The sequence below is a fragment of the Vidua chalybeata genome, chromosome 21 (assembly GCF_026979565.1).
Source record: "Vidua chalybeata isolate OUT-0048 chromosome 21, bVidCha1 merged haplotype, whole genome shotgun sequence".
Taxonomy (NCBI): Eukaryota; Metazoa; Chordata; class Aves; order Passeriformes; family Viduidae; genus Vidua; species Vidua chalybeata.
This window is the reverse complement of record NC_071550.1, coordinates 3,412,973-3,651,655: the sequence shown is the minus strand read 5'-3', so window position 1 is coordinate 3,651,655 and position 238,683 is coordinate 3,412,973. Positions and strand designations below refer to the sequence as shown.

Here is a 238,683-nt window from a genome sequence, read left to right as displayed (position 1 = left end):
AAGTTCTGCTGAAGGGCCTCATGCTGGTATCTCAGAGAAGCAGAAGTCAGGGTGGAGTCAGGGTTTGGCTGGTGGTTGGGAGGGATTGGGGTCCCAGCAGCATCGTGGTCCCCCAAGCAGCATCCCCCACCCCTGTAGAGCTCTGAGCAGCCATGGGATGGTTTTTTGGGAGGGTTTAAGCATCCAGCTTAAGTGGAAGTGCCCCTTTTGTGCTCCTCAGTACCCAATCTGTCTGCTCTTGCCTGCTGGACACCCTGTGGTACCCAGCATCCAAACTGCCCCAGTTTGGGAAGGGTTTGAGCCGAGGGGTTCCCTTATTCCAGCTTTGTCCCCTGTCTCCAGCAGCATTTCCCCTCCTTCTCCCAAAGACAAAACTGGTTTCTCGGTTTTACAGAGAGCCCCAGCTCCTGCAGGCTCCTCCACGGACTAAATTGCTCAGAACAACCACAGAGCTGCAAACAAGTCTAAACTCCTGTTTGCAGTGGGGTGTTTCTGTTTGACAGGCCAGAACCATTTCATCAGCGTGTCCAAATTATAAATACGACCTTTGGGTTAGACCAGACCTAGAACAATACAAGCCCAAGTCCACTTCAGCAGCCTGAGCCCTTCACCAAGCTCAGGCTGGACCGTGGGGAACGTGGCAGCTCCTCCAGCCCCTCTGAGCCTTGATGTGACTCCAGAGCAGGAATGAGGGGGGTTATTTTTTGGGGTGATCAGTGCAGCGCAGAGGGAGCCTACACAGTTCAATCTCCCCCTTATAATTTTTAGGTTAATTCTAAAATAAAGCAGCGCAGTGGCTCAGGCGCCAGCTGGAGTTTTCTAGGTCACAGAAAACGTGGTTAATGCAGGGCTGAGCCAGCCAGGCGTGCTGCAGACTGTCAACATTGCCTCTGCCACCCCAATCCTCATCCCCATCAGAGCTGTGGGCTCAGCTCTGCCCCACAGCCTCAGTCAGGGCTTGGGAAGCACCACCAGCACCTGACCCTGAACCAAAAGCACCTGGATGCCACAGAGTCCTGCTGGGCAGAGCTGTTCTGAGCTCTCCTCTTGGCCCTGCCTCAGTTTCCCCACCCTGGTGGCAGAGCAGCTTGGACCCTGTTTTTGGGGTGCCCCAGGCTGGGTGAGCTCAGCCCCAGAGTGGCAGAGGGAGGTGGCCACGCTCTGGCCGGTGGCCACGGGGCTCGAGGGGCAGTCCCAGGGCAGGTGGCTGTCACACTGTGACAGGAGCAGGAGCTGCTGCTGGCACAGGGCAGCCAGCAAACACAGCCACCCCCACGCCGTGTTTGCTCAGAGCCCGGCTCACGGGGGGCGTTTCGTCAGCAGCTGCTCTTGCTGGGGGAAAAACCAGAATAATAAAGAAATCCCCGTGCCTGGTGTGTGTCCCCCTCCTGGGACAGGCCAGGGGCTGTGCTGGCTGGAATTGATCCTGCTGTTAATGCCCCTGGAACGCTGCTCCTGCTCTGGTTACTGCACCTGGCCCTGGCTGGGCACGCTGGATCAATGCCCCATTTATTCCTGAGCTGCCAGACCCTGCTCTGGAGCACCCCCAGGAGAAGATTTTGGCACGAAGCTGAGCAAAGCCGCTGTGGAGGCACCCACCTGCCAGCTCCAGCCACTCCCCAAGGGCTCGGTGTCCCCAGGGATGTCCCCGGAGGCAGGACAGAATGGGAACAGGTTTTTGCACTGCCCAGCTCTTGGTTGCAGGCTCCAGTGCTGCATTTGGCAGCCCAGCTGTGCCATTCCACCCTCCCAGGGCCAGGCTGAGGCTCAGCACCAGCAGGGGAGGGCCCAGGCACCTAAACCTGGTATTTCATCCGTGGTGAAAGTTGGAGTGGTGCCTTTAAGACCAAACAGCCACGAGGAAAGAGCTTATCCCAGGCAGGCTCAGCACCTGGACCAAGGCTTAATACCTGGCTGGGCAGCACCTTCCCAAGACTGCATCCAAAATGTAGTGCCCAGCTCACGTCCTGATTCTCCGAGTAAAACCCCTCTGCTCACTGCTACAACCCCTTCCAGCTGACCCTGGGGAAAGTGAAGCACTGGGGACTCCAAGGGTGGAAAAAATTAATGTTCTTAATTAAATGACATGGCAGCTCACAGGGATATCACATCCCTGCTCAAGGTGAGGCCTCTTGAACACCTCAGGTTTTTATAAACAACTGTGCAGCTTATTTATTGCTCTGGAGCATGCTGCTGCCTGCAGGGCCAGGTGGGATTCTGGAATATGATATCCAGGAGTGACTAAAAGCCATGGAAAATCAGCCTCTTTCCTTCACCCTGCAGGGGTTCAGCTCAGAAAAAGAGAGGAGTCACAGGAAAGCTCCTGCATGGGACAACCGCACGAGTGGCAGCTGCTCCAGGAATGAGGAGGAGCCTGACAGGCACCACAGGAGGGATCTACTCCAAATTCTGGAGGGGTAAAAGCACTTAGTGTTCATGCCAGGAATCGGGAAGGATCCATCCCTGGGAGCACCCATCTTCCCTGGCTGGGCCAAGCCAACCCTGAGCCCCAGTGCAGCCAAGGGGGTTTTAGTGAGAACAACCCTGACATGATCCTGACACCCCTGGCACATTAAAAACCATGGCTGAAAAAAAAAAAAACTATCAGCAAAATTACACTTTATTTTGGGTTTTTTTTTTTTTTTTCCATTGGGGAATTTACTTTGATGAATTGTAACTTAAAAAGGCCTGGAAAAACCACATGCAAAAGGGTTTCTAAGTAGCAGCTAAAGTTTCTATTCCAGCATTACAAGCTATTCCAAATGATTTCCAAATTCCCAGCTATAAACTATTCCAATAAACAAACAGTTTGATCTTTAAACCCCCTCCACCCTAGCCCAGTTAGTGCAGTGCAAAGGAAAAACCCAAGGAATTTACATATTATTTTCCAACGTATCCCATTGCAATTCCAAATGATCTGCGACGACCTAAAATAATACATACAATTTTCTCGCCATCATAAAAAAAACATTTCCCTTTCTTATTCACAGATATATTTGTGGCAAGTGGCTGAATAATTACTTACAAACAGAACAATCTCTTTTTAACAAGTTTCTTACACCAGTAAACACAAGAGGGAGAGCTCTCTGGGGGAGGGGGTTTGGCAGGGCAGGCAGAGGGTGGGGGTCCCTTTGGGGTGTAAGGGACAGCAGCTGTGCTCTCCCAAGGTGATGCCCTTGCCACCTTACAAAATTGGCCACGTTAAACAGGAGGGGCTGTAAGGCTTTAGGATGCCAGGCAGAGCAGGAGCCATCAGGAGTTTGTGTGTCCCATCCACCCAAAACGCCCCCTCAGCTCCAGCACAGCCTCTGCAATGGGAATGGCACCCTCTGCCCTGCACGGGAGCAGGGAATTGTCAGCTCCCTGCTGGCTGCTCCCCTCAAACTGAGCACGGAGGGGCTGCCTGGGAGGGGTTAGCACCAAACAGTACCTTGGGAATGCCCTGAGCCCCCCACGTCCCTGTCACCTCCTGTCTGCCCTGGCCAGACCCTGCTGCACCCACCTCACAGCCCCACGAGTGGGGGCACTCCCAGAGCTCCAGGAGGAGCCGGGAGCAAAGCAGGCTGGCTCTGGGCTTGTCACTGAGCAGCAGCGTGTGATTCCCAAGTCAGCATCATTTCCTCATCCTTGGGAGATCCAAACTCTTCCGTTCTTATCCCAAGCACGGTCCTGCTGCTCTGTTTGCAGACCCCCATGACAGGGACTGAGGGCAGCAGCACTGCTCACCCAGCCAACACCGGCAGCTCCCAGACTTGCAGCAGGGTCCCACACCAGAACACAGCAGGACCACCCCAAATCCCAGGGGAACAACATCAGGGCATGGAAGCACCAGCTCAAAGTGCCACGTATTCAGAGAGGCAGCTCCTGGGGCTCAGATGCAGGGAAGCTGTTCCCTGTCACACTCCCACACGTGTATTTTGTTTGTATTTGCACTTTGGGAAGGACAGAGGGTGCTCAGGACACAGTGGGAATGTCACAACACACGGACCTTTACTTGACAGCAGCAGCAGGAACAGCCTGTGGGAGGAAGAGAGGGGGGCAACGCTCCCAGCCCCCAAAAGTGCACACAGCTGGCAAGAGGAGATGCTTTCACAGCTCAGGGACAGCATTCAGGACTTGATACCATAGCCCTTATTCAGGTGGGTTCACCCTGAGCTCATGAGGTGGGATTTGTCACAGCTGCAAGGAAAATCAGCCTGGCTTGGGGAGGACAGATCCAGGGACACATCCTCTGCATGTACCTGGTGCCTTGGTGGCCTCTGAAACCCTTGTGTGGAGCACATCTCCAGTCCTGCAATGCACTGAGACCTCCTGCTCACCAGTGAGACTAGTCTGCTCCCTGGGCACCCCCCTGCCCGCAGCAAGGCTGGTGGGACTGAGGTGACTGTAAAGAAAATGGGCTTGGGGGGTGCCAAAATGGCTCTTTCCCCCTCCTGCCTTGCCCAAAGGTCCACTTCCAGCCTACACCTGAGGGTCAAAATGGTCACAGCCCTCTCCTCCTCCCGGGCCAGGCGTCCCCACCCTGCCCCTCACGCTGGCCACAGCACAGTGCTGCCCATGGCTGCCAGGGCCAGTGCCAAAATCCTGACCCGAGCGCTGTGGCAGGGGCTCTGCATTGTCTCCTTGGGGCTCCCTCCCCTGGAAGCCCCTGAATTCTCACCCAGGCACAAAACCTTCAGCCTCACCCTCTCTCCACCATCCCCACGGTGGCTTTGAGAACCCCCTGACACAAGAGGGGCGCAGTGCCCACGCCCTGCTGGGCACCCCAGAGTCTCTGAGCTCTGTCCATCAGGGAGAGCCGCTCCAGCAGCGCCATCCCACAGCCCATCAATCTTCTGTACACGGAACGGGGGCGAGGCCGGGGCAGCCTGCACGGGGCGGGGGTCGTGAGGGGCTGCAGGGGCAGTCCTGGGAGGTGTCCAGCACGGGGACAGTGTGCTCGGGCTGCAGCTGCTGGCTCCGGGCGCTCGACGACTTCCACCGGCCACGGCCGCGGTCACTGCACCCCCTCCTCCTCCACGTACGTCGAGGGAAACCAGCCCACCTGTGGGGGGACAGGACAGGTGAGCTGGGGGCTGGGAAGCTCAAGGGGAACAGCTCAAAGCCTGCTGGAGTTCAAGGATTTGGAGCACTCAGGGACAGGGTGGGGTTGTTGGGGTGTCCTGTGCAGGGCCGGGACACCACAATCCTTGCGGGGCCCTTCCAACTCTGTGATTTTATGAGGGAGCTCTGTCCTGTCGCTGGGGTTATTGCCCTGCTATTAAGTGCTGTTCCCAGTCCTGGATGTCCCAGATCCTGATGGTGTGAGCCGTCACCCTCATTTGGGATGGAATACATCACCTTGGACACGCTGCCTGCAAGGCATCGGGCAGGAAGAATCCGTCCCCAGTGCTACAAAATCCGTGGGATACCAGGTCAAGCCAGCAGGCTGCCTGTTTTCCCAGGATGCTCAGCCTTCCCCCTGCAGGGCCCGCAGACATCCCCCACGGGCAGGTTTAAGGAAGATCAGACCCTCCCAGCACATGCTCCCCTCCACCTGTGTGCCCTGGGTATCACCGCCACTGTCACAAAGCACACAGAGGTGACAGCCCACCCAAAACCCAGGAACAAGCAGGAGGACATGGGACACACCCCCTTCCCTTTGCCATCCCGCTGCAGGAATTCCTCTGGAGGCACTCACCCTTCCGTTGGTCTCCCCCTTCCACCATCCCTGGTCCCCTCCAATCCTGCTGTAGATCTTCACCACGTCCCCCTCCCGCAGCGACAGCTCCCGCATGTCCCGCGCCGCAAAGTTGTACCGTGCCACGGCCGTGCCTATGACCCGGGGGGTGAACACTGCCAGGGGACAAAGCACAGCAGCTCAGGAGCAGCCCCACGCTGGCTGAAGCCTGGGGAAAGCTTGGAGAGGTTCAACCTGGGTTCTCCACCATGGCACCGAGAGCTGGAGCCGCTCGGATGGAGGGGTGGCATCACCTGAGCTGCTCAGCCCCGCACGGGGGGGGTGGTTGGGGTTAAACTGGGTTCCTGCTGGCTTTGAAGGGCCCTGTGGGTTTGGGAAGACCATCTCTGCTGGTCAGAGGCTTGGTGGGGGTCGCTGGGGTGAAGGGCACTTTTGTGAGGTGGTAAAAGGAAGGATTTCATAGGAACACACAACCATTAACAAAGAAATAATGGGAAAATCCTGTTCAGCTCTCAGTGTCAGGTCTGGGAGATTGCCTTGTGGAGCTGCCACCCAGCACCTGATGGAACCACTTTGTAAATCAACTTGGATTTAAGCTACTTCAAAACCAGAGTTACTGGGAATGGGTTCTCCTAGAGGTGTCGAGTGAATCCCGTGTGCTTTGCCACGAGGAGGAACTGGATCCTGACCTGGAACCTCCCTGCTCCTGTCCCTGCCAGGGGGAAACCTTGGGAACTTGGTCCCATTAGAGACCAAATGGTGCCAAACCCTAACACTGAGCAGCAGCTTGGGATGGGGAGATGACCCCAGGAGCCATCGTGGGAGCTGACCTCCACCAGCACAGCCCCAGCCCCAGGGATCTCCATCACTTCAGGCAGGGGATGCTCAGGGGAAGCACAAGGAGGGGGAAGGCAGGGGCAGCACTCAGCATTCCTGCCCCAAGGTCTGGGCACGGGGAAAAAGGCTGGAGAACCACAGTGGAGGGATGGGATGGGCAGAGGAGGAGAAAAATGCATGTCCTCTGAAGCTCACATAAAAGAAATTAACACCCTGAGGGGATGCTGTGCTTCAGTCCCCTCTTTCTTCCAGGATTTCCAAGGGCTAATTTCAACTATAAAAGTGTGCAAACCAAGGTTGAACAAAGTTTGAGGGAAAGCTTTGCCCAGGTTTTCAGCTCTTGGGGTGGATGGAGATGAGGATGGCGATGGTGTTGGACACGCAATGTGCAATCACTGGAGGGTTTGTCCATCCTGGCCAGGCAGCCAGGCTGGAGGATGGACAGAAATCACGGCAGCTTTGAGCTCTTGCATCAGGAGCTTGCTCAGAGCCCCTTGCTACACAGATCCCTTCCTGCAATACTTTCTGTGCAGTTACAGAATCTCAAAATCCCAGATTTGTGCTTGAAAAGTTCAGTGTTCTTCCCAACCACAGCACCAAGGAAGGCACGTGTGGCTTTGCTGGTGATTTCCTCCCTCCAGCCTAAAGGAGAGACTGAAAGATAAAAGCTTCAATAGGAAGAAAATCTGGCAGGACTTTGCTCTGATCCCATCAAGAGGGAGGGTGACACCAGCCTGGAAAGGCTGGGGCACCACTGCACTCTCTGCAGGGACACTGAGCCCCAAAACACACCTGACAGCACAGGTGTGTCCCTGTCCCCTCAGCAAGGGGCTCCTGAGCAGCCTCAGATACCAGAGCTCAAACCCTGCAGGACACTGGGATGTCCTCCTGGAGGACAAGGAGGGTCACACTGGGACAGGGTGGGATGCTGATGCTCGTTGGGTGAGACACATGGGATAAGCAGGTCGAGCTTGAAGTACATCATGAGATCCCAAAGTGCTACATCCACTTTTTTTTTTTTTTTGTTTTTAATTTTAGCCCCTTTTCTCAAACAGCAACAAGTCCATCTCCTCCCTGCCTTGATTTTGGGGAGAGGGGGGGGAGTGCATTTTGCTGCCAACCAAGCCACGGTTAATTAACCTAATTAACTGATTTCCCAGGGCAGCACTGGGGACCCCCTGAACTGCCTGTGGGGATGGAGGGACAGGGGGGACCCCACAGGTCCCACTGGTGATGGCTTTCAAGCTGGGGATGGTGGCAGGTCTCTCCAGCAGGGAGAGGCACTGGTACCTGACCAGAAGGGACTGGAGGAGCTCTGAGAAGAAAAGTTGAGGCCCTGAGGACTGAGAAAAGAAAAGTTGTAGGAAGCGCAGGAGGCTGCAAAGAGGTTAGAGAGAAACAGAAAGAGGCAGAACACGCATTAAAAAGGAAATTAAAATAAAATATTATAAGGCACAATGCTTTAAAAGCTGATGGAGGGATACAGGGCAAAGCATGCAAAGGGTCTTGTGCAAGGGCTCTGAGCTGGGACAGCTGGAAAAAAGGTGTGGCCACAGCCCCACAGCCACCAGGGGCTCAAAATTCATCCTAGGGTTGTATTTAATGCAAAAAGGTATTTAACCAACTTTTAAAACCTATCTTCCTTTGGTATTCTTTTCTAAATAGACCATGGAGAAAAATATTTAAAAGTTATTTTTCCCCATAAAGCAGTTAGCTGTGCATTCAGGGTTTTGGACAAAACAACATCCTGCATTATTACACTTTTTTCTTCCCATTTATTTTGATGTTTCCTTTCTTTTTCTTTTAGACACAGACTTACCCTTTCACCCATCACCTCCATTAAAGGAGTCCCACTGGGATTCAAACCACCACAAGTCACACTGGAACCGCATCCATCAAAACACAAAAATCTCACGTGGGTGGGAAAGGCAGGATAAATCCCACAAAGTGACCATCACGTCCCTGCTCCCAGCCAGAGGGTGGGCAGACCACAGGGTGAAAAACCACAGGAGGGGAACCAGCCTGTCCCAGCAAAAATTGTCCCTTCAGAGAGCAGCAGTGCCAGAGAGCCCCAGCTCGGCCAGACCCTCCCTGATCCCACCACCTCCGGCAAGACCCATCCTGAAAATGCCACCAGCCCAGAAGGACTCATCTGCAAGCTGAGCAACTCAAACCCTACAGTGAAGCTGTAAATTCCTTCACCCACTGCTCCTACAGCTGGCTGGAAGGGGCAGGTTTTCCACGAGACCCAAGCTGGGTTTTACCTGGGGAGCGGGTGAAGGTCCTGGAGGTAGAGCGCTCCCGGGATTTGTAGGGATATTTCAGAGTTGTGTCCAGCTGCTTGAAGCTCTCCTTCAGCGAGTGGCTCTGGTAGTACTCAACCAGCTCCTGGGAAGGAAGGAGAGGCACCTGGCTGTCTCTGCCACCCCTGCATGACTTGCAGAGACAGTGCTACAAGGGGGAACAAAAACCCACCAGCAAGCTTTCGAACTTCTTGGCTTCCGTGATGTGAATCCAGTTGTCCTTCTCCACCACCTTGATGTGCTTCACCTCCTCATTGAACCTGCCAAGGACAGCAAAGGCACTCAAAAAAAGCACAGCCACATGCTCCAGCCCTGGCTCGTCCTCTGTGAGTGAGAAATATTGAATTATTCAGTTCCTAAATGGGGAATTACTCACTTAATACTGATGGCAAAGCGCTCGGCCTCAGCCGGCCGCTCCCGGATCAGGTAGGTGCCGCTGACGTGAGACTTGAGCAGGTTGTCTGTCTGATGCCTCTCCATGTTCCCTGCAAACCTGAGCCCAGAGGTTAATTAGTTGATTCAATTCATTAAAATGAACTCGTATCTTTGAACAGGCATGTTCTGGATAAAAAGAGACATCTTTTTTAAAGGCATGAAGGATGGAAGGCAGGTGGAGAAACATCTGAAATATCCTGAGCAGGAAGGGAAGTGCCCTGAGATACACAAGAAGCTGCTGAGCCACTGAAGCACACAGAGAGTGGCCTCTTCCCTTTGAAGCACCTGGCACCTGGAAAAACCCACTAATTGGGAATCAGTCTCCAGGTTAATGAGGCCTCAGCAAGAGCTGGAGAGCAGGGATAATTTATATCCATGAATTCATAAACCTGGCTGGAGCTGGAGAGAAGGAGCAGCAGGCAAGCCAAGCACAGCCTCTCCTGCCAAGGCAGGAGTTCCCTCCTTCCTCCCACAATCATTTCCTGGGCACAGAAAATGGGAAGAGAAACCAGCATCTCTCTTTTTGCCTCTGACCCTCTCTATCAGTGAAGAAATCCCCACAGCTGCTGCCAGGGCTTTCAACACCACTGTGGCAGCTGCTCCATGGCCACAGAGAAAGCAGGATGCAGAGCACTGCTGGTCTGCATTTGGAATTCCTTCCTGGAGTGGATTCCTGAGCAAGCAGCACCCAAAAGGCAAGGCTGGTTTGTGTTTCTGCCCACTCACCACGGGTACGCTGTGTAGTCGATCTCCCGCGAGGGCGGCCGGCTGTTGGGGGGCTGCAAATTGAGAATTGCTCATTAGTGAAGAGCCAGCAGCTCCTCAGGCTGTGGATCACGTGTGGGATGCTCCTCTCCACGGGAGGATTCCCTCTGCCAAGCCATCCACAGATTCTGGGCTTGGGCAGAGGAGGGCAGTGTTGTAGCTGAGCATTTCCCTCTCAGCTCCCAGCTGGGATGAGCAGGCTGTGTTTGTTCATTTACCTGAGTGGTTTTTAATTGGGAAGCAGCTGACAACATTACAGCAAGCAGCTAAAAGCAATTAAAATAAACCAAATGCAGTTTTCCTGTGCTGGGCCCGATCTCCAGCACTCTGCTCCCGAGTCAGAGAAGGAGCAGAGCTGGATCTGATGATGCCAACCCCAGCCCTGGGAACGGGGCTGGGACTGCCCTGCCCTGCCCCCTGCACCATGGCACGAGGGATCCACCTCCCCTGTGAGGCAGAGGCCTCGCTGGAGGTCCAGGGAAGGACTGAGGTCTCCAGAAGGCTGAGAAGAGTGACAGGGACAGCCCCAGCAGCTGCACCCCCCTGGCAGTCCCAGCTCCATCTCCTCTCTGGCACTTACCCTGGCATCCACGGGGCAGGGTTTCACTGAGGAGCTGGGGAAATAACCCGACTTCTTCGTCTGCAGCAGCCTCCCCTGCAAAGCCAAGCTGGGCATCAGACTGGGGCGAGCACTGGGAGCACTGGTGGCACTGTGCAGGGCTGGGGACAGGCCCCAAACTGCTCCCCCAGCCCCCAGCACACCCCTGCACAAGGAAAGCCCAAAAATCAAAGGGATAATGCAGAAGTCTGCACTGGTTTAGGAGTTTCCCAAGAGGAATCACCCTCACCTCCCACCATGGTGAGTCGGGGTCCCCCCTCAGCAGCTCCATCACGTCCCCAATTTGAAAGGTCAGCACTGGCTTCCCAGGAGGGGCTGGGTTTCCATGGTAATTCTGAACAGCCACCATTTTAGGACCTGGCAGAGAAGCAAAACAGTTTCACAACCTTGTCCCAGCTGAAAAAAAACCCCAAACAAAACCACCCCTCCTGAAGCCTGTTCTCCTCATCCCCTGACAGGGCACAGCAGGCAGGATTTAGGGACAGGAAACATGAAAGCACAAAGGAATGGTGTCCACAGTGAATGTTCCTGGCTCCTGCAGTTACATGCATGATTGAGTTCCCTGAGCAAAAATAAACCCAGGAAGGACCCAGCCAAGCTGAAGCTCCAGCTCCCAGCCCTGCACCTGGATCTGAGCCTCACCAAGGAGCTCAAATCCAGGAGAGGAGAGGGAAATCAAGGAGAGCAGCTCTGGCCAGGCAATGCCTGGCCAGCAGCAAGCCCTGCCAGGCTCAGCAGTGACCCCAGAATTGCAAAAGGGACCAGTGAACACTCAGCTACCACTGAGTATCAGCTGGACCTGGGACTCAAAACGCCCCTGAAGCTCCCAGTCAAAGTCCACTTGTCTCGCCAACAACTGCACATTAAATAAACTTCCCCCACTGCACCAAAGCCACAGTGTTTATCCTCAAAATGCCTCCCCACCTCTGCCTCTCCCCTCCCAGCAAGAGCACTCTGTGCTTGTTTTGTTGTTTCTTTTTTTTTTTTTTTCCTAACCACAAATTTGATTCGGGTTTCTTTTTGCCAGGCTTGGCTTTCCTTCCATCAGAAATAGCACAAAAACAAATTGTTCTTCTCCTTTGAGCCACAGCAGGGGCAGGTCAGGCCCAGAGCTCTGTCCAGGCAAGTTTTAAACACAGGAAGATAAAAGTTATTGCAGTGAGCTTTGTGACTGATGGCCCATCAGAGCCCTGAGCACACTGGACATGCCAGCAGGAAGATGCTGCTCCCCACCAGCAACACATTTGCCTGCCAGAACAAGCCTGCTCTGCCCTGAAGGTTGATTTGGCACGAGGATGTCGTGCCAGGCTCTCCTGGGTCACTGGTGTGGTGGGCAGAAGCTTTACTGGCCCAGCAGGGCTGGCCAGGGGCACGAGGGCACCCAAAGAAATGATGGGGCAGTAGGACAGGAGAGACCCCAGTGCCCCATGAGGGTGCACAGGACCCTTCTGCAGGCACTAAAGCTCTTTCCTGGCTTTGGGAGGAGCCTCCCCCTCCCACACACCCAGTGCTGGGGATTCCTGCAGCCTGTCCCTGCCCTCTGTCCCACAGCAATGCCCTTACCAGGTCCTGCACCCAGTGAATCCTGCAAAGGAAGAGGAAAAAAGGCTCAGTGAGGACACATCAGCCTCAGTTCTCCCCATGAGCACCCACCTGATGCCACTGGGATGAGAAAACCTCTCCCCACATCTCCCTGGTACCCCCCAGCCCACGGTGCTCACCCCAGCTGGGTGCTGGCACCTCCTGAGGGCTCTGGTGCTGCTTAAACTGGGCCAGTTCTAGGCTGGAGAGGAGGCCACCGGCCCCCAGTCCTGTCCCACAGGTTGCTGGGACCCCTCTGAGGCCAGTGCTTGCCATGAGCTGCCCACACCCAGACTGGACAGGGGCACAGGGGGGTGAGGAAAAGGCCAAACCACGTACCTGCTCTGCTGAAGAACCTGCAAGAGAAATGGTGGGGTAAGGGGTTAATTTAACAGGCAACAAAACCCCATTTCCTGGTTCTCTTGATGCTCTGAGTGCCACCAGACCAGCATCAGGGTGTGAAGTTGAAGCAGGAAGCCCAGAGCAGAGGTGGGGTCACTGAGTCACTGCTCTGCTCTGGGAGGGCAAGAACTGGGCAGGGACTGCAGCCACACAGGGCCATTCCCTCACTGCCACAAAGTTCTGCCATTTCATTCCTCCCTCCCTCCTCTCCTCACCCAAAATCTTTCCAAAGCCACCCTGTGACCCCTCCCTGGAGCATCAGCAGGGTTGTGCCTTGGGTGAGCACAGGTGAGTCCCAGCTTTGCCCAGTTTGGACCAAGGACACAAATTTTTTGCTGTACTTTGGGACATTTGGGGTCCAGAGAGGAGCTCTCTCCTCATCAGAAGTGCTCTCCCTGCTGCAGACCCTCCTGCTTTCACTGTTCAGTGAAGAAGAATTGATCATCTCTCTTCACTGCCCACCCACAAGAGCTGGAGATCCCACCCCCTGCACAGAGCTGCTGTGATTCCCTGCCATCCAGGGGATGCAGCTCTTTGTTTTGGAGAATTTTGGCTGCTTTCTTTGTGTTTTAAAGCACCAGCCAATGTGAACTGCAGCCCTGGCAGGTGGGGTGGGAGCATACTTGTATTTTTTTATGCATTAATGGACATCAGTGCTTTATAAAGTGAATTTCTCAGATCATCCACGTGCAGCAACGAGCTGCTCATGAAATTACTCACCCATCTTGCAGGGAGGAATAATCTCCAAGCACTCCTTGTGAGCACCTGCTCCACATTTGGGGCAAAGATAGCCCTGGTAAAAAGTTCCTCTGTGCCACAAAAAAAAAGAAAAAATAAGAAAAAAAAAAAAAGAAGAAAAGTCAGAAAACCCAGCCTCAGCTTTGAGATTTTTCTTTCTGTGTTTTACTGCAGAACAGCAGGAAGGTTGAGGTTGCTGCTCACCTCAGGAACATCCTGCAGGCTTTGCAGTTGGTTGTCTTTTCAAATGTGTACATCTGGAAGTTGTGGTGATTTGCATTGGCCTTCTCTGGCTTGATGTTGGACCTGAGGGAAAGCACCTGGGGGTTACCAGCCTGTCCCCACGGGGCTGCTGGCATTTCAGTCAGAGCTTGGACACCTCACAGACACCAAATCCAGTGTGAGAGGAGGTCAGGGCTTGGTTGTGGAGAGAGGATTTTGCCCATTACCTTCCCCTGGGACAAGAGTCATGGATTTGGCCTGAGTCAATCATCAGCTCAAGCCCTGCTCAGGGCCAGGTCCTGCAGCACCACCCTCCTCACCAGCCTGCTGCTTCCCCATGGCCCAGCACCAGGGTGAGGTGTCCTTCCAGAGAACCACAGAAAGCTTTGGGCCAGACATTTAAAATCATCCCATCCCACCCCCTGCCATGGCAGGGACACCTTCCACTGTCCCAGGGTGCTCAGACCCCGTCCAGCCTGGCCTTGGGCACTGCCAGGGATGCAGGGGCAGCCCCAGCTGCTCTGGGCACCCTGTGCCAGGGCCTGCCCGCCCTCCCAGGGAACAACTCCTAATTCCCAATATCCCAGTTATCTCAGTTTCAGAGATAAAATCCAGTTTCAGAGGTGCTTTGGTGGGGATGCTCAGAGAACAGTTCCAAGCTCCCTCTGCACAGGACTCGTCCAGCATCCACGTGAGCTTCCCCACTGGAGGTTTTGCTATCAGAGCTGCTCTGCAGTGACCTGATGGCCCAAGACACTTCCCCCCCCACGCCTGGCAACTGCAGCCGGGGCTAGAGCAGCCACTCATGCTCACATGGCCATTTCAAACTGCTCCATCCACTTCCTCTTCATCTCCTCTGTCTTGCAGAAGAACTGGAAGCCCTGTTTTCCCTGGAGGTGGATCAGGTAGAAGCCGTAGGACCACTGCAAGAGCAAAGAGAGCTGATCTCCCAGCAGAACACTCCACACTTCCACTCACACGCCTCAGGCACTGCTCTGAGTGCCTGTCCCTGCCCCCTGTGCTGAGCCATGGCCAGGGACAGCAGGGGAGGAGGAAGGAGAGCTCCCTGTTTCTCTAACACATCCCGGTTAACGATGCCTGAACCGCCTGGGCGCTGTGCACTTGGGCCAGACAGGATTTCGTGGTGGCAGATGAGAGAACCCAGATTCTTCTGCTCCACTGGATCCTGCCCAGCCATTCTGTCTGTGGCTGACAGCAAGTGACAGCCCAGGAGGAACATCTGACCTGCCCACTGCACATATGCTCAGCCTGTCTCGTCAGCACACCGCACACAAACACACGACAGCCAAAGGCGTGCTCTGCTTACCATTTTTCCATGGGACTAGAAAGCATAGGAGAGCAAAGTGGAAAGAGATTTCATTAAAACACAAAGCCAGCAGCATTCCCTCAGCAGTTCTTGGCTGCTCTCACCCCAGTGTCCCTTATCCCATCTGCACCCCAGCTCTTCCCATGGCATGGAAGTGGATTAAGTTAAAGCAGGAGCTGGGGGGTTTTTCCTCCATGGCTGCAGAGTGAGCATCAAACCACAGGAAAATGATGTTGCTTCAGTGCTTTGAGTGCCAATTTTAGCAGCCTGGTGTGCAAAGCTGCCTTTCCAGGCTCCTCCACCCTGCAGCTTGTGGGAGAAAAGAACATCCTGCACCTTCCCTCCCTCCTCCCTGCCCTCCTCTCCTGCCCATCTGATGTTTGCTCCCTGACACTGGGCCAGAAAGCAGAGAGCAGCTTCCTCCCTCCTAACTCCAACCACCCCAGCCTCCTCAGGGCTGTTCTGCCAGGACACAGGGCAAGGACCCAGCCCAGCCCCACATTAATAAACATTTCCCAATGCTATTTAAGGCTGTCTTGAAAGTTGAGCGTTTATTTTCCAGTTTTTTTTCCTATTTTAAAAGGCTAATGGGAACATACTACCCTGAAACAGCTCCAAAGTGCTCTCCAGAGCTAATCCTTGGTTCACCTACCTTTTTAATGTCCTTGTTATTCATGGGGTCATCAGTCATCTTGTGGAAGAGCAGCTCAATAATTTCCTTCAGCTCATAATTGTATCCTTTCCTCTTGCAGACGATCACCACTTTATCAAATAAAAATAAATACCTGCCCAAAGCAAGCAAATAAACAAGCAACCCAGTCAAACACATCATTAAAAAAATCCAATGGGAAAGATTTGGAAAGCTCTGAGGAGCTCCCCAGCTCCATGTTCAGTGCTCGTGCCCTGCTGTGATTTCACACTGATGTTGGGTTACGGCAGTGAAATTCCAGGCAGCAATTAAAGAAATTAAAGTAATTAAAGAGCTCAGTGGGAATAGTTAGATGAGGGCACGTTGAGTTTGGGGACGCTGTGCTGCCACTCACCTGTCCTGCTTGGTGTGGTTCACTATGGAGCGCACCTTGAGCTCCCCGTCGATCTTGGGCCGCCCAAACTCCTCCAGCTTCACTTGCTGCAGGAAGCAAAGCAGAGCTCAGACCCACAGCCAGGCCTGGAACGGTGCTTTGGGCAGGTGGAAACCCAGAGCTGTCTGGATTTCACCCCCCAGCCCTGCCTGAGGCTGCCAAAGCTCCCGGGAGCAGCACCACCCTCAGCAAGGGGAGGGAGGATGCTCCAAGGGCAGCCTGGCCATGAACACAGGTACAGGACCCCAGGAAACCCCCAGAGCTCCAGCACTGGCACCCCAGGGCAAGGCCCAGCAGTCAAAGCATTTTTGCAAACCCCTCCCCAGCTGCAATAAGCTATTTCTCAGAGGTTTTCACAGTAATTGAGGGTTTTGTCTCTGTTAAATAGCCATCCATTAGAAGTTCATCGTTTCCAAATGAAGCCAAGGCTTAAAGCCCTGCACCTCTCCAGGTCTGCTGATGCCCAGTGTTTGACACCTCTGGGGTTTGAAGGATGAGTTCTCCTTAAAACACCTGGTTGAAATTTTGGGGATTTGGTGCCTTTTTACATGAGCACTTCTCCCCCTTTCAGTTAACCTCTGTCCTTTTAAAATCAAAAGAAAACCTCTTTTTAAGTAGAAGCCAGATAGGCACCTTGAGGAACTTCTGTGTCCTCCCTACACTAATAATGTGAGAAAAAGCTGAAGAAACATTTTTAGTCTAACACCAGCAAGAGAAGCCACCCTCCATCCCAGCCAAAGCAGTTTTGTGATGGAGCATCCACCTCTGGACCATCAGCAAATGATGAAAGACTCTGAACACACAGGGATCTTTCAGCACATCAGAATAAGTAGTAATTGCCCAAAAAACCCCAAATACATCAATAATAATCAAATTAAACTCAGTTCAAGAGGATTTTTCCAACTTACCAGATTTTCTATAGAGCTCTGAAATTCACTTATTTTCTTCAAAGTCTCTTTGTCCCTCTTGACTTCATTGATGTACATGGCCAAGTCCTTAAAAAGAAAAAAAAAAAAGGTGAATTGTGATTTTTACTTCACCAGTACCTTACCCAGGAGAGCAAACATGAGCCTGGCTCCCTCAGGAGCTCCCTCAGAATCCCTCAGGAGTCCAAGCAGGACTCCACTGCAGCCTGGGACAGGTGAGGCTGGTGCTCCCAGAGCCAGGCAGGTGCTGCAATGTTTTCCATCTCCCAGAAGATGGCAATGCACGAATCCATGGCAGCACAGCGATCCCAAACCCCAAATTTTCATCCACCAAAGAGAAGGAGCCATCCCTTCCACTGGAACAACTTCCTGCACCTTTCAGAGCGGATTTGCTGTGCCTGTTTGCTTCTTATCTGCTCCCTCCTTGACCTCAACAACAGCTCTTGTCAACTTGGATTAAATCTGAACAGGGGATTTTTTAAAACATCCCCCCCGGGTCAGACCTTGCTCAGCTCCCCAACACAAGGAGGGTTAATCACATCCCATAATCACAGATCTACGTGACAATACTTGTAACATCACCAAGCCAGGGGTGGCAGGGATGGTGATGAGAAATGACACAAGCAAAAGCCTTCTGAAGCAGGGAAACACAATCCCAGGGAAACACAATCCCAGGGAAACACACTCCCAGGGAAACACACTCCCAGGATCAACCAGGACTCAAAAGAACAACGTGCAAATGTTGGCTGTGGAATTTCACTGGGATCTGCCTTCCCCCCACCACCACTGGGAACTCAAATCTGCCTTCTCAGGCAGAGGGTTGGTACCTGCACCAAAGAAACCCCACCACAAATGATTTTTTTTTGGTGCAAATCCTGCCCTTGCCTTGTGAAACCAACTATTCAAGCAAAAGAAAAGGGAGCTGAATCCCTTTGGGAATGTCACTCCATCCACCCCCCTGCACAGCTCCCGCCCCAGACAGCAGCAATGTCTGCTGCCTGCCAGCACAGCAGACAGAAAGGCTGGACTTGTGATGAAAGACATCACTTGGAAGTTAAGCCTTGGTTTACAGATCAATTAAAACCACACTGAATGGCTCCCAAAGCCCCCCGAGAGCCCAGCGTGGTCGGAACTGCTCCCACACTCTCCTGGTGATGGGGAGGAGAAGAGAGAAACCTCCCTGATGGTTATCAACATCTTCCTGCAACAAATGCTGAGTCTGCAGCAGAGCCAGAGCAAACACACATTTATTTTTCAGCAGTGGTGCTGGGTGATGAGGCCAGGAGCGGGGTTGGACTGCTGTCACCAGGCCCAGCGTTCATCTGAGGCCACAGCAGCAGGCTGGGAATGCAACGTCCTTCAAACCACCTCCACTCCACAGAGAGCCACAGAGCAGCTCTGGATCCCTGGGCTGGCAGGGTGATGGCTGGAAAGGTCACCCAGCTTATGTAAGGGCCAGGAAATGCAGCCACGTTACAAAAGCTGCAGCCCAGAGGTGGAAAACAAAGTGACCACGAGCACGGGGATGAATCCTGAGGTGCTCTCCAGAGGAAAAACCTGGAGTTAATGAGCATCCTCCAGTCAGCTTCTGCTGACAATGGATCTGGTGTGAATGTGTGTGTGGGGAGACATAACCGAGTCAGAGAACATTTGGATGATTCTACAATTTGATTTTTTGTTGCTGATGGTTTTTTCCGAGATTTTGGGGGCTCCAGCTAAAAGCTGAAAAAAAGAGACTTTAAGCAAAGCAAACAGCTGATGCCAAAAGTCATCAATTACTGAAAACACATCTTCCCTTTAACAAAATAAAATTAAAAAAAAAGGTGGATTCAAGGATTCCCACCCAGCACCTGGCTAACAGCACACAGGGAACGCTCCACACACGCAGGCTCCCGTGGCTGCCATACTCCCTGGCTTGCTGATACCTCTGGAGCTCCTCCAAATCCCTCCCAGCAGAAACAAAAGCCGGATCTGGCACAGCCTCTGCACACACAACAGCAATCAGGGAAAAGTCCTAACTTGTCAACAAATCCCCTCTGCCTCAGAGGGGGGCAGCGGTGACGTGAGGCCACCACACCAAGTGACAATCAATACACACAGGTGTGGCCAGAAGGAGCAGACCTTGCCTTCCCTCGAGCTGTTCCTGGATGGATTTTCCATCCAAATTTTCGTTCCACAGAGCAGAGGGGTCCTGAGCTCTGCTGCACCCCAAAGCCAGCCCAGCCCCCTCCCCACTCTCCCCCTCCTGTACCTGCATTGCCTCCAGAGCCTCCTTCAGCTGCTGCTTCTCTGGCCGGTCTGAGGAATGGCTGAGCAGCTCCTGAGAAAGTAGGAATGAATAAAAACAAAGAGTTTGGATGTGCTAGGAAAGATGCCCAGACCCTGCTTGCACCAGACATGGTCTGCCTGAGTGTGTGGCAGGGTGGTGACAGGGATGCCAGGGTGGCTGCAGGCATTCCAAGGGTGACTGGAGGGATGCCAGGGAGGTGGCAGGGACACAGGGATGCCCAAGCAGGCAGCTGTGGCTGCAGGACAGGGAACACACCAAGGGCTGGTGCTTGAGAGATCTGTTACCCAGAGCTGACTGGAGGAATTTCACACATAATCAGATTATATGCAAGCTTATTTTATATTCATTAAGTGCCTCTCGTGGCTACCAAGTGCAGAATTACCCTGGGTCACCACACTTTAGGAGACAGCACAAATATTATGTCATGCTAAGTAGCTCTAGTAATTATTTTATTTGAAGGGGAACAAAAATCCCAACCCTTGCTCTGCATTTGGCAATGATTCACCCTCCACTGACAGAGGTGAAAGATGCTACAGAGCAGACAGAGAAGTGCCAGTGCTGAAAAACTTACTTTTAACAGGAGATGATACTTCAAAACTCTTTGCATTGGAACCACCAGCAGATCTTGCAATTTGAATTTCCCATCCTGGACCTTTAGCGTGCATTCCTAGGAAGATCAATAAATCAGCAGTGAGAAAACAACAGCTCCCCACCTAAAAGAAGTCTCTGAAGTCTCGAGAATGTTTGTCTGGCTCCTGTAAACTCAGTTTGGATGCCCACAGACCTGTGGTCCTTGCAGCCACGCAGCCAGGGCCGGGCTCCCACCACAGAGGTTATCAAGGGATTAATCCCAGGGGCTGGACCCTAAACGCCAGCCACTGCCATGCAAATGAGCCACTCCAGCCTAATGAGATGCTGCTCATTAGGGCACTCAGACCTGGGGAAATGTCAGATGAAACCCATTTGCCTCAGCCACCTCCTCGCTGGGCCAAGCTAATGCAGCTGATTGGTGAGGGGCTGGCACTGAGCATGCAGCCTGTGGCTCTGGAGTCGCTGATGAGCATTAAAGTCATTAAGATGAGCTAATTGTGGCTGCAGGAAGTTTTGGCACCTTTACCTTTGCCCAGACCCATTTTCAGCCCCTCTGTGTGACCTGACAGAGCTGCCACGAGGGAGGGAGGGACAGCAAAAGCAGGGAGCAGCTGCATGCTCCAGCCTTGATGTGAGACACAGAGAGCACATTTTGAACAATTCCTAACTGCAGTTTTAGCCCTGAACTGGGCTCACACAGGGAATCAAAGTGCATTTGTGGAAGGTGAGGTAACGTGTACGGACAGCCCAGCAAATTCCGATTAGCATCAAGAGCAAAGCAGGAATTAGAGCTGGGTAAAAACAGCAGCTCAAACAATGCATCCCTTCTGGGGCTCCTTTGATTCCCTTAATATCTGGATCAGCCCCTGCTCACACTAAGGAGGCCAGGGCAGGAATTCTGGCGTTTCCCTGGGGATTTGGGTTTGCCTCTGATGGTCCCCAACGTTGCTGGTGGCTTTGGAAAACCACATGGCTCCTGGTCTGGGGATGCTCAGAGCCTGGACAACTCAAAGACCTTGTCCCACAGCCAGTCCCACTCAAATAAAGTCACTGGTTTGTTTTAACTTGGATAAACTCGGGGAGGAAGGACAGAGCGCGGGGCTGGTGAGCAGATAAAGCAAAAACAAGGGATCAGGACAGGGTAAGCCCCAGCTTTGCTCCCTCTGTGGCAGCACAGACACACTCTGACACCCTTCTTTTCTTCTGGTAAATCAGACTTTCCCCAGACACCACCCTGAGCTCCAGCAAGTCCTTCCCAAAGCTGGGATAAGGGGTGGGGGGCAGCACTCAGCCCCCTGCCCGCTCACCTCCACCTTCTGCCGGACGTCCTCCCGGTTGGCAAGGAGGTGGTTCAGGGTGTTCTGGGCATATTCCATGTGGCTGCAGTACTTGCCATAAATCAGCAGCCTGGAGAGAGGAAAATCACAGGTTTAACTGGAAATGCTGGCAGTTATAAGCTGTTATAGAAGATACATAAATGTGTGTGCAGTGAAAGGACGAGGCAGACAGCTGTTCCCCCATTTCACTGCTTTGCAAAGTATAAACACTCTTCTATTGTCTGGCTTTTTGACATTTAGATTTTCAACGTTTGGACATTTAGAAGCTTCCAGAGGCCATGGAGGTGATTCAGCTCATGATGAACAGAAGGGGCTGAGTGGTCAGAGCAGAGGAGCCTGGTTTTAGATGAGATAGTGGGATGAAATTCTTCCTTGTGAGGGTGGTGAGGAACTGCCAGAAGTTGCCCAGAGAATTTGTGGCTGACCCTGGAATTATCCAAGGCCAGGTTCAATGGGGCTGGGAGCAACCTGGGATGGTGGAAGGTGTCCCTGCCCGTGGCAGGGGGTGAAATGGGATGAATTTTAAGGTCCTTTCCAACCCAAACCATTCAGTGATTCTACGATGGCTCTGTGTCACATTTTAGAATCACATCTTCTTGAAAGAGCCACAGGGACCTAGGGATCAAGAGCCTGGGTAATTGGGAAAAGAATGTTGTCACAGCCTTTGGAAACACAGTGAAGCTCTGCACGGACACCCTGGGCTATAAATTTAACCACTGAGAAAAAAAGAGCAGTTTTGTCACGGATTCCCCCTTTTCCCTCATTAATCCTGCCTGACAGGTTTGGGTTTTCTCCCCGTTCCTGGCTGTTAACTGTTCTGCTGCAGCTAAGACACATCTTCCATCACAAACTGCAACTCATCCATTACTTGGGGGCCTCATCTCTTGATGGAGATGACCTGGGAACCACTGACCCAGTTGCTCCATAAACATGGGACATTCACACCCAGCAGGGAAGTGAATAAAGAGATTTATGGAGCCACAGCCCCGGCAGAGCCACAGCCAGCAAAGATTATTCTTCTACCTTTTCCCCCTGACAACTTCTGCACAATAATATCCACCTTGCCAGCATGGGGAGAGCTTCAAAAAGGCTTCAGGAGCATAAATTCAAACCTCTGGCTTCCAGAGGAAGAGATTTACAAACTATTTCCTTAAAAAAGGCCCCTGCAAAGCCAAGGAGCAATGCATCATTTTGCCAGAATGCCTCCAAGGATGTGGAGGGAAGCAGGAGTTATTTGTCATGGATAGATTTGATGGAGGAAGGTCCCATATTCAGGGACCCAGTGAGGATTCTGGAGGTTCATGTTCCTTTCTTGGTGGGGCAACACTGTCTCCCTGGAGAGTTCACCTTCTGCTCCTCCTGCACTGAAATTCCCTCGCTGTAAAATGTGGCATTCCTGACTTTCCTGATGTAGGAAAGGACTCTGCCTATTTACATCAGCTTGCTCCAAACTCTTCATCCCCAACAATCTGCTTTTAGGGACTTCTCCAAGGCAAAACCCCCCTCGAGCAGCAGTTTCCCACAGCACTGATGTCCCCAAAATGCCCGTGGACTGAAGAGAGCTTCAGAACCACCATCACCACCTCACAGCTGCTTTGGCTCCTTCCCTCACATCTCTCCAAGGCTTTCAGGTCCTTCAGGAAGTTCTTTGCAAGCTCCCTTAGGAAGGGGCTCAGTTGGTTCACCCATCTGCATGGAACTCACCAGCTCCAAGCATTCTGCCAGCTCCCACCAGCACGTTAACAGAAGAAAACATTGATTTAATGGCTCAAAACCCAGCCTCGTGCTCCTGCACAGCCACAGCACCTCCCTGGGCAGCAGTGTCACCTCCACAACTCCTCCTGTGTCCCCTGCCTGCTCCCTGTGTCCCCAGGGATGGCACTGGCATGCACGGGGCTGAGCCAGGAATGAGGAGATCAAAGTCACCTAAGTGAGTCTTATGAGTATTTTGAAATTATTTGCATTCTTCTTTGGAATATTTTTGTAATTTAACCCTGAAAAAAAAAAATGCCCTTTATAAGCAGAGGCCCCATGGATGCTGGAAGACGTGACCTCACGGTGTGTTATTAATGCAGATGGTATTTCTGGAGTTATTGACTTCTGAATGGCATTTCTGTGTCTAGACACTGGTTTAATCACAGTGAAATAACAGCCTGGCACCATTCCACAATGAATCACCCTTTGATTAGTATTAAGGATATTAAAGGCTTTTATCAACCTTATCCCTGTGTGCTGGGGTGCTCCTGCTTACAGCTGCCAAAACTCAGGATTGATTCTGTTTGTGAAAGAAACTTTTACATTTATTCTTGGTGCAGGAGGTGCAGGACGAGCTCTGTGCCAAATATGAGATTCTTGGAGAGTGAGGAATCACTTTGATCAAAGCAGGGCCGAGTCTCCCCTGCACAGGAGTCACCCCACCACATCACAGCCCTCTGCAGAGACCACACAAAACCCCTGAAGGCCACTGAGGTTTTACTCCATTCCAGCTCATCTCTATCCCCCTCAGATGTGTCCCCACAAACACATTGGATATTCATTCTCCTACAGGATGCTGAACTCAAGAAAAATCCAGCTGCAGCCAGGGGCTTGCAGGAACAGGGATCCAAGGGAGCCTGGTGGGTCACAGGGGACACGTCCCAGCCTCTGCCCTGGCTGACCTGACAGCTGTGGCTGGATTTGGCTGCTTAATGTCAGCACTCAGTGATGTTTCAGCTGCCTCAGAGCATTTTGCTGTGGAGGATGCAAACCTGGGCTGTTGTGAAAGGCATCTCTGGAATCACAGAATTATTAAGGTGGAAAAAGACCTCTGAGTCCAACCATTAACCCAGCACTGCCGCTAAACCATGGCCCTAAGCACCACAGCCACACAATTTTTGGACACTTCCAGGGACTGTGACCCCACCACTTCCCTGGGCAGCCTGTTCCAGTGCTTCATGACCTTCCCAGTGAAGAAATTTTCACTAATATCTATTCAAAACCTCCCCTGGTGGAACCTGAGGCCATTTCCTCTTGTCCTGTTGTTACCTGAGAAAAAAGACAATTCCCCACCAGGCTCCAACCTGCTTTCAGGCAGTAGTAGAGAGTGAGAAGGCAGAGAGTAACAAGAACTCTGTTTAAATCTCCAAAACTAACCCAAATCTGTTAAAACTGGAGCTGCCTGAAGCCCAGAATTCCTTTACCTCTCTTTGAACTCCAGGAACACTTTTGCCAGGCTGCTTCCTCCAGACATCATCGAGACATCGATGGCTCTCAGGAAACTGAAGTGCACTTTAATTAGGTCCTGAAACCAAGCAACAGCCAACACTTTAAACACAGCCAGAGCAGGTGGGCAAAGAGAGCCTAAAGAAATGCACATTCACTCCTTCACCAGGCAGGGTTTTCCCTCTTTTAGGTGTTTGTAAAGGAAGTTGTTCTAGTGGGATGCAGCCCTGCCTGGCCTGGAGCACAGGGGTGTAATTCCAGCAGTGAGAAATGCCCCAGGGTGGGGAGGGAGGAGGAGATGGGATGGAAGGAGTGGAGGAGATGCCAGGTTTTGACCTAGACCCTGTGCAAACCAGAGGAGAAATAAAACCCTTCATCACCCTCTACCCAAATCAGCTAAAATCCAGACCCCCAGCCCTGAAACACCCACCAGACAGAATTGTTTTCTTTCCTAGAGTTCATATATTCCCCACCTCTAAAACTGAGTGTTAAAGAATGTCTCCTAAACCACTTTAAGCTCCACAGCACACTAAAGGCTGGAGCTCTCCAAGTGAATGCACAAATCTATCAGGAAATCAGAAAACCTCCTCCTAAGCAGGGAGAGGGCTGAGCTGCTGTGAAAAGAACAAAGATTTAAGGCACAATGCCCACAGTGTTACCTCCAAATTGATAAAAATAGCTTCCATGTCTTGGGGAGTCAGCACCAGCCTCAGGGGGTTCATATAGTTCTGCAAGAGGGAAATGGAAAAGGGATTGAGGTACTGCAGAGGAGGGAACGAGGTTGTGCAAGGGGTTTTTAATTTCTGCTTCACCAGCCGAGTTCACCTGGGCAGGTTTTAATGAGCTTAAGCACTTGCAGAGGCAGAGGATGGCAGGGATGGAAGTGGGAGGCAGGAATTCCCACGAGTGCATCATCCCTGAGCTCCCATGGCACTTCCAGGGGTGGGAAGGTGCCAGACCCCCACCCATGGGTGCCCACAGCCCCCTCCCCTGCTAAAGCTACAGCAGAGGGGGGAAATGCACTCAGCTCCTGCAGTCCTTGGCTGCACTGAAGCATCTTCCCAGCTCTTTTATCTCCCTGGAATTCTGCCCTTGAGAAGGCAGCGATGATGTGATTACATGGGCAATGCCTTTCTGAACAAATACATATTAATAGGAACATCTACGTGACTTGGGACTGCAAAAAACCCCAAATACAACACACCCAAAAGGGGGACTTCCACCCTTAACACCACCAGGACCTGCAAAGCCCTTGCAAGCTTTAATTGATATGAAAGCAGTAATTTAACTCTTCCTTTCTCCTGAACCAGAGGGCTGTGGCTGTTTCCAAGGAACAAGGGTTCCTTGGAAACATAAATGACAAATCTATTGGGACATTTTCCTGGAAAATGGGAAACATTCTTCCATTTTTCCAGTTTTGCTCACAGCTTCTTTGGGGGAACTTTCAGCAGACAGAGGGAAAGAATGGCAAAAGGGGAGGAAACAAAAGCATCAGGGTGATTAGAAATGGCAGCTTGATTTTCATTCTTGTTCTTCCTTCCTGCTGCTTTCCTGGGAGCAGGAACCTCCTCCAGGCTCCATCCACGACTCCGCTGCCTCGCTGAGGTCCTCCCTTTTATTTGTTTTTAAAAGAAAGGAGCCACAATAATTCATCAAAACCAATTAAAACCCCCGCGAATTTCGGCAGCAGAACGTTCCTTTTAATCCAATTAGCTTCAGTGGCAAGTCAGCACAGCTTCAGCACTCGGAATAAAGGAATTACTCCGTGGCAATCAGAGTGATAAGAGATATCTGCAAACAGGGCTCTTATCAGCAAACCCGGCCTGGCTGAGCCAGGAGTGGGAGATTCTCACCCCAGGAGAGGGGGGACACAGCAGGAGGCTTTTCAGCCTGGTTCACAAAACAAGATGCTGGTTTTGGCTCCTGCAGGCTGCACACTGGTGCTTGTCAGGGTTTTTGTGGATTCCCCTCCTCTCCCATCTTTCCTCCATCCTGCCCCTCTCATCTTCCAGCTCTGGGAGCAAGAACCAACCCAGCACAATTCATGTGGGATCCAGGGCTGCAGGGGAAGGGGATGCTGTGGAAAACAGGGCTCAATTTCTCACCTTTTCTATATCTTCAAGTGTCTTGTAGTATTTGGCCTCAGTTTCTTGGATTTCTAGCAAACAGCAATTCCTTTTGTCATCTTCTGTCATTCCCATTTTCTAGGGAAAGGAAAAATTAGGCATGGTCAGATGGTCCTAAGGGAGGTCCAGAAACCTGGTGGGGCTCCAGTTGCAGCAACCAAGAACAAGTTTGGAAAGTCAGGAGAGAACCACTACTGGTAATGCTAAAGGGAACTATTTTTATCCAAAAAATATATGGAGGAACCTTGGCTGTGTTATTAAATGTGTTTCAACATGAAAAACACTGCATTTTTTGCATTTATTACAGCCACACCACCAAAGACTATCAGCTAAAGAAGAATAATAAGAGATAAAGGCTTATTTTTTTTTCCCTTTTTAAATTTTATTTTTATTGCTTAAGATGAAACTCACAACAGATACTAAGTGGGTCACAAATAATACATCAGACTTATACAAATCCCTGGCCAGGGTTGCCAATTCTCCTGATTTTAGGTCAAATCTGATAAAATGTGCTTTTCCCAAAGCCCCAACTCCTGGAGTCACTTCTGCTCTGTAAAGCTGGGACCACGTGTTGGGAGCTGCTGCACTTGGCAGAGATGAATCTGAATTTGGGAAGGAGCTCAGTGATGGGGTTTTATGGATCATGCACAGGAACAGAGCCCCTCTATCCACCCCTCAGAACTCACAGCTGGGACCTTTCAGCTGGATAAAACCCCAGATTTTAATCAGTTCATCTTACCTGCATGTATCTAATCTGAAGCATGCAGAAATACAAGAAGCCATTAGCATCACACACTTGCTGTTGCAACAAATGTTACCCAAAAAGTTCAGTTTTGGGGCAGATATATTAAAAATAGACTCTTTTCCTCAGGGAAGGGAAAGGGAGTCACAGCTCTCAACTCCAACACTGCTCAGCAGAAAATATAAAATAATGTGGAGGGGACAGTGAAAAATTGCCAGTTCCACTGACCTTAATCCTTATTACCTGGCTGCTGGAGCTTTCTCCCATTTTTCCCATTTATGCAAGAAATTCACCAAAACCTTCCCTGGGGCAGCTCTTGGGCCAAGTGGCTTTTGCAACTGGTGGAGGCCAACGAGCTGTGCTGCCTTCAGATCCAAACACTTTGGTAGGATCAGTGGGAATATTCTGGGCACAACTCCTTGATCCAGAGGGGGTTTTGGTGTGCAGGGAGCTCCTCCAGCTGCAGCCAAGGGGTGAAGGGATGGAATGAGGGGTTTATTATCTTTGAGGAAGCAGAGCACAGGCATCCATGGATGCACATTCCCAGGCTCCAGCCCCTCGTGTCTGGCTCAGCCACGTCCTGCTCCAGGGATTGAATTGATCACTGAACTTGTCCATTGATCCTGCTTCGTTCCAGGGAGGTGGGTACTGTGTGAACTAGGGGAGAGTAATTAGTGGCTGAACAAAGCCTGGGGGAGGCACATACTGGAGGGGGGGAGAAAATTTGGAAGGTCACTCTGGAGAAAGTCCTTCCAGCCCTGCTGGGGACACGGGTAGGGAGGTGACTGTGGGCACCAACACCTCCTTGGCTCATCCACGGAGTGTGATATTTGCTCCAGAGCCCTTGGAGGTATCACAAGTCCCTCCATGATGCTGTCCATGCCTCACACTCAGGCCTCTCCATCAGCAAAAGCTTGTTAGAGGTGACAAACGGGGACAGCCACTTGTCCCTAACGCCACACGGGTCCCTGCTGCCCCAGAAAGCTCCACTGCAAACATCTTCCTGCTCTGAGCCATCCAGGTAGGAGCAGCAGGCACAGCCAGCTGCTGGATCCCTGGCACACAGATCTGTCACCCTGAACTAAAAATACCAGTGGCACCTCTGGCTGACGGAGCAGGAGGAGCCTCCCCAGAAAGGCTGGAGTGACACAGCCTCAGCAGCAAAATCCTATTTTTAGCTTATTGTTTAGGGCTTATTAGGTCTCCCTTCCCCTTCCTCCTCCCCAGACTCGTGCAGATGACAGGCTGGGCTGGGAAACTCCTCGGAGAACCCCTGTGGGCTGGTGCCACCCCAGCTGCTGCTCAGAGCAATTCCCTTCCCTGCAGCATCACCTGCCAGTGGCACGGAGTTATTTCCTTCCTGAACCCCCTCCCTGCCCCTCCCACCGAGGTGTAGCTGTGAAAACACAGCTGAGTTGTTACCATGGGCTGCTGAACTTCCACTCTGATGATATCCTCGTAGATATCATCGCCCTCATCCTCGCAGGGGACGCAGTCGTAGATGTCCTCCCCCAGGTCGTGCTCGCTGCAAGGAGAAGGAGAAGGAGTCAGGGGTAATAACCAGGGGATGTTCACTGTCACTTCATCAGGCACCGAGGAGGGAGGAGAATCCCAATAAGAAAATCCTGTGAAAATTCAGCCCATGCTCTCTGTTTTTCCCGGATCAGTGCCTGCTGCACATTTCTTTCGGCTGGCTGGAGGCTGGAAAAGGCAGAACGCGGCTCGACACGGGCAGGGATCACAGCCAAGAACTGCTCTGTGCCCTGTGCCAGGCGTGCCCACGATGCCCACACCACCACGGGCTGCCAGCTCTGCCCCTGCAGAGCTTTTGCTCGGCACTAATGGGCCCAGCTGAGATGGATCTGCCAGCCAAGCGCCCAGCGGGACCATCTGAGCCACCAGAGCCACCAGCTCCAGCTCCACCTGCTCCACAGGTGGCCACAACCTCCCCTTCAGCTCCTCTTCAGGCCCAGGAGCAGCTCTTGCATCAGTGACTTTGTATCATGCCCAGAGAATTCACTCTGAGGGTTGGATTTGGTCTGCTTAAAGCTCTGCATTCACTCTTGATCTGATTTTGCCTTTCCTCATTGAAAGGCTTCCTTTGTGCCACAAAACCATCCCCTTCCCCCAGCCAGGGGAGCAAACTGCTGTAGGAGCCCAGATCCACTCCAAGCAGGAGCAGATACTGAACACTCATCCAATGTCTCTGAGCAGTAGGAGAAGCGTCCCAGTCCTGAGGAACCAAGCCTGGGCTGTGCAGGACCCACAGCAATGCCTGGACCCAGCCCTGGGCATCCCATCCAGGTTTAAATGCTCTGCATCCAGTTATCTGAGTGATGCACCAACTCCCACAAAGGCCAATCCCTGCCCTGAGGGGCAGCTGGGTGGTTTTTGATGCAGCATTTCCCAGAGGAGTGGGAGGTGATCACCATAAGGTGATCTCATCAGACAGCTCGGTGGGCAGAGGCCAATAACAACATTTACAGCAGGGAGAAATTAAACAGCAAAATGTCACATTTTGAGGACCAGCCCCATCACTCTGGAGCTGCCCCTACACTCCCAGGCTTCAAAGGCATCCCAGAGCTGTAGAGCCCAGTTTGTGCTAAAGGTGATGGTGTTCAGTAATTAATTCTCCACACCCCTCCCCGGGGCTCCTCAGCCTTGGAATACTTTTGAAAATTCAGCCCATATTAAATACCAATTAACAATAATAATTCCAGTGCTTAGATCTACAGGTGCTGGCTGCTAACAGCTCCCACTGAAGTCAATCCCACAGGATCAGGATAGTGTGAAATGCTGGAATATCAAACAGCGTTCGCATATTTTACGAGCCGAGTCTTTCAACAGGGGTATTAATTACACACAAATAAATTTAGGTGTAAAGCCATGCTCCAAGTGTGACACTCAACATCTCTCCATTATATATCACGGAGCAGCAGAGCACATCTGCCTGCAAAACCAGGCTTTACTCCTCTGCTTAAATACAGCCCTTTCTATTTATACAAACAGATTTATTCAATAAAAGTTTGGGGATTTTAAATAAATACACTGGCACGATGTATCCATCCCATTTTTCCTGGGTGATGCATTGCAGCTGCTGCAATAATGCCCACTAATAGCTGGTGATCCATCTTCCCCCTCCCAGGCGTCGCCGTTATTATCTGCACCAATATTTATATTCTCAGCTCTGCTCCTCATCCAGAGCCAGTCACTCCCAGCTCCTGATGAATCTCCCTGCCCACACCTCTCGGCTTGCTGGCTGTCTCTCCATACATCATTTCCCTGGCTGGAGGGTTTTTGGGAATGTGTGGTTGGGTTAATGTCACGGGCAGGAGCCCAGCTGGGTGCGGAACTGATGCCTTGGGAAGGCTGAGCTAGAACAGAGGCTAGATGGAGTTAAAGAATAAAGCAGGGATTTATTAAAAGGCCTCAATGGATCCACCTTGGGCAGCACAAGAGCTCAGTCAGGGCTGGGCTCATTTTGGGTTCATCACCCAAGATGAACCAAAATGGTCACAAAATGCATGACCAGTAACAGGGTCTCTCACTTTTAGAAGTTCTGCTCCATTTACATATTGGAGTTAATTGTTCAATTACAGCTTTAGGTTATCAAGTCCCATCCTGCTTGTTTTTCTCTCTCCAGCCCACGCTGTTTGTGCTCCTGGGCCTGAGATCTGGATCATTTGTCCTTGGTGCCCAGCTGGAGAAGGAATTGCTTTGTCTCCCTGCTCTGTGCACAGAGCTCACCATCCCCTAACATGAAGCTCAGAACTGCACACTAAAGCAGCACAGAATGTGAAAAATAGAAAAGCCAAACCCTGAGGCATCATTTCCTCCTAAGGCATGAACACAACCAGGAGAGGGCTGGGGCGATGCTGCTGCTGGAGCAGAGCCTGCTTGGAGTGAGGGATGAACATCCCCATCCCTGGAGAGCTTGGGAACTGCTCTGGGACACGTGGAGAGGAGATGATGGCAACCTGAGGATCACCTGGAACTCCTCTCCCACACAAGGAGGTGCCACCTCCAAGCCTCAGAGCCTGGCTCTGCCCGTCCCCAGCCTGGTGCTGCTGCTCCCAGCCTGGACAAACTCTCCTCTTCTCCCTCTCCAAGAAGCCATGAGCTCTGGAGCATGGTGGGCACACTCTGGGAGAAACCCAGCCAGCAGCACGTGATCCTAAAGGGGCTTTCACAGAATCAGGGTTGGGAGAACCCTTCAAGAACATCTGGTTCAACCAGAACCCAGCACCACCACCCCTAAGCCATGTCCCCAAGTGCCAGGTGGGTTTTGCTCAATCACAGGCTGAGAGTGGAGAAGGGTGGATGCCCCAAGGCCTTTCCCACCAGGAAAGAAACGCCTCCAAGGGACACTCCAGCAGATTTGCCCACAGAAGTGCCAACAGCCCTTGGACACAAACCCTGCACCCACCACGTGGGGCCACATCCTGACAGCACCTCACAGCTCCATTCCTCTAATGAAGGGGCTGAGCCTCGCTGCTCCAGCCCTTCCCGGTGCTCCACAGCAGAACAAACCCTTCTCTGCTCCAATTTCTGGTTTTGGGGAAAAAAACAGGAACTATTCCCACATCCTGGGGACACCTAGAAAGACACCTCCACTCCAGAGCTCTGGGGAGATGCAGCAGAGTTCCTCAAAGCCGACGGCCATGGCAGTATTACAACATCACCATGGTCCAGCAGTCTGTTATTTATTAAAACACATTCTCAGTGCATCTCTGAGAAACACCAGAGGCTGGCAGTTTTTATGGAGAGCAGTAAAGCACGAGGATCAGCCTCTCCTGGAGCAGCCCAGGAGAAGCCAAGCTCCTGCAGGGCTGTATGGATGCTGACATCTCTGCTTTGCACATATTGATCCTCACCTGTCCCCACACTGTGCCTGTCAGAGCTGAAAATACACACCCTCCCTGTCCTTAAAATTGGGATTGGGATGATTTTAGCCAGTGGAAACCTCAGGACACACTGAATTCAGGCAATAAATTCAGCATCCCAAGTGTGTCACGGGCAGACGGAACAACTTGAGCAAGGAAAGCCAGATCACCTCATTCCTCACAAAGAAAAGCAATTTACTCCTTCAATAAAAGCAGCAGAGTCTGCGAGTTACCCGTGGGTATCAGAGCCTATGATCTACTGCCTGGATTAGGAGATTCATTGACAGCTCTGGGGTTAGGAAAGGGATTTTAGCCACCCTTCAGAGGGAATGCCAGCATTTGCAATTCCTGTTATTAGGATGGATGCAACCAGCTTTGGGCTGGCAGCGTCTTGCCGAGCCAGAAAAGCTGATAATGAATAAAGCTTTTCATATCTAAGGCAATTTCAGGCAAAAACAATGCTTTTGGCTGAGCACTGGCAGTGCACTAACACCCACCCGGCCAGGCAGCAGCCGTGCCAGGGAGCAGCTCCCAGAACAGAGGGACTGGTGCCAGGATGCTGCCTTGGAGTGAGGGAAAGGGAAGGACAAATCCATAGGATCACAGAATGGTTGGGGCTGGAAGGGACCATGGGTGCAGACAGAGCATGATGCCCTGATAAATGACCCTGCACTCATCTCTGCAGTGACACTGGGGGGAACTGGGGAAGCTCTGAGGGATTTCAGGGCTGCTGAAGAGCCTCTCCACCCATAAAAGCTGCTGTGGGAAGTTGATGAGTTTGTACCAGCCTCAGGAATTCAAGGACAAACCCTCATGACAAACCCACCACACCAAAACTCCGTCCAAACCATGCTGAGGAAAGAGCCAGAACCACTAGGAACAGCAAAAAAAAAAAAAAAAAAGAGCAGGAGGGGACAGACAGAGCTAAAATAAGACAACCCCAAATTTCCAGCCCTATGACCAGGGTTAAGAGCCAGAAGATCTCAGAGCCACCACAGGTCCAGGCTGGGAGATTTGCAGGGTCTCTGAGGCAGCTGCCCAGCAGCTGTGAGGCTCCAGTCTGTCCCAGTAATCCCCAGCTTCTCATCCTCACTCTGCACTCACAGCTATAAATACACAGTTCCTCCAACCAACCCCCTCATTCAGGGGTTCCTCCAGCCAACCCCCTCGTTCTGTCAGAGAGGTCAAGCAGAACCCGAAATTTGCAGCACATCTGGCAGGTTTAGGTTCCAGGGTGAGGGAGTGCAGGATGTGCAGCTGGAGGACTCGAGATCTTGCAGGGTTTTAATTACTCAGATTGGACTTGGATGGAGACACTCACATGGAAGTAGCAGAAGCCTTTTCCCCTCTGTTCTGCTTGGGTCTTACATTCCCCATTCCAAGTGGAATGTTCTGATCCTAAGAGAAGTGACCAATATGATCCCAGAAATGGCACAAGCAGGACATGTAAAAATCAATAAAAATCAATACAAGTGACACAGAAGGGACAGACACGTTCACAGACACTCTGGCTCAAGTGCCCTGCACCACAGAGCCATTTATTTGAGGGGCTGTTGTGCCTGGTTTGTCCAACATGAAAATAATGAGAAAAGTGGCAGCTCACTCATCATCTCACCTTGGCTCCTGAGCTCGTTACTTTTTTTAAATGCATTTGAGAAATTCTGCTGATCACAGCACTATTTTGGAAGATGTGAGGGGGGCAATGCTGGTGACAGTAGTGAGAGAAGCAGGAGAAACTTCAGCAAGAAGCTGAGCCCAGAAGAGGCATGACTTGAGAAACTGTGGCCTAGCAGATGTCCTACCCCCCTTTTCTAGTCTGGAAAGTTTGGGAATACACAATTATCCCAATAAACTTGTTGGGGATAAATTCCCAGTGAGCTGCAGCTCAAAACAAGAGCAGGGGACATTGATCTGTGGGACAAAGTTCTCCAGGGGCAGGGTTTGGTGGGGACCTGCTTTGCCTAAAACACTTACTTGGTCCTTTATTCAACACTACAACTCCTCTCCTCGAAACAAATTATCTTCAGAAGAGAAAACAAAGGTAAATGTTATGCAAATTAAATGTTTCACATCAAACCATTCACAGAACTTCTGCCTAACTGAATTCTTCAAGCAGCCAAAAAATAACCCAAAATCTGCCCTGTGTATTCTACCTAATTGTGCCACTGCAGAGGGACAGTGCCATGAAGTGGAGAAGGCTCATCATAAAGAAGGCTCTGGGGCTGTAAAGAGGGCCAGGATTAATCACTGTCATAAATTTAATGAGACAAAATAACTGGAGAGAGCTCAAGTGGCAGCGGAAAAAAAAATTAGGTGAGATGTTAAGTATAACTCAGAGGTACCAGGATGGCTTGGAGCAGCTGAAAGAGCCATAAAGGGGGAGGGAAAAGCAGTTGGCAGGGCAGCAAGGTGGATAATTGCCTCCTGAGATCAGCTCCCAGCAGCCACAGCCATGTGGGAAGCAGCAGCTCCCCTCCCTAGGGACCTGCAGGAGCATCCTCGGGACAAAGGTCACTGATAATCCCTGACACGGGGGCTCCAGAGGATGAACCCACACACTGCTGCTGCTGCAAAACCCAGCTCATTTCAGGGACAAACTCCCCCCAGATGGCTGCTCCAGGGTCTGGCATGGGGCGGGCTGGAATAAATCAGGCAGCAGAGGCCAATTGTCCCTTTACAGCTCCTCACAGCATCCATCAGGCAGCACTTGCAATGCAAGCAGCCCTTGCCATCTGCCCAGGCTGGCTGCAAGCTGCCATCTGGCCCAGGGCACAGCAAACCGAGGGGCCAGAGGGCTGGAAACAGGGAATTTGAGAAGTTCACAGCTCCCATGATAGCCTTTTAGCTTCCCTTCCCCTTTCCATCACCAATTGTTCCGGGTTTTGTTTTTTTTTTTTTTAACTAAATAGCTGTTTCCAGGCAATTATGTGCCTTGATCTGCTGGCTGGGGATGTGTCTGGAGCTGGGATTAATCCCTGCAACACCCCAAAGGTGAAAGCACAATGGGGTCATCAAGGTTTAAAAATCCTTTAAACACAGCAGAACCCCGTGGCTGGCCCAGGACTGCACACACAGCTTGTTCCTGCACCCCTTGTCCAGCCCTGGTTTTTGACCCACAGCTCCTCCGTGCTGGGAGAGTTCTCAGGATAAAGGTTCTCACTCTTCAGAGCATCATGGGGACAACAGGGACAAAGGCTGCTTCCTCCTGCTCCCCAAATCTCAAATATGTTCCTCTTTTAAAGGCTCTGCAGCACAGGAATTCAAAATCTCAACCTGGGGACACCAAACTGCTCCACTCAAGTTGAAATGAAGCATTCTGACATTCTCCAAAAAAAAAAAAAACAAACCTCATTTACCAGCCCCCAAAATGCCTTGTTAGAACCAACTCAGTGTTTATCCTGAGCTTTTATCCACAGCTTTTTTTCCCCTTTGGGGGATTCCTCTCTCCCAGGGTGAGCTGGTGGCACAGAGCCCACCAGGGTTGTCCCTCCTCACCCACCCTTGTCCCTCTGAGGCCTGTGGGGACAGCAGAGTGGCACCTCGAGGTGACAAATCCCTGCTGGTTTTACAGGCAGGGCTGCAGCAGCTCCCTCCACACCTTGGGTCATTTCCCCGCCTGCTGTGGAAATCACTTCCTCGCCTCCAAAAAAAAGCATTTTGGCTGCAGCCACATCTTCCCAAGGCTGCTGGATCATCAGCAGCATTCAGGGCAGGGATGCTGGAGGGACTGAATCATTGCCAGCAGTGAATGCTGCCCTTGTGGAGCTCTTTGGAGAGGGCAGGAGCTGAGAAAGGGATTTCTCATCAGTGCCACGGGCCCTGGGCACACCACTGGCACATTTCCAGTCAGAGTTCCCCGCTCCAGGGGAGAAAGGGCACTCTGCTGCAGGCAGCAGGAGCAGCAGGATCCTGCTGAGGGGTTCTCCAGGGAGTTTTTGGGGTTTTTCCAGCTGTGGGTGAATTCTGACACCGTTTCGTAGGCCGTGTTTCCGTGCGCTTGGAGGGCAGGCCTGGGTGAAGGGATTTGTGCAATCCCTGCTGATTTCAACATGCCTTTCCCCCACGAGTCCTAAATAAGATGTAAAAAAAAGAGGATTTTGCAGAGAATGGGAAGACAAGGAAAGTTACAAGTTGGAGATCTGGGACAGAACAGGGAAATCAGTTGAAATAAACCTCCAAGTTATCTGCTGGGCTTCACAGCCCCTCTGTCCAAGGGACAAGGAACAATTTGGGAAGCTCCCACCTGGACACCTTGTCCCCAGCAGACTTGAAGCTGGGGACCCATTTCCAGCACCAAATAACCAAGTGCAGCACCCCAAACCCACCCACTCGTGTCAGAGTCCCCACACAAATCTCTCTCCAATTAAAAGCACATCTGTGTGTGAGAAACAGGAATTTTAAACCCCAATATTAAAGGGATTTTGAGAACTTTTGGAGAGAGGGCACAAAAAATGCTATTCTTGAAAGAATCCATTTCTTAGTTAAAATTTTATTAAACTGCAGCTGCTGGGAGCCAACAGCAAGCAGGGAATTCCAGGGTACTCCATTCCCTCTGCTGGTAATTTATGATTTACTTTTGTAATAACTGAAGCCATAAGGAACTCATTGGATTAAGGAGTCTTATTATTTATGTTGTGGAACAATAATATTTAACTGCATAAAGCCACATATCCACCCATGCAGTCCATCCCTCCATATGCAGCAGCCTGCATGTCATGAGCAAAACCCTGGCTTGATGGGAATGCTGCCATTGAATTCCAATAGTGCCTGCACTTCACTGTGTGTGCTGCAGTTCAAGGTTGATTTTAAAAGCCTGTTACATCACCACCACAGGCAGAAAAAACAGATAAACACAGACAAGAGACAGCAGCAGCATCACCCCACATCCCACCAAGGGCAAGCAGGAGAGGATGTGGCTGCCACAGCCCTGGAAGTGTCCAAAGCCAGCTTGGATGGGGCTTGGAGCCACCTGGGATAGTGAGAAGTGTCCCTGCCCATTGCAAAGGGGTGGAATGAAATGGTCTTCAAGGTCCTTTTCAACCCAAACTATTCTCTGATTGCCCCCAGGGCCAGCTGGTGTGGTCCAAAACCACACATGGGGGATGCAGCTCCATGTGCCAGCACCCAAAAAATGCCATGGGGGGAGAAAGAAGTACCTTGCTCCCAGAGCGGGCTTGGATCACCTCAGAGGATGAATTATGTCCCAGGGTTTTGGCATTTAGGAGGAGTTGGGGATCCCCTGGGCTTGGCCCCTTTCACCCCCCAGCAAGCCACTCATCAACTCAACCTGATGAAAAGTGACATCTCCCAGGGCTTTACACCAGAAAAAGATGGACTTTTGTCAGAGCACAAAAATCTCCTGGCCAAAGGATCAAAGCAGCCATCCTGGCTCTCCCAGCCCTGCTGTCAAACTTTATCTGCCTTTGCTGGAAACCCACGGCAACCTTTCCCTCCCTCCCAGGAGAAGGTGAGGCCACTCACTCTGCCAGCTCCTCCAGGCTCCGGTACACGTCATCGTCATTTTCCGTGGTCTCCTCCGAAGGGAAGGGCCTGGGAAGGGAAGGAATGACAGGGTTATATTGGTGCCTCACCCCTCACAGCAGAGCCCCTGAACACAGCCCAGCCCTGAGCATCCTGCTGAGCAGCACAGAATATTCACTGCAAAGCCATTTTTGTCCCAGAGTGACACCAGCTCTGCTGCTCCCCGAGGGCAGAGCTGGCAGGGCAGGGCGAGAACGCAGGTGGGGAGGCTGGCTGAGCACACAGGGCAGCACCAAAATGAGCAGCAGGCAGCACAGCACCTCAGAGCCCCTGTGGCTGAGCCCTTCCTGCTGAGCTGGTGCTGCACAAACAACTCAGGAATCTTAATTCCAGCCTGGTGTTGGATTTGCTGGGATGGAGAAACACCTTCTCCTCCAGCCTTTCTACCTGTGAGCTCCTTCCCTGCTCGGCCAGGCAGGGCTGGGCACCCTGTGCTGCTTCCCACTGGCACCTCCCAGCAATCCCAGGGGCATGAATGAGTCCTTATGAACCCCAGGCTTCCTCATCTTAACAAGTTTGTGACAGCTGAAGAAAGTTAAGCCCCTGGAGATGAGGGAAAGGACACCAAAGGGCAGAAAGAAAGGAGGGGAGAAAGCAGATTAAAGGAGCAAGGGAGGGAGTGGGGGGAATACAAGAATTCCTTGGCTCATTCTGAAGCAATAACCAAATAATGCATGAGGGAGATGAAAAATACTGTTTTAATTAAACCCCACATATTATTGCTGGCACAGAGCCAGGCTGGGCTGTGGCTCTGCTGGGGCTGGAGCATATCCATGGGCACAGCCAGCCTTGCACAGGGACAGCACAGGGACATGGAGGGGTGGCAGCAGGGCAGCTCTGCCCATCCCTCCTGGGCATCCTGGAAAGGCAGGTGGGGCTCCCCAGGCTGTGAACCACAGGGATGGGACACTGATGCTGTGGAGGAGCAAAGCTGGCCACATGTGAACCTCTAACTGCCCTCAAGAGCAATTTCCTCCTCTTCCCTCCCTGCCCATGATAGATTGCCTCTCCTGAAAGATTTAATACGTGGCCTGGTTAGCCCCCGAATTTGCTATTTTTGGATCCTTTCACTGGCATTAATTTGCTTTCTCCCCCCTGCTCCACCCCAGCCTTCCTTAGGTGAGCAGCTCCAGACCAAGCAGTTTGAAATAGTGCTGAGACCTGCAGCACATTCAATTAAAACTCTGACCAGGTGGCAAGTCCAGGAGGGGAAAGAGCTGTGCTGACCCCAGCCACGGAGCAGAACAATCCCAGCCATCACAGCTGCCCTGCTCTGCAACAAGGAGCACCCAAGGTGTGCCCAACCATGGCAGCATGGGAGGGAGGAAGGCAAGGGATGCAAAGCTCTGGCAAGGAGGCACAACTCAGAGGTGACTTCTGTTTAAATATCATTTGTTACAACAACAATAAGAAGAAATCCACCACAAGGCATGACCTCCTTTCTTTTAGGTGCATCTTCTGGTCTTAATCTCTGAGTATTTCCTTCCCCAGTGCTTGCCACGCCAGAGAGAAAGGAGTAAAAGAGCCATAAAGAATATTAAAATCACATGGACACATCCCCAGCCATAAATCTGGGCTTGAGGTGTAATTGGCTCCTGTGATACAACCCCCCATGTAAGACAAGGAGGCAGAAAAGGGAGAAAAGTATTTTCTAATCAGAGTTTCATGGGGATGCAGCTCCCCTGGCCCTCCCAGCTTCACCTTGACCACTGGTGAACACCCAGAGTGAAAGTCAAGGCAGGGGAGGAATTAATAACCTGTGTCCCTGCAGTGGCAGCTAATGGCTAAGTAAGGACTCCCAGAACGCAATTAGAGGAAGAAGTCACACCAGGGTGAGGATTACTAAATGGACCATCCAAAATCTGGAGCTGAAGGGCAGCTTTTTGGACAAAGCCTTGGGTTTTTCCTTTGTTCATCCCTTGTTCTTCCCCAGGAGTTCTAAATGCAGCAACACAATTTAATTTAGCTCTACCAACAGCCACTATTTGAAATATCTCCCTAATTTTGACTTAAGCTTCCTTATACATCCATTTAGGTTCTTTTTTTGCCACTTAACACACCTGAGCTGGCTGAAAAAACAGATTTGATGTGGTAAGGACAGACTGGGGGAGGAGAGCTCTGCTCTCACTCCCACCCCACCAGATCCCCATTAAGGCAACACAAAGAAAAGCCAACTAGGAGAACTTTTAAGGCTGTATTTCTCACCAGCACAGGGTTTTCACTGAGAACCTTCCCACATATCCTGCCCTTGGCCCCAGCCATGCAGGGAGCAGCATCTCCAACCAGGTGGGTGAAGGTGCTGCACCTTCCCCAGCCATGAGCTCTCCAACAGCAAACACCTGCTTTGGGACCAATCTCTGTGTCGTCTTTTTTGGTAAAATGAGTAAAAATGTTGTCAGTCAAAAGATCTAAAAGCTCTGGATTCCCTGGGAAATTGTCAAAGACCTCCAGGCACATTGCAACTTCTTATGTAGGAGCACAGTAGAGCTGGGAATGCTTTGAGTCCACTGAAACCCAGCAGGTCTGCAGAGATCCCAGTTTATTAAAATTAATTTGAAAACGTCTCTTATTTCATATCTTGAGCTAAGCACCAGCTTTTTTCACTCCACCACCATGCAAAACCACCTGCTGAGCCATTCATCCTCCCAGCCCGTGCCAGGGCTGCTGTGAGCCTCACCCCACTCAGATGAAAAGCAAAAGCCCCCAGTGCCATCAAACAGTGCTGGAACAGGCTCTTAAGAGATAATAAAGCTCCCAAAGTAGACTCCTGCACAGACAAACCCCAGAGCACTGCACAGCATCACTTCCAGACATCAAAGGAGGGAAGGGAAGTGGGATCGATCTGATGTGTTTGTTTAGAGCTGAAAAGGGAAGAAAAGACCAAGCAATTTGTTCTGGAGTTTGCAGTGAGCTGCTCCTCTGGAGGGCAGGACTTGCAGCACATGTTGATGCAAAGCACCCCCTTGATCTTACAAAACATTTTGGTCACTTTGTGGCTCTCACAGAGCTCCCTGCAGATGGGACACAGGCAGAGCCAGCCACAGCCACAGCACATCACCCACGGAGACAATCAATTAATATTTCACGAGGCACCTCATGCAAGAAAAACCCTCCCTTGCTCTCAGGTTGCCCCATGATCCCTCCCACACCACATTCTCACCATCCATCCCTGCACAGGGAATCTCTCAGCACTGCCTGGCTGCTCTTTCCTCTGAATTATTTAACGGGAAGAGCCAGGTAGGCTGCAATTCTAACAGCAATAAACAGGAGGGGTTATTTATTTATGAGCATATTTCAGCATCTGGCTGCCTTGTCCTAGCAATTGAAGGCAGCTCTTCACCTCTGCAGAGAGCAGAGGGTCAGGGATGAGGCAGCTTCAGTCTGCTCATTTTGTACAGCAGCACCTTGGCCTCAAATCCGGGTGGGACACAGCAAGGAGGACCCAGCATGGTTTATTTACCATTTTTCCACACTCCACTCTGATTTCTTGGGGTCAAACACCAGCCCTGGGAACAGCAAGCTTGGTAAGAAGAAGAGAGGGAGGAAATCTCCCACTCAGGGCACTCCATCCCAGGGAGCTGTTCCCACTTGAGGTTTGTCACACAGATCCGCAAGGAAGTTTTCCTGACTTGTGCAAACACCCTGAGGAGTGTAAAGGAGGTGATTTATCCTTTCTGGAGGGGGTTTCCACCCTCCCAGCCCCAGCAGGATAATCTCCCCCTGTTTTCCTAAGTCCAGGGATAACACTTGAGTGTTTTAAAGAGCAGGTGGAGTGTGTGGCACCCGGGAAACCTGAGCTGCTCCCATCTGCTGTCCCTTCTGCGAGGGATTTCTTCCCTAATGGGAAGGACCAGAGCCTCAAGCTGGTGCAAAGGAGCTCCTGCAGCTCTGCTGGGATGGATGGGGCTGTGCTGAATCCACCTGGCAGAAAAGTATTTCCATGGTGTGGAGCCTACAGTCTGAAATTACACCCTGCAGGATTTCCAGCTCCTCTGGTGGGGTGTACAGCCCCCCTGACACCCCTGTTTTGAAGGAAGCAATCATGGCAATGCACAGAAATCCCACAGGACACTGATTTCAGCAACATTTTAGGCTTCGGGCTGTGTTTCCATGGGAGTTTGGGAGTGGGGTTCTCAGTCCCACAAGCTCCCATGCTTCCAGAAAAGTCCTTCTGTCCCACTGCTGAGGTTTAATGCTGCTTCAATCCCAAAATTTCAGACTTTGGTTGTTCCCAGCACATCATTTTGGCAGCTCCAACCTTCCCCTTTTCTTTTTTTCCTCCTCTTTTTCTCCAGGAGGACGAGTCACTGGGGATCACCCCATTCCTGTCAGCTCTGGAACCCTGGGCCCGCCACCCTGAGCACTCCTGGAGCTGCCCAAAGAAAAGCAGGTGTTTTTCCAAGACTTTTACACACCACTGAAAATGCTTCCCTGATTGGCTTCCTGGAATTAGGCAGATTAAAGCAGCATTAATTCACCAAGAGGTGGCTGTGAGCTGACCAGGCACCAGCCAAGGGTGACCTGGAGCTGCCTCTGCAGCCCTGCCCTCCACCCAGGCAGCACCTCCAAGATTCCCATCTCTGAGACAGCATCAGGCAATGATCTTGGTCAAGTGCTGCGAGGTAAAACCACCCTATCAATGCCCCCAAAATCCATTTATATCAAGCAGAATAGAATCAATTCTCCCAGTGCAGAACAAGACCCATCAGAGCATACCGAAAGCTGCTGAATTTAATTAAAATCACACTTTTCTGTTACATTACTCATCTCTGGAAAGAAGCACCTCACGGGGCGCCAAATTTTCGACACGTCCTCTGAAAAATTACAGTTTGCTTTTATTTGTGGTCTGGAACTCGCAGAAATTCTTGCAAGATTAATTCTGATGGAAATTCAGCAGGGAAAGGGCGAGTTGCATCACCAGCTAACACAAAGATGATGATGGAGATGATTTTGCAGGAGAGCACTCGGCGCAGTGTCAGCACCCAAGGGTGAGCTGCAGGCCCTGCTTTATCCTCAGCTCCAGTCTGAACTGAGCATTGCTGGAGATGAGAAGACAAGAAAATAACAGCTCGTATCATTTTATGTTTCAACACATTATCGCATTTTTAAAAACCCCTCGTGTACCAATGCCTCGCTCAAGAGAGATGATTTTTCTCTTCACTTCAGCTCCACACTGATGAGAACAGATGGATAAAATCAAAAGGGGAATCCAGAAATGTCTTTCTTGAAAATAAATGGGGAAAAAAAAGATCCAAACCTTGTGGGGTAACAGCACAACCAACCACTAGGGAATGACTGACCCACTGAAGACCTGGGATGCATCCCATCCAACAACATCCACTGCCTCACACTGGAAAACACCTGGTGAAAACACAAATCCCAAAATCCCCATTTTTCACTTGCAGCAAAGCAGTACAAGGAGATCTTTCAGCACTCTGGGTTTTTCTGCTGTACCTGAGCAGCTGCCATCCTATGAAACGTGTGCCAATAAAAATAAATAATTACCAAAATGGACCTTTCTGCCTGATTCCAGCACCAGCACATCCCAGCCAAGAGGGGCCCAACTGTGCAGCAAAACCAGCTCCAAACAGCCCATCCTGAGGGCCACCAGGAATCCCTTCCCCAGTGAGGTGCAGAGTGACCTGGGCTGTCCCAGAGCATCCACGTGCCCCTCTCCAGGCACAGCCCATGGCACTGTCCCCATCCCCCAGTGCTGGGAACCTCCCAGGTCCCCTATTTTAGACCAGCTCAGCCTGGAGCCCTTCTCCATCCTTGGAGCATCCTTGGAGCACCAGCTGCATTTTGGGAAGACAATCAGAGGTGCTGGAAAGGTCCCACAGGGCGGGCAGTGACACAGGAGGAGCCTGAGGGAAGCACCAGTGACACAGCAGGTGACCCCAAAGCCCAGCAAGCCCCAGCTGAGCCCAGGCAGCAGAGCTGAGCTCATCAGAGCTGTGTGTTCATTCAGCAAAGCTGCTGCTGGGGAGGGGGGCAGAGAAGCTGCCTTTGCTTTGTGAGCAGATGCTTGTGGGGTGACCTCAGCATCCCCCCAGCCTACAAAGCAGCCGTGCAGGAAAACATGTCAGGGATATTTTTTTTCAGGCCCTCTGTGAGGATACAAACTTGCCAAAAAAAAAAAATCTGTTAAGAATGGTTTTTTTATAGTGGGAAAGGAGCTGCTTTTCAGCCAAGGATTCTGCTTATCAACAAATGGAGGAGCTTTATGGTGACTCCTAAAGGTTTGGTGAAACAAGAAACAATTTCCACCTGAGCTCCTGCTTGTGGCGTTTGTGCTGAGCTTCTCTGAGTTTGTGCTGGTGACCAGTTCCAAGACTGGTCCCAGTTCCAGGAGAGCTCTGCAAAAACAGCAACTGCACCTATTTCCAGACACAGATCCTCCCACAGCCTTCTCCATCCATTTTACAGCAACACTTAAAGTGTGTACAAGGAAAACACAACGGCAGTAAAGGAATAATGGGCAGAGTGCAATTCCAGAGAGCCGTTGGCAGGGAATAAAACACGCCTTGTAAAACCAACCTTCAGGAGAAGAGGTGCCCTAACAACCTCCTCATCAGAAGACACTTGAGGACTTAATTGTTAGTGCCTTTAATTGCTTGCCATTTTCACACCCAGCTGGATCTGCCTCCCATCCCCAGGGACAGGGGGAGCAGAGACCAAATCTGATCTGCAGGAAGCCTCCAGCAGCTGGAGAATCCTTGCAAATGCCATGAAAGATCTTCCCCTATCTCCCTTCTCTCCTTCAGGACAGTGAGGGGAACATCCTGATCAGCTCCAGTTTGTGCCACCACATCTGCAAGAAGTGGGGCTTGCTGGTGGGATTGATGCCATAAGTTTTTGCTTTTCTATTTTTCAGATTCTGTGTTGCTTTAGTGTTTAATTCTGAGCTTCATATGAGGGGATGCTGAGCTCTCTGCACAGAGCAGGAAGACAAAACAATTTCTCCTCCAGCTGGGCACCAAGGACAAATGATCCAAATCTCAGGCCCAAGAGCACAAACAACATGGAATGAAGAGAGAAGACAAGAAGGATGGGACTTCATGGTATAAAACTGTAATTGGATAATTAACTCCAGTATGTAAATGGAGCAGAACTTATCAAGTGAGAGCCCCCGTGAGCGGTCGAGCATTTTGTGACCATTTTGGTTCATCTGGGGTGTAGCCCTGGCTGGGCTCTTGTGCTGCCCAAGGTGGATCCATTGAGGCCTCCTAATAAATCCCTACTTTATTCTTTAGCTCTGCCCAGCCTCTGTTCTAGTCCAGCCTTCTCAAGACATCAGGGTCACAAAGCCCTTTTTACAGGGTCAGCCCCACTGCAAGCAGCAGGGTCACCCCACACCACAGTGGGGCTCAGTCAGATGGGGAAAGGGATTCAAGTCATGAAACCTGGACAAAACTCCAGGTTTCATTTCAAACTGGAGGCTGAATCACCGAGGAAGTTCCTGATCTCCCCGTGGCACACGCTGGGATCACAGACAGGCCAAGCTGTGCAGGGCAGGGGCTGCAGGTCCAGCTCCCTGTGCCCCCTGCTCCTCCCCTGCCTGGGCACCTCCTGCCAGGAATGCTGCTCTGCCTCTCCCTTCCCATCCCTCCTCCCTTTCCCCCCACACACATCCTGATATTATTGGCAAGCTGTTAAGTGCAGAAACTCCAGGGCTGACAATGCTGAATCCTCATTTCAGCCCGTTTGATGCTTTACCTGGGCAAAGGGGGGCAGGGATGAGGCTGGCAGCAGGCAGGGGACCCTCCTCTGGGTCAATCCTCACTGCAGGCAGGATGCTGGTACTCACCTGGCTGCCTGGAGGTGGCTCTGGCCTGGGCTAATCCCAGTGCTGAGCTTTTCTCCTCTCCCCTCTCTGTCTGCACTGTGGAGATGGGAAAAGTCAAACACTCCTGGAATGGTTTGGAAGAGGGACCATAAAGATCTTCTCATTCCAATCTCCCTAATCCAGCTTCCACTCTCCCAGGTTGCTCAGAGCCCCATCCAGCCTGGCCTGGAACACTTCCAGGGATGGAGCATTCACTTCTGGGCAACCTGTTCCAAAAAACCAGAGACAGGATGGCCAAGATGGCCACTCCACAGGGTGCCCATGGGCAACCCAGCCCTGACAGCCCCTCCCACTGGATCTGGACTGGTCACTTTGTCTTCCAACTCACACAAAGGGGTCCTGCCTTGGCCCCAGGAGGGGGAAAATTCATCCCTGTGTCCTTCCCTCCACGGCCCAGCCAAAGCATCGCCACTGCTCCTGTGAGAGAAAACCTCCTCTGACAACCAGGATTCACCCTCCTGCCCATCTGCAAATGTTTCTAACTGTCTTTTATTAAGTGTGGTGCCTTCTGAGGACAGTCACTGAGAGGTTCAGCTCATACAGAAAGGATTCACTCAGATTTAGGGCCTCCATAAAGGCCTCTGAAGATGCAAACCCCTTCCCGTTCTCGGCTGGGCTTTGCTGTGCACACATTAAAAATGCATGCAGGCAGCACGAGCCAATATTCCTGAACCTCCTGCTTTGCTTGCAGAACTCTGCTTCCAGGAAAAACACAGATCTCAGGGAGATGAATAAACACGTGCCCCCTCCTCTGCTCAGAGCTCACTTTCAGCCCCCAGAGCACGAGGTGGATGACGGAGCCCAAGGACGCCAGGATATGCCACAGGCAGCAGGGAACAGTCGTGGCTCTGGCAGGAAAGTCTTAAGGGAAAACAGGGGAAAAAAAGCTTTAAGAAAATAATTATAATCCTGCTTTATTGGGACCTGCAACAAGAAGCCTTGTTGTCCTCCAGAGAGCTGAGTTTGCTCAAGAAAACTTGGAATGAAAGCTCGGGAAGGGAATGAAAACTTGGGAAGGGAATGAAAACTCGGGAAGGGAATGAAAAGTCTTGCTCCAAAGCCCAGGAGAAGCTTTGCACGACATCCCTGTGCAAAAAGCACACTGCTACAGAATCCTCCAGGCTGGCTGGGAAGTGCCAGTCAGCGTGGGAATGGGGTAATGGAATTAGGGCTGCAGTGGAAAATCCTAGCTGGATAATAAAGGCTCCTTGTTCAGGGATGGAGCACAGTGGAACTTCTCCCTGGAAGTGCTGACAGTCCTCCAAAGAGATGGAGGGAAGGATGACAACCAATAACAAATAAATCTCCTCTCCTGAGCCAGGAGGGTCTGCTCTTTGTCCCTGTGTACAACCCTCTGGGACAACAGAGGGATCAAAACCCCAGCAAAAAGTTCCCATCCCATCAGCACAGAGCCTGCTTCCTGCAGGATTTGTGGAAGCAGCTCTGGGATGGGGACAAGGCAGGCAGAGGATGGTCACAGCAGGGCTGTAGCTACAGCTGCTGCACATTAGGCACATTGCAAATAAAACACTGCATTCAGGATCGAGTTTTTGCCCTGTTTTTGCTGCTTGTTTCTTGGAAGAAACACTCTGTCATCTCCACAGAGCTGCCCTGATAGCTATCTGCAGTACTCTGGGAAACAGGGCTCCTCTGCCAAGGCTCCTCTAGCCAGAAATTATTAAGACAGAAAGAGTGATTTCTTTTTTTCACTGAACAGCACACAAGATTGATTTTTATTTTTCTCCACGCCATGAAACTTATTCAAGGACAAGTAACAGGCTTTGGGATTTATTTCACTCTTAATTTGCGTGATCCTGATTCTCAGACCCTAAAATAGGGATTGGAGCAGAGCCACATTCATGCTGTGGGGCTGAAGACCATTCAATCCACCCAGCATCCTAATTTCACTGTATTTACCATGGTTTTAAGCACTGTGCCTAAGCCAACAAGATTTTTCCCACTGCCAAGGGAAGCATCTTCACTGGGAGAGGGAGGAGGATGGACCCAACGAGCTGAGGGGCAGTGGTGGCTGATGTGAGCAGTCCCTTCAGGGAGCCAGAGCTGCTGCTGGTTCCCACAAGATTAGATTAATTCAGATTCATTCATTCGAGATTAGTTTCTGTCATTGAGGGGTTTGTGATGGTGCAGCAAGAAATCACCTAATTTTAAGGGAAGAAGATGCAGCAGTGGACAAAGCCATGGCTCTGTGGCTGCAGGGGACAGTGAGATGGGAGGGAACACTCCCAGGAGGGTATTTTCCTGGAATTATAGAATTCATTTCTAGTCTGTTCTATTTTCCAGCTAAAGGAGTGACAGCATTTTCCATTCCTGCAGAGCTGGAGGAGAAACAGGGTTAATACACAGGAAAACAGGGTTAGAAGCAAAGGCTCACTAAGCTCTGTGCTATTCTTGTGTAATTATGGTGCCAAAGGCTTCCAAGATAAAGGATTTTAGTGGGAACTGTAAATGCCAGTTGTAAAATGAACGAGAAAAAGCCACATACCCACCAGAATAGCAAAGCCTCCCTTGTCTCTGCATCCCAGCTATGCCCAGCCCTCAGCACAACCATCAGGGGCTCAGCCACAGCCTTCCCAGGGGATGGCAGCTCCTTCATCCTCTGAGCTGCATCCAGCACCTCCCTCCCTGCCTTGGGAAAGGCTTTGCCAGGGGTGACACCTGGAACCCTCCCAGTGATGCCCCAAGACCCAAACCCAGCCCTTGCCAAGGCACTGCAGTTTGTGAATCCCCCACTGCTCCCGGCCTCCAAAGCCCTTGGATGTTCTTTTCCCTTCAAACAAAAATCACTGCAGGCTCCTCCCGGATTCAGGGCTATCATCACAACAAACAGTCCTGAACTTACAGCACTTCTTTCTCCCTCAAACCCTCGGCCCTGCCTCTCCCCCCAGCCCTGCTGGGATCTGTGTTTAACAGATGGGGAGGCTCTGAGCTGGTTTTACACGTGAAAAGCTGTTCCCCTCCAGCAATCTCAGCGCAGACAAGGCAGGGAAAATATGTTCCAACAGTGGGAATCGTGGCAGGGGGTGCTGGGGGTGGGTGACAGGGCTGGGAGTGGGGCAGGGATCCTGTCCATCCCTTCATCCTGGCTGTGTATCCTTGGGATGCACAACAGATCCCCACCCAGAAGAGCAGCAGGACACAAGCTGTGGAGAAAATCAAATGTGTTCTGTAGCTGGGGGGTGAAAACACACACACTCCCTCCCAAAAAAAAAAAATGAGAAAAGGTAATTTAGGCTGCAAACTCATCCCTGTTATAGCCATGGTCCTAATGAGATGTTCCCAGATTAATAATACAAATGCACTCTAACAAGGAAAGCAATTGCAGAGCAATTTTGCAGGGAGCTGAACAAAGAGCAGGATAACAGCTCTGCTTAATAGGGGCTGTCTGCTGCTTTTAATTCCTTCTCCACTGCTCCCTCAGAGGAGGAGCAGGCAGCACAGCCCGGGGGCACTCCTGCAGCCTCACCAGGGGGACATTTCCCAGTCGTTGAGGGCAGAAAGGTCCCTGGGCTGTCCTGCACGAGGGCAGGGGACAGTGGGGACAGTGGGGTGATGACAGCTCCTGGGCTTTGCTGGCTTTCCTGGGATCCCTCGTGGAGTTGAGCAGAACCTCCAGCTAGAGACACCAAAGCTCACCCTGCTGCGCTCCCCAGCACGAACAGGGCACGCAATTCCTCATATTTTCACTTATTTCATCTGAAACTATTCCTACCTACCCTTGGTGTCTGTTTAACCCCATTATGTGCAGCTTCTAAAGGGTCTCATGTGATTAAATACAAGGAATATGGAGAGGGAGAGAGAGAGATGTTATTTTAAAGCATCATATGAAAAGGATCTTACCTAATTCCTTTGGTTTGAGCAATACTGTGGAAGGAGAGCCTGGATACTGCAGAGATCACCTGGAAATGAGAGAAAAAGAGGCTGGTGTGCTTACTGAGGACACAGGAAGTTTTGGTGGGAGCCCAGGGACCCCCAGCCTGGTGCTTGGAGCTGGACCCCACTGGAATGGATGAGCTCCAGTCCCCCCCTCAGTGTCACAGTGTCACCATCAGGGCTGGGAGGACACTGCCAGTGCAAACCCTGCCTTAGGTTCCACCACTGAGCACAAAAGACATTTAACCCTCAAGATATTCTTGAACAGCTTCATCCGAGGAAATTCCATCCCCACACTCATTTAATGAGCCCAGACCTGCCCTGACAGGTTTTATGCAACACTAAGAAGCATTGAGAAAACCCTCGTGATTTGTGTTTTATTACAAAAGGATTACAACTCCTTTCGTGTCTCTCCTCACACAAAATTATCTTATTGAGGCGAACCTGCCAAGACTGAACAGCTCTGACTTCTTGCAATTCAATAAAGATGCATCATCAGTTTGTCAGAGGTGAGTGCAGACCATCGCCCTTTTCTGGCAGAAAACAGCCAGGAGTGATTCAACACCAAAATATTCTCATCAGCATTGCAATCAGAAGCAATAAAACCACCAGGTTTTTCAGAAGAACTCCCATTTTTGATGGAAGTTTTAATTGCTATGGGGAATTTTCAATGAAGAGGAACAAAGAATGGGTTTGAGGTAGATTTAAGCTGTGTTTTACCCTTGCTCACATTCACCGTTTCAAAGCTGGAGTGATAAAAACAAATCTGTTATTGTTGGACTGGTTTCCCATCCCTCCTGGGATGGGACATGGATAAAGGGCTTCTTGAGTGGGCTCCAGGTGTACAAACCCAACCCCTGGGGGCTGCTGCTGCCTGGAGCTGCCCTGCACCCAACCCAGCCACAGGGACCCCTCAGGCCCCTTTATTCAGGAATTTTACTTTGGGATGCTCCCCTGGGACCACATCTCTGGATTTCCTCCTGGGATGAACTCAGAGCCTCTGTGCCTTCCACATTTTTATCCCAGGACACCAATGAGAGCCTCAGCTCAGACCATCCTTTTCCTCCACACTTTTGCAACCCTCATCCCGCCCATTTTTCACGTGCCATGAATTCCAGCCTGGCTGTCAGCTGCTGGCGACCCACATGTGGAGCCAAAGCCAGGGCAGCAACCAAAAAAACTGCCACAGTTTGGTGTTTAGTGGGTGATTTCCACGTGGAAAACAGGGAACAGCACACCCCTGAAAGGCTCCAGGGCTCATCAGAGCACAAAACACCACGAGTGGTACCTGGAACACCCAGCCCAGACAGAGCACTGAGACTGGAAATTCCACTGGCACCCCCAGCCCTGCTCCAGGGAGCTTAAAATAGTACCAGGGAAGACCCAGACTGACTGAATGAGTCTTCCATGCTCTATTTTTAGCCTTCTGAAGTAAAAATCCAGTTTATGAATCAGACAGTGCCACCGCGGGGTTTGACTTCCAGGGAAATTTAGGAGAAAAACTCCCTGTTCTCCTCACCAAGGTTCCCTTTGTTCTTTGCTGAACAGCCCCAAGCTCTGCTCATCCTGACACATCAAAGCCTGGGCACGGGTTCCAGTGAGGAGCCAGCACAGCCCAGTGAGGATCCCAAATCCACAGATCCCAAATCCACACTCAGGTGAGAAGGTGAGGAGCCAGCACAGCCAAATGAGGATCCCAAATCCACAGATCCCAAATCCACACTCAGGTGAGAAGGTGAGGAGCCAGCACAGCCAAATGAGGATCCCAAATCCACTGATCCCAAATCCACTCTCAGGTGAGAAAGCCAAGCCACCCAATGTGAGGGATCAGACACAAAAAACCTCCTTGAAGCACCTCTGGAAGGACTGTCCCAATATCAGGAATATTTTTCCCAACTACATCTCCTAAGAGCAAGACAAGCCAAGTGCAAGGCCAGCTCCTCACAGATCCCAGCCCCCAGCCAGGGAAGAGTTTAAGGATAAAGAATCCTCTCAATTTCAACAGGATTAAACAACATTTTTAAAAGTAACTCAGCCCTTCAGTGCTTGCTAAACCGTGTGTTATTTTCCCCTGTAAAACAGCTTCTTATTTGCAGGCAAAGCAGGCCTGACTTCTGCCTCTGCTGTTAGGTCAGGATCTGTTCCACACCCACACGGCAGCAGGAGGGTCCCTGATCCCAGCTGAGGCTTTTCCCTGCTTCTGCAATACCAGGACAGACCAAAACACCTAAAACAGATATTCCAACCTGCCCCTGAACACTTCAGGGATGGGGCAGCCACAGCTTCTCTGAGCAACTTTGCCAAGGCCTCACCACCCTCACAGCCAAGAATTCCTTCCCAATATCCATCTAACCCAAATCTCTGTCAGTTTAAAGCCATCTCCCCTTGTCCTGCCACTCCATCTCTTGCCAAAAGTCACCTTCCAAGTAATTTGAAGATGTTGTTTGGAAAACTGTTCTCTTATCTGTGCATTTTTCTTCCAGGAGATGTAGGGCTGTGGGTTTTAACAACAGGGGCTTATGCAGATTATTGCTATTATTATTACTTCTTCACCCATTTCTCAATGCAATTTCCTCCCTGGAAACTGCATTCAGCACACAAAATTACCATAAAAGCTATATATAACATCCCACTGACAATAAGATGGCAGGAATATAAATAGGAATATAAAGGTACCAAACGCAGGTGATGCACAGACACTTTTCTCTACCAGTGACCTGCAAAGGGGAAATTTCTGGTGGTTTTGCCATGACAAGTGAGGGATGCCCTTCACATTCCTGAAAAATTCCAGTGTGCCTTGTATTTATGGGCATGAGTTCAATCCTACCACCCAGCTGAGCATTTGCTGACCAGAGAGATCATTGCTGCAAAACAACTGCACCACAAAGTGAGGCATGAGGGCCCTGCATGTGACTTCAAGTTTAAAAGGCACCGAGTTCTGCACTTTGTGGGATCAGTCATTCATGTTCTTGCCTGGGCCATAAACCTGCAAGACCTGATGCCTTGGGAAGGCTGACCCAGAACAGAGGCTAGGTGGAGTTAAAGAATAAAGCAGGGATTTATTCAAAGGCCTCACTGGATCCACCTTGGGCAGCACAAGAGCCCAGCCAGGGCTGCACCCAAGATGAATCAAAATGGTCCCAAAATGCACAACTGCTCACGGGGCTCTCACTGTGATCAGTTCTGCTCCATTTGCATACTGGAGTTCACTGTCCAGTTCCAGCTTTAGCCCATGAAGTTTTTCTTGGGCTTTTTTTCTTGTTTTTCTCTCTTCATTCCACGTTGTTTGTGCTCTTGGGCCTGAGATTTGGATCATTTGTCCTTGGTCCCCAGCTGGAGCAGGAATTGTTTTGTCTCCCTGCTCTGTGCAGAGAGCTCACCATCTCCTCATATGAAGCTCAGAATTACACACTAAAGCAACACAGAATCTGAAAATATAAAAGCTAAACCTGAGGCATTAACCCCAAGCCAGCCCTTTTCCCTGGACACAGAGCAGCCAGGACTGCTGCTGCTGCATCCCAGGAATTTACTGGGGAATTCCTTAATTCACCATCTCCTGATGCAAGCTGAGAAGAGCATCAGCCCTGAGGAAATCAGCCATGGTGTGATGTTTTCCTGGGATGCCAAGGGTGGGCACAGCCCCATGAAAGGATCCAGTCAGATGGATTTTCCTACACCCATCCCCTCGAAGCAGACCACATCCACCCAGCTGCCTGCTGAGGATGAGGCTGCTCAGTAATAACTGGTTTGGACAATGGGTTTGAGCCTTTCCAGTGCCTGCCTGGGTGATTTCCCCAGTGGCTCCACTTCGCCTGCCCAGGGATGCCACAGCTTCTCCTCCCATTCCCACTCATGCCAGGCGTGGTGTTTGCTGGCATCCAGCTTCTGGAGAGGAGCCAGCTGAGCGGATTTGGGCTGATACATGCTCGATAAGGATTTCAAATCAAAGCCAGGGAAGTTCTCCTGTGATGGTACGTCCAGGCTTCTGTCCCTCTATTCACTGCAAGGACCACGCAACAGATGGGGAAGTCTGGGCATGGCAAAGCCTCTTCCCTCCTCCAACAAACACCAAGGATCCTTCACTGCCACTTCCATTTGCTTTGTTGCTGGTCCCAGAGCTCTGGCAGCTCCTCCTCTTCCCCAGCCCCACAGGGTGGTGAAGCCCATTAGCTGGAAAGTGCTGCTTTAAGCCACACCATGTGTTTGAATGGGTTTTTAGAAACAACGTTATTAAACCATCCCTATTTTGCATTAAACCCGTGATTTGGCCACATTATGTGCTGGGGATGCAAATATTAAATCACTGGGCAAAGGCACTGCTGATTTCCAGTGGGAACAGGATTCATGAAGGATTTTAACAGGATTATTTTGGGCTCTTTGGGGCTGGCATCATGTCCAAAATCATGAAGCCTTTCAAGAGTGAGCAGTCACTGCAAAACCAGCACTGTTCCCTTACAAGGAGGAGAAAAGAACAATTCGGGTGAATTTATGGCTACTGCTAGAAAATCTCTGCACTCTGTCACACCATCATAAGTTACCCAGATGCACACTCCCCATCTCCCATATTTAAGACACCAATTTGTCTTTTGCCGTCACAGACCAGCTGGGGAAGGAAGGGAACACTGTCACACATCTTTGGCTTTGTCCCTAAACCCCGATTCCGCGTGTCAGAGGTGTCCGTGCTCCTCTGTCCCCTCCCCACAGCAAACACCCCTGGCAGGGCAGGTCCCTCACTCTCCCAGGACACGGAGGAGATCCAAAGGCAAGAAGAGAAGAGGCAAAGGAGAAAGAGCCACAAACCACTCCCCACACAGCTCCAAACGCAGGAATTAATGCCCTGAAACTCCAGTGCCTGCTTTGTGCTGCCGAGTTCCTCTAACAACAGCAATAAAGAGTTATTCTGCTCCTTAATGGGCTCTCTCCTCCACCACGGCTGCTGAGCCACTGCCTCGTTCAGGACTTTTATTATCTCTATGTGATAGCAGCGACTGGAGCGAGGAGCTGCCTTTGATGGGACTTTAAAAGCCTCAGGGGGGGAAACCCAGCGGTTTCTAAAGAGAGCCAACACCAAAGCCAAGAGAGATGAGCTGGGAAAGAGCCTCCAGCTGAACAGGGCACAGAGATTGATTTGATGGCTCTGGAATAGTGGGAGCTCAGCCCTTGGGGAGAGCTCAGCAGCACCCATGGGTGCTGGGTGTGCTCCCTCCGGATTAAAGATATTACAAAATTGCCCCTTAAGAAAAAAAATCCAGCGTGTGACTGGAGAGGGCTCGTTTGCATGGCTTTGTGATGGTTACAAAAGGAGCTTGTCCTTTGGGAAAGGAAGGTAATGAGGCCGGGGAACTGGCCTTTTCCCTGGAAATTAGAGGGGGGAAATCCACAAACAAACTGGCTTGGCTTGCAGCTTGGCTCAGGTGCCTGGAGCAGACGCTCAGGTGAGCGCCAGGCAGAGCTTCTCACTCCACACCCCAACACAGCCCCTCTGCTCTGTCCAGCTCCTTCCTCTGCCCCTAATTAGCGGTTCCCTAATGAACCTGGAAGGATGCCGAGTGCTGAGCAGCAGAGGAGGGAGCTGGAGCGTGGGAAGGTGTGAAACACGTGGCAGGACGTGGGCGCTGACAGCTCTGACCTCGCCGAGTCCCTGCTGAAAGCCACCAAGCTGTGCTGGGCACTTGGCCCGGAAAGAGGGGCAGGAAGGGGGGAAAAAGGCAAAAAAAAAAAAAAAAAAAAAATCCTTAAAACCACCCAACAGCTTCAAATGCTGGTAAATGGGTTTACACAGGCTGTGTGCAAACCCTGAGCTGCCACAAGGACACCTCGTGCCCAGGTGTGGGAGCACGGGGAAGGGAACACCAGCAGCATCATTCCAGCTACTCAGAGCAGAATTCATCGTGCCTCCGTGCTTCCAGGTGGTCCAAACCCTGGCCATGATGCTCTGGATGCATCTCTGCAGGCTTTGGAGAGCCTAGAAAAGGCTCAGAGCTCACCCCATGCTAAGCAGGGTGGTTATAATGATCATATCCATAATTATCCTATCTGTGCTTTCCATGGATGTAACAACCAGGAATATTGAGGGGAAAGGGTCCTGCAGACAACTCCTGACCCTACAGCACTGATGCAAAAGGATAGGATGAACAGACAACCCCAAAAATGGCCCCAAGATTTGTGTTATGCCACAGGGCTAAGGCTAAACCTTGTCCAGAAATCAGCTGCTCCTGCTAAACGTTTGAATTAAGCCAGATTTAATTCAGTTTCCTCCCCAAATTGTGGGTCAGCTGCTCCACAACTACAACCTCATCCCCTCCTCGTGCTAAAGGGCTCCAGGACCTTCTCTGACCTCAGCCCAGAACTCAGGGTGCCCAAAGTCAGGCACTCAAGCAAAACCCTCATCTTGTGACTCAAAAAGAGCCACTCTAACAAACTTCTCCAGGGAAAAGCCCCTGTCAGAGGCACCCAAAGTAAAAAACTGCTGAGGCAGAGCACAAAAAAGAGCAGCTCACATCAATTCCTGGTGGTAGAAGGTGAGGCAGGAGCATGGCTCTGCTCACAGCTGTCACCTGGGCTGTCCTCACTCCTGAAATTGTGCCCTGGACTGGCACAGGTCACCCAGAAAAGCTGTGGCTGCCCCATCCCTGGAATTGCTGAAGGAGGCTTGGGGCAACCTGGACTAGTGGAAGGTGACCCTGCTCATGGCAGGGGGTGGGACAAGATGGGCTTTAATGTCCAAATTTTGTGGGTTTATCACTCCATGGCCAGACTCTAAATTGAAAGCTGCCAGCCCAGCCCTTTCATCAGCTCCACCTCGAGGTATTCCAAGTGATTTCCAGACTAGGGGACTTCCAAGGGCTCCCAGCACGCTGCAAGGAAAGGCTCTCCTGCAAAAACATCCCCCCCCTTTCCCCCAGTATTGATTGGATTTGTTGAAACAGATGGAAAAAACCAGCTAGTCAGATGCAAAACACGGATATCCAAACCTGCTTCCAAGAAGCTGGCTTTAATCTGCATTAAATTTAATCCCTTTTGATCAAGGCCTGGGATGTAAGCAGAAAATATTACAGATTTTCACATACCTTTGGGCTCCCATTTCCTCTTGGCTCCAAAAGGGAGCTGGGAGGTCAGAGCAAAACATGTGGAGCACCAAAAAAGAAAAAGAGGTTTAGGAACATTTTGCATGTGCAGGAGAAATTGGAAGCATCCATATGAAACCAATCTACTTGCAGAAAGAGTAATTTACCTATTGGAGAGAGAGAGAGCTCAAAATTCTCCTTGCCTGATTTGCTTCATCATTATCCCAGGTGCTAAAGGAAAAAAATACAGCCATGTATAAAAACAACATGAAGGAAAGTATTTTAAAGCCTTTTTTTTCCCCTGCATTTTGCAGAGCCCCCAATTCCTGGAAGGGCCACAGCCTCCAGCACAGGTTTCTCCAGAGAAGTTTAAATCCTTTCCAGTCCCAGAGCAGCAGAGCTGGTGGGAGATGCCCAGCCCATCTGCATTTGGACAGACCAAGGACAGGTTTGTCCCTCCCTGCCACACCCAGGGGTTTGGTTTTGGAGTCACCATCCCCCACTGGATGGAAACATCCCACTTCAAGGGAGGCACCTGCAGCTTAACACCTCAGAGCTGCTGTGGGCCAAGCCCTGAAGCTTTTCCATTGATCCCTCAGGCTCTGAGCCCTTGGATTCATCCTGCAGCTCTACTTAACTGCCCCCATCCTACCTGCAAAGCATCAGCTCTGCCCCAGGGAGCCTCAGGGAAGCCAAGTCCCTCCTAAAGCCCTCCTGTAGCAGCAGCTTAACCATCACAAGCCGTTGGAGACCAGCTGTGTTTTACAAATCAGGAGAAAAACTCGTTTAAGCTCAAAGAAATTCCTGTAATTCCAACGTACACAAAAGAGGCAGGAAGCAAACAGGAGATTTCTAAGTGCACTGTAAAAGGCAGCTTTTAGAATTTGCCTGGGATTTGCTGCTTTGATTTGCTCAAAACCTGGACCTGCTGTGTTTGCAGGGGTGGGAGACCTTTCCCACTGAAGTTTCCTTCCCTGCAGCTACACGGAGTCAGGGCTCGTAGCAGGAATCCCTCTTGGCTCCACAGATGGAGGGGCTGCTCCAACTTCCTGCACAAGCACAGACCTACCTGGATGAAACATCTTCACTTTCACAGCTTTAAGTTTAGAAAAAAAAAAAAAAAAAAAAAAAAAAAAAAAAAAAAAAAAAAAAAAAAGAGGGAAAAAGGCCCAGAAGAGAAGGAAGGTGCAAAAGAACTCGACGTGCCCATGAGCTGTGGGAACACACAACCAGGAGAGGGCTGGAGCTCCCCTCTGCCTGCACCCCCTTCCCAAGCACCTCAAAACACAGAGGGACGTTGAGCAGAAACACTCAGGAAGGAGGACAGCAGGAGGAGAAGCACAGGAAAGCAGGATGAAGCTCACTTCCTCAGCCCTCATCCTCTCCCAGACTCCAGGGAGGAGAAGCACCTTGTAAACTTGTGGGGTTTATTAGCATTACAAACAGAATTCCCCCAAAGCCAGCCAGGTCTGAGCTGCCTCCTTGCCCTAACACACCTGTTAAAAATATCCATTTTCCATGCACTGGGGACACTTGGACACAGCACCAAGGCCCATCACATCACCAGGGGCTGCTCCAGGACCCTCAGAGCTGCTCCTCAAGCTGAGACATCTCTTGGTGCTACTGAGCTCCAGCTTCACCCCGGATTGTTTGCAAGTGCAAGGTCCTGGCGTCATGAGTAACTAAAAACCCTTGATAAGATCACCTCAAGGAAGGCAGAGACACCATTTCTGAGCTGGATAACGGCATCCCACAATCCAAACACTGATGGGAACAGTCCCAGGGACAGGAGTGCCCAAAGAAAAGCAGTCCTCAGAGCAAGGAGGATCTGATCCAGCTGCCTCCTGCCTGAGGTGCTGCAGAATCCTGGATTTGCTCCCACTGGAGCACCTGGAGCTCCTGTTTGCTCTTCTCCCTGCACACCTGGGCACTTCCCAGCACCTTCCAGCCACCTGCACACCCCCCCTGGGCTGGCACCACCTGGGATTTGCACACCAAGGTCTCACCAGCAGCTTCCAGCCTCCCATCTCCCTGCTGGCAGATCCCTGTCCCATGGTTTGGACCTTGGCTGGACCAGCCCTGGAAATCCAGAACAGCCCAGAGTGTGAGGGGAACACAGAGCAGAACCTGCTCGCTCTGGATCAGTCACTCCTGTTCTTGCCATAAACCCACAAGACCTGATGCCTTGGGAAGGCTGACCCAGAACAGAGGCTAGATGGAGACCCACAACAGTCCAAGTGTGGGGCACAAGGAAGCAAATTTCTCCTTTCTAAACCCAAGAAACTTCAGTTCAGATGATGACTTAAGCTCTCACTCCTTCCTCCCGAGCTGGAAGAGGCTCCCAAACCCCACAAAGCCACGTTCAGACATGTAATCAATCAGGGAATCATTTACCCATCTCCTGCACCACTCTGAGAATGTCTGCAAGCATCCAGCAAGTCTGGAAAATAACTGACATGAGCTTCAGCCCTCCAATATTGCCAATTTAGCTGCTGTTATTGTCCCTTCCAAAGTTTCTCTAAGGAAAGAAGGAGTGATGCAGGCTGCTACTCATGGAGGCAGGCAGGAGAATATTCCCCCTGCTCCCTCCTCCTGTCCACAGGGTCTGGAAGATTTCACATCAGAAAAAATGCCCAATTTATCCAGGTTATTGAGAGCCATCACAGAGATTCACTGCTCTTGACACAGAAAAAAAAAAAAAAAAAAAAAAAAAAAAAAAAAAACAAAAAAAAAAAAAAAAAAAAAAAAAAAAAAAAAAAAAAAAAACAACAAAAAAAAAACAAACAAAAAAAAAAAACCACCAAAAAAAAAAACCATCCAAAGCTGTAGAATGCTCTGGTTGAACCTTTAGCTGTAGTAAGGAGAAATTCCTCATCTATTTTCACCAGACTGCTTCTGTCCAGTAATTTTCTGTCCTGAGCACCTAAAGGAGAGGGATGTGCCAAGATTCTGCTGCTGGCCTGACCCTTCCATCAGCGTTACCCAGCTGGACACCTCAGTCCCTTCCTGACAGTCTCAAAAGTGTCACCTCTGGGTTTCCTGGAAAACAACTCTGTTAAATTCCCAATTCCTAGAAAAACAGGCAGCTAGCAGGGGCTAAACCAGGCTGTTCAGAAGACTGAGGGTAGGGAGGAGCAGCTCAGAGCAGAGAGGAGAAATTCCCAACTCCTGAGGCAAGGTCAGATCACCTTTTTCTGTGAGTTTGCATCATTTTTTTGGAAAAAAAAAAAAAAACCTACAAATGTTTAAATTCTTATTCTCTAAGAAGAGCCATAATCAGAGGCCAGTGTTGAATATCAGAGCTCCTGATTTGTGTGTTTTATTCTTCCTCACTGCACAATTCCTGCTCACTGTTTCAAAAGGAAGAGAACCTGGGAAAGGACAGCTCTACCAGGCAAAAAAACCACTACCACAAGCTTTTCTCTTTACAATTATTCCATGTTTGACACAAATGAAGCCTCTCAAGACTGAGCAGTGCAGCAGCAGAGCCAAGACATTCGTGTGCTCTGGATGCTGCTCCTCCTCTTCCCTGCCCTCCCCGAAGGAGATAAAAGGATTGGGTTTTATTTTATTACAGATTCTGCTTCGCTGGTGAAATACCTTCCAGAAATAAATGTTATTTCAGAAATAAAAAAGGGTTTTCCATCAATCATATCCCGAGCACAAAACAACCCTCACTTCCTCTCTGATTCAGTTCTCAAAATAGCAAGCCCTGAATTTCCCAAATCCATGATTAACTGGAAGCATCAAGGGGTTTCCAGACAAAACTCTCTGTCTGGAGCAGTCTCCTACCCCTGGGCAGGCGAATTCCTGGTCTGGGCTTTCCAAAGAGAATGAAACATCGGACAGAGACCTCTGACACTGCCACATTTATTCCCTTTATTAATCCCATGGCATCAATTAATGCATTTCCACCTGCAGGAAGGCAGGAGGGAGCAGCAACCCACGAGGCATTTTCCAGAGATGCCCAGAAACCACCTCCCTCCCTCTCATCCTGTAACAGAGGATAAATACACCCACAAAGTGCTTTGATTTGACTGAGGATTTTAAATTTAGTTGCTGCTCTGCCTCTGCAGACAGCACATTTACTGCTCTGGGGGTGACTGAAACGTGCATCACTCCCAGCAAAAAAGGGGCCCAGAAAAGAACTGCCCTGAAAAAACATCCAAAACTTTGGCTCCCCTGGCAGGGTGTCACAGCTCACAAATGACAGGGTGGTGTCACAGCTCACAGGGTGGAAGGGGAAGCTGGATGGATTTCCATGGTCACTACTGCACAGAGGGTGAGAGCAGATGATCTAAGGGTCCCTTCAGGCCTAACAAATCCACACAGCTGTAAAAAAAAAAAAAAAAAAAAAAGGAAAAAAACATCATGTATTAAATCTTGTCTGTCTCCAAGAAAAGGAGGAGTCAGGCATGATGTTTTCAGCCAGTGATGTAAGGAATGCAAATAGCTTTGTCAAGGATGCTCAGGCAGATTCCTCAGCTGGATCCTCCAGTGTGAGCTCAGCTCTGCTCAGGACCTGCAGCGAGCCAGGATGGTTGGAGACAGCAGGGAGAGCAAAGTGGCAGCTGGGGAGCCCCATCCTCACCGGGGAGGAGAGGGGAGCAGCACACAGAGGGTGCTGGCATCCCAAGGGAACACCATGCCTTTGTAAATGCAGGTGAACCTGATGGGAAGGAATGCTGATGTCTGACTCCAGCTCAGGAGGCTGAATGATTTCTTTATTATAACTATGCTATAATACATTAATATACTATTTAAAGGAGATACTAAAGCTACAAACCTACTTTTGTAACTCCCAAATCTAACTCTCACAACTCGTGACCCTCTCTGAGAGTGCAGCCACAGGTGGGTTGGATTGGATTGGATTGGGTTGGGTTGGATTGGCCACCAGGCTCAAACAATCCTCACCAGAATCCAACCAAGCAATCACCCCAGGTAAACAATTCTCCAAACACATCCCACATGGGACAAACAAGGAGCAGAAATAAAAATTGTTTTCTCCTTCTTTCTCTCTGTGCACCTCTATGAAAAATCCTGAGAGAGAGAGAAATGTGCTGCCACACCATCCCCGTGCCCCGGCGCTGTGCCCGCATCCCCCAGCTCACTGTGCAGCCTCACAGCAGCTCCCAGAGTGTCACCAGCTGTTTATCAGCTGCTAAAAACGCCTTTAAAAATTCATAGGAACAGATTGAGCAAGTGTGGAACACACAGGGAGCTGAAGCTTTGAGGGATTTCGACACGCGACGTTCAAACTGAGTGGGCTGGGAAGAGCCAGACTTGGTACAGGAGAGCAAATGCCAAAAATACACCCTCACATCATCACACAGAGAAAGGGAAATGTGGCTTGAACCGCCTTCTCCCAGCCCTTTAATCAGACTTTAGAGACAAAGAGCAGCTGGGCCGTGCACTGTGGTCAGCCTGGGGTTGTAGGGGAGGGAAAAAAATGGGATTTATCCATGTGTTGGTACAGACTCCCATCACCACAGCCCCCTGATGGTTCCAAGGGCTCAGGTTTGAACACACAACGTTGATAAAGGTCATCAAGATGGATGAGAGTCCTTGACAACACCCTGTGCAGGAGGGAATGAGGGTCCCAGCAGCCACCAAGGGAAAAAGAGTAAAAAAGGAACAGGAATTGCTGGTGGCAACAGGGCAGAGTTATCAATTAATGTCAAAACCCAAAACTGCACCCCAAAGGCCCCTGATGCAAACGTGAGGATGAGATCAGAGAGGTGACTGCTGTCACCTCAGGTCTGAGCAGGTCAGCCCCAGAAGGTCAGGGAAAACTCCTCCCTGGAGCTCCTGTCCAGAACAAAGAGATTTTCGTCATCAAACAGGTAAAACTGGTTTCTGTCCTATGGAGCTCCTGGAAATGCCTGACAAGTATTTACTTGTGGGAAGGGAACAGGAAGCTGGGATTTGTTCTTAGCTGGCTCTCTTGGCATTTTCTAACTGCCAGGAAGAGCACATTAAAATCTTACTGACTTCACAACCAGCACCACTGAGTTACCACTGCACAGGACATTTTACAAAGCACAAAATCTCAAAAAAATCCCAGTTCAGGTGAGCCCCTGCTTGGGTGCCTCATGTGGGGCATGCAAATCCACACTGCAAATAACTGCATCTGCTTAAAATGGCAGCAATGTCTGGAATTCCCAGAGGAAAAGCTCAGCCTGGTGTAAAACTCAAAACTGAGGAGTGGGACAGAGAAAAGTGATCTGATCTGTTCTGTTCTGACCAATACTGAGCAGCATTTTGGTTTTGTCCACTGAAAAAAGGCAATGTTTCCTCTATGTCCACAAACAAACAAAATATTTTCCAATTTTAGATTAAAAAAAAGCCCAAAAACTCCCTGAAAATTGAGTCTTAATGACTTTTCCCCCATCTGCTATTAAGGCTGGTTTTTTTTTTTTAAAACATCTTTTTTTTTCATGCCATATTTCGGCCAGATGTAGACAATGTGCTTGGACTGCAGAAAAGAGCATTTGATAGCATTACCAAGAGATAACCAGCTCAGCCCGAGCCTTGCAAAGAGAAAAAACCTTTTATTTCACATCAGGCCCTCAGCTCCTCACCAGTATCACCTCATCAGCCCGCGGAGCAAACCGGTCCGCAGGGAGGGATCTGAAAGGTTTGAATAATTCCCCATCAAAATCAACTCTACTCCGTTGATGAGACTTCCACCAAAGCATCAAGACAGTACGAGACAGGCTGTGAAAAGAGGGAAAATACATTCTTGTCAAAGTGACATCCCCCTCAGGAGTACAATCCCCACAAAAGCGTTTGCCCGCGCACATTGTGTCGGGTTTCAGGTCCCGCGCTTCTGAGGCGCATCACGGCGGGTACTTGAATAATTATGTTTGGCTTATTTAGCAATTTAACGTTCGCACGCCCGGCTTTACAGCTGGAGAAATAAAAATCACATGTTTGAGGGGCTAAAAGAGGGGGGAAAAAAAAAAAAGAAAAAAAAGAGATGGTTTGACGATGTATGGATATTTATGCGGGAATCACACCCGCGAAGAGAACGTTCAGCTGAGCAAACTCCCTCCCCCCCCTTGCTGGCTGGAAATGGGATTTGGAGTGCTGGGACTGGTCAGTGAGGAGCTGCAGTCGTGGGTTTGGGGAATTGGGTGGAAAGAGGAGGAGCAGCTGCTCCAGCTCAGAATTCCATGTTGCCACCACTCACCCAAAGGAAAAAACACCCCAGGATTGATGTGTGCTGACCTATAAAGTGAACAGGGACCTGGGCTCCCCTTGGGGTGCTCACAGGCACCCTGAAATCACACCAGAGCCAAGTTTCCTCTCCCAGCAGCAGCAGCATCCTGGTGGTGCCTCTGGACAGGGGAACAAATGGTCTCCATTGGGGAAAAAAAATACCCTCCAAAATGTCCAGTCAGCACAGCAGCTGTGAATTTGCCACCCCAGAACTTGCTAGGACCCTCTCCCACGTTTTGCTCCTTTCCCACCATATACCCAGTGCACGGAGCCTTTTCCTGCCCAGTCTGTGCCCCCAGATCCCACTGGGATCCAGCAGCAGCCCAGGGAGCCCAGGCTATGAGAGGGGTCAGGAGAGAGACAGCCAGAACTGTCACCACTGCAGCATCCAGGGAAAACCCAGGGGAATGTCCCTGCTGGTTATCACAGCAGGAACACGAGGCAGCCCTCTGCTAACAAAGGTCCCACTGATGTATTTTTTATAAAGTGCTTTATTCTGCTGCAGACGTGGACTTTTATCAGCAATAAATGCTTGCAGGGTAGGAGGTGGTGGTGCTGGTATCTGTAAAGCTCTGGGGAAGAGCTGACGAGCCCCATCCCAAAATAATTCAGTGTTTATTAAGACCTCCATTAATCCAAGCTATTTATATTGGAATGCCTCCACTAAAAAACACAATCAGCTTGCTGCCTCTCACCCTCGTTCTTCACACCTAAACACCAGTGGGAGTGGGTTTGAGCCAGAGTTATCCCAGTCTGCCCCCAGGATGGGCAGCTTCTCATCCAGCCCTGGCAGCAGCACGTGCTGTGCACTGCATTCTGTAAAATACAGGATATCCTCTCTCCTCCTCATCCCAGCCCCAGCCAGGGGTCACAGCTCCCACAGAAAATGCTTCCAGGGTGAGTGAGCAGAGCATGGAACACATCTGGGGCAATCAGACACACACAGAGCTGGAGATGTTCCTGTGATCTGCTGAGTGATCCAGGGCCCTCCTGGCCCTGCACATCCCTGGGAATGCTCTGATGGGAATTTCCCTCAGGGACTGTGTGCTGCCTGCTGGGGGAGATGGCACTGTCACCTCCCCTCCAGTGACTCCAGTAGAGCCACTGGGAGCAATCTCCCTGCTCCTTGTCAGGCCAATCACTTCATGATATAAATGATGTAAATTAATTAAACATCCAGCCCCTCTCTTGCTCCTGACAGCATCTCCAGCAGCTTTTGCACTGCTAAAGGCTCCCAGGTGGGCTCCAGGGCATGGGCAAGTCCCAGCTCTCCTCTGGACCCTTGTGAAAAGGGCTCTCAAGTCTCCTTGGCCCCTTCCCTGCCTTTGGTTTGCCCCGTTCCACACAAGAACCTTCTCCTGCCCTTCCTAAGAAACCAGAGCACCTTTTCTGGGGGAGAGGTGAAGGTGCCAAAGCACAAACCCAGGAGCTCTCACATCACCCCACACCCTGGCAAAGGGTCCCAGCTCCGTCACCTGAAGCAGCACAAGCTCTGCTGGGTTTCACCCTGAACACAAATGCACATCCCACAGCTCAGGAGAGAATTTTAAATGGAATTTTACGAGAGGAAGCCCAGCCAGGCCCATCCACAAATCCCACAGAGCAAGCTGACATCCTATTGCGTCTTCCCAACAGCATGTCCCAAATGATCCTGGAGAGCCCAGCGCTGTTCCCAGCTCTGATGCAGGATTCAGACCTGTGGAAATGCCCATCCCTCCTCTCTGGCTGCTGGCCCTACCAGCACATCTGTGTTCCTGCCTTTGTTTGCCTGGGGCCACATCTGTCCCCGGAGCTGCTCCTGCGCTGCACGGTGCCATTAGGCTGTAACTGATCCCTCCCTGCAGGAAAAAACTTCAAATAAATACAATTACAAATCAAGAAATAACGCAGTGCAACCTGTTAAGAGAACAGCTGGGCTGCTCCATGCCTGTTGTCACCAGGATTTTAACTTCAGAGCATCTCCCCACCCGGACACAGATGAGTCACTGGTGAATCTGCATTTTGGGATGTAAAATATGGAGCTCTCCACTGCTCCATGTGCCATTCCCCTTCCCAAACCCCCTCTAAAGCTGCGTGACAGTCAGACAACAGAGTGGAAACGATAAGCTTTGATGGGGGAAAAAACTATGCAGAAAAAGGGCCAGAACTGTGTTAAACTATATTAAAAAGCCAGCACGGAGAGCAGTTCAAACAGCTCCCTGTAAAGCAGCTCAGCTCTCTGGGGCTCTGTTTAACAGACATCCTTTTATTAGAAAAAGTCGCTGAAGATGGTTGTTTAGCACTTCCAATAAAGGATAGGTGGATGGGGATGGAGGTTTTTTTTTTTTTTTTTCATTAAGATTACAGAAGGATTTGAGGCTGGAAGAAAGGGAAAAACCTCCAGATCCAGGATTTTGTTTCTGCCCCGTTCATGAATGCAGCAAAATCTGAAGTGGTCACAGGTTGCGGGGGGGTTCTCTGACTTGGAGGGTCCACCAATCATCCAGGTGGTTTTAGCTGAGGAGTAGGCACTTGGATGATGGAAATAAAAACGAAAATGCCAAAAAAAAAAAAAAAAGAAAAAAAAAAAAAAAGGGTGGTGAAAAGAGAGGCTCTGCAGCCAGCCCAGCATCTCCCCTGCCCCAGACACCCCTCTGGCACAGCTGGACACAGCTGGCTGGCACATGGCGTGAAGAACACAACATCTTTCATCCCAAAAACCCTCAAATTGGAATCCATGAGTTTGGCAGAAGCCTCCAGCTACACCATCTTGCAGAAAAGTCTATTTTGTGAGCTCCACAGCCATTGCAGCAAACAGGGAAGGAACATCTTCCCTGGCAGAGCCAGGCAGAGCAAGGGGGGGTTCCTGAGCTCTCACACCACGTGGTGGCTGATGCTCCTCATCACACAAGAGCTGCCACTAAAAATCCTCCCCTGCCCCTTCCTGCTAAACCTTGGGTCTGCTCCCATTTTCTCACCGTGGCACGTTATTAATGCTCATTATCATCAAGATTTCAGAGCGCAAGCGAGGTTGGGTTTTCTCTTCCACCCAGTTGTGCTTCCCTCACACCTCAAATCCCAGCACAGCAAAGAGAGGGGGCAAACGCCAGGAAAGCAGTGAGGAAAATATCTGAAGGGTTATGGGAGAATCTGGGAAAGACCACGGGATTGTCCAGGCCCTGAGTAAGGCAACAGCAACATCCAGCCCAGTTTTTCATCAGAACATTAAAAAATGATGCAAAATTGCCTTTGATATCAGAGAGAGATGACCAGGGAGGCCATCTGGCTTTAACCAGCTGATGTTTTCTCCTCACACCCCTGTCTCCAGGGCAAACCTCAGATTTGTTGCATTATCTAAGCTCAGGCTGGAGGTTTTAACACCAACCCCACTGCCTGGCTTTTCCCTCTTTGAGTATGAAGAGAATGGGAATTGAGACACTTGTAAAAAATAGCACTGTTAAAAATAACATTAAAAATGCTCCTATTTGGGCCCTCAGGCCTGCAGAGGAAGATGCTTCATTATCCAAGTCTAAGAAATTAATTGTGCTTAAATCATTTTTTCACTAAAAAAGGCAAGTCTTTTTGGCTTGCTTTGCTCTTGAAGGGGAGCCCTGAGCCAAGCTCCACTCCTCCTTGTTCACCTCATCCAGGATCCAGCCCAGGGCTCATTGGAGCTTCTGGGATCATCCCCTGGACCAGCCCCCCAAGCTCTGCTCCCCTCCACGTCCCACACATGGTGCCAATTAATAAATAACCCCACTGACAAACACAGCATCAGGACTCCCTGTGTGCAGACAGCAGCTCAAAGCATCTCCTCTCCCCCTCCAAAACAGGCGAGATCCTCGTTCCAGGCACAAAAAAAATCAACTTATTGTCACTTTTAAGGGGATCAGGCAAGTTTGGCATCACATGAACGAGTTCAGCAGCACAGCAAGAAGCTGCACCCCCTTCCTTTGGCTTCTCCAGGTGTCAGTGGGAGCCCCCCAGGCCCTGGGGTGGCTTTTCAGAGCCGCCCTCGCTCCGGCCGGTGCCGGATCCGCTCCCTGGCACTCCAGTCTGGTTTCCATAGAAACACGTGGATAGCACACAGGAGCTAAATCTTATTTACTGAGTTAAAGAAAAGGGCTGCACAAGCTGTAATTTAGTCCTGGGGTAAATATGACATTAGGAGAAATACAAAGATTTCCACCATGGCAAGGAACGTGGCTTTTCACTGCTGGTTTTTCCTTTAACATCAATTCTTATAATAAGATTAAGATAAATCAATGCACACCTCCTTTAAAAAGTTCCACTACCCAAATTTCCTTACATATATTTTTTTTTATTAAATGCTAAGATTATTTCCTCTTCCCCAACCAGAAATAATCCCACTAACAAATGAGGAAACCTACATTTAGTAACAGGCTCTACCTTGGCCATAACCATCATTTAAAGCAAGCATCATGGCCTCAAGTCCAACAGGATGCTCCCAAACTTCAATCTCTCACTTTTTTCCCAACAGAAACATTTAGACCAGACCAGAATTTCTGTAACAAACCACTTATGGACACCTGAGGGAAATGCTGCTTGTAAACATTTAATTTTGGGTGCATCCCCTGCTCTTTGCTAAGAAGAAGGATTCTTTGTGTGCCCCCCAAAAACACCCACACGAAATCTGTCAGTGCTTTGAATATTAAGATTTATAGGTTGGAGATATCCCTCAAATCACTCTGCCTTGCCGTGCACATTGACAGGGTTGGAATATGTATTATTTGGGATGAATAATACATGATGGGACTGTAAATCCAGTCCCAGCTGAGCACGTGCCCCAGCAAGGAGCCAGGGAGGTTTCTGGGACCACACTGAGCTGGCTGCAGGGAGCATTTATCTCTTTGCTAATGAAGGGAGTTGCTGCTCCAGCCTGGAAAAGGGGCTGGAAAACCCTAATTAATGAATGGTATTCAAACCCCACGCACGTCACTCTCTGTGACAGCCCCAGTCTCGTCCCATCAGAGACCCTGGGGCTCACCCCAGCCCTGGCTGCTGGCAACAGGCTCAGTTTAAAATAAATGAAGCACTGGCAAACATTTCCTTACTGGGGGGAGAGGAGGGTGAAGTGCATCACGTAAGGAGAGGACATGGAATAAAGGGGACCTGCAAAATTTGGGGAAAGGGTTGTGTTTAATCCCCTTTAGCTGAGCTCAGCCATCCTGCAAAAAGCACCAGTTCTGCAGGACAGTGGAGGCTGCCCCCAGCCCAGCCCTGTCCCAGGGATGTGCCACATTTTCCACGTCACATCATCCATCTCATCAGAACCAGGCCAGGCATCAGAGCAGCCCCTGCCCAGCCCAGCATTTCCCTGTGCTGGACCAACCTCCCAGCCCAGGCTGGACATTCCCAATTGTCCTTTTTAAAATGGCCATGGAGGTGGCTTTTCAAGGCAGCCTGACAGCAGCATCTGATGTTTTCTCATTAGCTGAACTGGGATGACATTGCTCATGGCTCTGCCAGGGTAATAAAGGAACCAGCCAGCAAACAAAGCAAAAATCAATATGGATGAGTGTAATATTTTTCATAATGTCTTTATTGTGCACAGCCTTCCTCATGCAGCTATTCATAGACACACTTTCTCCTCTTTCTTTCCCAGGGAATGAAGTGATGGGAAATGTTCTTTTTCCACACCAGAAAACCCAACACTGCTTCATCACCCCCGAAGAGTTTATAAATTAAACCCAAATATGAGCAGATTAAATCCAATACCCAGCCTAAGTGGTGGAGCTGATTTTTCAGCCACATCCTGAAGCCCCAGGCCCTGCTGGTGACACTGGTGACACCCACGTGGCACCGTGTCCCCCCCCCCGGGGCAGGGAGCAGGAAACTGAGCCCCTGGCTGCTGGTGGGACCAGCAGAGGAAGAGAAACCACACTCAAACAGGAAACCTTGCAAGCAAACACAGCAGAACCACATCCTTCCCAAAGGCATCCTCTCCATGGCAGCCCTGACCCCAAACGACCTGTGCTGAAGGGATTTGGGAGCTCTGGGGGTGAAACACAGGCTGGGGGATTTGGGAGCTCTGGGGGTAAAAGGCTGGGGGATTTGGGAGCTCTGGGGGTGAAAGGCTGGGGGGATTTGGGAGCTCTGGGGGTGAAAGGCTGGGGGATTTGGGAGCTCTGGGGGTGAAACACAGGCTGGGGGATTTGGGAGCTCTGGGGGTGAAATGCTAGGGGGATTTGGGAGCTCTGGGGGTGAAAGGCTGGGGGGATTTGGGAGCTCTGGGGGTGAAAGGCTGGGGGATTTGGGAGCTCTGGGGGAGAAACACAGGCTGGGGGATTTGGGAGCTCTGGGGGTGAAAGGCTGGGGGATTTGGGAGCTCGGGGGGTGAAAGGCTGGGGGATTTGGGAGCTCTGCAGATAAAACTGGAGCATCTGGGATCATCCCCTGGACCAGCCCCCCAAGCTCTGCTCCCCTCCACGTCCCACACATGGTGCCAATTAATAAATAACCCCACTAACAAACACAGCATCAGGACTCCCTGTGTGCAGACAGCAGCTCAAAGCATCTCCTCTCCCCCTCCAAAACAGGCGAGATCCTCGTTCCAGGCACAAAAAAAATCAACTTATTGTCACTTTTAAGGGGATCAGGCAAGTTTGGCATCACATGAACGAGTTCAGCAGCACAGCAAGAAGCTGCACCCCCTTCCTTTGGCTTCTCCAGGTGTCAGTGGGAGCCCCCAGGCCCTGGGGTGGACTTTCAGCTTTGTTTCAGCTTTTTTTTTATTTGGCTTTTCAACCAAACACAGGCTGGAAACACGAGGGAACTGCAGCACAAACTGGCACCTCCAACAAGGATCAGCCTACCCCAAAAGAGCTGATCCCACACAGGGAAAAACTTCCAGCTCCCACCAGAGGCTCTGATGCATCAGCCAGCACCTCCTGGTAGCCTGGCTTTGCTGCCTGTGCTGGTTTTGCATTAATTTTTGGTGAAATTAATGATTAAAAAAATTAACTGATTTTTGGTAAAACTGATTTTTTGATTTGATAAAATCAGCAGCGTTTCCCTCAGGTGTCCATAAGTGGTTTGTTACAGAAATTCTGGTCTGGTCTAAATGTTTCTGTTGGGAAAAAAAGTGAGAGCTTGAAGTTTGAGAGCATCCTGTTGGACTTGAGGTCACAATGCTTGCTTTAAATGATGGTTATGGCCCAGGTAGATTTTCTGATTTGATAAAATTGATTTTTGGTGAGGGTTGACGGAGGTTTTGTCTCTTTTCACTCTTTTGTCAGTGAAAAAAAAAACCAGAGGGTGTGGGGGGAGGAGAAGTGTTCTGAAGGTTTATTCTGATTTCTTTTTCATTTAATTCTGTTAATAAAGTTTGCTTTATACCCTTTAAAGTTTGAGCCTACTTTACTCTGCTCCTGCTCCTGGTCCATAACTCACAACAGGAGATGAGTAAATAATTTCTAATAAGTGCAAAGACATTTAGCCAGCATTAGACTGCCCCAGAGGGAGCCCTGGATTTGGGGCTGTGCACCTTCCCTGCAGCTCTGCCCTGCCCTGCTTGCCACCACCAGTGAGACCACTCCAGTTTTCATTTATTTATTGCCAAGCAGGTGTTGCAGGATAAGCAAAAAAACACCAAAAAAACACCAAATTTCCCTCCCCAAAAAAAGCACTGGGCAGTGAATCCACTGCCAGAGCAATGTGCCCATTCCTGCCAGGGACTGCCACCACGCCAAGCAGGATCAAAGTCTCCTGACATCAATTAGCAACAGCAAAAATGACCTTAATTACCCACCCTGAGCAAACACCTCTGGAGCCAGCTGTTCTTCCAGCCTTGGTGTGTGGAAAAGCTCCTGGACACAAAGGTGAGGCCACAGTCAGACAGCAAAAGCTTTGATGCAAAGCTTTTTTTCTGGTGCCAAGTTACCTGCCAGGCTCAGAAAGTCACTGGCACTCTCTTCTGTCCCCTGTGTCACCTCCTGACAGCCCCACTCCAGCTGCTTTGATATCAAAGGGCCAATCTTCCCCAAAGTCCTTCAACCCACGAGCCAAATCCCACCATCAAAAGGCACCTGGGCACTTCAGAGCACATGGCTGGATGCAGGAAAGGCTCCTTTTATTTTAAAACATCCACTTCTGCTGCTGCAAGGCTGAGCTTGCCTGCACAGTAACCCAGAGGCTGCAGTCCCCAGCCCTGCTCACAGCCAGGGACACACTTGGCTGCTGAAATTTGAGTTGAATTGGTCCCAATCATGGCACAGCTGATTGTCTCCAAAGCATCCATGCAGGAAAATCATGGCTTTTTTTCCAAGCAACTGGCTGGTTTTTGGTACCTCCACCAAGGGTTTTGAGTTTAATAAAGGAGAAGAGGAAAAGAAATGATTCCTCTGGGGCTTTGCTGGTGGTGAGTAAGCAAAAACCATTGATTAAAAATGAGCAATGAGAAGAGGAAGCACCTCTGTGCTCCATAAACACTCGGGACACAATGGTTTATACTGCACATAAATGTAACTCAGGGAAATAAATGAGCTCTTCTTGGACACTGGCCTGAGCCAAGGGATGGCAGGATGGAAGCTGCACTGCAGGAAGGGACCCTCTGACCTGAACAGGAATGATGGAGAACAACGAGAAGGATGGAAAAGAAGATTTTACCTGGCTCAGAACGAGTCAGGCTCTGCTGGAGGTTCCCAGCCTGGCTCCCAGAGCTGCTGCCTCTGCTCTGGCTCCAGCTGGGACACCCCAGCCAGGCACCAGGCAGCTGTGAGAAGTTCCAGCCTGGCACAGGTTCCCAAAGGAGCTGTGGCTGCCCCTGGAGCCCTGGAAACGTCCAAGGCCAGGCTGGACAGGGCTTGGAGCCACCTGGGACAGCGGAAGGTGTGCAGGAGGGGTTGGGACTGGGTGAGCTTTAAGATCCCCTCCAACCCAAACTGTTCTGTGACCCTGTTCCCCACACACCTCCAGCACTGATATTCCCACCAATCCTTGCAGCCATTAACCAAACCCCACAAAAGCCCTGCCAACAACGCCATCTTCCAAATGGAAAACCCAAAATCCAGCAACACCTGAGCCACGTGACCAAGAGAAAAAGCAGCAGCAGTGGCACCAGCAGCGAGGCCGCTCCAGTTTTTCATTTTATTTACTGCCAAGCAAGTGCTGCAGGATAAGCATGGAAACACCACAATTCCCCCACCTCCAAAAAAAGCACTGGGCAGTGAATCCACTGCCAGAGCAATGTCCCCATTCCTGCCAGGACTGCCACCATGCCCAGCAGCCCCTGGTGCCTGGGCTGAGCTCTGCTGCAAGCCCCAGAGCAGGGAGGGAGCCAAGAAAAACTGAGCTGTATTTATACCCAAAGCACTGAGCAGCAGGTAGAAAAGCAGAGATCCACCACAGCTCTGTGCAAAGTGGAAATGGGGGTTATCCATATTTTTAAGGAATATTTGGTATATTCAGTGCCGTGGGCTTTGCAGTGAGTGATGCATGGCTTGAGAGCAGGCAGCTCTGTGCAGCCATGCTGGAAATAAGGGAAAAGGGTGAATAAAAAGGGAAATAAAAGCTGAAAATCACACACAGCCTGTTAAAGACATTTTCTCCTGCTGCCTCATCCAGATTCCCTCTGGGAAAACAGAAGTGTGTTCATTTATTGCATCATCAGGTCTCTGGGGGAAGGAAGTCACCGAGGTTGGGGAGAATTTGCTTTGGGCAACTGAACCTTCACCATCACCCCGAGCCCAGCAGCACAGCCAGGATTGTTATTGGTATTGCTGGGGAAGGCAGGATAAATCTCCAGGGGAAAGGGGGGATGGAAAGAGTTTTAATGCCTTGGAGAGGGAAGAAGAAATGTAAGAAAGAAAGAAAAAGAAATGGAGTTTTAACCCCTTGGAGAGGGAAAAAGAAATGTAAGAAAGAAAGAAAAAGAAATGGAGTTTTATCTACTTGGAGGGGAAGAAAGAAATGTAAGAAACAAAAAGAAATGGAGTTCTAGATGCTAAAAACTTTAGATTTTCTATACTAACATACTCTTAACTCCCAAAAAACCACTACATTTAACCTAAAGCCAAAAAAAAAACAACCTTCCAAAATTTATTAATAACACTAAAATCACAAGTATATAGTTAATTAAAAGTGTATAATATCACAGGGTGGAAAACTTTAATTGATAAGTTTTAAAATATAGTCATATATACAAAACAAAATAGAAGTTTTAAAACAAAAGTAATTCTTCTTCACCTTCTTCTTCATAAGTTTAAGTAGTATTTTGTAATTAAACAAAAAAGTATGCATTGTAGATTTCAAGTGATTAGATATTAAATTAAAAATAATTTAAGTATGATTTCTTAATTAAATAGTTTAACCTTAAAAGACCTTATAACAAAAGACTGTTAACCATTTTGTACCTTATTAGTAAAGAACTACAAACCTCACCAGCTGTGAGACTACGACCATAAATAAGAAACAATAAACCAAAAACCACCAGAAATGCAGGGGAAAAAAAAAAAAAAAACCAGAGTTGAGGATGCAGAGCACAGCCCAGCTCCCTGCCCTGGCCCTCCCCAGCACGAACACATCCTGTGGCCAGGGATTTCATCTGGTGCCAGGGAGATGGAGGGAATTGCTGCCAGCTGGGGCAGGAGCAGCGCCTGGTGCAGGCAGCGCTGGTGAAGCGATACGGGAATAAATAAATAATAAATAAACTCCACAGCCTGGGGGAGTTATGAAGTGGGTGTGTGTGTCAGCGCCCGGCACAAGTGAGAGATAGCTCTCCAAAAACTTGTGCCCCGAGCCTCAGTCTGACCCACCCCTTTATTCCCAAAGTTCATTATATTATAATTAAAAAATGATATGCAGTGCATCGCACAACTTCTCCGTGCCTGTTCAACCCCTGGCCCCGCCTGTCCTCGCCTCTCACGCTAAATGAGTCCACGCCCTTCTGGGCACGCCTGGTTTGCTGTGGTGGTCGCACGGGGGTCTCTCGGGGGTCTCCTGAGGCTGAAGATTTTGGTCTTCCTCATGGCTGAACTTCTGAACTTTTCCTCTCTGCGCTTTCGGTCCTTTGGTGCTTATCTGAGTACGTCTGTCAGTCTTGATAGGCTTGGAGACAGAGGAGCTTCTTTATCTGGGCTCTTTGCATCCCTGGGTATTGTTCTTTTATGCAAGAAGCTTCAGAAATTTGCATTTTCCTATGCCCTTTGAACCATGGCAGAGGTTTCTTAAGCAAAAGGTTAAAATTCAACACATAGCCCTACAAGCTAAAATATAAATGCTTAATTCATTCTGTTAACTTAAGTGAACTCCAAAAATCTCTTATTTCACTGGCAGCAGGACAGCAGGAACAGGGCCACAGGAGCCACTCTGCTGCCACCAGCCCTGGGGACACGGCTCTGGGGACAACCTCAAACCTCCTTGAGATGGGAAAAAGCCACGGAGATCTGAGCCCTGCCTGGATTCCTGTGTGAGTGATGGAAGGAAAATACAGAGCAGAGGCAGGGCTGGAGGCAGGGGCTCCATGCCGGGGACACAGCAGGGACAGCAAGGACAGCACGAGCTGTTGGCTCCTTGGTGTGGATGCTCCAGCTTTTCTGGCGTGGATCCGTGGCCAAACCCCCGTGCGAAACACAGAAATCACCAAACTGCCCATGCATGGGGGGTGGGGGAGGTTTGGCAAGGCCTCGTCAAGATCTGCTGGCTCAGAACTGCTCGAGCACCAATGTTCTCCAAAAAACTCATTGCCTTAAATCACAAACAGCCCCAGGCCCTTAGCTTCCTAAAAATTTAGACCTTTACAATGTTTAAATTGATTTATTATGGAATACACCTGTATTTCAGCAGCTGGCAGCGCTCAGGCTCTGCTCCTGCACCAGCACCAACCCCTGGGGGCTCATCCCAGGGGAACCAGCACCCCACAGAGCTCCCTGCACAAGGAACAGCCGGAAGATTATGGGATTTGTGTCTGCAAACAGCATCTGATGGAGGCAGGCCTGGGGGGGGGTGAAGGGGGCACAAAGAGAGGACAAAGCAGACAGACAGGGATGGGAAAAGGCTGGAGAGGCTGGGGGTGTTTAAGCCTAGGAAGGTTCTCTCCAGGATTTACCCCAAAGTAGCCAATCTGCACTAAGAGGAGTAAAACAAAGAGTGATGTCACCAGCTCCATCTGCTTCAAATTTGCTCTGAGCTTTCAATCTCCCTAATTAAAATACAAAAAAAAAAAAAAAAAAAAAAAAAAGGAGATAAAAAAAACCCACCAGCATTTGCTAAATGAACCCAAAGCGAAGCAAACATCCCCACACATGCCCAAAATGCTCAAAACATTGGCACTGGGAAGCTGAAAGGAGATGTAAAAGGTTATAAAACCCAGCAGGGTGGGATGGCACAGGAAGGGGCACGGTGACAACCTGCTGGTTTGGGAGGTGACCACTCAGCAGAGATCAGGCTCAGCACAGCCCCAGCTGCACTGGGGGCTGATGCTCTCTGCTGCTGGTGGCCTTTTTATGGCTGTGCCAATGGAAAATCATCACGTTGACATCACATCACGTTGTCACCTCCTGTGAGGGTCAGAAATATTTTTTCCCAGTGACAGGGTCCTGCTGTCGGGTCAGAAATGTTTTTTTCCCAGTGAACTCCTGAGCAGAAAGGAGACTCGCTGGCAGTCACAGCACTGCAGCCAGGGCTGGCAGCTCATCCAGGAAAAGCTTTGGGGAACTTGGGATTCTCCCAGGAACAGTCCTGGAAGGAGAATCAGCCCAGCAGAGGCCCAGGGAGCCCCTGGTGAGGAGCCACCACGGCGTTTGCTCCAATTTCACAGCAGGTCAAACCAAGCCTGGCAAACAGCAGTTCCAAGGTGGATTTCCCAATTTCCACACCTCTCTGCACCCCTCACCTGCAGCCCGAGAGTGCTCCCCTGCATTACCTGCTCACACACTGTGAACCCTCCCAGTGCTGAGGCTGCAAATCCAAACGAGCCCAAATTTGCCAAACCATCAGTGTTTTCACAGCCTGAGGCACCTCGAGATCTGCTGGCTCAGAACTGCTCAAGCATCAATATTCTCCAAAAAACTCAGCGTGGGGCTTGTTTCCTTAAATCACAAACAACTCCAGGCCCTTAGCTTCCTAAAAATTGAGACCTATACAATTTTTAAATTGATTTATTATGGATACACTTGTATTTCAGCAGCTGGTTCTTCTCCCCTTTCCCAAGTTTATCCCACAAAACCTCTGGGCATCAGCAATATTGGGACACAGGGCTGCTGCTTCACTGCTTTAACATCCCAGCTCACACAGCTCCTTGGGATCTGATTTATAACTATAGCAGAAAACCTTAGTGGAATCAAAACTAATTTATAGACTCAGGAGGGAGGAAAAAAAAAAAAAATTGACGTCTTCTAGATCACACACCGTCGCTGTAAATCAATTTCCATTTTGTGCCCCTGGTGCAAGCTGCTTGCAGCCTGGGTGAATAAATGCCAGGAGTAATGAGTTTGGAAACAACCAGTAACAAAGAAATGACAGTCACTGAAAAATCCTTCTGCCAGGAAACCCCAAGTGCAGATTAAAGCAATTACCAAAACCCAAGTGATGAGGCAGAGGAGACGGGGAATTCGAGCAAGGAACTGATTTTCTGTCTTTTTTTTTTTTTGTCTATTTTACCTTCCTCCCCCAAACAAAGCCACGGCAGATGCTCAGTCCTCTCCTCCTCAGCAAATGCTCCACAGGAGCTCATCATTGTTGGAGGGGGATGAGCTGAGCAGCAATTTTGGATGTGGGTAATGAGTGTCCCAGAGATTTGAGGCAGGGAAAGCTCCTGGAAGGCAGGAGGGGGTTGAGCAGGGAAGGGCTGGACACAGAAAGGAAGAGCAGCTGCAAAGAGCCACCCCTAAGGCAGCCAGCACTCCCAAACACATCATGGGGTCAGGCAGCAAACTGCAATTCCCTGCAGGATATCTCTTCCCTCTGGTTGTTTCTGCCCCGTGTTGCTGCAGTTTGAGGATCCTCCTCACCAAGGGCGCCTCATCCCCCTGAAGGTTTGGGCTTTGGGGGGGGCAAATGTCATTTCACAGCCAAATCCAGCTGGAGGAACACCACAGCAGGGCACTGAAAGCACCACAGCCATCTCCTCACACGGCAGCACTGGAAATGTCACCAAAAAAAATCTCATTTTTCAATACAAAAAACGTGGACGAACAGTGGACAAGAAGTTTTGTGGTGCTCTGTATCACCAGGAGCACGGCCAGCTGAGAAACACAACTTGCAAACCGTGCCCAAAAACCTGAAAATCACCCAAGTGTGACCTGCTGGGTGCAAGCAGCCCTGCAGAAGGCCTGGCTGTCACCAAGAAGATGCTTTCAATGCCATCTGCTCTTCTTTGGAAGCCTCAGCTCCACGGGCATGAGACAAAAGCCTTTGTTTATCAAACCTGTGTTCCTCACGGCGTCTCCCAGTGCTTGGGCTTCTCCTGGTTGTGCCAAGCCCTGGCACTGCCTCCTTCACAGAGATTTCCACTCACAAAGAGGTTTGGGATACTCGAGGGTGAGGAAGAGAGAGGGGAATAAAATCATCCACTTTTACGATTTCCACAGATTAAAAGGCAAACACAAAGTCTGGCTGGCAGCACTCAGCTCAGGAACAGCCAGCCATTGCTCCACTCCAAGATAATAACTGAATAAACTCACAAGAAGGTGCAACCATGGATGAAAGCAGTGCCCAGGTGAGACTTCACACACGTGGGGATCAAAGCCCTCCGTGGCTGAGGACACAGCCACTTCCAGAGGCACACATCCCACGTGGGGATTATTTGGGGGGATTTCTGTCAAGTTTCCAAAGAATTTGGCAGCTGCAGCCAAGGATCCCAACAGCCCCTGATAAGGAATGATGCTCTGACCACTGGAATCACTTGATGTATGGGACTAATTTGAATTTCTGTATCAGAAATGCAAATTAAGCCCTGGGGCCATTCTCCTGGATGTGGCTGCTGGCACAGAGGTGAGTTAGATGGAAAATAACAGCAAAACTAATTACTGGTCCCAGCAGCACCGAAGCTTTTGTTGCAGTTCAGAAGGGAAAGAAACAAAAGACTGGTATGAAAAGCCACCAGGGTGACTGGTATTTGTCTTCCATTAAGAAAAGCCTGGCTAAGACAGATCTCCTGCATTCAGGGGAGTGAAAGGCAGTGCCAGGTCCCATCTGTCCTTGTCTGGCACGGGCACGTGTGTCCAGGGAGGGGGGGATGCTGGGTGGGAGGAGGTGGGTGCCAGGGCAGGACTCTCCAAACCACCCAGGGACTCCTCACACTGCAGCTCTCTCCAGGGCTGGGTGCCCTGGGGTTCATGGAACACTGATGTGTAAAGAATTTGGGGGATTTCTGGGAATGAGCCAGGTTTTTTAAACGGAGGTGGTAAGTCATCAGCAGCACTGGTCCCTGCTCTCTGCTCCAGCACACCCAGGAGCCACCCCTGATTACTCCATGCTCTGGAAATCAACACTTTTAGCAACAGAAGGAGGGAAAAACACTCAGAGCTGATGTAAGATCCCAGAGAGGCTCCCAGCAGAGAAACCCAATGGAGCAGAGCGTCGGCGTGACCCCGGGCTGCAGAGCATGCTGTGTTTTCCCAGAGGATGAACTGCATCCCTGGCTCTGGATCCATCAGCTCCATCACCTCCCACTGCCAGCGATGGGGATGGAGCACCCTGAGCTCTCCCCACTCAGCCACTCCTGGAAAAGCACCACCAGCAGCTCCAGCAGCCGAAGTCGGGGCTGTGGGAACCAAGCTGAGCTGCAAAAAGAAGCAAGTTTGCAGGCAAAAGCTCAAGAGGGGTGGTTCAGCTCCCCTGCTACAGAGAGGTGGCCCAATTTACCAAGAATTTCAGCTTGGCTTCTGAAGGAGCATCCCCAGAGGCTCCACAGCCACGTCACCTCCCCATCAGAGCCCTGGCATGGCCTGACAGCAATTCTGGGTGTCCTGCTCACAGAGGGGAGCACGAGAATGGAAACCCCACATGGCTGCTCTACAAACCCAGCACTTCACACCTCCAGCTGGGGGGAAGCTGGAGAACAATGCCACCAGCTCCTGACACCGTTTGTTTCTGCAGGAGAAAGCCTTTGGCAGCCCAGGAGGAAGGGAGCAGGTGGCACCCACACAGCCCCAGCTTTGGCACAGCCCCACTGGGCTTTAGTGCTTTAGAGCTCCTGAAACCTCGACACGAGTGGGGAGACCTATTGTGAATGCAGGTGAACTTGGTGGGAAGAAATGCTGCTGTGTGACTCCAGCTCAGGAGGCTGAATGATTTCTTTATTATAACTATGCTTTAATACATTAATTTACTATTTAAAGGAGATATTAAAACTATGTACTTACTTGTTCTAACTACTATATCTAACTCTCACAACTCGTGACCCTCTCTGGGAGTCCAGCCACAGGTGGGTTGGGTTGGATTGGATTGGGTTGGATTGGATTGGGTTGGGTTGGGTTGGATTGGGTTGGGTTGGATTGGATTGGGTTGGATTGGATTGGATTGGGTTGGGTTGGGTTGGGTTGGATTGGCCATCAGGCCCAAACAATCCTCACCAGAATCCAGCCAAGCAATCACCCCAGGTAAACAATTCTCCAAACACATCCCACATGGGACAAACAAGGAGCAGAAATAGAAATTGTTTTCTCTTTCTTCTCTCTGTGCTCCTCTATGAAAAAATCCTGAGAGAGAGAAGAATGTGCCTGCCACAGAGACCTTCAGCACAGCCCCAGGGCAGGCAGGAATCAGGGATCCTGCGCTGCTCCAGAGCTTTCCCATCCTGGGTGACTCTGAGAGTGCCTGGGAGCTCCAGCACGATGTGACCTGACCTCCTGGAGTTCAGCTGGCTCTCCAGCTTGAGCAGGAACACTCCTGAGGCAGGAGAAGAGGCAGCAGCATGGCAGCACCTCTGTGAACCCCAGAACAGGGATGAGAGGTGGTTGGTACCCGGCTCCCATGGTGCTGTGCAATGATGGATGGACAGACAGGCTCCTGGAAGTGCATTTATTCCCAGGAAAACCCATCCAGGGGCTCCTGGAAGTGCATTTATTCCCAGGAAAACCCACCCATTTTTATGTAATTTTTATATTTTTAATGTAATTTTTATATATTTTAATGTAGTTTTTAATATATTTTCATGTATTTTTATATATTTTAATGTCGTTATATCTTTTTAATGTCATTTTTATATCTTTTTAATGTAATTTTTATATATTTTAATGCAATTCTTATATATTTTTAATGTCATTTTAATATTTTTTTTTTAATTAAAAGCTACTGTGCCCAACACTGCCTTGTGTGACTGAAGGAGAAACCCACTCTGTGCAAAGCCTGGCAGAAGTGCAAGGAAAGCATTTTCCCCGTGATTGACAAGATAAAGCCTCCCCGTGATTGACAGGACAAAGGACTTTTGTTTTCAGTTGATAGGCAATGCAGTCATTTCCTTTAAGCGGCATCTTTTCCCCCCAAGTCCTTCTGGAAAAAGCACAAACCACAGGCTGAACCCCAGATTGAGCTGTATTGATCCCCTGCCCTGGGGAGGAGGCTGAAGGCAATGACTACCACATTTTCCATGGTCCAGAGCCTGAAGAACCCAAGAAAATTGATTATTTGAGAGCCAGCCCCGCTCCTGTAACACACACACCCAATCCCTGTGCAAACAGGAACATCTCACCCCATCACCCTCGGCGTGAGGAGAGCCTTCCCTGAAAGCAAATCCCACCCATCCCTGCCCCTTCTCCTCTTTTTCCTACCCTCACCAGCAAAAAAAAAAAAAAAAACACCAAAAAACCAAAAATCAATTAAAAAAAAAATCCAAACTCAAAGCGTGGGCGTTACGGTGACAAATTCGTGTCGGTGGCTGAGCTGCACATCCCAAACTCCACAAACTCCAGAAGCCCCGACCCTGCAAACGCTTGCATGGAGAAGAAATTCCATGCAAGAAATTCGGTTGAATTCTTCCCCCCTCAGGAATAACCTTTACAGCTGTGACTGCAAAGGATTGTTAAAAGTGGGTGTCACCCCCTCCATGGGACCTTCAGGGCTGCTAAAAAGTGGGTGTCACCTCATTTATGTGACCTTCTCAGACATCCCAGTGGCTGAATTATTCATTTTGGGGGATGCTACGGCAGCCCAGTGGGAAGGAAGGAGAGTGGGACACGAGCAAGGTTTGCTCCTGCTGTGTCTCTGTACAGCTCCCAGCTCTCAGAATAAAACACTCACCAGATTAAATATAATGTAAATTATATTTAAATTTAATTATTTATAATATATATATTATTTTATATAATATTATATATAATATATATTATTAATAAAATACAATTTTCAATTCCATTTCCAATATAACGACCTTGAAATATAATTTTCAATCAATACAATTTTCAATCAATATAATTTTCAATCAATATAATTTTCAATGAAATATTCAATTTTTCAATAATCTTCAACAAAGCACACTGTGTAAAAATTAAAAAAAAAATAATCTCAAATAATCTGCTTTTTAAACAAAACTATTTCAGCCAAAATTAGGAGGTTTTTTTTTAATTAAGAGTTTGTCTGGGGAATTAAATAAGGTGGGAAATCCCCTCGCCCTGCTGTAACCATTGCTGTGTTGTGAGTGCATGAGGAACAGATCCTGCCTATCCACAGATCCATGGGTTATATCAGCATTTAGGAATAACACACAGAAATCCCACCACGTTCACCTGGAGGGATAAATCTCAGTGAGAACGTGGGACAGACAAACCCAACTCTCAGAAAGCCACCCTGCCCAGCACAACAAATAAAAACCTGCAGGTTTATTTATCACCAAAATCACAGGATTAAAACTCATTTTCCTGAGTCCCCACCCGGCAGAAAACAGCCAGAGGTGGGAACTGCACCAGCAGCTCTCTGTGAGCTGCAGCCTTCTCCTGAAAAATAGCAATAATCCATAAGCAAAGGAACAGAAACATTATGGTTTGCCTGTGAATAATGACTCGGGACAGGGGGAAAAGAGACACCCACGCCTGGTTAATGGCACAGCTCACATCTGCCTCCAGCACTCTGCATTTCCCCGAGAAGTTCATACATATTTCAAAAGGCCAAGAGCTCCATTACTCCTCACTTCTTGTAATATCCCAGGATTAGAGTCCATCAGGGAGAGAGAGGCAAAGAGAGCGTCACGGGGGTGGGGAAATGTCCCATCCTATTAAACCAGAGTGATCTGGTTTAATCCTGCCCCTCTGAAGGGGTCTTGGGGTGGGGTGGGGTGGGGTGGGGTGGGGTGGGATGGGATGGGATGGGATGGGATGGGATGGGATGGGATGAAGACTGGATGATGTGAGATGGGATGGGATGCAATGGGACACAGTGGGATGGGATGGGGACAGATGGGAAGAAAGGGGATGGAGGATGATGGAATGTGACAGAATGGAAAGGGATGGGATGACATAGGATGGGACAGGATGGGATGGGATGAGATGGGATGGGATAAGATTGGGATGGGACAGGATGGGATGAGATGAGGAGGTCTGGGATGAGATGAGGAAGTTTGGATGAGATGGGATGAGAAGGTTGGGATGGGATGGGATGGGATGGGATGGGATGGGATGGGATGGGATGGGATGGGATGGGATGAGATGGGATGAGAAGGTTGGGATGGGAAGGTTTGGATGGGACGGGGAGGTCTGGGATGGGATGAGGAAATTTGGATGGAAAGGGGATGAGAAGGTTTGGCTGAGATGGGATGGGACAGGATGGGATGAGATGAGGAGGTTTGGGATGAGATGAGGAAATTGGGATGGGATGGGATGGGATGGGATGGGATGGGATGGGATGGGATGGGATGGGATGGGATGGGGTGTGTGAGGAGAAGGGATTGGGAGCAGGCACGGGGCTCAGGCTCTCTGGGAGGCCAGCGGGGATCTGCTCTCAATGTCCTCATTGTTGTTCCTGCAGAATCAGCCTGGAAAACTATTCATTATGAACCAGAGCTCCCTCCAACAGTGAGGAAAAGCCACCCCAGCTCGTTCTGCCCTGGCAGTAGAGATGGTGGGTGGCACTTTGGGGCTTTTTTTTCCTTTTTGATTTTGCTGACAACTAAATTCTTTGAGCAGTTTTGCTCTTTTTTTTTTTTTTTTAAGAGCAAAAGGGAAAAAAAAATTGAATTTTCAGTTAATTTGTCGCTCAGGACAGGCACTGAGCTTCAGTAAGTTCCCCCATGAGGGCAGAGCTGTAATGGCTTTGTGCTCACAGTTACCCTCCACGAGGGCTCAACTTCCCCCTGCAACCCTGAGCCCAGAGCCAGCCAAGGCCAGCACAAATCCCACACTCAGGCTTTGATCCCACCAGGAGCATTTTTATCACCGTCCCAAAGCTCTCCACGTCAGCTCCTGGGGCATGGAGCAGCCTCCTGGAGGTGTCACAGAGCAGGCTGGGCCTCGAGGACTCCTCTGGAGTGGAGTCCAGCCCTTGGAAGTGGCTGTGGGGCAGGAGGGACCCGCTGGGCACTGGGAATGCAAAAGCAGCAGTGCCAAAAATCCTTCCTGAGCAGCAGCAGCAGCAGCAGAGACTCTGCCCACCTCAGCTCCTGGCACTATTTCATGCACAATTCATTTTATCACTTTCTGCCTGCCCACACTCTCACCATCCACTCATGTAAAAATCTAGGTGTTCATTTATGTTTGCACGATTAAAAATATCAGGGGGGGGAGATATGAAATTACACAAAATCCTTCCTGAGCAGCAGCAGCAGAGACTGCCCACCTCAGCTCCTGGCACTATTTCATGCAGAATTCATTTTATCACTTTCTTCCTGCTCACAATGTCACCATCCACTCATGTAAAAATCTAGGTGTTCATTTATGTTTGCACAATTAAAAATATAGGGGGTGGGAGATATGAAATGACCCAAAATCCTTCCTGAGCAGCAGCAGAGACTGCCCACCTCAGCTCCTGGCACTATTTTATAAAGTGAATAAAGAATTCATTTTATCACTTTCTGCCTGCCCACACTCTCACCATCCACTCGTGTAAAAATCTAGGTGTTCATTTATGTTTGCACAATTAAAAATATCAGGGGGGAGAGATATGAAATTACACAAAATCCTTCCTGAGCAGCAGCAGCAGAGACTCCACCTCAGCTCCTGGCACTATTTCATGCAGAATTCATTTTATCACTTTCTTCCTGTCCACACTCTCACCATCCACTCGTGTAAAAATTTAGGTGTTCATTCATGTTTGCACAATTAAAAATATCGGGGGGGGGGGAGATATGAAATGACCCAAAATCCTTCCTGAGCAGCAGCAGCACAGACTGCCCACCTCAGCTCTATTTTATAGAGAATTCACTGTATTACTTTCTCCCTGCCCACACTGCCACCATCCACTCGTGTAAAAACCTGATGTTTATTCTGTTTGAACAATTGAAAATACTGGGGGTGGGGGGGGGGGGGGAAATATGGAATTACTGAAATGCCCCAGAGGTTACCAAGGTGGGAGCACAGAACCCCAAAGCCTCCTGATTTGCATCTAATGAGAGATTTGTGAAGGAAAAGCTCTGATCCTGCTGCCCTGGCTCCATCCTCCCCTCTGCAAACCACCAGCTCTTCCCAAAGTTCTCACCCCTCATCTCTCCCCACCCCTCAGCTCCATATCCTTGATTACCAACTCATTTATGCAGGAACCAAAAAAAACTTCCCAGCACCGAGACTAAAACACTAAAGCAATAAATATCTGGGTGTTTATATAAATCATCACATAAATATTTTGGCCACAAATTGAATTGATTTTTTCCCCCCTGCTTAGGCAATATTGATGGGGTGATGTTTTTGTGCATTACAGGAATATTTTTTTTTTTTCCCTCTCACAAGGAAATGGATGAAGAAAGTCAGCCCCAGCCACACCATGAATACAGAGTTCTTCCAAGGGTTGAAAGAGGGTAATTTCACCATTGAATCATGGAATGGTTTGGGCTGGAAGGGATCCTAAAGCCCAACTTTTGGGCAGGGACAGTTTCTGGTACTCCAGGTTGCCCCAAGGCCACTTCTCAGGGCTCAGGTGATGCAAAGGACTCCCAGATAACCAGTACCAAAGTCCTCAGCTGCAGTTTGTGCTGGAAATCTCGTGTATAAGCCTTGTTTTTGGGGATTTCTGCTAGAGGGGTGGACAAAAAAGGGCAAGGCTTGAGGACACTTTGAGGCTTGTGATGCTGAGCACCAGGAAAATGAATGGCACTGTCCTGCAGGCTGGGGAGAGCCTCCATGGAGCTTCATCCTTCCAGGTGGACAAAGGCAGCACTGCCAAGGAGTTCACCACACCCCAATTCTGACCAAAAAATCGGAATCAAGGCAAGGCATAACCCCAGCTCCAGAGGGACAAGCCCAGCCCCTGTGCTTCCATCCCCACAGGGAGGCCCAGACATTGAATTTCTCAGTGTCAGCTCTTTTTTAACCAGGGAAAAGCCAGCTGGGGCAGGAGGGGACAAAAAAAAAAATAAAAAAACCCCACTGGTTCTCCATTAATTTTAAAGCTGTTCAAAAACTTATTGCTCCACACTGGTGCATCCACACGCAGCATGTGCAGCTCTTTTCTCTCTGCCACGCTCCAGCAGCTCCTCTGTCTTTAGGGGCTGGGTCCCACCGCTGCTAACAGGGATTTAATTCACCCTCACTAATATTTTATCCATGCTATTAGGTCATGTTTCCCTTTCCACTTGAAAGGCATCTCCAGCTTATTGGCAGCAGTGAAATTAATAGAGAAATCATTAGAAAAGCGTAAGGCTGAGGCCGTGCAAATCGCACGGCGCACGAGATTATTTCCAAACAATAAAATTAATTGGTGTCATCAGCCACGAGCAGCGACGCCCAGAGAGCTGGCATTAAAAAACATGGAAGATTATTGACAGCCCCGTGCCTCCTCATACATAAAACATTCAATGGCATCGTTTTATTTGATTATTTCCCATGCATGAAGGCTCTGCCCTGCACGGGGGGTCGGAGCAGACACAGCTGGGATGGGGATCCCGCAGCCAGGGATGGTCTGGAGTATCAGGAATTGGTCCTGAGGCTTGAGGCAGAATTAAGCAGGCTGATTTTCAGTGAAAGTGGCTTCTTTTGGGCACCTGGGATGCAGGGATCTGCGTGTTGCAGGCATTTCTAGGGAGCAAATCCTACTCAGGACTGGCACAACTCATGCTCAGCTGAACCCTGAACCAAAAACCCTCCCAATCCTCCAAATTTCAGGTTTCCATCTCCCTGGCCTCTCCCATCCCACCTTGGTGACCCATGGAAACCACACAAACAGGAGCAGAGGATTTTGAGCCTAAAAGTGGAAGATTTTGGCCCTGGCTACACTCTTTTCCCCTCAACATTCAAAAGTTGCTGAAATTTTTGTAAACCCCACTCACCTGAGAGAGGCAGATGAGGTGGGATCATCTGAGCAAAGCAGAGTGAATAGACAGTGGTTAAAAAAAAATAAAAAAAAGTTAATCCCAAGTCTTGAGAAGGCATGTGTGAATGTGTTTTGTTTTGGAAGAAAAAGAATAAATAGTAGCCTCAAGTCAGGATAATATTTATCCACATGCTTCTCTTTGAAGTTGAGCCCTTGTTGACTTCACGTGGTGTGTGCACACACTGAGTCTCCTCCAGAAGAGGCTCTTCTGAAAGCCCAGCCTTGAGCAAGGGGAAGAAAAGAAACTCTTCAAAACCAGGTACTAATGGAGAAAAATAAACCTCATCACCAGGGGAATTACCACTGTCCCTCCCAAATCCAAAAGGGGATTTGAACAGCTTTATCACTTCGCCTTCTGCAGATCTGTGGAGCAGCCTCTGAGCTCACAGGACTGAATTCTGTGGCAGGAAAAGCAAACTGAGACGAGCAGCCCAGTTAATCTCCAAGATAAACCCCCATTCTCTTGGTTGCTGCCATAAAGAGGAATTTCTCTGTCCTGCCTGTCCTTTTCTCCCTGCCATCACCTGGCAGGAACACCTGGGCAGCTCCAGGCAGGAGCAGGGACAGGCAGCAAAGCCCTGGAAAACACCACCACATCCAAGAGCCCTGCAAAAACTTCTCAGCCCCACAGAGCAGGGAGTTTGTCTCTTGTCTCCAGCTTATTTCTGTTTTCTGAAGCTGCTCCGTGCATTTCCCTTCAGTGTTCCTCAAGCAGAAGCCACCAGTGATGGGTGGCAGTTTCTGCCCCAACCTTGGCACCCCAAATCCAAATTTCAGGATCCAAACTGCACCTTCATGCACTTTTCACATACCAAGGGGCAGAAAATCACACTTCCCCCAAACAGAAGCACCACGAGGGCCAGAGCCATCGTTCAGCTCCTCCCTTCCCCCCCTCAAATGTGATTTTTTCCCCCCAAAATTCCAAGACAATCACACATCACAGAAAATCATCGGTCTCAAAAACCCTCTTTCACTTCACCCTCTGCAAGCAACTGGAAGGAAAATGTTTCCCTCTCCATTTCTTGCAGCTCTTAACTCTCTCCATGAGTCCCCCAACTAATTTCTTAAATCCTAAAGCAGGATTCTAAATTCCAGCCTGGCACCCTTAATGAACACAACTGGGTAATGTCTCTTACCTGACCTTCCTTTCAGCTGGGTCACTCGGATTTATGGTCATGCTTCATTCTTCCCTAAGTGTGCCCTTGTTACCTCATTTACTCATTTATGTTTCAGAGGAGAACAGGGTAAAAAATGGATTTAATGGACCTAGAAATAGAAGGGAGGGAAACTACAAAAGAGACACAAAAGAATCTAAAGATCTGCTTGTTCTCCAGACAGTTCCCACCACCAGGAAATTCATTTTCATTGATTCTTCCCTCTTTACAAGCCTTTCTGTGGCAAGGCAGAGCTGGAAAAGCATCTGGGAAGAGTGAAGTGCCTGAAGTCAAAGGGGTTTTGGGCCATTTTACACACTTTTAGACCTGTTAGAAATGTCTGCTGCAGCTCATGCTGAGACTTCACAGAATGAACAGCTCCCAGCACAGAACTCTGCTTCCAAAGAGCTTTCTCCAGCATCACCTGCCAGCCCAAGTGGCTGCATCCCGTTTCAGCTGCTTCCAGGTTTTCCAGCACTGCCCCTTTCCCTGCATTTTGAAGGTCCCTGGCACTGTGAAAACACAAATCCCTACGTGGCAGGAGAGAGAGGCACAAATATTCTCTCTCAGGATTTTTTCATAGAGGAGCACAGAGAGAAGAAAGAGAAAACAATTTCTATTTCTGCTCCTTGTTTGTCCCATGTGGGATGTGTTTGGAGAATTGTTTACCTGGGGTGATTGCTTGGTTGGATTCTGGTGAGGATTGTTTGAGCCTGGTGGCCAATCCAACTCACCTCTGGCTGGGCTCTCAGAAAGGGTCACGAGTTGTGGGTTAGTTAGAGATGGGAGTTACAAAAGGTAGGTTTGTAGTTTTAGCATCTCTTTTAAATAGTATATTAATGTATTATAGCATAGTTATAATAAAGAAATCATCCAGGCTTCTGAGCTGGAGTCACACATCAGCATTTCTTCCCACTGGGTTCACCTGCATTTACAATATCCCAAAGCTGAGCATCCCTGGCCACATCCCTGCCCTTCCCTTGCTTTTTAAACTCTCCCCCTCAGCAAGGTGCAAAGGGATGAGCTGCCAGAGCAGGGGGGTGAGCTGGGGAAGGGTCAGGCTCTGCTGCTCCTCTGAAGGATAACTGCTCTTCTGTGAGCCATTGAGCGAGGAGAGGAACATTAAAATCACAGACCCGTGGAATCCCCGAGCTTGGAAAAGACCTCCAAGATCATCCACTCCAAGCATTCACTCAGCACTGCCAAGAATAAGGCAGGGGGTGTGCCCAGCGCTCCTCCAAGGGACACTGAGACCCCTTGATGCCCCCAAACCTGCTGGGGAGGTGGGAGAGGTGCCCCCAGCACACCCCCAGTGGGAGATGGAGGCTGGGGCACCCCTCTGCCCGCCCCCCCCAGTGAGGGGCACAGAGGATGTGGATGTCACCACACCACAGCTGTCCCCTCCCCTGGCCACCAGCCCCTGTGCCACACACAGCAGAGTCATGGGGATGGGTTTGGGCTCCCTGTCAGAGCAACTGATCCAGCCAAATCAGCTGGGATCCAGCCAAATGCCTCTGCAGCCCACAGCCCACCCTCCCAGGAGGATTCCTGCAGGGGCTCACCCTAAAGGAGGAGATTTCAGGGCAGCCAAAGCCACTGTGCTTCCCCTTGTGCTCACAGAGGGAAAACCCCCTCTCCATCCCACCCCTGCTCCCCTCTGCAGCTCCCAGGCTGCAAACTCAGGGCTGAGGGGAGCCCAGGCAGGGGCAATCTGTCATTTTCCTGCACAAATCTGCTTAGTGGATCCACCACAAGTGCCCTGGAATCAGGACCCGGTCCAAAGCTGCCCAGTCTCCAACATTATGAACAAGACCTCCTCCCTGGCATTTTTCTTGAAGCCTCAGCCCTGCAAACCTTGCAATTACTCATTAACTTAGTTTTCAGCTTCGCTTTTCAAGTTTTTATGCCCTTGGAAATGCAGAAAAAGCCTGAAGCACTGCACAAGTGCTCCTTTCTCACTTGAAAAAAAAAAAAAACCCTCCAGGAACAGCCTTGCAGTAGTGCTGGTTTTAAAATAATTCACTTTGAAAGTACCTAAACCACAGCCTCTGAATCCTCTGCAAGTCTATGCTCCAGCCAGGGAGCAGAAGGTCCAGAAGAGCCAGGAAGTCTCTTCCTTAAGGGACAGCCATGGTGAGAAGGCAAAGGCCGTGGCCACAAAGAACCACCACAGAAATCCCTGCTCCCTGCAGGGTTCAGGGCTGGACATCCCCAAAATCCTCAGCCCCACAACTTTCCTGCAAACCTCTTTCCTGAGCTTCTCCCCAGAGCTCTGACCCACAGCTGTCCCAGCCTGTCCCTGTTTAGCCCCCCCCAAAAAATCACATCTGGCAGCTCCCCAGGAGAAACAGCCCTGTGAAAACACAGCCCAGCAGCATGCCAGCAAACAAGTGTTAACCCTTTTCCCTCCCCCAGATCCCTCCTTTTCTTTTCCCTTTTCCACCTCCTGTTGGCTTTTAGGACCAGAGGAACAACCCCCATGTCCCAGTTTGGCCAGGATGGGGAAGTCTGGTCCCAGGACGGGCTCGACATTCCATCAGTGCACAAATGGAATTTGCCAAGAGGCATTTTAAAAGTCAATTCTTCACACTCCAGTAATTAGAACAATATTATGGGGGAAAAAAAAAAAAAAAAAAAAAAGGGTGAGGGGGAGGGCAGGCAGCAGAGCTCCCACGGGGACTTGGCTGGATGAGGAAAAGGGCTGAGCAAACACCCAGAGTCAAGTGAGGCCCCAGGGCAAGAGTCCTCCACAGGATCCCTGCAGGTTGGACTTCAACCAAAACCATCTCCACTTCCCAGCTCTCCGTTTTTCTATGCAGGAGTGTTTTTAAATGAAACTTCTAATTTGGAGATCAAATATGGGGCTGATGAGTCAGACCCGGCTCCTTCAGTCCCTCATCAAGGTCAGTGGGGTTTTTCTGTTTCCAGGCAAAGCACATTCAGTTCAAGACACTGCTTCAGACACTCCCAGTGAGTAATAAATCACTGTTCTATTATGAAGAATAAATCTCTATTCTTTTAATGAAGAAACAGACATTGAAGCCTAATCCCATTGGGCACTCAGTCCCAAAAAATCAGATTCTCATGGAAGAGCTGTCATCCACACCTACAAAAATCAGAACACCCCAAACTGTTGCATCACCTGAATACACATAAAATCACCTCTGTTATAACAGGATGGAACGTCCCAGCTGAAAAAGGAAACAAAACCAGACAAACCCAGATGCTGGTGGATCCATCTCTAACACCCCCCTGGCCACTGGAGCATCCTCTCCAGGGAACTCCAGCACTCCACACTGGAGCTCCCAGTGCAGAGCCCACACAGCCAGCTCCCACTGGGGCATTTCCAGGGCCCAGAAAATCCATTTTTTTAAATAAAAACTCATTTGCTGAGCAAATCTGGCTTGTGTGAGGCCAGCCCGGGAGCAGGGCTGGTGTGGGGGGTTCGGGACACTGCACAATGGTTACTCAGAGCTGCTGAAAGTGGGACTCAGTCAGCTCAACTCACATCTGCAGCGAGCTGTGATCTCAGCCCTGCTGCTGGAGCACAGAGGTCCCTTTGATAAATCTCTCTGTACAGGGACTGCAGCACTATTTCCGCATGAAAGAAATAGATTCAATTTTTTTCAATAATCTTTGCAGTCCACTGGCTCGGAAGAGCGAGTTTCTCTCTGCTGTGCTCCATCAGGCTCAGGTACAGGCAGGGGAGCTCTCTGGCTCTCCAAGCATTTATTTCTACAAGTCCCCCAGCACAATCTCCAGTTGTTTTGTCTTTGATGTGTGCCCTGAGCAGAGTTTGTCACAGGAGATCACACCCAGAGCCTGCACTCAAAATCCTCCCACTTTGACTCTCAGTGCACTCTGGAAGGTCTGTGTAAAGTCAGTATAAGGGGAACAATCTTTCCTTTTTATTTATTTTTTTTTCCTCCTTGAGAAAACTCCACAAAGCTCCACTTCTGCGTCCCTCCTCTGCAGAGATGTGCACGTTTGAAATCAGATGCACAAAACCGAGGGAGTTCACCTGCAGGGGAAGCTCTGTGGGGTGACATCCACCACGTCCCCAAGGCCTGCACAGCGCCAGCAGCTCTGGAGCTGTGTCCCTGCTCCCACGAGATGTGGGACAGCACAGCACTGCCAGGCCTGGCACTGCTTCTCACCACTGCCTGGCACCAAAACCATGCCCAAGAAATGAATTCTTGCCCCAGGATTAGGATGGGAAACTCCACGTGGCACCACATTACTTCCAGCCTGTTTGTGCATCGCTGCTTCCCGAGGTATTTTTAACCACTTTTTCCCCCCCCAAAATTGTAATTCCAGGCTGTGAAATCCCCACCATCTGTCAGGCAGGGAGGTGAAATCCCCAGCACAGCTCCCTCAGCCTCTCCCACACAAGCCTCACTCATTCCAAGGAGTGACTGCAAACATCAGTCAAGCCCACGCTGGCTCAGAAATTCCTAAAAATCACAACCAAGAGAGGCCTGGAAGAAGAAAATAAGAATCCCTGACAAACACCACAAAGTGCAGTGCCCATCATTAGCTTCACCTATGGCTGCTGTCCTGCTACCATGATTAGGCTCTAACCCCTAATTAGCAGGAAGAGAATGATGTGGAAGAGGGGGACCCTGCCTCACATTAACACTGAGGGTGCAAATGAATTTTTTGCAGCACTGCCATCTCATTAACTCATCTCATCTCCAACCACCACCTCTCTGGTTTGGAACCAGGCAAGGAAAAGCTGGAAAACAAGGGGAAATTGATATTTAAGATCCCCTTGCAGGTGTCTTGCTCATTCCAGCTTCCCTTGGGATGTTTAGAGAGAAGCTTTTCAAAACCTGCTCCCAGCTAATTGTTCCTGAGGTGCTGTGTTATCACCTGGGTGTGCTGCACCCAGCACAGAAAGACCACCCCGACACCCTGCAGCTCCAGGATATTCCTGGAATGTTCCACCCTTTCTACCCTCCCCATCCTCCCCACCCCTCCCGTGAGTGCACCCCAATGCCCACACCCACCCTGCAGTGGGCAGGTGGGAGGAATCCCAAAACCTACAGGGAGTTCTTGAAGAAAGATTTCATTTCTGAAGGCAAAAGAGGGAGAAGAAAAAAAACCCCAATAATCCCATATCTGGAAGCCCTCCAAGAACAAACAAGCAGCCCATTCTGACAGCCAGTGGAACAAAACAGTCCAAGATGGTTTTTTCTTTCCCCCATGAAGAAGTGTGGGAGGGAGCTGAGGAGCGTCCCCACCATCCCTGGTTTCTAAAGCTGTCCCTGCCTGGCACAATCTCAACACCCTCGAGTCTCTCCAAGCACAGGAGACTCAGAGGAGAACTCAACAACAACAACAAACCTCACCAAACCCCCACTCTGCTGACACAGGTTTCAACACATTCGTGTCTGCACCGCTTGTTTACTGCAAAACGTGGATGTTTCCCTTCCAGGGAGTGACTTTCCAATGTAAGATATGGATCTGGCAGGAGCACCAAGCACAGCACGTCTCCCCCAGAGCCCCCAAAGCCTGGGACATGCTGGGGACAGGGCATGGGACAGCCAGGCTCCTCCTGGCATCAGGGTGTTCATGTTCAGGTGTGATATTGCAATGTATTAACTTGTACCCACTCATCTCTGCCCCAGGAAAATTCAGAGTTTCCTGCAGAAGCTTCTTCCACCTCTTTTTTTTTTTTTGTTTGTGTTTGTTTTTGGTTTGTTTGTTTGTGGTTTTTTTTTTTGTGGGTTTTTTTGGGTTTTTTGGTTTTTTTTTGGGGGGGGGGGGGTTGGGGTTTTTGTTTTTTTCATAGGGAAGGTGCTGTGCTCTGAGCACAGGGGATTGTGCAGTTCAGCCATGCCAGAACTGTTCAGCCTGGAAGTTTCACTTTTTACTAAACCCCGTTTACACCCACGTGTTAATCTGTTGCTAGAAATGTTAATTCTTATTTGTATTATTTGGCCTTGGGACAGTCTCATCATCAGATGCTGAGGGTTTTAATGAAGAAACAGAAGAGCTCGTTACAGAATAAAAAATTCCTTTTATTCCAAGAGTCCCTGAAGTGATATTAGCCAGGATGGATTTCCTTCCTTTCCCAGAGCACATGATGCTGAACAGTGAAGCTCAAGTGATGAGAGAGACACTCACAGCACCAAGGCACACAAAGCCTGGCTTTGCCTGTTGGCATCTTGCAGCCACAATGATTTTCACTGCATCAAGCCTCAAAAATCCCATGACATCACCAAGGAGGCTCAAATGAAACCACACAATGGCCAGAAATTGTTGGATCACCCCAAAAAAAAAAAAAAAAAAAAAAAAAAAAAAAAAAAAAAAGCCTGGCATCTCCTCTCCCCACTTTTTGGAGACACACTTGTAGGTGTTTTAACACTCACAGTTTGGTTTTTTTTTTTTTTTCCAAAGTATAAAAAGATCATTCTCTCGCTGATCTTGTCTCAAATTAACAAAAGGAGAACTCAGACAAATCGAGAAGGCACAAGGAAATCAATTTCATGCACATTAAGGATATGCATTTACCCACGTCCTGATCAATACGTTGGATTCCAAAGCACTTCCATCACTGCTCGAGGCCTGACTGCAGAATTCTCCCATCAGGACTGGGAGAATTACAAAAGATCCTGCCCACACTTGTCTGCTCTGAAACACAACACCCCTTAGTGTGACCCCTTGGAAAAATACTGGGGAAAGCAGCCAAGGAAGGGGAAAAAAAAAAAAAAAGGCAAAACTTCCCAGAATGAACATTTCTGATTCTTTCAGTTGCACTGAGAAGCTGCACATCTATGAACAGTCTGGAGTTTTGAGTAGGGGACAAAGGAAGGGGGAAAAGCAGAGAATTTGCCACAACTAAAAGCTGCCCCTGCAGGGAATACCAGAGGGCCACCAGCTGCTGGATTGTGGCATTTCCTTGGGCCCTGGAGGTGACAGCAGGGCCACAGGCTGGTGGCATGTCCCAGAGGTTCTGTCCTCAGGGTGCAGTGAAAGATTAACTGGTTTTTTATCAGCAATTTGTTGCCTAAGCTCCATTTGAGGCTGTGGTGCTGTTTCTGAAGCCCTGAACACCCCAAAATACCCCAGAACAGCAATTCAGCACCAACTGCCCCAAGCAACTGGGAAGATCCAGGCTACCAGGGCAACACCCAGAGCAGGGAGAAATGATCAGGATTTGGAGCCTAAAAATGTCCATTACTGGAGGAGTGGCTGCACCACCACAGCCCTCAGGGGAAACACCACCCCGGAATGGTCCTGGCACAGCCAAAGGCACTGTCTGGTTCAGGCCTGACTGGCCCAAAAACTCTGTAATGCTTGTGTTTTGGGGAAAACTCGAAGCCTCAGGGTCTCTGGACACACTGCACCTGCCAGCACAGCCCCACCAATGTCCTCAGGGTGACCAGGAGTGTCCCTGCAGCACCCCAGTTCCAAACCACTCCCAAGCCCAAATGAACCCTCAAGGTGGCAAAGGGAGGGAAGAACAAACCCAACCCGTGCTGCTCCAGTCTGCTTTTGCCACTTGGAGCATTCATCCCAATGCCCAAATCTCCAGAACAACTCCAGCGAGGTCATTGAAACAGCACAGCCAGTGCCCAAACATCACCCACAGCTCCTGCAGTGGGAGTTAATCATCAACTGTGTGCAGTCACAGCCCTGCACAGGCATCCAGGGCTGCCTTCCCCATGCTCTCCGACACTTCCCAGAGCTGGGCATTCTCCCTCTGGCAGGAACTGCAGTCCCAAAGGCTCTGGGGAAAACCCTGGTGTGGGCACAGGGTGAACACGTGGCTCCTTCTTCAGTGGGGATGAAGTCACCAGCCACTGGGCAGGCAAGGGGTTAAGTGGGTTTCTTCCATGCAATGACACAAAAATCTCATGGCAGGCCAGTTACTCTACTGCTCCCTTGGGAATTTAAAATAAAAATAAAAAATACATAAAACATACACACCCTTCTTTTGGAGAATTCTTACTTCCCACCCGCCGTGGTGACACAGGATGCTCCCAACTGCCACAGGATCCCCCTGGGCACACAGCCAATGCCACAGAGCCATCTGAGGAGCTGGCACAGCCACCACAACATGGGAAGCCCCATCCAGGCTGCCTGGGCCTCTGGGGATTTGTAAAAATAAGGAGCAGGGCTGGGATGGGACACCCAGCCTGGCTGGCAAGCGCTGCTCTGCTCCCAGACACTATTGCTTCATGCACTCCATGGTGCAGAGAGAAAACACACTGCTTTTAATGTGTTCTTGGCTGCAGGAGGTCAGGAAAAGTCAAAATGAGAGAAGAGGAGCTGCTCCCAGCAGCAGCAGGTCACAGCTGGCACGGGGTTTACAGCAGCCGTACATCCAGAACCTCTGCACTTTCTGCCTTTCTTTATTAATTCATATAAATCCCTCTCTTTCTCTGCCCAAACTGTGTTAAAAAGGCACCCTTAAAAATACTGCTGTGCAGGGCTAGAGTGGTGTTAGAGATGCTGGAGGGAGGGGAATTCCCAGCAGAGAAACAGAAAGGCCAACCACCAACTCTCAGTTATGAGTCCCTTAAATAATTCTGACAACACTCCCCACCCTCCTGTCTGAAAGCGAGCAGAAAACGGAGTTTTCTGACTCTCTGGCAGCAGGGTGGGCTGTGGCAGAAAGGGACTGTGGCAGCTGAGCCACTCAGAGCTGTCCCAACCCATCCAAGGGTTGCAAGGGGGAACCCCTCACCTGGGAGGTTCTCCAGCCACGGTGCTGGGGACAAACAGCGTCCACTGAGGACAGCCTGGATCCCCCCAGGGTTTTCCAGGAGGGATCCACACCAGCCCATCAGCAGGAGGAAGGAGACACCTTCACACTAAAAAATACCCTGGATATCTGGAGCAATTACTCCACATTCCTTTCTGCTTTAACTCTGATTTCACTCCCCCTCCAAGGCAGCTCTTGGCACGGCCACTGGAGCGTGCCAGGCTCGGGGCCACCTCCCCAGCAGCCACATCCTCTCCCTGGCACTTCAGGGCCTCCTTTGAGCCCTGCCCCAGCCACACACCAGCAAAAATCTCGGTGGGTTCAGCTGAGAGGAAGAATCGATGCAGAGCCTGCTCCACACCCTGCTCCAGCTGTGAGGTGGGTGCAGCTCTCTCTCCCCAGCCTCTGGACCAGAACCTGAGTGGAAAACACGACTTTAATCTCGGTCCCAGCATCTCCTCCTCTTTCAGCTGACCTGTGAATCGCTTCCCTTTTGCATTTTTAGAACAGCAGCGTTTCATATCTGTGGGGCAGGGGAGGGAAGACCCTTATCTTGCCAAAAAAAGCCTTTTTCAAAGAGAGCAAGAACTTCAAAAGGAATTCAGGACGATTAAATTCACGTCAGGAGGGCAGAGAGGAGCGGGGGGCTAATAAATGGCACGCTCCACAGGTTTATGAATATTTGAACTATATTTCTTTTTAAAAAAATTGTACATTACTGCAAGTTATTTAAAATGAGTAACTCCTTTTAATGAACCTGGCTACCATCACGCTGACTAATAGAGTAATAAAGAGTTTAATCCATATTTATGTACATTTTATGTCATTGCAGTTGGTGCCAATAAATTAGGCAGTCCAATAAGAGTTTGATTTTATACCATCACTGCTATTAAATGTGTAACAACACACACTACATGAGCACCAGCTTTTTATTTTATTTCTTTTTCAAGAGCCAGGCTGTACTAACAGGGACTGGGCACAGCAAGGCTGCAGAATCAGACCCTAGTTAAGGATGAGGCAATATTAACTGGGGTTTTACTCCTGCATCCTGCAGCCACGGAGAAAACACTTTCTGCAGATGCCACTGGTGATTTATGGAGAGCTCTGAACCAATTGAAAGGGATCAAATATTCAAAAGTAATTAATATAACTACACCTTTTGAAGGGCCATGGGTAGAAATACAGGCACCAGCATCTCAGGTCACTTCTGCAAACCCCTGCCATGAAACACAGCGCAGCCCCCACCACAGTTATTATTGCTCAATAACTGGGCATGGGGGAAAAGAGCTGGCTGTCAGCAATTTCAGCTGGCCATGAGCAATTGGAAGTGGCCTTTGGGCTCCCCTGGGGAGCTGGGAGACACTGCAGATCACAGGGAGTGGGATGCATCCATCTGCCAGGAGCCTGAGCGCGCCCATTCCCCGACATCCCACAGAGCCAAGACGGAGTTTCCAGCTCCACTGGGAATTTGGCTGGAGAATCCCACACAGTTCACAATCCCACTTCACCAGCTGTCACCCTGCTGACAGCAAGAAGTACCTCCCCAAGCTTAAAAGTCAAGGAAGAAGCAAAACCAGGAGCAGACCTGGACGTGAGGAGCCCCCAGGCAGAGCTGGAAGGGGCTGCACTGCTCCCATGGCAGCTCCTCCTTGCAGAAGCCCCAGCTCAGGAGCTAAAAGGAGTGATGGAAACATGGAAACCTCTCTCAGAATAACAGCTGGGCAAGGCAGGACTGAGGGATCTGGTTTTTCATCCTCTCCTGAAGCACCAGTGGTTTTCTAACGCTAAAAAACGACGAAGATTCAAAGCCCTTTAGGCAGAGGTTGGCACCAAGTCCCCGCCTTTCTCCTCAGTAATTACACTCCAGCAATCCCAAAAACTGCTGGTAATTGCTGTCCCAGTGGCCTTTTTGGTTTGGAGGAGAGGAATAACTCTCCCAGTGGCATCCAGAAAGGAAACACCCAACGCCACTGCACCAAAGCCCCTCTGCAATTAAACTCTCTGTTACTGTGTTCCATCAGAAACGCCTCCTACGTGGTGTAAGCGCCCTGTAACCAAAAAAATACCATTGACCTGAGGAGTGAGCAGCTCCAGGAAGAATTTTTTGTGTGTGAAGTCTGTGTTTGGCCAGTGGGGACGTGGATTAGAGACTCCTTTTGCTCTCGCTGTGACTCAAAACGGAAAGGGAGCTCTGGTCAACAGCAGATTTTTCCCTGTTTATTTGCTTTGCCACTGTTGAACACAGATCTGAGGATAATGTGGGAATGAAAGGTGGTGAAGACAATGGGAATGTTTTGACAGGCTTCCAGAGGGATTTAGGGTGGTGCAGAGCTTGGACAGCTGATACCTCCAACAAGCTGATAAAAAAGAAAAAAAAAATAGGTTTTTGTATAGAGAGTCTGTGCTTCCCACATTTTCTACGGTTGGTTGAGGATGACAACAACGTGAAAACAAGCACGATGCAGGCAATAAAGCACATTTGGATCTCTTGGAAGTTTATGATACATTTCTTTCCCAAGTCTCCTAAAAAAACAGATTGCCCTGAGGAAAGAGGGAGTGGCAAATCACGTCCCCAAGTCACAAAGCTGAATGCACCCCCAAAAAGTGACCAGGGGGAGGGAAGACCAGAAAAAGGAAAGCAAACTGTGCTCATCAGCTGATGTGTTCCAGCAGGGTTTAACACCAGGCATCAGAGGCAATTTGAAACTGCACAAAGCAAGAGACAATGTGACGATAAAGCAGCATTTTAATTAGCAGCAGTTCCTTCCCCAGCCCAAAAGGTTCCTTCTGTGCATTCATATTCCCAGAACAACAACTGCCTTCTTGTATTCCATAAATCAAAAAAAAAAAAAAAACCTCATAAAACAAGGCGCTGCAATTGCACATTCCACATAATGGTCCAGAAATAAATTAGGCAATAAATATCAAATAATATATCCCCATCAGCAGTGAAAATCTACTTCTTGGATAATCAGAAGGGAAGATGCCTTCCAGCAGCTTATGTCTGGCAGCTCGAAACAGGTAAAACAATACAGAGCTTTAATAAATCTTTTATCACCTTTTCTGCTGAAGAATATAGCAATTGTCCTGGGTAATGGCTTCCCTGAGCCCTGTATCCATCAGCCCTGATGCAGTTGGTGTCAAAGGCAGGGGATCAGAACAAGAGCCACTTGTCAAAACCAGGCAGAGTTTTCCTTGTTTGATATTTGGTGCCAACCATCACTTACAGCAACACATTTCTGAGAAGCTCGGGGCGCTCATTTCGCCCTGCCATGAAACTCCCTGACCCCACAGACACTCACTGGCCACGTGACAAAAATCAGCAGTGATTGTAGTGAAGTTATTTTGCTCTGCACAGGTGGCAGCGAACGGGGAAGGGCTGAGTGAGGTGTGGATCCTTTGCAAGGTTTGGTTCTTCTCAAAAACACATGGGTCGCACCCTTCAAAGACTGATCCCTGAGAGTTTTTCATCTAAAGCAGAGAACTCGAAGGCTTGGTCACCCTTCACTGAGGACACAGCAGAATCGACCTAAAACAATCCCTAAATACACTGAGGACACAGCAGAATCCTAAATGCAGCACAAGCACAAAGGAACTGGTGCCCAATCCCAGAGGCTGCTCAGAAAAGCACAAAACCTTTGTATTTTCATCCCAAACCTGGAGTACAAGCCCAGGGTGCCAGACTCATCCCTTCCCAGGAGCTCAGCAGCAACTCTTACCTTCCCAAAATCCCGCACATCGAAGAGGTCAAAGGGATCAAAGAGGTCGCTGTTCCTTAACCCAAATTTGTCGTGACACACTTTTAGGAAGGTCCGGATGTTCTTCAAGCACAGAAACTGGGGGAGAAAAAGGAGAAAAGGAGGGGAGAAGTGAGTGAGACAGGCACAAATTATAACCGAGATTTCCTGAGTTAAACACAAGCCAAGAGAGCAGGGACTGAGAAGCTCGCCCTGCGAGGGCAGGCAGGAGTTTCTTTGCTGTTTCTTTGCTGTTTCTTTGCTGTTTCTTTGCTGTTTCTTTGCTGTTTCTTTGCTGTTTCTGAGGATGTCAGACTCCCCGTGCCCTGCGCGGGCTCCTGTGCTCCCAGCTGCACACCAGGAACACAACGCCCCTTTGGAAAACAACTTTCTCCCAAGGTAATGCTGCAAAACTCAAGCCAGGACGTTTCCCTTTCAAGGTCAAAGGGAAATATAAATTACAGCTGATGTTGCACAGAAGCCCAGTGTTGAGCATTTAACCATTTCCAGCACGATCCCATTTGGCTCCCTACAGAAGGGACACAGCAACAGGACAAGGGGGAATGGCTTTAAAGTGGCAGAGGGCAGGGTTAGATGGGATACTGGGAAGGAATTCTTCCCTGTGAGGGCGGGGAGGCCCTGGCACAGAGAAGCTGTGGCTGCTCCATCCCTGGAAGTGTCCAAGGCCAGGTTGGATGGGGCTTGGAACAACCCTGGGGTAGGGGAAGGTGTCCCTGCCCAGGGGTCAGACTGGATGATCTACAATATCCCTTCCAACCCAAACCTTTGGTGATCCAGCAAGGTTGACTGGCAGAGCAACGTCAAGTTTCTCTTTAAAAAAAATCCTGTCTTTGGCTATAGCAATAAAAGATTTCTTTATCCAAAATCACCAGGGATTCTGAGGCCTGAGGACTCCAGAGGGTTTTGCTCCTGGCAGCACAGGGCCAAAAGAAGAGAAAACCAAAAATCTGCTTCATTTTTTGCAGCTGCATCACCTACATCCTTCATCTGCTGAGCGAGCCAGTTAAAACTTCCCTTCTTTTTCCATCCTCACTGCAAAATACCTTCCATTTATTGCTGTATCTTCAGGCAACTCTTCACTTTTTCAGCAAACTCCTTACAAATTCCTAACAAACACGTTATAATCCTAAGGAAATCAATCCATTAAGGGGGTGAATCACCCCCATGTGATCCACAGGCAGAGGAGCCAAGCTGCCTTTGGGTGGATTCCCTCAGCCTGCTTTTGCCACACGGCACAACTCGGCTCCCCGAGCTGTCATCAAACACACACCGCTTGCAAACTTCACCCAGGGTTCAAAGCAAAAGAAAATAGCTTAATTTTCTTTTAATTAAAAGAATCAAAGCACGGTCTTTGGGGCCGTGGTATCTCCACAGAGGCGGCCGCGGCGCAGCTCGTTAGCGCTGCTTTGGGGATTAGACACGAGGGTTTCCAGCCATGGATTAGCAAAACCACCTCATTAACAGCAGGCTGGCTCACCTGCACAAAGCAAGAAATAACCTTTTACCCTTCTGCCCCACGCCACGGGGCCAGCAGAGCTCCCCCAGCACGGGAGGTGGCACAGGACAGTCCCATCACATCAGAGCCTTCTCATTAGACACGCACGTGCCAGAGGCAGAAATTGAAAACAAATCTGGTTTTCTAGGGCATTCCTCTATCTCACATAAACACTGCAGTAAATAGAAGTGTCTAGACTGGGAGGTTTTTGGTTTTTTTTTTTCTTTTTTTTCTTTTTTTTCTTTTTTTTTTTTTTTTGGAATTGCTTTGCAGGCTCTCTTGCTGACACCGGTTATTTCACAACTTTATCTCCTGGGTTTCTGCAAGAATTTGCACCCCAGGCTGCGTGTGCTGCTGCACTGCAGTCCCATTGAGTCCAAAGTTCCAGCGTGTGCTTATTTTAAATCCTTTTAAGCCTCCAATTTTGAAAGTTAATGGCACAGGGTACAGCCACAATTACACACAGCAAGATGCAAACTTCCTCTGCAGAGCTGCCCTGCCCTTCTGCAGCATTCCCTCCCCTGCTCCTGCTTGTCCCAGGCTGGGCAGCACCAAATCAGAATTACAGAACGGTTTGGGATATTCAGGATTATCCATTTCCAGCCCCCTGCCATGGGCAGGGACACCTTCCACTATGCCAGCTTGCTCCAAGCCCTGTCCAGCCTGGCCTTGGGCACTGCCATGGATGGGAAACCTGTGCCAGTGAAGGAACCAAAGGCCAAAAGTGATGTTCCTCATCCCAATTCAGACGTGGAAACCCCCTCACCACAGCTGGTAAATGAGGAGGAGGCACCTGCCACAGTGGCAGTGCCCTCCTGCAGCTCCGGGTGACATCAGCAAAGAGCCACCACTGCCACCAGCCAGGCCCTGAGTGCCAGCAGGTGACAAACATCGAGGAAAAAGCCCATCATCTATTTAAAGAGCTGCTGAGAAAGGCCTGGTGTAAACCACAACAAACTCAATTAACCAGGGCCCTGCTCCACCAGCGAGGAGCTGGCAGCACAGCGAGGCCACCACGCTGCCCACAGGAACAGCCACCACTCGGGATGACAACTGCAGCTGGGTTTCACCCTCACTCTTCCAGCACCAGAAGTCCAGGTGGGGACACCCAGCGTGGGTGTTGGTGGCACAGTTCACTCCTGGCCCTTTTTCCGTGGCCAATCTGCAAAGTGTCATCTTGTGCTTTTTATTCTTCTGGCATTTCGAGGTCGCTGCTGATGGAAGATGATGAATTCTTGGCTCAAGACTGTTACTCAACAGCCACATGTTAAAATTAGCTCCAATTTAACATGGGCTGTGCCGAGGCCATTTTATTCACCAGTCAATCACACCTTTGGACAGGCAAACATTTAGCAGGAGAAAAAAGAGAGAGAGAGAAATCAATGTTCTCCATGGGGCTCATTCAGCACCTGTCAGGCCCAAAATCAGTGGTGTCATTTGTTTGCTTCGAGTGAGGCCAGAGCTGAGCAGGGTCCTGAGATCTCCCCTGGTGCAAGGGAGCACCAACCACACAAATTCCCAGTCCTGCCACCACCCTCCTGTGCATCCAAAACAACCTTGGGAGCCACCAGCCGTGGCTCCTGGGCACAGACACCACGCTCAGCTCTGGAAACAGGCCTGAGAGCACACAGAATTCCACGGCTGCCAGCACTTCCACGGCTCTGGAACAGCCACAGAACAAATCCTTGGGTGGGGAGAACACCCTGGGCACTGCAAAGCCCATCAGAGAGGGAAGTTAAAGACAGGGGGACTGGAGCAGGGATGGGATTGTGACAAACAGAGCAAGAAACTCGTCTGGTAAAACAAAACACCTTGAAGCTTGATAATAGATGAGAAAAGTGTGGTCAGCTCTGCCCCAGGCCTTGAGGGCTGTAAGAACCAGCACTAGAGAGAGGCAGCAGAAAGGCCCCATCACCTGCACTCGCCCAGTTTCAGAAGAGCTCTGCTTATTTTTAACCCCTCTGCAGAGTCATGAAGTGAATAAACTGCCCTGAACTCCCACTGGGAGCCCTCCTGCACACGGGGTGGCCAACAGCCCCAACGCCTGGGACACACTGGGAGCTCCTCAGCAGCTTCTGGGATGCTCTGTTTAAAAGAAGGGTTTCATGATTTTTACTGGATTCAGGGAGTTTAGAGGTGCCTCAGATGATCACAGGGCATACAAAGGGTTGTACTGCCGAGTTTTTGTGCCACTCAAACTCAGAAATGCACTGGAGGTGCCTTCAGGGGAGGTCACAAAAGGGGTAATTTGGCACTTGGGATAACTCCACTTTGCACTGGGATCTCAGCAGGGGCATGCCCAGCCACCCCAGGGCAGGACAGATGTTTCTGCAGCTGGAAACTCCAGCCCTGGGGGTGGGAGAGGACTCTTTGGGAGGGTGTGGGTGACTCCTCCTCACACCCCACTTCAGGCCCTTCCCTGCAGTCCCCAAATGACTGGGCACCCGTGGCACCTGCACTGACAAGACAGGAGCCATTTCCAATGCAAATTCACCAGAAAAAAAGCCAACGGGGTGGGCTGGAAACACATCCCAGCCCTAAAGGCTTGAAGGCCACACATGCTTCTGGCACCCACCAAAACTGCTTTGTTAATGGAAAAACACAACCATTTTTTGTTAGAAAAGACCTCTAAGATCGAGTCCAACCATCAACTCAGCACTGCCAAGCCCTCCACTAAGGGGATGGCTTGTCCTAAATGCCACGTCCCCAAATGCCACGTCCCTAAATGCCACGTCCATACCCCGTTAAATCCCACCAGGAATGGGGACTCTGTTGCTTTCTCGAGCAGCCTGGTGATGGCAGAGACAGACAAAGCTGGGGAATGCAGCAGCAGCTGCTCAACAACCAAAGAGGGATCCCAGGTGGGGTCTGGAGGAGCATCAAAGCAGCCCCTGCTCCTTACACTGGGGATGGACACGCAAAGCTTGGGAATCGCCAAGAGACTTGTGAAAAATGCCATAAAACGCAAGGAAAGGAAAGAAATGAGGAGGATGGTTTTGCCTGGAAGGGCAGGAACATCCAGCAGCTCACAGCACTTTGGAAAGGGCCTTCAGGAGAGGGGCTGGGGCTGTGGGGGGAGCACACAATGGCACACAGGGTGTCCGGGCACGCGGCCACGTGCCGAGCGTGGCCAAAGCCGTGGGCTTGAAATGTGTCCTGCAGCATGCAAGGAATGCTGGAGCTCTGCTGGGGGAGATAACCCCTCTGATGAATGATGCAAGGGATTTTCTTTAGCACTTCCTGGCCCTGATGTCAGATTTCCTCTTATCTCACTGCCGGCACCGCTGGAAAGCGCCGGGTGAGAAGTGAGTCCTCAACGGGGAGCTGGGAGCATCTGCTCACCACAGGCTCTGCAAACGGGCAAGGGAGGCTGTCTCCTCGAGAAAACACATCATTTAGGAGGGGAAAGCAGGTGTCCCGTGGCACAAACCTCAGCAGAGAGCCAAAGCATGCATCCCTGAGCCACAGCAAGTCGCCCCGTGCTACTCTGATACTGCAAAGGGGCATCAAAACTCCCTTGGCTTCCTCCAGCATCAGGAATGGAGAGAAAGTCCAAGGGCATCCCGTGGGAGCTGCAGGGCTGCAGCCATCACGTGGCAGGGGTTGGGATTAGGTGTTCTTTAAGGTCTCTTCAAACCCAAACCATTCTCTAAAACTGAAAATCACGACCTGTATCTGACCTCTCCAAATGGCTCTGCCCCATCCAGCTCCCCTCCACATCAAGGCCTCCCCAGGACAGTTTTGGGACCAGCAAAGACTCAAAAGCACCAGTGGAGCTCGGATTCCCCCCCGCCAGCAGCACCAAATCTCCCATGGCTTTGTTCCCCCTGGCTTTGTTCCTCCCCAGCTTCGCCCCATTGTCTCTGGTGCAGAGGCAGCACAAAACCTCTCTGCAGAGAATTCCCCTCCGCATTTGGATTCAAGTCGCAGCTCATCAATTACTCCAGATGGACAGATTAAATTTCAGGTTGTTGGACAGCAGATTTATCTATTGAGAAGTGGAGAATGAAATTATTTCTCAAACAGTTTAGCACTATTATTTCCACCCCCCCTGCTTTTCAAAGCCATTGCTGAGTGCTCCAGGGCTGGGCAAATTCCACTTAGGGAGGCTGATTAATGAGCCTGAAACACTGATGAGGGCTGACCTCTCCACAGCTTCTCCTTCTCACATCCCCTCAGAAGCACCATTTATCCCTAGGAAAGCACCTGAAGGAAAGCAACCGTGGATTTTAGCAGACACCCATAGCAGGGCACTGGGAGGACTGGGGGGAAAGCAAACCTACAGCAAGAAAAGGGAGGAAAACCAGCCAGAGCTCAGGGGGGATGGAAAATTCCTGCACAAACCCACCAGGAGCTTCCACCTTGCCCAAGAGAAGCACAGCAAGGGTCCAGCAGCAGGGCAGGACAGGCTGCCAGGCCCTGCTCTGGTCCTGCTGATCCTCAAACCTTCACTCATCATCACCCTGGCATGGCTCGAAGGGACCAAGATGCCCCAGTTACCCCACAAGAACTTCCCATCATGGTGTCTCAAAGGGAAGAGGTCTCAGTTAACAATATAAAACCCATGAACTGGAAACCAGAGTACAGATGGAATTGTGAAAAAATAATTAAAAACTACAAAATAAAAGTAAAACAACAACAAACAGAGAATCTGGAGTATCCTGTTAGATACCCAGAGGTCCCAAACCCCAGCCCCAGAGGCAGAGGACACTCAGAGGGGGCTGCTGTCACCCTGCCAAGCCCAGGGCTCCAAGAGCTCATCCCATTTTATCCAAGGGAAGTTTTCCTGAACTCCCCATGAAGACTGCCAGGTTCATTTCCCCCATTACACATGGGAAAAAAAAATGGAAAAACAAAAAGAAGGCTGTAAGTGTGGCTAAAAGCCCATCCATCCATCCATCCATCCATCCATCAGGCAGCTCAGAGTCCAGGATAACTCAGGGCTGGAGGAGGGGACAAGGATCCGGGGACATCCCTGAGCCCAGAGGGAAGAGACGTCAGTTTGTGTGCTGAGAGGTGAACTCCCACCAGCAGTGATGGCCTCCCCAAAGCCCCAAAACCTCTCCCTGCTGACAGGGGAGGCTCTGAGAGCCCGTGCCAGGAGCCAGCACATCCCACACTCCCGGGGGAACGCCGGGCTCTGTCCGTCTGTCCATCCGAGGGTCACCCCACAGCTCTCAGGGGCTCTAAATGAGAGGAAGGAAGCTGCAACTTCCCGAAGAAAACGCTGGACCTGCCACTGCTGACAGTATTTCCCTCCTTTGTGGAGCCCTCCCGGGCCTGCAGACACTGGGAAAGGCAGAATAATTAAGGTTTTAAGGCTTTAATTGCAATGCCCGGGAGGGTTTCATCCACGGTGCTTACAAGGGCTGAAATTCCCCCAACCACCCCAAATCCAGCGGGTCCAACAGGTTCAGCACTGCTGCAACCCCACCAGCCCCAGGCATGAGGTTTGTGTAACCCAAACCCTTCCCACTGAGGCTCTGGAAAACCCCAATCAAATCACAGAATCACAGAATCACAGAATCACAGAATCACAGAATCACAGAATCATAGAATCACAGAAGCACAAAATCACAGAATCACAGAATCACAAAATCACAGAATCACAAAATCATAGAATCACAGAATCACAGAATCATAGAATCACAGAAGCACAAAATCACAGAATCACAGAATCACAAAATCACAGAATCACAAAATCATAGAATCACAGAATCACAAAATCACAGAATCACAGAATCATATAATCACAAAATCACAAAATCACAAAATCACAGAATCACAGAATCACAAAATCACAGAATCACAGAATCACAGAAGCACAAAATCACAGAATCACAGAATCACAGAATCACAGCATAATGAGGTTGGAAGAGACCTCCAAGATCATCAAGTCCAACCCATGCCCTGACACCTCAACTCGACTACAGCACCAAATGCCATGTCCAGTCTTTCTTTAAACACATCCAGAGATGATGACTCCACCAGCTCCCTGGGAAGACAATTCCAGTGCTTTATTATTCTTCTGGTGAAATTTTTTTTTCCTAATATCCAACCTGTACCTTCCCTGACGTAGCTTGAGACTGTGTCCTCTCAAGTCCCTCTGTTGCTGATTGTACCCTAGAAATTGATCTTGTGGGATATCTCTAAGAGACCTGAAGAGCCAATCCCAGGAGTAACAAGAGTTTCTGGCAAAACCAGGTGGGCACAGCCCCTCTCTGACAGCCCTGGTGTCCAGCAGCTCCTGGGGGATGGATGGCAAGGCAGGGAGAAGAGGCTTTGACCCCTGAGTGTGGGCAGGCCACCAAGGATCATCACCCTGCTCCAGAGGAGAAACCCAGAAACTTCATCAGTGCCACAGCAAATCCATCCAAGGTGGTTCTTTTGGGCTTTCTCCCAGAATCCAGGAATCTCAGGCTCCTGCATGCCAGATCTGGGTGTCTCCACAGCAGACTGATAAATCCAGGCTGGGATTTATCTTCCTGAGCAATTAAATCTGAGGCTGCAGAAAGCCTGGGAGCAGGAGAGCTGGGAGGCATTGCTCAACCTGCCCACGTTTGGCACCCTGAATGAAGAGTTCCCTTCCACACTCCTCAAACCCAGCCTTCTTCTCTTCTTGCTGCAAGAAACACAGCTCCATCAGGGAACTCAGTTAAAAAAAAGGAGGAAAAAAAAGGAAAAAAGAATAAAGAAAAGAATAAAAAGAGATGTCTTTGGTCATAGTAGTGCTGTGATTCCTAAGCTCATGTTTGCCTCACCCAGGATCACACTTCACCACAGATAAGAGATGGGACATGTGAAAAATAAACCCTGATGGGAGCTGATGCAGAAATGAGATAAACTCCATGCGTGGGAAGGCTCCTGCAGAGAAAACTCAAAACATGTGGGCCAACCCAAAGCTTTGAGAAAGGACTTGACCTGAAGCACGACAATCAAATTACAACAGACCGCTCAGCTGCTCTTGAGGAAACGGAGGAATTGCGTAAGCCCGGCTAGAGTTACACTGCAATGCTGCTCTTCCAGGGAACCTTCCAGGCAGGAATTCTCCTCCTGCTCCTCAGGCTGGCCCAGGGAATGGAACCCTGATGAACCTTTGACAGGACAGTGATGAGGAAAGCTCTGGTGCAGCTCTCAGATGAGTCAATAGCAGCCAAGTCAGCAAACGGAGCCTCCTCATGTCCAGCCTGTGAGCCTGGGCTCATCCAAGACATTCCCACAACTCATTTTTGTCTCTTTAAAACCAAGCTGCCCTGAAAAAGTGGTGAAGAGCCAAGCTCTGAAACTTTTGTGAACCACAGGGTGGGACTGGAGGGTTTCTGCAGCAGGGGACTGCAGTGTCATTCATGCAAAATTGTCAAAACAGACAAATAATGATCAAACATGCAAGCTGAATTAAAAATCTTTATATATCAGTTATGGAGGAGTCCCATATGAGTAGATTTCAAATATTTATTGATATCTGGAAGGTCCCTACCCATGGCTCCAATGAGCTTTATGGTTCCTTCCATAAAATCTGTGACTTTTATGATCCCCAAACATCCCTGAGCTGACGTTAGCCAGAGGAACATCCTCATTTCAGGGCACACAGCAGCCTCTGCTTTCTTAAAGCATCTCAAGAAATCTGATTTTAGAAATTCTGCCATCAGACCAGCAGCAAGCAACCTTCCAACAGCCAAAAGACTTTTCTGGGAACTGCTTGTATGGCTGCCATGGCATTATTCATCCATGGTGGGTAAAATCCAATTTTTCTGCACGCAGTCACGCTGTGGGGTGACTCCTTTCCAATTAGCCTCACTTCACTCTCACAAAGCCTCCAAAATTACAGCTAAATGTGGTGTTTTCCTCGGTGCAAGAAGTGCCAGGGTACCTGCCAGGAGGCAGAACAAACAAACTCCTGCCACATTCATCCCACAGAGCCCAAGCAGAGCATCAGCCCACAGGGAAATCACCACTGCAAAGCAAACTCTCAGCCAAGGAAAACATTTATAACTCGCAGCTTTTACCTTTGAAATGGGTGACGGAGGAAATAAAAGCCTGGAAAAAAAACTGCAAATGCCTGCTGTGGTGAGATTTGCAAAGCCTTGCCCACCAGGTCAGACCTGGAGGGGAGGAGTTCAGCTCCCAGATCAGCAGAGGAGTCCTGCACGCCAGGAGATGGGAACAGCCCACCCCTGGTGACAGGCACGGTGACACCAGGGCTGGGTGACACCTCCTGGGCTGCTGCCAGGCACCCCCAGAGCCCTGCTGAAAACCAGGCCAGTGGGTCTGGAGAGAAACAGCCCCGAAACGTCACCCCAGGGGCCGGGATGGCATTTTTAGAAGCAGACAACAAATTCTCAGAACATTTCACTTAATGGCACCAGGTAATGATGCTGAAAGACACCCCCCCAGCTCCTGCCTAGAGAAGGAATTAAAACCACACCACTTCTCACACTCTGGAGAACTGATGCAGACCTGCACACGAAATCAAGCTGCATTTTCACACGATTGAGCCCCAAATGTGCTTTTTAACAGGTCCCTGGGTGCTCCTGGCAGCACATCAGGGTTCTGCACTGCCATCAGCTCCTCAGGGCAGAGCTGAGGCTGACTGGAGCAGCTCAGCACCTTCTTCACTCCCAAAAAGCAGCAGAAATGGGGTCGTGGGGTGCCCCTGGGCCAACCAAGCTGTGCATTGCTCCTCCAACATGAACAACCCTCCTGTAGCACAGGACCTGGCTTGGGGAGGGAGCAGCCACTGCCCAGCAGCTCCAGGGTGATGGGCAAGAGCTGAGCACCGAATCTGCAGCTCTGGGCAGCAGCAGGAGCTGCAGCAGAGGCTGGCAGAGCTGGGGAAAGCAGCCTGGGGTGGCTGTGCCAGCGTCTGGAGGCTGCCTGTGCCCGGGGACCGAGGATGGACAGGCAGCCCCGAGGCCCTCGGGGTCACTCAGGGCTTCTTGCTCTCCTCAGCTTTAAATAATGAATGTTTTTGCTGCATTTCAGTGTTGGGAAGAAGCAGTGCTGGGAGCAGGAAGGGCTTTTGGTAATGCCCACATTTAAACCCAGGCTGGGATGAGCCCCCTGCACTGCACCTTCCCCCCAGGAATAGGAAATTGTCAGAGTTTTAAATGCTAAAGCCACAGCTGGGCACTCAGAACTCCTCTGGCAGCAGGAGAAGCCCCCCATGAGTCTCTACCAGTCTCCAGAAAGCTCCAAAGCACGTCCCAAAATCCTACTTGCCCAAATATATCAACCCCAAATCCATCCCTGCGTCCCAGGAAAGGAAAACCCACCCAGCAGCACAGGCACAAACACCCATTTTTCTTTCCACCCAAAGCACTTGTGCTGCCCTGGGCAATTTGCATTCAGGGTATCAGTTCCTCTCCTTGCAGCACTGCAAAGAAATTAATTAACTGAAGAGTGACTGCAAGTATCACAAAGCTTGGGAGGCCAAGACAGGAAATCTGAAGGTTAACCATATTTAATGTAGGCACGAGATAAAAATCAGAATGAACTTTGATCAAGGGGAGGATGAAGAGGCCACTGGCATTACTGTGATGTTGCTTGGTTGGGTGTTTTTTTTTCCCCAAGATTTTAAGATTAGAAGCTGTATTTTTATCTGTAAGATTTCAATTAAGCATTTTCAGCCCTCGTGGAGGAAAGGGAGAGGTTTAATTCCTTACTAGAGAGCATCAAGCATCATTGCAATCACTCTGACACATCAGTGAAAGCCAGGTGAAAAGCACAAGAGCCATCACTCCTTGATCCTGGAAAGGAAATTTGAGAGGTATTTGAAAGGAAAGCCTAATTGTGGGAAGGATGCTCTGAGCCCCAGCAGGGCCAGGCTGTCCTGAGCCAGCCCCAGCAGTGGCTCTGCACTGCTGCACGTGCCCTGCACAGCTCACTTATCCCAACCCACAGCACAGGGAGAAAACAGGCAACAAAAAAGGAAATCACTTCCCATTCCGAGTTATTTTTTGCAAGGGTGGAATTGAGTGAGAGACTCCAGGCAGAATTGAGCCTGGTTCTGGGAGGTTTGCTAAAGCACCAAGAGACTTGTTAGCACCATGAATTAAAGATCTTTCTGCTTAAATTTTGGCCACAGAATCCAGACCTCCCTGCATTTGGGCACAACCCTGTCCCTGACCTCCCCTGAATTAGAACAAGGGGAGCTTCATTTCTGCCCAATTTATTCCAATCTGTCCTTGAGGATGTGACTATTTTACCTTATCTGGGAGATTTTTTTTTTTCCCCCTCCCTTCCCATGCTCCAGAGGTAAAATTTACTGCCCCAGCATTGCAGAGCAGTTCCTGCTCCCCATGATGAAAACAGGCTACAGAAAAATTAATCTACTGGCTACTTAATTTGTAAAGCTGCTTAAAAAGGTCAGGTCTCCAGCTCATAAAAACCAGCACTGAGAACAGATCCCAGCGATTACGGGAAACAAGGCTCTGGATATTGATATAAATTAATGCTTGGGGAGGATAACAAGCTAGCAGGACCCTCTCATTTAACACCCACATCCCATTCCTGGCAGCTCCTCACACTCATTTATTACAGTAACACACCAGGGGTGCCCCCAAAGCTGGCACCTGAGGCTAGAGGGGGTTGGTAATCCTCCCAAAATCTCCTGGATGCTTTGACTGAACAGTTTCCAGATCTGGCCTCGTATTTTCTGTAAGGCAAGTCCTCCTTTCTGAGCCAGGCTAAAAGGGGTTAAACACACACAAGGTGTGTGAAATATTTTTTTATATTTTTTATCCTTTTTTTTTTTTTCTCTGCTAAAAACAAGGAAGAACATTATTTTGTGGTTTTGTGAGGGGGGCTATATTTTTTTTCAAACTAGGCTTTGGTAAATTATTTCATGGGAAGCTGCATGTTGGGGATTAATCACAAGCACAACACTTGTGTAATTCTGCACTGATTTACACTCTGTTAAGCAGGAAAACTCCTCTGGAAAATGTCCCTGTGAGACAATGGGAAAATCCAGGTTGGCTCTCTGGGAGCTTCCCTCCATTCCTGCATGGAGCTGGGTCCTGTCAAACCCAGCTATTTCCCCAGGACATCATTTCCTCTGGAACAACCTGCTCCAGTGCAAGGGGGGGGATGAGCATCCAGGCCCCTTCCAACCCAAACCAGTCTGGGATTCCATGGAACAGGATTTAATGAGGTATTTACCAGCCAGACAGGAGCAGCTCCACCAGACAGTGCACAAGCAAAGCTGACTGTTAATTGGAATATCTCAAATAAACTCTGGTAGCAGGGTAATTGCATTTGCAGAGCGTTAGGGAAGGTTGGGTTGCTTTTGCTGTGCCAGGCTAATTAATTTGGTACAATTTGAGGATGCAGATAAGGCCCTGGGGACATGTTGGGCTGGACCATTAATGCTGTGCTTCAGCCAGAGGGGTGAAGAGGGGAACTGGCAGCAGCATCTGATTCCTTCTCAGCAGCTCCATCTCCTTCCAAAGCCACCCACTCTGCTGGACTGGGCTGAGAACTGTCTACACAGGAAAGGACAATATTTGGAGCTTATTGAGACAGGATCAATAAGTCTAAACAGGCAGCAGCCCTAAAAAAGCTCACTGACCCACGAATTAAAGTGACTTTATTGACACAGTTAAGACACTATCAACACCCAGTCAAAGGCAGACTCTTCATTTCCCCTTTTTTTTTTTCTTTTTTGGCAGCATCCCTGCGTTAGTTTCCTAAGTACCACCCAACTGAAGTCAATTTTTAGTACAACTGCATGTATGACTTCCTTCTGCTTTAAATTATCCCTTCTCTTAGCAACTGCCTCCACCAACACACACACACAGTGTGCAACTCGGGGAGGGATTTTTTTTAAGCACAGAATTAAGGTGTGAGAAGAAGCACGAAGGTTTTTGTCAGACTTATGTACACTCAGCTCCGAGCAGGAGTTATTAAAAAGCCTGGCTTAGGAGCCAGCACGATGCATTTAAAAAGCCATCCAGCAAACATTAAGGCAGGTCTGGCTCCTGTGGAAATGGCTGTGGCACACATTAGGCTGAGCTGTTGAGAATAAATTGTTCCTCTGCATAATGCAATGGAGACCATGCAAAGAGGGAAAATGAAGGCTCCACAGTATTTCACAGGGCTATAAACAGCCAGGGAAATAAAACATCTCTCCTAAGGTGTAGCTTCCAATGCAAAAAGCTCTTATTCAAAGCAGTCTTCCTCCAGCTCCGTGGGGGAAAGGCTCTCCAGCTGCTGAGTGCCTCGGGGTGGGGAGCAGAAATAACATGTCATGTAAAGTCATCCTGACCCGTCACTTCTGCTTACACTCACGGAGCAGATGGAGGCTTTTCCTGGAGCACACTCCACCAGGAACAGCATTGCCCGGCCAGGGCTCGGGCAGTGACCAACATCTGCCTGCTGGAGCTCTGGCAAGGGGCTCCCAGAGGGGAGAGGCTGAGGGAGCCAAGCACTGCACAGCCTCCCTCGCTGTGTGACTGTCCCTGGCTGCTCACCCTCTGCTGTTTTCCTGGGAGCCTGGGCTCGGTGGGAGCGGTGCTGCTGGCAGGCTGTGGGATCTGGGGGGGGTGTGGAAGGAGGATTCCATCCTGCTGACTGTGTAACCGTGGAGTTCCTCCGGAGCCCTTCCACCTCTGGGTTTGGAACAGCACAGGGAGAGCACCTCAGGGCAGCCCTTCCCAAACCCCAAATCCCTGAGTGTGTGCTGAGGGGCACAGGCAGAGCCCAGGGACAGCTGAGCCCTCTGTGAGCCCGGCCCTGCACGCCCCAGGACGTGCTCACACTTCTGAGCCATCATTCCCCAGCCTGGCAGGAGGGACCAAAGGGATTTAATGGAGGTTTTAATCCTCCTCCACTCCCAAATACCTCCTTCCACCCCAGGAAACTTTCTTCACGTTGCACTGAATAATCCAAGGAACATCCTGTAGAAGCGATGCAAGGACCCGAAACGCAACTGCAGCTCCGGTTTTGGTTCCCAGCCTTGTCAGCTCTGCCCTGGTACCACTGGTCTCACTCACACACTCAACTTTTGAACTTTTGTCCCTCCTCCAGCACAAGGAAGGAGCTCCCAGCTGCTCCGTGCCCAGCCAGAGTCTGCTCCACCACAGCTCTGAGTCCTCGGGGAGGAACTCCACGGTTACACAGTCACCAGGATGGAATCCTCCTTCCCCACCTCCCCAGATCCCACAGCCTGACAGCAGCACCGCTCCCACCGAGCCCAGGCTCCCAGGAAAACAGCAGAGGTGCCCTGGGTGAGCACCCAGGCAGGAGGTACAGTCACACAGCACCTGCAGACTTCTGGCTGCACCTCGCACCGCTCCGTTCCTTCCCCAGCCCATTTCCTCCACGAGGAGCTCCAAGGTCTCACACCAGGTCAGTGTGACCCCCAAACCCTCTGGAGGGCTGGGAAGTCCAGCTCAGCTCCCACCCAGCAGCCAGAACCTCCTCCCCAGCCTCCCTGCAGGCTGGGAGGTTTGGGAGTGCCCACTGGGAAGCCTGGAGAAGGGACAGCATGCAGGGAATGCTGTGGAGGACACGGCAGTGGGGCTGTCCCACAGCTCTCCCAAGCTTCCTGGAGCTGCAAAAGGATCCATGTCCTGAGCCTGGGACTCAGAACCATCCCAGGAGGAGGGTGAGGAGGGGGGGAGGAAGAACTCACACTTCTGTCCCCTTCCCTTCACAGAGCCACACACCAACAGGGACAGCTATAACCCAGCTATGACCCAGCAGCTGAGCCCTTTCTGACAAAAACAAGTTCTTGATTACAAAATCCAGCCCAGCTGTCTCTCCCCAAGCCCCAGGAAGGCAGAGGGACAACAAATCCCTCTGGCCAATGGTTCTCCTCAGGGACAGTGAGATCTAGGTGCTCTGCATTCCCAGGTTATCTGGATAACCTGGGCCCAGGATCAGGGCCTCTGTTTGCAAAGGGCCTGGTACCAAGTGGAGCTTGGACCTGGGAATCCGTGAGTAACACCAAAACAATCCAAAAAGTAATGCAAAAAACCCAAAGTAATGCAAACAGTAACAGGTAAGTGGCTTTTTTGGGCACTCACATCCACTGCTAAGGGAGATTCCTCAAGAACCAGGGTGTGGAAGCAGCCCACGGATGGCTTTTCACAGCTGCCTTAGACCCACAGAACTGTAAAAATCCAACCCTTTTTTTGGGTTCCCCCCCTCCCCCCCAGAAAAATCCTGCAGAGGTTTTTCAGGAATAACAATGCCAAAACACCCAGGGACAGCACGTGGAGCCCTGGGCTGGGCATGACCCCACCAGCCCCTGGGATTATTGGTTATCCTGGGATTCCAGGGAGCACAACACGAGCACGCCAGAGCTGAGGAGAGCAGGGTGGGAGGCTGAAGATCCATTCCAGTTCCTCAGACACTGGAAATGTCAAACCCCAAAGCCCTGAGCCAGCCCTGGGTGGGATGAGCAGGCAGCGCCAGGAGGATTTTTTGTCCAATTTTTGAGTAAAAACCCTCAGTGGGTGGAGGGAGGAGAAGCTCCACATTGATCCTTCAGCACTCCCAGCCTGGCTGCTGACGTGCCAGAGACAAAGCCAAGCAGTTATTAAGGCACCTCGAGCACAGACAAGTTAAATATCTCTTTTTGTGAGCGGGTCCCTCCCGTGCTGTGTGGGAGCAGCTCCTCCTGCCTCAGCAGCACCAGAGGCAGGTAATGACAGCCCTGCTCAGCTGAATAACGGGTTTCTGTAGAGCCAGAACCCTCCTGACACCGTGGCTGTGTCACACAGGATCCTCACACCCTGACACTGCTATTAGAAGGGCTGTCTCTCAAAAAATAAACCTCTAAATCAGCAGAGGTAAAAAAAAAAAAAAAAAATACCAAAACAAAACAAGATTTGAGCAGTTCTACATCTGCTCAGAGAAACACAGATTTTCCTGTGAGGAGACTCTGGAAAACCTGGTGGCTACAGGGGGTTATTCCTTCCCTCTGCCCCAGCTCAGGGGGTTCAACATCCCTGCACACACACTGCCACATCTTTGGCAATTCCTCTCTGGATTTATGAGGCTGCTTTCCACCCCTTGAAGTTTTACTCTCACTCCTTTCATTCCCATCCAGTTAAATCAGCTGTTTAAGATGGTTTTTGTCCCCACATAAAACAGGTCATTCTGTTCACTCAGTTCTTGCTGGTGGAGCCCAAAGCTGAACGTGGGTTGGCTTCAGTTTAATTTTTTTATTATTCTACAAGGAGGGGAGTCCAGAACCTCACCAATCATTATTCTGGGTTTATAAATTTTAAAACCTGGGCATTTTGAATTTGCTTTCAAGTCTGCAAGGCTTCAGAGAACACTTCAATCACGTTCTTCTGCATTTCCCCAAAGCAACAAAAGCAACGTTTGTCTGCCTTCCCTCCAGGAAAAATTAAACTGTCACATCACAGGATGCCAGGAAAAACACCAGGGGAGGAAGAGTCACAGAAGTATTTAACCTCAGTGCTGGGTGCAGAGCTGTGGGTCAGACACCTGCTCAGGGTGAGCAGGATCCTGATCCCTGGGGGTGATGAAGGATGGAGAGGGACCAGCACAGGGAACACATTTTGGAAGTGCCAACGCAAACCTGCAGCTCCTGGTGACCACAGCGAGAGGCAAAGTGCAAGAAGAAGAGACTTTGATGTGCACAAGGTGCAGGGATGCCACCCACTGCATCAGGTCACTGAGACAGCTGAGTTATTCCCAGAGATGTTAAATATTCCCCCCACACAGCCAGCCCAACCCAGGCAAGAGGGCTCATCTGGCAGATTGAGCCTTCAAAAGGAACCTAAAGCCAGCAGAAAGTACTCCTGGCTTTGGGTGAAATGACAAAACAAAGGACACTGGAGCCTCAAATCACATCAGAGTCCCACATCCCAGCCCCATCCTTTCCCACTGCGCGGGAACAGATTTTGCCCACGCTGCCAAAATTACCAGGAACTATGAAAACTCAATGAGGCTTCATCTTCCATCAATAAATTCATTTCTTTTTCTATAGAAGCTCTCCCCCACCCTGGCAGCTGTATGCTAATTCCCCCTCAGCACTGCATTATTATCACTTGGAACAGATGTTGCAGCCACTCCAAAAATCTGGAGGTTACAAAAACTATTAACCTAAGCTGGGCTGAGGAGGAGGAGGAGGAGGAACAGCTCAGCCCTGTCCTTCTGCCACTGCCCCCAGCCAGGCTTTGCCCTGCCTGCTCCAGCTCAGCACCCACAGCAATGATGGGACCCCAAACTGCTCGACAAAAACGCCCCCAAACCTTACAAAACAAATTTAAAGGTTGTGATTTACAGGCTTGCTCCCAAAAAACTCAAGGAAATCAGCTACAAGGTCCCAGTGGGTTTTCAGCTGGGCACAAATGTGGATGCACTCAGCCATTTGGGGTTTTTTTGGAGGTGTCTTTGATGGGGGGGTGTGTGCAAACAAAGTCATTTCAAGCCCAGATAAATCCAAGTGTGAAAGGTTTAGCATTCCCCACAGAGTTGCTTTCTCCAGAGCAGCCCAGTGTGGCTCCTGGAGTAATTAATGCCAGAATCTATTTATGACCTTCGAATAAATTGTTCTTTTCTGAAGGGAAAGCTGTTAAACACGTTAGCAAATATAATTAAGGGGGAAAGGGGGGGGTGACAAAAATCTGGAATTAAATCTCTCCTAATTAGAAATGCTTCTTGCAACAACCTGGCTAAAACCCCACTCTCAGGCAGATACTGTAGCTTCATTAAAGCCTCCTCATTACCCTTCCCAAGATAACCCAGCTGTCAATACCAGGAAAATTCACTTCTAACCTTTGTCACCTCTAAAAAAAAAATAAAAATATTTAGGTGTTCTCCACGTGGGGAGAGCTTGGTGACGTGCACCTGAACACGCTGAGGGTGGAAAATGCAGCGAGGGAGCAGGAAAAGGTTTGTCTGGCCTCTGACCCTCCCACCAAAGGAACAGGTTTGGCTGCTCAGGGTATCTGACCACGTTTTCTGCATCCCAGGTGAAGTTCTCACCAGTGAGACACTGATTGCATCAGCTCCAAGTGGCCAAAGCTGCAGGGAGTGGCAGAAGTTAAAGGTGGGGAGTCCCCTGAAGTGTCCTCCCTCCATCAGTGTGAACATCCCAACCCCTGGAGAGCCCAAAAGCGATGGATGAGGAAGGGTTAAAGTGAGGTAACAAATCTGTGATGCCAGCCAGGAGCCTGCCCTGTGACCTGCAAACCCACTCAGGGAAGATTCACGGCAAGATCCCAGATGAAACCTTTAATTCTTTCAGAAAGCCCTTCCAAAACTCCACTCTGCTGCAGAATTATTTGTGCTCAAGCAACACCCACTCCTAAATCCCCAGTGGGTTCCACAACCAAAAGCTGGGAGATGCTCAGTGAATCAGCAGCCATGGGGAGGGATGCACCTCCCTGGGAATATCCACTCCCAGCACAGACCAGTCTGGACAGGTCAGCAAACCTCACATTTCATCCCCTGCAACTTCACCCGGAAAAATTCACCTCTTTAGAGGCAGCCCCACACCTCCTGGGATGGTTCCTGCTGGCCTGGCTCCATGCCTCCAGCCCCTTGACAACATAAAGTTTTTAGGTCTGTTTTGCAGCTTGAAAACTTAATTTTTTTTTTTCTACAAGACAGCCCCATCTCCCCAGGAGCAGCTGGTCCTGAGACCATCACCCCAGAGCTGGAAGCTGCCACAGCACCACAATAATGCCCTGTCCCCAAAATCCAGAGCTGTGCCATCGCCTGGGCTCTGGGCAGCCAGCAGAACAAAGCCATTTACACCCTGCAGATGAGCATCTGCTGCCAGAGGGCCACTAAAGGGAGCCCCGGGGCCAGTTCAGCCACCCCCAGGGCCAGTGGCTGAGCCCAGAGCCAGGCACAGCTGAGCAGCTGCTGCTCCAGCAGCAATTCCCAGCAAACAGCCCCAAACCCTGCAGCAGCAGCAGGAAAATAAAGATATAGAAGCTGATCTATAAAGGGAAAAAAAAAAAAATCATAAACTCTTCTTCTGGGTTTACTAGGAAATTTTCTGGTTTATTTTCTGTTTAAAGCCACAGTTCTCCCACAGCTACGGGAGGAAAAGTCTTGTCTCTTTTTTTTTTTTTTGTTTTGTTTTGTTTTGTCTCCTCCCCTCTCCAAGGCTCACCAGTGATTTTCTTGGAAGATCACTCACATGAGAAAGTGCTTCCCATAAACACAAAGGGTCTCCATGTGCACACAGAGCCTGTCCCAGTGCTGTGCACATTTCCTGTCCTGGGGCCATGCCACTCAGCCTGGGATTTCCAGGGTTGAAACACTCCAGCTGTTAAAGAAATGCAATCTTATTTATGGATAAATATATTTATATCCTTTACACATCTACCTCCAGCCCATACTTCAGATATAAAACATATTTATACCATCACAGATTCTCATTGCTTCTGCCACAAAGCCCAACCTCTCTGGAGCAAGGCTCTGCTTTAGGAAAAACCTTTCTCCTGCAGGAACCTGAGTGCTCTGAGAGCATTCCAAGCTCTGACAAACCCAAAGAAAGCAAAACCAGCAAGAACACCTCCCTGTGGGGCAGGTGCTGGGCAAGGCCACGCTGCCAGACCCTGCCATGGGGTTTTCCTGCAGGGACCAGGAGCTGCCACAGCTGGCACAGGCAGTGCCCTGCTGCCAGGCTGGCTGTACATTTGTTTTCCAGGCGCTGGGTGCCCCCGAGCTCCGTGGATTTCACAGATAATTCTGTGTTTGTGGTGCTGAACACAAATCACTCCTCCCCTTCCCCAGCCACAAGCCTCCTCTGTTCCCTCCTCAGCCCCCTTCAGACACCAGATGTTCCATTTAGCTGTAAACCACTATAAAACACACCAAAAGATATGAATGCTACAAAAGGGCCAATTTGCTCCCCCCCTGCATCAGTGCTAAGGCAAATGCTGGAAGAGAAAGAGCAAATTTCCTCCATGGGAACCTTTTAACCTTCCCCTTCTCCTCCTTTACCAAATCCTGGTGGTTTGGGGGCCAAAGCAAGGCCCCAGTGGGGGCAGGCACGGGCTCATGGTCCCTGCTGGAGCACCAGGGGACAGCCCAGAGAGGCACAGAGCCCTCCCAACCTCCCACTCCCAGCACATGCACAGGCAGCTGGCAGCATCTCCCTGTGCCAAACCAGCCCCATCACCCGGAGCAAGGTCTGGGAGGGGGCACTGTGCAAGATGGGAGATGCTCCCCAGGCCCAGCAAGCTGGAAAATCCAATCCTGAGAAGCCCAGAGGCATCACAGTGAATAAAATCTGATTTTAAAATCGGATTTACTGGTGGGTCTGTACCACGGGGTCCATTGACTGCAGAGTTCACTGGATCCACGAGGAGCAAGGCAGGATATGAGTCAGGCTGGTGGCTTTCCAAGGAGGCAGAGGAGGCTCCTGCAGCTGAATCCTGGCTGTCCAGACAGGGTTACAAAACAGGAATAGATTCCACATTACCTCCTCAGAGCAAAGGGTGCTGGGCAGAGGAGGGACAAGGGGCAGGCACATCCTTTGTGCTGGGGCAGGAAGGGCTGGCAGCTCTGACATCAGGGTGAAACAACTGCTTGGGGACTCCAGAAAAGTGTCCAAAAAGATCCAAAGAGGTGCCCAAAGATTTATTCTGCAGGACCTGTTAGACAAGGCTGGGAAATGTGATGGCCAAACACTGCTCTGCAGTGACCTTCCTGAGTAAAACTGTTTTTTTTCACAGCCTCCACAGACCAGCAAGCTGATCCATCTGTTATTTTCACAATTCCTTCTACCCTGGAGCCCCTGTGGCTTTAGGCAGAGCACAAACACCCCCTGAGACAGGAGGAGGGGACTCACACAGTCCAAACACCCATCACAGATATAAACCCCAAAAAAGCATTTCAGGTTAGGACATCTGAGCTAAACCTTACTGTTAACTCAGACTAGGCTCCAGGGCTGGGCTAGCCCAGGATGTCAAACACTCCCAGAAGCACAGAATGTGCAGGAAAAAAGCAAATCCCAGCCACAGGGCTCAGCAGCTGCACAGCCACCAAGCCCAGGGATGAGACACCTGGGGAGCAGCAGAGATTTGCTACAGACAAAGTTCTGCACTCTGTTTGCAAGCTGCACCGAAGAGCAGCCAGGAGGGAGAGCCCAGCCCTGCCTGTCCATCCCCTGGGCTCCTGGGAGGCTCCAGAGGGTGGAAGGCAGGGAATGCTTGCACCAGAGTTGTACCGTGGGGCGAAGCACAGCCCTGAGCTGCAACCAAAGCAAACACAAAGCAGGGAGGAAAAGGCACTTTTATTAGAAGAACACCTTTCTCCAGGCCTTTTTTTTTTTTTTTTTTTTTTTTTGAAGGGGAAATCCAAAAGCAATTTCATCAGCTCTGAGCTTGAAGCTGTCAAAGGCAGACTGTGATTAAGGTACCCTTGTCACAGCAAACCAGCACCTACATCACCAATAAACAGGGTTTTGATGGTAAAAAAAAAAAAAAAAAGGTTCTTCTTCCCCCTCCTGTAAAAGGAGCACCGAGGTTTAGAACCAGCAGGACACACGGCACTGGGGGTCACCCAAATCCCATCCCTGGGGCTCATCCTGGCAGGAGGGCTGGGGGTGACACTGGCAGCAGGGACAGCACCAGCAGGAGCCCCAGGGGTGTGAGGATGCTGCAGGGACAGCTGGGCAGACAGATGGACTCAGCATGAACAGGACAGGGTCACCCCGACGGGCACTGAGCAAGCCTTGGGCTGGGAGCAGAGCCACGAGACTGTTTGAAGATCTCTGGAAGTCCAAAGGAGCAAACTGATGCTGAGAGTGGCGTGAGGAAATAAAAACTTATAAAAATAAAAACTATGCACAGCTCAAAGAAGGGGGATCCATGCTTTAAAAATCAAAGCAGAGAGAGTCTTCAGTTCCCAGAAGTGTGGCCAAGCTCACTGCAATTCCCAAACTCACTGCAATTCCCCCAACTCACTGCAATTCCCAAACTCACTGCAATTCCAAAATTCACTGCAATTACCCCAAACTCACTGCAATTCCCAAACTCACTGCAATTCCCCCAAACTCACTGCAATTCCCAAACTCACTGCAATTCCCAAACTCACTGCAATTTCCCCAAACTCACTGCAATTCCCAAGCTCACTGCAATTCCCCCAAACTCACTGCAATCCCCAAACTCACTGCAATTCCCAAACTCACTGCAATTCCCAAACTCACTGCAATTCCCCCAAGCTCACTGCAATTCCCAAACTCACTGCAATTCCAAAATTCACTGCAATTACCCCAAGCTCACTGCAATTCCCAAGCTCACTGCAATTCCCCCAACTCACTGAATTCCCCAAAATCACTGCAATTCCCAAGCTCACTGCAATTCCCCCAACTCACTGCAATTCCCAAGCTCACTGCAATTCCCCCAAAATCACTGCAATTCCCAAGCTCACTGCAATTCCCCCAAACTCACTGCAATTCCCAAGCTCACTGCAATTCCCCCAAAATCACTGCAATTCCCAAACTCACTGCAATTCCCCCAAACTCACTGCAATTCCCAAACTCACTGAATTCCCCAAACTCTCTGCAATCCCCAATCTCTCTGCAATTCCCAAACTCACTGCAATTCCCCCAAACTCTCTGCAATTCCCAAACTCACTGCAATTCCCAAAATCACTGCAATTTCCCCAGCCTCCACCACCTCTCCATCAATCCTCTCCAACCCAACACAGGCACCTCACAGCCCTGCACCCCCTCGTTCCCACTGCACCCTAAATCAATGGGATCCTGATCCTCCCAGCCCAGCTCTGTCCCACAAAGCCCCAGCCCAGGCTGCTGGGATTTTTGGGATGAGCACATTTGAGCCATTTCTCTACACAGCTTGAAGGGAGTCAAGTGGAGAAGGGGAAGAGCTCCAGCACTGGGAAAAGGCTTTGTCTCTTTAAGAAATGACAAAGAAACGGATCAAAAAATTGCCCTCGGGTCAGTCTGAAGCAACATTTCTGTCCCTGCCAAAAATCAGGTCCCTTCTGGCTCCAGATGAGCTGAAGGAAAAGGGTCTGGGGCTTCCACACCCACAGAAGTTGGGGATGCTCAGCCCTCCCACCCCAAATTCCCTCATTTCCCTAATTCCTCACCCAGCTGCCCTGCTCAGACCCAGCAGCTGGGCAGTGCCACTGCCAAAAATCCTCCTGCTCCTCTCTGGAGGGACCCAGCCCCCAGGCAGCCCCTGCTTCTGGCACAGCACCCCGGGTCAGCACCGGGCAGGATGGACCAGCCAAGCATTTTTTATTTTTTACAACTCATCCACTGGAACAGTGGCAGCTTCCAAACCCGGTCCCAGCTCGAAAAAAAACCAACCAAATCGCCTTTTTTTTTTTTTTTTTTTTTGGCTTTGTGTTTTTAAAGGCATCTATTCATTCAAGAGCCTGTTGCTGCTCGGTGTTTAATGCAGGTATTTAGCTCTCATCAATCATTCAAGAGCGTGGAAAAAGAGAAAAAAAAAATAAAAGTTTTCGCTGCTTTTCAGGCTGCTTGGCACAGCTCACAGCATCCATCCAACACTCTCCACCTCCTCCTGCCCCACCAGAATATTTATGAGCCTTCAGCTGCAGGTTCAGCTGGATCCTTCAGCCTCTGAGGGTCACAAAGAGGGTCCCACCTCTGCTGGCAGAAGGTTTGAGGGCTCTGCCTGGCATGCAGAGCGGGGCTGGGCAGGAAGAGCAGCAGCAGCTCCTGTTTTGCAAGGAGCTCACGAGCCTGGCTGGACACACAGAGCACCTTTTTTCCCTCTCTGTGAGGCTCAGCACATCCCCACGGGAAGTCAGTGAGACACAGTAAACAGGGATATGCAACGAGGCCATTTTTCACAGCCCCTTTTTTTTTTTTTTTTGGAACAGAACTCAGTTTCAAAAAAGCAGAGAGTAAATAAAAAGCCAGAGGAGCTGAGCAAGGCAAATCTAGAGTGGCTACAAAAACCCTGCTCAAAGAACCCACCCAGCCAGCCCTGATAACACTGAATTATATTTAACTGCTATCATGACATATGGAAGCAATTACAAGCATTGTAGCTATAAAGCCTTCAAGGGGCACGTTAAAAACCCCAAAACCTTGTGAATAATCACCTGCCCCAAACCCTCCAGCGTGCCTCCACCCCCCCTGTACCTGGGGGAGGCTCCAAGCCACCTGCTCCCAAGCTGTCCCAGCAAACCAGCACCTCCATCACCAACAAGCAGGATTTTGGTGGCAAATGGAGAAAAAAACCAACAGGTACAGAGGCATGTGACAGCTCAGGCAGGTGTGGGGGCTGCAGCCATCAGTCCTGGCAGTCAGCTGTCTGCCAGTAAGAGCAAAGCAGAGCAGTGGGCAGCCCAGCCATCACTCCAATTAGCTTTGCTGCCTCTCATCAGCCTCCAGGGAGGGCTGGATTCCCTCTGGAGAGATGTCAATATGCTTCAAAATAAGAATCCTTAATGAGCTGGCCATTACTGCTAACTTCAACTCTTGTGCACCCGCCGACGCATTCACTCCGTGGCTGCTTCACTTCCAGATTCCAGGAGGTTCTGGAGCAGGAAAATGAAGATATTTAGCAGTGTCCAGAGCAGCCTCTGAGAAGGGGTGAGTGCAGTGTGGTATCTGTGGGACTCCTGATGTTAAATCACATCACCACAGCTTTGTGGAGGCACCAATTTCCACCTCTCTTAACCCACAGAGACTGCAGCAGGTGCTCAGACAGCCAGGACAGGAGCTGGGGGTTATTGCTTCTGTCTCAGCTGTTCTCCCTTGAATTAACCCATTTTCCTTCAGCTGCAGAGACTGGGAGCAGAAATGCCCTTCACAGCATCCCCACGAGGGAGGAGACTGAACCAGGGGAGGGACAGAGATCTGGAACTCTGCAGGAAACTCCCAGATCCCCCAGTTTTCCTGGGTAACTCCTGATCAAATCCCACACTTGCAAAGGTGTCTGGCACAGCTGATGCAGCCTCCACGAGGTCTCTGCTCCTGAGAGGGAGCAGCCTGCAGCAAATTTCCCTACCAACTTCCAAACACATCCAAGGCCATGTCAGGAAGGATTAATTTTATCTAAGGCAAATGCCAAATAAAAAAGGAAAAAAAAAAAAAAAAAAGGAGAACCTCACAAAACTCACAGCACCAAATATTAACCTCACCTAAACATGCAGGTGTTTTACTGCACATCTTTTTTTTTTATGCTGAAACATGGGTGGAGAGTCATTTAATTTGTATTTGACCAGAGATTTAACAAAATTAAGATTCATGTCTAATTATTGATGAAAATTCAAAGATCTCTGTCTCACTCACAAGAGCACACAGTGACAGAGGACTGGAATTAGGAAGGGGAATGGGGACAGGAGTGGGGTTCTGGGGATGGCTCTGGGGCAGGGGGGACAGAGGGCTCCTACCTCTGCTCCCACCTGCAAATTCAAATGTCCTTTGCATCACACTCTCCCAGCTGGCTGGAAAATCACCCTGAATGACACCCCCAGAAATCCAATCACAGTAACAGACATCATGATCAATAAGCACCGAGGGCAATCACCCTCATGCCACTTCCCAGCTCTCCAGAAACAGCCTCAGCAGCAGCAGCAACGAGCAGAAATGAAGTTTTTACTCCAGGCTCATCAAAACCAGTGACTCTCAGAAGAGAGCTGGGACTCGAGATCGTTTTTCCTGTTTATTTTGTTGGCCACTCTGGAAGTTCTCTGGGGGTCATCCCATCCTCCCAGGCACCACCAAACAGCAGATTTGGGTCTCTGGAAATGAACATGAAAATGAAGCAAACTTCAGACTGCAGCCTAACGGGGTGATTTGCCTCATTTATTTAATTAAGTATCATGTATTCAACTACTGCTGCCTGGCCAGCCTGGCCTCTCTGCTGCACAAGCACAGGGAGGTTTTATGAGGCTGGGGAGATTTTAGGAGGACAGGGACACCAGTCCACCTCTCCCCAGCAGGAGCACCAGTCCCTGCAGCCTCCCTGCGCTGCCAACACTCCAACAGCTGCAAGGAAAAACAAATCAGCACAGAAAAGGATTAAAAAAGTAACACACGAGTGCCTGGACCTTAAAGCATTTCTCTGCAGAGATGTGATTTCACCTCTGGCCTTTGAAACACTGCTCACCTCGGGCAAAACTCTGTTTCTCACTGCACACCTCACTTAATTCAGCGGGAAAGGTGGATGACAGAGTATTTCTGGGTGTTTCAAGTCTCGTACAAGTGTCTTGTCCCCTGGCATTTCACCTGATTAATAACAAAATGAGCTCTCTAGTGAGGCAGACAGCTGGTTAGCCAGTCCAGCCAGCCAGGCAAAATGTGCATTTATCATCAAAAACAACCTCTGAAGCTCCTCGGCGCGCTCTGCCTTGCGCATCCCTACCCCGTGTCTGAGCACACCACAGCTGGGTGACACAGATGGATTCCCACATTATTCCTCTGAAATTTGGCCTAGAGACACTGAACTGCTCCCCCAGAGCCACAGCAGGGCTGGGGCATCCCAGGGGTGTTTGTCCCCTCTGTGGTTGGGCACAGCCCCTTCCTCCCCATCACCTCAGGGCAGCAGAAGGTGCCTTTAACCACTCTGGGAAGAAGCCAAATTCCCAAACCCAGGAATTACCAAAAGAGCACCGAACACATCAAATATAAAGGCTGACTCCAGAGTGGTTTGGGACCCATCCTGGCTGAGGCATCAGCTGAGCCTCACCAGAGCATCCACTCCCACACCAGGTGATGCTCTGCAGGTCCCGTGGGCTCAGCTCTGTGCTGGTCCCCTCTAATGACCTGATTTTCAGACACAGGGCCACCAAACCCATCCCAGCCAGTCCCCTCACACGTCCCCTAAAGCTGTGAAAGCAGCCAGGTGGGATAAGCAGAAAGCAGTTGTATTAAAGACAGCAGGGCTGCAAACTCTCCCCTCCAAGCAGCAAACACCTGCCTCGGCAGGGACAGCAAGAGCCTCCTCTCCAAACCACCCCGGATCCTCCCTGCAGCACAGCTCCCACAGAGCCAGAGTTTAGGCTGGAGAAGCCCTCTAAGATCAAGTCCAACCCATAACCCAGCACTGCCAAATCTGCCACTAAACCACGTCCCCAAGTGCCACATCTTTAAACCCATCCTGAACTCCCCACAGGGCAGCTACAGCACCAAAATTACCTTTGTGGGGTTACGGTATTTCCTTAAAAAAAAAAAAAAAAAAACCCAAAACACAGTGTGCCCTTCTTAGCACGTTCTAGGAAAGCTCCAGCCCTCCACATCCACAGCTCCTGCATGGCAGTTTATATTTGGAAACATCAGCCTGAGCGGAAAACAGTTTGATCAGTTCATAGGCTGGAAAGCCAAGAGGAAATCTCCCAGCGTTGTTCCACCCTGGGAAGAGGCATCAGGACGTGTTGTTATTTACTCGGGGCTGGTTTCACCACAGGGCTGGGGATTCCCATTCCGGTGCTTTGCAGGATCAAGGACATCCTCACAGCAAAGTGCCCTTTGCTCCCCAAAGAGGGGCTCCAAATTTGGGAGCTCCTGGCTGTCCTGAGCCGCAGCAGCCACACGTGGTTGTGTCCTGCTGGGTGAAGGGGACAAACAGCTGGGAAAAAACATTGCCCTGGAAGGAAACTCCAGCGGAAAAAGGGAGAGGGATTCACTCTCACAGCACAGGAACACAGCTCGTGTGGGCATTGGAGGTTATTTATCCTTGAAGGCTTCGGCGAAGTTAAAGACAGAAAGTTTCCCTTCAAATTTCACCGCTAGAACCTGTTGTTCAAAAATAAAACCCGACACTCTAAAAGGAGCTTGTCAACACAGGGGCTGCCGGCGGGCAGGGCACAAACCCCCATTTCGTTTGTTCTAATCGATTTCACTTCCCGATTCCCATGCAAATACCTACAGCTCAGCTTGCAAAAACACCAGCGGAACACTTAGACACAAAACAACCTGAGCTGATTTTACTTCTTTTTTTTTTTTTTTTTCCGTTTGTTTAAGCCTCCTTCCACCAAACCAACCAGGAACTGGAAACACTCCCAAGGATGGAGCCCTTTTAAAGGACCCAAAATGGGAGAGCCTCGATGAGAGCGGGGCAGGGGACAGGGCAAGGGTGAAATTGGGGTCCCTGACCTGAGCCCCCCATCATCTCCCGCTGCGGGGATGCAGCACCGGGGCTCGGGCACTGCACTGGCCTCGCTCCCTGCCCGGCCGGGCTTGGGGAAGGCTCTCAGAGCACCAGAGGTTTTCGTAAATTTATTCATTTATTTTGCTTCGAGTCTTCCCAGCCAAAGTTTCGTCTCGGCGCCCGCTCCTTCCGCACATCCCAGACGAAGCAGCGCCTCCACGAAAACCCCCAATAATCCCATCTCCTCCTCCTCTTAGCCCTGTTATTTGCTTTTGTTTCGCCATGACTGTAAACACGAGGGGGATGTTTCCCTCCTGCCCGGGGCGTTCTCTCCCCGCTCCGGAGCCTTTCCCGTCCTGCCGCAGCTCCCTCGGCGCTGGACCGGCGAGAAACCGGGGGGATAAAGCCTTGGAGGGGCTGCCGGGCATCCGGGGGGGGTGAAACAGCCGCTCTCCCACCCATCCCATCCCATCCCATCCCATCCCATCCCATCCCATCCCATCCCATCCCCGCATCCCACCAAGTTGTGGGGAGCAGCAGCCGCATCCAGGGATCCGGGTGCTCCTGGGGGTTCCCCACGCAGCCACCCCTCCAAGCACCGCTCCCCCTCCTACCTGGGACATCTGCGGCCTGAAGTTGATGTCCTTGAGGTCGATGGAGCCGGGGGAGAGGTTGTGCAGCAGCTGGCACAGCAGCACCCCGTCCCGCAGCGCCTGCGCCAGGTCGAAGACCACCGCCGAGGGCCAGACCACCCGGTGGTTCGGGGGCAAAACTTTGCAGTCGATGAGCCAGCGGCCGCACTGCCGCCACTCCTCCATGGCCGCGCTCTGCTCGCTCCCCCCGGCCTTCCTCTTCCTCCTCCTCCTCCTCCTGCCGGCGCTCAGGGGCCGCGGGCAGCTGCCCGAGGGGCCGCTGTGCTCGGCGGCTCCGCGCTACCGCCCCGCTCCATCGCCGCCCGCCGGCCCCGAGAGCATCGCTCCGCGCCGGGGCTGCGAGCGGGAGGAGGAGGAGGAGGAAGAGGAGGAGGAGGAGGAAGGAGGGCGGCGCGGAGTTTTCCGGCGGAGGGCTGCCCCTGCCCCCGCTGCGGCCCCACCGCCTCGGCCGGGGTTAGGCGCGCCGCATCCTCCGGGAACAAAGCGGCGGACGGACGGACGGACGGACGGACGGACGGACAGGCGGGCACGGCGGGGCCGACCCCCCCCCCCCCCCGCGCAACTCCGTGGCGGTGCCCCTGTGGAAACTTGCGCCGCTGAGGGACCCCACCTGCGCGGCCGAGCCGGGCAGCCGCCGCGGGAGCGAGCGGAGCGCTCTGCCCGCCCCGGGCAGCGGAGCAGCCCCCGGCCCGCCCCCGGCCCGCCCTGCCGCCCCTTTGTCTGCGGGAGCGGGGGCGGAGGGGCTTTGGCGGCGCTTTGACTCTTTTTCCCCCAGTATTTTTTTTCCTTTTCCCCTCTCCCCTTTTTTATTTTTCCTGTTTTTTGTTGTGTGTGTGTGTTTGTTTTTTTTTTTTTTTTTTTTCCTCCCTCTCCCCTCCCTTGTATCCCTCGCTCCCTCCCGCCGCTGCCGCTCCTCTCCCTGTTCCGGGAAAGCCGCCCAGAGCCCCGGCGCTGCTTCGCTGTCGCCGCCACCGCATTTTGTGGGGTACCCTCTCGCCAGGGCTCCCCCTGGTCCCCCCCAGCCCTGCGGGCAGGGGCAGGAGCGGTCCCGGGGCTCCGCCGCCTCCCCGGGGCCGCACACGCACACACAGAGCCCGCTTTGTCTGACCGCTCGCTCCCACTCGTCATCCCGTGTTTGGGTTGCAAATACTGCAGGGGAGATGTTTAACCCAAACAAGCCATCGCGTTCTTTGACTTTCAAACGGGAGGACAACTCCTATAATTAATTACCAGAGTACTTATTAAAAACCTCGGCTCTCGGGCATTAACTCCTTGGCAGCAAACTCTTGAAAAATCTCTCATTTTCACCGGTGGCTTCCTTCCAAATCAGCGCGGCTTAGAACAGCCTCTTTTCAAATCTGTTCTGAGTTTTCTTCCGAGGTTCTCTCCCCTGAGTTTGCCGATTAATTTCCAGCCCGGCTTTCCAGATAGCCAAAACCGGAAGCCGGGACTGGGACGAAGGGAAGCTATTAACCTGGATGTCAAACAAATGCAACACTAATCTCTTCCAAATGCAGCCAGGCGGAGATAAAGGAGAAAGAGCAACTCTACAGCCACGATCCTTCATTTTCAGCCTAGGAAGGAGGATCTCTCCGACGAACAGAAGATAATTGTTTAATATTCCAGGGAAAGTTTGAGGGTTTGTTTTTTTTTTTTTTTTTGTAAGATGAAGTTCTTCCGTGCCGAGGTGCTGGCTGTCCAGAGCTCAGCCCGGCTGTGCCCCTGGGCCAGGGCAGGGTATGAGCAGAGCCATGCAAGAGGGAGCAGCATCCACACGCTCCAGTGTCACCATCAGAGCTGCGCCCTGCCCTGGGAGTGCCCAGATCTCAGCCCACACTCCCCATGCCCTGAGGAGGTGCTTTCTCGGAATGATTTTCTTGATATTTTAGCTCCTCACGAAGCGTTTCTGCCCTCCAACAGCACCCATGGGCAGGGATCACGAGGCTACTGAAGGCAGTGGAGTCGTGCCAGGGATAATTTTGGTTTTAGAGCCAGCCTGCCGTGTGAGGTCAGGTCTGTAGGTAGATGACAACAGAGGAGTTTATTGTATGTGCATAATTAAAGCTGCGAGCCACAGCCTAGCTTTTTTACGGAGTAATAAAAAGCGTTCTTGGCCCCTGGACGCTTGGGAGCAATCCCTGCAGCTGCAGAGCCAGGCTCTGCGTGGGAGGTGTCGGAGCAAGCACGCTCCTCGCCCACCTCTGCAGCAACCCAAAGGCTGATGGCAGAGGTATTTCTGAGAGCAGGAAAAATAAAAACAACCAAAACCTGTGCAGCCAGGCTCAGGAGGAGCTTGAATCCAGCACACGCTGGTGAGCTGCGAGCTCCAGATTGTACAAACTGTCCTGCCAAGAGGATGGGGGGTGTGGAGAGCACCCAGGTGCTGTTTTCAAGGTGCACCTAAAGCTAAAAGGGAGCGTGGATGAATTGAAGAGGTTGGATTTTGTGTTGGGGCTGGTGCTCCCCTCTCCTGCCTCCTGGCACTGCTGGGAATGACAGACAGCCTGGGAATGACAGACAGCCTGGGAATGACAGACAGACGGGGAATGACAGCCGGGAAGGGCGGGGGCTGACGCCACCCTCTGCTGGGGACCCAGCGTGGATTTTCTCTCCGCTCAGACTTTGCTCCACGTGCTTTTGTTTCAGCTCCTCGCACGAGAGGTGGCTGGGTGCACCGGGAAGATGCTGTCAGAGGGAACACTGTGATTTTTCACCCCCAAATGTCTCCGTGTGTACAGACGAGGAGCCTGGCAGGCAGCCCCCATAGCTCGGGTCACAGGGAACGTGAGGGGGACCTGGCTGGTGAAGTGGTGGCACTTTGGGAACGTCACAGAGCTCGCTGGGGACATCCCAGTCCTGCATGGAATAGGCAGAACTAGAGGAAGGAAGGGAGGAGGGAAAGAGAGGAGGGAAAGAGAGGAAGGAAAGAGAGGAAGGAAAGAGAGGAAGGAAGGAAAGAGAGGAAGGAAAGAGAGGAAGGAAAGAGAGGAAGGAAAGAGAGGAAGGAAAGAGAGGAAGGAAGGAAAGAGAGGAAGGAAGGAAGGAAGGAAGGAAGGAAGGAAGGAAGGAAGGAAGGAAGGAAGGAAGGAAGGAAGGAAGGAAGGAAGGAAGGAAGGAAGGAAGGAAGGAAGGAAGGAAGGAAGGAAGGAAGGAAGGAAGGAAGGAAGGAAGGAAGGAAGGAAGGAAGGAAGGAAGGAAGGAAGGAAGGAAGGAAGGAAGGAAGGAAGGAAGGAAGGAAGGAAGGAAGGAAGGAAGGAAGGAAGGAAGGAAGGAAGGAAGGAAGGAAGGAAGGAAGGAAGGAAGGAAGGAAGGAAGGAAGGAAGGAAGGAAGGAAGGAAGGAAGGAAGGAAGGAAGGAAGGAAGGAAGGAAGGAAGGAAGGAAGGAAGGAAGGAAGGAAGGAAGGAAGGAAGGAAGGAAGGAAGGAAGGAAGGAAGGAAGGAAGGAAGGAAGGAAGGAAGGAAGGAAGGAAGGAAGGAAGGAAGGAAGGAAGGAAGGAAGGAAGGAAGGAAGGAAGGAAGGAAGGAAGGAAGGAAGGAAGGAAGGAAGGAGAGGAAGGAAGGAGAGGAAGGAAGGAGAGGAAGGAAATAAGGAAATGCACTAACATGTATGAGGACACCATACCTTACAAATCAACCCCAAAATCCCCGGGACGTGGCCACATTTCCAAGAAAGGTGTGTTTCCTGCTATGTTTGTTGTCACTCCAGAGTTCTCGACGTGCAGAGAAGCAGCCACAGTGCAGCCCCCTCTGAAAATATCCCTTAAATCCACACCGCCAGGAAATCCTCTTTTCGCAGCCAGGCAGTGTCTGTGGGTTGCCATTGCCACCTTCTGGATTAGTCCAGGCGTGCAGCCGCCTGTCCCGGAGCCGTGCTGGCTGCCAGGGGACGTGTCTCCAGCCAGGGTCCCCAGAGCAGGAGCCGGCCCGGCTGCTGGCACGGCAGCTGTCCCACAGCCTACGTGCCATTTGCAACATGCCCTCAGATTTTGTGATCTCCTTTCACCGACTATTTTAGGAAAGCTGTGCAAGCCCCAGCTCGGCAAACCCACTGCTCGATTATCAGCCAGGGGGAAACCACAGGGCCACCAAAGCGTTCAGCTGCTGGCTACAGACAATAATCCTCTGTCTGGCTCATCACACGCCTGATCTACCTGCCCAGACAAGGTGCACCCTGCCACAGTCACTGCAATTATCTGCAATTATCCTCCTGCTAAGGGCTCTGCAGCGCTGCCAGCAGAGCCTTTCGTGCAGGAGCCACCTCCTGGAGCTGCCCGTGGAGGTGACTGCCTGTCACCACGGAAAGGAGCAGGAAAATCAACCTGGCACAGCTCCATGCAAGGCAGAAGGGATGAACTGGATTCTCCTCTTGTGCTGGAGCGCTCAGCCACAGGTGCTCTTTGTTTAGCCTGAGAGTGCAACTCCACTGCTGAAGGATTCTGACCCCGGGCACCAAGCAGGTGGAGCTGGCACTTCCCTGGCCTTTCTCTGTGGAAAAGCCTCATTTTGGGATGCCCCAGCTGGGCTGAATACCAGCAAGCACCAGTTAACAGCTCCCAGTGCCATCACCGTGCTGCTGGGACACCCTCAATAATTAAAAATCCTCCACGGGGCTCCATCCCAACAGGTTTCCCATCAAAATCAGCCAGACTGTAAGAGCCCATCTGAAGCCCCTCGTTCTCCATTCTGCCTTCCAATTGCCAGGAGAAAGAATCCCTTCCCTTCATGCAGTTCTGGCTTAGAACAGGACACAGCGCAGGTGCAACCACTGAACCGTCACGCTGGCTGTTCCCAACAAGGCCTGGCAAGGACTTGGCAAGGAGTTGGCAAGGACTTGGCAAAGACCTGACATGGACCCAGCACGGGACAGCCTGAGGCACAGCCTGCTTCTAATCTCTGTTCTTAAGCCAAATGAACTTTTGGGGTGACTCCCGTGGTCCTTCATTGAAGACCCCTCATCTGCCTCGTTACCACTGTGACAAACAAAGAATGATAACTCTCCTCCCAAGGACTGAGACTGAGACCCCTACTATAGGGAGGAGGGGAAATTGGTGGTCTGACCACAAATGACATGACCTGTTTCCCTTCAGTGATCCAATGGACTTATTCTTCATTGGATTCGTCTTGCTTTGGTGGTTTCTGTGGACTCACCTGTTCCCTCGGGGCGATTACAATGGACTTTCATTGTTACACTTGTTCCCCCCTCTTTCCTCTGTGGACTATAACTGGAGCCCCGAGTCGACCAGAACTTCGGAGACTCCCCCGACACGACAGACGGATCCCCATCGTCCGGACCACTGAGGATCTCGCCTGTGTTGGTAGCTATTCCCATTCCCCTCTTCTCTCTCTCTCTCTCTCTATCCTTTTATCTCCTTTCTGATCCCCACTATCGCATTTACTGGTTTGGCCCCTAATAAAGGTGCATTTGTTGTGATTAACTGACAGTCCCTTGTTGTTTGCCTTTTTTTGCACTTTTGGGATCGGTGAAAAGAACCATCACGACACCCCGCAATAAGCGGATCGTGACGCAGACCTGGAGTGTTCACAGCCCTGGGAGCTGGGCAAGAGGGAAAGAGCCCAGCCCAGCCCCTCACTGCAGCCATGGCACAGCAGAGGAACAGCCTGAGGCAGCTCGGGGACAGCAAAGCAGAGATTTCCTCGGAGGAAGGTGCAGAGGAACAAACCATTGAGTAGCACCTGGATTTCACCTCATCCATTCCCCTGCTGCTGCCCCCATGGTTTATTTTGGAAGGGTCCTGACTCAAGGGACTCACAGCAATGGGTCCAGGGGAGGGGTCAGGGCAGTTGGTGGCAGGTTCCAATCCTACTCGGCAGTGCACCCACCCCTCTTACCAACTTCTGTTAGTTTGGTGATAACAGAGCCAGGAATTTTACAGACAACGCCAAGAGAGCCTTAAAAAAAACCCTAAATCTTGTCCACTAAATGATTTTCCACTTTTTTTTTTTTCCTGCAGCTTCCACGAGGGCTGGCTTCTCTGCACTTGCAGGAAGCAGATTAAGCAGCAGAGTCAGGACATTTCTGATAATAAACATTTCTAATAGTGTGGTCATTATTATTTTTTTTTTTTCTCTTTACTTCCTTCTTCTTTGTGTTTGGCCTAAATCTCCTGGGAACAGGGAATTGCAGCATGCCTTCCCTCTGACGGAAGCAAACCACAGCCTCTTGTTTGTGTCCGTGAAGGCCGAGAGGAACAACCAGGAGTAGCTCTGGAGTAGCTCTGCTCGGGTAAATGCACCGGGTCCTTCGCAGGAGATTAGATGGCGCTGCCTTCACAGGAGATAAGAAGATTGAGAGCTTAAATTTAGCAGCATCAGGAAAAGAATAAGCCCTGCAGCTCTCTTCAAAACATATTTCGTACCGCGCTGGCCGGGGGCAGGCGGGATAAGGAGAGGGCCGGGGCAGACAGCGGTGATGGGAGGAGGTCACGGAGGGGCTGCTCAGCCACGTCCTTCCCCACGCAGCCCGCGGTGACAGTGGCATGAGGCTGGCAGCACACAGGGCTGTCCCTGCCTGTCCTCACCCCATGGCTGGGCGGTCACTGGGGAGCCCAAAGGGGTGCAAAGGGTGCCTGCAGCTTCCCAGCACCCGCCAGAAAGGAGAGAGGGCTGGAAATCCCAGCCTGTGGCAGCCGGGAGAGCTCCTTTCCCACGGACAGCACTTGGGAGGACTCCCCCAGTTCAGCCCCAGTGCTCCCAGTATGGGCTCAGCACACGCTGGACTGGGTGTTCCTTTGCAACACTGCACATCCAGTGCTGGGTGACACCCCTGGGACTCTCACATCCACTGGGGGTGGCTGTGCCATCCCCGGCCCCACAAATCCACCTTGGGGTACCCCACTGCCATCCCCGGACCCAGGTATCCAAATTGGGGAGCCCAATATCACACCCCATATGCCCGCACCCCACTCAGGGTACCCCTCTGCCATCCCCGGACCCACAAATCCACCTTGGGGTACCCCACTGCCATCCCTGGACCCACACACCCCACTCGGGTACCCCACTGCCATCCCCGGACCCACAAATCCAAAATGGGGAGCCCAATATCACACCCCATAAGCCCGCACCCCACTCAGGGTACCCCTCTGCCATCCCTGGACCCACAAATCCACCTTGGGGTACCCCTCTGCCATCCCCGGACCCACTCACCCCACTCGGGTACCCCTCTGCCACCCCCACGGCCCCACCCGAGCCGTGCCATCCCCTCTCCCCGCCGGGCCCTCGCCGGTGCCCCCGCCCCGGCCGTGGCTCCTCCCGAGCGCATCACGGCGGGCGGAGCTCCGCGGCCGCTCCGCCGAGCCCAGCGGAGCCGGGCCGGGCCGGGCCGGCCAGCGCAGCACGGTGGGGCCGGGGCAGCGGGCGGGGGGCGCGGGGGACCCTCGGGGGGGCGGTGTGGGACCCCCGGCTCGGGGCGGGCAGGGCCGGGGGTGCGGGACAGCCGCGGACGGTGCGCGGTGCCGCTGGAAGGGTCTGGGGGCGGGCGGGAGGTGGGGGGGGGGGGGGGGCACGGAGAGGGAGGCTGACAGGGCGGGGACCCCCGGTGGCACTCGTGGGGTGACCCTGCTGTGTCCCGCAGGTGCGGTCCGGAGGTGCCGGGGCCCCCCCCGCCCCAGCTCGGGTACCACAAGCGGGGCCGAGCATCTTCTCCTGCATCCCTGAGCACGTGACGTGCCGGGCTCCCGTCCGTCCGCGGGGAGAGGCCGTGCGCGGGCCTGGCCACCGCTGACCTCTGGGCTCTGACCTCTGACGGCTTCGGGATCCGTTCTCCAGGGAGTTCAGCTCATCCAGGCCCGCTCGGCCTGTCCTGCCCGGCTGCTCGCACCTATGGAGATGCTTCACGCACTGTCAACAAGCAGCACGTGTGGGCCCTTCCCAGCACGGAGCACGCAGCAGTAGCACCGCTGGATGAGCTCTCAGAAGTCCTGGTGTGGTTTTTTAAAGCGAGGCCAGGCTGCCTGCTGCGATTTTAGGGCCCTGCTCCCTCTCCTGAGCCGTGCCAGCAGCTCGTGGATCCCGAGAGCCGTCCCCTGGGATGTTCTCCCTTGAGCTCCAAGCGGCAGCCACCGACCTGGGCAGACCCAGCGGGGATTATTCCGGAGCTGTTGGGAAGGAGCTCCCGTTGGTGGAGCTCTCCTGGGGCAGATGAGTGAGCCGGTGATGAACGGAAGGGTGCCCCTGCCCGAGAAAGCCTTGTCCGAGGGCTACGCCCGCCTCAGGTACAGGGACACCTCCCTGCTCATCTGGCAGCAGCAGCAGCAGAAACTGGAGTCAGCTCCCCCCAACACCTACCTGAGCCGCAGCAGGAGCATGTGGTACTCGCAGTACGGCAACGAAGCCATCCTGGTGCGGGACAAAAACAAGCTGGATGTCTCCAGGGACACGGGGCAGTCCAAGTTTTGTGCTATTATGTAATTCCCCGCAGGAACCCACACGTGGAGAGGAAGCAGAGCTGGGGGAGGTGGGTGTGCACCACCCTCTCACAGCCCCGCACAGGAAGCGGCGTTCCGGGAAGGCTGAAGTTGGATTGTTTCTGCTGGATTTTGCTGTTTAGAGACTCCCATTCTGCATGGCGCTGAGTGTGTACAACAAACCCGCTCTGGCTGGGGAGCTCTCGAGCCTGTTGCTGCCCAGCATCTTGGCAGGGGCCGTGCTGGACCATGTGTTGCATTTAAGAGGCTCGTGTGCCCTGAGAAACACCCGCTGGCACTTGGGCACCGTCCCCAGCCACCCTTACTGGCCAGTCCTGGTGCATTTCCAGAGCTCTGGGAATGCTGGTGGGACAGAGGCAAGCACAGATCTGTTCCCATCAAGGCTGTGGTTTTAAGAAGTTGATCTCCAAAACCATCTGGCCATTACTTGTTCTGTTTGCCCTGTCTGTCTTTAATTCCTGCCCTGAAGTGGTCTCTTCCAGCCAGGGAATGGAGTGGTTTATTGTGGGAACAGGGAGAGAATGGGTTGAGAATTTAATCCGAGCCTTCAAAACACCTGGTAGGAAAGGTGTGCTGGAGTTTCATGCAAAGCCAAGGCCCTCTCTGATCCCACGGTGTGGGATCATGGAAACAACAGGAGCTCTGGAGTCAGGGGAGCTGACTCCTTTCAGGAACAGATCCCCCAGTGAACCACCCGAAAGGGAGGGACAGGCCCAGGAAGACAACAGCAAGAAACCCCTGCAAATACACAGAGGTCCTAAGGGACACGAGGAAGCTCCTGCACAGCACAGAGCCACTCCTGGGACGGGGAGCAGAAGGAAAGAGGCCACTGGAGTTTGCTTTGCATTCAAGTTTTAACGCATGCAGTAGCTTGGAAGGGTTTAACTTCTAGTTCAGGTTGGATTGTAGGTTTGGTGCATGTACTTTAAAAGTTGTGTCTGGGATTGTTAGGATTAACTGGAGGATTTTAGGAGGGAGAAGCACTGCCCTGCTTGGGCACAGAGGCTGCTGCTTTCAGGTTTAAGTTTGTGCTGAATCCTGACTTGCTCAAGGCAAGATCACGCTGAGAAACTCAGCCCAGCAAACACCTGAATCTTTTGTTAAAAACAAAACTACCACTTCCAGGGGTGTGAATTATGTACCCAGGGTTCAGCATGAAAGTTCTTCTTCAGGGTTCTGCCCTTTCTGTCCTGCCTAGGCCGTGTGTGCCACCCAGCAGTGCCTGAGCACAGGCTTAGCTCCAGGAAAATCAGCATTTGATGTCAGCTTCAGGATGGATTATTTACCTGCCTATTATTAGGCACAGTCATTACTTCTATTTATCTAAAACCTCCTTTGCATTTTTTCAAGCACTTTATTTTATTTATTTTTTTTTTAATACGGTGAAGAATCTCTCCCACCTCTCCCGTGTGGGTGAAATGCTACAACAAACACACAGACACTCAACCTTGCTGAACTCAATGTACTGAGCAGAACACACCTGTTCTAGAGTGAAATCATAGAGGTTTGGTGTACTCAGCCCTGCTCCATAGCACTGCAAACAATAGGCAGCTTGTTGTTTTTTTAAAAGCACTATTTCTGCATGCGTTGGTGTTTGATACCTTGTGTGTGTGCTCGTAGATTTAAACCTGCTGGACCTCGCTGCTTTGCTCTGCACACAAATAACCCTCTTGGTTTTGTCAGGACTAGCTCTGGAGGAGAAACAACTCAGTGAATAAATGTTTTTCAACCGAGTGCAAGCGTTCAATGAGATTCACAAACCCAGCGAGGCTCGGCAAGGTGCCGGGGGAGCAGTGCCAGGGATGTGTGACCCACCTGGGCCTCCAGCTCCTGGCTGAGTGAACAGGAGATTATTTACTCAAACAGGCAGGAGGCTGGGCCCAGAGCTCCCCTGGGAACTGCAGGTGGATTCACCTGGAGAAGCAGGGAGAGGTGGGTTCCAGGCCAGCCCTGGGGAGCACGTGAACTCTGGGAGTTTAAGGAACAGCACATCCCCCAAACCAGCTGTTCATTTTCTTTTCTTATAGAAAAAGAAATCCAACACTTATTTTCTTTTTAATTTCAGTAAGGAAGATGCTTATTTTGGGTATAATCAGTCTCTTTTTGTTAACGTGGCTGGTAAACCAAAATTCAGTTATTTTGCAGAGTGTTAATTGGACTCTAAAAGACTAAACCCGTAAGAATGTGCATAAATTCTTCCAGGATGGAGGCTGGATGTGACAGTGCAGGAAGAAGAGGATGAGTTGTCCTTCCATCTCTGTGAATGTGACTGTAGTTTTCCATTTCTGTGTGTCACTGGTCACAGCAGGGTTGTGGAGTGGCTGCTGTGGCTGTTCTGTGAGCCAGTTGTGTGGTGGTGATGCACTTATTTCAAACACTGTTGTAGCCTCTTTGATAAAGTGCATTAAAATGATTTGAATGCAGCTTTGTGCGTGGCTGTTTTTCCCCTGCATGTCCATGGCTCTGGCACAGGTGACAGCTTTTGGCATTCCCCTTTTGGCAGGAATTCCCTCAGTTACTGCTGGGGCTCCCACAGCACAGCACTGGACTGGGAGCTGCAGGGGAGGCTCCTCCAGCTCCTCAAGGCCAGCAGCACTTTCAGGATAAGGAAAGCTCTGAGTGGGAATTATTAGTATGGAAAACACCTCAGAGATTGTCACATCCAGCCTGTGACCAATGCCCACCTTGTCCCTGCCCAGAGCACCATGTCCACACTTTCCATGGGCACCTCCAGGGATGGGGACTCCAAAGCTCCCTGGGCAGCCCCTGCCAAGGCCTGACCACCCTTTCCTCAAAGGAATTGCTCCTGCTGTCCAACCTGAACCTCCCCTGATGCAGCTTGAGGCCATTCCCTCTTGTCCTGGGAGAGACCAAACCCCACCTCACAAGCTCGGTTTAGGCAGCTGTACTAAGCCTCCTTTTCCTCCAGGCTGAGCCCTCTCAGCTGCCCCTCACAGGACACACTTTCCAGACCCTTCCCCAGCTCTGGTCCCATCTCTGGACTCATTCCAGCCCCTCAATGTCCCTCTGGCAGACCCAGCCCCAGGATTCAAGGCATGAGCAGCGAGAGTTGAACCTCAGTCGTGTCCTGCGTGTCCTCAACCTCCTCCCAACGTGAAGAAACAGCTCTGCCTGCTGCCCCTAGAAATAACTCGCCTGCAAATGCTACAGCAACATCACAGGAGATTGTTTAGGGGACAGGCTGGACAAACAGCCCGTGGGACTGTCACTGGTACCAGAGTGGAACAGGTTTGCTGAAGCCTTGGAGAGGCAGTGAGCAGGAACAGGGTTAGAGAAAGATTAACCCTGGGGCAGCCTGGCTCTGGTAACCCCACCTCACACACAAATAAAACAGCAAAACCAACCCCAGTCCTCTCTGATGACCAAAATAGATCCTGGCCCCCACACAGCAATGCCAGGACTCTGCTGGCACTGGCACCAGCTGCTCCAGGCCCCCCTTTCCAAGCTGTGCCTTCCAGGTCACCCTGAGCTCACAGAGCAGGTGACAAAGTCCCTCTGCTTCCTGCAGGTCCCGGTGGCTTCAGGAAGCCAGCAGCAAACCTGGCTGAAAGCTGATCCCTTTTCAGCCCAACTTACCTCAATCAGGAGCAATTCTCACAGAATTTAAGACCCTGCAGACTGTAGGATGCTGGGGAAGAGCTCAAGCCCTTCCTTAGCTGCCCTGGGACATGAGAGCAGCTGAGTTTCCCTCACCAAAAAAAAGGGGGATTTAAAGCAGTTTTATTCCAGGTACTCAGCTGTGATTCAGACACCCCAGAGCTGCCCCCACTCGGAGGGCAATCAGCCCTCTGAGTGTGACATTCCCCAAAACAACTTCCAAATTCGTCCAGGACTCGTGGCACCAGGATTCAATCTCCTGCTGTTTGGCTCCTGGCACTGCTCAGTCCACGTTTGAGTGCCACACCTGGAAAAGATCAGGAGAGGGGAAAATATGGGAACAAACTGCACACACCAAACAATTTTTCTTTTTATTATGAAAACAAAACGAATGCCCCAGGACCAGGGTCTGTGATTACCAGTAACATCAAAGATTACTTTCTAACTCTTTTTTTTTTTAAATTCTGTTTTGTTTGAGGCCAGCAATTTGCAATAAACAAGCTAAACTACTTACAATGACTCGTTTCTTTTCAATAACTGACATTTACAGGAATATACTAGAAATGGCACTAAAAAGTTTTAAGAAAAAGAGTTACGGTAAATTTGCATGCACATCATACAGAAAAGTAACAATTTCTTTTATTTTTTAAATATTAAAAAAAAAACCCCAAAATAACAAAACAAAAAATACAACAACAAATCTTTCTGGATTGGTTATGCCAGTATCAGGGCTGTGTTCTAAGTGGCCTGTGTCAAATCCTAGCTGGTGGTTTAATTTATTTTTTAAAAATGACATTTTAAAAAGATATGCAAATACCATTTTCTTTACAAAATGCAGCTCAAGCAAGATAATGCTGCTGTGTAAGGAATCCTAAATTTCTCTTTACTGATGCAGAGCCTGCCCACAGTTAGCCCTAGTGGCAACTGCTCAAGGTTAAGAAGAGACTGAGAATTTAAAATCCACTACTAAAAAGGTTGTGGTTTGTCTTTGTCATGCCCCGATCCCTTCCCCTCAGCTCCAACCCCAGCTTTAAAAAAAAAAATCATTCCTTTCAAAACAAGGAAAAAAAACCCCAAAATTACAAACTGCTCTAAGAGTCCCCAAAGCAGAGAAAGAACTAGGTTAGGTAACTGCAGTCTGCTTCTGCCACACAGAGAAGAGGGAAGAGAGCTCAGGGGGAACTCAGCTGTGGATTCCCACACACAGAAATGATGTTTGTGTGTGTTTGGGGGTCACCACCCCCCCAGCAGTGACACAGCCCTGAAACATCACTCCCACACTTCCAAACCCTGGGGGTAGGCAAGGTTCAAACCACATCAGTACCAAAACTGAAATGATTTTGTTGTGTAGATGACACATTTGGTGTGCAGAGAGCTGAGAGATTCCTTCGGTCGCTGGGCTGGGGATCTCCCTCTGGTCCCACTGAGCCACGAGACAGGCTGAGTTTACAATCAGAGAAAAGGTTCACAAAGTTTTTAAAAGGTGCAGTAATGCTGGTTGATTGAGAAAGGTCTGGTCAGATATTTTGTCAAAACAGGAATTCGTCCGAAAAAAGCAGTTTCAATAAAACTCTGTGTGTATGCATACATATGAAATCATACTGATTTCAGTGAAGTTTCCCCTGGAAAACAAAGTTAAACTTTGTTCATTCAAGAAAAATTCTACCATAAAAATTTTAAATTTTTTTTTCCTTTTTTTTTTTTTTTTTTTTTTTTTATTCTTAAGTTTAAAAATGTTCTTCAAACGTTGTGTGTTTGATGGTTTCCAAGTTATTTTGTGACATCTGGACTGACGTGTCATGCAATAAAACCCAGTTAAATAAATGCTCTGTTGCTTCAGTTCCCAACTCATTTAGGACTGCTGCTACTCACTCTGGACTGGAAACATCTTTTCTTTCCTGGAGAAACTCAGGATGTACAAGAGGCACCCCCATGGACATGGTGGGGATAAAGAGCACTACAAATAAGCTGGGAATGGAAAAGTTTAAGGACAGCATTTGGAAGTGAGGAGTCACCAAATTCTTCCCTCAGTCATGCCAAAATGGATTTCTCCTTGCTCCATTCTGTTGGGAACACCTCACTTTCCACGCCAAGTTTCCCAATAAGTGGAAGCCCAAGTTGCAGCTGGTGGATCAAAGACGTGCAGCAGATTCTTCCCATCCCGTGGTGGCCTTGGCAGGTTGTTTTCCTGGGAAACCCCCAGGCTGGGATGGTTTTCCAGCTCAAACAGGGATCCTCCAGCGCTGAGCCAGCCTCAGGCCATGCCTCTTCCCATCACCTCACACGTGGTTCTCAACCCCTGGCTCCAGCTTTCCCAGCTAGTTCTGGTGGGGCAGCCCCGTGGCTCCTTGAGGGATGTCTGTGTGTTCCAGGGGCTGTTCCTGATGGCAGAGGATGATGCCAGAGCTGAAATTCCCAGGTTTTTTTGTGGCAGTGATGCTGTCGCCTCCGGTTTGTCCTCCCCACGGAAGCCACCACCACAGCTCAGGGTCAAGCACGCAGGGAAAGGCCCCAGGAAGGGAAAACTGGGAGTTTGTTTATCCAAAAGCCATGGCAGTGAATTGGTTGCAATTATTCCTTAAAATATTCCTTGGTTTTGATCATTCAAGTCGCAGGCAACAGGAGAAACACAGGTGAAACCCAACCCCGTTAAAAAGAAACCCAAGCTCTTAATTAGGTGAATATTACATTTCCTCATAGTAAATTCTGAAAATATATTACCAGGGATCTGTCTCGGGGAAGGTTTTGTAAGGGCAGAACTTAAAAAAAAGAAAAAAAAAATCAAAACTGACCTCTATTGTTAATGGAAAAGAAAAATAATGAATTTCAGAAAAAAAGCAGAACATTTTTCTTTGAATTTTGAGAGGCCCAAGTGTCCAGCAAATCACCCTTGGCTGATGGGCAGGGGTGCAGCTGGAAGTGCAGACCTTGGAATGCTACAGCAAGCAGGGATTCCCAGATTGCCAGCACAGGGACATCCCCCAGCTCCTGAGGGGCTCCAGGATCACTCACCTGCAGGGAAAATAAACTCTGGAGCAATTTGCACCACTGGGAGAGCACAGAAGGTGAATTTTAGGGCTACCCCTCAGGGGAGAGGCAGTTTTAAGGGCTGGTGCTGGAGATGGAAAGGCAGAACTTTCTGTTGAACTCTGTGTATTTTTTTTTTTCTTTACAATAAAAAGAATTTACAATAAAATTTCTGCCCTTCAGATTACAAATTTGGTATAATTATAGAACTGGTGTTTTCCTAAAATTGTGTTACAAAAGGATAAAGCCCCCATTGTTCTACCAAAACAAAAAAAGAGGGGAGGAAAAAAGACCACTGAGAAAATAAAATTGTATTGAAGTGTATGTCTCCAAAATCTGTACAAAACAGGAAAAAAGGGGGCTGGGGTGAAAAGAGGAGGAAAAAAAATCTAAAAATTAACACATCAAACATGACAGAGCACCAGACACACAAGAGACTGGACTGTAGCACCTGTAGGTAGAAAGTCCAAGGTATATAAATAAAGTTGTGGAGTTTTATTTGCTTTGTTGTTGTTTGTTTTGTTTTTTATCTGATTTAAACCTCATTAAAAGTCTTCCTGTCTGCTGGCCTGCAGAACCCCGGCTTTGCTTTTGTTAGGTTTTATTACATTTTAAACAACCAATGGTGTTTAATAAATAAAGTCATGGTATATACATGAAATTAGGGACATTGAAACCAGGGTGTATTGCAGCAGTGCAGGTCAAAACATTAGGCTGGACTGAAAAAAAACCAGCAAGCTTTAAAAAAATTAGCTTTTTTTTTTTTTTTTTTTTTTCTTCTCCCTCCCCCTCTTTCTTCTTTTCATTGAGGTAAAAACATTTCAGTGCCTGGAAGTTGAACCCTGACTGACACAGGAGGAGCATCCCCTCTCTAGGAGCTCGCTACCAGAACGATGAGGAGAGGGAAGAAAACCAAAGCAAACCCAAAAGCAAAAAGCCCAAACACACACAAAATCCCTCTCCACTTCCCCTGCCAGCTCAGCCTCAGCTGGAGCTCAAGTGCTGCTTTATTTTAAGCCCAGACTGAGGTGTTGGTCATGGAGAAAATGCCCAAGTAATGGGCACATGACCTGTCCTGGTCACTGCAGGGAGCACTCCAGGCTCCAGCTGACAACTTCCAGCCAAAAAAAAAAAACCTCCTGTCAATTCCGTGAAAACTTTTCATAGAGAGCGTCCCATTTCCTGGAAATTATCTATTTAATGGTAAAAATAACATTCCCAAGAAACTTGAGTGTGTCCCTTGCTCCCTTTCTTCCCAATGAATCCCCAGGAAAAGTGAAGCTTTTGAGTGGAAAACCAAGAAATGCAACCACTTCTATTGCTCGTGTGCTTAAAAGTTAAATTCATGCTTCAAGACCTTCCTGAACAGGTGCCTATGCCTCTACCAAGATTAAAAAAAAAGCATGTTAGCAATCCACAGTACATGAGAATTTTTTTGGATTTTTTTTTTTGTTGTTTTTATGTAAAAAGATGACAGCATCTGACATTTTCATCACACTGTAGACTTGGAGATTAAGAATACTAGTGCTAATAACAAATACACCAACTAGTTCAAAAGCTAACATCTTTCAGATACAGTACCATTTTACAGAGATTTCTTTAAAAAAAGATGGTTTTTACCTTGTGTGAGCCAGGCAGGCTTATTGAAAGAAAATATTCTGGGGAGAGGGAAGGGCTGGGAGGGAAATGTACTACAAACCTTGCAGAATTTTCTATTTATCTCCTGCTAAGAGCTCAAAGTTCTTCCATTTTCGACCAATTTTCTCCAGATAAATGTAAATTTTAGAGACTTTATGCAAAGGGAACTATTTGTCATAAAGTCTAGTCACACACACACACTCAAAGATCTTTGACCTATTAAAAGAGAGCCCACTCCCCCCTCCCAAAAAAAAAAAAAAAAAAAAAAAAAAAAGTAAAATACCTTTTGTAACACTGAGTTAAAAAATAAAATAAAAAAGTCAGAGGAGAGAGAGAGAGGGGATAAAACCTGACCAGCGTGGCCGAGAGCAGGGGGTTAAGGAGGGGAGGGGACACTGCAGAGCAGGGGGTGTCCGTGTGGGGGCTGTGTCCCAGTGTCCCAGCTCATTCCGAGTCGCTGCTGTCCGAGCTGGAGCCGCTGGAGCTGCTGCTCCCGGACTCGGAGGAGGAGCTGCTGCTGAGCCGGGAGGGGCCTCCGGAGGGAGTGGAGCCGGATTTCTCTGCGGGGAACAGGGCAGGGATGTGGTTACTCAAACACACGAGGCTTGCCCGCAGCCAGCACGGGGTGGCAGCGCTCCCGCCCTGGGCTGGCTGGAGGATGCTGGTATCCCCAGCTGCTCTGTTGATGTTGGATAATAAATTTTGCACCTTTAAGGCTGGTTCTGAGGGCGAAGGAGGAGGGAAGAGCAGCGTGGAGTTTTTCAGAAACTGCACGCACTCCTCCACATTCCTGATCCTGGGCTGTGTTGTCTGCACACAGACAGACAGACAGAGCTCTGCTTTGCTTTTAGTTAGTTTTTAGCTAGCTGAAGCAGAGAAGTTCCCTCAACTGTATTTTTTTTTCTTTTTCTTTAGACCTGTTTAAACCTACCCTGAACTGAACACCCAAAAGAGCAGCTACAGCTTGGTAGCCCACCAAGCCAAGCCTGAGCTGCAGCATTTCCAACACCAAAAGAGACTGATAAGAGACTGAGTAAGTCCAGCTACAGCCCACAAAAGAGTCTTTCTGAATTTATCATCTCTTTTAAAGCAGCAAAAAAAGCTTTATTGTTTACTAATGTTAATTATTTGTACTAGCAAATGCTTTGCCTATTAAATAAACAGGTTTTTTTTCACTTTTCTCCAAAGAAATATTTTCCTGAACCAGTTACAAAATAAGCTGCTTAAATCTATCTTTCTAGAAAAACCCCTTCAAAGGTTTTCTCCCAAATTTACCCTAAACCCTGATGTGGAAGTTTGGGATGCACAGAAGAGCTCTGCTGTGGGGCAGTGTCACCTCTGAGCACAGGAAACCCCCCTGGTGAAAGCTTTGTTTGCACTGGAGGAACCTTTTGGAGCATCTAGAGCTACGTGGGGGTTTGGGATTTTTTTTAGAAATGTGTTAGAAGCTCTGTGGTGTGGGCTGCACACCAGGTTAACCCAGGGAAGATCCTCCTCCCTCTCAAGGAGGAATTGCCTCCCAGACAAGCTCCTATTTACCACCCAGCAGTTTCCACCTGGCCAGGGACCAAAGCAGTCCCACACAGCAGCTCAGTGGGAACTCCCTGAGGGTTCCTGTCACAGAGACAAACCCAAGGCTGAGGTTTTGACCCTGTCAAAAGTCTGTTCACTTTTGGGGGGCTGTTTTCCCATAAACCCAAAGCCATTACCTTTCTTTGCAGGTTTCTTGTTGTTGTTTAGCTGCCCACTGACGTCCTGTAACCGTTTTTCTAGTTCTTTCTTCTTTTCCTGAGCTAACTCTTCTTTTGACTTTGCTGCTTGCTTTTTGCCACTGGCAGCTGTGGGGGAGGAACACAGAGTTTCTGAAAGTGCAGGGATGCAGGGGGAAAGAGTGGACATCACTATTTTACAGGGCATGTACATCTGTGTGCACACTCTGCAGTGACACTGCCAACATCCAGTGCTCACACAGCAACTACACATCCCAGAGAGAAGACAACACCTGAAGTTGCCTTGCTCATCAAATCACCACCATCCTGTAACATGCAATTTTTTTTTTAAGAGAGATCTTCTGGAAAGTATTTTAGAAGATAGAAATATCCATGTAATAACCTTGTCATTACAGGTTACTTACCAGCCAGTTATATGGTCAATAATTACAGATTTGTAATTACAGAATTGTTACATGGGTTTTCTGCCCTGTAAAATAAAGTGTCCCATTAAAGGTTGTCAGGAGTAAAGCATCTGCCATTAAAACTTCCGATCCCCTCACGCAAGAATCTACTGGTGTTTATGTTGCTCTAAATAGAAAACAAAACAAACAAAGGCAAATTAAAAACCAACTGAGGCAAAGGCTGGCAGACAACAGGAATGTAACTGCATCAGGATGGAAAGGGTGAGAAGGAGCAGCAACACTCACACTGCCAAGGAAAGGAAATATTCCTCCAAAGGAGGAGTAATTGAACACAGGTGTTGGCCAGGATTGGAAGCACAAGACAGGAGCCAGATATTTTGCCTGATCCAGCAAGGAAATACCTACATTTCTGTGAGCTGTTTTAAAGCAATGGTTTAAAAAAAAACAACAAAAAAAAAAGAAAACTGGAAAGCACAGTCCTAAGAGGGAACACTCAGCACAGGAGTCCAGCCAGGCTCACAGGGTGGATATCTGAGGTTATCTCTGTTACTCTATGCTCTGGTTCCAAAATTGAAGGATGCTTCCTGTTCCTAAGAACTCTGGAAAATCCTTTCCCAAGCTAGGCCAACAGTGAAGGATTCAGGGAAAAAAAAAATAAAGCAAAAAGAAAGGTCAAAGCCTGCACTTTGCTTAGGCCTTCCTGAAAATCCTGAGGAAGGACTGGAGATGCTCTGCAAGAACAAGGAGTAGCTTTTGTGTCATAATCCTAAAAGCAGAACTCCCTTAACCAAGAGGGCCAGGAGCACTTCAGGGAAGTGATCCTACTGCTGTCCAGCTGGAGCTAAACTCTCCAGGGGCTGCAGGAATTTGCTTTGTGGATGAGACACAAAGTCTGTCCCACACTGAACCACACACTCAGCAGCAGACTGACACTCACCCTCTGAACTGACAGAGGGTGAGGCCAATGTGGTGATCAGGACACACAGGAAGAGCAGTTTTGGGGTGAATACACAACTTGGACACGCCCTGAATCCACAGGTAACCAGGTAACCTTGTGCAAATCATTTATTGCCTTGGTGGTTTGGATCCCAACCACGTTTCTTGTTTCCTTCCTAATTAGATGCTAAACTATTCAGGATAAGAAACTGATCCTTCCAGATGTGTGCATGTAACACCTGACACAATGAGACTGAAACCTTTACAGGGCCTTCCAGAGCCTGGGTAAGCAATAAAGGCATCCCACAGGTCTTGTAGAGGAACACATTGGCTCTCCAGGTCTCTGCACCATGGGAAGAAAGAACAGAGAAAACCAGGAAGTTTCTGTACATTTCCTTGGGAGAAAATAATCTCTAAAAATTCCTGCCACCACATACTCGACGGGTGGATAAGAGAATCTCAGTACACATGCCCTGACTCCAAAGTTGAGCCCAAGAGCTGCTGGGGGGAACACGTGCCCCGGGAGGTTAACTTACAAAATGGTTTCCTTTGTTTTTTCTGTAAACAAGATTTCACGTATCTCTCCAGTTCTCGTAACGTTGTGGGCTTCAAGGTTTCAAAATCTATTTCAATCTCGTCGGGATTGGAGTCTCTGAGGGAAGGTTCCCGGGACTGGATGATGTGAACCACCCTGCCCAGCTTCTCCCCGGGCAGGCGGTTGATGTCCAGGCTGAGCTGTCTTTTCTCGTCGTAGGTCATGGGCAGCCCTTCCTCCTCCTCATCCGAGTCGTAGGTTGCAGATGCCTGTTTGCCTCCTTTCTTGGGCTGCCTGGGGAGGTTGTCAAGCATGAAAACATTCATGGGGACACAGCAATGAATTCTTTTTTTTTTTTTTTTCCCCCCCGACTCCCTTGTAACAAACATCCCCATGCTCTTGGCTTTGAAGCTCTCGTCAGATGGCTGGAGCAGCACCACAAGTGCTGAAAAAGTTCAGCAGCCTGAGATCAGCTGTTGTGTTCCTATTATATTTTAGCCCTGTGAAGTGTGACAAGGAGCCCAAGTAGCAGCAGGGGGGCAGCCATGAAATGGCACGTTCTTGGTGGCTGCACAAAAGGCAACCCCCAGAACCTGATCTGAGAGCAATCAGGCAGGGATTCAAAGAGTTGGGCAGTGAAAACACGGTGGTTCCACTGCCAGCTCCAAGTTAAAGGCTCCCTGGAGTTGTCTGGGAATGGGAACAGTATTCAGCAGCAAATTAACAACTACTGAGCTTCCCCAGGAATTAAGGGCAGAGCTGGAAGCTCTTGGCTCTCCCCTCAAGGCACCTGGGCTCTCACCTGTTAGCTGTGGTTGTGCTGTTTGCTTTCTTAGCTGGGGCTTTCTTCTGTTGGGTTTGTTTTGGTGGTTGAGCCACCTTGGGTTTCTTCTCCTCCTCAGCTTTGACTTTGTGCTTTTCTTTTTCCTTCTCTTTATCTTTCTTTTTCTTCTCTTTCTCCTTCTTCTCTTTTTTTTTCTTTGGTTTGTTCACTGGCGCTTGGGACAGTGCAGCCAGCTGCTCATGGACGGCTTTCAGCTGGGGGGAAACAGGAGAAAAACCATCAAGGCAAGGTAACTGCTGCCTCCACAAACCCTTCCCTCTACATCCCAAGGTGTAAGTATATCCTAAAGTCAAAAATCAAGCAGCTCATACTCTGGGATCCCAGAAGGAAGGAGAGAGCATCAACACTGAGAGAAACCATCTTGAAGAAAATTACCGTTACATCCAACATGCACTGACTGCACAGCTGAATGCTTTTCCCCTAAGGCTGGGGATGTTTCCCTGCATGCCAGCCTAGGTGGGATTTTTCAGGACACAATTCCTGCTGCTGTGCTCTGTCTAATGCACAGACACAGAGCTGGGATGGTGCAGTACCTGCTCCTGGAGCTCAGCCAGCCGAGTCGCCCGCTCCTCCTCGGAGTCGGAGCTGTCGGAGTCTGAGGAGCTCTCCTCGCTGCTGTGGCTGCTCTCTGTGCTTTTGCTCACCACTGGGGCTGTTGGGGGAGGTGGAGGGGGGGCCTCTGCAGGCTCATCGGGCATTTTTGCAAACCTCATCTCAAAGACATCCTGCAAAAAGGAGGAAAAGTGGTGACCAAAGGAGCCTCGGCCACAAACAGCTCACTCTGGTCTCTTAAATACATCAGGAGCAGGGTTCTTTGTGCACTACAAGTAAATAATATACAGAATATGGTTGCCCATCTGGAAAGTCCAAGAAAATCCCCCAATTACTTTAAAACCAAGGAGTATTATATTTTAGGAGCTGAACGTGGCATTGGGTCCATGCCATGTGAAGAGCACAACAGCCCTGCAGAGAGCACGAGGCTCTTTCCAAGGCTGGAGCAATCTCCCTCGTTGGTTCCAACAGCAGATCCACACCTGGATCTCACCTTGTACCTGAACTAAAAACAGTCTGGAAGATGCATCTGCCAACACCTTTACCTGGAGCTTCCTGGCCATGGCCACCACCTCGTGGTCTGGAGGATTGTACTTGTAACAATTCGAGAACATTAACCGAATATCTGCTGCAAAACCTTGTGCATCCTGGTATTCCCGACTGTCCATTTTTTTCTGCAAATAAATAAGCCAAAGGGAAAGGGGAAAGGAAAAAAAAAAAAAAAAAAAAAAAAAGAAAAGCCATAAGTAAAAAGCATTTGTAGCAAGTGCATGGAGGGCACATCAGAAGAGCCTCAAAAATCCCATCTAAGAGAACAGAAGTTTGATTTGGGTTGTTGGTTCCTAAATAACATTCAGAGTTTCTGCTTTATAAAAGAAGCAAACAAACACCAGGCAACCAAAGAAGTTGATATCTCATAGAAGTTCAAACACTAAGATTCTAAATTGGCCTTGTTTTCTAAGTAGTAGAATATAAACCTGTCAGGGTCCACATTGTACCAGAAAACATTTAGAAATTATTAGAAAAATTGATCAGGAACTAATAGAAACAAGGATCATGGATGGAAAGGGCAAGAGTCAACAAGCAAGTTACAATTCCAGGAGTACCTGAACTATGTATTTCTACATATGCTTGGATATATTTGCCTTGTAAATCTGAAAGGGCAGAAAAGATCACAAAAATTTAACTCTGACTTCCTGCTTACAGAGGGCAGGAGGCTTCCTCTGCAATTCCTACAGCAAAATAGGCATTTACAGTTAAACTACAACTCCCACTCTTCATTTAAAAGCCCAACTGATAGAAATGGATACAGGCTTCACCCTTTATGAACCTACTCATAATGTTATTTCCTAGAGCAGTGAGGATAAATGTCAAATACTTGAACCTTGTTCCTTTCTCTTATTTTTCAGCTCTCACTTCCAGCCATTTCTCTTGCTGTTTGGGACTCAATGATTTGGGTTTAGAGAGCAGTTTATAGCATTCCTAGCACTTAATTGATTTTATGCATATATTACTACTATGTATAAAACCTTAGCTCCAATTACTCCTGCTGAAAGGAACCAGAAGCTAACACTAGGTTTCATTTGCATTTAAAAGACCTGGGTTTAAAGAAATTCTCCATTTGCCAAGTGCTTACAAGGCTTCCCTTTTGTATGTCTTGGGCACCTGTGTGCCCAGAGAAGGGAAGGGTTCAGTGGCAGACAGGCTGGGGATGTGATGGGGACAGACATCCCTCATCCCAACAGCAATCAGGGATGCTCAGGGTCTGTCACCCACCCCAAACACAAGCAAAATTCCCATTTTTCACAGAACTACAGAAATTTCACAGCTGTGATAGACCTTCTAACTGTCTTGAAACACTGCAATGACTCCTGGAGCTGTTTTTGTTGTGAAAAGGGCAGAATTTCACCTCCAGGGATTCAGCTTCTGAGGGACCTGATGCAGGGTGGTGACATCCCTGCAGCCTTGCTCCCTGCTGTGCTGCAGCCAGACATCTGTCAAACTTTTGTCAGGAGACCTCATTTTCCTGGTGAATAAACCAGGAGACAGCCTGGAAGGCACAGCACAAAAGCAGAAAGGGAAATGGGTTTGTGGTGCTCCTGTCTGAAAAGCCTCTCAGGCCAATTCCAAAGCAAAACATATGTTCAAACCAAAGGGCCCATTTATTTTAAAATACATCTTACTGCATGAAAGGCCTTTTTATATTTGTTTGGCATACTCAGGGCCTGATTATTGCCTATGAAATACATTCCAGTGTCTGAGGCTTTGCTTTTCATCCAAACTCAACAGTTTTCTAGCCCTACAGTTTTTAATCTGTGGATTTTTGTTTTGTTTTCTTATAAAGAATAATTAGCTTAACAAAAGAAAGAAAAGCACTTTAAATCGGTGGGCTGGAATACCTTGTTAAAAATACACTTGGAGATATCCAGCTGCTTATCAAAAAAAAAAAATATTACATTTACAACTGGAAATCCGGAGTCAGACAGGGCAGCTCACCCATCCTCTGTCCCACAGACAGCATCTGCCACAGCAATCACAATTTTCCCCCTCAATCAATCGTGTAAATCATCTTTACTGTTCATAAATTTGCTGCCTCATGTCTAATGTGTCCCTTGCTCTAAAGTAAATCTTGTCCTGTGCACAGAGGACACAACGAATGTCTCCTCACTTTTAAGACCCTGAACTCAGCTGCTCTGAAACTAGAGCAGTTCACTGCAGGAAAATTAAGGGGTGAGCAGAGTTACACCCCTGGAGGAAGTGCTTTATTCCAAAAGTAAACACCTTGTGGAAATCCTCTTGCACAGCAAGGCTTGTTGCTTGTTCACCACTGAGTAAAGCAAAGGCAGAGGCATCCATGTCACTGCTGGCACCTGGCAGCCAGAGGATGGAGCAGAAGAGGTGCTCCAGGTCCCCCAGCCCCACAGAGGGGACAGGGATGTTCTGCAAGTGGTCCCTGCCTGCCTGGGGACAGGGCAGCAGCAGCTCCAGCCTCGGTGCATCCCACTCCTCACAGGGAATTACAGCTGCTGCCTCTCTCTCCTCACACTTCCATCCTTTCCTACTCCAAGCAGTTCTGCCCTTTCCTTCTCTGATAAAGAGAATTGAGATGGAAATGAGTTCACAGATCCTGTCCCTTCAGCTGCTCCCATTCTCAGTCTGAGCTCCAGTACAAAATTCCAGCACATCCCTCTGCTCCTGGCTGCAACAAGCTCAGCTACAGCCCCTCCATCTCACCTGCCCCTGGCACAGTCACAACAACCAAACTGCCTCCTCCACCACACACAGAGAAAACACAACCTCCAAATCCTCCTGGAGACACCTCTGCCAGGGAAAAAAATGCTCCTGGACATGAAGGATATTCTCTGGGGAAAATCAAACCTAACACAGCCACAGAAGCCAAGAGACAAGATGTGTTACAGCTGCAGCAATGCTTGTGTTTTACTTTCTCACATAATTCCTCCCAGGTTAGTTTGGAGGCCCTTAGTTGTGCTGCTTTATCACGGCCATTGTCACTTGGGCAGAATTAAATCTAAAAACCTTTCAGAGGCACAGTGGAAGTCCCTGACACTGGAAAATGACACTGCTTTCAAATGGCAGCTTTCTGTTCCAGGCAGTGAACACATTATGAGCTGCATCTCTGAGAAGTCACACCATGATCTGCAGGCCAAGAGCAATGACAATAAAACACTCCATAAAAAACCAATACCAGACAGCACTTCAAACAACTTAATTAAGAAAAATACTACCATGTGGAATGAGAAACCCAGAGTCTTTAGGTGTAAAAGACTCCACTGGGTTTGCCATCAGCCTGTCTCCAATTTTCTACCCTACACTAGTCAGGTGCAGAGGGAGGATATCACCTGCACTTGCCAGAAAGGGGCAGAGGTGTACAATTTTAAAAGAATGAAGTCAGGACCTTAAAGAGATTCAAGCACGAAGAAATCACCAACCCAAGAAATCACAACTTTGCACCTTGATTTTTTTCAGAACACAGCACAATGACCTCTTGCAATAAGAAATCACCTAAGCACACATGGAAATACCAGTTTGAGAGGGTCAGGATTTCACTCTGTCCATCTCTAATCTTCCTGCAATCACCTGGGGCATCAACTAGCAGGCTGCAGGTATGTCTGGAGACCCAGAGCATCCCTAGGATGGATGCATGGCACATCAGAGTGTGACATGCTGCTCTGGGGTACCACAGAGGATCTGCCAAGGAATATGACAGGAATCACAACCACAGCTGCCCTTCTGTCACCTGGGCATTCAGACAATCCCAGGCTCTGGCTCAGTTGCCAGCAAAGCCCTTCTGGCAATGCCAGTGAAAGCCAGCAACAACATCTTCAGCTCCTGCACATGGAAGTCTCCCCTCCATCAACACAGAATCCAGTGCCTGGCTCACAAGAAGGTGGGAACTACAAAGACAGGGCTTTGCTTCATGGAGGGATTCAGCAAACCTCCAAACCTGCTGGGAAAAACAATACTAGACCATGCTAAGCTAAACTCTTGAGGAGCCAAGCACGAACCACAAAAGCAGCACATATCTCCCTGAGCACCATCACATTGCAATTGGAATTGCTCAGTGTAAGCCTATCTGCCACCACCAAGTAGGTAAACAGCAGCTTCTGGAAATGGGATACCATCAATTGAATCCTATTAAATAAAGTGCCTCCTCTTCTCAGAGTGCAACACAATCCTAAGAACACCAGTTAAATACCTGGACTATCCACAAATAGGAGAGGATGCCATTGTACTTTGCTTTGTGAACATTATCTGCTTTGCAGGGCAGAAAAAAAAAAATCTGTCCCAGGTTATGGTAAAAAAAGGGAGAGGGGGAAGGAAACAAAATATAAAAATATCCAGCTGGTATCCAAACAGGTTCAGTTTCCACCCTTTCCCCTTCCCCCTCCCACATAGGAGCCAGTCCTCTGCAACCAGAGGGACCCCCTGCAAAAAGAGGTGGTAAAAGAGGACGTACTTTCACAGTACTGAGATCCATGGGGTGTTTGATAATATCGTGATAGTCATGTAATTCCAAGGCCTCTGCATCCACGGGCTTGTAAAAGGGCCACGCGTAGGCTGCGTGCTTCTTGGAGAGCATCTCCTTGAGGATGCTGTCACAGTACTTGAGGTGCTCCGAGAGTTTGCCCTTCTTCCCTGCGTGCTGCGGGACCTCTCCATCCTCCAGGTCCTTCTTTGGTGGTTTGATGGGGCGGCCGCCGCTCTCCCTGCGCGCGATGATTTTGGCCTGTTTGGGGTCCGAGAGCGGCGTGGGGGACTCGCTCCTGCTGGCAGTGATGGCAGACGTGGTGGGGGTGGTGGTGTCTGCTTTCCGCTTCACTCCCTTTTTCTGAAAGAGCACAGGGACAGGCTCCATCAGTGCATGCCCAGCAGAAACCCTAGCACAGCTCATCCTTAAGTTTTGCCTGTCCTCTGACAGGAAAAAAAAAAAAAAAAAAAAAGTTATTTCGCTGGGATAAATGGGATTTGTGACTAGAGGCTCCAACACTGCACGTCACCTGAGCCACAGTAACCAACCACTTGCATGGCTCCAACCCAAGCCCAAGCACGCTGCAAAATGTTTTATTCCCCTGAGATGGAAGCCAGGGCTCTTACCTGGTGTTTGCCCAGTTGATTACTGCAGCTCAGCTGATGCATCAGGACTGAGCAAGTGTCAGTAACTTAACCACATGTGTGAGGCCCCCGTGGCAGGATCAGGCCATAAGCTCTGAACCAAAGCATATTAATCACCAAAGATCCATGAGCCCTCACTCCCCTGTATTTAGTGGGTGTGCTAAGGTAGATTTTGCCTTAAGCAAACAAACCCTCTCACATAAATTCAAGCTGGGACTATCCAGTCAGCTCTCTCGTGCTCCTATCAAGGATTTATTTCTCTGGAGAGAGAGATAGGGAGGGAAAAAGTTCCTCGGAGAAATCTAAGGGAAATCTTAAGTAAATCCCAAGCAGAATTAATTTTGCAGTGTGTATTTGGCAAACTCACTTCTGGGTTCATCCTTGAGTTTTAAAATTAAATTGATTCTCAGAAGCAAGTTATTTGAACAGAAACTGAAATGTGAGACAGGTTTCTGAGCAGGACAGCTTAGCTGCAAGATTTGACTTACAATTTCTCTAGTAATTTCCAAACTACTGGGTTAAAAAGCAAAACAATTCTGTGCCTCTGCTGGTCCAAGCAACCTTAAAACCAAAACTGTTGCAGTTAATTCCACAGTTTAGAAAAAGAGACTCCCATGTTTCCCTGAGCTATGCTTTCATCATTTTTAAAGCAATTCACAGCTTGCTAAGAAAATTTCAATTATTTAGGTAATGTCTTCATTTACCCATAAATTAACATAATAAATAGCAAAACACCAGTGACAACTCCCAAAAGATTACTCAGTAAGGAAGACAGAGCTAATGCACCCAAAACCTGCAGGCAACATCAGTCTCCTCCAACTGGAGTGACAGGCTTGTCTTGAACTGGCTGAAAGCAGAGAGGAACATTCCTAATGCTGGAGCCTGCAAACCTTAAAGGAACAGCTCCAGTAAAATCAGGAGCTCAGTCAGAGAGGGAAGAGATGCTTTGGGCTACAAACCTTAAAGGAACAGTCCCAGTAAAATCAGGAGCTCAGTCAGAGAGGGAAGAGATCTTTTGAGCTGCAACCCTTAAAGGAACAGCCCCTGTAAAGTCAGGAGCTCAGTTACAGAGGGAAGAGATGCTTTGAGCTATCTGGTGTACAATGGGGAGAATTCCAAGAGCCCGGGAGCAGCAGCACAGGGGAAGGCTGTGACAGGAGAGGCTGGAGCTGAGCTGGAGCAAGCACAGGTGACATCACCTCGGCTGGACCGCGTTTAACCTGGCAGAACGGTTCTCAACCCTCTCCAACTCGACACGCGGCGACGAAAGCAGGACCGCGGGGATGCAGCAGTGCGGGCTGGCAGTGCAGCCCCTCTCCTGCAGGGGAGCTGCCCGCATTTACCTTGACGACCGGGGGCGTGGGAGGCACCACGGGCATGATCGGAGCGGCGGGCGGGGGCGGGGCGGCGGCGGCAGGGGCGGCGACAGGCGGGACATTGGCGGTGATGGTTGGCACGGGGGTGGCAGCGATGACGGGCGTCTGAGACACGGCTGGAGGGACGTTCTGGAACGGGGCCGGCGGGGACACGGAGGACACGGCCACGGCTTGCTGCGCTCCTTTCAAACGACAAGGGAAAGGCGCTGGTGTGGTTACAGCTGGGAGAGTACTGGGAGCAAACTGGACTTGGCAAAGGGATGCCGGGGAGAGCACAAAGGACACAGTGTGATTTGCTCGGTGCTGGGTATAAAAAAAGTGAGGGATCTCTGAGCTAAGTCCTTGTACTACGGGTTTAGGTCAGCCACATGCAAAATAATTGCAGCTTTTCATATGGAGCGTGTGCTGCTGCTCTGGGACAGCCTTCACCCCTCGGGTGCTCCCGGAGCTGCACTGAGCTCAGCAGAAGAGCAGGAGATGGAACAGTGGGAGGTGTTCACACCATGCAAATGGCAACAACCCCTGCCCTAAGCACCCAGGAGTCTAAAGCACTTCAGATTTGCCACAGGGTGGGATTCTCGGGGTTGTCCTGTGCAGGGACAGGAGTTGGGCTCAGTGATTCCCTTGCAACTCTGTATTTTATGATTCTCAGTAGAGCTTAAGCCTCCTGATGGCCTCCATGTCTCTGATGTTACACCTGCACTGCTGAAAACCTGCCTCCTGGTGTAAATTGAAGGGGACAAACCTACTACCTAATAACCAAAGCAGCAATCCTGCTATGTTTTATCAAAGGATGTTGAAAAGATACATCATCATTAATTTCTCTGAGCTTGGATAGATTTATAGCTCCATTTAGCACCTGAAATGTGGGAAAATAGAGGAACAATTGACTTTCCCAGAGCAACAATTAGACCTTGTTTAGAGGAAAAAAAAAACAACAAAAAAAACCTGCCATCATTTAACTCAGCCTACACAAGGTCCTTTATGAACTGTTTTACCATGCTTGGACATTTTAGTCCTAAATCCATTTAAAATCAATTCTAGGTAAGCTGAATTGAACTTAGCTTCCACTGATATTCAATGGTGTATACGTAGCCCTTTGCAATGGCTTAATAAAGCCTTTAATTTTATGATGATGTAACCATGTGTGCAAAAGAAAAATATTCAGGGTTTAGTAAATCAGCAACATTTGAGTCCAAGTCTCTGCTGTGCCAGATTTCTGCCAAGACCCAGGGTGAGCTGTGTAAACCCAAATCTGTAAAGACTTTCCATGCCATGCTCTGGCACTGGCAGCAGACTGGCATTTCTGACTACCTTGGTTTTTCTTGCCTTGGTTTCTTCTTTGCATAGAGAAGCTACAGCACTGGCCTCCCTCACTGAAGTGCTGCCTGGACAAATCACAGATGGCAAGAGTGGCGTGACAAATGCAGGGCGGCCTTGAGACAGACGAGCCCTGAAACCCTGAGTGAGCATCTCCCAGACATCTCACACCTTCCTCTAACTGTGAGACCACGCTCTCCCTTCCCAGCCTCTTCACCATCTGCAAAGCCCAGCAGTTTGGAAGGTGGGACAGGCCTCGGGAACAGCTCCCAACACTCCCTGTGCCTGCGTGGATCCGGTACCTGCGCTCTGTGTGCCCGCTGAGGGCTTGCGGCCTTTGCCTTTAGGAACTGGGGGCAGCAATTCCACCTCCTCCTGAGGCATCTGGGCAACCTTCTGCAGGAATATCTTCTCCAGGGCTTGGGCCATGAGGACAATGTCATCTGTGGGCTGCACAAAGAAGAATATGAGCCTTTGTTGTGTAGTCACATATCTGAAGCAGTGAGCTTGAAGACCAGGCTTAGAAAACACTGAGGCCCTTCAAATAAATTATGGTGTTCAACTGACAACTGGCTGACAAGAACCAGATTAGCTCTTCTCCCTCCTTGCTTGCCACTCTCCTGCTCTTCTATTCTGCTCTAGCATGCAATAATTACAGTACCTAAGTGTGCTGCATTCAGAGAATTATCAGGAGTTCAGAAGGAGCCTGATAAACCAGTATCCAGTGCAGCAGTGTGGAAGCAGCAAACTGGATGAGCTGTCCTTCCCTGCTTGCCAGCAGGTCCAAGGGAAGAGGCTAAACACACATTCTGTGGCTCAAACTAATTAATTTGTTTAGTTCAGCTGTTCTCCAGTCTGGGTCTATGATGACAAATGACTGGAGAAAACAGAACACAAAGAATTTTAACAACTTAACAAAACAGCAAACAAGCCAAACCCAAAATAACAATAATAATAAGCAATCTAAATGTGTGTAAGTATGAACATATTTATGGAGACAGAGTCAAAGAATAGAGTTATGATTCCTGAACTCTTTTCTGCTGCTCACAGATACTAGTTAGTGCCAGACAGTCTAACACACAGCATTAAAGCACCTCAAAACACCTGCAGAGCAGTGCATTAAGTGCAGCTCATCCCAGAAAACTCCTAACTGAAAATAAAAGGAGTAAAAACTTGCTGCATAACCCCAAAACAGAAATCTACCTATAATTAAAAGGCATATTTGCCATTGTAACTAGTCTGGGGGAAGAAAGAGGCAGCACAAAGACAGCTTTGTGCATTTCAAGTAACGTGGTTGCAATTAGTGGCATTTCAAATCCTTGCAAGGAGGGCCCAGAGCCGGCCCTTTTCAAAACTTGCACAGTAACAGGGGTAGGTGGGTGTTTTCTAAAGGCTTTTCTGGGTTTTTTTTTACCTTGTTGTAAATGTAGCAGTTTGTAAACATGGTGTTGAAATCCTGCATACATTCACTGGCACTCCAGTAATAGTTGTGTTCCAGGCGCTTCTTGATTGTCCCCATATCCATGGGGTTTTTTATTATTTTGTGATAATCCTGTTGGAAAAAAAGGGAAGATGTTGTATCTTCTGATTCAGTTTTGTTCACATCTCCCTCTAACCCCTACTTTCCCCTCATCCCTCCTCCTAAAAAACACCCCCTCAAGTTTTGTGGAAATTTTAAATGTAAATATTTATTTATTTATTTTCTTATTTGTATCTTTTTTAGTCTTACCATTATTATGAATCTGACTCCAAAACACACAACCTCCTGTCTGGGAATCAGCATTTCTGCCTCCTTTTTTAAAAGGCTGCCTTTGGCACTTACAGAAGTTTATCAGGGCTGGCTAAAACTGTGCTCAAAGTTTCAGTCTCTAATTTTAAGAGCATTTTGGCCTTTAAAATGTTTCTACCTGTTAACCCAGTTCCTCCCTGGGCTGGTCTGGAGCACCTGCAGAGGCTGTGATTAGCCTGGGGACGCTGCAGGGCTGTGCAGCGTCATTTTCTTGTTATGGATTAGAGCACCAAAGCCTCTCGTGCTGCACATGAAGCACTGGCTGAGCCCAACACCATCCCAGGCACTGATATTTTCCCTCTAAGCAATCCCAAAACTGACCTGACCAACACAAAGCTTTCTTAGGCTGAGAAGACGACAGAAACGTACCGGCAAATTCAGTTTAATTGCATCAACAGGCTGGTAGAAAGGCCAAGCAAACTGATGCTTCCACAAGGTCTTCACCACAACATTTTGCATATATTGCAGCTGGTTGGTCTTCCGGCCAGGTTTATTGGGATTTGTCACCTCTGGAGGCGGCGGATTCACAGGGCCCTGAGGAGCCTGGACCGCTGAGGCGACTGTCGACATCTTCCTGCTCGGGCTCTCACTCGCTGTCACTGCGGCAGCAACGGGGAGATTTTCTTTCTTCCTTTATGCTCCCTGAATGGGACTGACATCCCATTTCCAGGGTGCAACCATACAACCTAGAGCAAACTAGAGAGAGAGAGGGGGCGGGGTGTAAATATGGATTTTTGAAGACATTTCTGTGGACAGTATTTAAACTCAGGCTCTTTACCCCATTGACTTTGTTCCTGGAACACAGTTTATCTTGGAGATGGGAGCAGTTCAAGACCCAAGAGACAGTGGAAGAGCAATTCCCAAATCCAAAGCCTGCAGAGACACAGCAAGCTTCATGGGACTAGCTCTTGCTTTAGCTGGCTCAGAGAGCATCTTCATGTCAAGAAAACACTCGGGGCAACCTAGGAATCCACTCAGGGAATACAGTTAGGATGCAATGCAGACTCCCATGAATGCACTGATGCAAGCTGCTGAGTCCATAGCTTCCAGCTCCATGTAAACTGAACTGCATTGTCTCTAGACCCATGCTGCCTGGCCCCGAGTCAGCTCACAGGGCTCTGCTCTGGTGCAAGGAGTAGTCTGAAATCCTGTAATGAAGAGCAGACGACAGCTGCCAGAGGACCTCAGTCCAGGGAAATGAAAGAAGGGGCACAGTGAGATGCTGTGAACTGCTGAGAGTGAAAGGTGTCACCAGAAACTGCCCAACTTGAAGTGATCTGCACTTCCAATCTCATAAATGTCTTATTATGCCTCTTGCTGCATGCACCTGACGGGTTTTGACCCCAGTTTTATATTAAAGTTTAGAGATCCAGGCTCAAATAATAACTGGTGTTACACTGATATCCCGTGACCTGGCTCAGACAGTGCTGTCATGTTCTCTCTCAAAGACACATTTGAAATAGAGGAGAATACATAAATTGCATTATTGTATTCTGGTTTTCCCTCTGCAAACTGCAGAGGTAAAAATAGCCCAGTATCACTGTGCCTTGTGTAGCATATGGTAAACAGCTTTGCTATGTCATCTTCCATAAACATTAGATATTTCACCTCACATCAGGACTGCAGCTACTCATCTCATGGCAAACAGACCACAATCACTTTCTTGAGGCAAATTATTTCAAATATGTTTAGAAAGCTATACAAATACTCTGACATACACTTCTTGTTTGAACAGAGAAACATGAGCAGGGACAAAAGCTGCAGCAACACAGGAAGGAAAAAGCAGGGAGACATCCCAGTAAAAACCAAAAACCTCTGCTTTAATACAGCCCTAATCATCTCTACTGAATATCTGGACTAAATATAGAACATCAACTTACCCTGTGAGCTGCTGATTAGATGAAGGCAAAAAGTAAACACATACCTAACTTGGGGAAATTTTGCCAAAATAGCTGCGTACAAACAAACAGATCTGCAGCAGAGAGGGAGGGAACTACTAAAAACCTAAACCAAACCCCTGTGTGAATACATGTGATTATTTGTGCAGGAAACAGACAAGTCCAGCTCTGATGCTGCCACCATTTGTTCACAACACCCACTATATTCCAAGGATGGAGAAAAATGCCAGTAGGACTCTCTTGTGCCATGGATTTAAGTATAGCTCCAGAATCAGGCTTCTGGTCCCTGTTTTTTGATAACTCAGGAGCCCAGCTTCGTTCCAAAAGGACTGGTTTCTCATGTGCTCATGCTGCTGGTGACAGGCAGGGTGATCACCAAGCAGCCAAAAGGGATGCTGGCATCTCCTGGACAAGGAATTTCCTAACTAGAATCTTACTTGGGATTTCAAATTTAGAAGAATCTGGGGAAGGATTTTCTCCCAGTGTTCCATCAAGTCAAAGCAGCAGCAGAAATATTGCAAAATTCAATCTTCAGATCAAGGGGGGTAAATAGACAAAGAATTAAAAACATCAAAAAAAAAAGATAATTAGGAAGTTTCACTCAGTCTCCTTCTGGGGAGCTCCCTGCATGGATTCAGGTTTCTGAGCAACATCCATCATCCCAGAGAATGCAAGGCTGGCTGCAGGCCCCTGGTGACCACCACTGAAGCATTCTGTTTGCTGTCTTCTTGATTAACAAACTGAATCCAGTGCAAGGATTGAGGGGAAAAAAAAACACCCACAGAGAGCAATTCCTACTGCTAGAGAGCATTTGGGTCACAAGTTTGAAACGATGCAGTGTAACTTAAGTCTTCCCTTTAAATAACCTGAGGCTAAATATGATTCTCTTTTCATTTCAATTTTCTTATGCTCTACCTCTCAAACGCCAATTTGATAAGGATTTTTAATTAATTTGTATTAAATCCCAAAACTGTAATTCAACAAACCACAGATCCATAGCTCCTACCTCTCTCAGACTTCTTCTCCCTGACCTTAGCCAAGGCTTTCAGTATCTTGACCCCACAGCTCCTCATCTGTGCCACGGAGATAGTGGGAGCTCCTTTCTGTCCCCACCCAGCAGGGAAAACTCTCTGGGACAGGCACTGCCTCTCCACAGGGCCATTTTGATCCTCAAGCTTAAACAAGGCTTGTACAGTCCACATAAAAGGATGGAACAGTCATCAGTGACACAACACAGAAAGGATTTTAATGAAGAACATCACCAAAACAAGGAGGGGCAGAACCATGACAGCCAACTTGGTCAGTTCCCTGCTCCTCTTTAACTTCCATGCTCCAACACAATGGTTTTTACACCCAGAAGTGATCCCAAACCTCCCAGCAGCACTGGCATTGAACTGCTGGATCCTGCAGAAGACAGAAATAGCTACCTGGACTATCTGGCAGCACTGGAAGTACTGTCCTGCCATAAATAAAGCCTTAATGTGCCTCACTGCACCTTTAACCCTTGGTCCAGCAGCTTCCTCACCATTTGCTGGGGAAGCTTCTTTGATACTGGGTCTCTCTGTAGTTTTTAAAACTAAGAATTTGCTTCTACAGCCATTCCTTTACCTTTAAAAATTCAAAATGGTATCATTTTTAAGAATGTAAAAAGCGGGACTATGAGGAATCTGAAAGATTAGGGTAAAAATGCTTTGAAAATATCCAAAAGGCAGTAACTTTGAATTAAAGACAAATTAATGCCTGAGAAATCTAGTCCATGTGAAACATCATTTATGAAGTGAGGGAACTGAGAGCCCTAACCAGCTGACATCCCAAATTACCACACAAATCACCCAAGAGGACACTTTAGTAGACCCACAGACAAAAATTAAGCAAGCTTCAGCTTCTACAAACAGTCCCATAACTACAGGTAGAATTGAACTACACAGCTCTTGCCTAAGCACCCTCAGAAACTGCACTGGTATCAATAAATACTTGAACTATTAGGGACAGAGACTCAGGACATCACTGTACAAGGTACTGTACATGCCTGGAGCAAAGACTGCCAAAACCAGACACCATGTGCACCTTCCAGTGAGGGGCTAAGGTGAGACTTCTTTTAGCCCTGCAGTAATAACTTCTTAAATTTTAATTTTTAAATCACTACTTATCCTGTTCTTCAGGCCTATAGTGTTCAAGTAGCAGAAGCTGTTCTTGATTTCTCTGTCTGCACAAGTAGTTTTGATTGTGCAAGTTTAAAATACACCCTGAAGTGCTGTCATACACAGAGTGAACACTGCTTGTCCTTCTTATTCAATCTGAGATAGTAATTAAAAACAAAACCCAAAACCTCAAAGAGAGGAGGTTTTAAGTCCTGGAGTTTAAGTCTTTTTTTGCTAAGTTACAACCTCAGTGTGGCAAACCAGTCATCAAAAAACCCAGCTAAGTTGGACAGATTTTTTTCTTTAAAAAAAACCCTTTCTTCCATTGAGTCTCTCACACAGGGTCAGTCAGCGGAGAGACAGTTGGCATGGAGAAAACATGTAAATAATTCCCTGCACTAGCAGGATAACATTTTCCTGTCTGCAGTGGTGGGGACTATTTTAAAAGCAGCTCTGAAGCCCCATGAAGTGTGCAGTGTGCCAGCTCTCCTGCTGCTCCAGCCAACGGCTCTGCCACTTCCTTTGGCAGCGCCCAACATTTAACGGATGCTTTGCTCCCGTGCAGGACCCGATGGGGTTTGTTTTGATTGCAAACTTACAGCAAGCTTTATGTCAGCCTGGCAGTCCAACAACTCCTTGGTTGCCCCCCCCCCCATCCCTTGGTATAGTATTTCTGCATGGTTACTTGGCCATTGATCAAAATCTGGCAGAATTCCAGCTCGGCAAAGAAACAGCCACATAAATCTTCCCATCAGGGAAAATTATCGAGTTTGAGAGATGTTCCTTGACCTCGCTGTTATCTGCACATTTTTATTTACATAACAGTAGCACACAGAGGCTGGGCAGAGACCAAGGTCCCTTAGCAGTTCACACTCTGCACACACAAAGACCCTGTTCCTTCCTCAAAGGGCTGCTGCTCACAACTCACACTTAACACCACGGTGAGGAGACTTGCCCAGAGCCCCACGGTCAGCAGTCAGACCCAAAATTTGCCAGCAGGGCAGTCAGAGCAGCATCCTCCAAGCTGCTGCTCCATGCATTGCTTCCCCACACTGGCTCCTTGCAGCCTCCACTGCAGATTCTCAGTCTCCTTTTTCCCCAACAATTGGAAGTTTGGTCAGATTTGCTACCATGTCAGAGAAGCAGCCCAGCCTTGGTCATCTTGCCCAGACTTTCTCTGCAGGAGAGGTTTAGCACTACTGAACCTCAATACAAATTCAGGTAAGGTTATTCATGAGGGTTGTACCCATTTCATTCTATGGCTGCAGAAATTAAGGGCTAATCAGTCTCCTCAGAAGGAAACAAAACTTGTGGATGCCTCCTTTTCCTTCCCTTCCCAGCCCCACACAGGAACTGAACTTCAGGCAGCTTTCAGTAACATGCCAGCAGGGATGGTGCCTTCAAACACAAGGGATGTGCAATTTGAGAGCAAGACTTGAGGACAGACGAGTTGCTTTATCAGCCAACCCTGCCCTGGCAGACAGACACACTACACACAACATGCCACCCCCTCAAGACACTGGGATTTACATTTGGCTTCACTGCAGGAGCTGGGAATTTGGCTTGTAGTGCCCCTATGGCACACTGCAGCACTCTGAAAGTCCACTGAGCCATCCTTGCTGTCTCCCACATCATTAATTCCACACATCACAGATTTGCTTTTCATGCATATTATTTTGAGCACCGCCCTAATAACATCCTGAGACTGGGAGATGTAACTGTGTCCTGAGCTCACCTCTGCATGAGGGAGGGGAAAAGATCACAGCAGATTAAGTCAGTTCTTTGGCTTTTGACTTGGTTGGTTTAATGCTCATTAGATTATGCAGATGGCTTTCCTACCCTTGGTCTCTCCTTGGCTATTAGAAGAGCAGGTGTTTCCTCAGTAAGGAGCCTGTGGGTTCCTAAGCAGTAGGTAGGAATCAGCCAGGAGTAACTGGTAATTTCAAGGGTCTTCAGTTTTGATGCCTACTCAGTGCTCCCTGCAAATCACGCTGCTCTAAGATCTCTGACGAGAGGCCTTCAAACCCAGGGGTAGCCAAAAGTGACTTTAATAAAAGCACTGGAGACTTATAAACACTGTTAGGCACCTCAGATAAAGTGATGGACTTTCTGATAATTTGAGGCCAGAGTATTTCTCTCCCCCAAGTCACTAATGCCACAGGAAGCACCTTCTGATCAAGTCTGAGCAGGAAATTTAGCTGCTTGTCACACACAAATCAGATGGGGCTCAACTGATTTCTAAACACTGCAGTTTCAAATGCAGGGAACAATGCTTAACACTAAACCAAGTTCATTTTCATAGCTTTGAATTCGGTTTTGAGAACAGTTTTAAGAGACCAATGTCAGTAATGAATTAGGCATGGTTGACCTTTCTTTGTGTTGGGAGTACAGAATGACCTCTGAACCTGTCTTCCTGCCCTGCTTTTTGTGGTCCCCTGAAAACACAGAGGCAAATTTCAACTCAGACTATGTTGGTTTTGTGCAAGCTCCTGAGTTACAGGGTTTTGTTAAAAAGGCTGCAGGAGGAAGGAAAAGTGAGTGCTTACACAGCTTACTCTGTGTTGGATTCCTGACTGAAGGAGCTCTGCCAGCTTTGAGACCTGACTGCAGTAAGGTCTGGACTCAGATAAGCTGAACTGCACTTGCAAAAAATCAGCCAGGAGGTACTTCAGCAAATTAACTGGGTGGCCTATCATGAAAAAATTAACAAATGCTCAGCTGTAATAAATCAGATCTATGAACAGGTTCCAGAGTACTTGGAGTAGCTGGTGGCTTGCACATCCAAATCAACAGGATGGGAATGGGTAGGTGCTTAACAAGAAAATGCTGGTGGTTGTGCCTCTCACAAGATACACAAATTACACCTTTATGGCAGCGGAAAAAAAAAAAAACAAACTATTGGGCTTTTACATAAGAGATTTGGCATAGCAAGTGAAGTGCTTGGGATAACCACATGTCTGAGCAGACTCTGCTCGTGCCATTTTTCCCCCACAGGGTAAAGGAGGAGATGCAATGGAATTACCTTGTGTGACCCACAGGGCTGAACCCACAACACCTAATGGGGGGCAGAGCCAGGGAGAAACCAGACAGCCAAAATTTACAGGGAAAAGACCCTGCTTACAGCAGATTTTCTCTCCTATCCAGTGCACTGCACAATTATTTGGCAACTCCTGGCACTTGTAGGGGTGACTGCAGCCCCCCAAAAGCCCCTGTGCAGCAGCAGCCCTGCAGCCTGGGACATCAGGCAAAAAGGAAGCACTGGGAAGGTTGCTGGCACATGGCCACATACCATCCATGCTCTCAACATGTCAGGAGCAGGATGAGGGGCAGGAGAGCTCGGGGAGGCAGGAATGTGGCTGAGGGCACACTGGAAGTGCAGTGCAAACCACAACACAGCCAGCAGCCCAGTCCTCTGGGATTCAGGAACCACTTCAAGCCTGATCCTGCAAAGTGCTCAGCTGCTTTCCCCTCTCACTAAGCTGCAAGGTCTCTGTGGCTCAGCACCTCACCACAGAGGGTTTTGCAGACTTATCACCTGCAAGATACAACTAATTGGTCAATCAAGATAAACCTCTTTCTAAGGAAGATTTAAGCACAGGCAGGAACAAACTCAAGCTCTGCACACTTTGTGGCTTCTCTACCTGAGTCAATTCCTTTTCCAGCTGTTAGAGAGAAGGTAAAATGACAAGATAGGTTCAGTGCTGCATATCTGGGGCTGGAGACTCCTGTCAGGCTGATCAGACTGTCTCAGTTACAATAGCTGGGAGAGTTGAGGGAGGCAGTGCCACCCAGCCCTGGAGTAGCAGCCTCTCCCTGCAGCAGAACGGGATCCCAGCAAGAGAAATCCCACTGCACAAGGGCAAGGGATGCAGGAGCATGGAGATCCTGCTCTCTGCAATCACATTTCCTAAAACAGCACAAAAAAATTGCAATCTAATCAAGAAGAGATATCTCCATGTTTACATGAAAGTTGGCCAAGGAGTAGAAAACTTTTGGTGACCCCAAATTCAAGGCTTGCTGATGGGCACAGCGAAAAACTCCACAGACTCAGCCACAACTTCTGCAGGCTGGCCAATTCTGCAAATTCAGAACTGGCACAAATGCTGTCTGCTGGATGCCTTCTTAGTAATTCCAGAAACACAGAGAGATGGAATAACAATCACTTTAAGCTTCACAGAGGGACAGAATCTACTCTTCCACTTCTACTCACCTCTGGTTTTGCATTCAAATCTATACTTCAAGAACAACCAGAACTACAAATCCATTTCCTTGTCTGGGTTTGAACCACAGTCACCCTTTCTGAACATCCTTCACATCAGCATCATCAACTGCTCTGAAAGTGGGAGACAAACTGTGTGACAAGCTGATGTTCCTTCAGCTTGAACTCGCTTGTAAACAGATCTCAGTGGCAGGGAATCTCTGAATTCCTGCTTGCCCAGCCATCAGAAAATGGAGCTGCCACAGCACATGGAGCAAAAGACAAAAATCCCACTTGCTGAGAGCTGTTAAGAAGAAACCACCCAGCTAAAAGTGCAGGAGCAACAGGTCCATCCTGGACACACCAGCCCAGTGACAAGCAGCAGGCTGAGGCTGTTAATCATTTCAGAACTGGATGATAATGCTGAATAGCCTTAACCTGATACTCAGTGGCTTCAGCAGAAGTCAGCCTGGGGCTGCCTTTGCTTGTATTCCTTCAGGAAACAAAATTGGTGGATAGAAACAGATATAAATACTGTTTCTGCAAGAGGAAACAGGCAGCTAACCTACACCCTCTGGGAGAAAGCAAAACACAGAGAAAGTCAGCAAAAGAAAGGAGGGATGAATAGAGTGAGGAGACAGAAGTGAAAGCTCCCTGTTTCATGCAGCTTAAAAATGTGATTGACCACAGGCTGCTGTTAAATGCTGGATCACACCCAGACTACTTTTCTGAACTACAGTCTAAAGCATCATAACCCATCTCCTTCAAGGCTCTGCCTCCTCATTTCCTGTATTTCCCCTATTCCTTTACAGCCTCCCTTCTCCAAAGCACAACTTCTCTAACAGTGACACTGCTGACCATTCATCCTGTGACTCCAGCAAACTGTTTTGCCATTTTCAAGTCAACACACTGTATTTCAGATAAATTATTAAAAAACAACCAAACTAACTGAAATAAGAACCAAAAACTCCACACACACTCTGGCCCTGTCCCAAGTTTCAGCCAATGCACAGCAGCAGCATTTAGGTACAGCCAGTAAAGCAGAACGTGGCAACACCCATACAGGGTCCAGAACTCCTAATGGGATTATTTTACATCTACACCCTCGTTTTCTGCTTTTTAAAGGATGTGATGTGCACAGTTAAACATTTGAGTCCTGAAAAAGTCAGCCCTTCCTCTTTTTAATCAGTATTTGGTGCTCTGTGTACTTTTACAGCATAAGGAAAAGCCTCAAACTCAAGTCTGTTTGATTCAGCATACAGTGAATAAAGGACACAGAGCCTTTCCACAACAGGTTTGTCATGATTGTTTCTCTCTCTGCACTTTGATTTCCAAAAAAGAGACATTATTGGACAGAAAGTTTTTTGAAGAAAAGTCAAAAATAAAAGGAAAAGAAAAAGCCACAAGAGCTCAACTACTTCCCTGCTGGGCAGAGCATCTCCAAGCATCTGCTGTACCTGCACAGAATTACAAAATCTCCTGCTACAAGCCAGCCTGCTGACAGTTCTGACACCCCAGGCTGCAGGCTGGTTATCCCCCACTTGGAAAATGGGGATATCAATATTTCCACTGCCATCTGCAATTAAAGTCCTTAGCCTTTTCCCACACATTTATAGATTAACCCCTTCTCAGTGTTATGGTTGCATCAATTTTAAAGAAAGGAGGAAAAAAGAATCAAGAGCACAAAGGAATTTGTATTTACAGGGTGTTCAAATACCATCACTGGAGTTTCTGAAAACAACTTCTTGACTAAGTACAACACTCCTTGTCATTGGAAGGAAACACAAAGCTAAAACTGCCATCTGCTTTATCCCTTTGCCCACACTTCAGAACTCTTTAAAAACAATTCTAAAAGATAAACCACAACACCCAAAAGGTCTTGAGTGGCACCTGTTAGGGAGGGGGGGTTAGATACAGTCAAATTCCATTTCCAGCTGAGTTGAAGAAGCTACAGAAACAGGAAGATCACCTCCACTTTATGAAACCAAGTACAGAAAGTACTCTGAGCAAAGTATAAAATACAGAGCCCTTACAAATAGCACTTAATTCCTCTGTATTTCCTATTTAAAGGGTTGTTTCCTGCTCTGTGGAGCTAAGAGCCTACACTGCAATTCTCCCTTACACCACCAGTTCTGCAAGGCCATATATCAGCATTATTAATATGATTTACAAGTGCTACAGATGTTCTCCTTAGGGGCAGCTCCATGCAAACATCGACAGACTTCTAATAAACAGACCCAGATCCATCTGTTAACTTGTTTGAAGCGTTTCACTGTACAGAACAGAACCAAAGTGATTAATTAGGGAAAGTATCTTCATCAACAACCTACCCTCTACACTTCTTGTGCTCCAACACTTTCTCCTATTTAACTTTTAAATTTGTTTTTATGCATTTAAATTATTAAAGTTACTATTCTGAAAAAGAACAGATTCGTTTCAGGATGAAAAGCATTACAAGTGTAGTAAAAATGGATGAGCTGCCACTGGTTTAAATCATGCTCTGGGTTTACAACTACAGCACTGCACCTTTCCCATACAAAGTCCACCTAAAATCAATACATGACAATCGAGTCAGTTTAAGGGGATGAAGGATGAAATGAAAAGGATTGAATTACCATGACATAAATATACTGCTTGTTAGCTGAGCCACAGTAACGTTAGACCTGCTAATGGGGCAGGGTAAGAGCCCCCACACACCAAGGGAATTACTGCAGCTCTGCAGGCAGAGCAACCACTTGTTACACCAGTCACCCTCCCATTTAAGACCACCACTCATCCCCTGTGCACACTCCCACCAGCTTGGCTTTATCTGTTTCCAAAGCAATTGAAGTGCCCTGTGTTTGAACAGGCACATTGTCCCGGAATAACTCCCTGTGTTAACTTAAAGCAAACACAGCCACACAAGTACAAAAGGCTCTATGGGGTCTACTACTTCCGATGAAAAGTGATTTTGCTAAGGTTGGGTAGATCCATAAACTTGCTCAGCTATGCAAGGAAGTTTCAGGTCAGCTGAGGTGTGAACAACCTGTGGTAGTTAAGCTGCTGTCGCTCCCTTCGAGAGCATCAAAGCAGTTTCTGAGTTTGAATTAAATCCCCAAATGGTCTGCAAAAAAGGGAAAAATTTGGATCTTAAAGTCTATAACCCCTCCCTATGCAGGGAGTAGAGGCTGCTGATTCAGGAAAAGGGGGGAAGGTGCTCCCTATTGCCTCAGACCCCCAGGGAACAGTGCTGAGGGCAGATGGACAGGAGGACACAGCTTCCCCAGCACAGCTCCTGCTGAGAGCACCCGCGGCTTAGAGCACACAAGCCCTAAGCTGCTCAGAGCTCCTGCATATGGATGAAGCTCAAGTCCAAGGAAATATGACCATGATAGTGTGGACACAAGTATCCCAACTGATTCCCATGTGGCTTGCTCCTGCCCAGGAAAGGAATACACTTTCAGCACACTGGCAGATCCATAATACTCCCACTCACTCAGGCAAGCACTTACTCCAGGGGAAACTCAGAGGAACATTTTCTCTTCTCTTCTTTGAAGTGCTGCACTTCAACATTATTTCACAGACCCTGAGCATGACTGTAGCAGCAACAGAAAAGCTGCAAAAAGCAGTGCTTTCCAGGAAAGAACAGCAAAAAGCAATGCTTTCCAGGAAGGAACAGCATTCTCTACTAAACCCAGACACAATTCTTACACACATGTGCTCCATTTACCACTTTCACTACAGCTCACAGCACAACAGAGTTCCTAAACCAGCCTTGGTAAGCAAAAAGGCAGCTACATCCTACAGCCCCTCCCAGCAAAAAGCTCTGGACTGCAAACTCTGCACTTGCTTATAGCCAAACCAATGGACCAGGGCAGTTTTAGAAAACATATTTATCTCAGCATGGCCATATCCATGGATTTTGAGAAAGGGAGATCCTCAACCAGGCACCCTCTGTGATGTCACACAAGGATGAGCTGAGCAGTTGAAAAGACAAAGTACCAGAAGGAGAAATGTGCATTTTCTTCAATACAAGCAGGGTTTGGTTACTACAGGAGAGTCAGTCACAATGAACATCTCAGCCTGTACATCTGTGCCAGTGCAAGCTCTGCGTGGATGTCAGTGCAGCTGCATCAGGAAAGCTCTCCAAGTGTAAACTTCAACAGTGGAACAGCAATCCTTTCCTGTCCCTGCTGCTCTCTTTTTAAAGGAAAGGCAGGAGCAAAAAGGATCATTCCCAAAGCAGACAGGTATCAATCACACCCAAGTCTAAATCTCAAAGTTTGACAGTAAATGGGATCAGCGCAGACAGGGAAATTTCCTCCAGATAGGTCTCTCAAGCACAGAAATTCCACCTCAGATTGTCTTTGCTACACTTGTTGCAATGTTGGTGGAGAGGAGAAAATCCTGCTCCCAGGAAAGAAGAAAACAAACTCCTCTGACCAGGTCATCCATGCTGCTGAAACACTTCGAAATATGACATCTGCTGAAAAGAGACCAAGGCCTGGAAAGGTGCAAAAGGAACCCAAGGTAGAGGTGACTATTTTCTTCAGTCAGTATCTAATCAAGAAGAAGGGAAAAGGACTGCTAGAAAACACAGCACATTACAGAGAATTTCTGCACTGCTCTCCAGAAGAATTTACATCCCTCCAACATTGGCTTTAGCAACAAGTGGGTTAAAGAGTTAGTGTGCCACAGGAAGTTTTTCACCTCCAACAAGCACTAATGACTGACAAAACAACCCTGATGTCGCAGTAAGATCCCGCGGAATGAAAAGCTGGAGATGCACAGATCCTTCCAAAATGTCCTGACAGCTCACTGAGCAGCACAGCACACAATGGCTCCCTCCCAACTCCCACAACTCCACTGCTTGCAACAGGGTTCTGGGCTACTACTAAAGAATAATGCGGCAAATTGAAATAAAACAAAATAATAAAAAAAAATACCCCAACATCACGTACAAAACAAAACATATGGCTCATGGTAATGATTGGGAAGCCCACTGAGGATTAATGAATTTTGCAAGTTAACAAAGAAGGAGCAACCAGGATTAAATCAACAACACTGAGATGCAAAACCACTCTCTGTTCATTTATTTAGCAAAGTGTAGTTCTGCCTGTGCTGAAAGCACCTGATAGCTTACCAAAGAAGACAGAGTAATATATTTTGTAAAAGTAATTAATCCTTTGAAATATGAGACCTCAGTACATCACTCAGCTGCTACCGAGGAGAGGGATTTGACTCCCAAGTTGTTTGTGCTGTCAACAAGAGCGATCGGGCTCCCAGATTACTCCTGGGAGGAGGAGTGAGATTCTAGGAGTGCAGCAGGGCTTGGCTGGAAACCCACACCCCACTGCACAAGTGCCTCCCCTCGAAGGGAAGTGGTAAACATTGAACAGCATCATTCAGAACGTGCAGCCTGGGAAATCTCTGGGAAGCCCCAGCCCAGCGTGTGCACTGCCTTCAGCCTCACGGGGAGACACCCTCAGGCAGGCTGGACCCCTGGCCTGCAAGGGAGGTTTGAGGATACCAAAAATCCCCGTTCGACTCGCTCCATCTTAAGAGATGAGTTTTAAACACGCAGTTCTTAACTCAAAGAGGCCTTTTGCAGGATTTTTAAGAGCTGTGATTTGTGTCACTGTGCACATCAGGGCAAAGACACAAGCGGCTACGAAGCCCACAGAAACACTTGCATTTGCAGACACTGAGTAATAACAAAATCAGCCTTCTTTGAAGACAGACAGTGCAAGGGCAAGGCTGCCCAGCATGCTTACTGAGCTGGAACTCAGACTTCAACATGCTTTTCCTCTAAATACTTTTTAAATGACAAGAACTAAAGTTTTTGTAAGCACTTTGGTGCTTAAATGACACCAGTTTTATTTCCAGAAGCCTAGTTTTTATTTGTAGATAACAAACACTCCAGAGTCAGCTTTGAAAACACCCCTCAGACACTTCACATTGCACGTGCATTCTTTCTTAATTTAAACTCTGCATGCATAGGTCACTACAACTAAAAAGCCTTTCACTGCAATAGCTACTGTCTCAGCACTGAAGAGACAATATTGCAATCAAGCTTATGCTGAAGATTGTATAAGAATGTTACCCCCTGCCCAACCCTTTTATTAAACATTGTCTCAAAACACTAAATAAGCATGAGTATTTTTATCCAGTGCAGACTAAAGAGAAAGAAACAATCTTAGCATTTCTTCTTTACGAAAAGAAAGGCTTTGAGGTCTGGAGTTACTCTTGTTTCAGCAGGAACCTCCCAGGGTATTATTAAAAACTCCCCAAACTTCTGTGCTAAAAAAAATGAGACACCCAGCAGTCTGCCAGGGCTGTGATCTGCAGATCAGGAGGCAGGACCTGCATTCACAGAACGCTCAAGCAGTTGGGGAGTTGTAAGCAATACAGATCATGGCTTTTTCTGCTTGTAAAGCAACCAAACTGCTTTGGGGACTTCTTGTTTGTTTTGATCGATGCATATTTATTCTGCACTTGTCACCCAGATCCTGCAGCACATATGGTAGTCCCCAAGTCCCCTCTAATACCTTGGCTTAGCACTGTGTGAATTAAAGACAACAGTTTCAGCTTTAAAACTAAACTTCCAGTTTCATGTAGACACACCCCCAGCACACTCACACTGTATACATTAAAAAAAATTAATAAGCATATTAAAAACGTGCTTCCTTATTCCCAGCAAGGAGCAGCAGGTGTGCTTTGCTAATTATGTCAGCTCCTAACCTGCTATTATTTACCAGTGTCAGGGAACTTAAGATGTAACAAAGAAAAAAAACAACCCCAAAACCTACATATAAAAGTTTGAAATATTAGCGAAGCCATCACATTTGCTCATCCAAACAAATTTATTTTAGTAACTTTTGGCTCCTGAAAAAAATCAACAGAAAGGAACATCCACACTCTGGGACTGTCACAGAACATTTATCCCGAACCTGACAGAATGCATTCTCCACGTTGTCAAAAGTCAGTTGTGGAGGAAAACCCGTTCTGAATTAACACCCTGCGAGACCCAACCACGTAAAGACGCACACAGACCCGCGACCTGAACACTACAGCTTTGTTTGAAAGTGAAACCAAGCAGGCTACAAATAATGCTCTATCCCCAGCGCCCAGGGAGGTGCCAAACCCAAACAAGAAGTATAAACGGAGGAGAAGGACGGCTGAGTTTTGAAGTTTTACATTTTATTATCAGTAGCATTATTTATAGCGTGACATTTCTATATATAAATCTGCGATCTGCGTTTCTTTTTACACCTAGAAAGCATATCAAGTTTAGGCAGCGAACCCTTGGGTTTCCATTTATTTGCAAAAGTTTGGTAAACACCGGATATTTACACGAGCGGAGCAGCTGGGTACGCACACACACACATACACAAATAAATGCATGCGGACACGGACAACACGCGAAACGCGCACTTTCCAGCCCATCATCCGCTGCCTGCTCAGACCTTTTTCCAGCTCCCAAGCCAGCGGCGGGGCCGGGGAAATGGCCGGAGCAGGCGGGCGCTGGCCCAGGGCTGGGGCCGGCCCGGGCTCCGCTCCGCGCCCGAGACAAACGCGGAGCCGGGACCCGCGCACCGCCGGCACCGGGGGCTGGAGGCTGCCTGGTCCCCCCCCTTCCTCCGCGCTATTTTTTTAAATTCTTTTTTTTTTTTTTTCCTCCTCTTCCCTCCCTCTTTTTTTCCTCTTTCTTTTTTTCCTTGTTTTCAAGAGCGCCTACAGCCCTCCTTTTCTTCGCCCCTAATTTTCCCCTTCAAAAGATGGCGGGCAGAGAGAGCGAGCGAGGGAAAGCGAGCGAGAGAGGGGGGAAGAAGAAGAAAAACAAAAAAAAAAAAAAAAAAAAAAAAAAAAAAAAAAAAAGAGAAGAGAAAGAAAGCAAGCCCGTCCTGCGTTGGGGCGCGGGGCTCGGCGGGGCCGCGGCTGCGGCCGGCCGGGGCGTCTTCGGGCGCTCGGCGAGAAGGGGAGGGGGAGCAGAAGATGGAGAAGAAGCGGCAGAAGAAGAAGAAGAAAAGGGTGGGCAGGAGCGGCGGGGCCGGGAGGAAATCAATGGCCAGGCTGCAGCCAGCCCCGCCGCGCTTTGTTACAATTGTGGCGGCGCACAAAGGCTGCGGGGCCGCGGGGAGCGACGCGGGGCTCTCGCAACAAGAAGGAGCAGAAGAGAGGAGGGGGAGAAAAAAAAAAAAAAATATCAGCATTGGCCTTTCCCAAGTGGGTTTTGCTTTCCTCCCCCTTCTTCCCCGGCCCCCCTCCCTCCAGAAACCATGGCCCAGTGCTAGCAATGCACACCCAAGCATCTAACAAATAAAGGGAAAGATTAAATAGATTACTTTGCCCCGGCAGCTCCAGCAACGTTTGCCTTACAGTCCCTCCAGTTGCTCTTCTTTTTATCCTCGGCAAGGCAGTATAATAGATGCGCTACAGCGCCCGAGCGCTCATGCGCCGGGGCGCAAGGCCATGTGGGCACCGTAGTCCCGGGCCGGGCCGGCGGAGAAGCGGCGGCCGCAGCCCGCACTACAAGTCCCAGAAGCCGGCGGGTCCCCCCCGGCCCCCCGCGCCCTCCCCGGAGCGGCGGGCAGGGGACGGGAACGGCAGGGGTGATGCCCCGGTCAGCGGGCGGCGGGGCCGCCCAGCGCGATGTCCCCGGCGGGGGAAGCGGCCGGAGGGGCTCGGGGCGGCGGACCCGCGACACGGAGCCGCGCGGAGGCGGCGGCGGGCGGGTGTCCCCCGGGCAGACATGGCCGGGGAAAATCCCGGCTTCCCCCGTCCGCCCGCGTCGCGCCTCCCGAGGTACAAGCAGAGCCTGAAAAGTGCGCCTGGAAACGCGCGTGGGACCCACGCGTGCTGCGGGAGGCCGAGCTGGAAATCACAACTGCTCTCGCCCCCCTTTTTTTTTTTTTTTTGTTGTGTTGTTTTGTTTGTATTTTTTTTTTTAATCGCGGTTTGCATTGGGTAATGCGCTCTCGCAGTCATTACGCAACAACTAATACGAGCTGCAATAAAAATAGCCCGCCGCCGATGCACGCTGGAGTAGCGAGCAGCCAAAAAAAAAATCCATCAAGAAAAACCACAGCCCGATGTAGCTTGCACTGGTTGGTGCATTTCATAACATTGTCAGCTGCTGAAAACAAAAATTAATCTAACGTATACAATAAAAACAATGTGAATTTCACCAGCACACCACCATAAAAGCATCAACAAACATCAGCGCTGTTAAAAACACTTCCAAGTAACAGACACACACAGCCCATGTCCTAAAGCAAATCCACAACTGCAAACAGAAGTTAAAACAAAAAAAAATTGTTATAAGCCAAAATATGATTGAGTTGCTGTAGAAAAATATAATAGAACTCTTGGAAAATAAATGAGGGGAACATTTGAGTGCCAATATGGAATAAGGCAGAGGGAGGGGATTTCTCTGTGGACACATGTGCCAGCAGAGGCTGCCACGCTGCTGGTTCAGACAGCCACATGCTGATGCCAATTAATAAGTCAGTTTATTGTAACCATAAGGTGAAGGCAGTTTTACTAAAAGACCTTATTTCCAGAAGATTAGCTTTAGAAAAACACGACCAATGGGACTGAAATTTCTCCAGAGGTATGATATAATCAGAAAGATTGTACAGGCTTAAGAGAATTCCATTTAGCCATGCTTGCAGCTGCCTCAGGATGGATCCAATATTGTGCACATGCCTTAGCCAAACTTGCCAAAAAAAGGGCTTTTTGGCACTCAACTTCAAGGCTTGTGCAAATTCAGGAACCAGAAACTTGCTCACAGCTCTACCACTCTTGGGTACATTTGCTAAGGCAGCATTTGATGTATCTGCATCAATACTCAAACCCCACTCTAGGTCAGTGTGTGAGACCTGGGCTTCCTTCCTGCCAGCTGACCCTTTTGATTTGACCATCAGGTACCCCAAAGTCACATCCCCACCCAGAGCACATGGTCCCTGCAGGAGCACAAAGCACAAAAGCAATACGAAAAAATTACATTCTGGGTCTTCTTAAGGAGAACCACCACACTTCACCAGCTAGTGCTCACAAGCCTGATTGCCAAAAAGAGGGGAAATCCCTTTGAAACACCTGAGCTCTGCCCTGCCCACAAATGTTCTGAAGTCCAGATACCTGGGAGTAGGGGGAAGGACTGGATTTTGAGCACTTTTTACCATTGTTCTGCTCTAAGCCCATTTTCAAGGTCATCTAAAAGATCATAAGTGTATCAAAGCATTGGAGAGCTGAAGGGAGCCAGGCCAGTTCTTCTGACTGCACTGTCCTGCTCCAGGATGTACCTGATCCCACATGGATAACTAAAGTAGGAATTCCTGAATGCCATAACATACACAGACACCAAATCACGAGCATGACCAAAGAGCCCCTAAATGAAAACTGCTGCAGCTCTAGTGATGGGGGCTGGGAAAAGTTGGCAGCTGAAGCTTTCCAAAGGAGGGGGAAGGGAGAAATAGGCTGAGTATTCATTATGAACACTTGGAAAAATGGACTCCATGCACTCTAAAGACTCCTTTTCAGCTAAATCATAATCTGAAAGCTTGGGTTTTAAAAGTATTTATATTTTAGTCTGAGAAACTCCTGCAACTAAAGAAGTGTTGGCTGCAATGTGAGACTTGGCAGAGCCAAAAGGAACTGAACAGGGGTCTCCTAATGCAAAGTATTCAGCAACCCCAGCAACAGACACAGAGCACAACAGCCAAGCAGAGAGAAACTGGGGAGTGCAGGCAGAAAGGCAGAGACAAGAGAAGTCAGAGAGCAGAAACTCTGGGAGAGCATAAAACTCTCCAAGCTAGCAGGGCACTCACCTCACAGTGAATGTGCACAAGTTCAGTATTGGAGTTTGATCCTCACTGCAAGTCCACTGTCAGGAGCAAAATGATGACGGGTGCATCAAATCTGCAACCCAAAAGGAGCCTCCAATTGCACCTTATCCTGCCTTATCTCACCCAGGGTGGGTGTAAGAGAGTTTCATCCCAAATTGTCATGTTCATTATGCAGCAGGCTGAGCAGGCAAAACAATTCACGTGGGAAACTGTCCCCAGAGATTTCACCACTATCAGCTTTCAACCTGGAATACAGCAGTCACTCACACACCTACCTGTAGGTCTGCAGACTTGTGCTTGAAGAACCTCACTGCATCCTCCAAGGGATTAGGAAAGCAAACGTATTTTGGGATCCCTAAAGCCTTCTTTATGCAAGGCAGTGAGTTTAGATAATGGTTTAGCCAAACAGGCACAGGCTGACTCAGTTTGAATAAGCCCCTTAGGAGGTACAGTGAAATCAAATCAGAACAATTTAAGCTCAAGTTACCAAAGCCAAAGTAAAAGCACTTCAACCGAGGAAAAGAGTCGTAATCTTTAAATTAAATTCTGAACTGATTTTGTCACACAGTTTCACACACAAGATGTAACAGGCTGCCTCTTCAGAGACACCTTTAACATCAGCTTTTCCTTAAAAGAGAAACCTACAGCAGCAGCTCTTTACCTTCTCCTGCTCCCCAAGCTCAGAGGAGCATCCTACATTCACCCAAAGCTTCTCAATTGGCCTCTGTGGTCTTTTATGCTGCACCTTCAGTTACCCAATTAGTGCCTTGCTAATGAACACCTGCCATGTATTTATTCCTGGCTGTGACAGTACTTTTAACCTGTAATGCCCAGTGGTACCTACATCCTTCTCAGAAGCTTTGTGCACAGGCTTCAACAAGAAAAATGTTATTTGTGCAAAACCAGAGTGTTTTTCAGGGCTATTAAACACTGGCACTTTTTGCCTCTCTGCTCATGGATTGTTGAGTGTTTTAAAAGCAAGATGGGATGGAAGCAGAAAAGGAGATACTTTGTGGGACAGATGAGTTTTGGGAGGATGGGCCACACTCAGTGCCTTGTGTGACTGCACCCAACAGTATTTAAGAGGAATCAGGGACTGCTGGGAACACCAACTTTTCTGATCTTTGCAATTGCTATTTCCTGCAAGCTTCTGATTTTCACCTGTGCCTGTTCCACTATCAAAACCACAGATTCCCACTTCAAGGGGGGATTACATGACTCAGATCACTCCAGTGTCAGGCAGAAGGGTGTTGAACACAAGGGGATAAATGCTCTTATTACAACAGAGAGTCATCTTTTCCAATGATCATCTTCAGTGTAGTGGCAGGATTTCCTCGATTGAGTAAGTGTTATTCAGTAAGTTAAGGATGACAGGATTAGGGCAGAGGTTTGAAACAATAATTGCAGTTTGTTCTTCTGTAGTACCTTTCATCTGTGAAATTCACAACAATGCAATAATCCTCCGAACAGCTTTTGTAAGTAAGGAAATATTATGACTCCTGTTTTTCAACTGAGGAAGCTGAGAGGGAATATGATGATGCAGAGAATCATGGGCAGAGGCAGAATTGGGACTCAGCTCTTCTGACTCATTCTTTGTACTTCTGAGAGCCTGGACACACCAGTTGGTGTGGCCACCCTGGCTCCTCACTCCCAGGAATGTCAGTGCCTGCAGGGCTTTTGGATCTTCAGTGTTCCCTCTTCATCTGGAGAGGGGTGAGCAGAGCCCCCAGACTGGGAAGCCAGGAGCCAGGATGTCTACAAGCCCCAGAAGGCACAGCACTGTGCTGTTTGGAGGGAAGACAGGAAAGAATGGAGCAACCCAAGACCTAAAGGATCTTGTATATGTTCATCTGCAGAGAGGAGTTTTGATTGTGATCTGAATGGTGCTCTGGAGTCAGCCAATATCCAGTGGAGGGTCCAGAGTAGATTTAAATAAAGTTCTTCCAGACTGGATGTTCTCAATCCAGTGAAGCAGAGATGAAGTGCTTCCACTGCAATGGACAGGAAGGGCATGAAGAGCCCACAAAATCTTCTGTCTGACTATGATGTGTCTTACCAGGAGGGAGCAAAAAGCTTTATTTGGAGGAACTGGAGACTGGGATACAGTGGGCTAAGGTTTATATGTAAGGAAAGAGGCAGAGCAAAGGCCTAAACTGTTGTGAGAGAGGACATGACCACAGAATTTGGGAATGGAAAAGAAACTGCCCAGCCAACACGGCTACATATCTTTGGCCATAGTTAAAAATGTTCCTTTGGAAATTACCTGCATCTGAATGGTTTTGTTGGGCATTCAGTGTGATGTGACAACCCAGCACCTGCTGTGAACACAGTGGTTTGCACAGGTAAGCAAGGCTGTGAATAGTGTGTGTTACTGAGCTGGCAGTTTAAACCAACAGACACTGGAACATGCCAGACTTCAGCTGGCCAAAGCCATAAAGGATTCCTCTGTTTCCTTACTTTTCCTCCTGCCCCCTCACAAAGACTGGAGAGAATGGCAGAGAGATCCTCTAACCAAACAGTAACACCTTCAAACATCTTGATCTGTAAATGACAATGAGTAATAAATAGATTTCACTAAAACTATTTCAGGGGTGTGAGTGAATTGTATTGAACTGTCCGCTCACCGTGGCTGCAGCCAAAGAACAAAGCTCCTGATTCACACAAGTGCTGAGAACCTGCTGCTCCAGTTGAAGTGGCTGGGAGAGGCAGGCTGTCATCACGTCTGGCAGTCAGAGCGTGTGTGACTCAGGCTGGGCTCTCAAATCAGCAGCCTCTATGCATTAACTAGGCTGGGGCTGGCATTGGGGGGATTTTGTGCTGATTGTCTGCACATGTCCTGCACATTGCAGGACTCCCAACCCTGTGGGAAGTCCGACCTGCTCTTCAAAATCATGTTTCTTACCAGGTCTTTACTAACGAGGGTTTGATACATGCAGTGTCCAATGATCTTACATTGAAATGAGTTCTTCAACTTCTATAGGCCCCTCATGCCTGGATTATGTGCTTGTACACATCCCTCCCAGGGCAGGAAGATTCCAACCCTACCTGCTCTCCACTGGGCTAAGATTTCCTAGCTTTAAATGAACAAACATTGCCAACAAATGTTGGCAATGATGCAAGCAAGGCTTAGAGTGTAGTGGGAGAGGTAGAAATATCATCCTGGAAAAGGTTCAGTGTTTGTTTTTAAATCCCAGAAGAAACATATGAATGTGATGTATCTGGGATTTAGGGAAAAAAAAAACCCAAAAACAGAGCAGCATGTTAGGAACCACCCAGAAACAGCTCTGTGTCAGGGATCAGCAGCTCTTTAGAAGCCTAAAAGATGCAGCAGGTCTCTCTTGAATTCTTCCTCCCTGTTTCTGGAGCAGAGTGTAACACACAGCGAGTCTGTTCTGCACTTCCTCTGTCTGCTGAGGGGCCCAAGCAAATAAAAATGCGAGCTGAGATTGCTAATTGTGCCAAAACATAAACATGGGCTCACACAGCTTGTGAGCTCCGTGTGTGATTACTCACCACTACAAACGTAAGCACGAGCTGGTTTGCAGCAGGCAGGTCTAAAGAACAGGTCCAGGCTGTAGTGAAGTTCCTGGGAGCTTTTCCACAAACAATAATGTCCTTTGGATCAGCTCTGCAGCACTGGGTTAGCTCTGCTCTGGGTGCAACCTGGGACAAAATCACACACATTGGTCACAGCAGGAGCCACGGCCTCAGCTCCTCACACCCTGGAAACCACCCAAAGGGACCCCAGTAACACTGGGAGCAGCCACTTCCTTCCAATCTGAGCCATTTTCCTTTCCCTTTCATCACCATGGGAAGCTGCTCTCCCACAAACACCACAGACAGGTGTCCTTTCCAGTGCACTTGGCACATCCCCAAATTCAGGCTGTTTGGAAGCAAAGGGAATGAAAGATTTGGTGAGGGAGAAGCCTGCCAAGCCCCACACTTTTCCAGAGTTTGGACAGATGTCACATCCTGCTGATCCCAGCTGTGGAAGCCTGGCCAGGGGAGAAAGAAAGACCTGCACAGATGATTCATAACCATCAAGTGAAATTTAATCCAAATTTTTGTCTGTGCAGAGCCCTGGGGATGTTCTGCAGTCCCAAAGAAATGCCCCTGCTCGTGCTGTTTCTGAAGCTCCATGCTATCAAAAACCCAGCCTGGCATGGAATCAGGTACTTGGCCAAATGGAGTTTATCCTGCTTTAAACTAGTTAAAAAAAAAAAAAACATCCAGGACACTTAGAGGCTAAGGGGTTGTTTAGGATTACACTTAATTTCTAGTCAAGGCTACATTTTTCAGATTCCAGAGAGATATTATTCAGAGCAGAGATTTTTATACATGCACATGTTTTCTATACACATATAAATATATTTATATGTATTTTCTACATATATAGAAAAATATCAGGCAAAAATTCCCAAAGCAGATACTGAGAGGAAAAATACGAACTTATCTCCAACATGAAAGAAACAAAAAACACCCTGCCACAAGGAAGTTCTATAAATAGCATTATACTGCTGATTTGCATTCTCTCATTTTATTTCATATTGTTTAAAAGACTGAAAACATTACAATGAAACCATCTGGAAGAATCAGCACCAGGGATTTAACTGGATTTTTTTCCTAATATTGTTTTCCTAATATTGTTTTCCTAATATTGTTTCCTAATATTCCTAATATTTTTCCTAATATTGTATTGCGCAGCTCTTCTGTGTTTTACCTCCCTGAGTTTAGAGGGCAGGACTAATTCTCCAGATTTCTGGTGCAGGATTCCAGGCTGGAGTAGAAGGGCCTTGGCTTCACCATACCACAGGTTTTTTTCATCTTTTCCTTTCTCAACTGCCACTAGAATTTTTGGAAGCCAAATATCTTCCTGTGTTAAAGGGCCAGTGAATGACACACGTCTCCTTTGCTTCCCTCTTAAGTGAAAGCAGACTGCAACGTGTGAGTTCAGAAATAAGCCACGGCTCTCCAGAGAAGTGCTTAAACACATGTTTAACTGTAACCGGGCTCTTTGGCCTCAATGAATTAAACACTTTTGCCAGTCAGGGCTTTTTGAGTGACAATACGCTGAGAAAACCACCTTGCCTCAGATACCCTCTCACCCAGGCGAGGAGAGGATTGTGGTGTTAAAACGGCTCAAACATCAGCATTAGAGAGTCACAGAATCACTTGGGTTGGGAAAGACCTCCGGGATCATCGAGTCCAACCTTTGATTGATCATCACTTTGTCAATTAAATCATGGCATTGAGTGCCACGTCCACTCGCTCCTTGGACATCCCTGGGGACGGGGACTGTGCCGCCTCCCTGGGCAGCTCCAATGTTTAATGTTTCCCCCGATCCAATGTTTAACACCACTTTCCATGAAGAAATCCCCCGATGTCCAGCCTGAACCTCCCCTGGCGCAGCTTGAGGATGACTCCCCGCTCCCAGCCGGGGAGAAGAGCCCGACCCGCACCTCACAGCCATCATTATGGATATTACAGCCATCATTATGGATATTACAGCCGTTACACAGCCACTGTTACAGACATTACTGCCGTGCGAACGGGCCTGCCCTTCTCGCAGCCGCTTTTATCGGTGTACACCCAAGCGGGCCAGCTGCGGTCGCACCCCAACGACACCTAACCGAGCTCAACGGCCCGCGGGCGACGGGAGCAGCGCCGTGGCCACCCGATCCCGGTGTGTACGAGCCCGCCTCCCACACGGGAATGCCGCACCGGCATGGATGCGGCCCGCACGGGCAGGGCGCTCCCCACAGCGAGCGGGGAACGGCAGCGGGCGCTGGGAGGGAAGGAAAGAAAGCAACGGAAGGAGGGAAAAGAGGGAAAAGAAGGAGGGGAGGGAAAAGAAGGAGGGGAGGGAAGGGGCGGGCACGACGCCGCGGGGATGGGCTCCGCCCGTGCGCGCACTCGCGCCGCTCTTTTGGCTCTCGGGCCGCGCCGTAGCGCTCCCGGGAGAGAGCGGCATTGTGCGGCCTCCGGCCCGCTCCGCGCAGGCGCCGGCCCGCATTCCCCGCCTGGCGGACCCGGACCCGCCGCCGCCGCCGCCGCGTCCCCCCCTCCCCTCCCGCGGCCGCGCTCCTCCCTCGCCGCGGAGGAGGCGGCGGCCGCCCCCCTTTCCCCATCCCCATCCCCCCGGTAAGTCACCGAGAGAAGGAGCGAGAGGGCGAGGCGGCGGCTCCTCCTCCTCCTCCTCCTCCTCCTCCTCCTCCTCTCCCGTCTGCTCCTCGTCTCCCGCACCGCCCCGGGGCTCTCCCGCACCGCCGTTGCCCGCGCGCGGCGCCGCCGCCTCCCCTCAGGCGGCGCGCGCGGGGCCCGCCCGCTCCCCTTCCCCCCCCACAGCCCCCGGCCCGACCCTCACCCCCTCCCCCGACCGCGTGGGGACCCCTCACCTCACCCCCTCCCCACCCTCGGGGGGGCTCCCCACAGCCGCCCCCACATTCCAGAGCGAGGGAAGGGCCGTTCGGGGCTTGGGGGGGTTCGGGGGGTGTTGTCGGGACCGCGGGGGGACGCGCCGGGAGCCCCCCCCGAGCATGGAGCCCAGCCGGGCCCGGCAGCGATGCTGCGGTGGTTTGGCAGCGCGCTGCGTGCTCGCCCCAGTGCCTAGATGAGTTGCAGATGAAAAGGAATCAGGATCCGCGTTAGGAAAGTTTAATTTTCTTTCTGTGGCCCCCAGATTGGCCGGGGAGTGTCCCTCACTGGAGGTAGTGAGGATGCAATCCTGTGCCATGTGCTCTGGGATGACCCTGCGGAGCCGCTGTGCTCCCTTCCAGCCTGGCCCATTCTGGGATTTGCGAGATCTCTGGGATCTCCCCACACCGAGCACAGCCGGCAGGCAACTGGTAGCGCCCTCCTGCTCTGCACCCTCTCGGGAAGGAGATGCTTGGAATGCCAGTGGATCTGGGAGCAAACGCTCTCGTCCCCGAATGTGCTGCCACCAGCAAAAGGAGCTGCGAAGTGGCAAATGCACTTAGCAGGCAAATCCTGACAGTGTGAGCCGGGGGTGATTCTGTTGCTGAGCTGAGATGAGGCTGAGCTGCAGTGGAGATTGGTTCCCTCTGCAGCATCAGCCCCGATTAGGGAATCCTGGCACTGCACTCCATCAGGTCTTGTTACAGAAAGCGAGTCTGGAGAGGCTGATCCAAGGCTGCTGCCAGCCAGGGGGAACTCTCGGGTGGGGAAGGGGATGGTTTGATGCTCAGACCTTTCAGCAGGGAAATGAGACACGAAAATATTCACATTCTGAGGTGAAAATAATCTGGTCAGGCCTTAAGCTTTGCAAGTGCTCGTTATTTTTTGTGTTTGTTATCATCTCATATTCTCTAATGAATAGAAAGGCCTTGGACTGTTCCTTCCATCTTCCATGCAAACTACCGTCTTTACCCTGTGCTAAGTACTTGTTACAAGTGTTTTGGGGTCTGTGATATGAAAACCCTGCCACACCTCAAAGCTATTGTGCTGTACTTCTCTTGGGAAAAAGCTTTCCAAGGAGTGATCAAAGGCTGTGCCTTGAGTTCTTGCTCTTGCACATAAGTGGGTCTGAAGGCCTAAAATACTGCTGTGTTGCTCCACAGATAATAAACAGGGGTTTTCATACTGCTTTCTGGCAACCTGCACTTTGACCAGTCTCACTCTTGTGCATGCTGAGAATCTTTTTGACAGCTAATGAGAATATTTTGTTTTTCTTCCAGGTTTTCCTTTCAGCGTGGTTCTCCTCTCGGTGGCAAGAGCTGCCTTTTGAAGCAGCACATTCATTCTCCCCTTCAAGCACCCATAAGTCTCATTTGCCAGCTCCAGAACCATGGCAACAGAAGAAAAGAAGCCAGATGCAGAATCCACCAAAACACAATCTACTCCTTCCTCCTCGACCAATCAGAGCAAGGTGTGTGTGAGGCCCCAAAAAATACCCCTGTAAAAACACCTGGAACTACCTGAACACTCAGCAGCCAGACCAGAATCAGGGATTTGAATTTTCCTGTAAATTAAGATCTTTCCTATGTGGCTACTTCTGCTGTTGTCTCGTGCTGAGGATTTTATGGGAAAAGTGGATGGAGTGCAGCTCTGCTATAGTGCTAAATGTTCTTTTATTGGTTTTGGGGAAGTTCTCATTAGTGAAATACTTCTTGTCATTTTGATCATGACAAAGGCTGTTTGTTTGTATCCCTGGAATGCCTGGAGATGGCTGGAGAATTGGTGAATCTCTAGTTGTGGAGTGGGGAAACAGTTATTCAGGTTCTTTGAAGCCTGGTGATGCTCAAAGGAGGTGTTATTGCTTAACCATGAAGCCTTTTCAGAAGGTAAAAGTGGGATTTTAGGGGCATGGAGGAATTGGCCTGTGGTTTAATTCATGATCAGGGTGAAAATGCAAACACTTGAAAGCACTGCACAGATCAATATCAAGAGTGTTACTTGGAAGTGCCAGGCACTTTGTGGTTGGGCTGTTGGATTATTCTCACCTGTTGCTTACTGGCTTGGATGGAATTTACCTCAGGGGTGACTTGGTGTTGTGCTTGGAACAGTGAGGCCCCAGAGTGAAAGGGTGTTTGGTTGATTTTTGAATTTGGAGGGGAATGGGAATGTAAATGTGATTTAATGCTGGAATCTGTTATGGTGAACATCCACATGGTCCATTCCTCTGTGCTGATTGGAGCTGGCCACTAGGTTTGGAATTGAACTCATTCATGCATATTTTTCTTACAGCCTGCCCCAGTAAAGCCAAACTATGCTCTCAAGTTCACGTTAGCAGGGCACACAAAGGCAGTGTCATCAGTCAAGTTTAGTCCTAATGGAGAGTGGCTTGCCAGCTCCTGTAAGTATTGCTTGTTTTTCTCATTTCAAACACAAATGTGAGCCTTGAAGAAGGGTTTGTCTGCAGTCTCCATTAGGGACAGGAGGGATGCCATGTCATGACATGGTTTTTCTTGAAAGAGTGATACTAAAGCTGTCACTCTTTGAGATAATTTGTTTGAAGTTCTGTTACTTTGAGCACTGGGTCTTTGCATTGCCAGGAGAGCCCTCACCTGTTCAGCTTTCCTGACTGAGCAAATGGGCAAAAACCAGCACAGGATTCTTTTCTGTGCAGAGGAAATCCTTGTGCTTTTCTGTATCACTAGAAGCTTAAGCTTTTAAATTAAACTTAGTGCACAGTAACTGCAGGCAAAACCTTCCTGTGGGAAATAAGGCAGGTGCTGCAGAGTTGGATGCACATGCTCTGTCCTGTGGTGCTTGGCAGTCAGAGGCTTTGATTGCCCCAGTGAAGTGCAGAAGGTTGTTATAAACGGTGTTTCACTGCTCTCTTAAGTGATAGAACAAGTCTCCTCTCTGTCAGCTTTGGTATTTCCTAAGGGTTTCTTCGGTGTTCAGCACTGCTTGACAGCTTTGCCTTGAAAATGTGCGTCTGTGACTGCCAGTGATCCAGAGAGAATCCACGTGTAAGGAAAGGGCAGTTGGAAATGTTGAGTATGACAGTGAGGGTCACTGGAACATCTTCCAGACATGGGAATGGCTTGGGGCTTTGACTTAACTGCAAACAACCTCAATAAAACCAGTGCACTGTGCCATATAAATCATCCTTACAGTGTCCCCATCAGAGTCCCCCTCCCCTTTCCCCTGAAAATGTTTTCCAAACTCTGTATCTGGCAAATAGCAACTTTTTTCTCTGGCTTGTTTTGCAAGTTACCATGGATAATAAGTTTGGGTTTCTGCAGGCATCCATTCAGTCCAGCTTGTGGTGTAATTACTGTTCTTTTTGGGGCAAAAGCCTTTCAAGCATTCCCATGGACCAGCGCTACTTTTACCACTGGCAATCTAAAACAAAAGTAGAAACCCAAGTTGTCAGGAGAAAAACTAAAGCTGCTGGAGTCTCTCTGCATTCCAGGCAGCTTATGTAACCTCAGCTGGTGCAGAGTGCTGTGTAGGAAGCTGTTCTTCACCAATTCAATATCACCTCCTTCCCTGAGCTCTGCTGGGGAGGGAGAACTGCCCAGAGACAGAGTTAACTTATTTCCTTTCACCTGGAAGGGACAGCTCTGGTAGTGCTGTTAATTAACCTCTGAACTGGCACATTCTTTTCCAGCTGCTGACAAACTCATTAAAATTTGGGGAGCTTATGATGGCAAGTTTGAAAAAACAGTATCTGGTCATAAGCTGGTAAGTATGAGGTGATCACTGTGGGAATTTACCTGGGAAGAATTTTGCTTTCTTTTCCTCATTCAGAAATTTCCATTCTTGGTTAGTTCTGCCTGTGTAGAAGGCAGAACTAACAGTCTGCTTTCTAGTCTTCAGTCTTGCTTTGTAGCTTTTGTTTATCTAGTCTTGGAATTGCTGGAGTTACATTGGGGCAGGCTGGGAATGTGGGTGGAGTGCAGGCTGCATTCCCAGTGCCCAGCCTGCTTCTCATGGCCCTGAATTTCAGGAGAACCCACCTCAGACACAGGGCAGAGCATTCCTGGGTGAAAATCCCTGTGAATTCTAACACTGTGTCCTGTTCCATCCTTCCTTTGTATAAGGAACAAAACACTTGCCTTTTAAGGAGATTGAATTTTTTTTGTGGGTTTGCCTACATAAACACAACACTTACTCATTCTGCAAAGTTCTTAAGAAAACACAAAACTTCCAAAACTTTCAAGCCCTTTGGTTTTCCTTTTTTTTTTTTTTTTTTTTAAAGTTTTTACATGCTGAAATTTCATTAGCAAAAATGAAGATTTATCAAAATAAGAAACCACTGGAATCTTCTCCAGCCTCTGGGGACTTGGACTGTAAAGAGCAGCCATTTGTCATGAAGAAAAGCCATTTACTCAGATTAATTTATGAGCATTCTGTTTAGGAATTCCAGCAAAGGGTTTTGGTGGCCACAGTAAGAACTGTGTGAACAAGCTACTGATGTTCTCAGAGTATGTGGCTCAGCTTGTGCCAGAGGAGCTCTTAACCCAGCAAAATCACTGAATTCCTGACTCTCAGTGCTGAATTTTCATTCAGGCTTCAGCTGGGAATGTAATCTGCAGTCTGTGATTTTCACTTTTCTGTGTGGCTGAACAAACAGAGCTGAGAAGAGAATTGTTTTCCTTTGTTTTAGGGGATCTCTGATGTTGCTTGGTCATCAGATTCCAACCTCCTTGTCTCTGCCTCCGATGACAAAACTCTCAAAATATGGGATGTAAGCTCGGTAAGGGCAGGAATTATTATTTATTTGCCTTCAGTTTTCTCCAACATTGGCTTCTTCATTTGTTTTCCTGCTTGTAACAAGCTGGTGGATGGGCTGTGAGGATGAATGAATTGTGCTGTCTGCTCTTGGAAAGAGTGGGATGCTTGTGGGTACCACGAGGAGCCTGTTATGCTCTGAGAGAGCACTAAAGCCTGATGATGGAGATAGAACCACAGCAAAAAGCCTCTCAGATGAAACCTTTTTTAACTTCTTATCTCTGCTTTTTTTCCCCCATTCTCTTGTGACAGAGAGAACAGGATAATTTGGTTGAGTTTTGATTAGGACTATTAAATGGTTTGGATCCTCCTGAGCTGCATAAAGAGTTTGCACCTCATCTGCAATCATGATGATTGTTTTATATTGTTTTTTTTTGTTGCAGCTGGCCCTCTGCCCATCTAAATATGGGGTTAGAGATGGTTTCTTTCTGTGCTGCACAGTGATTAACCTTAATGTGGTCTCTCTGGATGCTTTTATGGGGCTGGGTGATGCTGTGTATTTAACTCTGCTGAATTTTATTTCAGGGTAAGTGCTTAAAGACGTTGAAAGGGCACAGTAACTACGTTTTCTGCTGCAATTTCAACCCTCAGTCAAACCTCATCGTTTCTGGCTCAGTGAGTGGATTTTAATTTTTTTTTCCTTTGTGGGAAGCAAGTACTGCACACTCTGTCACTTGTCACTAAAGGGACAGACAGGTTCTTTAGGGATCTTTGGCAGAATGATGATGGTATTAAATCATAGTTACAATTACAGCTTTATTTTCTTAACAGATTATTATGATTAGTGCAGCACACTAATTTATGATTAGAGTGGCACAGGATTTCTGCAGGCAGGATTGCTGTAGTACAGTTTATAAGTAGTGAATACAGAATTTATAGTACAACTTACGGTTTCTAATCACCTGGATTCTGACTTACCTAAAGGATGACTTCTAATCACCTCTCCCTCTGCAGATTGGGTCAGATCATGATTTGAAAACAATATTAAATGAAAGAATAAGAACCACACAGCCCATTTCAGTTGTGCTTTCCCTCACAAACACAGCTTGGAGTCAGGTGAGCTGTGCATTGTCCCTGCTGTGTTTGCTTGGGGAAAAGCCCCTAATCCATCCTCAGTGTCCTACATGGAGACAAGGAATTCAGGGAGGTGTTCCCAGACTGTTGGTTGTGTCCTGGGCTTTCTGACCCAGCTGGGATAAGATTGATGCTGTAGCCAAGCTGTGCCTGAGTGCCTCAATTGGGTGCTTGACTAAACCCCCTCGTGCCTCTTCCCTCTCCAGTTTGACGAAAGCGTGAGGATATGGGATGTGAAAACAGGGAAGTGCCTCAAGACGTTGCCTGCTCACTCTGACCCAGTTTCAGCTGTAAGTCCCTCCTGATCAGTGAACACAAAAATGTTTGTTTTGTTAGCAGAGCTCCTCTCCTGCCCCTGTGGAGGGGTTACCAAGCCTTTACACAGCATCCAGGCTGGGCTGTGGTTGCTGCCAGTGGCCATTGCTCAGTGGGAATGAAATGAGAGGTGTTTTCTCTAAGATCAGTGTGGATTTTGGTCCTGGCTGTAAATGTGAACAGTGCAGAGGTGTGCCAGGCATGCCTGAGTGTCATTCTGGGACTCAGATTGGTGGCACTTGATGCTCAGGGAACAATCTGTACTTCTCTTGCTTTCGTGTTGCTCCAAGTCATTACTGAAGGTGTTCCATAGAACACTCCTCCTTTAAATCTCAGTCATTTCATAGGAGAAATGAGCTTGGGATACAGCAATATCCACTGGAATTAAGGAAAACCAGAAGGTGCTCAACTCTTAATGTCTTTGAAATGAAAAACACTGAAAAAAAATTGAGCCTCATATATGTTCAACTGTGGCTGCTCTATCATGGTTGTTCTGCCATGTGTAAAAGATATTTCACACTTATGAATGTCTTTTAATAGTAATAATTCTAAAGAATTTTTCTTTAGATATAAAAAGCAGAAAATTCACCTTAAAACACATGAGTGGCTACATAAGAGGTTCTACTCCCATGCCCTTAAAATAATCAGGTTCTATCTGCATGTTTTATTCTGCTGATGTGTTCCATGTCAGAAATGGGAAATAAGGAGCTTAAACATTTGATCTTGATGAACATCAGTAAAGTTATTAGTTTTAATAATTAGTATTAATAATATTACAGGTGCATTTTAATCGTGATGGATCCCTGATAGTGTCAAGTAGCTATGATGGACTCTGGTAAGTGGTTCTTTCTTGTCTGCATCACTCTTTGCACCTTTTGCATTTTAAAAATACCTTTTTTAAAACAAAACACACTTGTATTTATAATGTTAAAATTGTAATAAAAGACTTCAAGCCCAATAATAATAATAATTTTTTTGTATTTTTTTTAAACAGTCGTATCTGGGATACAGCATCAGGCCAGTGCTTGAAAACACTGATTGGTAAGTAGAAATATTTCTTGTCTGGGCTGTATTTTTCACACAGATTTTCTGTGTTTCAGTGAAACTATTAAAAACAAGTGAATGTCAAAAGAAACCCTCTGTCAGTGAGACAACACAGCTGTGCACTTTGTAACACTGCTTTTAATTTTGCTGTAGATGATGATAACCCTCCTGTGTCTTTTGTGAAATTCTCACCAAATGGCAAATACATATTAGCTGCAACTTTGGACAAGTAAGTATGAAAAAATAAAAAAAGGAGAATAACACGCAGATTTGAAATTTGCAGCATCAGATGATGCTTTAATTTGCTTTTTGGCTGCTATGGTAATGATAATAGATGAATTCATATATAGTTTTTTTCTGTGGGGGAGAATATGAATGGCATGGCAGTAAAACAGATATTTTGGGGTTAACTAACCCTGCATTCCAAAGTCAGCCTGAAATGATCCATTGTAGATTTTTGGAACTCTGGTATGGAGAAACATTTTTCAGCTGCTAGGAACTTTTCAGATAAAAAAAAACCAAAAGCATCCAAGAACTAAAATCTTTGGGTTTGTTTTCCAGCACTCTCAAACTTTGGGACTACAGCAAAGGAAAGGTAATTCTTTCTGTTCATGTAGATTTAACTAAGCTTTTAGGAATATTGGATTTTACATGTGATTTTTAAACTGAACATACGAGTACTACAGAAAAAAGTGTCAGTACCTCTTTAGTGGAGAGGATAAACTTTTAGCAGAGCCTGTTGCAACAGGACAAGGGGTAATGGTTTTAAACTAAAAGAGGGTGGATTCAGGTTAGAAAGTTTCCTGTGAGGGTGGGGAGGCCCTGGCACAGGTTGTCCAGAGCATCTGGATCCCTGGAAATGTCCAAGGCCAGTTTGGGGCTTGGAGCAGCCTGGGATAGTGGAAGGTGTCCCTGCTCGTGTCAGACTTTTAAAGGTCCCTTCAAACTCAAACTATTCTGTGATTCTGACTAAAGATGTCTTTGAAAAGAAAAAAAAAATGAAAATACTTGGCTTCTGCATAGCCCTGAGACATTAAGTACAGCAATATTTCTGCATTTTTCTCTTCATGAGCAATAAATTGCTTTTGATCTCTTTCACTACAAATTTAGGGCTTTGTTTTGGGTTTTAGAGCAGAGCTGCACTCCACATCCTCTAGATCAGTTGGCAGGGTGGGAAACACAGGCTGATGTGTTTAGTCTTTTTTACCAGAGTTTGTCCTTGACTGAAAAAACTCTCCCAGCTGCATTAATGTCCTGTGGCTCTTTTCTTCCAGTGCCTGAAGACATACACAGGACACAAAAATGAGAAGTACTGCATATTTGCCAATTTCTCTGTCACTGGTGGAAAGGTTGGTGTTGATCTGACTATTTTTGTGTTACCTCTGTGCAGTTCTGACTGCTCCTCTCTGTAGATAAAGAGGATTTTGGGGCTGAAAACCCAAAATTTTTTGGTTTTGGTGGGTGCTGGTTTCTGTGTCTCTAGGTGGGCTCACTGTCAGCTTTCCTGACTTTTCCTCCTTCTCCCTTTCACATGACAACAATGAAATGTTTACTGAGAAGTAGCACTTGGGTATGGATCAGAAAGATTCAGATAACTTTGTTTTCTCTCTGCCCCTCCAGTGGATTGTGTCTGGTTCAGAAGACAACCTGGTTTATATCTGGAACCTTCAGACAAAAGAGATTGTACAGAAACTACAAGGACACACAGGTGAGGGAGAGGATTCTGGTTTTATTGATGAAATATTCCTCATATCATCAATGCTTAGCCTGAGCACTTTCTGATACCAATTTTTACTCTCAGACTCATAAATTCTTCTGGCTGAAGCTTAATTGAACCCTGGGAGTTTTACTCCTTTTTATGAAGGGTTTTTATGGGCATTGAAATAGTTTTATTCTTCACCTGTTAAAACTTTGACATCAACTTGCAAAGGAGATTTGCTTGAGCACAGAACTGGTCAAGATATTTAAATATCTCATAACATTAGTGACTGTGAATGGTCTGTTAACACCTTCCAGGGCTGCAGCTCCCAGGGATAAGGATTGATGTGGGCTGGAAATGTCTGTGCATGTGCCTGGTCTTGAACCACGAGATGTCTGAGTCCTGTAAAAGAGCAGAGCTTGAACTGAAATCTCAGTGGGCTCAGTCCTGTGCTTTGGGCAGGATCCCGGTGATTTTTGGGCAGGATCCCGGTGATTTTTGGGCAGGATCCCGGTGATTTTTGGGCAGGATCCCAGTGATTTTTGGGCAGGATCCCGGTGATTTTTGGGCAGGATCCCAGTGATTTTTGGGCAGGATCCTGGTGACTTTTGGGCAGGATCCCAGTGATTTTTGGGCTGGATCCCAGTGATTTTGGGCTAGTTTACAATGATTTGGAGTGTGAGGAAGGCAGTGGCAGCAGATTTTCATTTTCAGGCTCTGAAGATGAAGTGTTACCCAAGAACTGCCCGGGATGTTGGAAATACCTTCCATGACAAAAAACCTGACCTGGGTTTTGATTCAGCTGTGTCTGACATGATCTGATAGAAGTAAGAACTCAAATCTAGAGAGTTCTCACCTTTTGAACCTGTCAAACCCTTTCCTACTGCCCTCAATTCTTTCCTGCTTGTATTTCCTTCCACAGAGGAGCAACAGTTGTAAGATATTTACAAATAACACATTTAATTCTGCTACGAGGAAATAATAACTTGGCTTAATAAAACACAGTTGCTAATTTTCAGAGATGCCTGCTATGAACCAGATTGAAATAATTGCATTTTTCTATCTTTTCTTTTTGCTCAGATGTTGTCATCTCCACAGCTTGTCACCCGACAGAAAACATCATCGCATCAGCGGCGCTAGAAAACGACAAAACAATTAAACTGTGGAAGAGTGACTGTTAAATGTTCCAAGATTGCTTTAGAGACTGTCAGGAAAAAAAAAAGAAAAAAAAATGTTTTTAAAAAAATTATTAAAAAATAAAAACACCCATAAATCCAGTTTGGGAGGAAACCTGAAGAATATTTGATAAAGTGGTTTCTGTTAGTCTTGGCCCAAAGAAAACATCTTAGCTCTGCTAGAGCTGGGCAACGTGGTGGAAAAAAAAAAAAAAAAGATGCAGTGTCTCCTTTTCTTGCCTAATGTTTTGGCAGACAAATGGATGATTCTGATGTCGGGTCAGAAGTCTTGGACACCCCAAAGATACTGTATTTTCTGATGGCATTGCTTCTGGGCACTGTTGCTGCTTAAGGAAGAGCTGCCAGTCTACTTTGTACCAGTAAGTTAAGTCACAGGCCTAGAGATGTGTGGATTTTTTTTTTTTTTAATATGTCTAATTGTTTTTTTAATTTTTAAAATTTTTTTTCCAAACTGTAGGTTCTAGTCTCTTGGGAAATTTCTGTATTGTTTTAAATAGGAGTACTGCATCTTTAAGGGTGCTTCATTTTAAAACACTCAGCTCAAACTTTGTGACCAAATAAAACCATGCAGTTCCAGATTTCCCTCTTCCTGCCCCTGACTTGACTCCTGTGGTGGAATCTCTTACCTTCTGTATAGTTGCTTACCTCTTGTTACCTCTTGTGTGTTTAATAGATGCTGTTCTAGAGCAAAGTTACAGTTCTTCTGTTAACCATTAAAATGAATCCTGCTTGTAGTTGTTCTCAACATATTTTAATTTTTTTTTTTATTTTGCCTCTTCTGGTTCTAAAGCCAACTCACAGAACACTGTAAAGTTATTTCAATGTAAAAAGAAACAAACCCAGACTTTTTGTATCTTGGCAATCCATGGTATGAAGCTGTATTGCAAATGGCATGACTCTGTATCTATCTCAGCATTGGTATTTCTTTCCCTTTTTGTCATATCCATGTGGTATTTACACGTCCAGAAAAATACCATGTGCCATAATAAAAAGGTGGGATTTTATGTGTATGTTTGTGGTTAAGAGTGTGCTCATGTGACGTGTCCGTGCTCGTGGAAGCTTCTCTTAAAAACATTTTTAAGGGGAGATGTTTTCTGTAGGAACTCCAGTGAGGGAGGATGAGGAGCAGCAGGGTGGAGAGAAAAAGAGGAACAAACACAAGTCCAAATGTTTTTAATGAGGGGAAAAGGATTGTCCTCAGCAGAGACAACACTGCCACACCCCCTGACAGAGAGCTTGAGCAGAGGGAAAGGATTCCTGCTGCCCTCTCCAGGATCCAGGATTTGCCTTGTGCTGGATAAGAAATGCACGGGTTTTACTGCACCCAAAGGGTTCTGCTGCAATGGGATGTTTTGCTCCTGGTGAAGCAAAACCTCGTTTTTTTGGTATTTACCTCATGTGCTTGGGAACAACAAAATCAATTACAGTCCAGACCTTTGGAGTGAGGCTGCCTTGCTTTGAAACCCTTGGAGAGAAAGAGCTGCAAGACATGAGGCATAGGTTTTCTTTTTAAAATATAAAAATAGAGTTCATGTTGGGCTGCTAAAATGGCTATTAATAATATCACTGCCTTTGGAGGTTTTTCATTACCCCCAGGAAGGGACACTGTGTCTAGACTTGGTGTCACTGCTAAAATGATCAACTCATGGTTTTTTTCAGCCTTATTCTTGAAGGCTGGTGAAACTCTTCAATGCAAGATGTGGCTGTGCTGCTTTATAGCATGGAGGAGGTGGAATCTTACTCCAGCAAAGCATTTTAATGTTGATTCAGAAATCTTTCCTGGCATAGTGCTTCTCATGTCCCTGTGTGTGACTGGCTTTGCTTGCCCAGCTGTGCTGTCACACAGAGCTGGGGAGGAGGGAGATGAATTTTCTGCTGTCACGAGGAAATACCTTGAACAGGGATAGAAAAACCCCTAATGTAAAGGATCTGCTGTAAAGCTGCTCTTCATAAAGGTTGTGTTTAAATCCTTAATATCCCACCTGGGATTAATGTCTGTTGGCATGAGCTCTACTTACCTCTAATTCTGTGCAGCCTGGCATGGCTGTGATGGTTGTAGGGCCAGGATTAGCTCAAGTGCAGCCCTGGAAACGAGGATTGTGTGCTGGCTGGAGCAGAGGAGGTGTAACTTTATTTTAGGTACGGGCTGAGAGTGCCTAGAGTGAGTTACTGCTGCGGGCCTCGGGTGCACCGGCGACTTAAGCTGAGGGAAAAGGCGAGCTGGGGGATTAAAAAAGACGCTGCTGCGCTTTCTTTAGGGTCTCCCGGAAAGAAAACAAGAGGGGAAAAAATGGAAAAAAAACATGGTTAGATGCCACGAAGTAGGTGGCAGTGCCTTAACCGTATGTGTGTTGTATAGGCCACTAGGACCTCTTCCATCCTTATCAAGGGGAGTGCTAACCTTCTCTCCTTTCATACAACACAACCGTTGGATTCCACGCAACGCTATTTAAACCTCCAGTATGCTCCAACTATACAGAACAGGGTGAGCCAACCTTTCTGCCTTTTTCCCCTCAATTTGTCACTTATTTCTAAATCCCATGAAAAAACTTTTAATATAGCCCCAATTTTGCCCTAAAAATCTCGGTAAAATTGTTAAAACGAGCGCTTTCCGCTCCGTTTTTAATATATTCATCAAATTTAGCCAATCAGCGTGCAGAAGGCGGAGCCTCTTCTCCCGCCCCGTGACGCGCGGGGGGTGTGGCTTTGGCCGCGCCGATGGAGGCGGGCGCGCCCGGGGTTCGCCGGTTCGAGTCCCGCCCCAGGCGGGGCGGTGCCGCTGGGATCAGCCCACCGCGGGATGGGCGGCGGACCCGCGTAACCTGCGCAGGGTTTGCGCCTTCCCCCCGGGTATCCCGCGGGTTTGCGCCTTCCCCTCGGGTATCCCGCGGGTTTGCGCCTTCCCCTCGGGTATCCCGCGGGTTTGCGCCTTCCCGCCGGGTATCCCGCGGGTTTGCGCCTTCCCCCCGGGTATCCCGCGGGTTTGAGCCTTCCCCCCGGGTATCCCGCGGGTTTGCGCTTTCCCGTTGGGTATCCCGCGGGTTTGCGCTTTCCCGTTGGGTATCCCGCGGGTTTGCGCCTTCCCCCCGGGTATCCCGCGGGTTTGCGCTTTCCCGTTGGGTATCCCGCGGGTTTGCGCCTTCCCCCCGGGTATCCCGCGGGTCTGAGCGGCACCGCGGGATGTGCTGGTGGCATCTCCCGCAGCCGGAGCAGCGGTGCAAGGAGGGAGCCCATTCCCGAAGTGTTCCCGCTGCTCCGGAGCTCGTAAATAGCTACGAGTTATGTCAGCGCTAATAACGAGTTACAAGCTCCACATGTGGGAGCGGTGGAAAAGGTTGGGTGGGTTTTTTCCCGTTTTCTTAAGGCCTTTCTCTTCGGTATCCCAAGGGAATCAAACCAGACAAACATTTCTCTAAATGAGCAGCCCGGGAGCTGCTCTTCCCAGCGGATGACTCCCCCAGCATCCCGCTGCAGGTGCCACCGCTGCCGCCTTGAGGCTTTGCTCCATCCCCCGACCCCTGCGACTGTCCCAGACCTTCCCGCGGGGTTCCCGGCGGGAAGGAGCAGCGGAGGAGCCGGATGAGGCTGCGGATCCAGCTGCAGCGCCCAGAGGTTTGCGCAGCCCCGGCCCCGCCAGCTGTGCACAGCTGCTGCATCGCGGACTCGCAGAACGGCCTGGGGTGGAAGGGACCCTGCAGCTCACCACATTCCAACCCCCTGACGAGGGCAGGAACACCTTCCACTGTCCCAGGTTGCTCCAAGCCCTGTCCAGCCTGGCCTTAGACACTTCCAGGGATGCTTCATTGCTGCCACAGCGCCCAGACTGTTCCCGGCTGCCCCTTCCAGATAACTGACGACTTTATTAGGGAATTAAAAGTTAGTTTCCCCTCCTTATTGAATGCTCTGATTTATGCATGCGTTTAAATCAATCCCATTTCCTGCCTTTTATCCCTTCTCCCGCAGGCTTTCAGGCTTTACTGTGTCAGACATTTGTTACAATCACATTGTTTTGAGGCAAGCGAGACACCGTGGGTGGTTTAAGGGATTTAAATCCATGAGCTGCATTTCTTGGGCGCTTCTCCCAGGTGCCAACTGCCCCTCCTGAGTAGATGCCCCTCCTTGGACCACTTTGTGCTGCCTCCCAGTGAAACACGAACCAGCATCTCTGCTAATGAAGATGCTGCTGGAGATTAGGTCCGAGCCTGCCTGGCTGGAGCTGTGTCTGGCACAGGAGGTGCTCGCTGGGCTGGGGTGCCCAGCGTGGGGGATTTCAGGTGCTGCTAGCAGGCAGTTGCTGGATGAGCTACATAAGCAGCTTATTTTGTCATTTTAATTTTTTAATCCCGTGCATTCGGTCGCGCTCTCTCATTAGTAAGCATTAGCTCTCCAAGTCCCATTAGCTCCGCTGAGAGCTCGGGCTTTGCTTGTGGGGACAGCGCTGGAGGAGCCAACAGGGGGCTGGGGGCCTGCTCCTGCAGCTGGTGACATCCGTGGTGTCCCCATGTGGGTGTGACCCTGGCCCTGCAGAGCCATCACTGCTCAGTCCTTCCCTCTGCTGTCCCTTGTCCCCTCCCCAAGCCCCTGGCAGTCCCAGCTCCCTCCTGAGCTGATCCAAGCCCGGGGCTGGCTCTAACCTCTCCCTGCTTTATTAAGGCAACTATTTTCTTGTGTGTAAATACACACATTCCATTCAAAGCCTCTTCCCTCTCCTTCAGGTTTTCCCCTTAACCCCAGGGCCATCCCCAGAGCTGTACTTTGTTAGAGGATCTCAAGTCTCGGATTTAAAATTAGTTGACTGCTTCTCTTTAATAAAATTATTCCTTTCCTCTTTAAATAGCACAATATGTCACAGAAAGCCGGTGGGTCCGTTCATGAAGATGAGACAGCTCAGAGAGGAAAGAGATGGGCAAAAAAAAAAAAAAAAAAAAAAAAAGTAAAACCATACATCTCCCCAAACCCCTTCTGTCTAATCCAACTGAATTAGAGGATTTCGAAGTGGATTTAAAACTAAATCTTGATTAGGGAGAATTTCTCTCCAAGAGCTGCTGCACGGTGGTATTAATGGGAAGTGATCGTGGACAGAGGAAATAGGACAGAAATAACTGAGGGTAGCACATCATACGCACTCAGGTCTGTGCATGAACTGAGAGAATCGGGGAATTTCTCCAGAGGAAGAGGGAGAAATTAAACACTGACACAAGGAGCCTGGCTGCCGGGGGCTGGCTGGGCAAGCGGGGAGCAGCCAGATCCCTGCTGCACCCACGGCACCTCCCTGAACCCCGCGGGAAGGGCTCGCAGGTGAGAAGGCAGCGCCGAGGACGAGGACGGCCGGGGTGAAGAGCCGGGAGGAGAGGGGGTCTCAGCCCGCTCCCCCAGAGCCCGTGCTCACCCTGTGAGCTCTGGGTGACCCCCGGAGATGCCCCCCATGCTCTGCGGACACATGGCCGGAGGTGCCCATGGGATCCTGTCTCTGCTGACCGTGGTGTTCGTCCTGCCAGAGGGTGAGTGCTGCTCTCCGTGCCTTTTACTCGCAGTTTGCACCCTCCCTGAACCCCGCTTGCCCAGGTGTGATTTATCCTCGGGGTGAATTTAGGGGCACTCCCGCCCCGGGCCATGCGTGCTGGTGCTTTTAGGATGGAGGTAATGTCACCGTGTTTTGTACAAAAGGGCAGTGTGCCAGGATTTGGGATCCCCTGGGCTCCTCTGCCCTGGTTTGGCCGGAGCAGGGACTCCCCTCGCTGTGCCTGGCTGTGGTGAGGGTGCTCAACACCCCCAAAAACCCTGTGAGAGCCCAGGGGGCTCGGGAAGGGCTCTGGGATGGTGTTCAGAGGTGAGGAAAAGTAATGGCGGCAACCTGATTAATCAACAGAGGTTGCCTTAACCTCCACAATAGAGGAGGACGGTGTAAATTAATATATTAATATCCTTTAAAGGCTTTTTGGTTTGTTTGGGTTTTTTTTTGGTGGTTTTTTTTTTTTTTTGTTTGTTTTTTGTTTTTTTTTAGAAACCTGAGAGATGGCTTAATTCCCATTGTGGCAATTTTCAGACACGGTGGCTGCAGGGAAGGGCTGAGCTGCCGCCAGTGCAAGTGTGCAAAGCCCTAGGGACACACTGAGGCCATTGGCCCGGGGTCACAGCACGGTGGCTCTCGGTGCTCTGAAGGAGGATTTCCCTTCTGCTTCCGAGCAGGTTTGCCTTCCTGATAGACCCTGTGATAATATCAGGACTGTGTCCAAGGGGAAAACCAAACCACGCTGATAAACCCGTCCGTCTGGAGCAAATACCTCCAAAGCAGGCACAGCTAAGCTGGAGAAATTTGGTGAAAAATGGAAAAGCTGTTTCTGAGCGTGACCAAGCCCTGAGTCGATGGTGTCTGTGGTTGTGAGGTTTCACCTCCTCTTTACACCCCCTGTTCCAAAGCTCGCTTGTTCCCACAGTTTGATCCCAGCGCAAATCTCCGGCTAATCTCTGATTTAGCACTGACCTCTAGTGGGAGATGAGTCTGTATTTTCGGGCCCACTGGGTAAACAAGTGACGGGCAGCTCCGGGCTCTGGCTTAATGCGACTTGGCAAGGCAGGGAGCGCTGCGAAGCCGTCGGTAGAGAGCAGCTCGGAACGAGTTGAAGCCTTTTCCCCCCTGGAAAAAAAAATATCCAGCCGTGTTTCTTCTGCTTCTTGTTTAGTGTCTGGACTCCAGTGTTATGGCTGCAACATCGTGGTTGGCACCAAAAACGTGGACATGGGGTGCTCCAACCCCGAGGTGATCACCTGCTCCCAGTCCCACCAGGGCTTCAAGCACCGCTTCTGCATTAAAACAGAGAGCGGTGAGTCCGGCCCCGGGGGCTGCGGGGGCTGCTCGAGCCGCTGGTCACCCCCAAACCCAACCTCGCAGCCCCCACGCAGGGCCTGTCCCCTGTGCCAGGCTGTCACAGCACCCCGTGCCCGTGATGTCCCTCCCTGTGCTTGCTTTGCAGTGGTCCTGGGCATCCTGCTGACCAGCGGCTGCGCCACCTCTCGCCACTGCCAGCAGCAGGAGCTGCCGGGGGTCCGCATCCACTGCTGTGACACCGACCTGTGCAACGGCTCCCCCAGAGCCCCCCGGCCGCCCCCCGGCCACCTCCTGCTGCCCTGCATCCTCGCTGCCCTGCTCCTCTCCTGAGCCCCCCCCGCGCCCGGGGGATGCGGGGTGCTCGCGGGCTGGGTGCTGGCAGCTGGGGTGCCCCCCTCGCTGCTCCCGCGGGGAGGGGGGCACCCCTCCTCTCCCCTCTCTCAATAAAAGGTGCGAACGCCCTGGGAAGGTGTCGGTGATGCCCCCGCGGGGAGGACGGGGATGCTCCCCGAGCTCGGGGGTTGGGGGGGGGGGGGCGGTACCCGCAGCATCCCGGGGAAGGCGGAGCGCAGGGCCGGGGGTCTCCCCACGCCCTCGCGGGGATCGGGAGCGCGGCCGAGCCCCGCTCTTCCCACGAGAGGGCATCCGCGACCCTCGCTCCGCACCCCGGGCGCTGCGCGGTTCGGGGATGGAGCGGCCGCGCAGGGCGGCATCCCCAGCACGAGGGGTGGGCGCTGGGCTGGGGGACGGGGGCCCGCGCGGTGAAAAGAACGGGCAGAATTCTCAGGCGTTTTTCCCAGCCGAAGAGGCCAAACGGGAGCTTTAGCAGAAAAATCCCATCCCGTGCGGATCGGAGCCCGAGTGGCGGCTCCAAGGTCATCGCGGGGGTTTGCGGCGGAGCTGGGAATTAAACGCATCTGTCTCAAGAGCCAGCCCCTGTGTCTTTATCACCAGGGAAACAGCATAAACCTCGCTGTGAGAAAGGGAGGAAATATTTTTATTCTATTTTTTTTTTTTTGCTTCAGATGAAAAAAAAAATAATAATGCAAAAGACCTTTTCCATGCAAAACATCAGCTTTTGATGACATTTCTCAGATGTGTGTCAGAAAACAAGCCAAAACTCTACTAAAAATATTATCTGAGGCACCTTCCCAAGAGAAACACCTTGGGACTGATATACAAAACACGTTCAGATTCTGAAGATTCAAAATAAAAGGAAATCAGAAAACAAATCCTAGAAGAAAAACTACAAGAGCAGCAACAGTACCCAATTCCCCCTCTTTCCCCTTAAAACGTTCCTTATGATTTTCTGGGGGAGCAGGAAACATTTCCTTGGCAGCTGGAGTTATTCTGGCTACTGGATATTTATCTGCCTGTGCTGAGCTCTTGGCAAAAGCCCTCTCCAGTATAAAATCCCAATGATCCAGGATGGGGCAGACTTTATGGCCCGAGGATGGGGATGGGGCAGAGCTGATGGCTGAAGGATCAGGATGGGGCAGATTTTATGGCTCCAGGATGGGGATGGGGCAGAGCTGATGGCTGGAGGATTGGAATGGGGCAGATTTTATGGCTCCAGGATGGGGATGGGGCAGAGCTGATGGCTGAAGGATTGGGATGGGGCAGATTTTATGGCTCCAGGATGGGGATGGGGCAGAGCTGATGGCTGAAGGATTGGGATGGGGCAGATTTTATGGCTCCAGGATGGGGATGGGGCAGAGTTCATGGCCCGAGGATCGGGATGGGGCAGATTTTATGGCTCCAGGATGGGGATGGGGCAGAGCTGATGGCTGAAGGATTGGGATGGGGCAGATTTTATCACCCCAGGATGGGGATGGGGCAGAGCTGATGGCTGGAGGATTGGAATGGGGCAGATTTTATGGCTCCAGGATGGGGATGGGGCAGAGTTCATGGCCCGAGGATCGGGATGGGGCAGATTTTATGGCTCCAGGATGGGGATGGGGCAGAGCTGATGGCTGAAGGATTGGGATGGGGCAGATTTTATCACCCCAGGATCGGGATGGGGCAGAGCTGACGGCTGGAGGGTGCTGCTGTGGCAGCTTTGCCACCCAGCAGCGTTTTGGGGAGAGGCGGAGCAGTGGCCGCGGTGCCTCCATCGCTCCATCCCGGTCCTCTCCCCGCCGTGCCGGCGGTCCCCGGGGCGGGTGATGCTGCTGGCCCCGCTCTGCCCCCCTCGCCCGGCTCGAGCCATCCATCTTACACCGTGTAAGAGGCCTGTTGCAATTAAGTAGGCTGAAGTGCTCCTGAACTCTTTAACCTTTGCCCTGGGATTGCTCCTTTTGCCCCGGGGCTGTGGATCAGCTCCATTGCACTCTCCAAACAGCGCCTGCTACTTAGCTGACATTTCTTTCTCCTGCTGGATCCTATTAGCACCCTGAGGTTGAAAATGCTACTTTGGAGTGTTGTAAGGAATGTGATTTATACTGGAAAGTAGCGACAATCTATCTTTCCCTATACACACAGTGCACATGAGGCTGGAGAGCTAAATCCACACGGCCTGAACAAACAGCAGCCGGGATAATTGGGGAGGAGGCTTCAGGCAGGGACAGGAGCCTGGGAGGGATGGCACTGGGGCCAGGGGATTCAGAGCTTGGGGCTGGGCAGGAAACCTGCTGCCCAGTGGGATCCCATCCCCACGCCAGTGCAAACTGGTGCTGGGAGCTGCTGGTTTCCCAGCAAGGACTGGGAGCTGCCTGGGCTGTTTTCAAGGGTCCTGGCTGGGGGATCCATCGTGTCCTTCCTCACTGTTCATCCTCTGAGTCCTGAGCAGGACTCGCAGTGGTTTGCCTGCGTGTGAGTCCGTATCATGGATAACACAATCTGCATGGGAAGCAGATGGAAATAAGAATTGAATGGTGCCTGAAGGAGGGCTGATTAGCCTTTATCAGATATGACACGGAGGCTCCTCGCTGGAACACCGGGTTAAAATCTCGGCAGTGTCAAATTTCATCCTCCCTGAGCAAAGAGACACTTTCCATAGTGTTTGTGTGAATCTTCTGGATAAGCCCTGGAGACTGAAACCATCTCAGCTTCATCTGGGCATCAAAAGTCCCACCCACGTGTTTAAAAAAAGCCCCAAACCCAGAAACGCAAAAGCTGACATTTACTCTAAAATGTCTTTTTCTTCCTGCATCGCTGCGTGGATCCCGTGTGAGCTGCTGCCTCCTCCTCACTGGAGCAGGGCTGGAGGCATCTCCTGGGCATTCCCACCTTTGGCCTCGCTGGAAGCACAGGGATTATTTTGCACACTCAAAAGTGTGTGCACGAGCACGCACACGGACACTAGCACAGTGTTTTCTGGGAGAAAAACCAACTAAAAAAAAAAAGAAAAGAACAACAACAAAAAAAAAAAACCCAACCCTAAGCAGCCTCTGTGTCAAAAGCCCTTTTATAAAAGCCTCAGTAGCTGAAGAATTGCCATTGTTTCAGTCTCCAGTGAGTGCTAGTCTTAAAATATTTCCAGCTCAGAGCAGGCTTTGACATTCTGCCCAGACCCAGGAGAGGGAACAAACACGAGTTTAGAAATGTTTCTACAAGGCACAGATCCTTCTTCTTTTGGGAGAGTCACACTCAGCATCTCCCATCCTGTGGCTATGTTCCCCCAAAGTGGAGGAAACACCACAAAACCCCCCTGGAAGCAGGGAGGGGGGAGAAGGCAGGGGGAGCTGGGCTGGTTTTCACACCACTTTTACTCAGCCTTTTCCTCCTGAGCAGCAAAACCTTTTTTTTTTTTTTTTTTTTTTTTTTTTTTTTCCAGAAATGCTGCACTCCAGGCTGCTCTTCCTGCTTGGAGGCCGATGGCTGTGCAGACCTAACTCCCCATCCCACTGGATGCCAGCAGATGGTCCAAAAGCACGAGGCTGCGTAGACTCTGGAAATCAAAGCAGACAGAAAGGCTGCAGTGATATTCATCCCCTTTTAGCCCTTTTTTTTTGTGTGTGTGTGATGCTGGGAGTGATGGAGGGAGGGTTGGGATGGAGGAAGCTCTCAAAGCTTCACTCTGTGGAAGGGCAGGAAGAGGATGGAGAGTGGCAAATGGAAGCATGGAATGGTTTAGGTTGGAAGGGACCTTAAAGATCACCTCATTCCAACCCCCCTGCTCCGTGTGGTGGTGGCAGTGGGGACAGGGACTTGTTGGGGAGTCACAGCACAGCTCCTGGGACAGTCTATCACCAGTTTTTCATGGTTTGTCCCCCTTTCTCTTTCCAAAATAAGGAGAGGAGCTGAGATAAAAGTTGCTACACTTCTCTCAAAAAAAACTTTTTTGGCATAGAAATGCAGAAAGCTGCCAGAGGTTTGGAGGCTGTTGGGAATTATGTGGATGTCCTGGGGTCTGTGGGAAGCTGGTTCCAAGAGGCTGAGTGCTCCAGAGAGCACAGCCAACCTGAGCTTATCTCAGCTCTGAGCACTCCTGGCGTTGGATAAAGGGCATTGTTTACCCAAGAACAATGTGGGGTTAAAATTTAGTAAGTCCTTGTGCAACTCTTTATGGAGGGGCAGCAAGGACAAATAAACATCTCTCAAACACAGTCAGCACTCAGGCTCAGTGTTTAATTCATTTTCTGGAAATGCATCTTGTTTACAGCCATTCATTGCAGGGGCTTGGAGCAGCAGGGGTCCGATCCACTCCAAATTTCAGGCAAAATAATATCATCCTCGTTTTGCTCTTGTTTGCTCCTAGGAGAGAACACAAGGTCAAATCTTCAACTAGTACAAAGTTGCTCTGAACTACTGAGTGGGGTTTTTTTTTTTTTGTTTGTGTTTTGGGGTTTTTTTTGGCCTTTTTTGCTATTTTTTTTTGTTTGTTTGGTTGGTTGTTTGGCTGGCTTTTTTTGTTTGCTTGACAAGGTTTTTCCTCTGCTGTCTCTCCATGCCTCCCTCTCCTTCCAGCTCGCCAGCCCAGGAGGAGCCCAGGGTACCAGAGGATTTGGGTTTCCTCCTTGGGTGATGAAGGCTTCTAGAAGGAGTTAAGGCTGGGTGGCCAAAACCAGCAGCTCCCAAGGCTGAAGGTTGGGATGTCTCTTATCTACTCCACCCCCACGGAGACGAACAGGGGAGCAACCACGTGTGGGAGATCCAGCTCCGTCCTCCCAGGGGATGTTGCACTGAGAAATCCCCTTCTCTGGGAGCTGCTCCAGGCCCATCCATTTCACAAAGCTGAGAGGGAGCAGTGCCAGCTCTATTGACAGAAACCCACGAATTGGGTCATGTTGCCCATTCCCCCTCCCAGCTCTGAGCTCTCCTGGTGCTCCGGGGGATATTCGGGTGCAGGAGCTGGACACACACTGGCTGTGCTCAAATGAGCCCTGAGCCCCAGGGCAATGCTCTTCTCCTCTAGGATGAGAGCCAAGGCTGCCCCGTGCCCAGGGCTGGCCATGGAGAGGGTTGGATGGAGGGAGAAGGGGGGATCCTCGTTCCCTTTAGCAGCTCCATGGCACTGTGGGAGCCAGCGACGTGCCTGACCTACATAGAGCCCCGGGCCCTCGCGGCACAATCGATCCATTGGCAGCACAGAGATCACAGTGTGGGGGTGGAGCCGCCTCCCTGCCTCCCTGCATCCAGCCAGGATCTCCCCTGGCAGCGACAGGAGCTGGCAGCACCAGGGTGAAGCTTCTCCTCCGTGCTGGGCACCACGTGCATCTCACAGCATCCCTCTCTTGGATCCTCCGCACTCAACAGCCCTGGCACGGAGTAACCTGCCCCTTGGACACCTATTTTGGGATGTTCTCCTCTTTTTGTGCATCTGGGAGGGAGAGGTGTAATGTTGTGCGTGCCCCTGGGCCGCCTCTGAGTGCTGCACACAAGGGTTTGGCTGCTGAGAAGTTAAAAGGTGCCTTCCCTGGCTCAGCAGCTCCTTCACATCTCCTGATGGAGCCTGCTAATGGATCACCAGAGGATTTGAGTGTCCTCCCTCCCAGGTGTCTGGGTTATCCAGCCTGGAATCACACCCTGAAGCCTTTTCCTTCTCGGTGCTTTGAGCATCTCACACCCTGGAGCCGCTCTCGCTGACCTCCCGGGCTCTGCTGCAGAGGATGGATGCTCCTGGCATAATTTGCTCTTTGATGTCCTTCAGAGGAGTGCTTGGGAGGGTGGCAGGAACATAATGGCAAAAAACACCAGGAAAGGGTAAGGATTAGGGTTAGGCTTAGGGTTAAGGCACCGTGATGCCAGGTGATATTTCTCCCCACAAAATCCCAACTTCTCATTAAGTAACAGCGAGGGGGGCATTAAAAATAATAATCTTGGGACACAGTGTGCCTAATCCTGCAGTCTGCCCCTCCCCTGCCTGCTGGTGGCAGGGCTCGGGCTGGCGGAGGATGGATGAGCAGCCAGAGTGAGAGACTGGCGTGCAGCAGCGTGGGGGAGGATGGAGAGAGGTGTGTGACGGACCAGACAGCGTGGCCTCGCAGTGGGGAGCTCTCTGGGGACCACAGCCAGGTGTTCTGGGTGTCAGCGCCGTGTCCCTCCCCTCCGGCTGTGTCTTTGGCAGCGCTGCCTCGGCGGAGCGACAGCAATTACCGGGCTCGTTAAACTCCGTGCGGAACGAGGGGAAATAAAGCGAATTAAGAGGTGGGCAGAGCCTGGCACTGCCTCCTCCCGGCGGCCGAGCGGAGCCCCGGGGAAAGCACCGAGCCAAGTTTCGCTTTCACACGGCAGGAATGAACCACGGCAGCTGCCGCCAAACAGCGACTGCTCGGGGAGCGCTCCCCGGCTGGGCACCCGGCTGCTAATTAGCAAAGAAGGGCTAATCCAATCAATTTAGTGCTCAGCCTGCAGAGGAGGGCGCGCCTCTGCTGGAATAGGGGCAGAGTGGGGTTTTGGGGGTGGCTTTGGCTGTCGGGGTCTCTGCCACAGGATGCTCCAGGGGAAAAAATCCAACTCTTTCTGGTCCTCCCTCTCTGGTTAATTGGGATGCAGGGAACTGGGAGTGGGATGGATGCTCAGCGTGTCCCGTGTCCCCAGGGCGTGCTGGGCTCTCTGGGGTTATGCTGGGGGTGGCTCTGCAAGGCACAGAGGTTTCTGTGCATGGGCAGGCCCTGTCCTCACGCCAGGCCGCCCTCCAAGGCACCCCAGTGTCACCACAGCACCCTGGGGACTGTCAGTGAGTGAGGCAGAGCAAACTGCAGGAATCCCCGAGCCCTTCCAGCCTGCAAACTCAGGAGAGCAGCAAAAGGAAATGAAAAGCTGACTCGATGATGGCAAGCAGGGCTCTCCCAGGGTTTATCAGCAGCCAGGGTGGCCCCCCAGCAGAGCCCAGGGACCTGGCTGAGGGTCCTAAACCTGTCCCCGCAGCTCCCTCACACGAGGCTTTTCCTGAACATTCCTTACTGCTTCCCCTCCGCTGATTTCAGCACTATTAAAATGTTTTCCACCACCACCTCTCTCAATTACATGTTTTTAAAAAGTCATTAAAGAGAATTCCCCATGAAATGATTTTGATTTCCCACCCCTCCGTCTACTTCCAAACTAATGAGATTAATTGAAAACTACAAACATTTTCCAGGGGCCCAAGGCAAACGCAATGGCAAACACATGTAACTCTTCCCAAGCATTGCATCCATCCTCCCTCCTGCTTTCCAGCTCATGCCTCCCGACATGGGGCTGCATTTTGCACTCTCAGAAGGTGCTCAGGTTTGGAAACCTTTGATATTCTTTCCCTCCTCCTTTGAGGAAGGAGAAAGAAAGTGCCTGAGGAACGAGAGCTGTCAGAGGCAATAATGTGAGATCTCACTTGTGGCAGGCAGGCAGAGGGGGGATTTTGAGGGTTTTTTTTCTTTCTGGCCTGTGGTGTTAACTGGGGAACTTCAAACAGGGAAACGAGGAGGAATTTAGCAAAGTTTTACCTCTTTCTCTCAGCCTCCAGGTAGGAAAAGAAAAATGAAATCTTCCAAACCCAATAAGCTGCAAAGCAAACCTGACAATTGCCCTGTTCTCCTCCCAGGCGTTTGTCTGCTCCTGGTGTTTGATTCCTTCCATCCCGGGTTAATCAATAGGACAAATCTCCGGTGTCGCTCCTCGGGCTCCTCCAGGATTGATGGCAGCAAACAGCCCTTCAGAGGGGGCTGAAAGTCTCTGAGTAAGGATAAATAAAGGGAACAACACGAGAGATTTGTTACTCTGTGGTGGAGCAACCTCTCAGCATCACCTTCCCTCAGGTGCTGCTTTAAAAGGGTGAAAGAAAACCTTAAAAAAAAAACAGCAGTAAAGCCCCAAACCCTGCAGAATTCCACGGGGTCACACATATAAACACACACAGCAGCGAGGAAGGTGGTTTGGGAACTGGAGAAAACATTTATTAGCATGGAACTCCCCCACCCCCAAAGCCCAGTTTGTGCAAACACAGGGCACTGATGAGGGCAGGAGTAATTAAGGTGAAGAATGGATTTGCTCCTGTGCTGTGAGGATTTTAGCCTCGCTCACCATGGAATCATGGAATTTGGGGTGGAAAGGACCTTAAAGGTCTTCTTCCACCCCTCTGCCATGGACAGGCACACCTTCTGCTAGACCAGGCTGCTCCAAGCTCGATCCAGCCTGGCCTTGGACACTTCCAGGGACTCAGAAGTGCTTCCAACCCCTCTCCTGGCAGGAGAAGGATGGATTTCCACGGGACCAGAGGGAAGATCTTGTGAGATGCCCGTGGAGGTGAATCACCCCCTCGGAAGGGGGCCTGGAGGGTGCCCAGGAGAGCGAGGATCCTCCCAGCAGCGCGGCGCCGGCGTCGGCGGGGAACCAGGGTGGCCGAGGGACAACCAGCACAGCAGCCTGGCCAAAAACGACTGCGGTGGATCCCGTCCACAACACCCTCTGACGAGTTAAAAAACCTCCACTTTATTAAAGATCCATTCCTACCCTAATAAAAGACGCGTTGTCTGGTGGCAGGGAGGCTGCAGGATGTTATGGTTGGAATGTTCCTCGGCCCTTGTGTCATTAAGAGCCCCAGCAGCTGTGGATCTGCAAGGAGCTGGGTTTTTTTCCCCCCCAGACAGGCAGAGTTGATGTTTTCTGTGATCTCCATGATGCCACCAGCTCCCCTTTGATGTGAGCAAGCCAGGGACCTCCAAGGCTCACGGCTCTGGGGGCAAATTTGTCTGAGCACTGCTTGGGAGAAGAGCCAGGAGGATGGAGGCAAGATTAATGCCTGGAGGGGAGAGGCTGATCCCTGGGGCTCTGTATCCATATTCATTAGTGCACTGGGGCTGTGGTGAGCCAAAGGCAATAATAATAATAATAATAATAATAATAATAATAATAATAATAATAATAATAATTAAAAAAAAAGAAGAAGAAGAAGAAGAAGAAGAAGAGGAAGAAGAAGAAGAAGAGGAACAGGAAGAAGAAGAAGAAGAGGAAGAGGAAGAAGAGGAAGAAGAGGAAGAAGAGGAAGAAGAAGAGGAAGAAGTAGAGGAAGAAGAAGAAGGAGAAGAGGAAGAAGAAGAAGAAGAAGGAGAAGTCACTTCCATGAAGTTTTCAATAACGGGGCAAAAGGATGGAATTTTTTCCCCGTTTCACATGGGACAATGGAGACATGGAGCAATGAAAGGTTTGATTTGAGAAAATAACACAGGGTGGTCCCACGAGGGGTGTGTGGGGAGCTGGGCAGGAGCAGAGCCCTCCTAATCCCTCCTGTGTGCTTCCCCACAACCAAACCCCAGCTCTGCAGTGGTTTCCTCATGCAAATCCTTCTCTTGGACTGGCTGGGGACAAGTGACACTGCAGGGGTGGCCATGGGCAGTGGTGGAGCAGCCCTTGGGGTTTGTGGGACAGGAACAACTGGGATCTGCTGAGTTTTCTGCCTCCACAGCACAAACCAACCTCCTAAACCACTGGAAAACACTTTGTTCCTATTTTTTTATTTTGAGACAGCCTCGCTCCCAGCACCACATTCCATGCTGGACACTAAAGGTTCTCCCATGGCACAGCTCAGATCCTCCCTGGGGACTCCTGGTCCCTCTCTAGTGATCTGGATTTTCTAGGGACAGAAAGAGCTGGAAGCCAAGTCCTGATTCATTACAATGAAATAAATGAATATATTTTATGCAATCCCTCAGCTGTGTCACCTTGGGGGTCCATGGGGGACAGCTGGAGCCCATCCTTCCATCCAGGCTTGGAAGATCATTCTGCTGGTGGCTCCTGAGGGGTTATCCTGGGTTAGATAAAAAACAGCCCCGTGAGATCAGAGAGGACCCAGCACAGGCTGTAGGAACAGTGTGTCCCCACCACTCCCACCCTGGCCAAAAATACCTGTCCCAAACCTCACAGGAACAGGTATTTCTGCAGGTATTTATCCTGCAAGCAGCCCAGAACTGGATTAAGATAAGGTGACGATGTGGAAATGCCTGTCAGGCCTACAAACCTGCAGGGCAAATTAAGCAATCGTGTTCCCAGGACATACATAAAAATAAGTAAAAAACACTATTAATCCATAGCAACAAAAGGAGATGGCATGGCAACAGCAGCAACTGCAAAACAAAACAGCAACGAGAGGAGGGGAGAGGAGGGCAGAGGAGGGGAGAGGGAAAATCAAGCCCTGCTCTGGCCTTTCGGGGGTTTTTAAGGACCCCCAAAGGGTTTTTTGGGGAGATGTTGCATCCCAGGTGGGGGAGGCAGATCATGATCTGGGTGCTGATGCCAGGGGGGTTCCTGAGCCTCTGCACAGGCTGACAAAGGTCCCGGATCCTGAGGGCTGGCAGCAGAGCAGGGCAGGGAGCTGAGGATACCAAATCCAATTTGTTTTGGTTTTTATTTTTTTTTTCCCTAAATTAAACTGAAACATCAATAGCAGCTTTTAATTACCTTACAAAGATGAGCTGCTCGTGGCACTGCAGAGGAAAAAGAGCCTTTTACTCCTTAGGACTGAAGTTCTCTGGACTTGCTGAATGAAACAACCCAGCCCAGGAGTGAGCAGCTCCTCAGGGGCAGCTGCTGTGCTCCCACCCCAAGAAATGATGCTTTCAGCTCTCATGAGGGCAACATCCCTCCAGGAAACAAAACTGGGCTAAACTCAGCCTCCAAACACGGCTCCATCTCTGTTTTGAACCCAGGCAGAGCTGTGCTGTGGCTGCGTGGGAAGAGCGTGATGGAAATAAGCCCTAATGGGTGTTAATTTGGAGTGGGAAGTTTGTGAGTCAGGCAGGGGTGCAGGGGAGGAGTGGGAAGATGCCGAGCAGTGCTGAGCTCCTGCTGCCTGCTGAGAGGAGCTTTTTGTGCTCCTGGCAGGGCTGGGCAGGCTGGGAGCACCCCAGTGGGGCTGGGAGGGTTTGGAAGGAGAAAGGGAACTGCTGGGAAGAAGGGATTGCATCCAGGCACTTTGGCTTGATCAGAACCCATGCTCAAGGGATGGCTGTTAAAAGGAGATTTTCCATGCTGTGAGAGCCAAAGCAAACACAGTGAAACTTAATTAAATGCCTGCCTGCTAAAATAATAATTTTCTTGCGAATTGAGGAAGGTAAAATACAATGAGAGATGGACCTGATAAAGGAACTACAATTCTCCAGCAGAAGCACATGGGTAAAGAGCACAGTAACGTGGGTTTGCTGCTGGGGAAGGTCCTCCACTTTTCCCTCATGCAGATCCATGTGTGGGATGCTCTCCAGGGCTGTGCCAGCTGCTGAAGCCCTCACAGACTGCCTGTCTCCATCCCAAAGCATGGACACCCAATCCAGTGCTGCCCCAGGAATGGTGCTGTCTGAATTCCCGACAGCAAGTGGAAATATTAATGCTTGTCTAGAGGAAAGAGATGGGAAGGGAGGGGAAAAAAATCCTTCTGAATGGCTGGAATTTTCATTCTGCTCTTGCTGGTGCTGGGGAGAGGGGAACAAGGGGGGAACAAGGAACTTCTGCATGCTGAGGACTTGCTCGGTGTGGCTTTGGGCAGGGGAAAAAATGTCAGCTGGAAGAAAGCCCTCCCAAGAAAGTGGTGACTGGTAAAATCATCATCATCCAGACAACCCAGGAGAATCATTTCAGGAGGTAAAGCTGGGTTAAAAAAAAAAAAAGAAAAGAAAAAAAGAAAAAAAAAAGAAAAAGAGGTCTTGAACCGTGCACCTGCAGGATGGGGTGGCCCCGAACAGGAGGAGTGAGTGCAATGTGTGCTCCTGCTCCCAGGTCTGCAAACTGCAGACACAGAGGCCAGACAGAGATTCCTGCTGAAAGTGCCTCTCTGAATGTTATTTCCATTTAGAAAGGGGGAAAAAAAAAAAGCTTAGGATGGAGGGATGGATTTAATCTTTAAAGGGCTGGGAGTCTGCTGCCACTGCTGCTCCAAGCTCAGGGTGTTCAGCATCTCCAGGATCTCAGAAGGAAAAGGTTTCCAGTTCTCCCTGGTCTGGGATAGGACTAATAAAATGTAGCAAAATGGAGAAAATAAGTAGAAAATTAGAGTTTTTCCTCTATTTTTGGTGGCTGGCTTCATCCCAGCACTGCTGGCTTCAGCCAGTGCATTTAGCTGCTTGGGTTTGACTCAGGGTTTGTGGGTTCAGTACTTTTATATACCTCAAACCCATAGGGGAAGGGTTAGGCCAAACCCCTGTTTTTTCATTAGTTTAATAAATGTGATCATCTCCAAAAAGTTCAGTTTTCTAACCTACTCCAAATGCAGATATTACTTCTCTCTCAATTAAAAAAAAGCCAAACCCAGGGACTGAAAGACTGGATTTGGACTCTGCTTTTGACATTGACTTTGTAGATACACTTCATGGCTGAAATTAGAGAAATAAATAAGAACATTACTTCATGGCTGAAATTAGAGAAATAAACCCGCTAATAAAATAAACTAATAACTTTTACCCCTCTTTGTCTTTCTCTGGGAATCAGGAATGGCTTAGCCTGTACAATAATTATACTGTAAGCATGGCAAAAAAAAAAAAAAAAAAAAAAAAAAAAAAAAGTTCCTGACTTCTGCCATTCCCAGCCCTTCCCACCAAAGGGGGAAAAAAAAACCCTTGGCAATAAATTAAAAACAGTTTTATTTACCTTGAACTACTCAGCCAAGAATGCACATTATTTAGGGACTGGAATAAAAAGCCATTCACTCTAGTTCAATTGGCCATTTAGTTCAATTTGTGTGTGTTACTGCAGGTAATTACTATGGTAATAATGTACTGTAATCTGTGCTGATTTGGAACTTGTCCTGTTTCTGTATTAATAATAAGTGCCATATATGTACTAATTACCAGTTTGTTACCATGGTTATTTGCGTAGATGCCATGTTAATGATACCCTGGAAACATAAAGCAATCACATTTTTGAATTAAATCTTTGTGGCCTCTTTAGTGCTAAAAGCCCAATTCACATAAAATAATGATGAAGAAAATGAGCTCATCGGGGCTGCCTCGCCAGCGAGCTGATTAGCCGAGCTGCATAAATATATGGCTTTGCCATACTGAAAAATTAGAGCCTCCAAAACATTTTCCACGGTTGCTAAGTAACTCCCCAAAGATGACATCACTTACAGGAACACGCGGTGCCAGATCTGTCATGCACACGTATTTATAGAGCCCGCGGAGCGCGCGCCCGGCCCCGCCGCTGCCAGAGGTGTCAGGGGCTGGCTGCCAGCCAGGGACAGGGGGCAAAGAAATGGGCACATCCCTCCTTTCCCCCCTCAAACTCACCCACATGCAGCCCTGGCTCCGTGTGGAGGCAATCCAGAGGCATTCTATTTTTTGGGATTATTTAAAGCCAGGAGGGACCCGCGCCATCCCTGCTCGGCAATAATTTCACGCTGCGAGGCCTGTGCTGGCTTGTGTCTTTTCTCCTCTTCAAATTGAGCCGAGCAGCACATTTTGGGGATGATTTGTTGGGAATGTGGACTGGAAGGGACAGGCTACTGCTGCTTCCCAGGCTGAGGGAACGCTCCCGCGTGTATCTGGGTGCTGGGCAGACACCTCGAGGTTTTCCATGGGATGATGACCAGCTGTTATCCCTACAGCCTCCCACCCCTTTTTCTGCTATTCCCACACGGCAGCCACCTCGCTGGCCATGCTGGATGCACATTACAATTAAAAATAGTTCCTTGGCAACAAAACCATTCCCTTTTCCCCGAGCGTAGGGGAAACAATGGGTCCTTCCTACCCTGAAATTAATGGCAATTCCTTAACCAGATGACACCGGGAAAAGGGCTGGGGAAAGCTGGAGCAGGGAAGCTGTGTGACCCTGCAGGCAGCAAGGAATGAGGCAAGGAAACCTGTCGGTCCCAGCCTGATCCCTGCTGCTGTGGGTGAAGCCTGGTGGGTCTGGAACTGTTGCAGATCCACTGGGAGCAGCAAGACCCAGAGCTGCAGGAGGGAGAGGGGTTTGGGCACCCCGGATCAGCTGCAGATTGGAGCTGGGGGTCTCCTCTCTCACTGGCAGGGTCTGTCCAGGAGAAAACAAGGAGGTGGGAAGGAACATCCTGATGAGTCTGCTTGGGGGAAAGCCCCTGTCCTGGGTGTGGGCCTGGGAGGACAAACAGCCCCTGGAATCCTGGCCAAAAGCCCTGGGGAAATCACAACATCCATTGGTGAAATGTCCTGCCCCTCAGCAGGTCAGGGATGGGCTGGCTGAGGCATCCACTGGAGGGTGTCCCGAGCTTTCCCCCATTAAGGAACCACCGGCCCAGGGTTGTGGCTGTCCTCCCGTTATCCTCTGTTTTCCTCCCTCTGCTTTGGCCCAAGGCCATCCCAGCGTTTCCCTCCCTGCTCCTGCAGAACCCAGTCCCACAGCGGATGCCGTGTCACTTGAAAAGCTACTTAGTGCTCTTTATTATCTGGTCATTATTTTTCCACTGAAGCCTGAGATAAGCAAAGCATAAATCAAACCAGAACAGGAGCCACTTGGAGCAGGTAAAGCATGGAAAAGATTTTAATCAGTGATTCTGGGCAAGAAAAGCAAAAAGAGGGCGAGGAAGGGAGGAAAGGGGGGGAAGGGGTGGGGGGAGAGAAACAAAGGAAGGGAAAGAAACACCACTTGTTGTTTGTGGGATGAAGACAAATGTTTCCAGAGCCACATTTTCCACATGACGCCCAGTAAAAGCTCTTGGTTTGATTATTAATCACAGGGCAGCCTCCATCCATCACTCCATCCCTCCGTGCCTCCCGAGCTGTTTGATGTGCCACCCTCTGCCCTCCCCTCCCACAGCCCCCGCACTGGGCAGCTGTGACAGGGGAGAGCAAAGCCCGGCAACTTCTTCCAATAAGGAAAACGCCATCAAATAAATAGAGGAGGAGATAAATAAGAGACTATCAGGGAAGCTGCTGCCGCGCCGGTTGGATCCCTCTGCCTCTTGAGACTTCTGGAGAGCTGCTGACACTGGGAGCGTCTTCTGAAATGGATGGACTTTGCCTCTTGCCTCATACATCTGTTTAATGACCTCTCCTCGCAGGCACTTGACATGTGATTTATGGGACATAAATTTTACCTCTTTGCTCGGGTGTCGCAATCCCCGCGTTCCGCAAGGTGAGAGAACCTCGCCCCGCCGGGATGCCGGGCTGGCTCCCTCAGCTTCCTGCTCCCTGAACTTTCTTCCTCAGGCCTTTCCTTTAAAAACCTAAAATAATAATAATAATAAAAAAAAAAAAAAAAAAAAAAAAAAAAAAAAAAAAAACCAAAAAACCCAACCCCTAACAGACCTTAAAAAAAAAAAAAAAAAAGTGTTTTTTCCTGTCTGAAAGAAAACTGCTGCTGACACAGCGTTCGAGGCTGGCGGTGCTTTTCAGAAAAAGCAAACAGCAGCATCCCAGCCGATTTCCTGCAAATAATGATGATAATAAAGACATATATAAATAAATAAGTCCTTAACTCTTTCACTGGCATCTGTAGCCTCTAATTCATAAATTCATCAGGACTTTCCCAGGATGTCAGTTTTGGCAAATGAGCCCTGAGTTGCTTCATGCTAATGGAGCGGTGGGCTGCCTGACCTCAGGAAATAGAGAGGCCAAACATGAAAAAACAGAGCCGGGTTCAAGGCTGGGGCTGTGAACCCCAGATTTGAGGGTGAGGTCGGCGAAGGGTCAGGGAAGCATTGTGTGCAGCGCGAGGGAGAAACGCTGGTTTCTATTTAAAGCCTTTCATGCCGCTGCCAGAGCCCTCTCGGCATTGTGTGCGGGAGCAGCCCGGCGATTGAGAAATGCGCCTCGGAGATCCTGACTGCAGGAATGGGGAAAGATTGGAAACAGCCACGCTCACGTGTTGCGAGCCAAACCCTCCCCTAGCTCGGGAAGAAAGGGAGGGCGAGATCTGCCTGGCTCTTTTCAGCGGCTAACGCAGATGGATTTGCTTTGGCATTTAAGGGTGATGGATGTGCCAGGTACTATTCATTAGGAATGATTTGTTGGGGCCAGCGTAGCTCGCCTGCCCATTAGGACGCATTTACTTCGCAGGTTAGTAATGATGGGTGCGCTTAATAGTTCCTAAGTATCGGAGGGCATTAAAAAGCCCTGGAAGAGAAGGCTATCAATATTTACCGCTTCAATTTGTTGGGGGAGGAAACCAGTGCGTGTACCTGGAAGGGGTGTCCGCCCCAGTCCCTGCCCCTGGAGGTGGGTATTGGTACGGAGAAGGCTGGAGCAAGGGGGAATAGCTCTGAATCCAGTTGTGCTTTGCCCCCAGCGCGTTCGAATGACGTGGCAGTGGCAGAATTTTTGGCTCCCTCTGAGGGAAACTGAGGCCCAAACCTAAATCTGAGTGCACAGACCCAGCGGCAGCCCCAGGTGGGCCAGAGTCCTGTTGGGTTTGCCTCTCCAGCAGCACCATGGGCCACGATCAGAGGAGCAGAAGGTGATGAGGGACGATTATTGCTATTACATCCCAATTCCCTTCCCTCGCCCTCCCCCCCCCCCGGCTCGGAGGGGGCTTGGCTCGGAGCGAGATCCCGCTAACAGCCCTGTGCCGATGGGCAGCCATTTACTTAAGCCCCGATTTTTCATTAAAATAGCACATATGGCTATCAAGCATCACAAGGTCACGGGGCTGCATTGTCTCAGCTTAATACGATGCCATTAAGGCCGGACCAGCACGTCTCGGATACAGCAGGTTCAGCAGCACAAGATCAAGCATTGGGCAAGACTGCAATTTCCTCCTGTCCTCCTGCTATGATCTTATCAAAGCCTGACTGATCTCCATGTACCAAATCGTGCAGGAGAGCATTAAATATCGAGAGAGGCTCCGTTTGCAGCAGCCCGTGGGGAGGGTGGGTCACAGCCCGGCTCCCTTTGTGTCACACCATCCCTCTCCTGGCTGGAGCATCCAGGCTGAGAAAGCTGTGTGAGTTCATATTTTATCTTTTCCATTGGTGTTGGGTTTTATTTTGAAGCCTGACCTCTAATCAAGCCCACGTGGGTCTGAGTCTAATTTTGCTGCCCTCATGGCCACGGTGCTGGCCTGAGACCCTCGGCACGATGGCCATTCCTGCTCTCTGCAACCTTCAGCAGCCCTTTTATTTGTCTCCCAAATAACCAGACACGAATAACTCATTTCTTCCAGCTTTTATCTTCCTGTCTGAGCTACAAGTGCCTGCATGAAGTCCCTTTATTTTACCGTGCAGAGTTTCTGGCCCAGCAGGGCCCTGCTCTCCGTACTCGAAATGCAGGAAGGCCGGAGAACAATTATGGAACAGAAGCACGGGTAGGAAAAGGCAAGATTGGGAACTGTCTGGTGGCTTTATTGAGCCATGCAAAGAGGTGGCACTCGCTGACTCCCTGGCACTGGCACCAGGTGTGTACGTGTGCCCAGGTGGGAGGTTTCCTGCTGAGATGAAAGCGTGTAAATAAAGGCAGGTTTGTGTGAGCAGCAGCCCTGCCAAGGAGGAAACATCTCTCCACCAGGAGGGTTTGCAGAGCAAACAGAAGTGTTGTTTCATTTCAGAGGATGCCCAGCCCCGCTGCAGCCCCCCTGAGGCAGGAGAAGGACCCCACGAAAGGGACACGGTGGCTTTTCCCAGCAGACACTGAGCACACACGGCCGTGCTGGGTCAGTGAGGGCCAGGGACCAGAGGGTGGCAGTGGGAAGAGGCTTCCTTGCGAAGCAGACTCACCAACTCCCCAAAAATGGATAGAAATGCAAAAACCAAGCTCTTCTGCCACCATTTGAGCCAGAACAGCTTAAAAGATAATGAGCTAATTGAGCAATGGAGGCCATCTCCCCATAGCTATGTGTCAGCTCCTATTACATCTGCCCCAGAACGTTCTCTGAGGATACACAGACCCTCTCTGGAGGTATTGATCATTTATTTTCCAGGCCCTGTGCCGCCCCTTCCCCCTTGGGCAGGCAGGGATGGAGGCTGAGGGTGGCTTCCCCCACAGACAGCCCGTCAGCTGCAATTGTTTTCTAGTGAAAATAGATGTTCAGTATCGATCCTTTTCCCTCCGTGGGGTCCGGGGGCCTTCTCCTTAGTTACTCTAATAAAACACAACTAATTAAATTTGTGCCTTGCTTTTTCAATATTGCATTATCCTAATTACTAATTAAGGGGGACCACGTGTAAGGGGTAGGCATTATTCCCTGCAAAAGATCCCCCTAATGGCCTAAATGACATCTCAGGGAAGGAGGAAATCTTTCAGCAAAGGCCAAGACTGAGGCTTGGGAAAGGATCCCTGGGGGCAACTTAACGAGAGGCTCTTTAACCCTTCAGTTGCTGCCCTGGAATTTGCTGAATCACGGGAAAACACCCGGTGCAAAGCTGCCCTGCACACGGCAGGCAGGGAAAGGGGAAGATTGGGGTGGAATTGAAAGGAATGGGGGTGTCTCTGCACGGAAAGCACCTCAGGGGAGAGGTGAGGAAGTGGCTTTTCAAGAGGAATGTGTTGCCCACTCCCACGGACACTCCGGCCCGTCCGGGGACATACCAGAGCTGGGCCTTGGCAGGGAGGAACGAGCCTGTACTCGACACCCTGCTCTTGGCAGGGCTGTGCCAGAAGGGCTTTGTTCTGTTCCAAGTGGCAATTAAACACACGGAATCACGGAGAGCATTCTTTGGGGGACTGCTGGCAGCGGGGAAATCTCACTTCTCTGCACCCCAGTGGCTCCAGGTAGCGCTGGGACTTGTGCTGAGCAAGGGACACCAGATTAAAGCCAGGCTTAAGCCGGACTGCTGGCTGTGGCAGGTGCATTCTTCTCTTTCTCAGGATTTTTTTCATAAAAAAACACAGCGAGAAGAAAGAGAAAACAGTTTCTATTTCTGCTCCTTGTTTTTCCCATGTAAAATGTGTTTAGAGAATTGTTTACCTAGAGTGATTACTTAATTAGGTTCTAGTAAGAATTGGTTGAGCCTGACAGCCAGTCAGATCCACCTGTGTCTAGACTCTGGCGAGAAGGTCACAAGTTGTGAGTTAGTTAGATATAGTAGTTAAAAAAAGTAAGTATGTAGTTCTAGCATCTCCTTTAAATAATATATTAAATATATTATAGTATAGCTATAATAAAGAAATCATTCTAGAGTCAGACATCATCATTTTTTCCCACCAAGTTCACCTACATTTACAATAGCTGGCAGAGCAGACTGAGCTGGTCTCTACGTAAAGATCTTTGAATAAACCCCAAACTTCCTTTAACACTCCCCAGGGCCTGAAGCCTGTGCTGGGCTCGCTGACCCCCTCCTGGTTGGAGTTCACCAATATTTTAATTTCATTTTCTGCGTGAGTCGTGGCTGTTACGTGGCTCCCTAAGTCCCCAGTTCATTTCTCACATGGCTCTTTCTAGAATCATTCTTTCCCCCCTTAAATATGTGCCTTGGAAGTGTGAGCTGAGATTTATGCTGAAAGGAATTGGGGAAGTCTAGCAAATAGGTACTTGTTGGAGGAAAAAAATAATATTTTGGGCATTGTAGAGAATTCCACAATGCTGGGACTCAGGAAAAGCAGCTCTGCCACAGATTTTGGCATTGACTGGAGCTTCCCAGGGCAGTAGTGACCCTTCACCTTTGGGATGAAGTTTTCAGGTCTCCACTTAGGAGGAGCCACCAGCATTTGACATCTGGGGAAACTGAAGCATCGAAACAGGGACAGTTACAGGTCAAGCACCTTCCAAATCCACCCCATTTCCCTTTCCATGGTGGCTTGTGTGTTGTTTTACACACAAATTTCTGCTACAGGCAGAAATTGGCCAAGAAATCATTAATGGAAATTTCAAAAGACTCCAAACAACATCAATGTCTACGATTTGGCATCCTGTTGGTTTCCATTCTGCCCACAAGTTAAACTGATCACGGCTCTATTTTGGCTTATTTTATCTCTCCCTTCCTCGGAGTGATTGAAATCTTAATAATCAAGGATAATATCGACGCCAAAGTTTTAAGCAATAAACATATAAACAGAATGAAGAGCAGCAGAATGCTCACGTCTCTCAACAGTGCAAATGGTTCCGTTTTATTTTGCTGTAGCAGATGTTAAGTTTCCAATAATAAAATAAAATAAAAAATCTAAGGGAGACATTTAGCAAAGTATAGCTTTACACTCCAGAGTTATCACTCCAATTTCAACTGGGACCATAAAGTTTTATGAGCTATTAAATTGCCCTAAACCTCCTTTAACACACCAGCTCTAATGTTGGAGATTAACCATTTAGAAGAAGGAGGTTACCTTAGCTGGGATCGGGCCATTTTCCTGCACTCTGATTCAGTCAATAACACTTTGCTGTATTTGCTGGCTGCCTGGTTGGTAATTAGCCCTCATGCCCTGCAGGTAATGCAGCTGCAGGAGCTCCCATCCCTCCCATGGTGCCAGGAGCATCTGCAGGGGCGGGATGGATGCTCAGGAGAGCAGAGGGAACAGCTCAGCTCCTTGGCTGGCTGATGTTTTGCTTCCCCCCCCATCCCTTCACCCAAGGTGCTCAGGGTTTCTTCTCCCTGCATTTCACAGAATTCCAGACTGGTTCGGCTTGGAGAGAGTTTAAAGCTCATCCAGTCCCACCCCTGCCATGGGAACCTTGCACTGCCCCAGGCTGCTCCAAGCCCTGTCCAGCCTGGCCTTGGGCACTGCCAGGGATCCAGGGGCAGCCACAGCTGCTCTGGGCACCCTGTGCCAGGGCCTGCCCACCCTTGAAGGGAAGAATTCCTTCCCAATATCCCATCTAACCCTGCCCTTCTTGTCAAAATCTCTCTCCAGACTCCTTGCAAGCCCCCTCTAGGTACTGGAAGGTGCTTCACGAAGCCCTGTCCTCTCCAGGCTGAGCAATCTCCAGTTTCCTTTCTGTTTGGGTGACAAATCCATCTGAACATGGCCCTTGACTGTGTTTTATCACCTTGCAGAAGAGACCTTTGATTCTGGCTTGAGTGCCCTGGATGCTGAAGCCACCTGAAGTGAAGCTGCCTGACCCAGGGAAAGGTCAAGTGTCAGCTCCATTGACACTTGCAGAGCTCTCTCCAGAGAGGGGACTTAAAAACACTCCAGCCCCATCCACAGAGTGTCACAGAACCTTCCAGAAGCCCAGGGTTGTTTGATTTTTAAACAGGTACAAACCCAGGAGCAGAGATGGCCTGGCTCCATGGGATGATCCTCAGCCTGTCAAAGGGGACCTGGGGGGCTTTGCCACCTGCACTCTGCCAAATCACCACCCTTCAGCCCCTGCTGAACTGGCCTGTGGCCCTCTGGGCACCAAACCTCTGGCCAGGTCATCATTTTGCCTGTAAGGTAGTCCAGCTGCCTGGCCACATCTGGAAACATCTGTCTTGAGAGACCTGGGGCTGCCTCACGCTGACGACTTGCAGGGATCTGGCGTTTCTCCTAAAATTTCTTCTCTAGCTCCTCTTCTGCCATAAGCTCTGGAAAGCCTCTCCTGCTTGGCTGGCTTGGAGCCCTGCTGAGGGCTGGGGTGCAGGGGAGGGCCCTGACATGAAACCAGAGAATCACAGAAATCACAGAATGCTTCGGGTTGGAAGGAACCTTAAAGATCATCAAGTTCCAACACATTTCCACCTTTCCCTGGTGTTCCCTTGAACTTTTTGGGACCATGTGGGAAGCCACCAGCAGGAGAGGTGGGAGCTGCTCCCCAGGAATGAACAGGGACCACAGAGCCCAGGGAAGAGCGAGGCTGGGCCATCGTGGCTTGGGGTTAATGTGCACAGAGCCAGGGGACCGAGAGGCGCTGGGAGAGGGCGGCTCCTTCCCGGGAGGAGTTTGGAAAGAAAGGGTAACCCCTGCTCTATTTTTGAAAGAAATGTCTCAGAGGCCTTCTCCTGCATCCTGCAAAGGCCACTGCCAGGGATCTGCAGCAGCACGGGGGGGCTTGGCAGCCCGCAGGGGTGGGAAATGCCTCCTCCCAAAAGCCTGATTCCCATTTCCCCTGAGATAAGATCTGCAAGGACTGGTTTTTTCCCCCTAAATTTTTTGAAGGCATTTCCTATTTGGAGCCTTTATGGATGGTTTCCCCTTGCTGAGGGCTGAGCAGTCACCTCCCCAAGCCAGGCAGGGTGGCTTCCCCACTCCCACACTGTCCTTAAGAATCTTGGGGAGATGCTTCAAAGCCTCTGGTAGCTGTGAGAGGAGCAAGCCAGACCCCATCATCATTACAGCACAACCCACATTGCAGGTGGGGCTGCTCTGGAGAGCCTTTGCTTTCTTCCCAACCATCTGCTGTGGTTAAAATCCTACCTGGGACTTAAATTCATGTACAAGTTGGTGCAACGACCCAGCGTGTTCTGGGGAGCAGGGGGAGGTCTTCCAACTTTGATCCCTCCTGGCACTTTGAGGACATGGTTCACCAGGTCTGTGCACACTGCAGGCTTTTTCTTCTTGGTTTAAAAGATGCATTTTGCTGTCTGAGGTGCCTCAGACATCAGCAGAAACTGCATTAAGAACAGCAGAGTTTTCCCTTTGAGTTCTCTTTAACTGCATTATAGTGCCATGAAGTTAAACATTACATAGGTACATAAATAGGGTTGGACTCGATAATCTTAAAGGTCTTTTCCAACCTCAATGATTCTGTGATTCAATCCAGCAAGCCCCAGGCTTCAGAAAGGCTCTGACTAAGCCAATATTCAGCAGTGCAGATGTGTCCCGTGTCCTGTGTGACAGAAAAACAAGGTTTAACTGATGTAAGCTTGGAGAATAATAGGGACAGTCCATCTAAAATTAGCTGGAGGTTGAAATTTTTCAAGCCATTCCTTCTTCTGCAACTGGGGAAGAAATCCCTCAGCTGTAGCACCCTGCTTTGCTGTGGATATTTCAATTGAGCAACTTCTGAAGCTGAGTCAGAGAGATTTCCTAACACCTCTTCCCTCCCCAGATAGCAAACACCAGCTCTGGGAGACAGAAAAATACTGTTCTCACTCATCCCAACTGGAGCTGGCCAGCCTGGAGTCACATGGAGCTCCAGTGGTTCCCTTCCCAAGGGCTGCGAGTTCCTCTCTGCAATTTTAATTACCCTCGACTATCACTGGGATGAGGGACACCCTAAAAAAAAATTTAATTACTCTCAACTATCATTGGGATGAGGGACACCCTAAAAAAAATTTAATTACCCTCAACTATTACTGGGATGAGGGGCACCCTAAAAAAAAATTTAATTACCCTCAACTATCAGTGGGATGAGGGACACCCTAAAAAAAAATTTAATTGCCCTCAGCTATCAGTGGGATGAGGGGCGCCCTAAAAATTCTGCACATCCTAATAGTGCTTGAGCTCTCGGTTTTCTTCTTCCAAAGCCCCCCCTGTTGGGTTGAAGCAGCCCTGGTAGAGCAGCCCCATTCTTTAGTGGCCCTTCCAAGAGCACCTTCCTGGGAAGCAAGTCCCAGCTGGAGCAGGGAATGGTCTCAGGTGGCAGCCACAACGTCCCAGCTTGGTCTGCTGGCGTGTCCCCACACACGTGTTGTCCTCACTCTTGGTCAGAGGGAGTAGCAGACCCAAGACCCCACGAGGTGCTTTGTTCTGAAACCTTCACAGTTAAATTAGTGACAGGAAATCCTGTCCAAACCAGAGGCTGGGCAGCGTTTCCAGCCCCTTCAACCTGCCTCCTGCAGCTGCTCTGCTCTCCTCCTGCTGTATGTAGATGGAGAATGCAAATAGCATGGTGAGAGGTGTGACCTTTTGGCTGAATGTCACCAAGTCCTGCAGCACTGGGAGTGTTTGCACTCAGCCGTTAGCTTTAGCCTCTCCACTTATTTATACAGAATCCCCGTAAAACTCCATGGGATGACTCAAGGATGGCTTTGACCTTGGCTGTGCTGGTGGTTTGATGGGCTGCAGTCCTTAAATGTTGTGTTTCTAACAGCGGTGTTGGCCTTTCAATTTAGCAACCCCTAACACGGACCTGGGTCAGCCACTGCCCTGAAAATGCCATTGCTGAAGGGTTGGGAAAACCAGCCACAGGCTGGAATGGAGCCCTCTGAACTCCTGACGTGATGTTTGGTGTTGGAAACCTAAAATCTAAGGGATTGAGACTGAAATTCTTGAGGGATGTTTTAATTAATTGTGGAATTATAGAGCCACAGAATGGTTTAGGTTGGGAGGGACCTTAAAGTTTACCCAGTTCCACCTTCCCCTATCCCAGGTTGCTCCAAGCCCCGTCCAAGCTGGCCTTGAACACTTCCAGGGATGGAGCAGCCACAGCTTCTCTGTGTCAGGGCCTTCCCACCCTCACAGGGAAGAATTCCTTCCAAGTATCCCATCTAACCCTACTTTCTTTCAATTCCAAGGCATTATTTTCCAGTTTAAAGCCATTAATTGATGAATCAACTTCAAAGGCAGCCCACAGCATCTCTCTGAGCGTGTGAGGAACTGAGAATGATCACCCCACATGCTGCCAGGGCTCCTCCGGAGTGACAAACATTAGAAACCAAGCCCAAAACGGAGCTTTGATGGTGCTGCAGAAAACCTTGTCCACACTGCAGGAACCTCAGTGCTCCCTCAGCCCTCACCTCCCTGGGAGGGGGTTCCAAGGCTGAGTTGGTCACAAACTTTTTGTGATTGTGATCACAAACAATTTGTGATCGGATTTCACGCTGTTTGAGGAAAAAAAAAAACTGCTGCCTGGAGCTCCCTCCTGCCTGGCTGCTGGGCTGCCTCACTCCAATACCAACGTGTGGCTTTTCTGCTCCTCTCCTCTGGCTGGAGCCCCGTTGAGTCTCGTCCCAGCAGACAGGCTGACATTGGCTGCCTCCAGAGCGTGTTCAAATCCATCTCTGCTGCTCTGGAAGCAGCTGAGCCACGAGCACAGAGAGAGACCCCCAGCCCTGGGAGGGGGTCTGGGATGAGCTTTTCAAGGCCAGGGATGGAGCAGGGCGGGATCTGAGTGGGGTTCCAGCAGCTCAGCCATCCCGGGTCTCTCTGTCCATCCCGCCAGACTCCATCCTGCCGCCGTCACTTTGACATCCAACCCCTTTCCTCCTCCTTTTTATCCCTTATTTTACATGCCACAGCCATCCTGTCGCCTGCCTCTCAGCGACGTTGCTCAGAAAAATTAGGGCAACTGCTGCACTGGGTTTTTATTAGTATTGCCAAACTCTTTCAGCGTTTTTAGAAAGGGCTTGAAAAGGAGCCAAGTCGTTTCTCCTTCTTCTGTTTCTTTTCCTCCACCTCCTCCCTCACCACCACCCCCCTCCCCTTCTCTGTCTGCGGATGCTTTGGGATGAATTAATTCAGACGTGCGGTTTTGAATGTTTTTGGCTCCTGGTTATCGAGCCATTCAGCAGTTCTGGGAGCCTCCCCCATCGGCTGTTATTGAACCAGACAGAGAGGGGCGGAGGAGATGGCAGCGCCCTGATTTGTTGGCTTGTTAGTTCTGCTCCTGCGAGCCGTCCATCGGCTCAGGTTTCCCCATCCCGGCTGACACGGACAGGCGGCAGCCAAAACGCTCCTGCCGGAGCCAGCCCCTGCACGGGATCGCTGCCGGCGTCACCTCGGAGCAGCCTGGTCTAGAGGAAGGTGTCCCATGCTGGGAAGGTTGGGATGAGACGCTCTTTAAGGTCCCATCCAACCCAAAGCATTCTGTGATCTCAGTGGAAACAAAAATGAGATGTTTGTCCCTGTTTTTCCTTTGCCTGCCCCACTCCCCTGTCCCCAAGCCAGGCTGTCACCCCAGCTCTGCTCTGGCACCGCTGTCAAGTGCCCCATCAAGGTATTTTTAGCCCCAAGTGAGGCAGAGCTAACTCAGCACCAGCAATGAGCACGTGGAGAACACCTTCTGTCTGATCCTTCCTTGCATCCTGGGCTGGATTTGATTTCTCCTCCTTGGAGAGGGAAGGATGTGCCCCAAAACCCTGGTCCAAGGGCAGCCCTGCTGTTCCCCCATCCCCACGGTGACCCCTGTGCCAGGGCAGGGCTTGGTGGGCACTGATGCCATGGGCACAGCCCAGCTCACCTCTGCTAAAGGATGGATGAGCTCTGGATCTCCTGGAGCCTCCCATAATACAGAAAGAAGCAGAAATAACCACTAAATCCTTCTGAAAAGCACTTCCTGCCTGTGCTGCTCTGGAGGGGTGGCACTGAAACTCTTTAATCACAGGGAGGATGGTTAGAATTCATTATTTTCTCAGCTTTCTGGTAAAATTTTAAAAACCCACCTGAAAATCTCATTATTCCCTGTCAAGGCTTTCTTTGAGTATTCTTCTGCTCTGATTTCATACTGGGCTAATACCTAAGAAAAATATTATCTCTCTGCTTGGCTTCCTGCCACCCCAGCCGTGTTTGTGTTTCAGTGGTGGATGAACCCACTCCAGTTTATTTATGTAGCTGGTAAAGCCACCCCTCCAGCACTCCCCTTGCTCTGAACTCGAGGCCCAAGTACAGTAGGGCCTGCTGGAAATCCCATATGGCTTTAAAACATCCCCATGTGCAAGGCATGGCTCTGCACCAGGCAGAGCTCTCTTCCTGGAGCTCTGCTCAGACATCTGTGCCTTAAACAGCAGGGGGAAAAGTGCAAAACCCTGATTTATGCCATTCACAGGCTGGCATTGGGAATTGGTAGGAAGTCTTTGGGTGCAGAAATTCCTGTGTCTCATCTGTTTTTTATCAGCTTTACTCAGAAGGTACCAGGTTGAAATGCCAGAGGTGCAATCAGAGATGTCGAGGGGCTGCGGTGGGTTTTGGAGCCTTTGCTTTTGTAGAATCACAGAACAGTTTGGGTGGGAAGGCACCTCAAAGCTCATCTCATTTCCACTATCCCAGGGTGTTCCAAACCCCATCCAGCCTGGCCTTGGACAATTCCAGGCATCCAGGGGCAGCCACAGCGTCTCTGTGCAGGGCCTCCCCACCCTCACAGGAAAGAATTTCTTCCCAATATCCCATCCATCCCTGCCCTCTGGCAGTTTGAAGCCATTCCCCCTTGTCCTGTCACTCCAGGCTCTTGTCTAAAGTCCCTCTTCAGCTCTCTTGGAGCCCCTTTAAGCACTGGAAGGTGCTCTAAAGTCTCCCCAGGGCTTTCTCTTCTCCAGGCTGTTTTAGCAATTTAAGCTCAGAGGCAGAGAGGTTTTAAAGACCCAACTCCCACTTTTTAATTTTATAATTAAAAATCCTCCTGAGATTTGCCACCAGAGCCCTGCTGGGAAGAGGCTGGTGCTGGGCTGGGAGCTGACCACACCCACAAACCCTGCAAGGAATTTTTTTTCAATTTATCTCTTTGGGAAAGGTCTAACAGCCCTAAAAATAGAGACTTTTGGCCTCTAGCTGTACTGGCTGGACTTGAAGATCTTAGAGATCTTTTCCACCTTTATGGATTCAATGATTCTGAAGCATGGCCAGTGTGGGTGTGAGCTCTTGTCCCCATCACTGTCCCCAAAGCACACAGGGAGTGTTGGAGTGTTCACCCCTCTACCTGCAGCTGGAATCTCTCCAGGCCATGGGTAAGAGATCAGCATTACTCTATTTTGGATTTTATTTTTTTTTTTTTTTTGCCGAGGTTGCTGCCTGGGCTGTCCACAGCCGAGCTGAAACTGGCACTGCCACAGTTATTCCTGGCACAGCTCTGGCTGCTGTCCCAGGACAAGATGAGAAAGTTAACACCAGGTAACCGAGGCTGTGAATTTACAGTGCAGCAGCTGCTTGAGCACACACTTACCCCACAGAGGATGCCAAGAGCTCCCTGATCCATCCTGTGGGGATGGGAATGAGCTGCCAGCGGGGAGGAACAGGGACACAGACAGTGCTGAGCGAATCTCCCAACCCCACAGCACAGGGAGGGCTTGCACAGGGCGTTATCGTGAAACGCTGCACAGAGAGCTCTGCTGGCAAATTCCCTCGGCTGTCAGGGCTGCAGTAGCTGGGCTGGAGGATGCTTTAATGCACTCATCTCACACAGAGCACTTGATGCCTCTTCTCCATTCGAGAGGGGAAGAATAGAGAGGAATGTGGGAGGGCAGCAGAGTGGTGCTGCCGCATGGAGTGTCTGAGGTGGGCAGAGAGGTACTCTGCCAGCAGCCTTCCTCCAGCTGGGCTCCTCTTTTGCAATTCCAGTGCCTTGTTTGTCAGTAATTTATATTGACAGAGTCTTTCAAAACACTTTAGGCTTGTTTACAACATTGAGCAAGAACATTTTGTCTCATGTCCTTTCCATTCTTAAAGAAGATCCTCGGTCCGTCCATCGCCCCTCTCCCCTGTGCCGCTCCAGAAGTTGCTCCCTCGCTCTCTGCAAACCTGATGGGCTGCAAAAGAACCTGCATATCTACTTGATGGGATGCTCTTTCCTCTCTAATTGCTAATTAGGTTTTCCAATCAGGGGCAAAGCACTTTTTCCATGGCACAAACCTCCCCGTTCACTCTCAGGTATTGTTGTTGCACATGGAGTTGGTTGTGAAGTGCTGGGAGCCAACGTGACACAAACCTGCAATGAGAAATGGGCACAGCTGGGACCTGCTCCAGCATCCAATGGCATCATCTGAGCTGGAAGTACAGGATACCTCCTACCATGTTGGCTCTGCTGTTTTCTCTTCAAGCACTGAGCCCACAGGAGCAAGTCCATCCCTCTCCTCTCCATCCCTCCTGTTCTCTGCAGCTTTTTGCAATGGTGAGGCTCATCTGGATGCCATGGTTGTCCCTTTTCCCCTGCACATCATCCTAAAAGCATTGGGAAGACAATTCTTTTGTGGAGCCCATCCCACTAGCAATGACCACTTTGAAACCTTTTTAAAGTCTCCTTCAGCCTTGCAGGCAGAGGTTTTTGAGGGAAATGAACTAAAATATTTGGACTCTCCAGGAAGACAAATCCCCTTTGCAAAAGCAGCTGCCCCTGGGGCTGGCGAGGCAAGTGCTGGCCAAGCCTGGCAGCCCTGCCCCAGCCAGCTTTAATGCAGCCAGCTCAGGGGGGAGAGCAGGGAACAGCATGATCCTGGGAGCAGAGAGACCATTGGATTGTCTGGCAGTCCCAGTGCTCAGCCTGCACTGCCCTGCTCCCTCTGCCTGTGCCCTATTCCAGCCAGGATAAAGCCTGGACACGTTTGACTACCCAAGCCACAATAATCCCCTCTTTTTGCACTTGCCTAAGGAGGCCGGAGTGCCCAATTATTTTAGAGTCTGCTGTTTAACGTGCTCTCAGCCTTGATTAAGACTTTTCATCTTCCAGGCAGAGATCAAAGTGAAACCTTGAGTTTTGCAGTGCTGCTCCATGGGTTGGGGCTGCTCTTGCTGCTTCCTTGTGATTATGGAGCTGTCAGGATGGCAGAGCAGCAGGGAGGGAGTGCCGTGTTCCAGTGGGCAGAGGAGCAGGATTAAGGACATTTCACCAGCCTCCATCCTCCCTTTTTTCTATCCTTCCCACCTCCTTCCTTCCTGCCCCGCTCTGAGATGGATGAGCAGGCCCAGTAATCCTGTTAACATTGAGCAGCATTTCCAGGAGGGGATACATTTATTGAGCTCAGGAATAAAGCACTGATCAGTGCTTTGGCTTTCTCATCCTGGCCTTTGGCATGGCTTTTTGCCACTTGGTGCAGTCAGCTTTACCAAAATCAGTAAAGCAACGGAGGTCTTGGCAAGGTGGAGTTCTGGCCTTGGTCTGGTTTTCCCCATCCATGAAAGTCCCATGCTCCCCCCTGGAGCAATCACAGCAGCATTCTCCCAAATATATCCCTTTCCTTACCTCCTTACAGAGATGGACTCACCTGGAGGGACAGCTAAGAACCATTTCCAGGACTATTTACGGCCCTGTCCCCATTAATTTCTCTGCAGGGCTAATCAACCATAACGCTGCTGGGAGACTCATTTACATACAATAAGAGGGGGAAAACGGGGTGTGAGGCTCGAGGAGGCTCCCCCACACGCGACATCTGGCTGATGAGAGAGCCTGTCAGGAGCTGCCTGCGTGCTGGATGCTCCCTGCCACGATAACTGTTCGGAGTGGATGAGCTCTCTGTCAACAACTTAATAATCCCCACCACAGCATCAGCCAACACTCCTGCAATGAAGGGCTGATAACGAGGGGGTTAGAGCGGGGAAAATGGGCTGTTTTGTCAGCACAACGCTCTTGTCGTCAAAAAGGCTCTGCAAAAGCTCGCTGGCTTCTTTGGAGCTCGCCCGGGATGATTCACCAGCCCCGTTGGTCCCACGGCCTTTCTGCACTAACAGCAGCAGCAGCGGTGACAGGAACCCCTGCAGGAAGCAGATGTGGATGAGCCTCCTCCAAACTCAAGGAATTTGCCTGGTTTTCATCCAGAAGCTTTTCTATCTCTTGCCCTGGTTTTTAAACTATTGCTCTTGCGTGCGTACAACTCCAAATTATTCTTTGTGAGCTCAGTCCAAGCAGGAATTCTGCTGCAGTGAGGAGTCCTGCAGCTGAGTGGAGAAGCCTCCTGAATTGTCCTCAGAATTGGTGGGAGGACTTGCAGTGAGGCTCCAGGATGTGGGGCATGTCCCCCAGAGCAGCTCCCAGCTCTGCCTCTGGATGGGTTCCTGCAAACCTGGTTTTCCCCTGGAGTGGAAGGGGTGGAGGAGGCTGCTGCCCTCCAGCAATGCCCAGTCCTTCACCCTGGGCTTGTCCCAGTCCCACCATGGACCATGATGGTCCCATCACCCAGCTCACGTGCCAGAGCTGGATGAGGTGAGCAAGGCCAAGCCCGGATCTGGGGCCTGGCAGGACACCAGCCCACCCTCATTGCACAACAGGAGCCATCCCAGGGGATCCTTCTGGGGAAGAAGAAGGCATTAATGCTTGGGGAGCAAATTCCTCTGGCTGCTTGAGGCCGGGACTCAGCGCTCTGGAATTCCAGAGCGATAACACGGCACGAGAATGTTTAAAGAGGCTGCGGATGCAAACAGCAACCCCAGGCTGCAGCCCAAAACTCACAGCTTCGAGCTGCTGTCGCAACCGGGAGTGGAAGGACAGACTCCTGGGGCTTCTCCCCTCGGCTGGAACGAGCTGCTGCCTACTCCACCGTGTTCCCTGGGCTTTGCAGGAGCCCAGGATCTGGCCCACTGTGTGCAAAATGAGCCCCTCGTTAGCGGTGCCTGCAATCCCTCACCGCAGGGGGAAATGGAAGCAGATGCCAAATTGCCACCTGGAGATAATTTTTTTTTTTTTTTTACACAATTGAATTACAATCGGCTGGAGCCAGTGGGAGCTTTCCCTTCATATCAGCTGGGTATGGAAGCACTGGGAGGCTGCTGCTGCACTGGTCCCAAACCCTGGTCCCAAGCCCTGGTCCAGCACAACTCCTTCAAACCTCATCATCCTCCAGCTGCAGGAACCACTCGTGCCTTTCATGTCATCACAGAACGTAAATAAATATAAAATTGAAACGTCCCTTAAAATAAAATGCAATTTAAAGCTCTTATTTTAAATGTAGGAAAGCACTCCAGATTTAACTTGGATTTTTTTCCCCACTATTGCAAAGGAATTCGGAATATTTTCCCAACTCATATTTTAGCATTTGAGGACCTCGAAGAATTTTCCCTGGAGTACATGAAAATGTTCAAAGTGGCATCAACATGGCCTTCCAGGGAACTTCAGCCCCTCTGGCATGGATTCGTAATAAATAATGAAATTATTTGGGCTGGAAGGGACCTAAAAGATCATCTTATTCTAACCCCCATGGACCTCCTGATCATGAAACTTGCCCTGGGTCTCTTACAGCTCTGTTCAAGCAGTGATGCAGTTTGGATCAGCTGAAAACCAGCCTGATTGTGTCTGTATATGATGCAATCCCATTTCTGACTGCAGAGAGATACATTCTGTCATTTTTTGCAGGGAAGTTTTTGAGGTGTTTAAGACAGAAAACATTTGTGGGCAGATTTTGAAATGTACGCCCACAAAACCCAAACTCTGTGAAACTTTCTATTTGTGGGGAACACACTGATGTTAATTCTTTTTTGCTTGTGTAAATTCTTGGTTTTATGGAGAACAGTCCTGGGATACTGATTTGAAACAGAATTTATATATACATATATATATATATATGACTCTACAGCTCCCATCTCGTTGGGTAAATTCCCCATAAATCCATACCCACTCGTGCACTCAGTCAGAACATTCTGCTAGAGCAGCATGGAAAACCAAAGTCACTTTTGCCTGGCTCAGAAAGAGAAACCTTGAGGACTGCCAACATCTGCTTTCATCCTGCTGCTTCTTCTGGAAGTGCTGAGGAGAGCGAGGAAAAGGCTGGGAGGATGAGGGTGTGATGTGGGAGCAATCTCAGCCATGGACCCCATGAAAAAACAAGATCAGCTCTCAAAGTAATTCAAATTTATCCTCAGTGAGACTGAGTCATCCTCCCAGGGCAATATCCATGGTCACCCCATGGATCAGGGCTGTCAGACCAGGGGCAGGGTCAGGCAGTGACAAGAAATGGCACCAGCAGGATTTTAGAAGCTCCTGCTCCGTTTCCTAACACAAACGGGTGAAGGATGGCAGCAATAACAATCCCAATTTCCTGATTTAATCTGGCTTCACCACAGGCACGCCCCAGCTCTGTGTCACAGCTGGGTTTCTCAGCACGGTGGTTTCTGCACCGAGTCCTCGCCCTGCTTTCTTCCCTTCTGTCTCCCCATCACAACATCTTGCCTGGCTGATTTCGTGCTCAGCAGCAGCACTGCTGGTTTAAAAGCTGGCAGCTGGCAACATTTTCCCTTTGGAGCCAAAAAACAAAGTGTCTGCTCTCCCAAGCCAGCCTGGGAAAGTTGGCTTTGCTGGTCCAAGCACAAATATTTCTGGCAGGGCAAGCTCGCTGCAAGTTTGGAGTTGATCTCACTTGCTTCCTCAGCGCTAAGGAAATGCAAAGGGATTTGCAGTGAATTCTCCACAGCCTCAGTTTTAAGGTGAGGATTGTTTAAGCAGAAGAGAACTGGAGTTCTCAAAAGCTCTGCAAACTCACGAGGAGCTTCTGATGTCACAGAGGCACCAGGAGCTGTTCCATCATTGTCAGGGATGAGCCACTGACACAAAAGGGGTGGCACTGCTGGGCACTGACCCTTTTTACATGGCTTCAACACTTGTGGAGGTTTGGAGTCATTAATTTCCTGAACGGCTCCCTTTAATGGAAAACACGATGTTTTGGGAAAGACAAGCTGGGCATAAAACCCTCCAAGTCTTTATGCAGGTGAAGTAACCTCATCTTCACGTCTCATTTTTGGAAAAGCTGTAGGGATTGAGGCATGTCCTGGGAGCTGAATGCCTAACTCAATTAGACTCTGCTGGAAAACCTGATTTGACCCCACACCTCACTTCAGATGTGTCCTTTGGCCTCACAGGAGCCAACGGGACTGGTGGACATCGCTCAAACTTTAACTGATTGCTGCGTGTGTGGCCAAATCAAAATCCAAACATTCAGCTGCAGTTGTTGGGCCAAACAGAGCCCGAGCCCTGCTTTCAACATCAGCCTTTGCACCAGCACTGGGCAGTTTGTGGAGCTCCAAGCACTTTGCAAAGACTTGAGCATTGATGTGGGCTTCTCGTGGGAGGGAAAAATGAGCTGCAAAAGGTCACCTGGAATGGTCTTGGCAGACAAGAAGATTCAGCAGGTTTCAGAGCGCAGCTGGTTCTTGGCATTGCTGGGGTGGGGTCTTACTTGTGTCCAAATATCTCTTAGCCCTTCATGACCACTTAGGTCAACCCTGCACTTTGGGTTGTAGGTCTGAACATTGAAGTGAAGAGGCCACAAAACTCTTGGGAACCAGTGGTGGATCTGATGCCATGAGCTGATCCCGTTTCTGGGCTGGCAGTGGGTTATTAACAGCAAGCAGAATCCCAATCCACTGCTTTAGTCCTGAGGTCATGCCAGTCTCAGGTGGGAAGGGGACTTAGGAATGTGTTTCACAGGTGTGGGTGGTTGAAGGACCAAAATTTGGGAACTGATGCCGAAAGAGGCGGGCGTGTTCTGGAAATTGTCTGCTCTGGATTCCCATGAAGAGATGCCACGCTTTGGAGTGTGCTCCTGACCTGAGCCAGCCTTGGATGTGGCTGTGCTTGTGCTCCTGCTCTGTGCAGGCAGGTGGAGGTGGAAATCTCCTGCACGGCAGGAGATGGAGGTGGCAGGGCCGAGAAGGGCCTCAACACAGACTCCGTGTGAATGTAGAGGACACAATCTTGCACCAAAGCGGCCTGCAAAGGCACAGAAAACAGGAATAGAAACCCATCCCGTGACTCAGGATGTGTCTGTGGGCTAAAGCTGCCAAGCTGCAGTGCCTGGGCTCAGTCTCTGAGGCTGTGTTGCTGCAGTT

The 238,683-nt window shown here is 49.5% G+C and overlaps 5 protein-coding genes, 1 long non-coding RNA gene and 1 other non-coding gene across 15 annotated transcripts; 3 read left to right on the top strand and 4 right to left on the bottom strand.

Annotated features, from left to right (window-relative positions):
• Positions 1 to 2,602: 2,602 nt before the first annotated feature.
• Positions 2,603 to 130,381, bottom strand: VAV2 (vav guanine nucleotide exchange factor 2). Of its 5 annotated transcripts, XM_053962201.1 has the most exons (29): positions 129,814 to 130,381; positions 100,631 to 100,747; positions 49,333 to 49,391; positions 37,569 to 37,637; positions 28,627 to 28,729; positions 26,442 to 26,540; positions 24,996 to 25,064; positions 24,315 to 24,415; positions 21,106 to 21,205; positions 19,779 to 19,874; positions 19,169 to 19,237; positions 16,900 to 16,986; positions 15,953 to 16,038; positions 15,562 to 15,694; positions 14,910 to 14,924; positions 14,396 to 14,505; positions 13,565 to 13,666; positions 13,343 to 13,431; positions 12,560 to 12,576; positions 12,203 to 12,224; positions 10,869 to 10,996; positions 10,601 to 10,675; positions 9,982 to 10,034; positions 9,197 to 9,313; positions 8,993 to 9,080; positions 8,782 to 8,905; positions 7,808 to 7,894; positions 5,681 to 5,835; positions 2,603 to 5,044 (listed from the first exon to the last, which is right to left on the bottom strand). In XM_053962201.1, the coding sequence occupies exons 1-29, from the start codon at positions 130,015 to 130,017 to the stop codon at positions 4,997 to 4,999; spliced, it is 2,622 nt and encodes an 873-aa protein (XP_053818176.1). In that variant the 5' UTR covers positions 130,018 to 130,381; the 3' UTR covers positions 2,603 to 4,996. The 5 variants fall into 5 exon arrangements, with proteins under 5 accessions (XP_053818176.1, XP_053818177.1, XP_053818179.1 ...); XM_053962202.1 differs by lacking the exon at positions 14,910 to 14,924; XM_053962204.1 differs by lacking the exon at positions 7,808 to 7,894 and having other exon boundaries at positions 129,814 to 130,380.
• Positions 130,382 to 137,140: 6,759 nt separating this feature from the next.
• BRD3OS (BRD3 opposite strand) lies at positions 137,141 to 140,719 on the top strand. The gene is made up of 2 exons (XM_053962490.1): positions 137,141 to 137,208; positions 137,444 to 140,719. Exon 2 carries the CDS (start codon positions 138,010 to 138,012, stop codon positions 138,277 to 138,279), a length of 270 nt encoding a protein of 89 aa, XP_053818465.1. The 5' UTR covers positions 137,141 to 137,208; positions 137,444 to 138,009; the 3' UTR covers positions 138,280 to 140,719.
• A 1,545-nt stretch (positions 140,720 to 142,264) lies between these two features.
• On the bottom strand, positions 142,265 to 187,016 carry BRD3 (bromodomain containing 3). Of its 4 annotated transcripts, none has more exons than XM_053961837.1 (13): positions 186,913 to 187,016; positions 184,276 to 184,425; positions 162,069 to 162,395; positions 161,325 to 161,462; positions 160,213 to 160,360; positions 158,558 to 158,772; positions 156,559 to 156,930; positions 152,126 to 152,254; positions 151,562 to 151,753; positions 150,987 to 151,222; positions 150,186 to 150,478; positions 148,289 to 148,417; positions 142,265 to 147,139 (listed from the first exon to the last, which is right to left on the bottom strand). In XM_053961837.1, the coding sequence occupies exons 3-13, from the start codon at positions 162,267 to 162,269 to the stop codon at positions 147,024 to 147,026; spliced, it is 2,169 nt and encodes a 722-aa protein (XP_053817812.1). In that variant the 5' UTR covers positions 162,270 to 162,395; positions 184,276 to 184,425; positions 186,913 to 187,016; the 3' UTR covers positions 142,265 to 147,023. The 4 variants fall into 4 exon arrangements, with proteins under 4 accessions (XP_053817812.1, XP_053817813.1, XP_053817815.1 ...); XM_053961838.1 differs by lacking the exon at positions 186,913 to 187,016 and adding an exon at positions 186,222 to 186,309; XM_053961840.1 differs by lacking the exon at positions 184,276 to 184,425 and having other exon boundaries at positions 186,913 to 186,970.
• On the top strand, positions 186,372 to 198,302 carry WDR5 (WD repeat domain 5). 2 transcript variants are annotated; one of them, XM_053961841.1, is made up of 14 exons: positions 186,372 to 186,445; positions 188,457 to 188,647; positions 189,466 to 189,574; positions 190,841 to 190,914; positions 191,840 to 191,929; positions 192,490 to 192,579; positions 193,245 to 193,328; positions 194,133 to 194,188; positions 194,348 to 194,394; positions 194,551 to 194,626; positions 194,959 to 194,992; positions 195,672 to 195,746; positions 196,018 to 196,105; positions 197,177 to 198,302. In XM_053961841.1, the coding sequence occupies exons 2-14, from the start codon at positions 188,567 to 188,569 to the stop codon at positions 197,275 to 197,277; spliced, it is 1,005 nt and encodes a 334-aa protein (XP_053817816.1). In that variant the 5' UTR covers positions 186,372 to 186,445; positions 188,457 to 188,566; the 3' UTR covers positions 197,278 to 198,302. The 2 variants fall into 2 exon arrangements, with proteins under 2 accessions (XP_053817816.1, XP_053817817.1); XM_053961842.1 differs by lacking the exon at positions 186,372 to 186,445 and adding an exon at positions 186,817 to 186,903.
• A 1,285-nt stretch (positions 198,303 to 199,587) lies between these two features.
• LOC128798744 (U6atac minor spliceosomal RNA) lies at positions 199,588 to 199,715 on the bottom strand. The gene has a single exon (XR_008434528.1). It is a non-coding gene; the product is annotated as a U6atac minor spliceosomal RNA (small nuclear RNA).
• Positions 199,716 to 202,717: 3,002 nt separating this feature from the next.
• LOC128798691 (ly6/PLAUR domain-containing protein 1-like) lies at positions 202,718 to 204,582 on the top strand. Its single transcript, XM_053962447.1, has 3 exons — positions 202,718 to 202,793; positions 203,976 to 204,116; positions 204,267 to 204,582. Exons 1-3 carry the CDS (start codon positions 202,718 to 202,720, stop codon positions 204,449 to 204,451), a joined length of 402 nt encoding a protein of 133 aa, XP_053818422.1. The 3' UTR covers positions 204,452 to 204,582.
• A 4,133-nt stretch (positions 204,583 to 208,715) lies between these two features.
• LOC128798731 (uncharacterized) lies at positions 208,716 to 214,284 on the bottom strand. Its single transcript, XR_008434519.1, has 3 exons — positions 214,198 to 214,284; positions 212,055 to 212,212; positions 208,716 to 208,816 (listed from the first exon to the last, which is right to left on the bottom strand). It is a non-coding gene; the product is annotated as an uncharacterized LOC128798731 (long non-coding RNA).
• Positions 214,285 to 238,683: the final 24,399 nt, after the last annotated feature.

Bases quoted from the DNA above. Each gene is read 5' to 3' on its own strand.
- VAV2 (XM_053962201.1), bottom strand. From the start codon at position 130,017: ATGGAGGAGTGGCGGCAGTGCGGCCGCTGGCTCATCGACTGCAAAGTT. The intron at 9,314-9,981 runs GTGAGTGGGCAG...CTCTGGGCTCAG, and splicing joins GACTACACAGCGTACCCGTG to GTTTGCAGGGAACATGGAGA. The intron at 5,836-7,807 runs GTACCAGTGCCT...GTCCCCTGGCAG, and splicing joins CTCCAGTCCCTTCTGGTCAG to TGTTCACCCCCCGGGTCATA.
- BRD3OS (XM_053962490.1), top strand. From the start codon at position 138,010: ATGAGTGAGCCGGTGATGAACGGAAGGGTGCCCCTGCCCGAGAAAGCC.
- BRD3 (XM_053961837.1), bottom strand. From the start codon at position 162,269: ATGTCGACAGTCGCCTCAGCGGTCCAGGCTCCTCAGGGCCCTGTGAAT. The intron at 161,463-162,068 runs GTACGTTTCTGT...TTTTTCCAACAG, and splicing joins CAATTAAACTGAATTTGCCG to GATTATCACAAAATAATAAA. The intron at 151,754-152,125 runs GTAAAGGTGTTG...TCCTTTTTGCAG, and splicing joins CCATGGCCAGGAAGCTCCAG to GATGTCTTTGAGATGAGGTT.
- WDR5 (XM_053961841.1), top strand. From the start codon at position 188,567: ATGGCAACAGAAGAAAAGAAGCCAGATGCAGAATCCACCAAAACACAA. The intron at 190,915-191,839 runs GTAAGTATGAGG...CCTTTGTTTTAG, and splicing joins CAGTATCTGGTCATAAGCTG to GGGATCTCTGATGTTGCTTG. The intron at 194,189-194,347 runs GTAAGTGGTTCT...TTTTTTAAACAG, and splicing joins AGTAGCTATGATGGACTCTG to TCGTATCTGGGATACAGCAT.
- LOC128798691 (XM_053962447.1), top strand. From the start codon at position 202,718: ATGCTCTGCGGACACATGGCCGGAGGTGCCCATGGGATCCTGTCTCTG. The intron at 202,794-203,975 runs GTGAGTGCTGCT...CTTCTTGTTTAG, and splicing joins GGTGTTCGTCCTGCCAGAGG to TGTCTGGACTCCAGTGTTAT. The intron at 204,117-204,266 runs GTGAGTCCGGCC...CTTGCTTTGCAG, and splicing joins CTGCATTAAAACAGAGAGCG to TGGTCCTGGGCATCCTGCTG.